The sequence below is a fragment of the Thermobia domestica genome, chromosome 6 (genome assembly GCF_964235325.1).
Source record: "Thermobia domestica chromosome 6, izTheDome1.hap1.1, whole genome shotgun sequence".
Lineage (NCBI taxonomy): Eukaryota > Metazoa > Arthropoda > Insecta > Zygentoma > Lepismatidae > Thermobia > Thermobia domestica.
Window position 1 is genome coordinate 251,033,419 of NC_137459.1, and position 288,358 is coordinate 251,321,776.

At 35.5% G+C, this 288,358-nt stretch overlaps 1 protein-coding gene and 1 long non-coding RNA gene across 5 annotated transcripts; one reads left to right on the forward strand and one right to left on the reverse strand.

Moving 5' to 3' along the window:
• The first annotated feature begins 11,940 nt into the window (after positions 1 to 11,940).
• LOC145688475 (beta-1,3-galactosyltransferase 5-like) lies at positions 11,941 to 194,689 on the forward strand. Of its 4 annotated transcripts, none has more exons than XM_081762759.1 (5): positions 11,943 to 12,346; positions 77,685 to 77,736; positions 132,114 to 132,224; positions 183,923 to 184,061; positions 190,192 to 194,689. In XM_081762759.1, exons 4-5 carry the CDS (start codon positions 183,938 to 183,940, stop codon positions 191,295 to 191,297), a joined length of 1,230 nt encoding a protein of 409 aa, XP_081618885.1. In that variant the 5' UTR covers positions 11,943 to 12,346; positions 77,685 to 77,736; positions 132,114 to 132,224; positions 183,923 to 183,937; the 3' UTR covers positions 191,298 to 194,689. The 4 variants fall into 4 exon arrangements, with proteins under 4 accessions (XP_081618887.1, XP_081618885.1, XP_081618886.1 ...); XM_081762760.1 differs by lacking the exon at positions 77,685 to 77,736 and adding an exon at positions 100,640 to 100,734; XM_081762758.1 differs by lacking the exon at positions 77,685 to 77,736 and having other exon boundaries at positions 11,944 to 12,346.
• A 75,475-nt stretch (positions 194,690 to 270,164) lies between these two features.
• Positions 270,165 to 275,698, reverse strand: LOC145687779 (uncharacterized). Its single transcript, XR_014131758.1, has 2 exons — positions 275,648 to 275,698; positions 270,165 to 270,761 (listed from the first exon to the last, which is right to left on the reverse strand). It is a non-coding gene; the product is annotated as an uncharacterized LOC145687779 (long non-coding RNA).
• Positions 275,699 to 288,358: the final 12,660 nt, after the last annotated feature.

Consider the following 288,358-nt stretch of genomic DNA (forward strand, 5'->3'; position numbering starts at 1 on the left):
ATAAGTACAGGATTTATTACTTTTTCATAAGACACAGGTGTATTTGTGTACCAATCTTAAATTTTGGAAGGGGTACATTTCTTATTGTCGTATCAATAATTGGTAATTGGATAGTATTTCATTCATTGGGTAAATCATTAGGATCACGTGATCGGTTATTGACCTATGATGGGATTAGGAGTCCAGGACATTGGTACATTGAAACTTTGTAGGATAATTTGATAATGCGTCATTGGTTTTGATTATTCCCGCCAAATATAAACGTAAGCAAGACGTTGTACCACGTGATTGTCCTTGATGAGGTAGTGTACAGGGATTCATTTCCTTTGTTGTGGTACTTCTTAAGTTTGAGTACACACACACACTTCTAGAAAACAGTTGGTTCTACTCAGGTAAACAATTGACGGACATTATTGACCTTATTGAACATATAATGATATGATTAACTCTAAGACTTAGGTATATCAAGAGAAGTATTCTTTAAATTTGGGAATGGTGATAAACAGAATTTTAACATAAGGTGTGAAATTTGAAACAATACATTGAACTTTAGTCACAGCTCATAGTCTAAGATCATTGGTGGTGATTGATTTGAAATCTGATAGCTAACCTTATTGAATCTTATGATTCATAGACGAAAGGCAATACATGCTACAACAGTTTAAAATTTAATCATAAGGTGATGTAATCTGACACTAGCAAAGTTATTGTTAATGCAATTTGATTGGATGATCACTATCTTTCCTGCAATCTGATTGGTTGATCACTATCTTTCGTGCAATCTGATAGGTTGATGAGTTTTAAATCTTTTTCTGCATTCAGTTTTGTTTTAACATTTAAAAAATTTGAAACTTTGGTTTGACATTTTTTCGTTTCCAAATTTTTTGTTTAAATTTTTTTGTTTCGAAATTTTTGTTTGTTTCAAAATTTTGTTTGAAACTTTTCGTTTGAAATTTTTGTTTGAAAAATTTTTGTTCGAAAATTTTGTTTAAAATTTTTTGTTTGAAATTTTTCGTTTCCAAATTTTTTGTTTGAAATTTTTTGTTTCAAAATTTTGTTTGAAATTTTTTCGCTTCAATTTTTTTGTTTGAAATTTTTTGTTTGAATTTTTTTTTCGTTTCAAAATTTTGTTTCAAAGATTTTTGTTCTAAATTTTTGTTTTCAAAGTTTGTGCACTTATTAGTAAAGAACTGGAACTGTTTAGAACAAAAACCTTTTACAACATTGTGGTGCAATAGTACACGTCAGAACCTGGGGTTGTACTTGAAAAAACACAATTCATTGAAATGGATCATTTTATTACACTCCACATACATCCATACCAGATAGTGGTTCTGGATATTGTCGATACAATGTATTTTGAACTTCTTGCACTAGTTTGTCTTTAGCATATAATTTTAATTCCAGTTGAAGTCTTTTAAGGTCTAATGCAATATCAATTGGTGGAAACTCAATGTCCATTTGATCACAAATAAACTGTTTATCAATACAGTTATGCACCCAAGAACGATGTTGACAACCATCACAATATCTAGATACATGTTGTACAATATGCATAACACATTTTTCAAAATAGTACTTTTTCAGGAATATACTAGTTTTGTTGCACACTTCCACTGCATGTTTCACACACTGAAATACGCTGATGAATTTGTTCCATTCCGTTTGTGTTAGATACACCATGTTGCGAGGGACATGAAATGTACTCTTTTTACGTAACAGCACCATCTTCTCTTCGAGGACTGTACGCAGCACCACTTCATGATTTGAGCCTAATGATTTGACTATGGTCACATTTAGCTCATCATGAAAATAATCGTTCATTTGGTCGATTCGTGAACATAATATTTGCCATTCTTCACAGGTCAGTTGTACACCAAATTGTTCTGCTTTGCCCAATCGAATCACTGGGTCAAATGTTCTAGCACTGATACCAATCATAACATGTTTTGTTTGAAATATATTTATTGGATAATAGCTTGCGAAGATGAACTCTTTATCGTTAGAAGTACACATCTTTCCTCCTGAAAAGCACTTGCTCAAATGATTTCGTGGGATGACACTGTATTGGTTGATTTATAGTTATTGCTGACGTCATTGGTAAGGAATGTGCTGACGTTTGAATTCATGATTTCATCACAGTTGCTGACGTCATGCCGACCAACCAAATTCATACAACTACGGCTGACGTCATTGGAAAGAAATGTGCTGATTCATGATTTCATCACAATGGCTGACGAATCTGGCTGTGTACTAAATTCAAACTGATGACTTCGACCCAAGAATCCTTTGTAACATAAAGATACAGATCCAGTATTTAAGAAACGCAGCAGTTCTTCTTGTTTTGATGCTTCCATGGGTAAATATCTTGCTGGTAAAATTATATTCTTATCATTTTCAAGCTTCACTACGATTCTTAATCCAAACTTTGTAGGGATCATTTGGCTAGCTAAGATTCTATAAGGTACATTCTGTTGTAAATCAGTAATCTTGGTAAATGATTTCATCACATCACGCGTGTTTAGAAACTGCAGACAAGTAGCCATGATGACGTTATCATGAATACTAACTCGAACGATACTTATATATGATGCAAAACTGATGACGTTGCATTATCATGTTCTGACGTGCACCACAATGTTGCCAGAGGTTTTAGTTCTAAACAGTTCCAGTTCTTTACTAATGAGTGCACAAACTTTTAAAATGTCAAACAAAAATTTCAAAAAAAAATTCAAACAAAAATTTTCAAAAAAAATTTGAAACAAAATTTTCCAAACAAAACTGTTCAAACAAAAATTTTTTAAACAGAAAAAAAAATTTTGGAAACGAAAAATTTCAAACGAAAAAATTTTAAACAAAAAAAATTTTGAAACAAAAATTTACAAACAAAAAAATTTCAAACAAAATTTTCAAACAAAAATTTTTTCAAACAAAAATTTCAAACGAAAAGTTTCAAACAAAAAATTTCAAGCAAAAAATTTCAAACTAAAAAATTTTACGTTTCACGGTTAACCGTCAAACTTTATCCGGTTTTTAACTATTCGATTAACAAATAAACGGTTTTGATCATATTTATCAGTGAGTGCAAAATGTTGAACGAAACCAAGATTTTTAAATGTTAAACAAAACTTAAAACTGAATGCAGAAAAAGATTTAAAACTCATCAACCTATCAGATTGCACGAAAGATAGTGATCAACCAATCAGATTGCAGGAAAGATAGTGATCATCCAATCAAATTGCATTAACAATAACTTTGCTAGTGTCAGATTACATCACCTTATGATTAAATTTTAAACTGTTGTAGCATGTATTGCCTTTCGTCTATGAATCATAAGATTCAATAAGGTTAGCTATCAGATTTCAAATCAATCACCACCAATGATCTTAGACTATGAGCTGTGACTAAAGTTCAATGTATTGTTTCAAATTTCACACCTTATGTTAAAATTCTGTTTATCACCATTCCCAAATTTAAAGAATACTTCTCTTGATATACCTAAGTCTTAGAGTTAATCATATCATTATATGTTCAATAAGGTCAATAATGTCCGTCAATTGTTTACCTGAGTAGAACCAACTGTTTTCTAGAAGTGTGTGTGTGTACTCAAACTTAAGAAGTACCACAACAAAGGAAATGAATCCCTGTACACTACCTCATCAAGGACAATCACGTGGTACAACGTCTTGCTTACGTTTATATTTGGCGGGAATAATCAAAACCAATGACGCATTATCAAATTATCCTACAAAGTTTCAATGTACCAATGTCCTGGACTCCTAATCCCATCATAGGTCAATAACCGATCACGTGATCCTAATGATTTACCCAATGAATGAAATACTATCCAATTACCAATTATTGATACGACAATAAGAAATGTACCCCTTCCAAAATTTAAGATTGGTACACAAATACACCTGTGTCTTATGAAAAAGTAATAAATCCTGTACTTATTCAATAATAATAAAGCCGGTCAATAACATTTAAATTTTGAATATTTGGCCATAAGAGGAACATCAACATCTACAATGGGGCTTAGAAAACGTTTACCGAATTTTGTTATTTGATAATTCCCAAATTTAAAAGGGAACATAAACATATAAAGGTAATAAACCTCTGTACATATCCATATAACATGCTAAATAGAGGTCAATAACCTCCGAAATTTGATTTTTGGTAGTTCTTTACCTATGAAAAGGGAACGATGTGGACCATCCAAATTTATAGTGGTACATATTGGAGACCTGTACTATGATACCAAATGCTTATATTAAACAATTTCTAAAACCGAGTGGATGAGCCAAAATACCCCTCCCAAATTTTTAAAGGATGCATCAATGTACCCATATCTTATGATAGGAAATGAACCTATATACATGACCATATAACCATATAAGGTAATAGAACCTCATCAAAGGGGAGAAATTGGGCCAAAAACCAAACACATGGTACAACATATTGCTTATGTTTATATTTTAGCAATTTTGTACCCCTAAAAGAGAACGATGTGGACCACCCAAATTTATCATAATACATGTTGAGTCATGTACTATGATACCGAATCCCCTCCCGGGGTGCATCAATGTACCTATGTCTTATGATAGGGAATGAACACCTATACATTACCATATAAGGTAATAGGACCTCATCCAAAGGAATAAATTAGATCAAAAACCAAACACGTGGTACAACGTAATGCTTACGTTTATATTTTGGCAATTTTGTACCCCTAGAAGGGAACGAGGTGGACCACCCAAATTTATCATAATACATGTTAGGGTCCAGTACTATAATACCAAATGTTTAAATTGGGCAATTTCCAAAATTTAAGGGGTGGGCCAAAGTACCCCTCCCAAATTTTTAAAGGAGTGTACAAACATACCCATATCTTATAAAAGGTAATGGACTCCTATATATGACCATATAACTATATAGGATAATAACACCTCATCAAAGGAAATAAAATCGACAAAAAAACCAAACACGTGGTACTACGTATTGCTTACGTTTATATTTTGACAATTTTGTACCCCTAGAAGGGAACGAGGTGGACCACCCAAATTTATCATAATACATGTTAGGGTCCAGTACTATAATACCAAATGTTTAAATTGGGCAATTTCCAAAATTTAAGGGGTGGGCCAAAGTATCCCTCCCGGTGCACAAATGTACCTATGTCTTATGATAGGGAATAGACCCCTATACATAATCATATAACCATATAAGGTAATAGGCCCTCATCCAAGAGGATAAATTGGGCCAAAAGACCAAACACGTGGTACAACGTAATGCTTACGTTTATATTTTGACAATTTTGTACCCCTAGAAGGGAACGAGGTGGACCACCCAAATTTATCATAATACATGTTAGGGTCCAGTACTATAATACCAAATGTTTAAATTGGGCAATTTCCAAAATTTAAGGGGTGGGCCAAGGTACCCCTCCCAAATTTTTCAAGGGGTGCATTAATATACCCATGTCTTATGAAAGGTAATGGACCCCTGTATACGCCCATATAACTATATAGGATAATAACACCTCATCAAAGGGGATAAAATCGACCAAAAACCAAACACGTGGTTGTACTAAAATTTTGGCAATTTTGTACCCCTAGAAGGGAACGAGGTGGACCACCCAAATTTATCATAATACATGTTAGGATCCGGTACTATAATACCAAATGTTTAAATTGGGCAATTTCCAAAATTTAAGGGGTGGGTCAAAGTACCCCTCCCAAATTTTTAAAGGAGTGCACAAATATACCCATATCTTATGAAAGGTAATGGACCCCTATACATGACCATATAACTATATAGGATAATAACACCTCATCAAAAGGATAACTTAGGTCGAAACAAAACACGTGGTATAACGTATTGCTTACGTTTATATTTTGGCAATTTTGTACCCCTAAAAGGGAACGAGGTGGACCACCCAAATTTATAGTGATCCATATTAGCGTCCTATACTATAATACCAAATGTTTAAATTGGGCAATTTCTAAAAATGAAGGGGTGGGCCAAGGTACCCCTCCCAAATTTTTCAAGGGGTGCATTAATATTCCCATGTCTTATGAAAGGTAATGGACCCCTGTATACGCCCATATAAGTATATAGGGTAATAATACCTCATCAAAGGGGATAAATTAGGTCAAAAACCCCCGAAATTTGAATTTTTGGCAATTTTTTACCCATGAAAGGGAACGACATAGACACCCAATACTGATAGAGGTACATACTATGGTCCTAGGCTACCATACCAAATTTTTAGATTTGGCAATTTCCAAAATTTAAGGGGGGTGGTCCTATGTACCCCTGCCAAAATTTAGGGGGTGGGCCAAGGTACCCCTGCCAAAATTTAGAGGGGGTGGTCCTAGGTACCCCTAGGTCATTGACCCTGGGCCAAGGTCATTGACCTTTGACCTATGACGTCACGAAAATGAGTTCAAGGTCAAATCGGCCATACGCGGGGGCCTACTACTTACTTGTTAAGCTATTATTTTAGTATACTGATATAATGTTCCACATTCATCGTAAAGTCGACCTCACAACAGTTTCTCACTAATAAATTGTATTTTCTAATTATCCTTATTATTTAGTGAATTTTGACGTACAAGAGTATTACACTTATAACCAAGGATGTTATAAAATAGAGGATTTGCCCATATGTATCTTTATCCTATTAAATCAATGAAGCCAAAAAGCAACTGAGCATCGGCACGTCTGATTGGCTACTTATGTTTCCGCCATCGCCTGATTGGCTACTTATGTTTACGCCATGATTGTTCGCTCAAAACATTGCGATCTTATTGGGCGGAGTAGGGGTGGCGAAACTGTGACGTATGGCTTCAAAATTTTGTAGTAAGGGCAGATCCTCTATTTTATAACATCCTTGCTTACAACAGTGGAAAGGTAAACGTACGCGTAGACAGTGCTTATTAAAATTTAAATTTAAAGAATGTAAGAGTTTTTGGCTATCAACCAAACCATTAACTATTTTGTACAACATGTGATCAATTAATTCCCTCCTATCACACAACCTATTATAATTATATTCCGTTAATACGGTTTTATAAGATGTTCTCTCTTGATAGATGATCTTTTATACTTTTTTTAATAAAAAAGATATCTTAAGAAATTATTTTGTATCCGTTTAATCCTTTTTATATAATATTGATAGCAGAGTGCCCACACTATACATTCATATTCTAATTTACTTCTTACAAAACTATTATACAGACTACATGCTGCATTTATATTTCTGAAATCAACCGTATTTCTGTTGACAAATCCCAAAGTTCGGAATATATACTTAATAATAGATTCCATATGATATTCATATGTGAGACGGTAACTTATTGGTAACTTATTGCCACCTCTAAGTCTTTTATTTTACCCTTTCTTCGTAGTATTTCATCGTTCATTTTGTATTCGTATTTATATGCAACAAATTTTCTAGAAAATGAAATTGCATGGCATTTCCTTGTATTGAAAAAAAAAAAAAAAACAGTCTGCTTTCTATGCTCCACATGTAACAGTTATTTAAGTCAGCCAGCAAATCTAAAGCATCATTGATTTTATTGAATATTCTATATATTTTAAGGTCACCTGCAAACAGCAAACGATGACATGACTTAATCCTTTGCGGCAAATCATTTCTAAATGACATAAAAATAATGGTCCTTAATAGGAACCTTGTGGAATACCTGCTAAAAACTTCATACCATATTGAATCTGTCTGACACTAGGAAACATAATGATTTCGACCTGATACATAGGATATGATCAATTTCAACAAACTATCAGAAAAAGAACATGCATAACTAATTTTTTGATCTGGATAGAGTGATCAAGTTTGTCAAAAGTTTGAGCAAAATCTGTATAAATTACGTCGACTGAATTTCCACTATTAATTGCATTAGATACAAATTGCGTAAACATTACTAAGTTTTATACTGTCGATCTTTTAGGACAAAAGCTATGATTTTACATGATTGTATATTCTTAAGTACAAAATTTGTCCAAATATTTTACAAGGTACTGAGATTAATGATATTAGTCTGTAATTCTCAATCACACCAGGATTTCCTGACTAGCAAATAGGGCAAACTTTAGTAAGTTTCCATTTATCAGGAAATATTTGAGATTCTAAGATAAAATTATACATATAACACAGATGTTTCAATATTACATCGCGACATCCTGTGTGTGTGTGTGTGTGTGTGTGTGTGTGTGTTAAGATATTTGATTTGGTCCATTGGATTTACTTGATTTTAATATCATTATAGATTAATTGCATTCGTCTTCATATCATATATGGTATCAATATTTAAACAATTAGATATTTCTAACTGCGCTGTGCTTGGAATTTCGTATGATGGGGGTTTTTCAGCATACACAATTTTCAAATATTGTGCAAAACTACCTGCTATTTCCCGCGTAGACAATAACAGTGTACCACAATAGTCATAGTACTGATATTTCTCTTGTTAAGTTTTCTTCTTTTTTTACTTTTATGTAATTCCTAAACTAATTAAAATTATTATTAAGATCATTTTCAAGATCGTAAATATAAATTATATGTCTTTTTTATCGTATTCTTTAACTTCTTACGCCATTCTATAAACATACTTTCTATATACTCAGAATATTTTTCCTCTTTTTATAATATTCCTTCTGTTTCAAAGTTTTACTTATGTCAGCAGAAAACCAAGATTATATAGCTATTTCGTCTGTATTTCATAATACACGTTTCAGAGATGACTTTAGCGCAACATCATTTAGTTTAAGAAATTGGAGCGAGAAAGTTTAGTATGGTGCCCCGTATCTTTTATTTATTTTATTCCAACAACTGCTCAAAATACTATACAGAGAATAAAATATGACAGAGTATGGAATACTGTAGAAACATATGAAACACAGTACTGGGATGAAATAATAACTCTGTGATAGATTTCTTACGATAGATAAAAGTTCGCGTCGTACCTCTCACCTTGCCGCGGCACATCGGTTGCAGAACGCTGAATTAGGGAATTACAGGATTCACAGCTTCCCAACGAGGAATATCCTCAAAGCAATAAGAATGATATTCACCAGTGATGTATATAACGCTTTTATCTTGATGACTTTGCAGAGCTACCTCGTGGTTATGTGGTTATCGTACGCGCCTTTGCTGAGGAAGATCCGGATTCGATTCCCGGTGGGAGCTCACGTTGTTCGGATTCCAGCTGAAGCTGTAGGCTTATCTCATATAGCCTTGGTGCTGAAAGGGGCGTTAGACTTGAAGTCAACCAACCATCGATGGGTTTGGGAACTTTAATGCCCGTCTTCATATGTAATGAAGTGTTAGATTTTTTGTTCAGTCTCATGTGGCTAAATGGATAGCGTCCGCATCGAGACCCAAGCTCAATTCTGGACGGAGGCTCATGTGGTTCCGATCACACTTTAAGTGTAGGCGCATGTCTCAATCCTCGCTGCTGAAAGGGACGCAAAACATCAATTCAAACAATTTATTAACCTGCATTCGAGTTCCTGCTCCCTTTACATTACGTTGAAACGTGAAGTTCCCATTAGCATAAAAACTTCTTAACTCGGTTTTAGAGTTTACTCCAGTACTACAAACAAATGTGAATGGTAATTCACATTTTAAAAAATCGAAAATGAAATGAAGTTTTACATCCCATGATTATGCCGGCTAGGTTAAAGGAGACGGTGATGATGACAAATGAATGAAATGATGGAATGAAGAAAGTGGGAAGAAACGGAAGAACCCCGAGGAAACCCACACGCGCGGTTTTTGTCCACCACGAAGCTTACTTGGCGCGAGCTGAGATGGAACCAAGGTCCAATGCACCAGAGGTGAATCCCTAACAGCACAAATGGGCTGTGGCATTTGTGGGCATGTACCATTTAGGTGTCCCAGCTACTTTTAGGTACCCGACACTTGGCACATATGATATTCATGTGCTTAGTATGTACTTCAGCTACCTACAGCTTTAGGTACATGTTACACTTAATTGATATTTGCAACTATGTACCACAAACATAGCATTTACATACCTGGCTCAATTTCGCACTTTAACAGTCATTTGTTTTTATGTCTTCACTTGGAACATATATATGTCATGTTCTAGGTACGTCCTTTAGGTAAATACTGTTTCAGATACCATAGCAGCACAAGATGTGATAGGCATGCGCCATTAAGTGCTCTAAATTCATCTCACACATTTGATACATTTGTTGTTTATTTTTTAAGCGATTGTGTTCAAGAAGCAATAAACTTTATTAGATGGCAAATGTCGCCGATCATTTGAAAGTGAATATGGAAGAACCATGAAATAAAGTAAATAGACACTCGCTGTTTTGTTACAAAATTACATGGTGAGCAGATTTTATCTGTTCCCAAACGGTTATCGTCGAATATGCGCGGAAGGACTCTAATTAGCCAAATTCAAAAGACCTCAACAATTTACCTCTCTACAAGCGACGTTCTCTTCATCGCCTCCGTGGCCAGGTCGGAAGAGCACGCGGCTAGTAATTCAAAGGTTCGTGGTTTGTGCCCACCCTGGGGTACATTTTTTATTGTTTAAATTGTTTTTAAATTCACCTTAATGTAAACACATTACGCATATAGGCGATTTAACATATTTTTGGGGAGTAATATTGTGGTTCATTGACGCTTACGGCATGGGGAATATACCTAGAACATACTAGGCACGTTTCCGAGATACATGTCAGGCATGTGCCTAGGGGCAGCCATAGACTGTGAATATCACTTGTCATCCATGTGATTTCTCTCTCAGAGGTGCGTAAGGCACATACTGGACACATTCCCATGTACCTGAGGGAACATGATAGGCACATGCCTGCTATGTAATTGTGCTGTTAGGGATGCTCCACCACTGAGCCACTGCCGCCCAAAAAAATCGAGTAAATGAAAAAGTTTAATATTCTCGTGCAATGCACTGAAATGACACATACCAAACAAGCTTCCCCTGCCATCTGCAGGGAAATTTCCGAAATTACACTACCTACATACTTTTCTGTGATCTCATCCCGAATCCATTCCACTTAATAACTCAGTGTCATTGGTAGTGGCGCTTACCGTTGTCTTCCCTCAGAGCCGCTCCAAATATCGAGAGAGTACCTTATAAATAAATTGTTTTCTCTGCCAACTTTTCGGACAAAGCAGTTACCGTTGGAGATAATAGATCGACGTTAAGAAGGCTGAGATCCCAGATGCATAATGAAGCTAAATGAAGGAAGTGTCAAAATGTCAATATAAGAGAAAATATACCTATTTTACAATCAAGTGAAAATAACATTTCCATTTTTTTTTTCTTATGCTAAACTTTAAAATATGTATTTGCGATTACCCTATTTCAGTCGAAATGCTTTGAATGCTGTCTTGAATGTCGAAAATTGAACCTGAACTTGCACAAACTTCGTTTCCAAGAAATAAGTTTAAACGCGATCACTTTCATGTTGGAAGAGAGCCGGAAATGCTTACATTGTTCTGGTTGAAGCTGGGTAAGGGTAATGTAATAGTAGCGAATGGAACATTGTAGCAAAGCCAGTGTAAGTGGAAAGCAAGACACGCGCAACGATGCTATGTAATACGTAACGTGTGCTCACTGTGCTGGTGTTCTTGTGAAAGTTTAGAACGGGAGTAAATTCCTCCTCTTGGATGAAGCATAGACCAATGTAAGACAGTGTTTTTCTTTACAACCAGAACCATTTAATTAATGTATATCCTTAATAAACAATATTCTTGAATACATGTCCTTAAAGTGTTACATTTACGGGGAGAGAGAAAATATAATGTTGAACTTACTATATATTTACTCGCGTTTCCTTTCGGTTTGAGAACAGTAGAAAATATTGCGGTTTGGCTACATTGTAAGCTGTCTACCCCCTACAAGTATCTGTCTCTCGTATACCCGCGCCCTCTGCCTCTACTTCGGCAACTCAAAACTCAATAGCGCTTTCAGTCACTTCACTGCGTTCGTAGCTATGGCTGTGAAATAATGGGAGCTGCATTTAGGTGGGGTTTTTAGTTTGGTTTTGTGTGACTGGCTGGTTAACAAAACTTATTCATTTTGTTGTCAATCACTGTGGAATGAAACTATTTTTAAAGCTTATGGAGAGAAGCTTGTATTTAAGAAAAACATAAAATTCGTTAGTGTCGTCAACCATTGTGCTGGCTATGTACCGTTGAATTAACGAAAGTGAGAGGGGGCAAAAGCTGAGATGTAGCTCCCAAAAAATGTCATGACTGCACTTAACATACGAACAAAGACATGTGGGATGTTATAGCGACTTGGAGCTGGAATGAAATCTTGCTGTGAGTATTTAGCATTTCTATTTATTTCTTAGTGTTTAGTATAGCATCTACAGTATTGTTTTTCATCATATTTAATTTGCATTTCGGCTTGATGTGAAATTGACATACATATGTATATTTATTTTTAAAAGCAATGTGCGAGTGGATGTCGTATTGATTTTTCAAATGTGAACATATCGTGGAAGCAAAATAATGGATCGAAAGGAAGCATGCACATGAAAGCTTGGAGTGAGGTCGAGTTCCTTGAATTGTAGCAAGCTCTGTGGTTGTTTTTAGTACCGTGCTATGCTTTTAATAAGATCCAGTTCCCAGTCAGTATCATTGTAGATGTTTGTTTATAATATGTTTCGCGTTTTATAAAGCAAAAAGGCTACTTTATATAAATCTGAATTGTCTAACATTATTATTATTATTATTATTTTTTAATGTACACATTATAATGTCATCTGTGCTAAGTAGCACACGCCCATTTCATATATATATATATATATATATTTTAATTATTTTAAAGCTTTTTCATTACGGCTAATTGATTGTACTTAGATTCTTTCCATGTAGAAGTATATTTAGTTACGGTTTTTAAGGTGGTTTGAAGACTACAGAGTTGCACAGTTATATAACAAATAAGGAAAATTTGAAGTTGCGTATGGAATTGTTTATTTTATTTAATGAAGTTCATAAAAGGGAGTTTGGCTGATGCAAGGTTTTGAACTGTTCAATTTAGTAGTTCTTCATGACGCATATTTTTTATTTATCGTTAACTTTGCTTCTAGGCAGTCATTGTAGACCCTATTATGCATGTATGCTTATTTAAAAAAGAACGTGAAAGCTGTTTTCGCTGTGGGGATTATAATAAAAAGAGCTGAGGAAGTTATATCTAGGTCTCCACTTAGTTGATACAATAATCAAAATATGCGTGCTCAGATACACATCCTAAGTCACGTAGGGTAACCTTCCCCTCCTATATAGTTTATTTTGGCAAATGTTTATATGAAATTGGCCCATTTGTCAAACTTATTCTTCACTGAAACTCTGTGTCAACTTTAAAATATTATGTGTGACTTTAAAATGTTTTGTCAAGTTCGTAGTTTGTTTCTTGACAATAAGAGGTTAAGGATAGACTTTGTATGCAGTATAGATATTACTATAGTCGTGTGAAGTTGAGTAGTGGATTAGAATAAATAGAACGACCTGCCTATACCATTATTACACGAGTAGGGGCTTTTTTCATTATTATTATTATATTGGCACTTGCATTAACTTACAAAGCTGTGGACTTCCGTTGGCATGCAAATTTTTATTTTGTAACTCCTGATTCGTTAAAGACTGTACTTACGACATATTTAAAATCCTGATTTGCTGTAATAAAATTTCTGATCAGTGTGTTTCAGCACGCATATGACGAATTCGTTTGTATTCTGTCATGTATTAGGAGAGCTGCTGACGTGATCGTTGTAGTTCATTGTTATGTTTACTCCTAGGGTCATTGACAAAATATGTATTACTCCCAGTGCAAGTGAAGTGCAAGGATATTTATCGCAGGAAATATCACTTTGTCCCTTTTTAAGTTTCGCGTTGTATTCTACATTATGCTTCATGGTAGGCTTGGATTTGTTACTGTTATAAAAAATGTGGTGAGTGAATGAATTTAATTTCCGTAGGCTATTTTGAATATTGTCACCATATTTGTCCCACTCATCCTGTCACAATTTTTTCCTTTATTCTGAAAAGCGACTAGATGCCATCGAGAAATGCAATCGCATCTGGCACCTTTGTAATAGTAATGCGGTTCTTTACAAGATATGAAGTATTAGTTGTGCTGCTCCTCTTAATTCTTTCATGTGTCGAGGAATACTTGAAATTACATTTGCGCAGGTACTATCTATGGACCCAATGTAAATGTTATTTAATCCCACGTATGGCATGGATGATGTTTTCACTGCGAACTTTTTTTTTTTCATAATTATCGTAAGATTACCTTATTGTTATTTTAAGTTATTAAAATTTGTTAAGTTTAACAGTTTCTTAATCAGAAACATATGTTTTTAAAGTATTCAAGTAAGGCGATTTTTATGTCGAGTACAGAGAAAAAAATAATACGTATGTGGTCCTTTACCTGCACGCACTTTCTCAAAGGATAACACAATATTACGAATCAACATGTGTGCAGATTGTGTGATATTGATCGCATGAAGTTTAGTTTGACCCATCTCGATCGTATTGATTTTAGTATTTGTGGGTATTTCTGTGGGGTGAGTCTGCTTTAAGAGGTTAACTACCGGTATTCTTTGCAAATTGTCTTCTCGTACTGATCTTAGTATTCCTGATTAGTGTGGCGATAGCCTCAAATTGATGTGAGATTGTGTTAATCTCAAGTAATGTCCTTCCCAGCGTGATGTCATGTCTTTTATGCACTTGTCATGAATTAGGTTCCCGGTGGGAGGGTCCTGAAATTTGAAGGCATTACGTTGGTTCGTATTCTACTTTAAACTGTAGGTCCAGTCTCATATATAGCCCTGTTGCTGAAAAACGACGTGTAAACTCCAACCACCTGTCTTGCAGTGTATTTTTCGTTTATTTGTGTTGTGAAATTTATAAAATATTTATTAGGGTATTTCTTGCCTGTTAAGATGTAAGCACATTTGAGTATTCACTTATGTTGCTGATTTTGTTAGTTCAAGGTACAATTCTTATTTCTTTATAAGTGAATTGTATTTTGCTGAGATTGTATGTGTTGGTTTTTCAGAACTAGTCTTTTCTATGATTCATGTTTTGGTTTTGCCTCTTATGCTTAACTTCAGAGGGCTTACTGTTATTTAATAATATTCACTTAAACATTATTTAACATTTTGATGATAATTTAATTTGTCTTGTATGTGTCCGAAAGTGTGGGTGACTTCTGATACGCTGCCTTGAGTGGCATTCGGAAGGTTTGTTTTTTAATCGTTAAAGAACTTTTTTTTTTTTTTTTTTTTTTTTTTATGTAAGAAAGATTTGCACTGGTTTTGGAGGGTGTATAAACTTGATACTTAGCCATTTCAGAACCATTATCTAATGTCCGAGTGGATAGAAAATTACGAAACAGAAACCAGTGGGCTGTGTTTGGTCTGTATTTTATTTTGGCAAAAAAAAAAAAAAAAAAAAATGCATCGCGTGTTTTCGCATGAACCCGCTGTCTATTTAAAGATGTAGAAAGAGAGAGGGATATAAAAGTTTTTGCTGTGGAGGAGTTTGTTTGAATAAGGATTGATTGGTTTAAATCAAATTTATTTTGCCTAAAACAAATAAAATACAGTGTGTTTGATGATCCTTAAACGCTAATGGGCTGTAGGTGTGAAAGTAGCATCTTAATTCGTGCTATGAGTTCACATAGGATCTTGATAATGAAAGTTTAGTCAAAATACCTTTTCTAGATTAAAAGTTATTGGCCCACAAACTTTCACAATGTCCTTAATCATTTTATATTGTACAGGCAACTTGGGGAGGAGGCTTGGATACATTTAACATTCAATACTCACAATTTTTAGTTCAGAATTTTGCCTATCATGGTAAACATATCATAGCCTGTTTACCATAATTGAGACTTATGACAGATTAATCAGTGAAATGTATTTCTTGAATATTGTTGGTACCTACCTCAAGCTGCGTTTTTATCTTATCACTTTGATTAAAATGCGTATCCTGAGGGAGGACAGATATTTAAGAGATACTAGAAATAGATGGTGTCAAAAGGCTTATGAGTTAATGAAACTCAACATTAATATTTCAGTACTATTAAATTCTTTTGAAGTCGTGCCAAGTCGAACAAATCAATGCTGATATGAAGTTATTTCGATGTCAATTTTACGAGGCATCCTTGGGAATATGTTTGGCTTGGCGCGACTTCAAGAATGTTTTATAGATAATAGTAATAAATTTTCTGCTTTCCATTGTTCTTTTGCACTCGGTTCCTTTTTTGTTCTTAAGGTTTTCTGTTTTTTCGTTACTTTTGGAATTGGCTATTTTTTCTGTTAAGTTTAATTCGAAGGATGCTTCTTGTAGTGGGCGACCAATAACTGAAAAAACAAGGTGATATTCTTGCAAAAGTCAAGTAATACCGATATGTAAGCAGTCATGACATCCCTGATGACTTAAACAGCCGTCACAAAAGTGTTAAACCATTTGGAGGAAGCTGATTAAGAGGTTTTATGCAGACTACCTTACTTTTTTGATTACTGGATTGCCTCGTGTTTCAGGATAGACCTCGGGTGTTGCGGGAATTATTTGATTTTTTTATATATATATAATTAATTAAAGTGTTTGAAATATGCTATACATAAGACCCTTCTTTGGGAATAATTTGTTCTACTAGTGAGCATCGCATCAAATATATATCCACAATATATATATATATATATATATATATATATATATATATATATATATATATATATATATATATATATATATATACATACAGGTGGTGATCAGAAAAAATGGAAACACCTGAACGAAATTGCAACTTACGAGATTAATATGGTGTCGGGCCACCTTTCGCCTTCAGAACAGCATTAATGAGACGTGGGATGGAGGCATAGAGGTCGTGAATGGTAGCAAATGGAATTTTACACCATTCCTCGTGCAGGGCATCGGCCAGTTCAGTGAGAGAGGATGGAGGTGGAAATCGTCGCCGGAGTCGTGTCTCCAAGACGGACCACAGATGTTCAATTATGTTGAGATCTGGGGATTGGGCGGGCCAGGGGAGGGTTGAACTTTATCCCGATGTTCCTCAAACCACGCTGCAACAACGCCAGCTGTGTGAATGGGTGCATTATCACCCTGGAAGATGGCGTCATTGTCCGGGAACAACATCCGGGCCATAGGATGCAAGTGGTCTCCTAAAATTGCGAAATAATCGTTGGCAGAGATTCGTCCGCTAAGTGTGACCACAGGACCCAATGAAAACCATGATATGACGGCCCACAGCATCACCGAGCCGCCGCCATGTTTCACAGTTGGGCGGAGACACTGCAGATCATAAGCTTCTTTGGGCGTTCTCCACACATAAACACAGCCCGTGGTTGGGGATAGGGTGAAGGATGGCTTGTCCGACCATATCACACGTTTCCAGTCCTCAACGGTCCAAGTTGCATGGTCGCGGCACCATTTGCGGCGTGCGAAAGCGTTATGGTCCTTGATGAGCGGTTTGGCCCGTGCAACACGGCCCCGTAAGTTCATGTCATGTAATTCGCGGCGAACTGTGATTGCCGAAACAGGGTGGGGAAGGCACTGATTGAGTTCCTCCGTCACTTGCTCCGCAGTGGCACGACAGCAGATACTCGGCGTGACCTGTCACTCATGATTTTCTTCCGCCCACTGTTCTGCTTTCCCGTATGTTGTGTAGGCCGTCATCACCTTCGACACTATCCCACGCGACACACCTAATACAGTAGCCACTGCAGTCACACTCACTCCACATAGCCGCGCACCAACAATTTGCCCTCTTTGAAAATCTGAGAGGTCTCCCATTTTACACTCGCTCCGTCTGCTGCAGCCACTGGACACTGCTGTTCCACTGCGCCTGACGTAGTATGGAGACCCACCTAACACATCACCACCAGCGGTCCGGCGCTGCGGGTGCCACGGCACCACTGCCAACCCATACATCTGACGTGTTGCCAACTACAGGTGTTTCCATTTTTCTGATAATCATCTGTATATATATATATATATATATATATATATATATATATATATATATATATATATATATATATATATAGCGGCGTAGCGAGCATTAAAAGATGGGGGGGGGGGGGCTGAAGTTTGAAATTGCCAAGGCTTGATTAAAAAAAAAATGCCAAGTGTTTCGCAAGTCTTAGTCTCACTTTTACCACTCCTGTGGAAAACTATTACAGCATCCTTATTTTCATATTCGTTCCATTCTATGCCCCGTCTGAGATATGAATACGAACAGCTTTGTTCCGCTTTCGAGTCAAATTTCACACCTCAACTCAGGACCTTATCATCCACGATGCACAACTGATAATTTGACAACTTATGTCTAGGTTAGATAATTTCCGCCAGCCAATCCTCACGAGAACCTCTAAAGCTATAATCTGTTGTAGATATGCATTAAAAAGCTAAGAATAAGGTAGGCTATATTGAAATAACGTTACAATTTTCAAAAAGAGACGAGATAATGAAGTTCCCTATATATAACAAATTTCTTTGGCTTACTTTTAAAATTGACATTTCAGAGTTAGGACAGTTTTATTCTGGGGATGCGAAAATTTACTGCTTGTGATGTAAGGATCTAATTTACATAAACATTCAGTTGAAGGATTCACTGAGAGACCAGGCTAACCTGCGCAAAAATATCTCCTTAGCTCATCTACTTCATATTTTAAGAACATTTGGTGAAATGCCGGATCTTCTTGGGTGGGGTTCGGAACAAGGCTCTGGTCGAGAAGGGGGAGAAAGCCTGAGAGAATGTCTTTGTAGGATGATTTTCTACCAAAATGAAAAATCTATATGGTTAGAGAAAAGTGCACTATAATACATATTTTAATGTATGAGAGTTTATTCTACATTAAATTCATTATTTATTATCGAATTGAAATAGTGAAATTGATTATGAAAAGCAGGGTGCGAAATACTTGGGAAACGAAGGTCCCCCACTAAATGTTTTTTCACAAAAATTTCCACCTCTAAATCCTTGCTATGTATAATACAGTGAAATAATTCAGAAGTTTGCGAAGTAATTACAGTAATTCATATGTAATCAACGTGTATTTCATATTTAATTATTAAGTGAACTAGAGGTCAGCGCTATACTCGTAATATCTAACTTTGTATAGGTTAATACTTATGGATGCGCAAATACGTGAACTTTCTAAATCGAAACTTTGAAGTGTAAAAGTGTTCAAATCTTTCTCTTCAGTTCTCCAGTCTCCTCCCACTTCGATCTTATGATTTCGCACTCTGATGAAATGTATTAAATACCGGCAGGAAAGATACTAATATATAACCTCCCTTTTATGTGCCCCTCCAACCACACGCCCGGGGCAAGTGCTTCGCTTGCTCCGTTCTAGTTGCGGTGCGGTCCTGTGAGCTATATAAGTAAAATACAATGGTTGCACAATGCTTTGATTTACAAATACTATAAAGAAAGGAAGAATTGCAATCTTTGTTGAACTTTCCGAAAGAAATATCTACGGTATTAAAAATAAGTTAGGAAAGGCATCACATTTGTATGAAAATGAAGTGAAACATACACCGGTCTATGCTTTCACCCAGCAGACTTATTGTTTGACCCCCAAATATGTGACTTCTGGAATCTTGCTCTTAGGTTTACAGCAGAAGCGACGAAACGTCTTGACTCCAGTGCCGTGCTGTAGCAACTCAGCGCCCGGGGCGAGAGTATACGACTGCGCCATGTGCATATGAGTGAGGTCGACAGACCAGACGCGAAGCGCCACCATGGTTGCCGCGAAGCGTAAGAAAATTTTCAAGATTAAACCCTGCTTTTCCTTGATTTTGAGCACTTTTAATTACCTTTTTCCTTCCATTTTATGCATGTGCACATGTATTTTCCTCCCGAATTTGGCGCCCCCTCACATCAATGCCCGGAATCATCGCCCCGCTCTCACTCCCACGGCACGGCACTGCTTGACTCATCCATTGTAACATTCCCCCCCACCGAACAACACCCTCAGAAATCTACTGTGGTACCATTCCCAAAACACATTTTGTTGAGTTCTTCTTACTCGAAAAGCCCTGTAAATAGAAGTCTTACTGCAAAACAGAACTGAAATAAGATATTGTCCTATGTATTAATATGTTTCAAATCGAAAGGTCTATTCATACACAAAGCAGACGCGGTTACAGAATATATTTACTCTATCAAAATCTGCTTTCCCATAACATTTTACTATTAGAAAAATACGCTTAAATTTGTCAAGTTTACATACTATACACAGTAAAAAGTTTATACTAACCAGTCACTGACTTGTTCTTATTTCATTAATATCAATTCGTATTATTCTCTTACTAATCTTCACAATCTGCCTGTTGTCTTGTATACGCTCTTGTATCAAATGCTTTTGAGTTCAATACTCTACCTGCCACCGAAACGCCTCTTCTTTTTCATTTTGCACGCCACCTCTATTCTGCTTTTGTCAATGGTACAATTTCCCGATTTTTCATTAAAGATTCTTCAAAATGTTTAGAAATATCAAATGAACAAAAGTGAAGTGTGGTCACTTGCAACAAGTAAAGAAGCTTTAAACAAATATATCAATTTATTTCAAGATAGGAAACTACAGAAAATTTATGCCAAGTCTATAGAAGAACTGTTAATAATTTATAGCAACTGGGTACCTAAGGAAATGTTACACCAATTACGGGGACATTTGCCATTTTGAGATTTACTAATATTAATGCATTACTCATGTTCTGTCTGCATGAAAACACGATTACATTGACTATATGTATGATTAAAAGTGATTTTATACAAAATTAGATAATTGCTGCATAATTAATTATGCATTTTTATTACGTATCTTTCTCTGTAATCAATTGTCTAGTCTATTGAACAAAGCGGCATTCTTCAAATTGCCAACCAGGTATTTTAATTTGCCAACTTGTTAAGAAGCTTCCCCCCCAAGCTAAACCTAAAATGACGCCCCTGATTCTACACTGTATTTTACATGTTTTCTTTCTTCGGTTTAGTGATTGCGAATTTAATTTACAAGATCACTGCGACCCCGTAAACAATAATGTACTGCTACTGAGTAAGTGTCATGTGAAGAACACATTGCAGAAGACACAATACAAGTATCGGGAGATTCGTGATTTAGCTTTCACTCTAACATCACTTAATAAAGAAATCTGAAACTCTCATAGTTTGTCAATTAGAACAAAGATTGTTATTTATATTTTATGTTCTTTTAATCAAGTACAAGCGATATAAATGAAAACAATCTACAAAAATTATTTTTAAGTGATTTTTTTTTTCAACCCTGGTTTGGAGTAAGCGTAGTCTTTCGGTTGTGAAGGCATCCATCGGGAATCATTCAGATCTCATACTAGGGGCGTGAGATGTAAGTTGATTTGTATGCTTTGTCACCCTTTATATTAGTTTCCAGCTATCCTTTTAATACCTTACGTGAGTTTGGATTTTTTTGATGCTAAATATTATCTTTTGAAGTTAGTGCCAGGTTGTTGGAAGTTTATTCTAAGAGAGATTTTCGAGGTATATTCTGGCATATTTCTGTTTTGATTGAAGTTGAATGACTGTTCACAGAAAGGTTGAGATGTCATATTTCTGCTGGATAACACTGTAACAGCAAACATGTTCTGTATCGTAGAAGTTTTTCCATACGTTTTGACATAGAAATGCGTCCCTTTGTTGTTTCCACTTTTTAAATTGCAAATGAACTTCCTGTCCTCAAGATTGGATAGAGGGCTTTGTCAAATAAGATAGGGGATCTATATTTGACATGATTGTATGAATATGTATCGTTTAAATGCTTCATAATTGTAAAACAAAATAATACTGTTGTGTAGTCTCTAATTTGAACGATAACATCGTATTTCTTGAAACTTTTTCTGTTGTACGTACGTATTTTTGTTGTATGTACAGTGTGCACATATTTAGGCATAGTTGGAAAACTTGCCGTAACTAAAATTTTAACCGTTTATCATCAACTAATTCCATTACACTATAATTAACTTAAAATTTAATGCCAGAAAGCAAGTAAAAGTTAAAATTAACTTCAAGATTATTTGATTAAAAATTGACTATTTTCACTACCATGCAATGAGAATTGCCTTGAGTTGTCAGCATTAATATTAAATGAAATGGATAAGTTAAGGGCATCGGAAGATTAATCTATTCTGAAAAGTTACCGTTTTCAAACAAACGTGTTAATAAAGAATAAAATTAAAATTCAGAAATAATTTCATATGTTTTTGAGAAATAGGAGCGATTATATTTTAATCGTTACAGATTTTTGAACGATTATCAATTATAAATTAACTCCTTAAAAATATAATTGGTTACATTGATAATTGACCAGTTTTATCTGATTAATTTGATTTTTGAGGGGTTTATTACAAGTCTGGGTTTAGGCATATATTTTCTTCGTATCTCTTTCTAAAGCAACCTGCGAAATCTCTTATGAGTTCCAAATTAACTTGTAATCTTGAACAATGGGAATTCAAAAATAAACACAGATGTTTGCTTTCTCAGTGGATATGAATTTACAATGTGCTTCGTCTTATCTATTGTTCGTTTGTGATAGCTACAAGCAGTCTTGTCACAAGTCTTTGTGAATATTTACCTTTTGAGTGTTCATGTTCGTTCACTGCTATATTCCAATGTTGCATTTTGCGAGATTCTCACTGTTCTCACCTTATATCTTCGTCCCATCGATAAGTTTCTATTTATTGTGACGTTTCCAAACTGATAAAATTCATTTATTGCATTAATTGTACTGTTAGGCAAGTGTTCTTGAATCCCTCCATTGATATCGTGTTTCCCAACGACAACCCCCCCCCCCACCAATCCCGAATGGTTGTATATGCATCTCAAATGGTCCCCTGACTCTTCTCCCTTGATTGTTAATGATGTTCATGGATAGTTGTTGCTGTTTCCTTTGTTTCATCACCTGTTTCCCATGAAAGGTGCCTTTCTGCAGAAGGCGGGAAACTGTTTGTTAGAATTAACGTTCCTTTCTATCACTGGAGTGATATGAGTCGGGGTGTGGCGTAGGTCTCAAAACTTTTGCATGCATTTTTGTCTAGAGTTTGGTTCCACCGGGAATCGAATTGCCTACATAGTGCGTTCGTCAGCAATTTAATCACAACAAAGATCTAGGAGGAAATGTTTTCGTCGAATAGGTGTTAGTAGTGGTCAAATAGTTTCACTTGTAGTGATAGTGGATAACGACAATTAAGAAATACTAGCACTCTTGTATTACAGCTCGTACTTAGCTTGCAAATAATCAAGATTTTCATTTTGCGAATGTATATATTGTACGTATTCATATTGATAAACTGATATTTGTATATGGTCAGTGTGGCCGTACGAGAAGGAAAGGGGTTTTTATTCTTCATTGCAGACAAGATTGGATTTTATTCAATCAGATGGATCGTACCGTACCGAGTCATCAGGTTGATGAAAGAAGTGTATAAGAAAGAAGTTTCCCACGCGTAGATATTAAAGTGGTGTGGGAAACACTGAAGATGTATAAAATTAATGACATCCTTCTCGTTCATGCCTGCTGCAGAGGGATTTTATTTTAAGCACCAATGTAGTTAACCTCAAGCCTTCTCATTTAGTGTTATCAGTCGATTAAAAAACTAAAGAGAAAAAGTAGCAAATTATTTAATGACACTAAAGCCACATTCAGCTAAATGGGAACGGCGACAACAGTTTTCTTGCAAAATTAGTGAAATCTGAGTGTTTTCTCATCACAAAGCCATGCCATCACTTCTTTTGTATTGAACAAAACTTTAACTGGTGACCTCTTTCATTCATAATTTGGAATATAATTCAATTTACGAAATTAAAGCCACAAGGTCCATTTTGGGCGGATTGAAGCCTAATCAGGGTAGTAAAGGTTCATTATTTGCAGAATTTATTGTTTCTTTACTGTTACATCGTTTCAACTTGTTAGAAATACGAAACTTATGGACTGAGTTTTCTCCCTTTTGAACTTTAATGGCCCCAACATTTTCAGAATGGTTAATGTTACAATGTTTCACTATAGTATTTGTCGGTAAAACGTTATCCTGACATGAGATACAAGAAATTCGCTGGAACTAGAAAACTTACTACGTCCGTTCTTTTTCTCTTTTCTATCGAATAAACAATTTCTTCTGATTACTGAATTTAATTAGTTTCTTTTTCTTTCTTTTTTTTCAGAATATAGTAATCAAATGTTTCTTCGTATTACAGTAGAAGTTAGGTGAGATGTACTGTTAAGTATTCATTACAATTGACGTGCTTAAAAGTCGAAAATTATCGATTCAAAGGTGCCATGAAGAAAAAGGCTTTTCTTTTTTTCAAATCAGCCGTTGCGTTTTTTTTTTTTTTTTTTTGTTTTTTTTTCCAGAGACAAACTTCTGTCCAGATTTTATTCATATTCTGTAAATATTCTATTGCTAATTCTACAATATGTAATTTTCTTTGAAAGATTCAAGTCGGTAGAAGTGATCTTTTTAAGACTTTTCCTAGAAGAGGCTAGGCAATTTCCCTATTTTGATGATATTTGTCGGAGTTTTCTTCTAAGGTGGTGTCTCATTGCAATTCGCTGCGCAGTATGACATAATTGCGATGCAAACGAAAAATTGCGTACAAACATGCGAATCGTTTATTTCTAAAACGAGCAATTTTTGAGACAGCATTGTATCGTTCTCTTTCCACCTTGACAAAACTGCTCTCTGTTGATCTCGCATTAAAGCTCAGAGATAATGTTCTCTAGGAAACTCTACGTTTCTCTGTAGGTGCTCATTTTAAATTCTCCCTTGCGTCGGGAATGTCACGATACCACCACCGAGTCCTTCGGGATTTTAATAGCCACCGGTCCCATAAGCGGCGCCAGGATTTTGGAATGAGGGTGCAGGCTAGGATGGGACAACACATCCTAACATTGTTGCCAGAACGCTCTGCAGTATTGAGCAATAAGATCTCAAAAATAATCCCCAAGTTTTACTCAAACTAGAAAAACACTGTATGATAGCAAGTTACTTATGAGAGACTTAAGAAGTCACTCAAATATATCCAATCTTAGAAAGCAAGAAATATACGAAATAGAAAGGATTATTGCAGGACATTTGAAAATCGAAGTTAATGTATGTGCAGTTGCACCCACTGTGACACCGCCTATGACCGGTCCTTCAGGTTGGAGATTGGTTCCTGTAAAACCTCTGTTGCGGATGATCGCCTGCGTCACTAATTTGCCGCAGGGAAATGCCATTGTACAATATGGTTCCTGGGATGAAGCCGGCCTGATTTTATGTTGATTTGGCGACGATTATGAACTCAGATATGGTATATGGACCGGATTTCCATCTTAAAAAAAAAAAGAAAAAAAATTATTTTGACTGTTAATGATTACATGGATCTGATTTTGATTGTCCTATTTTCTTGTTACGGCGGAGTGAGGCTTGTTGCCATCTAACCGTACTGGATGGAGTGATGCCCCGAAAGGGAAAGCTAGGTATGCGGCAGGTTGGACCTCCAGGGAAGCCCGTCCTCTAGTATGAGCCAATGGGACGGTGGTTTCCTTAAGAGTACCCACCAGTGTAGCACAAAAGTGGCACTGGCTCCTCGCACATTAGGACTGGAGTCATCGCTCAGCTTCCTGACAAGGTATCCCCCTGCCTTGTTGGTCCTCAAAATTATTTCCATCGTTTTAACTGTTCGACGTTTCTTTGGACAAACTATCTTTTTTTCCAACATGTGCGTTACACGGCCTGAAGCTTTTGGATCGACTGATCTAGATGACATAATCAACCCATACATCCAGTTATTCTAGCAGGGAGCTACTTACTCTTATGAACTGTGGAGTTCCCTCATATCGAACTTCGAGGTCGAGAGATTGTATTTTTTCTCGACAGTTTACTCCGTACCTTATTAAACGATGACAGTCCAACACATTTTACTACATGTTTTCTATATTATATTTTCTTTTCTGGCAGACTAATTACTGAGTTCTAGACATTGACGGGTGCAAAAAGACCTAAGTTGTGGCATAATGCACCCACACCAAACTCCTACCAATTCACTCATTCCCTCTTTTTAAGTTCTCAATAACAGAAACGAATTATCTGTGGCCCACACATCATATTACTGGAGTCTCGCCATATATTTGACGACAGAGGCCATGTCCCTTGTGATCTTTCGTTGGACCTAGGAATTGTGTTTCAATTGGCGTTCGAGATTAACTCCAGCTTCCTTCCCAGCGACTAAATCATTTGCGAAAAGTCCTCAATTTAGCAGTATGTCCTTCTTTGCCCTCTGGGTCAATCCATACGAAGTGGTCCAAAGCAGGTTGCTCGACCATTTCCGAAAATTATAAAAATTCGAGCGATGAACCTTGTGTATGAGAAGGTCAATAACACTATTCACGTTTGTCGCATGTACAAGCGTTCCTGAATGGCGACCATCTTTGTTGGTGGTGGAATGCCAATTTTTGCATTTGCAAACGTTTCCGAAAACTACAGTTGCTCAGGACGTACGAATCAAACATCATACGAAAACGAAGAAAGCACGTGTGTGACGATGGTCGTAGCCCGGAAAAGTTTAGATGTTTGAATACTTTTCATGCTAGATCTCAGAAACTACTCATGGTTCAGCAATTATGCCCACTTTCGTTTGCGTTCAGTTGTACAAAAGCGTGCGAGTGGCGTTTGTTCCATCTTCCTATCTCCATGATCATTGCCACATCTATATAAGAGGAGGTGGTTAGCTCTCCTTGCACCCACTACACCCATCGCCTAACTGGCACTCAATATATCAGCGAAGTGTCATTGAAATCCTATCCCAACGGAAGTCAATGTGTTCACAGGGTTGCGCTGTATAGAATAGATTGATGTAAAGCAACCTTGTGAACACATTAACTTTCGTTACTGGGATTGGATTTCAATGACACTTTGCTGATACTAAGCGATGGGTGTGGTGGGTGCAAGGGGAAACGCGCTTGTATCAAATATAAAGAAAGTATTTGTGAAAACTCCATTGCGCGTACTTATTTTTCGCGAAGTTGCGAAAAATGTTCCGCTACCTCCGCAACCAGTTTTATCCCGATGAGGCTCGTGGCTAGGAGTTGTTGTATTATGCAGAAAACTTAAATTAAGACAGTTGTAAACTCACTAAATCCTGATGGTGCAATCGCTATTTATGTGTCACAAAAATGATTCTCGACAAGTGAGGCTGAGAACAAAATTAAGTACATACACAACCACTTCTCGAGAATACCTGAAATTATCAGACAGCTAGAATGCCGTAAGAATGCTTTGCTGCATTCACTCTTCTTGCTGGACGAACTGTCGTAGACTTCGTTCAGTGGAACTCACGGTGTTGCGAAAATAGTGTCAGATAAACTTAGCCACGTATTAGCCAAAAATCCCGGATAACAATCTGAGACTTGGCAAATATACTTAATGGTGAAAACTTTGAATTGTAAGAGGACGTAACACAAGAAGACATTTGGTGTTTTTCACATGCACTAGTGGCTTCTGAACTGATGTAGAAAGTAACTTTTCGATCTACAAAACGGTTCCCTGATAAACGCCGAGGGTTAATAGAAGAAAACGTACAGGATACGTTCATAGTTCAAGCAACAGAGGTCATTAAAGTGGTATATTTTTTTATCAGATGTTGAAATTTTATTTTATTAGTGTATATTACTGGGAATATGTTAAAAATTTTAATGTATATTTTAGTGCATATTTTTTATATTTTTCGTGCATATTTGCATGCATATTTCGGGGTTGGTTTGTGCATGGAAATCCGGGCTCGAGTCATTACTAGCCGCATAATATGACATAAGAAAAAAAAAACTATTTTATTGTTGAAATATTTTTGGAAGTGTTAGTATTATTATTATTATTATTAATATTATTATTATTAATAATAATAATCATTTTGACAGTATAACCTGATTCATAATCCACGTAAGAAAAAAGAAAGTGTAGTAAAATGCGATGGTGTATATACCCTTATTTATTTTCAGTTTACTTTGATCGTCTTTCATATCAGCATACATCAGTGGCAGCCCAATGGCAAACCATTCCTTATGTCTGCATGATTTGCATAGTTGACTTTTGAGACCTGGGTTCGGTTCCTGATTGGAATGTGATAATCTCCGAACATCCAATTATCAGGCGCTAGAAGCGTGAAACAGGGAATTTCGAAATAGTTTTTTTTTTCTCACTATCTGCTGTAAAGATTCGAAATCGCGTGCGACTTGAAACACAATTCTCTGCTCTGGGTATACCGGTACTCCGGGAACGTCATTAGGATAGGAGAGTTTCCTTCTATCCTGAACTTGAGTAATGTATATTTTTAGTCAATTGATGTAATAATAATAATAATAATAATAATAATAATAATAATAATAATAATAATAATAATAATAATAAAATTGTGTCTGGAGAATCTGCCCCCCTATCCCTGAGCAAAATCTAAAATGGTAATGCTGGAATACTCGTGTCGTGGAAGTGTGGTTTCGAAACTATTTGCGACAAGAAGCAGATATTTTTTTAAATATTTTTTTTTTTTCCAGTTTCTGGAAATTATGAATGTTCTATGATTGGAGAGTGAAGGTTTCGAAGTTGAAAAAGAATTAATTGTATTTGAAAGTTTGAGGTGAAACGAGGGTTGCTTCCAAATAATATTTGCCTTTTATATTGTAAAGTTTTATTGAAATATGGCGGAGGTGAAAATATTACTTTTCTTCATGTGATTACATGTACTTGTTACTCACAAGTGAAATTCGAATCATCTTTGGTCAATTGGGATCCTTCTTCGAGACATACGCATTCCTTCCTGTGGTAGCGAGAATATAGCCTCCAGAAGAGAGGGTGGTCAGCTTTGCTTTTTCTTTTTTACTAAAGTGGACTTGCTTCTTAATGAATGTGAACATTATTGCTACTAAGAACATGTACTAAGTTTTGCACGAAGAGTATAGTACCGTACAAGTGAGAGCAGTGTTAATTTCACGCTCAGATTTTTATAGATTGTTCTTCCGATGAAGTTCATGGCTGTTGCTGATTAAGGAATTCCTGGAAGAACATGTGCAGTCTTGTGGGTAATTCCGTTGTCGCTAGAGGGGAATGGTGTGTAGCTTGTTCAATAACAAGAAGAAAAGAGAGAAAAAGAATGGGATCATAGAAACAAACCTTTAAAAAATGCACTTGAGAAAAACTTGGCGAGAAGACTATTGAAGAACGTGCAGTTGCACTTTTTACCGATCATGATTGATTGATAGGAGAGGTAGAATATTTCCTGTTTAAGTGGGTGGATTTTTCCAAAGTGACTCTTTCATATGCACGTATTTTACTGAAATTGATGTTGGTGATGACAAATTAGATACAGTTATTATTGCGGATTATATTTGAAGATAGTTGATGCAGTCAGACTATTCCAATTTTCCACCAATAACTTTAAAAAAAAAATTAAAAAAAAAAAACTTGTAGTTTTGATAAGCCATTACTTGTCACATTCAAGATTTTAAAGAAATATAATTTATTCTGTATTATCATGGATAACAATTTTAAAAACTTTCTTGTTATTTGAGAAGGCCTATTTGTTTTAAGTATGTAGTTATCTATTTTTTTTTCACTGGTGTCCGCAGTTATAGTTTCACTTGTTCTATGGTGAAGTTTCAATTTGTCACCATGTTCTTTCTTAAGGTGCGTTGAAAGAAGCGCTTCTCGCCAACAGATGGCCACACATTTCCTCAATATTTCGAGTCTGTTGTGTAGGGATCAATAATATTGACAATAATTTAATCAAAGTCAAGTGGTGAATATTCAAACTTTATCGAAATACAGCTTACAACTAGAGAATAATCCGTGCACATACGTGATATTTTGATTCTTTCATTGTTGAGACTTCTGTTGTTGAAAGCATGCTTTTCAAGAGTAAAATTGAGTGATCTGTGCAATAAGACAGAATAATCAAAAAGTGTACGGTTAATTCTCTAATTATTAATTTAATTAGTTTTTGAACAAAGTTGAAATATTAATCTATTGACTTTAATTTAGTTATTGACAGTATTGTCGATCTCTGCAATATACTTTGGAAAGATGGAGGGTACGTGCTGCCGTCTATTGTCCATAGTCTAGGCGAGACTTTACAGTTTCCTTAAGAGTTCATTATAACAATTAAGAATAACATCTATAGCAACATACGCACATGTATAGAAAATACAGTGTGCTTCCACCTGGGAGTGATCCCCAGGATACGCACAAAACGACTTTACTACCCACTGGCGTACACAATTGAGGCTTCTGAGATTTTAGCCCCCTTGAACGAGATATTATGCAAAAATAAATCATATTCAAATATGAATACAAACTATAGATGCAGAGCTGATTCTTTTAGGGTGGAGGTTCTATTTCCATTAAAGAAAGATAAAAACAGGACTTTTTGAAGAAAGAAAATGAAATTTCCACTTTTCTGACTTGGCTTCCGTGTTCAAGTATTACTTTTGTTTCCCTGTAATGGATTTTTCAATTAACATGAACGTTTTCAACACTCAGTGCTTGAGTTCTATGTTCAATCCGGAGTTGTTTCTCAAACTTCAATGCAGTTGTTACATTCAAGTGTGAATGTTGCTTTGGTTTTCTACACTTTATTAAGTTCCTGCAAGTTACACATCTTGACATATATGTTTTACTGGTTGCCTAAATTCAGTCTAGAAGGCAAGGAAAACCTGCATAAAAGAGTGGCTCTCATCCTAATTCCTATCACGACACTCATTTTACTACATCCTCTTGCCAGCGACCCCGTTATAATTTCTCGTTTGTAATAAGCTTGTGTGGAATTTTTAATATACCTATTTGCGGAGATCTCACGATATCAATCTATTTCTATAAATGTAGAATCCATTTCTTGTATATAGTAAATACAGTAACTTCCTTAACAGCGAATGGATGGAAACCCAATTTGGTCAGTTCATTCATACTACAAATATCCAATCCGATCCGTCATACTGTCTCAAAGTGAAATCCTTTTGAAAATTTTAAAACATATCTCGCTTAATTTTGGGTGATATGATAAAAAAAAAAAAAAAAAAAAAAAAAGTGATTTGTAATTTTGGTTTAAAAACTTGGACATTTGTTAAGCAAAGTTATTGAGCATTTTAAATGACTTGACAATGTGCGTCACGAAGATTGAACCAGACGTTGCCACACTAGTGAAATCACACCATGCTCAAGTATCTCATTAGCTTTCAATTTTAATTGTATTTCAATATGCAGGTTTTGTTGCATTTGTATTTTTCTGGTATTTCAATATGCAGTTCTCATTAGTTTCGTATCGTACCTCTTTCATTTAAATTGATTTTTAACCAACTCCGCACCTGTTGAAAATGTTCAGTAGACCATTTTTTCTTTGTTCTTTAACAGTATGTATATATATATATAAAAAAAACATGCCTATCAAAACAAAATTCAAAATAATAATTAGAAATATTTTCTGGTATTAGATTCTAATTATATTTATCTCTTCTGCTTATTTTTGAGAAACCCTGTCATAAACTAAGAAACATACCAAACATTTAATTTATATTATTATTATTTTGCTTGTATAGTCTTGCATACATCTTGTTCTCCATTCGGGAAACATTTTATCCCTATCTTCAGAGAGATCATTTTACAAAATTAAAGCTAACAACTGCTATTTGTGGTATGGTGTTACTTTAACATCATTATTTACATAGTTACTTCTTTCTTTACTGTTATATCGAGATTTTTTTTTTTTTTTTTTTTAATAAGAAACCTAATAAGATTTACAAGAGGTGCCAGCCAATAAGCTGCAATGTGTGCAGAAGTGTCTCGACTAAATTTTCCTACTATTTCTTCCTGTATCCGGCACTATCACACCGGCTACTCTATATGTTTTAATTAGCAATTAAAGGCCAGTCTTCAGCACAGAAAAAAAAAAAAATAAGTAAAGGACGATTTTTTGCGTTTGCATATTTCACTTGTATTGTTAATTATTACAGTTGTGTAAGATAATTATTTTCCAGATTTTATCTACAAAAGTCTCGGAAAGTTTTAATAGTAAAACTTCAATTCTCCGTTGATTTAAATAAATAAATAAACAAACAAATAAATAAATAGTGTTCACAAACGTAATGTACTATTGTCCGTTGTCTCAAGAGATTTGGCGCTGAATTTCCTGAATTATATTCTTGGAGATTTTATTTATTTTTTTTTCAATCCTGTATATACACTTTTTTCCGGCTTTTCATATACCGGTACACAACCATACAGTTCATTCAACAGTAATCAAATCTCAAAATTAGCCTTTTAACATTGAGTGAATTAAGTGGAGGTTGGGAGCGTAATATGCTTAGAACTTAAGGACAAGAAATATTAATCCTGATATCACTGTAGCTTGAAGACCAAATTCTCGCAAATGAGTTATGCAGTAGCTGGTCGGGACAAGAAATGTAGAATGGCCACAATATTGTTGTCGAGGTGCTGATGGAGAGTTGTGTGTGTGAGAAATATATTGTACAACCAACTGCCGAACAAAAGTACATGCATGTTAGTAGCGTCTAAACTGTTGAATTTTTCTCGCCACAGAAACAACGTGAAAATCTGTTACTGAAAACCTCATTTACAGTAATTACTTCATTACGAAGGTATTGGCAAAAGAAAATCTGGTGATAGAAAACCTGTTGATATTCCTTGGAGTACTCCTTGTTATGGAACGCAAGTGAATGTTGTGTTTGCTCAAGTTTGGAATATGAACGAGAAAGTGATGCGCTAAGTTAAGTGGGGAGGGGTGAATGTTCTGCTCTTTATTTATTTATTTTGTTCGTTCTTCCTTTCTCTAAACGCTTCTGTAGAACCGACCATCAATTAGATACAAAATAGTTCGGTGTGGTTCCAGCATACTTTACTGTGTTGTCCATCCTGGAATAAGACTTACTGTGTTGTCAGATAGAGCCATGGAGCAAAGTTTGTAAATCCTAAACTAGACATGTGAGAAAATAGTCACATTAGCAATTGATGTCTAGTTTTAGAGATCCGCTACCAGTTATACTCACTTGATAATTGTTACTTTACCTTGTTTTCTGAAATATCTGGAGTATTTGTAAACTGGGTAATTGTTTCCAATCTTAACTGCTACGACCTTCCTATTTTCTAGAGTATCTATCATCGATGATGGTGCAATTAGCTAAAAGATGAAAAATGTTAGTTAGCTTATCTTACATATACACTGTTTTCTATCGCCCTTCTTTGAAAAGCAGCGAAAATTACTAAGACCTTCAGGTTAGCCAGCGTTATCTTTTAATGTCGGTGCTGAGTCATTTGTCCCGTTTACCCAGGGCGGTTTCTATTGTTTAAGGAAAGCAATTCTTATCATATGATACTGTTAATTGAATATTAAGCACAGATGTATGTTAACTGCAAATCTGTCGTAACAAACTTAGTTTAGTTTATTAGCCATGGGTAATCGTAAATTAGACAATTGCACAGATAAGAGAGCATAAATGAGTTTTGTCGTAAAACACTGATGTTGCCTAAAATATTCTATATTTGTCCTTTTTCTTCGTTGTACGTTACTAAATTGGGTCGCTTGTTGTGTTTGGAGATTTATGTAGTGTGCAATTTTGACAGGTTTGTGATTCTCGTAGATTTTATGCAGTTTTGTGAAGTATTGAGCTAGCCTTCTATAAGTTTTCCCTGATAGGCTTACAACAACAACAACAACAACAACAAAAGGTTATCTTTCATTTTTAAGTATTTCTCGCGAGACTAATTAAGTTATATTTGGCTATGAGTACATTTCTTCAAGTTCATTTTTAACGAGATAGTATGCGGAAACACTTTTCAGGAAGTTTACATTAAAAAAAAATCGTGAGTACATTTTCCCCTAAATATGAGTTGTTTTAATTACTTAAACCTTCAAGAACTCAAGAAAGACTAAACGTTTGCCTGTGCTCGATGTATTTTCTTTTTTTTAAGAGCCTAGTGCAAGAAACTTCTGATAGAGATTTTTTGTAGTTGAAGCGAGTGTTAGCGAAGCTTCTACTATTCGACTCTATTCTATGAGTTATCTTTCGTATATATTAATTGTGAAAGATACCGTATATGTTTGAGGTTTTTTTCATAATTTCCACGCTTGCAGCTGGGAGTCCATCAAATATCAGGACTCATCTAATCCGTCCCCCCCTTCCCCGTCCCAGATAAATCTTAATAAAAAAAAATCCTATGGTAACTTCTGTACAAAATAAAATATTGTCGAATATGATCTATATTTTTTCTGAGATTTTTGTCATGTCATTTGCTTGCAGATAGGCCAATAATGAAGGGACACGTCCTGCTCAGTTTTATGTAACATATTTTCCTGAATAATTATTAAAAACACACTTCATTTTTTATTAAAAACTATTTTGTCGGACACTAGAAACTTCTTCCTATATTTTGGGGTTGATATTAGTAAGGAGGATTGATCTCTTCAACAATTCATAGCATCACTAGTTAACGCCCTTTCCGTCGCTAGTAATGTATGAGACATGGATCTCCATTGCAATGTGGAATATTTTAACTCTGCCGGAAATTGAACCCAGGTCGTCCGCACTGAAAACTGAGAATATAACCATTTGAGCACACGAGTGTTCCAGAGGCAAGTGTTTTTTCGTGACTACTACTTTCAGTAATTGTTGACAAGTATTTTAATACAAATACAAATTATATTCTACGGTTAAAGCTATATTATATCCTACTTTATTTGTAATTTGTCATTCCTTCTTTGCTACTACAATTTACTTTTCATAAACATGCTTCTATTGTTAGTACTATTTTCTCTTTTAGTCCGTAAACTGTAGTACGCTCTCGTATTGTCTGACGTTCTACGGCTTGTGAATGGCCTGTTGTTCACTTCTCGAAGCGTGCCACATTGCGAACTACACTGTAAAGTTGTTACAAGCCATTTTTGTATATGGTAACTATTGTTTCACAAATATAAATGTGTTTACAACAGTTGTTGAACCAAGTCTGTAACAATGAATTATAGACGGCTATCAATGAGTTGCCGTCTCGTGTAGAGCCGTTAATATTCAGAATTGTAGCATTTGATGTGCTTTATTGGTGCTTTGGTATTTTTCACAGCGTTGTTTAATGTGCACTTAATAACTCCGAGGAAATATACTTCGAAATGGCAATACTTTTGATTACTTGCGCTATATACGTGTAGTTTATGCTATCTAAAGTAAAGGTAATAAAAGGCTTAATAACAATTATATGGTTTTTAGTTGACTAATTTAAATTTTCGCGGTTTGATCAAAGATGCGTCGATTTACTATTGACGTCAATATCATCATTAATTCCTTTGATAGTTCTAAAAGTATTTCCTTTCCTTTTAAATAAATGGCGTAATATGTGAAGTGAAGTATTAGCGATATTGTTTACTTATTTTGTGACTTTTCGAGATTTTGATCAGTGTACTGACCTTATAGTAACTGTAATGGGCTTTGTAACAATTCATAATTTTTCGATATGTAAATTGAAAGTATCTCACAAGTAAAGGACATTAACAGGGAAAATTGGGAGAATGTCGGGAAAATTCCCTCTAGAAATTCCTCCCATCAACTTTAGACCCCTCTGGAGTACCCCCGGGTAAAAGTACATAATCCAAATGTATCTTAAATAGTATAGGAGATAAGAAATGTGTATACCAAGCTTTGTATTGATAGATGGAATAGATACATTTGGATTGCGTGCTTTTATCCGAGTCCACTCCAGAGGGGTCCAAAGTTGATGGGAGGGATTTCTGAAGGGAATTTTCAAGACATTCTCCCAGTTTTCCCTGTTCAAGTACGTTGCGGGCCCCAATACATAGCACCCCTGGAAAGCTTGTTTCATGCTGAAGAGAATGAACTATAAAACATGACACTCCAATGAAGAGTGTTGATGCTATAGCTATTTCACTGCGAGTCTACGATTTTATTTATACTAACAGGGTCAATGGACCGGAGGGACTTACTCCGTTGTCCATGGCACCTAATTTGTTGTGCATGAAGATATCTTTATGTTTATCGAATGGATTAGGTTTGATTAGGAAGTCCCGTTGACAGGTTCATGTCCTCTCCTTGTCAATACGCTGGAGGTGCAGGAATCCAGGAGTGCCCGTCTGTTTCGTTGTAATATATTTGAGTACCATTTTTAATTAGCTACATGCTAAATCTCAACTACAGGGTGAGCCATATTGATGGGACACATGTATAATGCATTTGTGGAACGTGTTGAACACATTTGTGCACGTGTTGAAGACATTGCCAAAGGACGGGAGTTTCACAGTTTTCAGTTTTTGAAGATTACATCCCTTCGATGGGCACCACCTTGACGAGAACATTCTTTGGCCGTAACAATCATGTTGAACACAGTTTGGCTCAGGGTTTCGGCAGGGATGGTTATCTCCCTTCGGATGCTCTCCTTCAATTCATTTATGATAGTGGGCTTGGTGGTGTATACCTTCTTTAGATCATCCCACAAGATATAGTTTGAAGTTAGATCGGAAGATCTGAGTGGCCGATGTATATCACCGAATCGGGAGATGAGGCGTCCCGTGAAGTGTCGTCGAAGGGTTGTCATTGACACTACTGCAGTATCACTGGTGGTGCCATCCTGCTGCATCCACATGTTCCTTAAGCCAAACAGTCTCATTTCGGGAATGAAAAAATGTTCATGACATTGTGTTGTACCGCTCAGCGGTGACTGGCGATGCCATTATGTTCGTTCTCAAAAATAATAGGGACTTATCACGCAGGTATGACTTACTCCACACCACACAGTACACAGTAACTTTGGAGCTGTGCAGTGGCGTTTCATATAACAATTGTGAACTTTGTCTAGCTCGGAATCGACAGTTCGGTTTATTGATATAATCGCTGAGGTGGAAATGAGCTTCGTCAGACGTGATAAGGTGTTGCACAAAGTCATCAACTTTGCTGATTAGCCGATCACAGAATGAGGTTCATTGAACCTTATTTTGGTCGAACAATCTATGCACCATCAGTAGCTTGTATGGATACAGTTGTACGTCCTTTTCAAAAATTCGTTGCGATCTAGTACGTGGAGAATATGCACTTGGCGGGATGGTGCTACTCGTTTCTTAAAATGCTGTTTGAAACTCCGTTGAGCTGTGATGGAACTTCCACTACTGAATAACGTCTCCACGTTGTATGGAATTTCAACAGCGGTCTACATCACGCTGATTTCCTGCAATAATGAAAGAAACATGTATCAGTGACTCCAATCCTTACACTTCCTGTTAAACTATATGAAAGACATGCATAACTTATTACTCGCATTTTTCAAAATACAAATATGTCGTATCAATATGGCTCACCTTGCATTATGGAGAAATTAGAGCAACATAAAATAAGGTAGTTAATGCATACCTTATATACTGTGGTAGCTTCTGATAAGTATTTATTAGCTGTTCTCAAATATCATACTTAGTAATGAATGTTTATAAAACCTTAAAGAGTACATCGTTAATAATAAGAATGTAAGCTGAAATAATTTATTAAAATTTTATAAGACAATGGATTTGGAAAGTTAAAATTAATTCCCTTGCACCACATTACAATATTCTGTCGTACTACTTGGCGCAGAGATGAATGGATGTATTCTATCGTGTTAGTCAAGAGCACTCTTATTAGAAAGTAATGAAATGAAAGAATACGTAATTGTGCAAAAAGTGTTGTAAAACAGTCCACAAAGGACACGAGACTTAAGTTACCCATATTAATACATAAAATGTGAAATAAGTTAACATTCTGGAAATATGTTGAGATCTGAAGAAACTTTATTAATTGCGGCTTGGAATACGTTTTGATAAAGGCAGTGAATCTGTATGAGTTCAACAGGTATGTTTGAAATGGTTTGCTGTTTTGAGATATTTTCTGTTATTTTTGATATGCTACTGCAGTTCGGTGATGTATGCTGTCATGTATAGAGCAATAAATTAACTACTAGCATTTACAAGCATATTGCCAGAAGATTAAGAATATTACTGATACAAACTGGCGGCATGCGTACTTCTTCACGTACACCGACTAGTGTGGAGAGTAAGGCAGTGTTTGTTTAATACTCTCTAATATTTGAATCACTTATTTGCATTAAAACTTTATCTTGTATTTCCAGTTGTTTGATATTGCTAATATAATTCAGGCGCGGAAAACTCTATCAACATGCACGGCAGTGCATGGCAGCCAAGTTCCAGGAAGAAAATGAAAACTGGCCTGCAATGCCGTAAGCATATTATACACGAACAAGAGTTTTGGGTAAAATCGCCGATTTCGAGGTTTTGTAAAAACGATTCTATTAAGGGTAGAAACATGAAATTTAGAATGTAAGGAGATATCCCACAGATGTACTCATATGCCAAGTCTCACATTCCTACCTTCAACCATATTTGAGTACTGGACCCCCAAAATATTCAGTTTTCAGGCTCACTGACTCACTCATCAAATTGATTAGGTACTTCCCAATGAGATAGAAACGTGAAACTTTGCACAAAAGTACCCTATAAGAACTTGAGTATGGAAAAAGTCCGAAATCTGAGGAATATGCTATGGAAAATTTTTTATGGGCAAAAAACTCCTTAACCAGGAAAAAATAGTTTCACTCACTCATTCATCAAATTGATTAGGTACTTCCCAATGAGATATAAACTTGAAACTTTGCATAAAAGTACTCTACAATAACTTGAGTATGGAAAAAGTCCGAAATCTGAGGAACCTGCTATGGGAAATTTTTTATGGGCCCAAAACTGTAATTAGCCAGGAAAAAAATAGTTTCAATCACTCACTCATCAAATTGATTAGGTACTTCCCAATGAGATAGAAACTTGAAACTTTGCCTAAAGGTACCCTATAACAACCTCAGTATGGAAAAAGTCCGAAATCTGAGGAATGTGCTTTGGAAATTTTTTATGGGCTAAAAACTGTAATTAGCAAGGAAAAAAATCGTTTCACTCACTCACTCATCAAATTGATTAGGTACTTCCAAATGAGATAGAGACGTGAAACTCTGCACAAGGATACCTTATAAAGACTTGAGTGTGGAAAAAGTCTGAAATTTCAGGAATGTCCTATGGGAAAGTTTTTATAGGCAAAAAACTGTCCTCAGCCAGGAAAAAAAATCGTTTCACTCACTCACTCACTCATCAAATTGATTAGGTACTTTCCAATGAAATAGAAACGTGAAACTTTGCATAAACGTACCCTATAGCGACCTCAGAGTGGAAAAAGTCCGAAATCTGAGGAATATGCTATGGAAAATTTTTTATGGACAAAAAACTGTCCTTAACCAGGAAAAAATCGTTTCACTCACTCACTCATCAAATTGATTAGGTACTTACTAATGAGACAGACACGTGAAACTCTGCACAGGGATACCTTATAATGACTTGAGTATGGAAAAAGTCTGAAATCTGAGGAAGATGCTATGGAAAATTTTTTATGTGCAAAAAACTGTTCTTAGCCAGAAAAAAATCATTTCACTCACTCACTCATTAAGTTCATTAGGTACTTCTCAATGAGACAGAGACCTGAAACTCTGCACAAGGGTATCTTATAATGACTTGAGTATGGAAAAAGTCCGAAATTTGAGGAATGTTCTATGGGAAAGTCTTTATAAGCAAGAAACTGTCCTTAGCCAAGCAAGAAATCGATTAATTCACTCACTCATCAAAATGATTAGGTACTTCCCAATGGGATAGAGACGTGACACTTTGCATAAAGGTATCCTATAGCGACTTGAGTATGGAAAAGTCCGAAATCTGAGGAATGCACTATAGGAATTTTTTATGGGCAAAAAATGTCCTTAGCCAGGAAAAAAATCGTTTCACTCACTCACTCATCAAATTCATTACGTACTTCCCAATGAGACAGGGACGTGAAGCTATGCACAATGATACCTTATAATGACTTGAGTATGGAAAACTCCTAAATTTAAGGAATGTACAATGGAAAAGTTTTTATAGGCAAAAAACTGCCCTTAGCCTAGCAAGAAATCGTTTCACTTCTCACTCATCAAATTAATTTGATACTTCCCAATGAGATGGAAACGTGAAACTTTGCATAAAGATACCCTATGATGAATTGAATATGGGAAAAGTCCGAAACGTGAGGAATGTGCTATGGGAGTTATTTATGCGCAAAACTGTCCTTCGTCAAACACAAATCGGTTCATTCTCTTCCATATCAAATTGATTTGATACTTCCAAATGTGATATATTCGTGAAACTTTGCATAGAGGTACCCTATAATGACTTGAGCATTGAAAAATTCCGAAACGTGTGGCATGTATTATGAGAATTTTTTATTGGCGAAAACTGTTCTTAGCCAAGTAGAAATCGGTTCATTCTTTCAATCGTCAAATTGATTAGGTACTTCTGAATGAGATATAGACGTGAAACTTTGCATAAAAGCACCCTATAATGACTCGAGTACAGAAAAAGTACGAAATATGATAAATGTGCTATGGGAATTTTTTATGGGCGAGAAACTGTCCTTAGCCAAACATAAATAGGTTCGTCCTCTCACTCATCAAATTGATTAGGTACTTCCCAACGAGATAGAAACGTGAAACTCTAATGACTTAAGTGTGAAAAAATTCCGAAATGTGAGGAATATGCAATGGGAATTTTTTTATGGCTGAAAAACTATTTTTAGCCAAGCAGATATCGGTTCATTCATTCACTCGTCACATTGATTAAGTGCTTTTTTATGAAATATTGACGTACAAGTATGTATATTGGTATCTTATAATGACTTGAGTATGGAAAAGGTCTGAAATTTAAGTAATGTACTAAAGGAATATTTTTATGGGTGAACAATTATTTTTAGCCAAGCAGATATGGGTTCATTCATCCACTCGTCACATTGATTAAGTACTTGTTTATGAAATATTGACGTAAAAGTCTGTATATTGGTACCTTATAATGACTTGAGTATGAGAAAGGTCTGAAATTTAACTAATGTACTAAAGGAAATTTTTTATGGGTGAAAACTGTCCTTAGCCAAGGAGAAATCGGTTCACTCACTGACTCACTCACTCATAGCATTAATTAGGTACTTCCCAATGAGATAGAAGGATGAATCTCTGCATAAAGGTGCCTTATAATGATTTGAGTATGGAAAATGTCCGAAATTTAAGGAAATGCTATGGAAAAATTTTATGAGTGAAAACTGTCCTTAGTCAAGTAGAAATCGATTCACTCACTCGCTCATCACATTGATTTTATACTTCCCAATGAGGTAAGTTGTGAAACTCTGCATAAAGGTATCTTATAATGACCCGAGTATGGAAAAAAGTCCGAAATGTGACGAATGTGCTATGTGGTAAGGGAAATTTTTTATAGGCGAAAAATTGTCCGTAGCCATTAGGTACTTCCCAATGAGATGAAGATGTGACTTCTTTAAAAATGTACAATTTGAAATTTAAATCCAGCAATATGCCACAATTGAGAATCCCAATATACGATATTGACATGGTGAACTACAAAAAGAAGTGAAATATGAACAAAAACACCAGAGGTGCAAAAAGTGCAGCCAAGTTCGTCAGCCTCAAAAAGTGTTGAGATAAGGATGGATGAGCCAAGTTCTTTGGCCATTGGATCTGAAAGAAACACTGGAACTTGGCGCGAGGTGTCAAGTAAAATGATGTTAAGGAACCTTAGGGATAATGGTGGTGGGATAGTGGGCCTGGTGGGATAGTTGGCCTGGTGGGTTTTGGACCACCACCAACATTAGGAATATCAACTTTGCTAAAGCGCTAATTCACATATACAGTATACTACAGTAAGATTGTTGGTTCGAAACCCAGACAAGGAAAACTTATATTCCTCCATGAAGTGTCAAAGTAAATGATGTTAACGAGCCTTAGGGATGGTGTTTGTGAGCATGGTGGATTTGGGGGTCACCACTAGCCTTAGGGCTGAAATGTCCCGGCCGTGAAACTAGGAACAGACATCTTAATGTATTCGAATATGTTAGACACCTCGCGCCAAGTTCCAGTGTTTCTTTCAGATCCAATGGCCAAAGAACTTGGCTCATCCATCCTTATCTCAACACTTTTTGAGGCTGACGAACTTGGCTGCACTTTTTGCACCTCTGGTGTTTTTGTTCATATTCAATATTTACTATTTTCCGATAGACAATTATAATGTTCTGTCTTTAACATAATGCATCAGACTTCAAATTACAAATAACTATTTAAATACATTAGTCCTGATGTCGTTCTTTTTTTTTTTTTTTTCATGGAGAAAATCGCTTTCTTCAGTTACAAAGTTAATTTTCTTAATGCATTTCTACTTCTCGTTAGAGGAGCTCCTGCTTGTTAGAGATGTTTGGTATTCAAACTATGACTTTAATTATTAGTAGGGCAACCCAAAAGCATAACAGCAATTGGTACTTTGAGCATGGTCGTGGTTGTCTAAGGGTCCAGAAGAAACTAATTTTAAAAGCATAATAAAGCATAATTTTAGAAAATAAAACATAAAGCACAGTGGCATATTTAGGATTTTGTTTCGGGAGGGGCTATGCACAACACGTGAATGAGCACTTATATTTTTCCTTTTGGGTGCCGACAAATTTTAATGAAGCTTTGCATATAGCAAATTTATTTCGGAGGCGGCTTGATCCCTATAGCCACCCCCTTAAATGCGCCACTGATAAAGCAAAGTTTAAAATATATAGCACAATTCTTGGAAAATTCTGTTTAACTCAAGTTTAACATACTGTATTAATATTTTTTAAAACCAATATTTACAATGCAAAATCACTGAAAACATGACAATGCAACAATGAAAATCTTATTTTTACTTCTGTAAACTTTTCGGTGTAATTCTTTGATGTGGAGAAAAAGAAGAAAAGTTTCCGCCAACGATGAACCTCACAAGAACTCCACACTATATTATGTGTACCTCTTGAACTTGAGCACTTTCTATACCTTTTGGTAGCATCGTTTACTTTCCCTTTCTGTATATATGCATCTCTAAGGCGCACACAAGTGACAAAAACTGACTCGAGCAAAGCATATCTCTTTACAGTGCATTAAGTAGAAAATTCATTAAGAAACTGGTCGCATAAAATATTAATAAATAGATCAAGTTATTTTAGAATATTTAATGTATAGTAGATATTATACATTATACACGATTAATGTAAAACAATGATTGAAATTAACAATAAAGCATAATTTGGAAAAAAAAATAAAGCATAATGTGGGTTGCTCTAATGAGTAGTGTCAGGGTGGATTGATTTAAATCACTTTATTTTTTTAAAATAAAAACCGTTGATTTAAATCGAATTCCGAAATAAATTAATTTAAAGTGAAAATATAAAATCCCGTTTCTGTTCTGTTTCGATTATGAAACTTAATAATCATAATACAATGTGACTCAAATGTACAGTATAGTATGAAACAAGTGTCATGCAGAGGATGATTAGGGAAAATCCCGTTTTGAACAGGTAACTGAGCAATCCTGCTTTCTTCTTTTCGTAACATTGGGTTTGGGTTTTAAAATCGTTGACTATTCCAACGGGGAAATCACCATCGACATTTAAGACGAAAATTCTTTTTTGTGCGTGTCTGTTTGTTCCCAGATAATAGGGCGTATTTAGAGGGGTCTTATCCCCTCTCCATTTCTTTTGGTAATTTTATAACTTTAGACGAAATTTATGTATTTCATGCCGCAAGCTAGTTAAGAGTTTTTAAAAATACTTTTGTGAAAAAAGTGTCATTTTGATAAACGTTGCTGTACTGTTTCCTTAATGCTTAACCTTTTAAATTATATCATCTAGAGACTCAGATAGAGACACATGAATGGTACCGTTTGAAAATTTGTTTTATTCTGGAGAGAATAATGTACAAATCATGATCATAGGATAAATAGGGATGTCTGAGGAAATTTTTTATATTACATCCGAGTCATTTGGGGCATTGTGGGAATGTTCTTAGCTCATTGTTAAATAGTTTCCTCACCCTTACTACTCAAGATAGAAGCTTGAAATTTTATACACACAGTTAGTACACCCCTTAGTATTTCACAGTTGATTTTGAGATTGGTGCGTTAATACAGGGGAATCCAGAGGGGATCAAAATTTTAAAAAAGTAAAAAAAAAAAAAAAAAATGCCGATTACTCTCAAAATTTCCCACTTCAGGGACATGATAGGGAAATGTGAATGTTAAAATTTGAAAAGCTGTTAATTTACCTTTAAAATTTAAAAGGGTTAAGAAACATTGTTTGAGATTGATATAGGTTAACGATTGGGAATAATTCAAAATTCAACCCTAATACTTTCACTTAAATAGCATAATTAGCATTTAGTACTAATTCCTAATGCTTTTTCTTCAGTTCGTGACTTGTATTATACGAGGAGAAAGATTTGATTAAAATAAAAAAAATCGATTTAAATAAAAAAAATCAACAAAAATTATTTTTAAAAAAGTTTTTTTTTTTCACCCTGATTAGTGTCTACTCAAAATGTCAATGTCAGTGCAGCAATTTAATTTACTGTTTTTCTCGAACCACTGAAGCGCAGCATTGCCCTTGTCACAAAGCGCGTTGTAATGCTAAAATACGCCATTCCAAGCTGGAAATGCGGTCGACATGAATTTGTGTACGTGATCGCCAGTGATCTGCCGATAGCTAGGAACCATCATGGTACACTCCACACGCACTACTGTGCCCATGGATGGCCATATGAATGTTTTCCAAATCATAATGGAACCTCCATGATCAATCGTCATCCTTTTTTTCAGCATTCGAGCATCTGTTTCGCTGGGAGCCGAGGGATTCCGGCTTGACCGTCCATGTGATGAAGGCAGTATTGTGATTCATCGAACCATGCAACGTGCCCATTCCAACCGTTGTCGTTGATTCCGTGCTGTTAAAACTGGTACATGGTGGGACGTCAGCTCCGTATGCCCATATCGAACAACGTACGGTGAATTGTGAACTCTCACATTCGTGCTTTGTCCACTGTTAATCGCCACAAGCTGCGCCCTATCCTGTTGTTCCTACCTCAACAGTGTCGTCTTGCCGTCACATTCTGGCCGCCTTCAAAATCGCTGGCCTTCCCTATTTTACGCACAAGCACCACACTGACTGATCGAGTGAGATCCCTGTAACGGTCTGGGAGGAGGTTCTGCTGTGACTCGTGCCTTTTACGTCAGTCCAACTTTGTTAAAAAAAAAAAAAAAAGTAGTGGACGGTCATAATATTTTAGCTGGTCAGTGTTAAATAGTAGAACACGCGAGATTTTTCCAAAACGCTTTGGTTGTTCCGATGAATGTTTTTACGGATAGAGAAAAATGATTTGACCATGACTATGCAAGAGGTGTATAAACTTTCCTCGAATGAAAAATTACTGCAGAGTAAATTGTTTCTTTTTTGTTAGCATAGAAAATTTCTCTGTGAAAAACGGCAGCCGTGTGAATGTTTGCTCGTCCGCCCTTGCTGTATGAGGGAGCAAATCTTCCATTTGCTGACAATTAAGCTTTTACCAGCCGGAAACAATACATACAATGTGCGGATTAATGACCTCACTATCTCATCATCACATAATTCAGTATCCAAAGGACGAAAGAAAACTTGAGTAGATTAATTATTGTGAAGATTAGTCTGGTCTTCAATATGCCGGATACGGGCACCATTGTAGTAAATGGGACTGTGATAAAGTGTCGCTCCAGGTTTTTTACATTCTTATTTTCCAAAGGACATTTTGTTTCCAGTAATTAAAATTACCAATAACTAAAAAATATGCTCCTGTATGATACACAGTCACTAACACTCACTCACTCTATTAATTAAACTCCAAGCTTAATTGCTTCAGGAAAACAATTTGAACATAGTGCCTTATCCTTCCAAACCAATTCAATTACCTAGTTTCCTACTAATATCATAGAGTAATCAAGTATGTATAAAATTAAGTCTAGTGCTTACAAATCACAAACGGCTGGAGACAGGAGGATCAAACAAAAAGTGAAATAGAAAAATGTTAAAGGTCATTAAATGAAGCGATCTGTTTTGCCCATGCGACTCTCGGGGGAAGATACCCATAAATTTTAAATGACAAGGTGTGACAATTTATTACATCATGGAATACCAATCGACTTTTGTAGGGAAAAAAAGTCCGGCTTGTAAAATGGCCTATATTTATCTGTGAATCTTTATAAGACTTTAACTCATAGCTAAATGATGTTCATTTTGTAAATGATACTTCATATGGAAAACTTTTTTCAACAAAATTTGTTCGCGTTTTCATGTTCTTTTCAATGGTGTATTAAATTACATACCTTGCCATGTAATATTTTCATGTCCCCCCTCGTACCATGCACTAAACAGAGCTTCATTCAATGCTTTCTTTGATATGTCCCTATTTCACGTTTTTTCATCATTTTTGCCTCCAGCCATTTGTGATTTATAAGCAATAGACGTTTTACCTTAATTCGGTATAATAATAATATAATATAATATAATATACTGCCTACATTGCTGTTGACTTCGTTTAGGATTGCTTATCTTTAGCGTGAGTTTAATGTATTTACTTTTGAAGCGCAAGTATTCAATTTATAGCTTTTCAAAAGTTGCGTTTATTTCTACATACAAGTAATAGCCTAGGTTCATAGCCTTTATTGAATGGTTGTCGGCATTATATGGGTATAGAAAGAAAATTTTCCCGTTCTGAACACATACCATACCGTGAACATGTATATGTTGTTTCCTCCTCCTTCAAGTTGTTTCCTTTTTCAGCACCGATACTGTACCAGACACGGGCTTACTCTTTGTGGAATATGAACAACCAAAATTAGTAACATATTTTCCCATCGAGAATCTAACCCGGGAGTAGTTTCTTGTATAGTGCGAAATTTACTAAAAAAACTTTTGTGGGTTGTTTCTGCTGCTTTGAACAGAGGTCGAAAGGTCGCACTAGATGGCATAACTGTGTTGGACATAAATCCAAAAGATTGCTATGTAGACGCATTCCTCCCCGAGGATGTAGTTTAAAAAAATCAAGCGCGCCTGTAGTTTCTATTCCTGACTTAGCGTCGTCTTTTATCGGGTCTAAAGTCGCGCTTTCCATTCAAGGGTTGAGAGTGCCAAATGAAACGTCCCTCCGACTATGCATTTGCCGGACTGTTTGGTGCCCGAGACCCATCACTCATTGGACATGTGTACGAGTAGGATACAGAGGATAATTAGACATAACACATGAATGAATTAAGAAAGGCATAAATCTTAAGTTTAATTGCTCCGGCGTTTACTACGTGCTGTGATAACGTAGTCGAAAACAATGAAATGAAGTAAGCTACTTTTTACTGTGTATTAAGTTGTGCTCTCCTTAAGCGATTCCTGGAGGACAAGCTGCCGGTGACTTCATTTTGAAAGAAATATAGTTCCACACAATAGACTATTACAGCATCTTTACAACTACAACCAACATTAGTTCGCATCTTCGTTCAATAAGACTGGGACGCAGTTTTATACGGTCATCGACGAAGTTTTTCACTCCTGTACCACTAGTCGTTTTGGTATCGCTTCTCCTCCAATTCTGTTCTGTTCTGTTCATCAGATTCTCTAGCTCTAGGATGAATGAAGCCAGTGGAAAATAAATTGACTTCTACGATATTTTTTGCCACATAAAACTTCTAGCAAATTCTAATTTCTTGCTGTCTGTTATCATACTTGAAGGTTTACATCAAAAAATAATTACATTAACAAAAATTGTGGTATTCTGAGATGTAATAGTTTAAATATGCGGTAAACAGATTTGCCAACGGTGTATATTCCACTCATTTAGGAACAGCATTCTTGCATCTATAGACATGTAAATTTGCACTCTCAATATTACTAGAATGACCACCAAGTTGTGTAGTTGAGTTTCAAAAATTCCAGACTTTACACACAAGATTATGCATGCTTATCTGTATCTAGGTTCCGAGTGCCACAGACAGGGTTTGAAAAAACCCGGGCTTTTTTGAAAAAGCCCAACCCAGCTGGGCTCATATGGGCTTTTTCGGGTATTTTCGGGTTTAATTGTTTTTTTTCGGGTTTAGTCGGGTTTTTTCGAAATATTTCAATGTTTTTGGGGTAAAAGTGTTAAAATGTGATTTATATTTCAAGATTGTCATTTTCACAACTTGCAACAGTTTTCTACTCACTGCTGTTTTGAAAACAGTGGCCGCCATATTGAAATTTTACATTCGATCGCCGAGAAAATCTATACAGCAAATTTAGCATATCTCGTGCTTCCACCGTCAAAATTTCAATTTAAAAGACTGAAAATTGCGCTTCGTAGCGTGGATACTCGCTGGTTTGAAAACATGGCCGCCATTTTGATATTTTACGTTGGTATACCGCCAAAATCTATACAAGAAATTTACAGTGTTTCGTGCTTGTACTCTGAAACTTTTAACTTAAAATGCCGAAAGTTGTACCATGTAGTGTGTGTGGTAGAGGAAGACAAACTAATTGAGCTGATTTTGTGTTTAACGTCCCTTTCAGCAGCGAGGCTATATGAGACGGGACCTACTGATTAACGTGGAATCCGAACCACATGAGCTCCCTCCGATAAGCAAACCCTGGTCCCACGCCGAAGACGCGTACACTAACCGCATAGCCATGAAGGAGCTTGGCAGACAAACGAATAAATGTAGATGAAGTCATCCAGAAGCCTGACTGACGTTCGCCAAATATGAATACCAAAAGGGGTCTATTAATTTAAAACAAAGATACAATTCATGTTGTGTGATGTTTTAAAATGTCTTATATGAAATCAACATCTTCCAGCGTAAATAAACCTGCCATATTTTCTCCATGAGAATACGGGACACCTCAGATTCCCCCCCCCCCCCTCAACTTTCCAACACAGTGCAATGAGCTGTAGTCTGGTTATGAACAAAAGTATAATAGGCCGCGGTGGCTCAGTGGTAGAGCGTTCACCTCTAGTGCATGGGGTTCCTAATTCGATCCCAGCTCGCGCCAAGTGAGCTTTGTGGTGGACAAACACCTTGTGCGTGGGTTTTCTCGGTATTCTCACGTTTCCTCCCACTTTCTTCATTCCGTTAGTTTATTCATTTCTCATCACAGTCACCTTGAGCATAGCAGGCATAACCGTGAGACTAAAACTAAAAGATTTTATTTATATTTTTTCAAGAATATAATAGGCGGAAGTTCACTAAGCAGCAGCTGCTTTTCGCTGTTCGTACCCTGCAATTAATTGTACAGACTGAAAATGCTTAAAAACTTAAGATATGCTATAAAAATGCTTTACAGGAAAACAATATGCAAATTATTTAAATCAGTGGTACAATCTACCTTCAATATTCTTCGCGCGTTTAGCAATATTTATTTACATGGCTGTATTTGCCAAAATTACGTTAGTCAGTTTAATCTGATGAAAAGCTGATTTTTCTTCTTGTGTCGTGTGTAATTGTCAGGATCAGGTTTACACTTTTCTAAGACCTGGACCAAAGCACAAGTCTGTGCCCCTAGCCTCTGAAAAAGATTATAATTTTTGTTAACTTATCTAATGTGTTGCTGGAGAAAAGTCAGTCATCTTCCCTGTGTTTGTAAATGTAGAAACACTCAAAGCCATTTTTTTTTTTTTAATTTCCAGAGAGTATCTGAGTTTCCATGAAGTGCAATGGAAAAAGTAGCATTGCAAATTTCGCTCGCTATCAAGTCGAACAGGGTGGTGTAATAACATCCTCGAAACTGTTACATGCAACAGCTACTGTTCATTCACTAATTACAGGATTCCCAGCCAATGTCAGAATTTTTTGTTTTTCACTTTTCGAATAAGCTCATATTGATAGCAGAAATAAAACGGAGTTAAAGTACGGGACATTTCCCTGTCCCGACTAAATTTACGGGGAGGCGGGACATCGGGCCCAAAAACGGGACTGTCCCGCTTTTTACGGGATGTATGGCAGGCTTAAGCGTAAAATTAATAGTTTTATTGTTGAAGTATTCGTTTCTGATCCTTCTTCGTTTAATTCGGGAATTCCTCGACCATTTCTTTCACGGCGTGTACATCAAAACTTCCACTAGTAGGGAAATTTGAACTCAGCAGTTGAAATAGTAAGCGTTACATAGTCTTCGGAACCTCGAGCATTAATCATCTCAAATTTGACAAGAATTTTTACGCTATTGCTGGTGTTGATTCTACAGAATGCTTATTTGAAGAGTAGCAACAAACAACTGAACTAAACTGTTATTGTTAGAAAATCAAATTTTAGTTGAAGAAACTTGTGTTTTACATCAAAGGTAAGAAATAATACTAATAGTTTTACTAATGTATTTACATATGTACTATTAGTACCGGCACCTATGACCTTAAACCCGTCAAACGTATGAGTGATAATGATCCTTGGTGTCGCCAAGTCGACGAGCACAGTATTCACGGAAAATATTTTCTAAAGTACAAAATTGCTTATTTTACTTCAAATAGGCTATAAGCATAATCCATACATTAATTTGTTCTATAACTATCTCAAGCTAAGGTGTTTATATATATATATATATATATATATATATATATATATATATATATATATATATATATATATCGGGTGTTGCAAAATAAGTGTTACAACTCTTGGGAGGTGACTCCTGCCACCGAGACAAGAAAAAAAGTTCTCTTCAACTTTCTGCTATCGGACATAGTTTCAAATCTACAAGGTGCCGAAAGCGTGGGAAAATGACTTTCGGACGCCAATAGTTCAGAAAGTATCCAACATAAAGAGGGCGGGTAAAAAATTCACTGAAGAAGTCATACCTGCTTTCTTGAATTTTGCATGTTTCACAATCCTACCGTGCACGCGCAAGGGATTCCCCAAAGGAACATAGGGAGTCCCGGATAATCTGCCAAATGAAACTTGGTCTAAATGGATATGAATTGATAGGCTTTCTACCAGATAACAATAATTCGTTTGTATTAAGTCGATATCTGGAACAAATACAAAATGGCGGACATCTTCATGCCCGTTGTGTGTGGTTGCATAGTCGCCAGGTACGGATGCTGGCCAACAGTGACGTTCTGAGTATTAATTTTAGCGAATTTGTACTCAAATGCTCTAGAAAGACATCTGGAGTGTCGGTAGAGCATAACAGATGAAGCAGGGTGATTCACATGTGCGGAAACACTTAACGAAAAATGCCCAGAAATGCACTCATACTCAGTAAACGTGAGTTCAAAGCGTCCGAAACGTGAGGATTAGCGTCAAGAACATGAAAGCCATTGCCAATTCACCAATAATGTTCCCTCAAACCGATGCAATATGATGTGCACGGTTGCATACCAATGAGGATGCAAAAACTGAGGCAAAGTTCAAATTGTAAAATTGGACTCACAAAGAAACTGGGTAAACTAAATGAATGTCACTAGTGGGATCGCATGATCGATATTGAAATGTGGCCAATGTGTGTGTTGATATCATCATGTAGCTAATGAACAAATGTCAACATGTCCCACTACTGCTGGAACATCGTCCCACGTGCGAAAAATAGGAAAATAACTACTCGGGTCTTGAATCTGAGGCCGTGGGCTCCCAGTAGGATTGGAAACTGCGACCACGCGAGCAAAAGCGAGCGCTCTAGCCCTGAGGTTCGAAGGAGCCTCACTTTCTCTGAATTCATTTCTTTGAGGAGTACCCACCTTGTTTGGCAAGCCCTCTTGTACAGCCTCCCGAGATATTTGTGTGTTTCATTTTGTTACTCCTACTGCACAGTTGTAAACAATCAGAGCTTTAAGACGTTTCTTCCTATTTCTCATGTCGTTTTATTTTCCATGTGTATGGTGTTCCAGCTGTAGTGTTAAATGTGCTAAATCGGTTTATTTTCGTCTTTGTCTTGGCATGTACGCTGTGTGTAAGATACGAATTTCTTAAGGTATTTTCCTATATTTCGAGTACGTCATATGTCTCAGAAGACGTGGGACATGATACAAGTTGGTTATTTTCACGCTCTATCAGAATTTGAACCATGCATTAAGAGATTTCTTTTCATATCTGTCTACTGTGCGACAATGTCCCAAACAAAGAGGGACATTGATACAATCGTGTTCTAGTTACGTTCTACCAAAAGGTGCACCAGATGTAATAGCAGAATGTACAACGTTATTTTCCTAGTTTTTGCATGTGAGACGGTGTCCCAGCAGTAGTGCGACATGTTGACATTTATCCATTAGCTACATGTTAATATCAACGCACACATTGGCCACATTTCAATATCGACCATGCGATCCCACTAGTGACATTCCTTTAGTTTATCCAGTTTCTTTGTGAGTCCAATTTTACAATTTGAACTTGGCCTCAGTTGTTGCATCCTTATTGGTATGCAACCGTGCACATCATATTGCATCGGTTTGAGGGAATATTATTGGTGAATTGGCAATGGCTTTCATGTTCTTGAAGCTAATCCTTACATTTCGGACGCTTTGAACTCACGTTTACTGAGTATGAGTGCATTTCTGGGCATTTTTCGTTAAGTGTTTCCACACATGTGAATCACCCTGCTTCATCTGTTATGCTCTACCGACACTCCAGATGTCTTTCTAGAGCATTTGAGTACAAATTCGCTAAAATTAATACTCAGAACGTCACTGTTGGCCAGCATCCGTACCTGGCGACTATGCAACCACACACAACGGGCATGAAGATGTCCGCCATTTTGTATTTGTTCCAGATATCGACTTAATACAAACGAATTATTGTTATCTGGTAGAAAGCCTATCAATTCATATCCATTTAGACCAAGTTTCATTTGGCAGATTATCCGGGACTCCCTATGTTCCTTTGGGGAATCCCTTGCGCGTGCACGGTAGGATTGTAAAACATGCAAAATTCAATAGAGCAGGTATGACTTCTTCAGTGAATTTTTTACCCGCCCTCTTTGTTGGATACTTTCTGAACTATTGGCGTCCGAAAGTCATTTTCCCACGCTTTCGGCACCTTGTAGATTTGAAACTATGTCCGATAGCAGAAAGTTGAAGAGAACTTTTTTTCTTGTCTCAGTGGCAGGAGTCACCTCCCAAGAGTTGTAACACTTATTCTGCAACACCCGATATATATATATATATATTCATTTAGTGCATTCAGAACTTTATAAAGGTCTTATGTTGAAGGTTGTTGTATACCTTAACGTGAAAGCCTCTAATTCGCCCAAGGAACGTCTAAAATCTGATAAAAATCACTTTCAATGTGATCGCCTTAGTTGTATCAATAATATACTAACAAATAGCTCAAAAACCCAGGTGGGTTTTAAAGTGGGTATTTTCAGGTGGGTCCAACCCGAAAAAATCCACCGGGTTTTTTCGGGTTGGGTCCACTTGGGCAAACCCTGGCCACAGAGAGTCTAAGCTGAAATTGGCACAGGTTCAGTATAGTTGGGAAACTTTTGACCACCCATCTCTCTGTTAAAAGCTCTGTATTATTGTTCACAACAAAAATAAAAGATACGAGCCACCGCACTAAAGTTTCTCAGTCCAATTCCTTAAACTAATCATATGCTGCAGTTATTAGTTAAACATTTTCTTGTGATGTACGATCAAAATTATAAGAAGTTTTTGAAAATATTTACCCAAAGAAAACACCACCTCCAAAAGTAAACTACCCTTTGTGTAATTCTCAGTTTCTCTTACGCGGATAGTACTTGAACAGTCTGTCTTCAAACCGAAAATTTTATCCATTATGTATTTTATTTTATTTCTTTTACTCTGGACAAAGCGGAGATACTTGATTTCTGTGGGGGTGAACCTTCGGATTCTATCAGTCATAAGGTTACTTTTTAGTAAGATCCATGGAAATACGTAGATCGTAAATTGCGTCTGGTGTTTCTCCTGTTGCTGTTAAGAAAGATCTGAGTAGGAGCTACTGATAGATAAATATAGGTCTATAATCTACTGGAAATTTCTCTCCACATTTTAGAGGACAATGTGGCTACTTATTTTGATGGTAGATAGAGGGTGTTACAAGTATGGTTCTGGGACGTTTGTACGTAATTACAATAGGACTCTGTTGAGAGCATCTTCACGACTGTGGAGAGGAATGTTTGAAGGTTAGCGTGATGAGTTTTGCTTGATTACGTCACCTGATGAAATATCTGTGTTCCATTCGCTTGTTATTGAGACCTTGGTGGTTATGCGTGTAAATGCTTGGCATGAGTGTGTAAACGTAAAATTTTGTGTATTCATTTTGAGCTTTACTTTCTGTGTTCATGACAAGCAACATTGAATCGTTCTCATAAAACGTGTGACTTTCTTATTGAAAAGATAATAATTCTAGAGTCGGAAGGTCTTAAGCTCATATTATGATGCTTCGGTCATCCTTTCGAAATATTCCTTGAGTTTGCCCTCATGTTCTACTACATATGTGGAAAGAAAAGGTTATCTATCAAACGTACCTCCTTGTTCTTTGTATATGCGAAACGTTAATTGCAATAGAAGGAAGAAGTGTAGATATTATTTTCAACATTTTTGTTAAATAATAGCGTAAAATAAATTAATAGAAAAACGAAAATATGGGCTTTCTTCCACTGTGAACACTGTTATAATGGAATTTAGAAGGATCTCGTACTTCTGAACTATGAACTTCGAAATTTCACTTCGAAGAGCAAGGCTGTCATGGATTTAGACCTATGTACGGGATGTTTAATAAAATCTTATTTAGTCTTTTTTTTTTTTGTCTTAAAATTATAAATATTAGCTGTAACATCCTAATATTTGTATGTAAACATTGATTTACATATTTGAAGCAAATAGGTGAAATTTTCAAACGAAATGCACAAACAGCAAACTTCTCTTCCTATACAAGCCATCAAATAACTCTAATAGGTGCCAGGAAGGAAATCCAGTTCTAAAATAAGAAAAATAACACTCATAAAGTGGAAAGGTCAAAGGTTCAAATCCGCGCCAGGGAAAAGTATTTTTGTTTCTTTATGTAAAATTATGGAACTAAGAAAAAACTAACGGCTGATAGCAATATGTCAGGTAAGTCAGAAAAAAAATACAACCTTAGTGGTACAGTGATATCATGCATACCAAGAAACACTCCTTGCGTCATGCGAAAATGTTTATGTGGAACAACAGCTGCCAGTGTTCGTCAGTAATTGAGACTTAGATAACACTGGTCAACAGTGAAAGTGCTTCGGAGATAAAAGTAACCAATTCTTACTAATTTTAGGGTGCTGATAACGAATATGAAATTAGATTTTAAAGATTGGTTCGGGTTTCGAAGAAATCCGTTATCATCGGATGTGCTCCGGTGAGCAGATTGAGTTCGTGGCAACAGGACCTGTCTGCTTATTTCAATAAATTTCCATTGTTTGACGGTTAGTTTCATTGCTATCCTCAGGGACGTACGCAGGGGGTGGGTCCTGCGGGTTTTGAGCCACTAAAATTTGAGACTTTTTGTAAATTTAGTTTAATTTCAGGTGCAATTTTACAAACTTTAATACAATTTAGCCTCAAATTGTATTTGGACCCCCCCTCGAAAAGCTTAGAACCCCTCCCGAAATAAATTCCTGCTTATTTGCCTGAACACATCAGAATCCCCTGGAACAGTATATTCATTGAAAAGTGACATAGTGTGTTGTAACAATGTAACTGGTCTTATGAATAAACTTAACATAGAAGATAATCCAGAAAATGGTGGCTATTCATAGACGAATCAAAACTATTCTTCAAATATATTCTGCGTAAACTTCCACAAATTGTTGCAACTAAAATTAGGTACGGAATCCTTCTTGGTTCTCAAATTCACTAACTCCTCAATGATCCTGAATGTAATGCAGTGTTAGAAGATAAGGAGAGGATTGCATCTGCATGGGGTTCTTTTCGAAAAGTAATGATGAATGTTTTGGAAAACGAGCTGTCTCAGAGCAATAAGGAAGTAGTGGAGCACCTAATATTTTCTATCACTAAAAATGCATATGTTGCACTTCCACATAGATTTCTTCCCAGAAAATTGTGGAACGGTCATGACCATGGGGAACATTTTTACCAAGTTATATCTATGATCGAGAAATGATATCAGGACCACTGGAGCAAGTCTGCGTTTGCCAATTGTTGTTGGACAATCACTAGAGATGTTTCAGAAACAAAAAACAGGCAAAGAGGTATCATTTTAATATTCATATAAGTTATGTTTTATCACTTTCATTTTATATAGTTTTAATTTCTTATTGATGCTTTTATATTCTTTTGAACAAACTCTGTGCCAAGCGCGCACACACAATTATCATACCCTATAACATATAGGTCAAGTATTTTTTTGTTATATGCAGATGGTCTAGCGTCATAATAAAACGCATTTTCCTCTCTTTACGTACGAACATTACTTATTTTATATCTTACTTTTCACTATATAAAATTTGGTATTGTCAAGCATGATTGAAAATACTTTCCCCTCATAGTTATTGTAAATATTGCAACTAAACTTGGCACACGCATTGCGTATGAACCACAGTAGTTACAAGGTATATTTCATTTTTGAATCTATAGCTGGGGCGCACTAGGGGGCACTACATTTGAAGAAAAGGAATTTTTTGGACGGAAAATTCCCGACTTGACCCCAAATTTGCCATTTTCTCGTACATCTCACACACACACACACACACACACACACACACACACACACACATATATATATATATATATATATATATATATATAATATTCTCATGGTACCACTTGAAAGACTGTTTTACTCTGAAGAGAATGACGTATAAATCGTAATACTCGAATAAATAATATTGTTTGGATTCTCTTTATTTTGTATCTTAATTTCGCTAAATGAAATTTGGTATTATTAAGCAGAAATGAGAAATATTTTTCCCTCATAACTATTGTAGATATAATAATGAAACTTGGCACGTGTATTAAGTATAAACTACAGTAGTTTTAAAGGTATATTACATTTGGGTACTTTTAGCCGGGGCCGTACTAGGGGTGCTGCATTTGAAGAAAGGGATTTATGGAAGGGAAATTCCCAATTTTACCTTAAATTTCCCTCTTATACATCGTGTACACATGCGCATAGTACCATTTGCAAGTTTGGTTTATTCTGAAGCGAATGATATATGAACCACGATACTCGGATGAACAAAAGTGAAGCAATAACTACTTAAGTGAAAGGTCGAATAGAAAATTGACGAATCTAAAAGTGTCAACACTACATAACACATATTTCTGTAGATTACACTTAAACTTGAATCAATTCAGCACTTTTATTGTCATTTTCGTATTCAGCATCGTCATTTGCATAAGAAAATGTACTTTATTTTTTCCGAAACATGAAAAATTAAAATTTGTTGTCCAGTGTAATTCTACGTTAAGAAATCTAAACACTTAATGTATTTCTTATTCCATGAAAAAATATAGTTTCATCATTGGTTTGCATTGTAAAAGCCTTCGATTAGAAGCGAAAAGTGTTTGTACACAAGCGAATAACCCTTCGAACTAATAATAATGTATTTGTGTATAAATAGGTGTTGATTTTTTTTCGTAAATATATTGTAATTATTTGGAATTAACCATACGATTTAAATCATGATGGACGTACTGGAAGATATGATGGCAGGAAAAAGGGGAGACAGCGAAAAAGGTACGGTTGATGTCCGATATTGCAGCACAAAAATCATACGTGAAGACAGAAGTTAGTTGAGAATCGTGATGCATAAAAGTTTATCGGTTGGACCTGCCAACAGTTGGGAGAATACCTGTGTTGATAAGCATACGATTTAGATATGTGAAAGGATCATCGCCGCAGAAGCGAAAAGAATCGTGAGAATTTTGTTCTACATAAAACCAACATATTTGATTATAATATTCCTTTATAATGACATGTATCTATACGTGATACTCAGTCTATTTCTCAGAAAAAAGTTATTTTCTCAAAGGTTTCTCAAGTGAATCTCCGCATATTGATATGAGTAATGCGGTGATATTAGGCATTTAGTTGCGAAACTCTATTAAAAAAGTTCCACGTAAAATAATTTGTAATTAATCTCTCATAAGTAACAACGTCAAAAGATATTTAACTACCTATTACAAATTAATTGGCAGTTGCATTCGTTCGCAAGAAACTGAACAACACAAGACGATAATTAAGGGTTTGTCGCCTCGTCTCGTCTCGATTTACCACGCGAGAGGAAGATAATAACAGTTAACACACAATAAAAAATTAAATTGTGGCGGAAGCAACTGAAACTCGGACAAGACGTGCAGTTAATGGACATTTGACGAGATACTATTTTTCTCTCTTTGAGATACCCAACTTTGAGGTCAGTAATATATTGTATGTTTTGTGGAATTTTGATGTTTGGTTACTCATCAGTATCAACCTCACTTTTCCTCATGTTTGAAAATATAGCGAAGGTAAAACTTATACCTAAAATTCTCTACGTAATTATTTAGTACTAAGAAAATATCACTTAGTAGAATAGTTTGTAGTGTTGATTTTTTTTTCATTTTTTTAAGAATGTTTTCAATTCGATTGTGTTTTTATTGGCTTAGAGGGCAAACTAAACAAAGACTAAGACCATTTCAGAAACATTCGTTAGTTTACTAAGTAGTATTTTGCGTTCTCTATAGAATTACATAAATATGTTATATTATTATTTTCATTTCTGAACTATTTTCAAAAAGAAAAAAATGAGGATGGAGCTGATAAGCACCTAACGCTGAATACATGAATCCCAAGTTGCTACAAAGACCCGGTCAGATTGTTTTATGCAATTAAGTTCAATCAACTACGCTTTGCAAGTAGGTGTCGCGAACTTTTGCACTAACGTATACACTTAATACGTTTGATATATTGTCGTATAGTCACTCGATGTTTACACTTACCTACCTCGTGGGTATATAGTAGGCATACAACCCAGATTCGATTCCTTGTAATATCATGTGGTTCGGATTCCACGTTAATTTCTAGACCCACGCCTCTTACAACGTCGATACTGAAAGCGACATTCAACTTTAAAAAAAGTATTCTTGAATATCGCTGAAAGCAAAATGTCAAGTAAATGCATATTATACAATGTATCAGTGGTATACACAGAATTTCATACAGGGCGTTTTCAAACACTCAAGTTCGTATCGATATATTAAATAATAATAATTGTTATATCAGTAATATTATAAACTTCCATTCAAATTCCATTGAGGAATCTGTAATTTTGTTTACGTCAATTATGATAATTTATAATCATTATTGCAGTATTTAGAGTAAAAATATAGTTTCCCCAGATGCCTAGGGATCCGCAGAAATATGTCTTAAAAACTAGACACAATTCGAGACGAGATGAGGTTTATGGAATCCGAGACAAAATGAGAAACATTCGACACGAGACTCTTTATGAATGTCTCGAATGTCTCAAAAAATTCTCTAATTTACTACTACTACTACTACTACTACTACTACTACTACTACTACTAATAATAATAATAATAATAATAATAATAATAATAATAATAATAATATAATCAAAAGATATATTCAGTCGTAATGAGCTATTTGCCTTGAAACTAATACCAGCATTTATTGAATTGAAAAGGGAGAAAATCCCTAAATTTAATAGTAACCTCATGAAACCGAGTTTTATTAATTGCTAGCTGAAATTCCTGTTCTTCGCACGGGGACAATAGGTGTTTGTGAAATATTTGTGTCCCCTTCCACTTTAGAATATTTATTTCAATGAAAGTGTAATGATAAAAATAGTTAAGATACTCAATTTTTGACATCAATATTGAAACACTCTACCCCCACAGAATACGCCTTTAATCAAATTGATATGATTGAAAAACCCAGTTTAAAAATGGATTGCACACAATTATCAGTCTCTCTGCATTACCGGTATTTTTACATGGCATCCCTTCCAACTTCCATAACTTGTGGGAGTAAGACACAACTTATTTTTTTCCCCCAGATTGAAAGTCATATGTCCTCCAAGTTTGATGAAATTACTCCAGACGCTGCATTGAAATATACATCTCTCTGTATATATATATATATATATATATATATATATATAATATAAGAAGCACTACCTTTAGCGTTTCATTCTGTAAATTCCTAATAAAGCTGATATGCGGGTTCATGCCCTAAATTTGCTATTAAATGTCATCTCAATTGTAACCTAACAGATTAACGAACCCAAAGTATGAACTCGACGCTAATCTGAACATTCGAGACATTTTTCACCCCTTCTCACCGCATCCCGATTGGAGGCTGAACTCAGGGTTGCCAACCGTCCCAACTGGACACTCGTCGGTACGCATATTGTCCCGATTTATCGATTTTCAGAGTTAATTAATATTTTACTGGGCCATTTTTTTTTTTACAAAGGAATAACTTATTCTCTTACACGCAGTTTTATGCATATAATGAATTTAACAAATTTGTGTTTTATGTTAAATTGCAGTTGTTTGGTTTGAATTTGTTGTATAATAGCCAAAGAATAAGACTTGATTTTAGTAACATTTTTTCTCAGTAAAAAAATGTGCAGCATTCATTCAGGTTTGTGGTATTCAGATGATTACTTTGCATTGTTTTCAACGACTCGCCATACGTATAGTAGTTTCCGGGGCGGGGGCTTCAAAACAGATTCTCCCATCCCGTTTTTTAAAAAGAAAAGTTGGCAACCCTTGCTGAACTTGTACTTTAACGCTATTGGGAATCTCAACAACATCGAGAACTATGGATTCGACTAGTTTTCGATTATTTTTACATTTCAACCCCTTCCCACCACCCTGTGGCTGCTAATAGAAGTTTGACCTAGACTGAAATGGGTGCACCGAAATTGCGCAAACTTTCACGCTCTTATCTGTTGATGCATATAAAACCTTAATGAGCAGGAAACAAAGTTGGAAATTGTGCAAAAACTGTTACCATCATTACCATAAGCATTTCGACTAATAAACGCAAGTCGTTTTAGGGGAAAAATGCAAAGTAATAAATGATAACATTCTCAGTTACCGCTATTATGTGTGTGCACGGCGTAGAGAGGAGGACGGAGAACATGTCCTAGTCAATAATTTTCTGTATCATGTCTAACTGTAAGATTGCCTGTAAGATTAAAACTGTAAAAAAGTAGTTATTGAAAGCAAATAGTTTTTGAAAAACAAAATTTATATAAAATAAACAAAAATATAAATATTTCTAAAAGTTTCCTTTACATATCGTGGACAGGCGTTCGATCAATCAGAGATATTAACATTTTCCAGTTTTTCAGGAAAGGAAAGATATGTATAATCATTATGAAGACGAAGGTGGTTTTCAACGGCATTTTCATAGAGAAAATTGTAAGTTACGAGCTATTGAATAGTTGAACGAAAAGCCAAATAAAATAAGACAGGAAGTTTAGGAATTCACAGATAAAGCATGAGAAGGCACTGACACTATTAAAAGCTGTAGGATTTAAACTCCACGGATTCAAGCTGTAAACATGAAATTTCCTGTAAATATATATTTTTACTCTGTAAATATTGGAATGCAATACAAGAATATCTCACCAGAGAATGGCTTTTATACATTTTATTTCGTTGCAAAAATTCACACAATGTCTTGAATCCTGTTGGTTTCAACGTCACAGTGAAAACTTGGACAATTTCAGCACACTCTTCTCCTCGTAAATAGGTCATAGATTACAGAGATTATCAACGATCTAATCCGTAGAAAAATTTGCGCACTGTCCTTGCATTGGACGGAAATGGTGTAGGAAGTGTCACCAATAAACTCAGGTATCCAAAAGAACTATGGATTCGATACTGATATCGGTATACCTTTTATTCTTTCGCATAATACCCCTCCTCCCCAGGAGTACTAATGGGGTTTGAACTTAGATTTAAACGGGATCGGAAGTTTTGTGCTATTCATCTTAATGTCTCCGAGAACTATGGACTCTACACCAGTGGCTAACTACGTCTAATGCCCCCCCCCCCCGCAAGAGAATACCCAGGACCCCCACCTTAACATTTTTTTGTGGATTGATATATAATAAATAACCATACTTCTCTGTATCCGTGAATAGTGAGTTAAATGAATGCAATTACTAGGCCTAAATATACCTAGGTATATAAATGGAAACCACTTTGTTATAATTTATTCAATAAGCTTGAGAATGGAAGATGGCCCATGGGTCCCGAGTGTTGAATAATAATCTGCAAAACTTTTGCTGTGTACATCTTTCGGAAAACGGCCTCTAGGTTGACATACCTTTTCGAATTATGATTAAAAAAAACTCACTGATATCAATACCCTGAAAGTAGTCCTTATCAGTAGGGTTGTCCCGGCTTAAGAAATCATGAGAAATTTCTGGAGCTCCCTCCCCCTCTAATGGAACCGTTAATGCCCTATTTATTATTTTTGTCCCTTCATGCTGTGAACTAGGACTTGATCCTAATGAGTATGTCTCGGTTGATTCTGCAGCACTATCACCACTTTCGGTAATCACACTCTAGCTTTAGTAAACCTATATGCACTACAAGTATTAATAGATCCAAGAATGATGGAATTTTTAAGAAATAGTTTTACGAGTATTTTCTTCTTGTTGCCCCTTTTTCTTTCTTTTTGAAGCACCATTCTCATTCATTATGAATATGAAATAATAAAGTAGTATGAACTGTAAGAAAGTAAATAATATGTAAAATAACGGAAGAACTTCTTGGCTCACTCCGACCGAAGATGAAATAGAATATACCACACACTCAGAGAAGAATACAGTATTATACATGTCTTGAGTCCTACACACAAACCATACGTTATCTAACGATGAGAAAGATACACTTTCTTCTGTTACATAGATCTTCAAACATACACACATCATATTCAAATGTTTGTACACGTAACACACCGCACACGTAATTAATGCCTTTCTGAACAGTCTGCCTTTACTGTTTCGTCCAATTGCCACCATTCGCTTGGCACTGCTGCAGTTTCGTCAGATTCCCAACTCAAAATTTCCCGACCGAGGACCGAAATTTCCCGATCTTGTTCAATATTTCTCGCCGAAGACTATGAAAGCCGACCAGCCCGTCTTCCCCCCCCCCCCCCCGCTTTTTTTCGCGGTGCTTCATCTACATGTCAAGCCTTCCAAAGATAGCATGTTGATTCGACTTATGAGGAGGCTAGAGTGAGGAGCTCCCTGGAAGGTATCGCCTCCCGCATTGCAGGGTTTCACGCCATAGTAGTTACGTCTCTGCTCTACACTAATATCGGTAGCTTCAGCTAATTCTGTTACTACCCTTCCACCCTCTCCAAGTGTGCTGGAGGTTTTACACATACTGGAAGCTGAACTTGAACTTAAAGGTAATCGAAACTGCCACCAATCATCTTAGAAACCCAGCAAACTATGGATTCGACACTAATATTGGTCTAGGGGTGCAGTAGCGCAGTGTAGAGCGTTCACCTCCGGTGCTTGGGGGCCCTGCTTCGATCCCAGCTTGAGCCGTGTGGACTTTGTGGTGGACAAACACCGTGCTCGTGGATTTTCTCGGGGTTCTCCAGTTTCATCCCACTTTCTTCATTCCACCATTTCAATCATCACAGTCTCCTTTAGCCTAAGCGGCGTAACTGTGGGACGTAAAACTTAAAGCTTTCATTTCATTAATATCGGTCTCTTTTTAAAGTGATTTCTATGGTTGGCCCTCACACTCTTCTAGGGCTTCTAAGGGAGTCTTGCCCCCACTAAGGGCTGAACAGGGACTTGAACAGCATCAGGACTGCCACCAGTTAATCTAACTTAGAACGCTGAAAGCTAAAGATTCGACACTAATATCGGTCGTTTTCGATATTTTTTAAGTCTCACCATTTCAACCTCCCTCCAGGTGCTAATGGGCTTAAATCAGACTTAAATATTGGCAGTGTCACCCGTGTTCGAAGTGGGGGGGGGGAACAGGGGGTTTGTTTCATTACGATTTTGACTTGACATATCGGATACCTAAATGTTGAAATGCAGTGAGGGCATTGTCGAAAAAACGAAAAATGTTTGTGTGTTCCTAAAATCTTGATGAAAACACATTTGTGGGTTATCGCGGGTTACTCCCGCATGTTATTCGTATTATATTCAGACCTAAATTCCCCATTCGTTACTCAGAGATTATACTACAAAAGCAGCAACTTTTTCATATAAGTTTATGAATGTTTCTTTTGTGATTTTTTTTTTTTTTAGTTTGTTATTGTTATGCAATTGCAATCAAAGAAAAATTCCAAGTATTGTTTTGCTTTAATAATGTTTACTATTGATAAAATACATGGAAATGCCGTACTTGGGGGGGGGGGTGTCATACAAACCACACGAGAGGCATTTACTGAAATAAGAAGTATCTTTGGAATCAATTTATGTATAAATGGGTCAGAGCTAAAGTGGACTCAAATAATTCTTATCTTTATTCACTTTTCTTACTGATATGCAAATTAAGTCGTTGTATTTTTTTTTAAACTTGGATTAATTAAATTCGCAGTGAACTAACTTGGACTTAGTCCTTCTGTACTCTGCAATATTTTGAAATTGTCCATATGTAATTCTGTATAATGGTTTCACTTGTGCAACTGTTCATCTTTGTCCTTCTCAAATGACTTGATAATTTGACAATTATATTAAAAGTATATAAAGATCAGTATAACGTATCAGTAATCCTTCATGAGTGAGTCGGCAGACGTATCACATTTGTGGCCAATTAGTCCCGGTTTCAAGTTCAAATGGAGGACAATTTGTTTTGGATGTAAGTCGAGAAACGGTTTGGACTTCGCTTTAAGCTTATGTGACCCCTTCCAGCATAACCCGGTTGTTACATAACACCACCAAATTGAAACAAACTTCTTTCTGTCCATATGTGACACAAATGCATAGAGAAAATCATTTAAACCAAATAAAACCTGCTTTAAACACACACACACACACACACACACACACAAAAGTTTAAACAGAAAACCTTTTTTTTTTTTAAATTAAAACCATGGATTTGCCAACCCGGAGTGAGGGTATGTTGCCTAAAAGATTTCACTTCTATGTACACTCATGCCCAAAATTATTGTCGCATGTCTATAAAAATGATTTTGCAGGAATATAATTTGATAACGAATTCGCCCAGTATTTCTTATAATATTAGTATGTGTATAATCGGCAAAGACATGTATGTGGCAAATGTCATGTCAAAAGAGCAGTAAATAAGAACAATAAAACGAAAACAATACTTTCTTGTCCATTTAGCAACATTTTGTTTTGCTCATTCTAATTTTCATATTTATAATTATTTTCCTATAAAATTTACCACAAATATACATTTACCGATTATACACATAATGTCAGTATTAAAAGTACCCTATGAAATCATTATCGAATTATATTCTTACAAGAAGACAGTTATAGATACGCGACAATCATTTTGGACATGAGTGTACATAATGACTGAAAACCATTGGACAACATCTCTGTAGTAACGCGGGAGGGGGCATGAAGAGACTTTGATCCCCCCCCAACTTTCTGAAATAAAAATATCCCCTTACGTAGTATTATAGAGAATTATACACGATATAGTTTGTGATCATTTTTATGTCTCCTCTAGGTGTGTTAGGGGGTTCATACCCCTGCAGTACTTTTCTTTTTAAACTATAAGTGATATGTATATAAAGTTTGGTTAAAATTGCTGCAGGCGTTCCAGTGTTATGACGGAATGTACAGACACACACACATTCATTTTTAAATATATATCTATTAAAATGCTACAAAACCAATAAAACGCCAGAGCTCCAACCTCTAACTTTTGCTTTCAAACCTTTGATTTACGGTTATTTGTTCACGTTTAACATGGACAAATATTTTAAAATATGTGTACTTTAAATAAATAATTTAAAGAGATCTTTTTGATAAAGTTTATATATTTAAAATTGTTCAATGCTTTTGTATTTTAATAAGCCTTCTCCAAATTCAATGCAAATAAATTGTGCTGCCATCTTTGGAGTTCTTTTAAACTATACGTTTGTGCTTGTGGCCAATCCTTTCGACAATGAAATCTCGGAAACTACGGGCTCTAGAAAGATCACGTTTTCACTTATCGATTGCAAATTTTGCGTAGATCTTCCAGTTTTAACTGAATGTTTTAAAAACATGGCCATTATTTCTTTATTACATTTTTACGGGTACACTGGAAGTGTTGAAAAAAATCTAAAGCATCATATCCTAAGTATTATACATTCCAAAAAAACACTGTTGTATACAAGGGTTGCATATCTCTCAGGTGTTTCATGGCCAAATGATAATGAAAAACGAAGAATAACTATTTCTCCAGTCTAAGTTGAATCTCTATTGTTCGGAGTGTTTTGCCCAATGAACACCATATATCCCTGGCATTATAATTAATTGTGTGTGTAATGTATTTGCTTATTACATACTGCATGCAAGAAGAAAGAATACACTGATCGTACATGAATTAAAAACTCCAACTGGAAGTAGGCTAAAATCTTGCAAACGGTGCGAGATATTGAAAAAGTAATCGAAAAGAATCTCCCCTTTACAGTATCTCTTGCCGATTTTTATCAAGATGTCTTTCACTTGTGTCTGTAAAGGGACATGTACAGATGTGAGGAATAGCAAGGAGATTCATGCTCATATGTGAATGATGCGCTGTGTGGAGAGCGCAGGTTCAGCTAGTCTATATATTAAAATGCCAGGTTTATATGTTTGTTTCTAAAGAAAAAAATATACGTGTGTTTGTCCCCAATCCTTTCGACAATATCTTATAAACCGTAAGTATTAGAAACGTGCCGTTTTTGCTGGTCGATTGCAAATTTTGTGTAGATTGTCCAGTTCTAATTGAATATTTAAAAAACGTGGCACGTATTTCTTTATTACGTTTTTTACGGGTACACTGGAGGTGTTGATTTTTTTTTAAAGCATTATATCCTATGAGTTATACATTCCAACATAATTGTATACAGGTGTTGCACATAAGTTAGGCATTTGTTTCATGGGCAAATTATAATGAAAAATGAAGAATATCCATTTCTCTGGGTTAAGATGAATCTTTACTGTTGGGAGTGTTTCGCCCAATGAACACCATATATCACTGACATTACAATTAATTATGTTTGTATTGTATTTGCTTATTGCATACTGCATGCAAAAAGAAAGAAAACACTGATCATACATGAATTCGAAACTCCAACCGAAAGTAGGCTCAATCTTGCAATTGGTGCGAGATATTGAAAAAATAATCGAAAAAAAAATCTCCCCTTTATGGTACCTCTTGCCGATTTTTATCAAAATGTTTCGCTTGTGTCTGTAAAGAGACATGTACAGATATTGTGAGTAATAAGATGATGATTCATGTTTGTATGCGAATGATGCGCTGTGCAGAGAGCGCAGGTTCAACTCGTTTGTATATTAAAATGCTAGGTTTATATGTTTGTTTCCAAAGGAAAGTTTATATGTTTGTCTCCAATCCTTTCGACAATGAGATTTCTAAATCCACAAGTGCTAGAAACGTCCCATTTTCACAGGACGATTGCAAATTTTGTGTAGATTGTCCCGATTTAATTGAACATTTAAAAATTATGGCCGTTATTTCTTCATTGCATTTATAGGGGTACACTGGACGTCAGGGTTGGCAAAAACCATGGTTTTTATTGAAAAGAAAAAAAAACTTTTTTTTTGTTTAAATAATTTGCTCTATATATTCATATCATATATGGACAGAAATAAGTTTGTTTTGCCTTGGTGTTATTATGCAACAATCGGGTTATGCTGGAAGGGGTCACATAAGCTTAAAGTGGAATCCAAACCGCTTCTCGACTTACATCCGAGAGAAACTGTCCTCCATTTGAACTCGGAACCAGGACTAATTGGCCACAAATGCGATACGTCTGCCGACTCACTCACGGAGAACTGATAAAAATACGTTGTACTGATCTTTACGTAAACCTATTTGTTAATATAATTCTCAAGAGTCATTTCAGAAGGACAAAAAGATAAACAGTTGCATAAGTGAAACCATTATACAGAATTACATATGGATAATTTTAAAGTATTAGGCCTACCGCTCACTGGCGACAAAACAGTTGCGCAACTATCTCGTCGCTGTCGCCTGCAGTCAGCAACTTCACGGCGACAAAACAGTTTTGTTGCCATACCCTCGCTCACTGGCGACGGCAACAGAAAAGTTGCCGAGCATTTGATATCACAATTTACATAATCGGCAACCGGAACAGTTCACATAATCGCTGGTTTCGGACATGAAAAAAACTACCGCCCATTCCAATGGTTAAATAAATAAATTTAAATAAACTTGCGAAGGTAGCGTCAACAGGGGCGTTATTTCAGACTTCACTTGAGGAGGGCAAGAGCACCACCGACATAAGACTTTCCCGTTTTGTACTAGTATATTAGTAGACAATTGATTAAAGTACATGTATTCCTCAAACTCTTGGGGAGCAATTGCACCTCCTGCCCCCCTAAATGACGTCCCTGAACGTCAATAAGTGACAAAAATAACAGCATTGTGTAAGCTAATACGAACAGGAACAATTATTCGAATCAAAAGATAACAAGAATAACGAAAATATAAAACGACTGGAAATAACTAACAGAACGAAACTAACAAAAGCGGCAATCCGACAACACTGTACAGTAACTGTACTCTCAATGTTCTACGTATAGCCATAAAATAAAAATTGGCTTTCTTCGTTCTTCCCGCGTATTCTTCACGTTTTAAAATCGGCCATTTTTATACACTACAGTTTTTTTCTTCTTTATAGCTATTTGAAATGGAAAGAAACTTGAAAATGATAATTTTATCTGTATTTTTTTCTAGTTGTGGGAAATTAATGAAAGTAGTAGTGTGTAGTATGACAGCGATATGTCATTATCGAAAAATGCACCTGCCTATGTTGTTTTTTCTTAGCTGGAAAGCCCATTCTAGTTTCTTATAACAGCGAAACACACTTCCTTCCATAATTTCTTCTTTATATATATTTCTTCTTTAACGCTGAGCGTTTCTCTATATCCTCAAATTCTTTATCACTAAAGACATGCTAGTCACTAATCAAAGAATGTGTTAGTTTCCATTGCGAACACTTCTTTTCACGCGCTACACACGGAACGAACTGTTACGTGAAAAAAACTTGTAGAAAACATTTATTTTTTACCTTTCTATTTGGAGGTACCTCGGCAACTTTTTTGTCGCCGTCGCCTCAGTGAGCGGACTCCCATAAGACTCAATGCATTTTTAGATGTTGCGCAACTGTTCCGTCGCCGAGCTGTTGCCCTGTTGTCGCCCTGCTTGGCGACACCTCGGCAACTTTTCTGTCGCTGTCGCCTCAGTGAGCGGACTCCCATAAGACTCAATGCATTTAGCCAGAGCAACAAGATAGTTGCCCGACAAAATGTTGCCAGTGAGCGGTAGGCCTTACAGAGTACAGAAGAACTAATTTAGTCCAAGTTAGTTAACAATGACTTTTATTAGTCCAAGTTAAAGAAATACAACAACTTAATTTTCATATCAGTAAAAAAAGTAAATAAAGATACGAATTATTTGAGTCCACTTTGGCTCTGACTCATTTATACATAAATAGATACCAAAAATACTTCTCATTTCACTAAATGCCTCTCGTGGTTTTTGTGAGACCCCCCACACACAACAAGTACGGCATTGCGATGTATTTTATCAATAGTAAACATTATTGAAACGAAACAATATTTAGAATTTTTCTTTGATTGCAGTTACATAACAATAATAAACTATAAAAAAATCACAAAACAAACATTCATAAACTTATAAAAAAAAAAGCTGCTTTTGTAGTATAATCTTTTTGAGTAATGAATGGGGAATTTAGGTCTGAATATAATACGAATAATATACGGGGGTGAAACGTGATAACCCACAAAAGTGTGTTCATCAAGATTTTACAAACACTTACACTTTAAGAACATTTTTCGTTTTTTGGTTTAAACCAGCCAACCCTGATGGACGTGTTGAAATTTTCAAAAGGTAAAGCATCATATCCTACGAGTTATATATTCCAGTACCACATACTTGTATACAGGAGTTTATATCCCTCAGGCGTTTTTCATGGGCAAATAATGATAATAAAAGACTAAGACTAACCATTTCTCCAGCCTTAGATGAATCTTTATTGTTTGGAGTGTTTTGTCCAATGTCCATATATCACTGACATTATAATTAATTATGTGTGTAATGTATTTGCTTTTTTACATACTGCATGCAAGAAAAAATAAAACACTGATCATACATGAATTAGAAACTCCAACCCGAAGTAGGCTCAAGTTTTGCAAATGGTGCGAGATATTGAAAAAATAATCGAAAAAAAATCTCCCCTTTATGGTACCCCTTCCCGATTTTTATCAAGACTTCTTTCACTAGTGTCTGTAAAGGGACCTGTACAGATGTTGTGAGGAATGCTCATATGTGATTGATGAGCTGTGTAGATGGCGCAGGTTCAGCTAGTATGAAAGAAAAAAAAATAAGATTGCGTTAAAGTAGTAGGTTGATTGGTAGTAGGTAGGTGGGTTTCAACGTTGATCGGTATATAAAGTAAAAAATAAATGGTAACAGATTGCGAGGAGCAGTTTCCTGTAATCCATTAAACGTCCCAAGAATACATTCAATCTCCACTCTAATCTCCCTATTAAAACAGTAAGTGACAGACAATTAACCACTTCTAGTGTAACAGTGATCGCTATAGAGTAAAAATGGTAACAAATTCGCTACCATTTCCTCTTTCAGTATTGAGAAAATATGCCATACAAACAAAACGCTTTCACGTGATGTACACATGACACTGTTCCTTGATCAATTTCATCTTCAGGACGAGACAAGTTTGATGAATTCAATATAGTTTATGAGGAAGAAAGCATTTTCAAGCTGAATGGACACACTAAATTTAATATAATGCACAAGTCACCAATAAATCCTTCACGAATTTTGAAAATTCCATCATTTATTTACCTTTGCCATCTTAATGTCATCCCAGTGATGGCGATATACTTACGATAAGTAACCATTACGTATTAGATTCCATGATTGGTTTCGACGTAAAACAAATGGAAAATGTAGTAGTTGTATGTGGCTAATCTTGTAGAGTTGTAAGTTTCCAATTGAGGTGATGGGAGATTTCGCGTCCAAATAGTCTATTTATTTGTAATTAGTATTTTAATAAAGGATACTCAATGTATTTGTTCGATATTGGATCAGATTGCTATGGTGTTTTCCTTCTCAGATAAGGGACATAGTTGCGTTACTAGTTTCCTAAAGGGTGGTGGAGAGTAATTTCATGTCACAAATTGATTTTGAAAAAGGAACACATCGTAATGAATTGGTCAACTTTATCTGTGTTGTAGGCAGCCTAGGTTCAATTCTTGCTGTGAGTGTATTTCAGTTCGATACCGTGCTAAGCTATAAATTCATTACATGGATTCTATACTGAATTTCTGAATTTTCAAAAGAAACAATATTAACATATAAACACGTTGTTGGACGCATTTGAAGGTATATAGGTAGTTCTTTAGCGTATGGATGCTTCCCTGCATTATGTCTTGAGATGGCATATTTTGTCCATTTAATCGATGAGGTTGCGTTTACAAGTAAATAGTCTCTTGTTAACGGTCATATATTGTTTTGATTTCTAAATAGCCACCAACATGTTTGTAGGAATCTGCACAGGTTAAACTAACGCTACCACCTACAGGGAGCTAAAGCAAATATTGACTCACACTGTGAGATCCTGCTGTTGTTGACTTAAACGGCGGTTTGCTTTCAGCACTCGGTATTTTATTTACTTCCTTTATACCGGACAAAATTATTTTGCAGTAGTTTTACTCCTATGATATTTTTCGTATCGCTTGTGATTCACGTCACCATGAGTCTTACAATAAACTGAGGCTCATCGAAATGTAATTGTCATATATGAAGCAGTGTCTTGTTGACAAACATCTTTCTTCTTCGTTCTGTACTTACTATCCTTTTTTTTTTTTTTTTTTTTTTGTTTGTCATGTACAAATGAGAAAAGAAAAAATGTGTTTTCAGCAAATGCAGTAGTGTGTGTATATACATAAAACGAAGAGTTTCAGGTATTGTAGCCATAACTTAACTTTAGATTGTCAATAGATAACATGGTGCTTATTTAATTAGCGTGTGATTTTATTAGTCAAAAGTATCCAGTATGTGATCTGTGCCCGTTGGAGTGTTGACAACTTCTTTCCGTATTTGTGTGTAGAGATATGACGTACACGACTTGTGATTACGTAGTTCGCTGTAGGTTCTAGTTGACAAGAATTAGAAGCTTGTCTATGAAAAGGTTACGCAGATTTCACTGGCAGCTTTCACCACTTTCCCTTAACTTCCTAAAGGAGTCTGTGCATATTAATAATTTTACGTGATAAGGTTTAGAAATAAAAGGACGATTGCTGTGTTGCTTGAAACTAGTTGGAAACGTTGAAACGCCATCCTGAAGATAATAATCAGTGGTGGGATGCTAAGTTTGTTCTGAGAAACTCAAAAGGCACAGAAATTAAATTGAACTGTCGTTGAATATCTAATTTCATGGCTTGATTTGCTTTAGCAGGCACAAGATTTCATCCTATTTGACGCCTCAGGGATAAGAATATCAAATGTAAGACTCGGACAGCGATTTGGCGTATTTCTGATAACTGGAAGGAATGGGAATGGGTGCAGAGGCAAGCTGAAACGATCTTTCAAGGACGTAGTTGCTTCCGGTAAATGGCTTTTAAAAGTCACTTCTCGTTTCGTGCCGCTTTAATACATTCATTAAGGGACAAGAGGCTTTATTTCTTTCCTTTTTGTTTTTCTTTGTATTCCAGTCTCTAAGTTTTTATTTTGGTTAAAATAATTTCGTTTGTTTGGCATGAACTCATTTTTCTGTGCTTGGTTCTTGTGAATGTTACAGGTGGAATTTCCTTCATAAGGTAACAGAGTAACACTCATCGTCGATAGGTCTTTGCTCTTGTGTTTTGACATCGAGGAGACTGGTTTTAAAGTTGAATGCCCTTCGCTTAAACATCTTAGAACTGGCTTCACTTTTTTGCGGCTTTCTCACAATGTTTTAATAAATCTTGTTTTTATTATGCCGGCATCTGTTTCCTTCTAAAATAAAAGATGCAACCTTAAGAATGTCCTTGCAGAAAATGTTCATTGAGAGTGTATTTTGGTAAATATCTTGAGGCATGTGAACGTGATTGAATTTACTAGCAGCGAAAAGGAAGTTGAGAGTAAATAGATAATAATGCTCTGAATGATGTGAATTGTTCCGGAAGAAGCTTTGCGTGTGGAAGAGAAATATTTCTAATACTTCTAGTTGTCCCAAATGACGTTTCACGTAGGTCCTGTTATCTTGATAGCGCGGAGTTGTAGTATATCAGGAAGGAAATTGACATATAAAAGTTTCTGTATTGTAAAATGAAATGAAATGAAATTTTTGAGTTTTACGTCCCACGATTATGCCAGCTAGGCTAAAGGAGACGGTGGTGATTAGAAATGAATGAAATGGTAGAACGAAGAAAGTGGGAGGAAACGGAAGAACCCCGAGGAAACCCACGCACACAGTGTTTGTCCACCACAAAGGTCACTTGGCGGGAGCAGGGTTTGAACCCGGGACCCTATGCACCAGAGGTGAACGCTCTACCACTGAGCCACCGCGGCCTCTTCTGTATTGTAATTATCATATCCGCTCTTACAAATGAAGTGTAAATCAGGATGATTATATAATATGAGCGTCTCGGGGAAACGTAATTGTATGTCACATTTTGTAACTTTCGAGGAAACTAGAAAAGAAGGTTGACCATTTCAATGTAATTCAATGCAATGACACAAACCAGACAAGCTTCCCATACCATTGCAGGTATATTCCGAAATTAAACTACCTACATACTGTTCTGTGGTCTCATCCCGAAAACGGCACCTTTGTTTCATATTGTATGCTGTCAATGCATTCAAGACTGAAGTTATTTGGGCAACCATCTAGTATTATTTATTTTTTAAATGGGTTACCTTGATTTCATATAGAACAAGTTTAGAGAATGAGAAGAAAAATCAAAAATAAAATATTTCTACTATATGTGTACAGAGCAGAAAGCACTATTTCTAACTATGATAGATTTCAAAAGGAAAGTACTTTACCTTTTACTTTGAATGTAGGCCCGCCCATGTTCAACGAACATAACCTGACAGTTACTGGATTTCTCTCTCTCTCTCTCTCTCTCTCTCTCTCTCTCTCTCTCTCTCTCTCTCTCTCTCTCTCTCTCTCTCTCTCTCTCTCTCTCTCTCTCTCTCTCTCTGTGTGTGTGTGTGTGTGTGTGTGTGTGTGTGTGTGTGTGTGTGTGTCTATCTGTCTGATTTGCGAAGTTTTCAATCTTGAGCCCATTCGATAGAGCATCAAAAACTATCTGAAGGAAGTTATGGAATTTTCCCCTCTCTCTTACCGTTCCCGAGATATTGCCCTAGAAAGTTCGGATTGGAACAATTGGTATAAAGCCTGTAGAGGTTAATAAGAAAAAAAAAATCTTTTAAGTTCGTTCTAGTAATGCTCTTGGAGCATTCTAATTTTTTTAAACTAGTTCGTTTGCCATTTGCAAAACTTACCAGACTTTTTGGTGTATTTTTAAAAGGTAATGTAAAATCGGTGGATGATGTGGTTTTGAAGCGGAAGTGGACTGAAATCCCGAAAAACTTATTTTCGCTGGGAAATTTTACAGACTTGCTTAATTTGTGCTAAACTAGCGAACATATTAGAAGCCAGTTAAAAGTACTTTTGGGGTCAATTATAACAAACCAAGATAATATTCATTACAACACGATAATCGTGGTAGTAAATATAGGCAGTTATAGAACACACTTTTATTGAAGAAAATATCCAGTATGAAATGAGTTTTTGTGACACTACAAAATGAAGGGGATTAGACATTACTATGTCTATATTCGTCAATAGCGCATAAAATTGATTTGATTCATTTTTAGTCATGTGGCAAAAGCCTTATTGATTAGCGCAATGTGCTTTGTTTATTGTTGCTACAAAGTAGATAATATTCCCAAGTGTTACAGCAGGTAATGCTTTCCTGCTGCTCTGCTTCTTCCATCGTTTTGCGCAAGAACGAAGAAACCTGAACTTTCTGGAGCTGTAAGTCTAACTTGTACAAATATAATATATAAAGTATCATTTGAGACTTTTCTGTAATGCGTTTCTTCATACCCTGCACTAGTATTGTTCACGAGGTGAGAATTACATTTTTAAATTTGAGATGAGGCTAGAAGCATGACAACATGTAGGATCTAGACAAATTTCTCAAGTCTGTGGACAACGCTAGTTCACCCAAGTTTTAGACCCCACAATGTTGTAGTTAATGATTTAATATTATTAAAAAGAAAAAAAAAAGCTATAACTTGATGAATTGATTGTACGAACATAATGAAGATAACTTATCAACGTTTCAAGATACGTAAGTCGTTATACAATATACTCCAATAATAAATATGGTTTAAGTTATGTTGTATCATCCTTCTTGGTGGGGCACGTTGGCTCAGTTGTAGGACGCTTACCTCTGGTGCGCTAACCTCTGTTGCGTGTGGTTCTTGTTTCGATCCCCGGCGAAGTTAGTTTGTGGAGGACAACGCCGTGTCCATGGAGTTTCTCTGGTTTTCCCAGTTTTTTCTCAGATTCTTATTCCACCAATTCTATCATTCACCAGCTTTAAAAGTCTGTCTCTTAGCCTAACAGGCATAACATGGGACGTTAAGCTCTAAAGATTTCATTTCAAATATTTCTAATTATACAGTATAATGCTAGCAAGAACACAATGTCTTATTGTGGTGCTTAATACTTCGTGGTCTTCTACCTCTGTTTTGTGCTTTGTTCAGTGATTTCAAGTCAACCATCCTGAATTTGCTCAGATAAATAACATTTGTATTCTGTGGACGCCAAACTTCCTCATATACAGTATCAACTTTCGTTCCGTTACTTCTGTTCCAGGAAGGTATGAGTAATGTGCAAAATTTCGTGTGCCTTCATCCTTCCCTTCCCATCCTCCCTAGGGGACGAATTTTACATAAATCAATATTTGTACTCTCAATACTTTCAGAAACATTTGTACAAAATTCCACATTTCGGTATTCAGTAGTTTTGCAGAGTTGCTGGCCAGTGTGTCAAGGATTTCTTTTGTATATAAAAATATAGGTACGTATACAATTATGGACTGATATAAGAGTTAGTAAACCTAATTTCAAATTTGTTTCCATCTTGTTTAAAATGAATATAATAGCCTTTACTCTAAATCCATGTAAAATAATATATAAATGATGTCCGTACCTGATAACAGTGAAAATGAGCGAATAAATTGAGGTACTTATCCCGTATCTGGAGACAGTTTGTCGTTTAGTTTTTGTTTATTTTTGAAATATCATCGGACATAATGAGGGACAGATAAAGCAAATATAAAACCTGCTTTTTCTTGTGGAGCCGCTGAAAAGTTTACACTGCTTAAATTCTCTGAAAAATCCGAAGTTCAGGGATTGAACATAGAACCATATTTGACTTTGAAGCTATAGTCTATTATTGCAATCATAATTCTGCGTTTTAAACAGTAGTACGTAATTATTGTTAGTACGATTCTCCTCTTACGACAACTTATGCCATTCGTACCCAAGTACTGAACGCTCGTGTTCCCGAGTTTGTTCCCCAGTTGACATACAAACCTGAGACGAAATCACTAGTAGTAGTCCAGATCTCACTTGACCCATTGGGTTGCGTTCAATACAGACTCGGTGCTAAAGAAAAGTACATTAAATTGAAATACAGACACTGTAATTTCGGTAGTTTGGCTACGAGCTTATAATTTGAAGCACTCACCAATTACCTCTCTAAAAATGGGTGCGGAAGTATCGCAGAATTCTGAAATATGGATATTTGCATAGAGCACACACTAGTTCCTAAGAAGTCTTGACCCGACTACGGTAGGTGCCATAGGTTTGGAGCTATGGACCTTTCAAGTTTATTTTTTCAGGTTTTCGGCAGCGTATAACTTCGAAAGGAAGCATTCGGGCACCCAGTTTGGTCTATACTTTATCTTATCTTGGTGTCAGGAATCACTTCCTAAATGTTGATGTTGTTTAGAAACACCCTATACAAAATGTGTGTGTAACGAGTTTCTTTCGATTGTTCAGATGAGTAATGACACGCTCGATGCATTTTGTCCAAGATCAGCTCCCATTAGCATCCCTAGGGCACAAGGTGGCATGTAACAATAATGTAAAACGATGGATGTTAGTGTCGAATCCATATTTTTGGAGTCGCTAAGTTGACTGGTGGCAATCCCGAACCCAAGTGTAAGCATCTGGTCCGGAAATCTTTATTTTCCACCCATTTCTTTACTTTCAAATATTTTGCATAAGCCTTATTCTTTCCGTGCGAAGAATTGATTTTTCAACTGGTCGTTTCTTCGTGTTCGTATATTGTAAGAATTATAAGAGTATTACGCCTTGTTAACAGTCCATTGATTGCATATGTTTTTGCATGCTGCACCCTGATGCGTGAGTACGTCAGTAACATGATTGATTCTTACTGTAGGAAGGAAGACCAGTGAGATGGATGACCTTTAGCGCCCTTACCGGAAAGTCAGGTAACGTTCAGAATTCTCGATTTCTAGTTTCCCATCTTAATTAACTTTGTCAATGTCATTAGGATAGGTAGCACTTTTTCATTCTTCAATTCCCCCTCTCCTTTTGAAGTGTGCTTCTCCAGCGACATCAACTTTTTAATTTCAAGTCTCGAATTTAGACACTGTTTGAATTGCGAATTAATTAATATATTACTCTTGTTACCGGATGAGAAAAACAATGATGACACACGCTCTAGTGGTTACCCAGGGTAGGGCAGAAATATTCCTTGAAATAAATGGATGCAGCAGATCTGCCTTACAATTTATGTAGCTTAATACCTGATAATTTTATTTGGAAAGACAAAACCATAGCTCAACTTGAGCTTTTCGTAAAAGGCCAAGGCCAATCCAGCATGTCAAGGATGCTTTTGCAAGGATCAACATGCATTTATACTACAAGTTCATCCCTCTGCTTTTGTGCGTGGAATGTCTTTCAAGTCCAGGAAAAACTAGTTATTTAAACTTCTCTGCTTTGGAGATAAAGCTGTTTGCAATTATTAAATCTTATTTGCATATAGCATAGACTTTTTTTTATATAAAGAAAAGGGACGGGGAATACTTGCTTTGTGAGGTATATTGGCTTAGTGTTTTTGATGTGACGAGATTCTGAAGAAATGACATAAGCACATTGTTCGAGAAAACTCTGGGAATGGCGTTCTTTTTAAAATCAAAATGAAAATTAAATGGAATTTTTGATTTGCATTCCACGGTTATGCCGCGTAGGTTAAATGAGACTGGTGATGCTAATGAATGAAATTGTAGAATGAAGAATGTGGGAGGAAACTGGAGAACCCTGAGAAAACGGACTCACACGGTATTCATCCACTATAGTAGATCTTTTAAGACTGTATAATAATCCAGTTCATAAAATTTTATTCTCATTACCTTGATTTTCAAATACTTGTCATAATTACTAGAAGTCTATGTAAAATAATATTTCAGTTTTCTTTTGTCTATATCAGCGTTTCCCAACCTTTTTCAACTTGCGGCACACTTCAGGGTAACTTGAATTCTCGCGGCACACTTATTATTATTATTATTATTATTATTATTTGAAAATATAAAATACTGTAGTATTTTTTTCTGATTACTGACATTTTTCTCACAGGGAAGAAAGCTCGACCACTGTTCCCCCCCCCCCCCGCGGTAAATCATTATGCTTATTTTTCATTTTAAGTTAAAAATAGAAAACATCTGCAATCAGATATAGGGCTCAAGTTGTTAAAAATACACTTTCTTTTTCGAAAACTGTATCCAACCTTTCATTAAGGAGGAGGATCACTAAATAACGAACGAACAAACGAATCTCTTTTACTTTTAAAACGCAAATATAGGTAATTCGTATGCATGTTTACTTTGCCGGAAGGATTGAATATTTTAAAATTTCAAGTTACGAAATAGTCTGCAACAATAAAGAAGCAATAATGGTCATAACAACGATAACAAATACTTTTTTTTTTCAAAATTAGAAATGTACAGAAAAATGTTCTACAGAAAAGTAACACAATATGAAACTTTAAATTTTAGATTCATAGTAGTAATGTGAAATACAAATATACCTTTTTCTCTATGTCTTGCAATTTGATTGCTATAGAATTAATAATTTTGTTTCGATTTCCTCGCGGCACACCAGCGACCCATTCGCGGCACACCGGTTGGGAAACGCTGGTCTATATAGTCGATATACACGCATTCGGTCCTGGAAACCCAGGAGCTAACATGCTTCAGATTTCACGTTAAGCTGTAGGTCCACGCCTCACATAGCTTCGATGCTGAAAAGGAAAGTTGAACTAGATTTAATCTAATCTTGGTTTATATATATCAGGATACATAATGGTTTCTTCACATTAATCAACAATTCGTGAAACATCAGCATAATTTTTTCGTATTGTTAATGTTAGTGAATACATATTTGCAGGAATTTGAAAGCACATTAGTTTACTGTGTAAAACGGTCCAAAGAAACAGTTTTTAGACAAATTTACACTTTCGCATATTCCCAGATCAGTATTTTATTGTCCGAAAAACGTTTGAGCATTAAACCATGATTAAAATCCTTCAAGGTGGCAATGCGGATAATCATTGGATGATGGTGAGTGAAAGAAAACGAAAGTACAATCATTATTTGGTGAAATTATCTTCTTATGCATACTGTAACCTTCACTGTCATTGAAACTGCCGTTGTTTCTATTGTGGTTCAATTCTTAACAATGCACAGAAACACAGTTCTATTAAAATCTGATGATAGAGAATTTCACACAGCCTGGCAGCTCCTAACAGAAGAAACGCACAATTGTAGCAGAGCATTAGTCCAATATTGTCCACAATATGCAAGCACGCCTCCACTGTATACTTAATTGAGTACTGACACTGCAGCTGGAGGAGGAAACTTCAACTCTACGACTCTGCCTTAGTGTGAAAAACATTCTATTACTTTTTTTTTTTTTTTTTACCTCACCTAACAATCAGTTTTCCTTTATTAGTGTGGTGAAAATCTGCATGATTTAAATGTGATTCGATCAGTAGTTAATAAAACAAATAACACCTATTGTTAAAAATATCAGCAAATAACAGTATTGTCATGTAATAGCGCTTGGCGAGAACAGAGAAGGAGAGAAATGTTTTATGGTGAAGACTTTTATGCAATACAGAATGTAATGAAAAATACCCAAAATTGTCACCTAACATGATGCTCATAGACCCACTAATCTTCAAAATTCAAGCTATTGACATGTTAGGAGCGTTAATAAAGTACATTTTAAGCATATTTGGACACACTAATACAGTTTACATTTTAACTTTTTCAGCTCCATTAAAAAAAAAAGTAAAAAGAAATCAATTTTTCGAAATTTCGGCCGAAATTGCACATGAAAATATTGATCGATTTCGGGAAGAATTTACACCGTAGTTACTTGTATTAGTACAGAAGTTTTCCGCCCCATGCCGTTTTCTTTATCGAAATTTATTTTTCTTCGTATATTTTTCACTTTAGTGTGTGCTGTACATATGTCATAGTGAAATGATTTTAAATCTTTCAGCTTAATGACCCACGGGTATGCCCTTTATGCGTCGATTAAGCGAGACGGATGATTAAGGCAAGTGAATGATGATGAAAGAATTGGTGGAGTGAAATCGTAGGAGGAAACAATAGTGCCCTGAGAAAACCTACAAACAGAATGTTGTCCTCCCTATTTGTCATAGTGAACGTGTTCTAGGAAAACACGAAGACTCAGAGAACACACATGAATGATGTAATGTACGCTTATATAATCAGGATGTGATTAGGGACTTCAGTGTTCCTCGCAGTGTTGTGCCGCGACTGTGAAATAATTTCCCTGCTGGTGAAAACACTGCAAGCCAGTATGGAGGTGGTGGTCGACGTGCAACAGCGCCGCGTGAGGATCGTTATCTGATTTTAAATACCCAACGAAGACCAGCGACCACAGCAGTTACACTAGCTCGAGACCTTCCAGCTGCCTCTGGGATCTACATATCACGTCAAATTCTATTCTGGTGGTTCCACGAATGCGCATTGTATCCACGCCGACCCGCCTGGTACATTTCTCTCACACAAAAGTAGAGCCAAGCACATTGGGGTGGCATCACTTTTGGGTCCTCTTTACCATTTTATATGTTCTATCTACGGGCGGAAACAACTGCGATCTACAAGAACGTCATCTTTGAAAAATAACAGAAACAATATGTCTGACTGTTCAGTGGTGCATACAGTCCTGAATGCCGTTTCATGGATAATGTGTAAGTACAACACAGTTGGAGGATTATCTGCAGCATGAAGACATCACACATCTCGAGTGGCTAGCACGGTCACCGGACCTCAGTCCCATTGAACGTTCGTGGGATGTCCTCGGACGACGGATTATAGCTTTAATACCTCCACCACGATCAACTGCTGAACTGCGCCGAGTGCATGTATATAGGGACTTAGCAAAGAGGAGACGGGGGATATGATGCCACTCCCGACATTTGTCGATGATAAAAGTGGAAAGGGATTAAAGGAAAAACTGACGGAAGCGAAAAAAAAATAGAATAAAAATAATCTAATTAAATCTACTCTCAGATTTAGTAATTACGATATTAGAGTTGAACTTAATTCCCATAGGACAACTTGCTCCAAACTTGATTAATCTGTTACTGGGATTAGGACAGTTTTTTTTTTTTTTTTTTTTGTGCAGTTACTCCGAGTATTCCGACTACTCTAGAGATAGCATTTACTCCGTCAAATTTGGACGAGTAAATTCAAAATTCTCGGGTAAAATGTGCATTTCTGTAGACAGGACAATGGTGGGGAGGTTAAAACAGTTTGCTGGTGATTCGAGTGAAGATATGCTGATGATGGAATTTAGCGAGCAATATGAATTAGAGGATGAGCAAATTTGTTTGAGGATTAAAGTGATGCTGAATTTATAATATTTTGGTTGAATAAAGATAATAACTTGCACCTTCTCAGCATCAGTATTGATCGTTTCTACCAACAAAATCGCGGCCTTGTGACGGCCAAGAGTTATGATATAAATGTATGTAGTCAGATCTTTCAGTGTTCGTGTCTTATTGAAAGCATCAGCAGGTATCTGTTTCACGTTTCTGAGCAAGCAGAAACAACTTTGTGCCAATTGTTTGTGATTGACTGCTATTGGTACAATCCGCGGCAAAAAACCTGCAACATGAGCATATAAGTTTATTGTGAAATGACGAAGTCTTTTGCTCCAAAATAAGTGTGCACGGGAGGAGGCCGAGGGTTATCCTAGCGTGATTCGTTCCACTTAGACGTTATGTTCATTCCCTGTGCTGTTAGGCGTAGTTTCACAATAAACTTACATCCTCATGTTGCAGGTTTTTTGTCGCGGATTGTACATTTCCTTAAGTTTTGAAGTGAGTGTATGTTCTAAGAATATAGTGCATAGAGTTCTAGTTTGGGTAAACAGAGTACATGGGAGAATAATATAAAGCGGGCTGGGCAATGATCCTAATGAATACACTTGACCAAGATAGGATCTAATGATTTTGTTTTGTTTTGCGACGATGACACTTCAGATATCTTAATCATTGAATCAGTTTTGTTCTTTCTCAAGAGGATGTTGCAACAGATTAACTCTTTCGTCCTGTATTTGTTTATTCTAAACGAACATCCCCAAAGCATATGTTGTACACAATCTACAGAACTCACTCGATCTTGAACACACTTGGCATGGATACGGGAATGAAATGAAATTTCTAGTTTAACGTTTCACAATTATACACCAAAGATAAAGCAGATGATGATGAAATGGGTGATATTGGTGGAATGACGAAAGTGGAAGGAAACAGAACTCCGAGGAAAAAAGCATGCACACAGTGTTCGTCCACCACAAGGCTCAGTTGGGGGTGAACATGGACCACATATACTAAGGGTGAGCGCTCTACCACTGAGCCATCGTTGACCCGGTATTGGATGTACGGTAGACTTTGGTTTGTTTAATACACATGTGAAACCTTTTCGTGTGCAGACCTTTGGTTCCCTTAGTTATTGGTCATCGATGTTGGTGTTGCGCGTGGCCATGCAAAAAATTAGTACGTTAGCTGCTAGCATTGATGGAGTTATTTTATCTACAAAAGTGCCTAAGATAAAGGCATAAGTTGTAGCCATGTGGAAATGTGTTCAGTTCGATTCCTTTCAACTGATTGAGTTGAATTTGACGCTTTGTTTTTTTTTTATTCACTTTCAGTGAGATTTTTATTTTTTTCACTTAATTTGTGACAACTAATTAGAAATTTACAAATATGTTCATGTTACTAAATAGTTACTAATAGAAGTATGGATTCAAGTACATTTCATTTATTAGTAGAAAGGCATTTGGAATTATCGAACACAATTTCTAGAATATCTCCGATTAAAAATGGAGAAATATTTGACCAATTATAAGCAAAAATTATTTAAAATTAGTTCTTAGCTTTCGGAAGTTGAAATATACATCAACGTATTCTATATGGTGATCATCATTTTGTCACCTAGAGAGTTAAGACTTTATTGACTGAAATTATACATTATTTGTGATTATCGACCGTGATTCAAAACACTGATTACTTTGTTTTATGGCTTGTGTAAAGTTCGCTGTGATCTGTAAATTTTTTTAATGTTTTTCTTTCAAAAAGAAGATAATAATTTCTGTATAAAGGATCTGTCACGAACAGTTATTCTCGGTCCCAGTATTTCCTGAAGAGTCACTCAGTCAAATATGCGCATTTTTTAGCTCCAAAATAACTAAAATAAAACGCAATGTTACAATTTGTATTGTGTAGCATTGAGTTAGTGAGAACATACAAAGTGTGGGCCATTTACCTTAATATATACCCTTGTAAATTTCAAACTAGCAGATACAGTACTGAAAGTCCGTATAATGCAAATACCGAAATAACATTCTTTGGCTAAGCAGTAAAATTATTACCAGGTCAACAGTGTTGCCAAACCAACAAAAAGTATTTTTAATGGTGCTTTTTTAGATTATTAGGTGTTTAAAATCTACAGGCTAAACGAAAGTTACAGTACCACGCTTTTTATTCATTGTTACAACCTAAGGACGCTACAGTGTCACAAAAATTGTGATATCGGAGGCCTATAGAACAGTAATAACTTATTACGTCTGAATATACACTCAAAGTACTTGCTGTCCAAGCTTTCACTATTGCAAATACACAATAGTTGGGCATCGTGATTAAAGTTAATCTCATATGTAATTGTACCGTTCTCTGCTCTAGTATGTTCCAGTCCAATTAGGCCATTTTTCGTATTTTCTTTAGAAACAATTGGAAGTAAAACTTGTATTACTTGTAATGTAAATTATATTGTAGATTTCTTAACTGAAAATAACGTTTTGAAAATATTATTTTCTGTTGAGAAAGTCAGTATCACGTGATATCACACATTATTTTTACTACCTAAACTGAAAAATATATTTTAAATATACAGGGTGTGCCATTTATCTTGATGTGCCGTTGTAACTTTTAAACTAATAGATACAAAACGATAAAATTCGTGTCATGCGAATATCAATATGGTGACATTGGCGTATTGTGCAATATCACCAGATAGTGTTGGCAACCCAACAAAGTTGTATTTATTCAAATGGTACTATGTATGTTTATTATATATTTAAAATCTGCATACTAAACGAAGACGTAACATTTTAAATTCAGTGTTACAGACTAAAGGCGGTACAACACTACAATCATCGAAAAAATAACTTAAGTGAGACAGATGTGAATATACACCCATAGTACCTTAGGATTGAACACTATAATCTTGATTTGCAGTTTTGAATAAATAGGAACAAAGTTACAAAGCGATTGGAAGTTTTGTTTTTCTGAGTTTTACTTCGAAAAGCTTGTGAAATAAGTATCACATATATAGTTTGTAATATATGTAGATATGGTAAATACTGATAAAGTTTGCAATTATTGTCTAAAATGATGTAATTCGAAAAACTTGATTACCCCTCCAAAAGCTGTTGCTGTAATGTTAACAGAACTAAAGTAAAGGAACGATCGTTTAAAAAAGTAAATCTCACAAATACTTCCGCTTAAGCAGTATAACAATCTTTACTAATGGTTTGTATTCCCAAAACTATTTCAGATATCAAACTCCTGTAAATGGGATTGTAATCTCTTACTTAAAAATCATCTACACAATTGGATGTAATACCTATCTAACATGTAAGAACTTTTTCGAGATAAAATTCTTTGAAGAAAGTCAAAATTTCAATCCTTTGTAACTTTGTTCCTGTTTATTCAAAATCTGCCCAATCAAGATTATGGTATTCAACCCTATTTAAGGTACTTTGAATGTGCATTACCACATCCGTCTTACTTAAGTTACGATTTTTTTTCGATGATTGTGGTGTTGTAGCGCCTTTAGTCTGTAACACTGAATTAAAAATGTAATACTTGTATACGTCTTTGTTTAGCATACAGATTTTAAATACATAATAACCAGATGATGTGTCATTTGAAGAACCTCGTTGGGTTAGCAACACTGGTGGTATTGCACAATGTGTCAATGTCACCCTGTTGATATTCGCATGATACGAATTTTATCTTTTTATATCTATTAGTTTAAAAGTTACAAGAGCGCATAAGATGGTCTATCCTGTATATTTAAAATATTTTACTTTTCAGTTTAAGTAGTACGAATAATTTAGATATATCACGTGATACTGACATTCCTGAACTGAAAATAAGATTTTCAGAACATTATTTTCAGTTGAGAAATGTGTAATACAATTCACATTACAAGTAATAAAAGTTTTACTTCAAATTGTTTCTGAAGAAAATACGAAAAATGGCCTAATTGGACTGGAACAGACTAGAGCAGAGAACCGTACAATTACGTATGAGATTAACTTGAATCATTGTGCCCAACTGTTGTGTATTTGCAACAGTGAAAGCTTGGACAGCAAGTACTTTGAGTGTATATTCAGACGTAATAAGTTATTACTGTTCTATAGGCCTCCGATATCAGAATTTTTGTGACACTGTAGCATCCTTAGTTTGTAAGAATGAATAACAAACGCGGTACTGTAAATTTTATTTCAAATAGGTTCTGAAGCAAATACGAAAAATGGCCTGAGCGGACTAGAATAGACTAGAGCGGAGAGAACCGTACAATTACGGATGAGATCAACTTGGATCATTGTGCCCAACTATTGTGTATTTGTAACAGTGAAAGCTTATTTTAATTATTCTAGTGTTGATTTCCGTTTTCCTATAATTTGTCTTGTTAAGTTGAAGGCCATGTACTTGATTTGTAAGTGACACTTTAATTACAGGTAGTTATAGAAATAACAAAAGGATGTTCATTTACTTCATATCACAAATGCATATTAACGAAAAGTTTACATACCTACACACATGCATACACACACACACACACACACACACACACACACACACACACACACACACATATATATATATATATATATATATATATATATATATATATATATATATATATATATATATATATATATAAAGATATTACGAATTGCTATGCACTTAAGCTTTTGTGTAATTAAACAGTTATCCTTCGCTTCCGGGTTCTTTTTCCGGCCCATGTAACTTCTCCAAAATGTTAACAATGCTGGGTGGAATTGGACACTTTAAACATACGTTAACAAGTGTTGAGCTTTGTTTTGAATGTGGATAACTTTTTATCCTTTTCTGTTAAAGCGTCCAAACTTCGACGAACAACTTGAGCATGATTTATTTTCCCATTAGGTTCTATTAAGCAATTTTTATTGGCAAAAGACTGAATAACAATTTTATTGCTTGGTAATCTTAATGTCTGGCTTCTTGCCTGTCTATCTTTTGCTCACGTTAAACATGCTTGAATTGTACTTTTAATCATCACAGAAAAGTGTTATTTTGCAATGTGTACATATATTTATAGTAAGAGAAGAAATGGTAAAGGAATGATTGAAAGATGATGTTAATGTCTGTCAAAAGAAATTTGTAAACTTAAATGTTTTAAAATGTTAATCCCCTTTTTAGTTAGCTATTATGGTGATCAAAAAGTCAAATGCAACAAAACTATCTGATTCACGGACACACGTAGCCCGTAGCTAGGAGATCTGCAAAGGAACACTGCAATTAAATTAATGAACTACGAAGAAAGGAAGTCAGTGGAAAATGTAGAATAAACAGGGCCCGAAGACAGCTCGCCTTGTCAGAGGCATCAACAACTTTCTACTTGCCCTGTGTGTGAGTTGTTCTAGAGCAGCTGTCGCGACTATACCCACATGATGCTATTTAATGTTAAACCGATTTAAAAATAAGAAGATATTTATATAGAAAACACAAGAATGCGGGAAGATAACTTCACGTAATTCAGTTTAGTTTATACGGTAGACTCGTATGGTGTTCATACTAAACTAAATTACATGTATTACATTCTAAGTAGTCACATTTCATACTGCTCAATGTCATATTTTTAAAAGATATTCTTAAACGACAATCCATCTAAATTGCATATGCAGACATAATTCGTTTGTAGAAGTGCGTTGTGTGTATATAGCATTTCTTAATATCCTCGCGTAAGTGACAAGAGAATGTATGTTCGTTTTATTAAATTATTATTTTTCTTTGTATTTCAGTGTAGAACATTTTATCTACGTACTGAAGTTCGCTCAGCTAGCTGTTTTCTTTTAATTATAGCTATAGCTTCAAAGTATTTGTTTGCATTAGTGTTTGCCTTTATTGCAAAGTGTTTGATTCAACCCTATACCATGTGAGTTTGTGGTAGAGAACATCGATCCTTGTGTTTTCCCGTTTCTCTTTCACTCTCTTCATTTCACAATTTTTTCCATAATTATTCATTTGGATATACCATCAGTCTTCGGCTTATAAAGCCTTATTTCAATTTTTTATGGTACATCTAAGGAACTAACAAAAATCTCTATAACATACATTTATATGCACACAAAAATTCTTCACTCAAAGAAAACTCTCACATTTAATGTACTAGATCGTACAACAATCGAAGAATCGTTATAATCTATTTACGAGAGTTTATTCACTGAATTTCAAGGTACCAATATAATTCGCGATTTCTTACGGCATAGCGAATACTGATTACCTTTTGCCAGAAGCCTAGTTGTGGTTTCTGCAGACTCGCCCTTTTCATTCATTCACTGAATGTAGTTACCTGAGCAGCTTCTGGGTTGCATAGTTGTCACTGGATTATGTTAAGGTCGTCTGAGCTCTCTTCATTTTTATTTTGGTTGTCATCCCGTGATTCAAATTGAAATCTTGCTTACAAGGAAGTGAAGGTTACCGTTACGTGAAGTATGTCATTCCCCTTTAGGCGTCGTTAAGTTGTTTTACCATAAACACTGTCATAGCATCAATTATGCCATGAGCAAGGAACAGTTATTTCTTACACGAATACTTCAATCGTAATATCATTAATAGTAACAACTTTGTAATTATTTTCAGTGTGTTCAACTTCCGTTCAAGTACTTTTTGTTTACTCTTAATTCAAGTGTTCTTTCCGCAAATTTTATAAACAAGTAATGCATGTGCATCTTTGTTACTGTAGAATGCTTTTGCACATACCACGTGATTTAAGTGTGATCTTTATAATAGAATAGTGCTATTGGTGGAATAACAATGTGGTTGTTAGTTCCTGTTTTGCTAACTGAATGAGATAATCAGCATGATTCTCACAGAGTTCTTATTTTTGAGTATTGCCCTAATTCTATATGTGCATATTTATAATATTTTGGTATCAGTCTCTTTCCCAGTATTAATTAAAAAAAAAAAAAAAGATTGTACTAGCCAACAACAACAAATGTGTTTTTCTGTCTTCAGAATCTCATTAGGTGAATCTAGTAGTACTTTCAGTGCTGATTTCAGATATGTATGTATTTCTTCCGTGTTACTTACAATTTTGCTGAAACAGAGGAAAGCATGTATTACGATTTATATAATTTACGTATGCAAGAAGGTGCTATGGCAATACAAACATTACAACGATACTTGTATTTCGTCACTCTTTATTATATCTTTATTTGTATTTTGTGGGCAGAAGATACTTTTAAATTATGCACAAGCTATTCTAAAAAGGGTATATAGATATAATTTCTTTGCAGTATGTTATACGTTGCTATTTTGTTAATATAGTAATTCGACGATGTGAAATTGGTTGTCATAGCAACAAAAGATAGTTATAATTTCGAATCCATCTTGTGAAAGCTACATGTACAATTCTAAGGAGTGTAATTGATTAATTTATGTGCCCTAATAAAAGGTAATATTTAAATACAATGCGTAAAATGTTTTATGGTGATTTTCCGTAGCCTTGCTTATATAAATACACAAACTGAGGACCTTTGAGAAATGACGTTCTATATATATGAACTGTGATTTCGTCTTAACATGTTTGAAACTTCTCTAAAAAGTTTCGGTGTACTGATTTTCCTGTAGTTGATATGGGTAACATTTCTTTGCAAAGTCCATATATAATGGGCTAATATGGAGTAGGGGAGCAATTGTCCCTGTTAATGTTCTCAATTTCACAATAGCCTGGTGAAAAATCTCACCAAACTAATCACTCAGGGTCCATTGAACTTACCACGGAACAGTTGGCTAATCTAAGGGCCTAAAAAAATTTCCTCTCTGATTTTAGCATCACTAATCCTGGAAAGGTATTGAAAATCTGCTAGTTCTGTTCATGCTATAGACGAAGTTCTTAATAAGGCATTTTTTTCTGTATAACGGGATAGAAACATTTTGTAGGAACAACTTAAAATATGCATGATTTTTTTTCTCCTTCGGAGTCAGTAAAGTTCGTTTAGGACATAATTACACTTTTACGGTAGTGCCTATTATGTGCATGTACAGGACCTATATTAAATATTGTACATGGCCTATTGGTATCTATACTATACGTATTGATACATTAATACAGGTACACTAGTACCTATATTGAAAATCCTGAAAGTTCGTATCATGTAAATATGGGCAGAATGACACTGACATATTCTGTGATATCGCCAGGTTACCAGTGTTGCCAACTTAAAATAGTTGTATTTTTCTGATGGCACTGTGTCAGATCATTGGATATTTCAAATCTACATGGTCCACGAAAGCATACAATATCAGCTTTTACAAATTAAGGATACTAAAGTATCAGAAACATGTAAAATTTGGTGGCCTCTATAGAGTAACAACATAAGTACCATAAGACGGACGGGACAATGTACAGTCATGTCCAAAATGATTGTCACAGATCTATAAATATGCTTTTGTAGGAATATAATTTGATAACGATTTCGCCCGGTATTTCTTTTAATGTTAGTATGTGTATAATCAGTAAAGATATGTATGTGGTAAATTTCACGTCAAAAGAGCAGTAAATAAGAACAATATAACGAAAAGAACTTTCTTGTCCATTTAGCAACATCTTGTTTTAATCATTCTAATTTTCGTATTTATAATTCTTTTCCTATGAAATTTACCACAAATATACATTTTCCGATTATACACATAGTAACAATGTCAGAAGTACCCTGCAAAATCACTATCAAATTATATTTCCACAACAAAACTCTTATAGGTATGCGACAATCATTTTGGGCATGAGTGTACATCCAAAGTATTTTCGTATCTAGTACTGTGATCATGATATAACGAATTTCAAATGAATAGGAACAAAGATACAAGGGATTAAAATTTTGACTACTTTAAAAAGGTGTTACTTAAAAAAAGGACTGCTTGCGTCATCTAATCACATAGCTGGCTTTAATAGACTTGAAGATCATAATGCCGTTTACAGCAACTTGATATCTGAAATCGTTCTGAAGATATGGTAAATATTGGTAAAGTTTACAACACTGCTTAAAATTATATAATTTCGAGAACTTATTGCAATTATGCCTATCAGAAAGTATTAGTGTAAAGTCATAAAAGGAAAGTTGATAATAATAATAATAATAATATAATAGTAAAAAAACTGCCTTAAGTCCCCACAAATACGCCGTGTTCTGAACTATATTTAGTTTTACCATTTTTTTTATATATATATTTCCAGATTGGTTTGTGATATCAAATTGCTGTAAGCAGCATTACGATGTTTGTCAATTGGAAATTATGTACGTAATTTGATGTGATCCTTATCTAAACACTTTTTGGAAAATATTCCTTTGAAAAAGTCACATTTTCAGTTCCTTGTTCCTTTGTTTCTACTTGTTCTAAATACGTAATATTATGACCGCGATGGCTCAGTGGTAGAGCGTTCACCTCTGGTGCATGGGGTCCTTGGTTCAATCCCAGCTCGCGCGAAGTAAATTTTGTGGTGGACAAACACCATGTGCGTGGGTTTTCTCGGGGGTTCCACTTTCTTCATTCCACCATATCATTCATTCACTGTCTCCTTTAGCCTAGCCGGCATTGTCTTGGGACGTAAAACTTAGATTTCATTTCATTTCATTGAAATATATAATAACCTCAGGTAGTGCTATTTGAAGAAGTACAATTGTATGTTGATTGTACCTTGTGGTATTACAGACTATGTCTAACAATGTCCCTCTGTCGACGTTTGCATGGTACAAAATTTCGACTTTTCTGTCCACTAGTTCAAGAGTTACGAGGGCGTATTAAGATAAATTGTCCACCCTGTATATATTAGAGTGGTGCTTACTTTTCGACGTCCGAGTTTTTTTAGTCTTACCCCTAAAATGGTTCTGTCACACCAAAATAACCCATAAGAGAAATTTCAATTGTATAGTTGTAAATTTTAATGCATTATACAATTACTGTGTCGCACAGTACGATAAAGTGTCACGAAATTTCAGAATTTAAAATTTGTAAGTATTTAATAATTAGTTAAAATTAACCAGGGGCGTCATTTCAGACTTCGCTTGAGGAAGGGGGGGGAGCAAGAGCTCGACCGACATAAGACTTTCACGTTTTGTACTAATATATTAAAGTAAGACGATCTATTAAAGTATATGTATTCCTCAAACTCTTGGGGGGGCAATTGCCCCCCCTAAATGACGCCCCTGATCCAAAAAGTGTCGTGATGGAAGTTCAGTGAAGTGTGCTCCCAATCACAAAAAAGATCGGGAACCACTGTTTTAAGTATATTGAAACCTCTACTATCGGACACCTCCCGTAACGGACATATTTTGTAATCCTCAAGCACTGTAATAGGACAAACCATATTGCCAAACATCTCTAAAGTATGAACACGAACAGTATTTCCTAGGTACTATTTACCTCCGTATTACGGACAATTTCTGTAGAAACAAGTTGTAAAGTACCATAAAAGTACATTTTCAGTAATTAATACATGTGTCACCGAGGAAACATTGTGACATTTTGCCTCCTCAACTGGCTGTTCAGCAACCCAAATGAAGCATCTGTGTTTAACAGCACCCTCATATTCTTTGCTTGCATTCCACTCCCACCTAAGTTGTTTCAGAATCAAAAGTGATTGACAGTTGCCCGCCGTTTGGGATGACACATCATCCTCCTCTTCCGTTGGCATCTCGAACCAAGCAGAAGACAAGTTTGGTATATTTTGCGTGCGTATACGCATATTGTCTCAGTGCTTCTATTTGTAGAAAGAAATCTTTTTTATGTCATTCTGCATCGAATAAAGAATAAGCTGAATCCAGTTTCAGTTGTGAGCTTTCGAAATTCCACGAAAATCGCTAACGTTAAAAGAAAAAATAGAATTGATTAAGCTTTCGGATAAAGAAAAATGAAGTGTGCGAAGCATAGCTGAACCTCTTTGTATCGGTTAAAAAAAAAAAAAAAAAGCTGCTGAGATAATTTAAAGAAAAACTACAAGTTAATGAAGTTGTGGTGTGGAAATGGCAATGAAAATCAGTGTCAGAGTGCCTTGAACAACGTTGATGTGCAAGTGGATAAAGTCGTTATTGAATGGTTCTGTAGAGTGCGGAATCAAAACATTCCCTGTGTCAGGGCTTTGGAGGTAGCAGCAGAAATGGGTGTTACAAATTTCATAGCCTCGAACGACTGGTTAGAGAAGTTTGGGATTACACAATATTTCCTTAAAAGCAATTTGTGGAGAATCCGCAGATGTCGACGTGCCCAGTCATAGAACGGTTTGATATATTACCTTCGATAGCTTGTAATTACTTATTATTTTGTTTACTAGTTTACGTAAAAAAAAAAAATATTGAAACCTTTCTAAGGCTCACCTCTCTACAGCGGACAATTTTTGATTCCCGACGGCTGACCGCGTTAGAGAGGTTTCACTGTACAACTCTCAAGGTTATAATCTTGCAGATTTTTAGTTGCGTGTTCGATATTACTCACAAGGGCAAGTAGTATCACGGGTAGACTCATTTATTTTATTTTATTTATTTATTTATTTTTTATGTCTTCGATTTCGTTCTAGTTTGTTAGGCGTAGGTATTACGTGATTGCCAGTATTTGAGTTAAGCAAATGAGCGAATTTTTGTTCATTATTCCATTAGCATTCAAAAATACTGTTGTAGATATAAGGTAGGTTTTAGTTATTGGAAAGAAATTGTATTGTCGGCAATATCAGAAAATTAATAGCTTTTGCTAAGCTGTACAAGAAGTAAAATTAGATCACTATTTTCTCATAGCTCCACGAGTTATTTCTGTATTAGTGCGAAGTATAAATAGAATGGATCCATAAATCGGTGGTTAAGTTTAATGTGTATAAACGTCTAAAATAGAACGTACTGTTCTTGAATACATTAAATGTATTCTCGTATCTTTTAAGAACCAATAAAATAAATTGATGTGAAATGAGATCGGAAACAAATACCTTGAAGTGATCAGCTGGCGTACATGTACGCGTGAATCTGTCTTGAAGTTTTCAGTAGACATTAAAACTCAATTTACATCGAACTGATAGCTTAATTTGTTGGGCCATTGTTAACGCTTCCAACCAAGTATGATAGTGGTAATCAGATCGAAAAAAGAAATAAAAACTTTAATGACTCAATGCTGTTAATTCCTTTAGGTTTAAAATTACAGCAGGTGGATTGGCAAAAATGCCAGTTGATTGGATGATGAGCCGGAAGCAGAATACTTCGATTAAATATAGTATGCATTCCATGATTTTTTTTTTTTCCTTTCTTGCATGAAGCTCATATGGAATGACTCTTAATTCTAAATAGCAAACTTGAATTCCAGAAATACTAACACTGAGAAAGACTTATTTTTCGAACACCATAATCGGTCCCGGGTTCGATCCGCAGTGAAAATGTTTGGTCGAAAAGCTGTAACAGCTTTTGCATGCCATCCATCCCGAGTCAGGTTTCTCCCGGGTTTTCTTCATTCACACCAAGCAAATGCCGGGATGGTACCTAACATGCAGATCCCAGACCACCATCTTACTTCTTCCCTTCCACGGATAGCGTGCTCGTCGAGGGACGTAATCTTTCATACATTACGGGTTTAACAGTGACGTGGCGTGACACTTTGACGATTGTTACCGGTTGCTGATACTATAAGTAACTCTTGTTTCTCAATCATAGAAAATCTAGTACTCACTTTTTCTTTCAAAGTATCAACCATTTCAAGAATTTTGCTACACAAACTCTGGTTTGAGAATCCTATTCGTCCGCTTTATCCATCATGGATTTAAAGACTCCTAACAGTTCATCTTTAAAGACATACAGCACATCATTTACCCTACTTCAATAGTTCCATACCCTGTGTTTGAGACTGTTGGGATACTTTTGTTGACTAAATAATCCAGAGCATTTGTTCTTTTTGAAGACTTCGAGGAAGAAGAAGCTAGTCCTAACACAATTAAAAAAAAAAAAAGATTTATACCCTTTTCCAGTAGCGTAACTTGAAGCTTCAGTGCCCCCGCAACCTTTAGTTATGCACCCCTAGTTTCGATATATTTTGCGATCCTGGAGCTCGTGCGCCCCCCCCCCTCCGCCACGATGGTTGCGGGGGTGCTATTTACGCCTGTGCCCTTTTGTATAATCAACGGACTTTTCTAAAACTAAATTAAGTCTATGGACATAAGAATGAAAATATAATTAACAAGAGGCTGCAGTTCCCTACCTCACCAACCATAACTGAAGTTTCATCGTATGTTTGAGCAACAAGTTTTCCGTATTGAAAATTAGTCAGACAGTCAAACTGCGGTACGATGAAGATGATTGCAGTTCTTTTTCAACACATCAAACTGCATCAAAGTGCAAATTCAACTTGTAGGCTAGCGGCTAGAGTTGGAAATTTGTTCCATCAAAAGTTTTCTATACTAAATTAAAAACAAAATATTTTCAACTTAATTAGCATAAATCCTAAATAATAATAATTACTCAAATTGGAAGGAGCGCGGGCAACATCTCTGCTTCGCTCTAGTTATCATTACTATTCCCCCTTGCTCTTGAAACAGTTCCCATATAGCACAATGTGTTTCATCGATAGGCATTTCTATATATTTAATGACACTTCAGGGACTGACAATATCTTTGCTCCTTCAGGCATGAGACAACCATCTAAATTTATATACCGTTTAAACAGAAATAAAATCTCCATTTAAAAAAAATAATGCCCTTAAGCTCAAATTAACAATCATGTGTAAAAATGATAGATAAACATATAAATAATGCACTAGAACATCAGTCTCACAGTAGCACGTATTAAATGCTATTAGTATGAAAAACCTGCTACTTATATTTGTCCGAAATTGTATCCTGTTAAGACAATGAAATAACCTTATGAATACTGAAATTACAGCCAAGTTTCTATCCTTAGAATGGGGAAGCAAACGAAACACTATAGTAGAATTACCGCCCGCTCGATCCTCTACAGCGAGAAGAGAGCGAATAGACTCCTAAGCGGGCGTTGAGTAGAATATACATGATGATGATATTCTAGATTCTCCTTGTTTTGACAGGGAACATTCCTATTTTTTCCTGTTCCACTCAGCCGAGCGGTAACATACGGGCTATTCCGAAAGTCCAAATACGAGCGCTCAGGATGCTTCTGGCTGGCACGCTAAAAGGTGCTTCTGGAGTGAACGAACGCTATCGGGGTTCGCGTTACCTCTGAAATCTGCGGTATCAACAACAGTATGCTCTTATTTGGTGTTGGCATGTTGCATTCGTTCACAATGTAAATGAAGCATAGGCCATCCAAACTTTTAAAAAAAAGAAAAAGAAACAAAAGAAAAAGGAAAATGTAAACATCTTCCCATATCGATAATGAAATTTGAAGATATATGAAAACAACGAAAAACTGTAATATTTTTACCGTTACCGCCGGTAACAGCGGTAATACGCACGACACGTCCCTGGGGTTTAACAACGTAGATGCTCGTAATGCCCAGAAATCTATATAAATATATATTATACATAAATTTAATACAATCATGAAGTAATCTGATGCCTATATTTGAATTTCTAACCTTAGTAAAGCCGACGATAATGGTGGTATTATGCTCGTATTAAGTTTATTTTGGATTGGTTGTGGGAACTAGGTGAGAATATATAGTGTGAAAGTAGTAAGATTGATTTTCTTTTAACGGTGAATTATATTATTATTATTATTTTTTTTTTTTTTTTTTTTTTTTTTTTTTTTTTGTTTGCAAATTTAAGGTTATTTCCTTAATTCCCTCAAGCAGCTACATGGCGATGGAGGCATTATTTCCATTCTTCAGAAAAGTTGGGCAACTACACCTCTGTCTTATTTCGGAGCCCACGTTATAGTAGATTTTGTCCTTCATGACTTTGGTGTTGTAATAGGATGTAAAAAAATATAATGTGTGTATATAATGTAAAATAAATTAGAGTGGCTATGAGACTCTTGAACTACCCGACCGATCTCGATCAAATTTTCATCAAAAATGTGGTTCAGGCCTGGGATGGCTTTTGTCATTTCACTTTGGCGGTGCATCTTAGGGGAGATATTTAAAAATGATCGAAAATCGCCGATATTAGTATTGAATCCGTAGTTTTTGGGGTCGCTGAGATGAAGAGTGACACTTCCGATGCCGTTTAAATCCAAATTCAGCCAGTTATGTCCAAAATGAAACGTATTGTCCCCGTGCAAAGAAACTGGTACTCTGCTAGTATATAACATAATATAAGCATGCATCATCAAATAATGTTGGAGGAAGAAATAAGAAGGATGAGCGAGTCCGAAGTTGCACTTCACGAATGTATTTCTGGCATAAATAATGTAACTACTGTGGAATTTCTTACAGCAATACCTATTGTATTTTCGTGTTAGTAACATTCATTACCGGAGCGCAAAACGACTGAAATAATATTTTGATAGTATGCAAAAATTTGTTAGAAGAGTTCCTGGAAAGCGGAAAGTAAAAGAAAAAGAAACTTGACATCATACGTGTCTTCCTGCAAAACTGCAAGTGATAACTCATTGTTCGCATTTGTTCATATTAAGAAAGACCTATCCTGAAAACTGTCAATGCCTCATACTGCATCGTGTGGATTTATGACCTTCGGGGCTTTCTTCCTGTTTTACTACGAAAATTCTGATGTTCCTATGACAGCTTCTTATTTAGGGTTTCATTTTCATCGTTTACTGCGTAAATGTATTATAAACTTCTCTTCTGAAAAGAGAAAGTATGTATCCAAATCTTGCCGAATCAACTTCGAACTGTAAATGTCAGAGAAAGTGTATGCTAATTAGAAGTTTCACACTTGCTAAAGAAATATTTGACAGCTCAGTATATGACTTTTTTTTTTTTTTTTTTTCATTTCACAGGATCTCTGTAATTGTCACTTTTCTGTAACAAAACATAACCTATGAATTATAAATGATTCCCGTCGTGAAAATGGTAAAAGTTCTAAGTAGCTTTTTCAATTATTAGCACGATAATGCCATTTACAATGTAGTGTTCTCAGATCTATGTTGTGTCAGAGATTCCTTAGGTGGACACATAGGATTGTTTGCAGCAAACTTCTAGCGATATATAGGCCTATATATGCGAGCATATGCATGGTTATGATACCCAAAGGTTCTAGGTATTCCAGGCTGTTCCAAGTGAAATCAAAGCTCTTGTGTCATTGATCCAGTGCGTAATACTTCATTATCAAAACTAAACTATTGTTATTTAGTGACCATACGCAAACTAAGACTTAAAAAAAAAAAAAGTTCCTCCTTAGTAACCAAAGGTAGTGAGTAACGTTTTATTACTGCCAACGTTTAATAACAAAATTATATGAAGTTTGTAATCCCTGTAAGTTAGGTCTTTGTTAAAATGAAGTAAAACAAGCAAAGGCGGCGAGCCACTAAAAATTTTTATATACGTAAGTAATCTCAAGAGAAATTAATTTTAAACGTGGCTTTAATAGATCAAAGCTTCCTTGTGGGTAGGTATCGTAGTTATCGTTGTTCTCTTTGTGGCTTCGATACCAATGAGATGACTTGTGTGATTTGAATTTACATTGTCACCAGAATGTACGCAGGCTGTACGTGGGTAATTGGTTGGATTGGAGCTTAGTCCATTTCAGCGAGGCTATATGAGACGGGGACCTAGCTTAATACAGAAACAACCACATGAGCTTCTGTGTCAAAGATTTGTACCGTAACCATATAACAACGAGGGAGCTAACATTATTACGAGGCATCTAAGTTAAAAGTGTCCAAATGTGTTAGGTTAGCCGATAAGTTCTGGCGTTTTTAGTTTAGGCTTCCACAAAAATAAACACGAAATGAACAACAAATCAATCAATAATATATTCTTCGTTGTTGTTTACATCTTCTTCCCAACGTCCAACAAGCTATTTAATACCTCGACAGTAGAAATCTCCTAGTTTCGACTCGAAGTGATTGTCCAGCGAAGCCTTCAGTTCCATGTCGTTATTCAACGAAATGCCGCGCAATTCATTCGAAAGGGATCATAGCAGATGGAAATCCGAAGACGTCAAGTCTGGAGAATACGAAGGATATAGCTGCACTTTCAGCCAAGCGTTTGAATGGCTTCCTTAGTCATATTAGCGATGTGAGGGCGAGAATTATCGTGTTGCAGGAAAACGCCATGTCGTCAGTCAGGTCCTTTTTGCTGGCTAGCGTTGTTGAGTCATTGCAATTGTTGGACCTAAAGTTCCACATTCACTTTTTCTGTTCCGATCAAGCAATTTGTAGTGGAGCATGCCTTCTCAGTTCCACTATACGCACATCATTCTCCGCGGGTGAAGATCTTGTTTTACTCGCGGTCTCGCCTGTTTGTCGGTGCTAAGCCATTCTTTGCGCTGCTTCATATTAACGTACAGGCCCATTTTTTGTTGCCGCTAACAGTTCGGTAGAGGAATTCGTTGCTTGTGTCCATGAGTTGACCAATGATAGCTAAGGAAACTGGCGGAGATCGTGGCTTTGATTTTTATCATTCAAAGCATGCGGAACTCATGCGCTCAACTTTTGAACCTTTCCCATCAAGTGAAGGTGACGCTCTATGGTACTGTGGGAGCATTCCATTATCTCTGCTAGTTACCTTCTCGTTTGACATGGATCTTCGTGAATAAGCTGATTCAGTCGCTTCTCATCGAACTGAACGGAGCGTCCGGTGCGATCCACGTCTTTGAGGACAAAATTGCAGTATTTGAATCGCTTAAATCAATTTTGAGCTGCTAAAAGAGACATTGCTTTTTCGTATACACACCACAAATCTCTCGAGCAGCCTCTGTGGCTTTGACACTTCGATTAAACGAAAAGAAAACTAAACACTATATTTTGTAGAGCACATAATTCTGTCGAATACCATAAAACGCATTGCAAAACATTTTATTTTTCACGTAAAATCTTCACACACACACACACACACACACACACAAAAAAAAAAAAAAAATTACGGGCCAGCCCAATATCACATTTTCAGTTGCATTCATCATATACCCTAGCTTTCTTGTCATGTGTAGATATTAAATATTTTATTTTACTGTCTTACAGTGTCCGTACGATTCAGTTCCTTACCATACGTTCAGAGTTTCAATAGAAAGGTTGACCTTATTGTTTCGAAAAGAAAGAAAAAAGAGGAAGCTGCATTTGCAGATTACTTAACTAAAGAGTCACGTGCAGAGTAACATAGTAGTGCGAGGAAACTTCTTAGAAAGCTTATTTGTTGTTTCACTTACGTGAAATGTCCACTGCTTTTGTTCGCGAATGCTAACAACTGAAATTTCGTCAAAATAATTATAGTTTTCGTTTTTTCTGACAAGATAAAAATACACAAAATATTACAATGAATTCTGAATATTATGATACTAATCAATGTTCTGTATGTAGACATTGCGAGCGTTTCATAGTACTGGCGTAAACAATAGATATGTATTGCATGCAGTTTGAAAACTGCTCAATTTCTAGTAACACCCATCTTTATTCAGAACTTTCCAGGTACAATGAAGGATTTATGTAGGGATCAATATCCGTGAAATTATCATAGTAAAGCCCTGTGTCAGGGATCGGCATACTGCTAATGGTGAGTATTGGAGGTAGTATTAAGACTTTAACGTAAAACCCATCTCCCGTCAGATAGATTGCAATTGTACGGTTAATTTCTTTTGTGCATTATAATATATGAAATCCCACATTATTTTATTGCTTTGGAAAGTGTTACGAACTTCTTGCGAGCAGGGTATATTTATTCAGTTTTTCATTTTCGATATTTCATCGGTTGATAATACTATAATCGTCTCAAAGTTAAGGTCAATTTAAATATTTTTATCTCGAATTATTCGCCAGTTTTCTCTTTGTTCTAACACCGAAACGAGCATTTTGACGGTATATTGTGTAGTTATTTCCATTTGGTATCCTTTTTTTCCCTCCCCAATTCTCAAATGGTTTCATCGTAATGTAATGCTATGTACTAAATACTATACAGTGATCAATTGTCTGTGTTCAGGTAATTTTCAGGCTTCTAAATGTGATCGGTTTCCTTCTGATTTTATTCTTAATTCTTCTAGTTGTTCTTGGCGGAAAATGCACCTCAAGATATGAGGTCAAGTTCGCTGAAGACCTAATAATGCATATTCAAGAACTAAATCCCAAGATGACTTAATTGGATAATTGCTACTACCGTTACTGTTGGATGCAAACGGTAAACTTTTCTGCTTTGCTACATTATTTTCCTTTTGATACAATACTTCAAACATGTCATGGATTAAAAAAAAATGTCCATATAAAGTAGATTGAGCATACTAATCATATGAGGGAAACATTTGATCAGTTCTAATATCTTTACTGAAGTTGAGTCGAGCTCATTTTATTAGCTCCCGGCCTAAGCGTGTGTGCGGGGAGGGGGGTTAGATGAATGGTACTTTACTTATTGGGAACTACTGGCCGAATCTAAACCAATTTGGTGGACAATTAGAAGCCTATGGTCTAAGGCAGGCATTCCCAGAATCTTGCTTGTCTGCTAAGACCGGCTGAGTGAATTTGCTGAGGCAGCTTGTCAGAAGTTGTCATGAGTACAGAAAGATCGTATTTTTCTGTTTTCATTTGGATACTTGTGACACCATATCGAGTAGTTCGAGTGGGGCTAACAGATAAACAGCAGTTAATTTCGGGTGGACTCGCAACACAAAGTTACCGTAAAATTATTAGGTGCATGAAACAAGCAGCAAAATGCAAGTCCCCAATCCCAAGTTGATTCAACTCCTCTTGGGAGGATTTTTTTTTTCGTACAAGAGAATCATAGCATTAAATCTCTTAATATGTTAAAGACTGTAACTGGATGTCCAAAGAAGTTGAACGTCAACCAGCATTTTTCAACTTATACCAATGAATATGATTAAGTTTGAATTACATGGGAGAGTTTACGTCTCTGCATAAACGAAAAGAAAAGAATGTTAACAAATACAATTACTTATTATTATTATTATTATTATTATTATTAAAAATCGTAACTAGGCGTTTAAATCTCTTCTGATAGCTGAATGATAAGCAGTAGCATTGTAGTACGTTATACAATTTTCAAATTTACTTTCAATGTAACAGAATTGTATTTGTCGAAGAGTATCCGTAAACCACTGGTCATGCACAGCAGTTGTGAGTGGACGATGCGGAACATGATAATATTCCAGTCACTTCCAGAAGATGTTTAAATTATATGATGCACTAATAATTTAATTTGGTTTTGATTGAAATACTGTTTTGAAGGATTACTTTTATGCTAAGGGGTGATTATTTAAAAGAATAGTAAAACAACTATTATATAACATTTGATTACTTCAGGTTTGTAAAACAATTTCTGAGAAATTTGTTTATCTACGTACTCATTTTTTTTAAATAGACATCTAATGTTAAGTTTTTCAAGTTGTTGTATTAGATGTTAAATTCAAAAATATATAATATACTTTGTTTCTTTCTAAGTAGTCTCATGCTAAGTGAAGTATTTGATAAGGTGGGAAACTTTACCGGGGCAGTACTTCCCGGTAGGTAACTGATTGTTTTTCACTCTACCCTCGTTCCAATGCTTCTCTAAGGTTCACCCTACCTTTGTAAAGATATCTACCTAGGATAATCTGGATACGGCTAGTGCCTAATGCTGACTGTATCACCCCAACAATGTACGGAAATTATGGAAGTATGTAAAAATACCTTTACCTTCACACAGTCCTTGATCCCGTTATTAGTCTTGTTTCGGATGAGATACGCCATTTATATTTTAGATGTCAAGTGAAACGTATTAAACGGTAAATAATGGAATGAGTTCACTGGTAGAGGAAACTGTTTAAATATGGGCTAGGGTTTAAAAATGGGCTACGAGCAATATCTGCGCTCCGAAGTGCTGCACTCAGGCAGGAACTGTAAGAACTCGTTACTTGTATACACAAAAGACGAGGTATCAGTTGGTGGCGAGATCGGAGCATGTGTACTTGTTTTTTGGCAGTTCAGCGCGCAGAAAAGACAATTTCGTCGTGCTAAAAGTTTTGTAGGTATGTATATACTTTACGTTTGTTTCCACACATGTTTTAAACCAATTGAACTGTAACTGTTTCATATGAACTGTATTCCCACTACATAGCGTTTATAATATCTATGTTTAAATCGTAAGTATTTATAAGGATATGCCATCAAAACATTCCAAAGAAATTGGCATCATTCTTTAAATATGGGTCACAATTACTGGTCTAAATATGGACTAGTAGCCCATTTTTAAATAACATGTTTCCATGTCTGGTACTGGGAGCTAATTTAAGTTTATGCACATTTTCAGGATGCCACGATCGAAACCAAGCTATCAAGCATCAGGAAAACGCAAGAACTAGAACAAAGATGATATGAAGAGAGCAATAACAAAAGTTAGAGCAAAGAGAATGGGAACCAAGAAAGCATCAATGATATTCAATGCTCCTCGAATAACGCTTCAGAGGCTTTCTAAGCAAGATTCAAAAACATCTTTGCAAGCTGCAGAAACTGAATTTGGACGCAAAACTATTCTGGCAGACGAACTTGAAGATGCTAGTTTCTTACTTACCTTTTACTGAGAAAAGACCTTTTGATTTTACAATTGCTGATTTAAGAAGAATGGCCTATCGGTTGGCTGTAAAGAATAACTTACCACACCTATTTTTAACCACTAAAACAAGCAGACCTCTTTCTCCGTCATAAGGATGTATTATCCTTACGCAAGCCGTGCGGTACTCAATTTTCCCGTGCACTAGGGTTCAGCAAAGAAGGTGTCGGAAGATTTCTCGAACTCCTTGAAGAAGCGTTTGAGAGGAACAATTAGGCCTACCCACCCGACAGGATATTCAACGTGGATGTAACGGGACTATTGTGCAAAGTAAAATTCCGTACGTCTTAGCAAGAAAAGGAAAAAGAGAGATTGGTGCTTTGACGTCCGCGGAAAGGGAATCTACAATTACCATTATTGCACGCATGAGTGCCAGCGGATATTTCATGCCACAAGTGGTGATATTTCCGAGAAAGAATGTCTGGACAGCTAATGCGAGGTTGTCCTCTAGGATATATTGGTTTTGCTTCTTCTTCTGGATGGATTCAAACCAATATCTTCACAAAATGGCTCCTCCATTTCGTAGAGAAGGTTGCCCCAACAGCAAGCTCACCAGTTCTACTTATCTTGGGTGGACATTACGGCCATGTTCGGAACATGGAGGTGATTGATATAGCAAGAGATAATCATATGACCATAATTTCGTTACCTTCTCACTCCACTCATAAGCTTCAACCCCTGGACAAAACTTTCGTGGGACCTCTGAAGAGGCCTACTATAGTGAGGAGCTTAGAATGTGGATCCGTCAGCATCAAAAGCCAATCACTCCTTATGACATGATGGAACCTTTTGGTATAACGTATTTGAAGGTACAATCAGGCGAAGTAGCAGTAAACTGCTGTAAGACAGCTGGGATTTATCCTCTAAACAAAAATATCTTCACAGACGTTGACTTCATTGCAGCCAAAGAATGTCAAGGAATGCCACAGACTTAGATAATTATAAAAATTCCGACTGAAATAAGATCTGCCGAATTACCTGGGCAAATTAACCAGCAAGTTGAACCATCATCTTCGGATTATTCCTCTGGACCGAAGAAGCAAACCTCTGGAACTAAGACACAGCTACCTTCTGTGTCACTTCGCACCGTAAGTGACAAAACATGCCCTGGGACGTCATCCTTAGGTCTTGTGGCACCTTTCAACATTTCACCACTTACTGCAATTACGAAGAAAGTTAGTAATCGAGGTCCGAAGGCTGCAGGCGCCTCCTACACAACAGGCCCCCATATAAATGTGCTTTGTCCGCCTCGATAGCAAAGTCAACAACGAAAGAAAAACAGAAAAAAAGGCATTTTGATTTTGAAAACTCTAAGGAAAACAGAAGATATTGAAGATTTGAGAAAATAAGGTTGTTCCAGAGGGGGGGGAATGGATCGAAACAGAGAAGAGTAGAAAAAACATTCAGAAGTGGGGAAAGAAAAAAAAAGGTTAAAAACCAGGAGTGTAGTGATTCAGCTGATAAAGATTGTTTTGGTGTTAAATTAATTGACAGCGGGGAAAGTGATATTGAACTCCCGATAGGACAGAGAATTCCAGAAGAGAACAATGCAAGCTGCATGTTTTGTGATATGAAATTTTCAAAGGACCGTAATAACGAATTGTGCGTTATGTGTCAAATGTGTTTGATGTGGGAACACACTGAATGTAGGGGGCGCAGATGTTGACGTGTACATATGTGATTTTTGCAAGTATGACGTTCATTTGCATTTGTATTAATCTTACTCTTCGGTATGGAATCATTTAAGGTCTATATATTTATTTTCGATTTTTCAAACTGGGGCCCATATTTAGACGTTTTTAAAAACAAATTTTGGAGCTTCTTAAGAAGTTTAGTTTCTTGCAAAGAAATATGTACTTTTTATTTACTTTATAATATTTGTAGTAAAGAGTAATCTTTGAAATATATTATTGAACATTGAAACTTTCAGTCATATAATTTGTTTGAAAATGAGAACGAAAATAAATGTGGTAGTCCATGTTTAAACCTTTATAGATAGATATTGCATCGTGGAACATTTTCTGAAAAGCAGAATACAAATTCCGGGAGCGATCTGCATGTATATAAATTATGCAATTTAGCTGATTGATGATTTTGGAGTTCAGCGTTCCTTTCAGCACTGAGATTACATAAGGCGTGAATCTATAGCGTAATTTGGGACCGAACCATATGGGCTTCCGCCGGAGATCGAACCAGAATATCCAGTGTCAAGCGCGCATACGCTAACCATATAACAAAGAGTGAGTCCAACTAAATTTTATGCATGTTAGCTTTTCGAGTATATATGCCGGTAAGCCTTTGTCCTCCCCGAGCTCATGTTTTATTGAGAAATGATGAAGCTAATTCTTGAGCCTGTGTAGGAACTCATAGTGCTGAAATGATAGCACTCACTGATAGTTTTAAATATCTCTGCACTTATATTGTTAATGGCTCCCCTTTAAAAAAAAATGTGCACTTTAGTTTAAAAACTTATAGGCCATTGTTAATATAGAGGCCATATGAGACGTGGCACTGCCGCTTAATGTGAAATTCGAACCTCGTGAGCTCCAGACGAGAATTGAATTATTATTCTGCGTATTAAAGTTTACGCATTCTAACTTTATACGCAACAGAAAGAGTAGGTGACCATATTTGTTACCTGCATCGAGATACCGAAGTTATGACAAACTTCATTGCTGTAATTGAAAGCTACGGTTGTTGTGCATTAAACATTCTTGTTCTAATATTTGACTAAGAATAATAAATGTAGGTCTACTCTTCAATTGCTAATGTTGTATGTTATATTTATTTATCTATTTACTTTTAACTTGTCGGATTCCCAAGTTTGGTTATTAGGGATGGTATCGACGCGAGACGTGATGAGACTTCATACAGTTTGTTTTATCTCAACTGCAAAGAGCGATCTCGGTCTTCGCAAGTATAAACTCACAGCCTTGGTCTCGAATGCAAAGTTTCCATGCTGACTCAGTATGTTACGGATTTTCATCATTTACAGTTTCATTAAAATGCATATCCTAAAAAAGGGAAGAGTATTTAAATATCTATTCTCCCCGTGCGAGGAACGAGCATTTCAGCTAGTTTTATAAGAAGCTCAAAACTAAGAAAATAGGTTGTGATTTGATTTGTAGTCGAAATATTTTGTCTTTCGTACATCTCATTTTACCTACTTGACCACAAGGACTACCTGATACGATCTGCTCTACATTATGTTGGGGCACAGTGACTCAGTGGTAGAGCGCTTACCTATGGTGCGTGGGTCCCTGGTTCGGTCCGCAGACAAGTAGGTCTGAAGTGGGCAACATCATTTCCTTGAGTTTTCCTGGGGTTCTCTCGTTTTCTCCCACATTCTTATTCCACCAGTTCTTCCATCATAGTTCACATACCTTAATGATCCCTCTCCCTTAGCCTAAAGTGCATATTACATGGACGTTAAACTGAAATGCTCCATTTCATTCCATTCTGCTCTGTGTTATTATAACTAGATTTCTAGCTTCGTGTCTCAACGAAAAAATTATCTATTTGTCCCTGTATTTGCGTATGAAATCTTGATAGCAGAAGATATCTTGATAGCTCTGAGCATAGAATATATACTAATGTATAGCAAAAAATGCAATGTTGTGGTCCAATTCCTTGACCCTTTGTTTAGTGGTATTTATTGGTTGTTATATTGATTTTCCTGTTTACCTCCTGTTGTTGCAAAAACCTCTCGAATGCATATTTCCCATAATATACCAAATCGAGCTTAATGTTTTTCATTAAAAATTTTTGGGGATCATTTTCATGTAATGCTTTCTACCGTCTTCACTTACTAATCACTCGACTTTAACCAAACACGGAAATAAAAATGTAATAATTGGCGAAAGTCATTACAGAGTATGAGCAATACATTTTTACGCACGATTATACGTATAAATTAAATTGTACGACATGCTTGGCTTATTCCTTAATTCTTCTAACCTAAGAAGTGTGAGTGGAGCAAAGTGGGTGGTAAAATATTTCAATAACTTTATCTGGAAGACTTGTGTAATGTTAGTCTATGATAGTATGTCTCTTTCATCGTTGATTCTGCATTGCCATTTGTAAGTTAGTCTTCAGCAAGCTTCGAAACTTTCCGTTGTGATGTGTTTAGAATGTTCTGACTCCACTTGGCCTACTAGTAACACAGACGTATATGTCAAACAAACAATGCAATTATCACCATACTAATTATAAACGAATAATTCCTTCGAGTTCGTTTTTCTTTCACGATGTAGACTAATGATCAAGCTACTGGATGCTTATACTATCAGAATTTTTTAAGCAGGTTTATTATTATTATTATTATTATTATTTATTGCGGTAAAATATTTACAGTAATTGAATTTCCTATTAAATAAAAGTAATTACTTTAATAATAAAACTACAAAAATCATACACAAACTAAGATAGAGCTAAATGCATTTTTATTATGTCTTTCATATATTGATATGTGTTTTATATGTAGAGTGACGCCTTGCTGGAATCAAAAATCAGTTCTATGCACGTTTCGAATGTCAAACAATACGTTTAAATCATGTAGATTTTGAGTAATGCCAATTAGCCTACTACAAGATCTCTTAGCGTCAATTGTTTCCCATAGTAGTGGTGATTTTAACAATACGAATGCACTCCTGTAACTGTTCGCATCCAACATTAGTGTTTATGTAAGGCACACACTAGATCAGTGGTTCCGAACATGGAGTGCGTGGAGAGCAAGCAAAGAGTGCAAGCAGTTATCAGAAATAAACTATGAAATTATGAATAAAGCACCACTTGCAATTGCCTTTATATATATATATATATATATATATAATATACAGTATATGATATAGCTGTAGCAAACTTCACAAACGCTAAATGTTTAATATTTTGTCTTTCCGATTCCTATTCATTTCTACGATATTGAATATATACACTATATAACAGAGCGCAAAATTTCAATGTCAGATGCACTCACCAGTCCAAAAATGATGGTCGCCAATATCTCTCAAGTACAAATTGAGAGGTCTCCATCCTTCTCCCAAGGCCTTTGGTTTGACAAAGAAAGTGATTACACTAGAGCATATCTCGCGTTGACGCGCAAGAAGGCAAACTATTTCAACTGAGTGTGGGAAAGAAGGCGCAAATTACGTTGTTGAAGACTTCAGTTTCAATGTTCGTTATGAAGACTTCACATTTCGTGTTTTCTCTCACTCAGTGTCAATATTATTTTCGTACGAAACAGGAACTGCGCAGACTTTAAACAGAAACCATTCCTACTTCAACAGTGGTCGCCAGGTCAAAACTTCTAGTCGCCAATGGCGACCGGAAATTTTGCTTTCTCCTATATATTAAATAGAATTGACAGACATGAATATAAAATTCTATTTCAGTATACAACACAAACCACAGACTTCAAACCTTATAAAGTAAGGGTAATTATTATTATTATTATTATTATTATTATTATTATTATTATTATTATTATTATTATTATTATTATTATAGTTTTGAAAATTCAATCTTACACCTGAAATGACAACTGTAGGTATTCAGAAAAAAACCCACATTATATATAATTATAAAAGGAAGAGAGCACAAACTTTTTCAGACTAAACATCTGCAATAAATTGAAAACAATCTGAACTTCGTGTTTTTTTTTTTTCTATTTATACCTCTATAATAAACTTCCGTGTATATTGTCTTTTACTTCCACCTGCCCCTACAGCTCATGCAGGTGTTTCATTTTTGTTAATTCAATGTTTTCTTCAAGTATTAGTGTATTCAAGAGGAAGTTTACGACTAGTTCTGAAAGTCGAAAGCTAATACATTGTAGTTCGTGTAATTTTAATTTATTTTTAATATATTTTTATATTCTTGAAACTTTTTGTAATTTCCTCAAATACCAGTAGTTGTGTTTCGTGTGAAGGTTCGATATGCTAACGAGTTTTCTATTGCATTAGATTTTGTTGCTATAACAGAATGACGTATGGCCGTACTTGCCAATCATCAATGTTTTTGGGTATGCCTTAAAGAAGTGAATAGCTTCGTATCTGTGTAGGGTGAAAGTAGTAGTTAGGAAATATATGTCAATGTAAAGTATCAATTTCTTATGTTAACTAAGCTCCAAGTGTAGTATACCTGTGAAAATATTTTGCACTGGGAACAATTAACAAATAAAGATTTTTCGGAAGGTTGTTGGCTGCAGGCTATTAAAGAAGCGTCCAGATTGTGAACTGAGATCTCGATCTGTACATTTATGTACGGTGATTTGCTCCAATAGTAGTTCTCAAATACCTGGGACTGAACCAGAAATTTTTAGTTACTCACTTACGGCAGGTGAGCCACTGCGGTCCCTATACAAAATATACCTGAGGGAGTATACTACTTCAAATATACCATAGATTAGTAAATAATAAGTTTTTGAATGATACTGATGTTTGAATTACAATTGAAAAAACAAATCAAATTTGCTACCACGCTAATTGTGAAACTATCAAGGAATAATTTTATATTTACTATAGTTTTAACATGGTTGCAATGTTACCAGTATGGAAAATATGCTTACTGTTAGCTTAATTAAATTTGCTTAATCAACAGTGAAGTTTTTTCCCCCGCTGCATTGTATTAATCAACCAACAAACAATTTGTATGTTTTGTATTTAATAATCGTAATCGGACAGTGTTGAAACACTCGTTGTTAGTGGCGAAACAGGAAACTACAAGTAACTGAATGTCAGAGTAATTCAGTAGCATCATAATTGAACTTGTCATAACTTGTTGCATATTTATATAAATTATTTATTCTGCTAGTCATTTTCTTCAAAGAAAACACTTTGCAAATTAACTTTGAAAACTTGATGTACAGAGGCAAGTAAGGATAAATTGATATGTATATCTATATCTATCTATCTATCTATCTATATATATATATATATATATATATATATATATATATATATATATATATATATATATACGTGTACTGGATCAGTTTACATGTAATAAATAATTTCGTGTAAATGTGTGCCTACTTGTTCGTCTACTGCTAAAGTAAGAACACAATGATTGCACAACAGCAGAGGTAACACATTTGTTTCGTTGTCGAATCCGTTAGCATCAAGGTGTAAGGTACTAAATATTTCTGTACCATATAATGTTAATAGGTCACCATTAACGTTAATTCGATACATCTATATCACTCTATTTGCTATACATATAATTTCGAATTGCCTCAGCATATCTGCTTCAACATCGTAATTTCTATGTAATTACAATTTTATGATCATTTATCTTGAATTAGATGTAGTGAAAGAACATACAACTGTTTTTATTTCTCTTTAAACAAGGCATAGCCCCTAAGGAAACTTCTAATGCGACCCTCCATTCCTTACAAAACCACTCGTAACCTGTATGTCCTGAACTACGAAAACTACATGGGATAAATAATTTCCTGTAGTTTTGAAATTATACGCATAAAACTGATAGCGTGTGACTTCCAATGATGGCACGGGTCACCTGGGTCACGATTTTGTCCAAATCTGGATTCGAGATCCGGACACGCACACACTTGACCTCAAAAGCAGCCGAAATTTCAGCTCTACAGCATTATTGCAGAATTTTATAGTGGGTTGATGTCCAGTACTCGAGCTCAAATTGAGTATTTCAAATAGAATTTAGTGTTCATTCGTCTTTCTGTACTAAAAAATAATGCAGTGGTTTTGAACAGACTATACAAAAATATTTTTACAAAATACTGTTTGGCCTAGCGGCAACTCTTACATTCTACATAAGTTTTATAGGCTCATTCTACTACACTTTTCCGTAATAAGGTAAACAGTTTCTTGTATGTGATTCTCACGGTATCGCGGTGCCTGATGCCTATAAGCCTTGTAGTTATATTTCAGTGAATCCTTTAGCGTACACAGAAAAAGAACATTATCGATTTCATAAGGAGCGACAATCGTGTTTGTTAAAATTACAGGAGCAGACTCATGGTAGCGATGTTAATGGAATATTTCATCGTGTCTAGCTCAGAGCTGGTCGCGGGTCTGTCTTTATTACTCCGCATCACGGATCTGACTGCCACCGAGCCACTGGTCACGAACTTCGCGAGCCGTTCTATGTCTGGTCACTTTGAGTACTTCATATGTTCTATGATTTTGTTTCACATGCAACACCACTTGTTATAAAAGAAAGGCTGTACAAGGTGTTCCTTAGTGATTATGAAGATTTTAAATAAGTGTATTTTCTCTTTCATATACGATGTAGAAATGAAACAAACGATAGGTTTCGATTGTTGCAGTAGGGGAGTGTTGCACCAGATATGCTAGCTTAGTGTGGAAAGAAATTGAGTACAGACTGTGTTTCTCGTCACAACGGGATCCCACATTGAACACATGTAACTTCTGACAAAAAGAAAAAAAAGAAAAAAAGAAAGAAAATGAACTGTTTCTTTTAACGTGTTCCATTTCTGTATTGTATATGCAATAAAAGATACATATAGAATTAATTAATTAAAATCTCAGCATTCATTCTCTGGGTTCACGTTCTTAAAATCTGAGACGTAGACCTATAGTTAAGGTGGAATCTGAACCACCGCAACACGTTCAGTGTTCCGCTACCCGCAATCGAAAATGGGATCACGTGCACCAACATTGCGCGCGCTAGTCACTAGAGCAGCGTTTCCCAACCGGTGTGCCGTGAATGGGCCGCTGGTGTGCCGCGAGGAATCGAAACAAAATTACTAATTTTATAGCAATCAAAATGCAAAAGGCAGGGAAAATGTATATTTATATTTCACATTACTATGAACCTCTACTAAGAATCTACAATTTTAAGTTTCATACCAGGTTACTGTTCTATATATTTCTAATGTTGAAAAAAATGGTTATCATTGTTATGACCATTATTCCTTCTTTATTATTGCAGACTATTTCGTAACTTGAAAATTTAAAATATAATTCAATCCTTTCGATAAATTACCTACATTTGAGTTTTAAAAGTAAGAAAAAAAGCGTATTTTTAAAAACCTGAGTACAATATTTCATTGTAATTGTTTTCTATTTTAAAATTAGAATGAAAAATAAGCATAATGATTTACCACGGGGAAAAATCAGTGATAGTGCTTTTTCTCTGTAAGAAGGAGATCAATAATCACAGAAAAATACCACAGTGTTTTATATTTACAAATAATAATATCTGTAAGTGTGCCGCGAGAATCCAAGTAACACCCGTAGTGTGCCGCAAGTTGAAAAAGGTTAGGAAACGCTGCACTAGAGCATCATTGAAGGGCTTTTTAAAAATTTTTCTTGGGCCATAACTTTATTACTTAGCCCATTAGCAGCTACAACTTTGGAATATGATACTTTAAGAGAAGCTATCTGAATCTACGTTCTATTTTTAAAAATCTCATTCCTTGTTAGACGTAGGCGAAACAAGAATTTCTGTGCGACCTTTCGTTGTTCCGCCTAATCTTCCGGAAGAAGGATACTCTATGTTCTAGAGATTATCCTTTTAAAACTTTCCTTATACTTTACAATCAACTGTACAATGAAAACCCAAAGAAAAGGGTTCAAAAACTTTTCTGCGGCAATATTACAAGTAGTATGTGCGTAAAAAGTGTGTGTGCCACCATTAAGAAAAGACAAACAATATATGCTACTGAACCATGTATTTTTCTACATACATAGTACATAAAAAAACTTTTCATCAGAAAAATAGATATTATCAATTATTGGCAGCTAACATTTTCTTAACGACACCGAAGTTAGTTTTTTTTTCCGATTTTCTCGAAAACGGCTATTCTTACCCTCAGGCACCTTATTTTCCTCAGCACTGTATATTCCTATTGACTGTTGTGTGTGTTTCATACAGGGTGTTTCAAAACAACACCGAGAAATTTTGGGAGGTGATTCTGACACCAAGATAGGACGAAAAGTATAGACAAGCCTGGGTGTACATATGCTTCCTCTCGGAGTTATAGGCTGCCAAAACCTGACAAAAAAAATGGACTTTGAAGGTCCATAGATCCAATACTATGGGACCTACCGTAGTCGGGTCAAGACTTTATTTAAGAAGTAGTATGTTCCCTATCCAAATATCCATATTTCAGAATCCTGCGGTACTTCCGCAACAATTTTTATAGAGGTAGTTGGTGCGTACTTTAAATTATATGACTGTAGCCAAACTTCCTCTAGAAAAATTGTTGCTTGAGTATCGCAGGATTTTGAAACAAGTATTTTTCGATACCACACTTATTAGTTCTTACGTGAAGTCTTGATCCGACTACTGTAGATCCTATAGTGTTGGAGTTATGGACTTTTTTAAAGTTCATTTTTTCATGTTTTTGGCAGCGTATAACTCCAAAAGGAAGCATTTGTGGAACCAGGTTGGTCTTTACTTTTGTGTTATCTTGGTGTCAGAAATCACCTCCCAAACGTTGCCGGTGTTTTGAAACACCCTTTGTACAAACAATAGTTCAGTTAAACACAGTTGTGTAATGCTAGAATTTTTGGTATGTATACTCTCAATCGGTTTCAAAAGTATAGCGTATGCGCAAGACTACTTGGCGTATATGCACCCCAATAGATCTATACACTCATTCTTTCGTAAATTTAGGTGAGTATACGCTGGACTATAAAAATTTTAGGTTGGTATACGCCGTATACTCCCGTATACGCCCCATTACATCCCTGGTTAAACATAAATTAAACTTTGAGTTAATAAGTTTATATCTCATTAACTGTAGCATGTACTGTCGTCTTACTCCTGTCATAGTTTCCTTACAGTATCAGCTTTTAGGTTTACAACGTATTTTTCTTTCATTTTCTCAAATTGCGCATGCGCTGTTTAGATTCACGCATACAATTTAGTTCACCTCTGATACATCGTTTGGCGTAAATCTTATCTTTGGACTTTCATCAAACTCTAACAATATTGTTAAAATTAAAGGTTTATTTGAAGATATTTTAATTTATTTTAAAATCATACTAGTTTCACGTTCTTTAGGTCTCATACTTAGCCCTATAGTTGTGGAATCTAACCACTGCAACGCGTTCAATGTTCTGTTCTGAATCGAAAATGGGATCACGTGCACTAAAGGTAATAACGTTAGTGATTTTTACAATAAACATGTTGCTTTGCTGATAGAGTAGTTTGAATATTTTTTTTTTTCAAGAAAATAAAACTGATATTTATAAGTTTATCATGAAAATCTTAAGCATTTGATATTCGGGTTTCATCTTCCCTGGTTATAAACTCTCTCTCTCTCTCTCTATATATATATATATATATATATATACACTACAAATGCGTTTTATTTTCCTTCCTTTTACTTGTATGTTTCATTGACGTATGTTGATAATTGTTTGTACTTCTGGCATGCCAAATATTGTTAAGTGTGTTCCAGAAGATATGTTATTCAGTTTCCAAGTGGAAAGAAAGAGAAATTGGAAGGAAATATAACCAGAAAAAAGTCTTAGAATGATAAGTAACCCTCTCCTTGTTTGTCTTCCTACTTCTAAGATGAAATAGAAATTAAATAAATTCCCAGCATGGCCATAGGTCAAAGAGGAATAGGCAAACAGGAGTGAATTACAGTTAGGGAACTCGCGAACATTTAACGGCCCCAACATCACTTAAATAAAAGTTTTTAAAAACTGGTAACTTTCTGCGATTCATCACACATCGGACCTCATTTCCAGAAAATGGTGTGTTGTATAGCACACAATTAGTAAAACACGTAACTGTAAGCTTTATAACTATATAGAAGTAACGAAATATCAAAAATACCTATACATGGATTGATTGAATTTTTTGATACTAAGGTTTCGATATTTAAAATACCAATTGGGGGATGGATATTAGGGATGACCAGTGCCGGAATTTTTATTTTCCGTAATCCGGAAAATAATATCAGAAAACTTCTGGATTTTTTCTAAATTCCGGGATCTTACCGAAATCAGGAAAGTGCAGTTTCCGATTCAAAAAAAAAAAAAAAAAAAAAAGTTGGCCATCCTTAATAGATATGTTAAAATAGCGCATAGCTTTATTCATCACTCACATTTTCACGACAGGCTTAAGCTATAGTAACCGATAAATCCTGTCTGTAGTTCAGATGAACGGAACATACAATAAGCTAAGTGTTACATTATTTAAAGTAGTCGTATTTTAAATGACACATTTTCTTTAAAATATCTGTACTTTACTCTAGGAGAAAATATTATAATGTTAAATACATGGAGAAAGACATTTCTGGATGGACTTACTTTTTTTTTTTTTGTCCTTTTAAAGTAAAGTCGATGGAGTTCCTTTTAGAAATCTTTTATACTATTACGTCATCATAAGTTACTTTCTGGGTCACAGTTAATGTAGCTGAAACGTTAAATTTTAAAAACTGTAATTGAAAATGCCATTTCATGCATATTTTATCCATTACTTTTAATAAAACACAAAAGTACTTGTTATTCAGTTCGATCAGAAAGAAAGTTAATAAATCACAATAAATGCCAGTTATAAAGAAAGTATAAATGACTGCCGATATGATTTCAATAATTACTTTTATATTTTGAGGAGTACAATATATCACCGTATTTGTCTCTTACGTTGTTTAATATAACCGTGAAAGTTCTGACGTCTGTTCTAAGAATAAAAATTATCCCGAACTCTGGAAGAGGATGAGACATGACATTTGCTTTGTAACTTCTCTCCAAGGTCGAACAAAATATGCGTCTTTGTTCTAAGATTTGTCCTCCTCCTTTTTTTTCTTTCCTTGTTTCTTTCTTTCCAGATTTTAGAGACAGGCTTTCATAATTTAATTTCCTGTTACAATCCAGATTTTTTTTTTCAAGACTTCTCTCAGTGAATAATCGTGGCCCAGATGTTGGCAGTACGATTGTCAAAATCCGTCTATTTACAATATATGTTACGCACTTCGTTTGTTTTAGCAAGTGCTGATGACTTCAAGAAGTCCCTGCTCCTACAAACTCTTGAAACCTCTCCTAATGTTCCGTTGGTTGACCAAAGAACTTGAATCATTTTTCTGTGGGGAAAACAATTCAACGTAAGCGAAGACTGTACTGGATCTTGAGCATCGCATACACATTTTCTTCTGCTAGTTTCGCAATTTAATCCGGGGTACGTCACTTGAAAAGTATATTAGTAAGTTGAAAGAAATTTCCTTGAATTTCATCACTTTTACTATCGCAATGTTTAGTAGCCAAATTGATCCAAATATTTTTAGTTTCCTTAGTAGGTTTCCAAACTTTTAACCTGTCTACAGAATGTAATCCTAAACATTTACCTGTGAGTGGATCCGTCAGTTCAAATACCTTTTCTGAGACCTTTTTAGAACACAACAAGGAGCCTTTATACAAATGAAGAAATTTTGAAATTCTTTTATCTATTGCTGAACTCAAATTTTTTTGTTTCAAGAAAACTTAGTCATTTTCTTTTACCTTGTACTTAGTTTCTTGTTTCTGATTATGCTTAACATTTCATTTGCGAATAATCTCTTTTCAAGACTGCCATGACTAATTCATTATCCCACAATGCATGTTCATCTTCACCGTTTTCATTTACAACAATACCAAAGTGTTTAAACGTGGAATCAGGTGGTTTTATGTTTAAATGCAGACTAGCAGGACGTACCCCTAAACTACTAGAAATTGAATAATTTAGTAAAATTACAATTTGGAGAATGAATTTTTCCCAAGCTGTATGGTCGTCACTACAAAACAATTTGAACAAACGATTAGTTTCACGATGGATCCTTTTAACAGGATTAGAAGAAGCGTGGTAAGGTGTCACATAGTGTATTTTAATTCCATATTCTGACATTTTTTCTTAGAATTTTCGGGAAATGAAGCAACTACCATTATAAACCAAAATAGCATTAGGAATGCCTAAATTCAAAAAATACAATAATTCTAAACAACGTAAGACACATTTAGTGGTAGCATTTCGCATTGGGCACAATGTATAGTATCTTGTGAAAACATCCATGATTGACAATGCATATTTATAACCTGATAAAGAAGAAACATATGGTCCTAGAATATCAATTGAAGCAAGTGCACGCGGACTGTTAACAGTAATGCTTTCCATTGGTCTTGCCGGAGGTGAAGTTTCTACTTTCGTTTCCTAACATACAATACAATCGTTATTGAAATTACTAATATCTTTTCTCATTGTTTTCCAATAACAAATTTCATTCACAAAACCGAAAGTTTTTTCGATTCCAAAATGCCCTCGTTTACAATGCATATGTTCTACAACAATAGGAACTAATGAAGTTGGAATACAAATTCTCCAGGAATCTGGAAAATGAAAATTCTTGTTTAAAAGTACACAATTTTCTAATTTGTAGTATTTTTCTAAATTTCAGTTTCTTACCTTACACTATGGGTTATTAGGATTTTGCAGAAATTTAATACTTGAATTGTGTTCTGAATGTTCACATTGTTTTTCAATTAATTCAGGTATGGTCATATTTCCGAAGAAGTATGGTAACTCTTCGAGGTTATTCACCCTATGAATTTCACCTACAAAAACATTGGTTTTATCTGACGCATTATCCCCACTACTTTCCTGCTTTTTCAGTTTACTACAATGTGAGTTTCTAATTTCCTCATCAATAGCAGATATTTGTAAACCATAATATTCTAATAAAAAATGCTCCTCTATAGCTTGATTAATGTTCAAATCTTTCATTCGAAATTCTTTATAACCTTTTCTAAACTGAGAGTATGCTTGGTCTCGTTCGTTTAAAGCACGGATCCACTCTTGCTTTAACTTATTTCCTTCTGAAACCAAATTATTAATTACAGGACATACTGAAAATGAGTGGTTACAGTCGGATTCAAACTCAGAACTTTCATCTGAAAAATTACTATTTTCTACACAAAAACTAGAATTAGTATTAATAGGTTTATTTATTTGGTCAGCTTGTGTCAAAATCTTCTTAGGTCTATGCCCTCTGATTTCTCTACCGCATAATTTTTCAACGAGCATTGGAACAATTACAACTTCATTTCCCTTAGAAAAACTAATTACGTTTTTCGAAAAATCAATCGTAGCCTGGGCTAACGTGAGGAAATTACGTCCTAACAGACACTCGGCGAGATACAACCAATACTCTTGAGTCAAACATCAAATGCTGTATTTCCACACAAACATTTATTTCGCCCTTCACTTGCTTTTCTCTTTTACCTGAATAATCTACCAGGAAAATATGGGGTGCAGGTTTAAGTTGCAGATGGGAAATTACGGAAGAAATAAGTTTCCACGATTCAAAACTAAGACGACACCGAAGCACCTGTATCACACAACGCTTTTAATTGTGTATTCAGTATTTTACAGTGAATTCCTGCAGTTCGAGTTTCATTACAATTTTTCATACCTTCTGTTATTTCGGTTTCATCTTCAGAAGTTTCTACATCCAGTTAATGACGTTATTGATACTTTTACTTAACACTACGTATTCTACAGGAAAAGTTGGGGTGAGTGCGTTTTCATTATCAAAATTTTGAACATTACCAACACTCATTAGCTCTACCAAAAGCACTCGCTCGGCAGAGCATTTCTAGTTTAACGGTGTCTGTCTACTGTGATTACCTGGTGGTGAAGGAGGAGGTAAGGCACGAGGTTGATTAAAAGTTGGAGCAAAGGGTGGTTGGTTATCAAAATGAGGAATTGAAAACTGTTGAGGCCTATGCCCGCCATCACCTACGCGCCCTTCGCTAGTATAGTTTATATCTTCCTGAGTTCTATACGAATTGTGAGCACCTTCATTTCGAGAATATTGCTGAGAGAAGGTGTTTCTGGATTTACCCTTTGGTTTAGAATTTTGATTTTTACCTTTACCTTAAATGATTTTTGTTTTTATTTTTAATTTGATCCTGCGGTTGATTCGTTTGTTTTTCATTGAGTTGATTTTCAGTCATTAACCTGATTTACACGTATAGGCTTCTTGTGAAATGCATTATTTGTTTTAGAATTTTCATTGTTCTTTAACAATGTTTCAAGATTTTGAACAACATTTAACATAGTCTGTAAATCAAGAGACGGCAACAAAACTGTTTTTGGAAATAATTAGGACCAACAGTTTAATTGTTCAATATGAATGCCTCACTGGCGTTTTTATTCAATTCCCTAATTCTGTGATAACGATCAGCTACAAATGGGTAAACTGTACCATCAACTTTGGGGTCATATCTTTTTGATTGCAACACAGACATTTTCCCTGCTTCAACTTGAGATTTGAACTGTTGTTTAAAAGCAAGTACAAAGTCATTGTACGATTTGAAATCGGGTTTACGAGTAATAAACCAAGATTTGGAATATCCTTGCATCAAAAAATCTAAAATATCTAAATACTGTTTTTCTGGGATTTGCATTAATTTGACATTTTTCTCAAATAGTTCCAGAAAATTAGATGCAATAATTTCGCTTTCGTGACCTAAGTATTTTTTTTTAAAAAACTCAATATCATCTCACGCTTCGCTTCGTCCTAGTATTCTTAATATGCACCGATTCCCTATGATGGGTACGATAACGATTTTTACTTTTAGATAGAAAAGAATAGAATATTTATTGTCATTAAACAACATTTGTTGCAATAGTCATTGTCAGCATATAAATAAATATATACAAAGAAAAAAAAAAGTTACAATTTACACTGGTCTTCAAATTCGTTGATAGTATAAATAGAATTACTTACAAGAAAAGATTTAAAATGTTTTTTTGAAATCATTATCACACATCATTCTTATATGCACTGGCAATGTATTATATAGTTTCATTCCTGTATATTTATAACTTCTTTGTGTTATACTTAGCCTAATATAAGGCGTATATAAGTCATCATTATGTCTAGTATTATATGACGCTGTTTTAACACGTTACTTTTTTTTTTTTTTTTTTTTTTTTTTTTTTTAGTATACAAATTACACAATATACTTAAATCACCTATTTTTATTCTTTTAAAAGATGTAATTACATTTGTTCACACCTGTAGCGTTTGGGCGGACACATTCACTGCATATCTCCTCTAAGGTCTTTATTCTTGCATTTGTTTTTAAATAATATAAATCGTGCTACAAAAGGATCATATTTTTCGTATGGCTCTATTAATACTATTAATGCTTCTGTTTTCCAAGCAGCATTGTTTAGAAATTACAGCGAGAAATAGTTGAATGTCGTTAGGCGCTACTCTTTTCTGATTGGTTGTTGTATGCAAGTCCAGAAGAAAATAGAAACTGTTTCTATTTCTTCCAAGTCAGGGTCCAAATAAGGACTGCAGAAAATTTCAACCTGAACTAGGGGCAAGTTACTTCTCACACGATCGTTAATCTTAGATCGTGAATCGCAGCCTTACTTCAGTTCCGTCTGAGACAGGCTTAAGAATTTTGTCTTGGGCTAATTCCAAGAGATCCCTCCGTATACAAGGGTTGATTAAAAGATATATAACGATATAACGTTATAGCTCTAGACCGACGGTCTGATTGCTCATCGACCAACTTGTCGGTCGCGAAGCGACCGATTTTTCCGTGTGTATGGCCAGCTGTAGATATTTCGAAATATTGTTGGAATGTTAAGTTCAACCGAACACACAGTTGCTACATTGGTTTGCATGGTCGTTTTACATTAAGTTGTTTTGGTCATAAGAAATTACATTGAACGTTGAGAATTTAAATGGTCACCCTAGTGACATTCTAATTACTTTAGTAGTAATGAGCAATACCCAGTAATACTTCTTTACAAGAAAAGTTCATCAAATAACCAATGCTTAGTGCAAAATACAAATTAGAGTATCAAATAGCACTTCCATGTTCTGTGCTTTTTTAGTATTGAACATTACGAGTAGAAGCACATACGTTTGTACAATCCGCGGCAAAAAACCTGCAACATGAGCATATAAGTTTATTGTGAAATGACGAAGTCTTTTGCTCCAAAATAAGTGTGCACGGGAGGAGGCCGAGGTTTATCCTGGCATGATTCGTACCACTTAGACGTTATGTTCATTCCCTGTGCTGTTAGGTGTAGTGTCACAATAAACTTACATCCTCATGTTGCAGGTTTTTTGCCGCGTATTGTACAAACTCAAGTAATGATTTGGATCCCACTTTTAACAGTACTTTCCCTTCGCATATAGCCTCGCTGCTAATAAAAAAGGAACATTAAACTAATCAACGAATCACAACGAGACGAAACTCGTCAAAGCTTCAAACCAAACCTTCGCTACTAAACAAAGCTGCGCTGTACACTATCAACTCTATACTGCTTGTCGAGGATTCGAATCCCACTTACTGTCTAGATATTGTGTATTGTTCTTTCATTATTTCTCATAGCATTCTATAGCCCAAAGGAAAGGATACAGCTTTAATCAAGTATTCTGGGCACTGCACAAATTTATAATTAAATTGCAAGTTGGGCACACGAAATTTATTAAATACGTGTATATAGTAAAACATATCAACTTTCCCACCTTCTTCACTTGTGAGACATCTGTAGTTTCCTGTAAAATATACATTACATTACTTTGTAAGTTGGCCACCTATGTTATAACTTCGGCACACTGAAGCAGCGCTGTTCTTTTGATGTTAATTTTAAATTCATCTCTGGATATTAGGCACGTAAAATGTTGAACTTTTGACAGCATATATTATAATTTATGGGGTCTTTCTTTTACTGTTACGTTTCGCAAACTCAATAAAGGCAAAAAAAAAACTATTTTAAAAAAAAAAAAGAGAGAGAAACTTGTCGAAGAATACCAGAAGTATTATGAATGTCTGTCGACAACTGTATGAACAGATCAGTGCTCCTCTAAGCTTTCCCAGTCATATAAGGTTTCAAAATGTATTTATCGAGCTGTGATTGCTCAGTGTTTACGTCACGTATTCAAACTACTTCCTTTGAATATTTCCTGAGAAAGCAGCTGCCGAACAATTAAAAAAATGAAGATCGGATTTATGTTGCAACGCATCAGAAAAGAAGGTAATGACACAGTCCTTTCATCTCGCTGCTAGCTCGTCATCCCCATGAACAAGGAATATAACTTTTTCTAAATTAACAACTAATTTAGGTGTTGTGCTATTTATAGGAGTAGGGCAGCATGGATGTTATGTTTCCTGGAATTAAGAATCTTACTAGATCTTCAGTTGCAGATGGAAAGGGTAAAGTGTTTATTATCAAGTTACAATTTGATAATAACACAATGATAATAATTAATCGTAACAGAATATACGACAGATTTTGTAGGTTATTATAGTGTTCAAATTGCATTTAAACGATAGCATTGGAATGATAAAATATGATCTTGTGTTAAATATAAATTCTTTGTGTTGCAAAAGTAACATATTATTTATGAAGTACAAGTAGTGCTCTCAAACGGGTCGGGTCAGTTCAACTTGGGTCGGGTCAGCTCGGGTTGGGTTGTCGGGTCAAGCTACTCGGGTCGGGTCAATCGGGTCAGCTCGAGTCAGGTTGGGTTAACAGGTCGGGTCAGTCGGGTCAGCTCACTTTGGTCAACTGAGTTTAAGTTGAGCTTAAACTCGACTTGAGTCGAAAGCTGCTGTTTTTCACTAGCTGCCTAATTAAAAATAGCAATTTTCAATTGATTTTATAGAAGCCATAAATCTATTTTGAACACTTGCAGCTATTGTTTTTATGGTAAATGCTTAATTTTGTACTTGTGTTTACTTTAATTTGTAAATGTGGAAGATTGATTTTACCAATCGACTGTAATATTAATATCTACGCTATATATATATATATATATATATATATATATATATATATATATATATATATATATATATATATATATATATATATATATATATATATGGAGTATGGATTTAGAACAAAACTAGAAGTTGTTTAAGCAAGGTTAAAAGAAAGATTGGATATGGACAACCAAGCCCAAGCAGGGCTGCGGTGGCTCAGTGGTAGAGAATTCATCTCTGGTGCATGGTGTCCATGGTTCGATCCCAGCTTGTGCTAAGTAGGCTTTGTGGTGGAAAAACGCCGTGTAGTGGGTTTTCTCGGGGTTCTGTTTCCTCCCACTTTCTTCATTCCACCATTTCATTCATTTCTCATGGTCACCGTATCCCTTAGCCTCGGTGCAGAATCGAAGGATCTTAAACTGAATATTTCATTTTATTTCACCAAGCCCAAGGACATCGATACAAGAACAAGATAAAGATTGGATATGCAAGACGAATTGCATAGTAATCTTGCTCTTGGCCTTGTTTTGGTGACCACCAAGTAGCGATGAGCATATTTTCTTGCTTTCCGTGTATAGTATGAAAGACCATAATCAAAATCACACTTGGTCTTCATTTGTACCGATGAGGCGAGCATTCTTGGCTCTTGCATAGCATGAAAGACCACCAAAACTACGAAATGCAGGACCAAGACTTGACTGCAAGACAAAGAATAAGACGCAGTATTGATGACCAAGACCCAGGGAGCAAATTGTTTGAATTTCATTTGTTGGGCTGAAAGTGATGAAATAAAATTAGTACTTTGTAATTATATATCATACTGTATTTTTAAAATTTAAATTACAAAATTCATATTATGAATCTTCTTACGTGCAACTATATATACTGTAAAATACGTTTTAATTTCCAAGAAAGGAAAATCAAAGTGGCACGAGTCCCGGAATCATAAAAACCTATTTTGGAATGAAAGTTGAAGGCTTAGAAAAAATCACAGGTGTTCTCCTGTTTCCTCAACCCTTATCATTGTAGTTAAATGATTTCCTTTTGTCTCAGCCAAGATACTCTTGCTATTGCCTTCCGAGAAGACCCCCTGCCGTCCAAGCAGGTGAGAACACTGACCTTGTATAAAAATTTCGTCACATAGAACTAAAGCAAGAAAAAAATAAATTTCTCCCACGTGGGACATTGGTATCAGTTATAAAAAGAAATGACCAAACCTCAAAAGTGCCAAATATTCATTAAGTTGCATATAAAATCCGACGCTTGATCTAGCTAGTGGTTAACGTGTAAGACTTCGGTACACGTGGTCCGGGTTTAATTCCCAATGGGAGTGCATTTTGGCGTTCACCCAGTGTCGTGACCATAGTGCTCTCAAACGGATCGGGTCGGGTTATGGGTCGGGTCAACTCGGGTCGGGTTGTCGGGTCAGGCTAGTCGGGTCGGGTCAGCTCGGGTCAGTCAATTCGGGTCACGGGTCGGTCTTCAACCCGACCCGACCCGTCCCGTTAAGAGCACTAAGTACAAGTAATGTGTAAGTAATTAGTTTGATTTGAAATACTATGTTACGACCTACATAATACTATAGGACTTTATCTTAAAAATTATTCAATCACGTATTATTGTAAGTTGCCTAGTTCGACTTCTGTCTCCAGTGCAACCGATGTTTACTAACAAGCAAGTTTCACTGTGAATAAGTAATATCTTAATGTGATCCTTTCTTCTGTATATTACAGAATCGTGGAAAGCTGTGCAGAGAGATAAGAGACAATCTCCTCATTTCCCTATGCTTAAAAAAATTGACGAATGTCATTGCTGTGGTTTTTATGTTCAGAACCCTTTTTTGCCATATAGACTCCTCTCTTCAGAATGGCGAAGAACATATATTAACCAACAAAGGATGTGATGAAGAAAGCAGTTTCATTATCTTTTTTTTTTTTCCTATTGTGGTGCCAGTGTGAACAGCTAGTCTAGAGCTTTGACACTTTCTGCCTATTCAACCTGTTCCTACAGTGGCATTTTCATACTAGCATTAGCTTATTTGTTCCAAAAAAAAAAAAAAAAAAAAACCTACTTTCGGAGTAAAAAGTAAGGTTTAGCAAAGTTACATCTGCTAGGCATTAGCTTCTTCCTACAGATGTTAGTCTTGTATCTGAAGAATATTAATTAACGTGTGTAACTACCTATATAAAGAAGGCATAATTACTCATACACTTCCTGCCGGAAGAATAAAGCTCGTATTCCTTGGTTTATGTCACTTAACTTTCCGTCAAGTTAACATGTGACATATTTAGGCAATTCCTACTTTTGTGGCGTTAGCGTAGATTCCATCAACATGTCATTCCATTAAAATGGAAGTGTGGCTCATACATTCCTCAAAATAAGATACAGTATTTCCGATTAATGTCGTCTTTCCTTGATAGATGTGTAGCTTTTTCATTCAATCAAGCTTCCTAGTAATCAAAATTTTATCTACTCTTTTGAATCACGAGAGAAAAAGTTGGCTAGCCTACCCCTGCATATACTTGTTAAGTAGGCCAAATTCGCCTATTGAGAAATAAAGAAATAAACCACTGATCAAACTGACATTAAGTTGCCACAAGTCGTTTAAATCAGTGTTCGCTTTTTTTTTAAGTACTAACAAACTTATTCGTAATATTGATTCACAAGTTTAACTTTGGTGCGATGTGTGCATAATGTATCGCGGTAACTGTCCGTGGAATATATATATATATATATATATATATATATATATATATATATATATATATATATATATATATAATCAAAAATGGTAAGCTCACGTTGACACATGCGGCATCTAGAGACTTTTGTGTTTTTGAAATGAGAAGGAAGTTCAAATATGATTAGCAGATACCACGATTGACGGTAAATAAAATTCTGGTAAATTTCAAGAACATTTGGAAAGGGAATATTTATACTCTCTAGGTTCAAATATCAGATTTTGCTGTACAGTGATCAACTCTAAAACCAGAAATGGTTGATTTCTACGAATTCATCAGTGGATGGGAACACCTCCATCAATGAACTAGATTTTTAACTTTTTGACACTCTACGTCCGACACAAAATAGATGATGATCCATCAACAGTAATTGATTTTGTTTCTCGGAAGAACACTCGGACAGAGCAAATCTATAAACCAAACTCCTTTATTGATGTTACATAATTACAGTAAGATCTTAATTTGCTACACTTACTGAATTGCTGTAGTACTACACATTTTCCACATGAGAATGATTTAGTGATTGTATAGTTGCTGTAAATTGGTTTTGTTTCTATGCCATTTAAGCACTTCTTGTCATTTTAAATTTGCATTCTTTTTCTTGTTATTGTGAAAGGAAATACTAAAATTAGTTTTTTCACAGAAAAGATAAAAAATGTTATCAGCTTCTTGCTTCACTTATCGTGCGAAATTTTCTTTCAATTCTTCATACAGTCTTGGAAAATGAACAGCATAACTATGTCAATGAATTCAAAAATGAATTAGAAGCAACTCATAATGAAAAGCGAATGATCTTATTGTCATGGAATTTAAATTGGAAAGTAAAACTACGCAAAAAAAAAAAGAAAAAAAAAGTTGAAATCCTTTTATTGTTATTACTAGTCATTCTTTACTTCAGAAGCATTAAAACTTCGTTTCAACCTTCGAGAACCAATTCTAATTGATTTTAGTTAATAGTTAACCTTAGTTGTCCAAGATTTCATGGATGCTCTACAGAACTTTCGAGACTCGACTTGGGTCATATATTTGTTTTAAAAACATGTTATCGCGTTCTGGTGGTCTTGTTTTCTATAGAAGGGTGATCAAGCGCTTACAATGCAAGGACACACTGTAGTTAGCTTCTTGTTTCTAATAGTGCAAGTAATCGCCAAAGTGTAACAAAAAACAAGACCTAAGGATCCCAGGAGACTATATGTAAGGTTTAGTTTCACAGATGACACTTACAAGACTAACGAAGTCTCTTTCATAAAGTTGTATCTTCAGTTGAACGTCTTACAATTCTGACTTACGACTCGGAAGTAAAGATTGTAATAGCTGGACGTTTGAATCGAATACCAAAAATGCACTCTTTTCACACTTACGAGTTTGTCGATTGCATCCAATGTATTTACACATACCGTCCAATGTACCTGTACCAAATTTTCAACGATGTTTTCTTGTTTTTTCTATTATTGTAGGCTATCCAATTCTTGGACACCTTGTCGTTAGAATAACCAATCGGAGTATCTAAAGAAAACTATTTTAAGTTAACAGTGGTATCGTATGATTTTACAAGAGGTACCGATCGCTGTAAGAATCATGGAAATGGAGGCTTCATTCTAAGATATCGAGTTGTTGAGAAGGCGGAGCAATCAGTAAAACTCGTAAAAATCATATGCCAGTGTTAACTCGGAATCGGTGTTGTGAGAGGGGACTGCACCTGGCGGGTCGGCGTGCATACAATGTGCATTCATGTAACCGCCAGTCTAGAGTTAGACGTAATGAGCCCCAAAGGCAGCTGCAAGATCTCGAGCTACAGAGCTAGTGTACCTGCTGTACTCGTTGGTCTTCGTCGGGCATTTGAAACCAAACACCAATCCTCACACGGCGTTGTTGCACGTCGACGACATCCAGCATATCTTCTAGAGCTTTCATCAGCTGGATACGATTCCACACTCGTGACACAACACTGGGAGGAACCTTCAAGTACCTCACTACACTCTGTTGACTTTTCCTCATTTCTAATCTACCGATAATCCGACCACGCATTACATCATTTACGTGTATTCTCTGGGCTATCTTGTGTTCCTTGGACACATTCACTGTGACCGATAGGCACTGCCTATTCCAAAAACCACTAATTTTCGAAGGGTGTTTCTCCCGCTACGGACATTATTCGTGTTTTCGGAGTCATAGAGTGCACCTGTGTTGCCGAACAGCTACTACGTGTCATTCCAGTCAGGCGTGCCAACCGAATGTCTAGCATTCGTAGGATCAACATGACGTAAGGGTTATATTTCGAAATTAACATTCCCTTAAGTTTGAGACAAGATTGTGTATCTAATAACTTCACATTACAATAGATGCTTATAGTTAGACAGAACCTGTTCTGTGAACGCTGAATCCATAGCATGAACATTTTTTCGCAGTCTCGTACAATTATCATTATTTATGAATCAATATCAAAACGGTAAAAATTGTGCTAGTATTTAATCCTCCCGATTTCAGTAAAAGAATAGGAGCTGAAAGGAAATCTATTCTTAAGATTCTGAGTCCATATCAAAAAAACAGTCACCTTCGCTACAGGCGACTGCCACCTTCATTTTCGCTCTATGAGAATCAATACTGAAATTGAAAGTGCTAAATTTCTATCAAGGTTGCAACAAAACAATAAAGTTAGAGATGGAACCCATTTTTGTAATACTAAATGCAGATTTTAAAAAAATACTCGCTTTCTACGAGGCTTAAGCTAAAACAAAAAAAAATGGGACTGGCAACCTGTTCAGTAGTATACGTGGAGCAGTGAAAAACGCGCAAAGCAACCTTGAACCTTCGAGAAGAGAATGATATACATGAGTTGCCGCTCGCAGTCCGTCAGTCGGGTTTAGTCTGTAAGCAGCCATTGAGGAGAAATGTGCGCAGCCGAAAGAATAGCAAATGCGAAAATTGAGTAGTGTATTAACTTCAAATTCCTTGTGAAATCAAAGAAATCGCCGAGTAAGTGTGTGAAACTGTTGCAGAATGTGTATGGTGAAAATACGATGTCACGTACGCGAGTGTTTGAGTTGTATAAACGTTTCAGCGAGGGACGCGAGAACGTTGATGAAAGACTGGGTCACAGCAACAACAGAGGAAACTATGGCAAAAGTGATCGACACTTTCCAGAAAGATCGCAGGCTCAGCATAAGAATGATAGCAAACATGGTGGGCATCGATAGCCTGTCTGCACAATTTTGCACGGCCAAATTGAACATGCGCAAAGTTTGCGGTAATATGGTACCAAACAGAAACTCACAAAGGAGCCGAATGACTTCCGGAAGTACGTGTGCAGTGAAACAATGGAACGCCTGAAAACAGAACCAAATTTGTTAATGAAAATCGTCACTGATGACGAGACATGGATCTTTCAGTATGACCCTGAAACGAAAAGCCAATCAATGCATGCACTGGAAAACTTCATCACCGCGAATGAAAAAGGCACGTAAGAGCAAATCGTAAGTGAAAGTAATGCTTATTGCATTCTTTGATATCAATAGTCTGCTCCTGATTGAATGGATACCATCAGGTCAGACAGTGAATAAGCAATATTATCAGTAGAGTTTGGTGATGCTGAAAGAACGCGTGAGAAAGAAATGGTCCCTCTTGTGGAAGAACAATGAACTGATTGTGTATCAGGGCAATGCTTCTTCGCATACTGCTTCGACCGTTAAGCAATTTCTGGCAGCTAAAGAGACTAGTGCTGGAACACACGCCTTATTCGCCGGATTTGCCACCACGCGTTTTTCTTTTGTCCGAAAGTGAAATCCGCCCTCCAGGGAACTCATTTTCGGACTGGATAAGTTTTGATTTGGTTTTCAGTTTAGCGTTTCTTTCAGCAGTGAGGCTATATAAGATGTGGACCTACAGTTTAACGTAGGTTCTGAACCACATAAGCTTCTGCCAGGAATCAAACTCAGGTCTCCCACACCAAAGGCGCGTACCTAACAGCTTCGCCACGAGAAAGCTTTGGAAGAGAAGAAGCAGAAAACGGCAGTGGTACTTTAAGACGGACACGTGAAGATTTCCTCAACTGCTTTCAACAATGTGAACTTTGTATGTAAAGGTGTATGAGAAGGAAAGAGTGTTGAAGGGGATCACCTTTAATTTGTCAGTTTGTGACAGTAAATCATATTTTTGGCACCACTCCCGTTATTTTGATTTTTGTTTATTATTATTATTATTATTATTATTATTATTATTATTATTATTATTATTATTATTATTATTATTTTAGCAAGACCTCGTATGACCATGTTCCACTATAATCTGTGTTGAAATTGGAAATCGTAGATTTTAACGACTCCGGTTTTAATATAAGGATAAAGGTCGAGATTGTCCTGTTGCAATGCTAAATTTTTACCATAACAAAAAAAAAGTATTTTTCGCTATTTCTGACCGCTTTTACTCTATGATGATCAATATTTCTGCCGTTTCCTGTTGCAGAGAGAAAAAAAGTTGTAAATACACAATTCTTGCACCATTTAATCCATATCAGAAAACTGGTACTCGCTGTGTATTACTTTCTTCCATAGTGATCAATATTGAAACCAATAAAATCGTAGTTTTCTGCAACTTCATGTTTGAATAGAGTTGAAGGTAGAGATGATACACTTGCAACTTTGAATCTTGCTATCTTCTTATCAATTATGTTCTATGGAGCTCACTGTTGAAACTGGAAATAGTAGATTTCTACCACTTCTTTTTCTATAGAGATGATGGAAATGGGTTATATGCTTTGGACACTGAATCGATTCCAGAAAACTGCTTCTCGCTATATACTGTATTATCATTTTTGCTGTATGATGATCAAAGTTGAAACTGGAAGTAGTTGACATCTTCCACTTACTTTTGAATCGATAGGTCAAGATCGATATGACACTTAATTTGAGAACCCTGAATTTATATAACAAATCCATTTCTCGCTGTCACTTCTGTGTGCCTGGTCTCTAGTTCGATTCCCGATAGTGTAATCCTCCTCTGATTCAAATCCAAGTAATGATTCGGTTCCCACTTTGAACAGTAGAACCTCTCTCTGTAGCCTGGGGCTAAAAAACGACTTAAAATTCTATTCTGTACACCAGCTGCCATAATTCTTATCTATTTTTTACGAGCTACCATTGACCGTACCATTTCCCAAGATTATAAACTGTTACCAAATGGCGAGAGTAGATTTTTCCCAATCAGAAAGTCAAGATGAAAGGTAACATTTGTTATAGCTGTCTTGAATAAGTAGTATTCTTCTTGCGAGTATGCCTTAAATTATTTTGTAAATATCATACAGAATTGTAATTATCTCATGTGATGGATTTTGTCATTTCACAAGTGACATTGCTAATGGCAGGAATACAAATGTGCGTGGTATTTGGTGCAAATTTGCACGATGTAATGTTTGAGCTGAAATAATATAACTAAGTAAACTGCAAAGTTAATAAAGGAAAGTTAGGTCATTAAACAGTATTGTAATGTCCTGTAGAAATTTGCAAAGGAAAAAAGTTTGTAATGTTTATGAGAAACCTTGCAGAACAAATTTCGCCATTTGACCTGTGAGAATGGTTAAGGGACAATCATTTCTAGATTAGCCTCAAAACTCTGAAATGAAATGGAATAACTAACGGGAGCTATAAAGTACCTTCGAAGTCTTGAATTAATTTGCATGACTTCAAAATAAGTTTTTTTTTTTTTTTTTAAGTTGAGGTGTCAAGAAAGCGTTCCACTTGCCTATATCGTGAAAAGAGTAGACATTAGTCATTTTTAACTTGTGTGTTAATTTCGAAGACTGTTTTGATGAGAGTAAAATGAGAATGAGGTGTAATTATTCAGTACTTGCAAGTTTTCCACTTACTGCTTTCTTTTTCAGGAGAATCTTCAGGGCCGTAGCCTTGTCCTTTCCGATGTCTTCTGATGCCTCGAAAATGGTCATTTGGTAAAGCATTCACGGCTAGTTGCTCCCACTTTGAGGTGATGAACGGTTAGCATTTTTACATTCTTTTCTTATAGTGCAGTAAACTAATTTTCAATAATATTTTAGTGTTAGTAAGTTGCTTTCCAACAGACTTGCTGTCATGATTTCAAAGTAAGGTCAAATTCTTTGTTGAAACTTGTTCGAAGATGCTAATTATCGTTGACGGTGCAAAGTGACTCATATCAATTACTGATAATGCAAGGGAATGAGAAGGCGCATGAACTAACGGAACATTTTACAACGTAGTCTTTTTCATATTTTCGTACAAATAAATCTATCTCTCTCCCTTTTCTTTCTTTCTTTCTTTCTTTGTCCCTTTCCGTTCTAGTTATGAGAACAGCAAGAGAATTGTCTCACTTCCTTTGTGAGTACAATGATGGTTTGACTTCTTGTAATATTACCGCAATGATTCAGTTATTTTCCCAAAGACTTGAACGAACTATTTTAGGATAATATTTCGTGTTTAGCAGTGTTTCACATGTGTAATATGTGTGATGTTGAAGTTTTTCAAACTTTCGTAATTCAGATTTAGATATGGAAGATAGATGGCTTATTTTTTACGTTTTCTAAAATACAAATTAACAGAAGTACTTTGTTCTCAAGTAAATTCGGTGTTTGTAGTATCAATTGAAAATGTTATAGTCGCAACTCAGCCCCACACCAAAGACAAACAAAAATTGTTCTGTTTTGTAATACGTAAGATTTACCAGAATACTGGATATCTCGTGATAGGGTAGTGAATAATGATGAAAATCTCGTTTCCTAATCTTGTTATTCTTAAGTATACACACATTTTAACAAAGAAAAAGACTGAAGATTACTTAACAGAAGTTATTACGCAGGTCCCCGTGTTGCAAGTAAGGTAAACATTTAAACTTCTCCGTAGAGTAGGTAGTTAGCGCAACCAAATACTTAACTAAAAAATATGTCGCGTACCCAGAACAGGAAGTTGCAAGTAGCACATATTCTGCATCCCGTAGTAGTGCCGGTATAACTTTAAGATTACTACCAAATGTATACAATAAATTTTAAATGTTCATATTTTCGATGAAACTCGTGAAAGTTCTTCTTGACAATCAGAGTAGTCTTTCTTGTTTTTATTGTTGCTTCTTTTTAAAATCCTTTTTAAATTTATATCTGTGTCGGAACGTTTAATTCTATAAAGAATCACTCAGTATCTGACTAGTATCTGGAATCTGTAAAGTAAATGCTTAAGAATGACCTCGTTAGTAAGGCTTGAATTTACTTCCACATTTGCCAGGAGTACAAGAAGTCGGCAAATAAATAAATAAATAGAAAAAATAATAAACCCTCTCCGAATCAATAGTGGACGTCTAGTTTCGAGAAGTACTGTAGTAATTATATATAATATACATAAAATATGAAATCTTTTATAGTACTCTGAACCCTTAATTTATGTTGGCAAAAGTAAAACTGTCAGAATTTAATTTTATTAACGAAATATTAGTAATTCTTTACATTCAGTAAGTTTCAGATTTGGGTTTCATGTTGTGTCACAACTTTTTCGTAATAATAGAACTGTCAAACAAAATTTGCGTTGAAGAATTATTTTTATAATTCATATAGAGCAAAAGGAAAATTTCACATCGCTAATACCATTAAACTTCATTTCTGTTGATGTATAGGTTAGGTGCTATCGTGTATGGAAAAAAAATGGACGGAAATTGTATCTGATTTCCATGCATGTGATGGGCGGAACCCGACGCTTTTCCATTGAAACATAGTATAGAATGTTCTTTTTTTTTTTTCTTGACCACGTCATTTTAGAGGAGGGGAGGGGGATCAGCAGGAAGAGAGATGTGAACAAAAGAACGCATGATGCAGGCACGAACTCATCACAAAAGTAACTCAGTTGTCAGCTTATTCAACACCAACAACAAATATCCTTTTCTCCATACGACATGTTCTTTTATTACTTCTATTATTCAAAAACGTGTCAGTGTATGTCACCCAACAAAAATAAATTAGATTAGGATAGATATTGTTAGATGGTGTGTGAACGACAAAATTTTATTTAATAAAAATAATTTTCTTTTCCTTTTTTGTCCTGACAATTATCCAGTTTTCCGTATTTTTCCCTGTAGATAAAACTTGTATTGTATCCTGTGGATACGATAATAATTGATAGGTACATTTTCCGGTTCTAGCTTCCTGGAATTCGCAATAGAATGATAGTACACATTTATGATACTAGCATGTTCTTGATTGGAAGACTTAAAAATTAGTAACGTAATTAAGTCAAGCTTTTTAATAAAACTAAATGAAATTCTAGTTTTACGTCCCACAATTATGTCCTGTAGGCTAAAGAAGGCAGATAATTAGTAAATGATTAGATTTGGTGGAATGATAATGTTGGAGGAAACTGGAGAACTAATAAAACCCACGCATGTTGTCCACCACACTCAGACCCTGGAATCGAGCTAGGGATCACTGAGCCAAAGCTTTCAATTCAACGCTATATAGTAATGCTCCGTAAATGAAGGAAGATTTATGGTAAATGAAAGTGGTTAGATCTCAGGTTGTGAAATTGTGGTAAAGTGACTAAAAGCTACATCACCTAGACCAAACCTTCATATACAGTGTACTTGAAGGTGCAATATGTTAGATTATTCAAATAAAATAACTGGAAAATCGCCTGTTTTATTCCTTAATTACAATGATAAACGTCCCGTTTATATTTAATATTAGGTGCTACAATTCGAGAAACATAACTACAGATTTTAACTACATCGTGGCTACATCAGTAACACGGTGCCTGAGGCGAGGGTTCGATTCCTCGTTGGAATTAACGGTTTGAATACCACGTTAGGCTGTAGGTTTACGTCTTGCATAGCCTCAGTGTTGAGAAGGGACGTTCAACTCCAAACCAACCAAATAAAATATGTTGATGACCCAAGTAGGCTATATTGGGGATTTGGAAACGAAGAGCATTTTATTCGATTGTTCTCTTATTTTTGAATAATCTTGTATGGATACGTTCTACCTAAGTTTCTTAGAAATATTTGAAACCTCCATATCCGTATTCTTTATTTGTACGAAGGTATTTGATTATATCGTACTACTTACATAAACTAAATAGACTAAGAAACTGTGGACTTATTTTGGTAAGTGACATAGATTTTGAATAACTTGTAGGAATATACCATGAAGACTTCTGTAACGACAAATTACGAGTGTGAATGAATAGTTTGCATAGTTGTTGCAAGAACTGTACTTCTCTAACTTCTATAAAACTGCATTGAAATTTGTTCACTCCCAAAGTTTGTGGTAAGATTATATGCAAAACGGAATATAGAATTTTCTTATAGATTTTAGATCAGTGACTTAGTAATTTAAATTTTATCTTAGCAATGTTTAGAAGCATACAGGTTGCATAAATTAGCGTTTTACTTATCCGTTGAGTGTATCAGGTGATTTTTTTCTTATGATTTAGAGATAAACATAGTATCAAACTATGGGCTTTACATTTGTGCAATACTTAGAAAGCAAATATCTTTAATGTTACATTGGTGTCATTTGATTCCTGTTTCATAAGTTTATAATTTAGAATCGGTCGAGTTGGGCGATAAACATAATTTCAGACACTTGTACTGCTTCGTTTCATTAAAGTACCAGATCACATTGAAATCTAAGTTGTGATGGTTTGTTTGGTTTCACTGTTCTTATTGGGGGAAAAGTATGAATCATCCGACATTTCTCGTACAGGAAAATTATATGTTGCAGTAGGTGGGGTTTATTTACTCTTACGTACTCGATGCGGGTCAATATGAAATTGATTGTTTACGTCATTTCAACAGAAAGAACATGAAAGACAAGACCAGCAGCTTCGATTTCTGCGTAACTTTGGGGGGCCCGTTGAGGTAAATGTTTCGTTGTCAGATATCCGAGCAAAGATATCAGATCCGGAGGGACCAAGCAAACTTTAGGGAGCCCAGGCCTTCTCATACCCTACCCCAGCAAAGATCGGCGCACATGAACTAGACCTACTTATGGATTCTAATTCGGGGTTGAATCTTACATTTCCGTGCATCAAAAGAGCTCGCTAGCTACAAGGTTGAAAAAGTTGTTTTGTTCGTGTTTGAAAAATCGACCGTACATAACAGTGGTTCCCAACTTGGGGAGCGCTCGCTTGCGAGGCGTGAAGAATGAGCAAGGGAAGCGCAAGCTGTGAGAGAAATAAAATGTGAAATTATGAATAAAACATAACTTGTAATAAGCATTTACACTTTTTATTTTTTTCTTTCTTTATTTATTTATTTATTTTGGCAAACTTCAAATCGCCACATGCTTGGCATTTTGTTTTTCCTATTCAGAATTTCTACTTTTATTAAAAGCTAAATAATTATGCAAATTATTTTTTTAAATTATCAAAAATCAATACAAAATGCTATTTTAGTGTATAAGACGGAGTTCAAGATCTTATCTCGTGTCGATGAGTTTTTTGGGTAATTTTGTTTCCTCCCACATTCTCATTCCACTAATTCTTCTTTAATCATTCACTTGTCTTAATCATAGTCTCCCTTAGCCTAAAGGGCGTAATTGTGAAACGTTAAACTAAAATATGTCATTTCATTTATTTTATTTTTTTTCAAGAACTTATCAAGTAAGGGCAGGAAAAATCTCAATGTGATACACTGCATGGCATGGGGGGGGGTTATCATACTGCTACTTTTAAGGGCTCTAAACTTGGGGATGGATTTTATTTGTATATATAAAATAAGCTTCCTCTTCTTGGGGGGGGGGGCGATCGCCCCCCACTGGATCCGCCCCTGCTGCATGGCAATATTAAGGAACGTGTATAGTAGAAATAATCCTTAGCTTAGTATGTTCCCTGCCTTGTGTCAACAAAGTTGTACGGGAACATTATTTTATCTTCGTTCTGTCATTCACCTGTTTGTGCTTCATGCTAACTGCTGGGAAAGAGAAAGATTTGAAGGTCGATAAGACATTCATTATATACAGGAAACTGTTCTTTTGTTTCTTCGTATACTATACTTCCATTCCTTCTGGTTTTAACGAGGAAATATGTTTGTCCACTTCTGTGCAAGGAACGGATTCCGCAACTGCGCAATGTGGAAAGGATTTTCAGCGTAGCGTGACGATAACTAAAAGGTAAGCACGGAAGTCTAACAAACTTCAGGGGCAGAATTCGGCAGCACTGATTTACTCGTTGCAGAACGCGAGATACTAGGTGCGATGGACTTCGTTGATGGTTCGATATATGGGATCGCGAAGTGTAGCATATAGACCTATTCCATCCATCTACACAAGTTTTGCGGAATGAGAAAGAAGAAAAGTATAGCTTCTTTCATTATTGAAGCTATATTGATGTATATGTTCTGTTTATTCGATACGTACTATTCATTCTTAGTGGTTCCATGAGGAAAATGACCCCCTTCACATTCTCTTAGATCCCTGTTATGCACGCGACGTTTGTCGCTGAAGGGGAGAACGATTATGTGTGGTTACTCGAATTTTGCAGGTTCAGTAAGAAAAAAATCAGGACATTCCTAGACAGCACCCAGTTGGTAAATTGCTGTTCTACTGGATCAGAAGACTATGAACTTTATTTTGTGCTTTAACCGTCTCTCTTGGAGCAAGTATTAAGATTGCATTGTTTATTTTTGTCTGGAAATTACGCGACAGCTTAACTATAATGCAGTTTATTCCTCTCAGCATTGGAATTATATTCTACGAATATATATAACCAAATAATGAATGAATTTTTAAGATAATTAAAAGAGCTCCATCGTGGCTTTGTTGGATATCATACGCGCCTTTGGTGTGAGAGACCCGAGTTCGATTGCCGGCTGGAGCTCGTGAGATTCGGATCCCTCGGTAAAACTGTAGGTCCACGTCTCATATATCCTCGTTGCTGAACGAGGCGCTCAATTCAAATTCAATCCAATCAAGATAAACTTTTTTAAAGAAAATGAACATAGCGCATATTTATTCGCAAAATCATTCGATATGAATTTAAAATTAACACTTGCAAGCGTAAAAAAGCTTATGTTTGATCATTAATTTAGCTGTTTCTGTGCGACATGTGAAGTTAATCTGGCATGAAGTGAGTAGTAGTTAAAAATATGGTAAATATAGTTAACAGAGGAATACTGAATCTTATCCATCGTTTTTCATTTTTCATTATTAATGAATTGCATTTTACTCCTTAATAAAATATGGAAATATCAGAGCAATTACCTTGGCCTGAACGATGTGAATATTGTAATTGAGTTTAGCACAATATCGCATCATTATTTTACGTTCTTATAAAGAATAGCAGAGTAATTTTGATCCTGCAAAATGCGTAGTTTATTCTACCATTCTAATTTAAAACAATTTTCCAGTTTCATTACTCACGTGTCATTTTATTTGTTGCTTTTAATCCAACAACGTAGAGTGCGACGTGGGTTTAGTAGTCTGAAGTATGTACTTTATTAATGGGTCAGTCCTTAGAAACATTTCATGACTTATTTTGTATCGATTTAGCCACACCCAATAGCACCAGGCTTCAAGCAACACAGTATAACGTGTTATGTTGGTGTGGTTACAAAACAAAGCAATATTATTGGTGTCGTAAATAAATAAAACTCAATACTAATGAAAGATGTAACATTTTTATGGAACAGTTCGTTTTCGCTTTGTTTGACGCGTCGTGTGCTAACAAATCGATTTCTATACTGTGTCAGGCTTCGGATCAGATTTGATTTAACGCAGCGAATGCTTTTGTTCGTTCTTAAAAGTGTCTTCGTCTCTGTTAGTTCCGTTACAAGGTGAAGTTCATATGAATATTCTGTAACTAGACCAGACTTGGGCGTAGAAAACCTGACAGTAAACATGACGCAAACAAATTATCTATTTACAATCTATTGATTGTTGCTAACTGTAGGCAAGAGCTAAAATAGTCACGAACGTGTTATCACGACCTACCACATTATTCAGTGAACATAATATCATTAAAATCATTTTGCTCTTCGTGTTTTGGTCACCCATGTGATTCTCATGACACATAGAGTTCTTACAATTTCATAAAAGCTAACTAGTCACGGAATCGTTGGTGCCACGCTTAGTTTCTTTCTTCTTATGTTCTTGTTTTTAACCTTCATTCTTTTCTGTTGTTAAATATTTGTGTTATGTCTATATGGTAGCAGGTATTACTTTTGCGTAATTAATATTAATGATATGTGGGGAAAATTGGAAGATCACTGATCTCTAGCGCTACATCTAAATAAAAAGAACAAAAAAATGATCAAGTTGAAGTTTGAATTTCTTAAATATTGACTTAATCGATACATTACTATTCTACTTGGTCATAAAACTATGAACATTAAAAACAAAATCGTTGTTACAACCTTGCATCTTCGAGCGAGTATTCTAGATTAAGTAGTGGTTTTGTTTTTATTTCATTTATTTACTTTTGTCTATTTTACTAACTTAAAGCTCCATAAATTTCTAATCAACCTTCTTGCAGCATATGTACTCGGGCATTTTTTTTAAAACAAAATATCTAATATATTTCAGTGAAATTTTCTTGTAGGCCTTATATCTGAAAAACTACATATACTGTAGCCAAACCAAAACTACCACTTAACTCAATATGGTGTGCTTATTCCGTAAAATATATGGAAACTCAATTTAGAGGCCGTTCAAAAATTTTGTGGCTCCTGACCAAACATCTAATTGGCCAAGATCGCAATCTTTGGATCCATTTTTTTGATCATTCGTAAAATTCTTGTATCCTTCTTACTCCAAGTTGCTACCTCCCATCAATGAGAGCAGTTCCCTGTATTATGTTAATGTAAAAATTCATGACTCTGAAGTTCTCTTAACGCAAGATTCTCTGTAGTGAAAGCCGAGGGTGAAATATTGACTTCTATGACTTAAATTGCAATAAATTTTGCGATGTGGGTAGATTTTGTTGAGGTAATGTTGTTATATCAATAAGTATTATTTTAAATCAATGTATTTTGATCGCTTTGGAATTCTACATTCCTCTTCATCACTCAGTCATGTAAATCTAATATACATACCTGCATCGAGAGTTAAACTATGCTTCAAACCAAAGGCGAGAACGCTATTATTTAGCCACTAGGAAGGATCAGCTCGCTTTTAACCTTGAATATCCTCTCGCTTTGTACTTACATATGAGACCTTTGTGTTAACTTTTTACACTGTGTATGGTTCTTGCTAAAACTTGATTCTTTTTCAAAGCACTAAGTATTAATCAAATAGTTGACACTAGCTACGACCTTATTTCCGAAACAGCTTTTCAGTCACTATGAAGTGTGAGAATTCTCAAAACAGCATAAAGTTCAGAATCCAAGATTGTGAAGTTCAACGCGAAAGCATTATCAGTCTCCCTTAGACATGGCGCATAACTGTGGAACGTTACCTTTCTTAACAATTAAAAAACGTGAACAGCTGGAGTTGTACTATATTTCCAAATAGGAATGGTTCGATGAACTTTGCAGGAATATTGAAAATAGTACAGTATGTCATCTATTAAATACCTAAATTATTTCGAATATAGTAATATGAACTAGCGAATATGCTTTTGATAAGTTTTCATTAAACATTTTAAAAGTAAAAGGTACTGTACTAGACGAAAATACTTATAATCAAACCATTTTTATAGTTTAATTGATGTAGTTGATACGAAATATAAAATACCAATGATTCGTCTTCATATCGTGAGTGAACTACTCAATTATTTTAGCGGCTAGTCCAAGTTGCATTAGTTACCATTCTATTTATTTTAATGGTCGCCCAGATCTCAATTCAAATGATGGAGGTTAGCCTGGCAGTTCTTCTAGCGTAGTTAGTGGGCAATTCAACTATTATTATGTACTGTTAGTACAAATTGTTGCTATATTTTGGGCCCCAAGGAGAATGAATTAGTTAGAAGATTTTTCGTATTGTGGCATAAGAAATGAATCAAAATCGGGCGTAGAAATAGAACAAATTTCTGAAGTCAAAGGTTAGACAAAAGAGTGGGAAAGTTTCAACATCAAGCAACATCACTTGTTCTTCTTACTTCGTTGCGTGTCGCATTGATTGTTGTACTACGCAATGCAAGGATAAATTGAGACGAATGAGACATCGCATAATAGGGTACCAGCCAGTCATTATTACAGGTTTCCCTCGGAGGGAAGATTTGAAAACACTAGGGTAAAAAGTAGTACTGAGAAAACATTATGAACCACATTAATTACGATAGGAGATAATGACCCGGTTAGATTTCTCCGTGCCTCCCCTCTCTCTGAAATAATCACGGGTACCAGCTGGTCCAGAAAAATATTCAGATTGCATTGGTAATGGAATTACTTTACACAATTTCCGATATCAAATTATATTTGTTAGAAAACTATCCAATACTACTCGATTTTGGGGAGGAACAGTTTGCTAAGCAAACTACAGGGTGACGCAAATTAGGTAGTCAGTCCCGTACTGATCAACTCATTGTTTTTTATATCATCTTTTATTGTTATCCATAAGGTAGACTTAGTTTCTTTATTATTTGTTCTTAATGTTTTTTTTTTTTTTAACTTAAGCTCGAAAGAGCCGAAGCAAATCAACCTATAAGCTAGAACGTTATACTTGATCAATGCAGGGGTGTATACCTTATTTTGGGCCACCCTGTATATCTCCCTTTCATCATGCCACTCAGTATATGAAAATCCAGGAGCAAAGTGAATTATAAACGAAAGTGGTTATATCGAGGAGCATCCTCCTGAAGAAAGAAAGAAAAAAATCTTAGAAAGTGAGAAGATTTATATATGTATGTTCTCAGTTTTGTTGCTGTGAATTAAAGCAAATATGGGAAGCAGTATTTGTGATGTTTGCACTTCTGGTTCAATACAATGCTCACTTCAAAATCTAAAGAAAGAAAAGTAAGAAACATGAGGTAGGAATATAGAATGAATTGTTGATAGCATTAATTCTGTGGCATAAATGTTGAAGCTGAATATGTATATATTTGTTTTCCTTGTGTTCTTTCAGTTGTGTTAATTCTTGTTCAGTTCAGAAGTAATAGAGTTGACTGTTGTGTTCATAATGAAACTGTTTTACGTAAGAACGTGTTCGACATTGCTGTTAAGGATTGTGCTCTACTAGTGTTGCGTTGAAATACTGCTTGTAGAATGAAGAAAAAAAGTTGCAAGTTCGTACAATACAGTAGATAATCAGTGTTCACAGGACATGGTGGTTTAGTGGTAGTGCTTACCTCTGATGCAATCAGTATTCTCTCTCAGACCATTAGAATTATTAATAATGCGACAACATTGCAACCTCGATTTTTCGTACTTCTTTCAAATGATTCTACCACTTCCAATATTCATTTACGTTTATCATCCATATACACCATATATATACTTCATCCTACAGACGATATCTGAGGGACGTTAACCTAAACATATAATTTTGTTTTACTGTGTGTTAACGTGTACACAACACTTCCACGAAACTTGTATGTGCATGCATGAGGACTTATAAACCTCTCATATATTTGGTATGTATGGTGCAGGATATAATGTTAAACAATATTAGTTCATAATACACTGCTTGCCTGCCAGTTAATGATATACCGTGAGTGCAAGTCAGTCTCAGCATGGTAGTTTTCTAAGCTATTGTACGTTATTTCTTTCATCCCATAATCTCGGGATTGACAAGTTGCATCGTATTGTAACAATAGATTGTAATTATCTAAGGTTGCGGAGCATCGTTCTCCTGCAGCAATGACACCAGTACGTTTCCCATACTACTTACTAAAATTGCGTTTTTGTTTTGTTTTTTAAACTTTCGAGCAACGAAACGAAGAAGAAAGTAAGGTGATTGTGTAAGAAAACAATTTTGAGATTTCAACAGATTTACACGTTTCATGGCCCATAGACACCGAACGTACTGAAACCAATGTTTAAACTCCAGGTTTTTATGAGATTCCTCAGAGAGGTTTTCGAATTTTCTTTCTGTCCTTAAAAATAAGGGCAATAATATGGAATCAATTTTCCAATAACCCAATACTGTGATATATTATTTCTCTGGGAAAAATCAAGAAGGGATAGCTTACTCTTGAGGATAAATTTTCTCGAACTACTTTCTCAGAAACAACTCACACGATTTCGTTTATATTTCATAATTAAATATTTCATTAATCTGTCGTTTGTCGTGAAGAAATATACGAGGGGTAGTTTATTCTTGGAGGTGATTTTTTTGGATAGTTTTCTCCAAAAATGACACCGGCGATTTTGTTTGTTTCATAAATAAAAAAAAAATCATTAATAATCTGGCAACAAGACATCACTGATTTTTTGATGCGCGAGGTGTAGTTCATTATTAGTTGTTTTTTTCTTTTTTATGCAATTTTCTCAAACTACTCACGTGATCTTGTTCATATTTCATAAATAAATGTTCTAATAATAATCTAAAAATATGACATATTTATTGTAAAAATGTACAAGGGATAGTTTATTCATGGAGGTGAGTTTTCTTCAGACTATTTTTGCGACAAAATACTATTTAGGTGGTTCTGTTCATATTTCTTTAATATCATTACAATATGGCATAACTCATTTGTTCTGAACAGAATGTACAAGGGGTAGTTTATTCATTGGGGTAAGTTTTTCAAGTACTTTCTGAAAAACTACTGAGGCGATTTTGTTCATATTTCATTAATATTCGTATAATGTTACATAAATCATTTGCATCAGAATATTAATAAGGATTAGTTTTCTCTGTTTTTTTTAATACAACTCATGCTATGTTGTTTCTGCTTTATAAACAAATATTTCATTAATACTCTATCATTTAAAGTAACTCATTTCTTGTGGAAAAATCTAAAGGAGATAATTGAGTTTTGAAGGGGGTTTTCTTTAGGTAAAATTTTCCGAAAACTCTTGATAATTTGAATCATATTTTACAAGAAAATGTTTCATTAATAACTGCGCTGCATTTTTTAGTTTAAGGAATTGGTGTGAGAAAGCTTAGTGCGGTGGCCCGTACCTTTTATTGGATCAAAAGATCCAATATATTTCATGCAAAATTTTTCTTCTGGGCCTTATATCTGGAGAACTACATATAGTGTACCTAAACCAAAAGTAACAATTTACTCAGTATGATGATTTTATTCCGTAAAAAATAGGAAAATCGATTTAGGGGCCGTTCAAAAATTTTGTGGCCCTTGATCCACAAGTTCAATATATTTCATTCAAACATTTTCTTGTACGCTCTATATTTTGAGAACTACATATAGTGTAGTCAAACCAAAACTAACAATTTACTCACTATGATGTGCTTATTCTGTAAAACAGAATGAAAACTCATTAAGGGGCCGTTCAAAAAATGTGTGACCCCTGATTCACAGAATTCAATATATTTCAAGAAAATGTACGCCCCTACATATAGTGCAGTCAAATCCAAACTAATGCTTAACTCAGTATGATGTGCTTATTCCGTTAAAAAGTATGAAAACTCGATTTAGGGGCCGTTCAAAAATTTTGTGGTCCCAGATCCAAAAACTAATCATTGGCCAAGTTCGCAATCTTTTGATCCATTTTTGGATCATTCCTAAAATTCTTGTTTTGTGTGTATATATATAGTAATTACTTCTGTCAGTGGAATAAATATTCACTCCCCGTTAACAAACGAGATGTTTCTAAAGTGTGTAGGGAAGGCACTAGCCATTGCTGCTGAAGAACACAATAAAATCAGAGCCAAATACGTTGTTTTTATTTTGTGCCCATGGAATATACAGTGGATATCACTTGATCGTCGTCAAAAATACCTGTTGAATGTGTTTTGAACATACAATCGTCCATAAAATGCATTATCAGTAGATTCCCAAAAAGTATTTGCGAGCAGCAAAAGATGCATATATAATCACATAACGTTTATATATAAATGTTCTGTCGTTGAATTGCTAGTCAGTTCATAGTATGTTAATAGCTCTATAACGATGTATGAACGTCCAGTTGATAACTCTGCTTGAATAGTCTGTTCGTTTGGTATTCACGACCAGTCCACTTTGTAATAGAAACAGCAATAATTGAATTACGTTGCCACTCCTTAACGCATAAACGCACAACGCTAGCATACTTCGTTTACTGACTTGTCGTTCCAGGTCAAATCAACATAGGGTATAAACTTCGTCAGATGTTCATGAAATTTGAAAGTTACAGTATCCATCCATATAGACTTGGAAAGTATAAAATTTTATTGTGATCTGTGATGCGCCCTATATAACACGTATATCATATAGTATGTTCCCTTTACTATCTTATACTACGCTTCAAAACCTGAAAATTAATTCCTGGGACACACACATAATATAAATAAATTTGCTTACTAATAGTCTAGGTAACTAGTAAACAATAAACTTAATATCAATACCCAAGGTTCAGGGAATTTTATATCAATCAGACTTTTCCAAGTAGACTAGTTTATTCAAAATTTCAAAATCAGAACAAAACAAAAAAAGTTCTCTGTGATTAATATTCCTTAATGTAAATGATTTCTCTAATCAAAAAAAAGTTCGTTCAGGTACACCTCTAGACCCAGAGGTCCCCACCTATTTAAAACCTTAAATAACAGTTCGCTCCAAACATGAAGCTTCCTTTAAAATTTGTCTAAAATTCCTTAAGAGAGGTTCTGAACATGCGTCCTCGTACAAGCCATCATGAACCTCACACACTCTAAAGACAGACCCAACATTCTGAGAACTGTCTGGCCTAAGTCCCTAATTCAGGAATCGCCCTTTATTGGACAACCCTTAAAGGAAATCAGCTAGCTAACAGACTTTAAAAGGTAAAGGGAAATGGAAAATTCCTTCATTTAGGAATAAAGCACCTTCTCTCAGGCTCGGTAGTTGGAATAAAATCAAAACAAACAACAGCCTACCATCCCCTTATATGAGAAATCAGCTGTGAAAATTCTAATCGGTTAATCAAAAACAACTAACCGAGGGAAAAAAAAGTATATATTACTCATCCGGCTCGGTTGCCATAGCAACAGCCTTCCCTAAAATCCAAATAGAGAAAATTTCTGAAAACATACAGCGTTCGGAAGGAACGTTGTAACAATAGATCTAAAAATCCCTACTACAATTCATTTCTTAAAATATTCCTAACCGGGAATCGAACCTATCCTTAGACCTTACCCATGGACATACAACCAGAACTCAAATATTCTGATTCGTATTCCGCTTAACAAGTCTAAAGGTTGACCCTATACACAGCCATCTCTTTCGGCTGTACCCCTGCTCTGACTTAAAAAGAAAAGTCGCGAAGCAAAAGAGACCCAAGGAGCACGAAAGCTCCCCCCGCTAAAAATTCCGTCTCGATTCTATCAAAAGAACCCAAAATCTGCCTCCTCGCTGCCATTCCCTTCTTACTTATATACGATTTAACAGCTTTCCCCCTCTCCGCTACGACGAGAAGAAACTGTCACTGAGCTTAACAGTGTTTCCAAAAGAGCTAGCTAGCTACTGAACTTTTGCCTTACTTGGAATTATTTTTTTTTTTTTTTAACTGAAAAGAATAACTTTTTAAAGATTAACATATACATATATATACATACATTACGCAATACATAAATGCACACATGAAATATATAAATTTATATAAGATTAATAGAAAAAATACCAAACTATAATAATTTTACCAGCGCTGGTTTTTAACTTAATTATATATGTATTAATAAACAAGAAATATGAATATTAGATTTCCTTTAAATATATGCATTATATGTACAAACTAGCAATGGGCCTGAAAGTGCTCATTGCAGATCCCATTTAGAAACTACAACTACGTAACATTTGCAAAAGGATGATGATTGAATTATGGAAATCTTTCCATTGAGCTAGTAAAGGTGTCACTTTACAGTATTTTTCATGCCCTTGCCTCTTATATACTATATGGGTTAAAGGGATTTTTTTGTCAAAATTTTTATTTTTTAATTTTTCAAAAAGAACATTTAAAAAATGTTTCAAATTAACACTAAGAATAGGTGGTATAATTGGTAATTATGGGGTGACAATTGGTTCATAATTTTAAAAACAATAAATTGTAGTTCGATATTGCATTATGCTCTGCAGTCAGCTGAAACTACATAAATATTGATCTTTACACTTGCTTGTACATGAACACGAACGCTAACATAAGTGAAGGGGGGCACGGTGGTTCGGTGGTACAGTACGTACCTCTGGTGCGTAGGGCCCCTGGTTCGATCTCCGGCTAATCATGCTTGGGGTGAAAAACATCGTGTCCGTGGATTTTCTCGGAGTACTCCCGTTTCTTCCCACATTCTCATTTCACCAATTTTTCTCTTATCATTCACTTACCATACTCATCCGTCTTCCTTAATCTAATGGACATAATCGCGACAGGTCAAACTGAAAGATTTCAGTCCATTTTTGCTAACATAGGTGAAAGAAAGAATTCAGTAATAAATCGAAAATAGTGCGTGCCATTAGAGTGTTGTAATTGTTCACTGATGTAAATTTGAACAAGAATTTTAGGAATGATCCAAAAGCGAATCAAATGATTGCGATCTTCAGCAACAATTAGGTTTTGAATCAGGGGCCATAAAATTTTTGAAAGGCCCCTAAATCGAGTTTTCGCATTTTTACAGAATAAGCACATCATACTGAGTTAAGTGATAGTTTTTGTTTGGCTACATTATATGTAGTTCTCCTGGTATAAGGCCTACTCAGGGGCGGATCCATGGGGGGCAATCGCCCCCCTCCCAGAAGAGGAACTTTCTTGTTATATATATAATCCATTCCAGAGTTTGAATCCCTTAAAAGTAGCGTTATGACAACCCACGGATCACCCAGAAGTCGGTCTTGGATCCGCCCCTGGACCTACAAAAAAAAAAAAAAAAAAAAAAATGCCTGAAATAATATATTTTATATTTTCATCCAAAAACAAAAGTCTCATTTCTTTGGTATGCATCATTTCTCGAGATCATAACTCACTACATTTTATCTAGACTATTAAAACCATCCCGATTTTGGCGAAGAGTTTCCTAACATTACTAAATGAGAGGTTTCGAAGAAAAACAGTTCAAGCTTTAGGTGAACAGCATTAGCCCAACCAAACTCAAGCCCTGAGAAACGCTTGAACTTCTAATGCTGAACTCGGATGTAGTGAATCCCAGTTGAGTTTCTTGCCAGTGAGTTGAAGCAAGCATGAATTTGAATCGTATTATAATAGCAATAGCTTGTCGGTGTTGTAATACTAATTCCTAACAGTTAAGAATCGCCGCTCCGCTACATTGGCTGGGACAACGCAGTATTTAACAAGCTTTATCGCCAACCCACATTGAACCGCACTACCTGACTTTCGCTATTAAACGGGAATAAGTTGTAATAAATAAAATTCCCAAGTATTTATTTCGTATCAAGCAGAATATACTTAGCAACATGAACACGGTATAGCCTATAAGCTATATTGATTCAACACAGTCAGTTACTAAGCTACTAATAACCTAAGTATATATTCTAGAATCAAAAGTGATTATTTTAATTCACGAAACGTTACACTTTATCTAGAATTAAAACCCTCTACGATGCAGATTAAGAATAGGTGTACCAATACAAAATAATCATATATATATCCCCCATTCGGACAAGATGGAGGATATACATACATATATATATATATATATATATATATATATATATATATATATATATATATATATATATATATATATATATATATATATATAATATATATAATATAAACATAGGGTGGTAGGAAACTCCACCGGCAACAAAATTCGGGAGGTAATTCCCGACACCAAAACAAGAAAAAAAGTCCTGTTGTACTTTCCTCTAGAACACAGTTTCGGAGCTACATGATGCCGAAAACTTGGCAGAATACACTTTAGAGCGCTATATCTTTATTTCGGATGATATAGGCAAGGCGGCATGGTCACCTCAAAGGAAAGAAACCTGCTCTATTCAAAGATGGGTATGTCGCAATCGTGAAACCAGTGCACAAGGGATTCCCCAAAGGAGCGTAGGGACTCCCGGATAAACTGTCAGGTAAAGATACGTCAAAATAGGCGTGAATGGATAGGTTTCCCACCTGGTAACCATAATTAGTTGTAACCATGTCGAGATCTCTAACAGAAACGAATTGATGGACGCGTCATATTAGGTATGTGTGGTTGCATAACCACTAGGTACTGATGGTGACCAACAATGAAGCGTGGGTGTATACACTTCGAGAGGTAACTCCACAACTGGAAAAAGGAAACAAGTCATGAACAGAAGTCGAAAGAGGCGGCGTGTTTCAGCAGGAACCGAGCAAAAGATCGCCCACATACCGTGGGTAAAGTAGAATATCTCCCGAACGAATTGAGATAGTGACGTCGGTCCACAAAATGAGAAAGAAAATCATACTCAAGGGAACTGATGGTGCAAACTGAATGGAGCAGATGGAACTGCGCAATGGGAGTCCATACGGGAAGAAGGGGATTCCGCAAAGCAGACATGGTAGGGGCAGTGAAAAGTGAAACTGACGTATGTACTATGACGTGTTACGTATGGCTTACGTACGAACTGTGGGGTGAGAGGTGGAAAAGTGGGGATTCCCCATTGCAGCGTCGGGGACCAATTCAAGGGAACACCGCCGGACATGGATGTTGGTGCAATGGTTCCGCAACAAGCAGAGTACGCATACATTACAGGGCCGAAAATCGCTGTAGGCCCTACCGAGTAGGCAACTAAGGCATGGAAGACATGGACAAAAGTAAGCATGCGTACAGGCAAACATGGACTGTATTTTCAAGGATGATACACTACAGCTCGTACTGGTGTCCGTGATGAATATGTATCACAAAGAATGACACTAAAGGTTTCAGAAGTTTACAACAGTCTTACCTGTGGCAACATTTAAGATGCTCAAAATGACGTCCACCACTCTGAACGAAGGCATTCAGACGTTGTCGCACAGACCAGCACACACGCCGAAATGTGTCTGGTTCTTCCCGCAAAGCGTCACAAGCGGCTCGGACGCGTTGTTCCAGTGTTTGGATATCAGGTACCGGAGTAGCATAAACAACAGTTTTGAGATGCCCCCATAAATAGAAATCCAGAGGGTTAAAATCCGGCAACCGGGCAGGCCATGACGTAGGACCGCCACGGCCGATCCACTTGCCCGGGAAAACAGTGTTCAAATAATCACGCACGGGGCGACAGAAATGCGCCGGGGCACCATCGTGCATATACCACATACGTTGTCCTAAGACCAACGGCACATCCCCCAGAAGTGTAGGAAGTATCTCACGCAAGAAGTTCAAATAGATAGGCCCAGTGAGTCGTTGTGGAAGAACAACTGGTCCAATGAGATGGTCACCCAGAATCCCTGCCCAAACGATACGAAACTGGTGCTGGTGGAGGGCCCGTACCATTCCATGTGGATTATCCACAGACCACAGATAACTATTATGAAAATTCTGGATACCATCCCTTGCAAATTGGGCTTCATCTGTGAACAAAATGGAGGAGAGAAAACCGACAGCTGTTGCCACCAAATGGAGAACCTGATTGCAAAAGTCCAGCCTGCGAGGAAAATCCCCTGGCGATAGACCCTGTACCCGTTGCAAATGATAGGGGTAAAAATTGTTGGCATGAAGGATCGACAACACCCTCTCACGACTGACATTATTCTGACGGGCAAGCTCCCTGGAACTTACACACGGGTCATCGAGCACATGTCGTAAAATACGTTCTTCGGCATGCACAGTGCGTTCCTCACGTGGTCTTCCCGTGTCATACATGGCAGGGTGAAACGTTCCGGTCTCATACAAACGGCGAAACAGCGTTGCAAATGTTGTATGATGTGGTTGGCGTCTATTGGGATATCGATCGTTGTATAATCGGGCTGCCTGCCTACCAATTCGATGTGCTTCTCCATACACAAAAATCATCTCGGTCTGTTCCTGATTGGTGTAATGGGCCATTGTCACAACACACTACACTATGAACGTGACTCACAACACACAACGTAGTAGTTGCCCACTTCAACTTCTTGGATGACTTTGACAGACAAGGTAGGTCTGCTCAATGGTGATGTATTGATTGTTGGTTGTGCACTCAGTGTTTCTTCAGTGCTAACTCCTTGTGCATCGAAATGACCTGGACTGGCAACTTGGGGGTCCTCTCGAGGCAAATCAACGAAGTACGTATGTAGTGTGGTTTAGCAGTATGGTAGCTGTAGAGCTCTGTTTGTGACCGTGCAATGTTCCCGAAATAGTCAATGTTTTGCTGTCAGCAGTGTTCGAATAAACGATAGGGTGCAGGGGAAATCACCCTCACGTAAAAACTTATCCCCGGCTTATATCATGAAAATAACATAGTATCCGTGGCAGGAATAATTAATACCACTGCACTGTTGGTTACCATCAGTACCTGGTGGTTATGGATCTTCACCACAGCGAAATGAAACTACTGCTAATTTTAAAGTTTTTTTTAAAAAATAATATCTTGAAAACAAATGACATTATTGGAAAAACAAACACATAGTGCACTAGATAATATTCTGCATGTGATACCGTTATCACAACTCACCTATCTTTTTTGGGTGTGCCTCTATTTACAAAACCCGCAAAAAAAAAATGCTAAATCTTTCGGCAGTTGCAAATGGAAAGCAGATAAGTGAGTTGTAATGACGGTATCACATGCAGAATCATAATATCTAGCCCACTATGTTTTTGCTTTCCCATTATTTGTATTTATTTTGATCATATTACAGAAAAACTATAAAATTAGCGGTAGTTTAATTTTCGCTGTGGTGAAGACCCTTATGCAACAACACATAGCGAATATGACGTGTCCACCATTTCGTCTCTGTTTGCGATCTCGGCATGGTACAACTAATTATGGTTACCAGGTGGAAAACCCATCCATTCACGTTTATTTTGACGTATCTTTACCTGACAGTTTATCCGGAAGTCCCTACGCTCCTTTGAGGAATCCCTTGTGCACTGATTTCACGATTGCGACATACCCATCTTTGAATAGAGCAGGTTTCGTTCCTTTGAGGTGACCATGCCGCCTTGCCTCTATCTTTCGAAATATAAGAGATATAGCGCTTTAAAGTGTATTTTGCCCCGTTTTCGGCATCATGTAGCTCCGAAACTGTGTCTCCTAGAGAAAAAGTGCAAAAGAACTTTTATCTGTTTTGGTGTTGGGAATTACCTCCCGAATTTTGTCGGTGGAGTTTTCTACCACCATATATATATATATATATATATATATATATATATATATATATATATATATATATATATATATATATATATATATATATATATATATATATATATAATATAGTCATTACGGCTATACAGTTTCTTGGCTGTCAATGTTCACCTCAAACTGCTGTAAGATCAAACTAGAATAATTTTTACTAGTGGCGACTTGCAGATAATGGCAACGTCATATACCGTGTTTGGCTAGAAAGAAACCGGGTTGATTTTGCTGTTTGGGAATAGCGAGTATGTGAAATCCAATCGATGATTCAATGTATGCAATGATACCGTGCCTGTCAAATGAGTGATTGCCCAAGTGAAAACGGTTCAGTTATGTTTCCTTTGAACCATACGTCTGTGCTCCGACGGGAAAATGTGTTGAAGTGGAACAACGTATCAGTGTGAAGTTAGTTAAAGGTAGTGTACAGAGATGACTGTTTATCACGCATACTAGTTTTGGAGTGGTTCAAATTGTTTAAAAGCAGGCCGAGACGTGATCACAGACAATCCAATTCCTGGTCGACCTTGCACGTCGAAGACTGACTGACATTCATTAAGTCAGCGATCTGATTCAAAAAGATCGTCAGTTGAGTATTGGAGCTCTTGCTGAAATCAAAGGAATTGACAGAGGAAGTGTTTGTTAAATTTTATGTGAAGAAAGTATGTTCAAAATTGGTGCCATGGAACCTGATATTGGAACAGAAAGAACCTCAGATGAACATTTGTGCTGATATCTTGACAAACATAGACAGATACCCTGTATTCTTAGGGAGTGATCAACTTTATTGAATTTTGGTTTTTCACGTACGATCCTGAAACCAAACGCCGATTAATGCATTTGAAGAACTCAAGTTCGCCATGCCTTAAGACAGCTCAAATGAGCAACTCAAACTTCAAAGCAATGATTTGTTTTTGTCGACATCCGTGAGATTGTGTACAATAATCGGATACTCGAGTGGGGAAACTGTAAACCAACATTATCATACTGTGTTGACAACCCTTCGTGAGTAAGGAGGAAAACACATGATTTTCTGAACAAACAAGTAATGACTTCTGCACAAATACAACACTTCTGCTCACACAGCAGTGTCAGTGATGATATTTTTAGCCAAACATGGCGATCCCTCTGTTAAATCATCCGTCATATTTGATGGATCTTGCTCCGTTCGACTTGTTTTTTTTTTTTATTTACCAAGATCAAAGCACGAAAGGAACCCGATTTGAGACAGTAGAAGGCTGTGAAAAGAAAAGCGATTAATTTCATGAACACGGTTTACAATGTCATGAACATGGCGGCACTGGTTTCATCAATGGAAAATTCGTATGACACTGTGTAGGGATCGTGAAGAGAAGTACTTTGAAAGGGGTAAATTCCTATTATACAAAATGATCAATAAAATATTGTGTAACATCAGCGAGTTTTTTTGTACCCATACCTCACACACACACACACACACACACACACACACACACACACACACACACACACACACACACACACACACACACATACATACATACATACATACATATGTATATATATTATTATTATTATTATTATTATTATTGATGAATGTATATATTCCAGCATAACTGTGAACGCCTGTATCAGTTTCAATCAAACACGGTACACACACGGCTTGCATTCTAGAAAGCATGTGGTAGTAAGACTCTCCTAGCGCTTCTTTAGGAGGTGGATAGAGAGTGACATGGAAATAATCAGAAACAACCTATGTTAGTGTCGAATCCATAGTTTTCGCGATAGCTAAGCTAATTGGTAACAGTTTTGATGACGTTTAAACTCAAGTTTAAGTGAGGGATAAGAGATCTCTAGCACCCTAGGGGTGTAGGTAGGAAGGGGGTGACGTTATAAATAACCGAAAACGTTTCATGTTAGTTTCAAATCCATAGTTTCTTGGCACGCTGAGATAGTGACACTAGCAATGCCGTTTAAATCCAATTTCAGCCCCCATCGACGTGAAAGTGAAAGTAAAATCATCAAAATAACTAAAATTAATGTCGAATCAGACTTTTCTGGCTCGGGAAATCGGCTGATATGTTTGAAATAACTTTTGGAACATAGTTATTACCCACCTCACGATAGTGTTTCATATCTCTTAGATTAAAGGGCGTATTCTAGTAGGATAGCTTTTTTTAAAATTTACGGATACAGCGTACTTTACATAAATAACAGAGTACTTTACGGATTTTTAACTTTACACATTCATTGAAATGCGTATCCTAAGGAGGGAAAAGACTCAAATATTTTCCATAAACCCGTTCTCCCCGTGAAGAGGGAGACGGACATTTAAGCTCGTTGAAGTAAAATTAATAACCTATTAGTGTCAACGAGAAGAATCGAATTATATCCACCCATATGCGAAATTGAGTGATGTAATTACACTAGTTTCTTCCAAAGTGGAAGGTGCTATATTTGCATGGTTCATTACACTAAGTAAAATCATCATCATTACTGTCAAATAATTCATTAGAATCTGATCATCTTTTCAGTCATACTATATAAAATTTGAATTTACAATTTAATGCACAATCCAAATTATGGAACATGAATCCAGAATAGAACATGATTTTCTCTGTCAAAGTGAGAGCACTGTCAGTTTAGCCACGATATATAATTTTGATAGGACAGCAATTCCTTTTGTTTGTTTCTTTTATATTTAAACTGAGAAAACTTTTTAGCATTTGTCGCAAGAAAGTTTATAAAATCATGGTTGAGTCACATAAGGGTTCTAATTGCATGGTCACGTGTAACATTGATTTGTAAATAAATCTCCTAATTTAGTCTTAACGTAATTTTTCATTCTTTATGTAGACTAGGTGCTTTCGTGGTGAAAGCACAAACTTATCCAGTCAATTCCAACCATTATGTTTAGCCACGGAAATCACTCTTCCGTATCTCAAATTTGTTTCATTACCACGTAATTTTAATTCATATGTTGCTGCTGCTCCCATGTGTAAAGTTCACGTGACTCTTCTGCACTAAATACCTACTTTGATGTTGAGTGAACGTGCAGTAAAAATGATTTTATGACTAAGGTCGATGGCATCAGGTAGGAATGATACTGTGACGATAGTTGAAAGCGAAAAATAAAAATATCGCTTTTCAAAATTTTGCCCTCGACAGTTGTCTGTAAGTAGGACAATAATATAAACGTATGTGTAAAATAGCAGTTGCGTATTGAATATTACACTAGATGTCACAAAAGTTAATCAGTTCTGATTCAAAAGTTAGAAATGCCAGTTTGAAGAGTGGGTCTTCAATACTTCTAGACGAAATCAGTAGAAGTTAGATTAGCAGACTATAGTATGAAGGAGACATAATTACTGCTTATATATGGGAATGTCTAAATATATAAAATATGATAGTCGTGGTACGGTGTGAATAGAAAACGCCTTAGTTTGCAAGCTGTGGATATGTCGATGCCTCGTCGTGTTTCCTTCGTAGTAGTAATGTATTAGTTTTAAAATAATTCTTAGTTTTGTTCAATGCTTTTTACGTAGAAGATAGAATACTATTGAAAGATTATTGCCAAACCTACGTTGCATCTAAAAGAAACAAGGTAAAATAAATGAACAGGAAATACAATAGTATTTAATCTTTAAAAGATGAAGTTAGCGTGACAACTTTCCAATTTCCATCAGTAAGTTGTGAATAATAGAGTGGTTACCATATATTTCTTATTCGCTTTATACCTGCTCTCCTAAGTCATACGAATATTTCAGTTGTTAAGAGGTAACTGGTGATGTATATTTTACAGCACACTGTATATGCACAAATAATTGCTCTTCAACACGATCTCCATCACATCCGCTGTGCTTGCTTCAGGGCTTGATTGAGATTCGAGTAACAGGACGTTCTCCACTCAGTGCTTAATTTCATTTATTTGCGTGGAGAAAACTGTACTGATTCCATTCTATCGATTTTTATTTATTTTAAGGCTTATATGCTCAACGTCGTATAGTCAATCATAATTCCCCTTTCTGGTCCAATGCATGTGCCTTCTATGTATGTAGTCCTGCGTTAATTCTCAATTGAAAGTTCTAAAAATGATAAAAGTCGGTGGTAGCTGAGATGCTACTTGGAAACTGAAATGATATGACAAACAATCGGGCGAACAATATTAAAAAAAAGAAGAAAAAAAGAAAGAAAAGAAAAAGCTTGTGTGTGTTCCTCTTACCTAACGATCCTAAAACACACTTAACGCGTTGTTTTCTCTCAAATTTTGGTGTATCTATGTATATTCATGACATGTTACATATTGGCAATGTTTTGTATTGCTAACTGAAATTAGCTCATCATTCATGCCATTGCTAAACTTATCTGCGATTTTGGTTTAAATTTCTTCACTCAATGCATTTTGTAACTAGATCTTCATATAATTACATAACTCATGTACCAGTGCCACTCAGCCGAAAGGCTTTTATGAGGGGGAGGATACAGTGGTTCAGCTCTGAAGTGCTCATTTCTAATGTGAGTTGTTCCTTATTAGGTCGCAAGCATGTTAGGTTGTGGTGGATATGTTCGTGGGTTTCTTTGTTTTCTGTTTCTTTCCGCATTATCATTACATCAAAAATATTCCTTTATAATTATGCAATTGGTTTTCGTTAGTCTATAGAACATAATCCTATGACATTAAGCAAAAGGTTTCATGTACTTTTCTCGTTTTGCAAGGAATTCAATTCCCTCTCTGTTTCAGGCTCTTGTCCGTAATTCGAATTGGATAATTTGAAACACGTACAGGGTTAGAGTAAAAACATCTAGATAACATATTACCAATGGATTAAATCATAAGTTGCGAACATACATTACTCTATTCCTCATCTTCCATTCCAGAATAAAAAAAGAAAAAACTGACAAACTTCATTTGGAGGAAGCTTCCTGCTTAGGGTTCTATAATCCCTAATAGCGCAAGGTTATGTAAAGCTTACATCTTCGTGTCATTTGAACCTGACTCTCACTGAGATCGATTTTGTGGCCACATAAGCGAGAAGTATATGTGCTAAGTAGCCCTGTTCCGAAGTTTGAACAGAAGTAACTATTTTAGCAAAAGAGACATTGACCAAAGCTTAAAACTTTATTTTAAATTATAATTTGTAACTGTTTCGGATATCTAGCATATCCTCCTTCAGACATTATCGAAATTAATGAAAATACAGACATATATATAAATGTTGTTTTCATTTATATATATGTCTGTATTTTCATTAATTTCGATAGTGTCTGAAGGAGGATATGCTAGATATCCGAAACAGTTACAAATTATAATTTAAAATAAAGTAAAGTTTTAAGCTTTGGTCAGTGTCTCTTTTGCTAAAACAATTAATCCAAAGCCATGAATAGTATTACTAAAGAAGTAACTAGATGGAAATACAGGGTGGCCAAAAGTAGGTATACACGCTTGCATTGATCAAGTATAACATTCTGACTTACAGATTTATTTGCTTTGGCTGTTCCAAGTTTAAGGTATCTATAAGTAAAAACACATTAAGAAAAAAATAAGGAATCTAACGGAACGGACATGAACGTGTCATCCGGACTTCCAAATCACACCTAGCAAGATATGTTCATGCACAAAGAATTAGGTGCCATGGACAAAGGAGTAAGTCCCTAGGGAACATTAACCCTGTTAGTATAAAGAAAATCGTAGACTCGCAGTGAAATAGCTATTGCACCAACACTGTTCATCGGAAAGTCATGGTTTATAGTTCATTATCTTCAGCATGAAACAAGCTTTCCAGAGGTGCTATGTTTTGGGGCCCATAATGTACCTGGACAGCGAAAATTGGGAGAATGTCGGGAAAATTCCCTCCAGAAACCCCTCCCATCAACTTTGGACCCCTCTGAAGTGGCCCCGGGAAAAAGCACGCAATCGAAGTGTATCTCGAAAAATACTATAGGGAATAGGAAATGTGTGTACCAAGTTTTATATTGATAGACGTAATAGATACGAGGGAAAAGCTTGTATACAAATAAACACTTGCCTGGGGCCACTCCAGAGGGATCCAAAGTTGATGGGAGGGATTTCTGGAGGGAATTTTCCCGACACTCTCCCAATTTTCCTTGTTCAAGTACCTTATAGCCCCCAATACCTAGCACCTTTGGAAAGCTTGTTTTATGCTGAAGAGAATGAACTGTAAACCATGACTTTACAATGAACAGTGTTGATACAATAGCTATTTCACTGCGAGTCTACGATTTTCTTTATACTAACAGGGTTAATGGGCCCCAGGGACTTGCTCCGTTGTCCATGACACCTAATTTTTTGTGCATGAACATATCTTTGTTTATCGAATGGACTAGGTTTGATTCGGAAGTCCGGATGACACTTTCATGTCCGTTCCTTTTAAGTCTACCTGATGGATAACAATAAGAAATTATATGAAATGCAATGATCTGATCAGTACGGTACTGTATACCTACTTTTGGGCCACCCTGTGGTTGCTTCGAAAATAAAATATACCAAATTTCATAAGGACCGGATTTTTTATATAAAAAATAATGTAGATTATGTACTCTTGTCCAAAATGATTGTCGCATATCTATAACTGTCTTCTTGTAAGAATAGAATTTGATAATGATTTTGCAGAGTACTTTTAATACTGATACTATGTGTATAATCGGGAAATGTATATTTGTGGTAAATTTCATAGGAAAAGAATTATAAATACGAAAATTAGAATGAGTAAAACAAAATGTTGCTAAATGAACAAGAATGTTTTATTTTCGTTTTATTGTTCTTACTGCTATTTTGACATAAAATTTGCCACATACATGTCTTTGCCGATTATACACATGATAATATTATAAGAAATACCGGGCGAATTCGTTATCAAATTATATTCCTACAACACATTCATAGACATGCGACAATACTTTTGGACATGGGTGTACGTCGAACATTCGATTTGCCTTCGCAACTTCTCAATATTTAGGCGGAAATTAAGACTGAGAAAAAACGCAAGTACATTTCTGTTAACCACGTAACTACAACTAGCCCAAATGTGTATTGATCTGTTAAAACTGTTTAGTTTGTCATTCTTGCCAAATTGATCTCTTCAGATTATCCAGTTAAGGGGAATGAATTTTTGAGTCTACTTTATATTAATACCTTTATTCGGACGTAAGTGTAGAGAATGGTAGTATCTTTCATCCAAAACGTATACTAGGTTTTCCTATCTCATATGAAACCGATTTGGAGGAGATAAAACACGAGATGTGGCTAATTTAGTGATAGGTAAACTGTGATACAATAAGACTTGCGCACAAATTAGAGGAACTACGCTATGATCATTACGTTACCTGTCCTCAAGCACGTTCCCGCGAGAACCGCTAAGGACGTTGACATTGATTTTTGTCGAAGGTCTTTTTGATAGTTTTTTTTTTTTCTTGTTTATGACATTCATCATTGCATCCTGATTGCGGTTGTTTGCTGGAAACGGGTCAGAGCAAGATCATACATATGCTGTCAAATGAGGCCTCTTTTAAATAGACGTTAAGCAGGCTGAAGAAGTTGGCTTTCCCACTATTTTAGTTTTTGTTCGAGGAACAAAAGTGAACATTCTTTCTGATTCCTGTTTGTTCTTACTCTTCGCCCAAAAGCTCCTTTGTTTATAATTTTACATTGCCGGAAAGCTTGTCTGTTACCTTTAGAATCGTCAAAAAGTTAGTTTAATCTTTTGCATAGTTTTTTTTTTCGCCTTATCTATCATGAAGGTAGAGAGAACTTTTCATCTTAAAAATTACTTCTTTTCATAAATTTTGTCATCAAAACATTTATAGATCAGTACTACGAGAAACTCGATTGAAATGGTGTACAGAAACACACAAAAATTCATTCTTCTAATTCCAGAAGTTGTAACTTGAAGCTTCAAATATAGAATAGTGAAACGTAGACTTTTCAACAATAACTTGGAATGTTACTTTATCATTCGGTATAATGTATTCAACGTTCTTCTGTTACAAAGAATAATAATATCTATTAATTTTGTAGTCTGTTTTGTACTTGTTAATATCAGCAAATTGATACTTGAAAATATTGTTTTTATAATTCTGTATTTTCATAATTTCAATATTGATCTATATAGAAATTTAATTTTACAAGGTACAGCAACGATTCCTACCACTAGTCATTCAATGACTGCTTTCGCAGTCTATCTAGAAGGCCGAATAATCTCTCTATTTCGAAATATTCCTTAGATAACATGATATGTTTTTTTTTTCTCCATGTATCTTTCCTCTGATCTCTAAGAGAAGATAGATTTAAATAGCTTGAGACCTTGTATTGAACAGAACTTTTGAGGTATTTAGAAACAGAATTTGTCATTGTGTAACTAGTTTGGATCACCATAAAACCTTGTGCCTATTTTGGATTCTCCCTCTATGCCATGTTCGTTTATTGAACCTTTTTTTCTGTATTTATTCCATTTAGAGTGGAAACATAGGAAGTCTCTTGTGTTTCTATTTCAGTAATAAATACAGAAAGTTTAATAAACTAAGATTGCGTAGAGGAAGAATCCAAAATAGGCGCAATGTCTCGTGGTGATCCAAACCCGTTACAATTGATCATGGGTAAAAGTCTCCGTGGATGCGGACATATGCATCAACATAGGCTTTTGCGGATATTGGTGGTAAAAATGTAATAATATTCATGATCGTTTTACTAAACTATTATTGACGTCTTGTGTTCAAATATGATTACCCTTTTAGGTACTTAAGAATATATTTTGGACATTTTTATTTTATTCAATTATTTATTTGCGAAAAATTTAAACCACTCCCCTCTTTGAATACGCATTTCAAAGTCAAATGATAAAACTCATCGGCCCAAATGGTAACTGTGTTCAAAAATTCATTTCAAAGGTTCCTCCGTTTCTCCTGATGATAGCAACAACGTCGAAGTCATTTTTATGTATTAGGGTGAAATTAAATCCCCTTCTCTCGTTAAAAGCAGAATTTTCGGAAACGAAGTAGCAGTTTCCTAATTGTTTTGAATAATGAGTTTATATGCCAAGTTTCATATTTCTAACATCTCTCTCTAATCTTAAGGGATTTCTAGATATTGCCACCTGTGTTCTTTCTAGGCAAAATATAAAAGATCACTTAAACAATTCTTTGATTATTTTAAATGAAAAGTCCTAAATGACAAATGACATGTCATGTCTCTACCCTTCAGAGATTTGGAGATATGAGTGACAATTATTGTAATAAAATGTCCGTATTTCTGCCTTCCCTTTCCTCGTCGAATTTCGAAAAATTCTTCCTTAGTAGTACCATACGTAACAAATCCTGTGCACTGTCAGAATTTAAAGTTTCTAGCTTAAGCAATTTGGCTTAGGGGTTGATCAGTCAGTAAACTCAGTCGAAACTTCCTTTACATAGAGATTAAGTTTAGAATCTGTTCCAATACTGTTGCATGATATATTTGATTTGCAACTGCGGATGTGGCTTCTCTATTAAATACAAAATTTAAAATGGCCATGTAAATGAAAACAAGGTTTTTAATCAAAAAGAAAAAAAAAATACAAACGAAACATGTGAATCCGCATACGAACGTAAATGTGGCTAATATAAGTATTTATACAAATATTTCTCGGTAATATAGTAATTTCTTCAAATGCCACTAATCAAACAAATACCTATAATTTTTCCACTGTATAGTCATATAAAAATCAAATTACCACTTCACAACACTTTAGCACTTGTCGTTTCCAATCGTTTTCCAAAAGGTTCATAGTTAATTTCAATCACTTTTTACGAAGAAATACTTGTTTGAGTTTATGTCCGACTAATAGATCCATTATTATATAATTTTGCACATAATTCCAAACACTGATCACATAAGTTCAATCTAACATAGTCCACATTAACTTTGTAAATTTCAAATTTCAAGAAGGTTAACCAATTAGATCAAGTCGGTTCCATGTTCCTCCGTAGTATGAAGTTTTCGTTACCTATTACCCCCAGATTTTACATTATAGATGTCAGCATTTATTGGACTACCACTACCACCCACCTGACCGCCTGGAGGCCAAGGTCAAGGCTGGTTACTATGGAAACAAAAGCTAACTAAACATTTCTTTTCAACTCTTTTTTTTTTTCTTTCATGAAATTAAATAAAATCGCGCAACAAATCTTATCCTCATTTATCATTTAAAACTAAAGAAAATGATTCGATATTGAGTTCGCCCTTACTATTTCTCAATTGTTTTGTATTAACGTGCAAACTTGTAAGATCGGGTGGAGTTTACCCTTCTTTACTTCTTTGTTCTTTATAAACTGCAGCTGCAAACAATAGAGTTATTTTGGAAGGTAAGAGGAAACCACACACCAAGCTTCATTAAAAATCTGTTGAATAGTTATTGTATTAAGCTCTTCTGAACTTCATGCCAAGAAATTATTTTAATCATGATGCTGACTTACATCGCAAACTACTTTGATTTCAGATGTTAATTTATTGTTTATAGTTGGATTCATTTGTATTACATCTAACAGCGTATGCATGATCAAATTTATATTAGTCCATGAGGGGGTGTTGATTACACATAGAACAAGCTTTTGTTTTTGTGATGGTAAGTCTTGGGGTCATTAGTAAATAAACTGAATATATTTGTTGTGTTTTGTAAAAAATAGTCTTCATCTAAGTGGATATTATTCCCAATGAACTGATGCTACTTACTCGCAATTCTTGTTAATAAGCTTCTTCACTGTCTGCTCTAAAATTCATGTACTTGTCCAAATATTTGTTTCGTTTTTTTTCCTTTGGTTTCTTCAACAAAGCGTGTATAGCATTTGCACTTCATGACCTTCGACCTCAAACAATAGAGAAACTGAAAATTGACTGCTTTTCTTGACTTACAGTCGTAAATTCATGCATAAAATATTAGTCACAATACGGCCGTAAATATACGGTGTGTGATTACGTACGTACACTGCGGTCGTAAACTCAAGGTAATAAGTGTCTACCTTAAGTAGAGAACAGTCAATTGTCAAATCATGTGGAGTAGGTTTAAGACGGGAAAGCTCACGAGGATTCGATTTCCAAATAGACTTGTGGAATGTCATGTGTATTTTGGAGTTTTTTGTGAATATGCGATTAGCAAAAGTGTGTGCCGTACAGAATACTATGGTTCGATTACCAATAGCACATACGATTCAAATTCTGCGTTAAACTCTTGGTCCACGTCTTGGTGGTGAAAATGAATGATCGAATGAAATCTCATTTGCTTTAGAAACTATCGAAGTCAGATGTTTAATTTCAAAACATCATGAAATATTATCGTGTTCTTTTTACACGTTAATAAACATAAATATAAGATAAATGAAGTTGTTAACTTTTCAATTATTACTTATTATTAGTTTCAAATCACTTGTTAATAAGTGTATATGTTAATATAGTTATTCACAAAGCGCGCCAGTTTTGTTACATCAAATTATGAACTTTTTTTTTTTTTTCAAAACACTTACAAAATCCATAAATATGTTCATCACACATTCCGATTTCAGGTATGGTGAATGACGTCGGGTGTGACTTCCTCTACTGCGCTGGAATGTCGTAAGTCATAACTCAGTTCGTGAAATTCGCTTTGACTGCCTGAACCAGCAATATTTGGCTCAAAACGACCACTATGACGACACCCAGAACTTTTAGTGTTCACTGTTTAACCCCTTTCAATGAACTTTTTTCATAAGTCTGCGAACTGTTGATTCATTTGGTGCCTCATTTAGCCCTAGAACCGCGCGAAGTCACCTGACAGTTGCTACGTAACTTTCTCCGTTCTGATTAAAAAAAAAAAATCACAATTAGCACACATTGCGCTATAGTAAACTGCTCCATGGTTAGACACAGACTGGAGAAATACGAGAAATTTAGACTAAGGTGACAATCGGAATGTTTGTGGGTAGAGCAACAATACAAAACAATGTTGGCAACCGAGAAACAAAAATTTGTCAGACGATCCGAAATCGGCGCGCTTTTTGAATAATCCTTGTAAGTCCAATGATTCTCAAAGTATCAACTGAGAAATTCAAATTGAAGAAATTACTGAAGCAGTGCTTGGCTATATAAATTATTTTCCATTTCTTGTATAGCTTGAATTCTTTGTAAAATAGGGGGGCGCGGTGGCTCAGTGGTAGAGCGTTCACCTCCGGTGCTTGCGGTCCCTGGCTCGATCTCAGCTCGCGTCGTGTGGACTTTGTGGTGGACAAACACCGTGCTCGTGGATTTTCTCGGGGTTCTCCCGTTTCCTCCCACTTTCTTCATTCCACCATTTCATTCATTTCTCATCATCACCGTCTCCTTTAGCCTAACCGGCATAAACGTGGGACGTAAAACTTAATTTCATTTCATTTTTTTTTGTAAAATATGTAAAATTAAGTTAAATAATTGTGTATGTGGGTGGGACATATGTTGGACATATGATTATGCAATGACAAATTATTGTTCCTGTAATATTTGTACCTCGTATCAGTTGCGTAAGCAGAATTTAACTGAGAGCGGGAGGAGGTTCAAGCACATAATCTTATTTTTTTTTTTTCAGGACAGATGTATATGTATCTTAACTAGCAGAAATGCGCGGCATCACACGGGAAAAAATAATGTTCATGTACAATGCAGGCAGGATGACCCCATGGCAGTTCCAGAAATCCCATAGTCTGTCTTACAGGCAGACTTTTCCACCTTTTCAGTTTTAGATGATGAGAAATCATATATGAGAAACCATAATAGTCTCTGGATCAAATAGGTGGATACAATTCGTCCATAGTTACCAGATGGGCAAAAAATCATTATCTTGCTCCAAAAGATTCAACAAGTGACTCGACATGTCACGCCGTATTTCTCTGAAGAGTAGGGATGCGCACGAGACGTGTCGAGACAGGATTTTCCTGACAAAATTCGAGTCGAGACAGCCACAAATCTTGTCTCGTGCGCATCCCTACTGAAGAGAAGTCAGCAAATACGGAACCCAACGGGCTGATACCTTGAACATGTGCAATTCTTCATGATTAATTTTCCACGCACTACTATAACGCGCTACATGATGTTATTCGTCTGTCTTTCAGGATCAGCTCTTCGATTTCCCTCACTGGCGGAGGCGTCCGTAATTGATGGTTGTACAAGTCATGGCTCATCTGTAAGGGAAATGCAACCTATTTGGAAATTCCTTTTTGACCTCACGACAGTGTCATAGGATGAGCAATCACCGCCACACACAAATGTAATTTTTCATTAATTTGCCGAGCGCTGTAATCCTTTAAATAGAGAAAATCACACTACAAGCCTCTATCTTCTTAATCTTGCACCTTGCTGGCAAGTAGCGCTACCTGTAAAGAACATACCTCATTGATAACTATCGCCACCTGTACAAAATACATTAATGACAACTAGCACCACATGTAAAGAAAGGAAATAACATATATTACGAACTCAATAACTTCAGGGAAAATATTAGAATTTTCAGATATCCTCTCGTAAGTGAGTGAAATATTATCAGACTTTAGATTCCCGATTTATGTACAGTCAAATTTTGTTCTCATATATCCCAAAACTAAAATCCATAGAGCAAACTTATCCGATAGGGATTAAATTTGGCATGCTGGTAGATCTTGATCTGTTTATTAGTGTGAAATATTACATTATGTGGGGTTTAGCTTTCCGAGTTATGCACGATCGAATTTCCAAGTCCTTGGACATAACAAAAACTTAATAAATGCCGTTTAAGTACTAGTTAAAAATTAGTCTTGGGCAGAAAAAATGAAAATCTAATGAGGGATTTCTTTTATCGATTATGCGTATTTCACGTGTATTAATTTTATATTGTAATTCATCACTTCTTAAGGGTGATGGGGAAATGTTTGTTAGCAAGCCTTCATTGTATTGAAATTAGTTACTTGTATTTCCATGAAGATACTGAACTCGATCAAATATTGAACTCGACTGACTTCATTTCTTGTGATGTTTACTGAAATTTACTCTGTCGAATTTCATGTCTCTTACTTTTATATTCTGCATTCCTTGCGATTTTTCCCCCTGATAGAACTTTCTAAAATTGTGTACAATACTTTTGTTGATCATCCATCTAGAGATTGTCTCAATTAACGTCTTTCTGTAATTTTTCCTTTCTTAGTAACCAATTTTTCATGATTTCGTTTAATTTACATTTTATAATTACACTATTCAAAATATAAAGTTTTTTTTTGTTTGTTTGTTTGTTTAATATGTAGATTTGAAATATGGAATAATCTGACGTCGTATCACTTGAAAAATATAACTTCATGTAGGGTTGGCAGTACTGTTAATCCATTGGTATTGCGTAGTATGCCAGGCGATTTTTCTGACATTTGCTTCGTACAAAATTTAAGAGGTTTCTTTAATATACTAGTTTAAAAGTCCCAAGAACATTTAAAGATAAATTGTCCACCTCGCATATGTATGACTGATATGCACAAACTAAACCTTCCAGCTCATGTACTAGAGTTTGCCGATGATAAGCTTGTTTCTAGTTGAGCTCATCCACCCATCCTATTACATAATCACAACATTCAACACACTGGACATCCTCATTAGCTAGTATTGCCAGAAACTTAGAAACTCAGACTAGTTAGGACTTAGAACTTATTTCCTTGTGGAAACAAACAAGTTCTGACCGATCCGCTGCCCTGATTGTCTACATCTCTGTTATTGGATTACAGCTTACTATTCAGAGCATTTTAAGCTGTGATAGTGTAACATTCAATATGCATCTTACCTGGAATGCAATCTAAGATCCTCCAAAGCAACATTTCATGTGGAATATACTTAACTGTGTCATTACAAACACATTTAGTTTAGAGTCTAATCACTGTACTGCTTCAGTTTTCGTACTACTGGCTATTGCTCAAGTCAATCCGTATCACCAAAAATGTTGCGGAAGTTTTGCAATTTGCCTTAAAAATTTTCTTCTGCAAACGAACGGCTTCCTACGGCAGAAAAGTTTTCCTTATCTGAGATTGCGTTCCCACTACATCATCCACATCACCTATGTGCATCCAGTTATATATGAACTGGATCCTACAATGACGTTTGTAACTTTCAAGGAATAAATTACAAGAACTACGATCCTAGTAGTACACCGTCTAGTCATCTTCACGTTTATACTTCATAATTTCACCTCTGTACATTCCTCGTTTAACAGGACTCTCTTTCATCCAACTACTCTTGTATTTCCAGAGCAAAAGATTTTTATATTCAGTAACAACTATGCCACTGCGTTATTCTATAATTACTCCAGATATAATTTAAATACAACCTAGTTATTCCTTCGCTAAACAGTAGGCGTTTAAATCCATCCATCTGTTAGCTTCAGCTATTGTAATTATATTGCAATCCATAAATATCGTAATTCATTGGACAAAGAGGTCGTCTATTCGTCTGTGTTTGGAATGAATAGTATCTCAATTATTTTGAATATGTAATTTCCACCTATATTCTTTTCATTTCTTGGGGACAATCACGAAGTTCGGAAGAGCCTTATTAGTGGTTTTAATTAATGTATATTGTACGTTGTAATGTTAGTGCTCCTACTCCATGGCGGGTCAGAAATCTCAACAAATTTTGCCCTCAAAAGTGTAACTAAAAAGCAATTGTAATAATTGATTTGTCAGTTTCTGCATCTGTAGATCTAATAGCCTCCTTGATGTCCTTTCTGAAGGCAGGTTCTGCGCTGTTTGTCCGACTTTCGCTAGGACACTAGTGGGGCAGAAACAGGTGACCAGTGAATTCCCTGTGCCGTTCAAAACGTATGTACAAAAGTGGAAATTAAAGTGCTGGAGTAAACCAAGCTAGTCAGGGGCACTACATTCAAAACTGAGTAATGATAGTTCCATTACTCAGAGCTCCTCCGTGGCTAAGCGGTTAGCGTACGCGCCTTTGGCGTGGGAGACCCGGGTTCAATTCCCGGCGGGAGCTCATGTGGTTCGGATTCCACGTTAATCAGTAGGTCCACGTCTCATATAGCCTCGCTGCTGAAAGGGACGCTAAACTAAAAATCAATCATCATCAATCAGTTCCATTACTCAGATGCTTGCTTGTGTCCAGCTATTAATATTCCTTAGACATAGAGCTTAACTAATATGTATTTTCTTACGTGTCTTTGTTTAAAAAGAAAACAAAAACTTTCTAACAAGGCAGGGTACCCCCGTGGTAACACACAGATTGTGATAAGACTGCACAGACATAGAGAATATCGAGAAAAAAAGCGACACGTATTTTTTATATCGGCCAACAAGCGCATTGAAAGGGTCAAATAGGGGCATAAAAATGGGGTCAAAATGTGATTGTGGCATATAGCGAGAACGAGAAAAGATATCTGAAAAAAGTTAAATGTACGAAATAGTACCCATAGTTGACGCAGGGCAATGCGGTAGAACACACCCATGCAGAGAAACGCAGAACATCCGGAAATGGACCAATCACGTGTACAACATTGTCGCAATGTGTTACGGAAATGAGCAAAAAGGGTGGTAAGGAGCAGGAAGAAAGAGAAAACTAAAACGGAAAATACATGTTTTTGATTTGGGTGCATACGTCACCCGTATTGCGAAAGAGACGCAGATTCACCTCATTGCACGAAGATGGGAGAACACACAGGAAGGATGCAAACACCGTTCGTGTAGACAGCCAACAAGACAGTACTACAAAGTGAGTTGCATTTATCGCGTAATGGGAACAAAAATACATAGTACAGTAGAATGTAACAGCAAGTGGTCCACATACGTAAGATAAAGAGCAACAGTAATATCAGTACCACGTATGCATATCAACATCACAACACTACGAAAATACGCGTACAACATAACAGTAATACTAACATGTCTGTGTTTGTGTTACTACTGCCTCCACACATTTTAGTTTCCAACATCCATCTCATCGTTGTTCTATAAGGCGATATATGCAACCCACTGTACAATCTTGTCTTGCTGGCTGCCTATAGTAATGGCGTTTCCATCCTGCAGAGATGAATGTGCGTCTCTTTTGCATACGGGCGACGTATGCGCCCAAAGCAAAAACAGGTATTTTGTATTTTCGTTTTTTTTTTTTTCTTTTTCCTGCTTCTTGGCACGCTCTTTACTCACTTCCGTAACACATTGCGAGAACGTTGTATACGTGATTGGTCCATTTCCGGATGTTCTGCTTTCTTCGCATGGGTGTGTTCTACTTCACTGCCTTGCGTCGACTATAGGTAGTATTTCGTACACTTAACCTTTTCCGATATCTCTTGTCGTTCTCGCTATATTCCACATAATCTAATTTTTAACCCTATTTGACCCTTTGAATGCGCTTGTTGGCCGATATATATATATATATAATATATAATATAAGTTTCGCTTCTTTCAATGTTCTCTATGTCTGTGCAATCTTATCGCAATCAGCATGTTAGACCAGGGTACCCGCTTGTAAGTTATCAAAAAAAAAAAAGTTTATTTTCTAAATAACACCCAAATACTGTAGAATGGAGCGAAATATTTAAGAGTTTACCTTTTGTTTGGGTAAGAGGTTTGCCGAATAAAGAACTAGCCCAGAACGTATTCCCAGAATACAGCATTGCCTTACACAGTGTGTAATCTGCGCTTATTATTATTTTTAAAAAAATCAAAACTAGTTCAATCAAGGTAAATGAATTGGCTTGGTACACAATATATTGTGTCGCAAGTTTTTGTTTCTGCTGCAGTTAACTTCATATGTAACTATAGACCTGTGTTAGCTATAGAAGAGAACGCCAGTGTCCTAATTAAACAAGTTGTTCTGACTACGTTTTACCGAACGCCCAGGACATCGCAGCTGTTATTATTTTTGTTATTAGTAATAATACTGGGCACTGTGGCTCAGTGGAAGAGCGCTTACCTCTGGTACGGGAATCCCTGATCCTATCCCCAGCCAAGTTAGTTTGTAGTGGACAACGTGTCCGTTGGTTTTCTCGAGGTACTCCCGTTTCCTCCCACCTTCATTTCACCAATTCCATCCTAATTCACTTACTTGCCTTAATCATCGTCTCCCTTAGCCTTAAAGTCATAATCGTGGGACATTAAACTAGTATTTCATTTAATTCTCAATAGCAATATAAATAGTAGTGTAAGACTGTAGATTTCTTTGAAGTAGTGACTATGTAGTACTGAGCATTGTTACTGACTGGTACAATCTGTCTCAAAATTATGTTTAATAACTAGTTAATAAGTGCTTCATAGTTTTTAAATTCTAAAATTTTGCGAGCCGCTATCTATAGTTTTGAGTGCAGTGGAGTCAAGGGTCAGTATAGGTAACTCTCAAAATCGTTGAGAGACATCCCTTATATTGGCGAAAAATTCAATGGGGCATAATGAATAAAATTTAACTGTAGCTAAGGTCATGGAAGCTTTGCTTCTGATACAATATAAACTATGCCACAATTCGAATCAAACTTCACTTGCAGACGGAGCGACTCAAAATGCTTAGCCAAGAATATTCAGTTAGCTTTTATCTAGCCACTTTATTAAAATTTATTTTTATACTTTGTGTCGTATACATCTACATTAGTACGTTAAATTCTAAGTATTAGGTAAATGACAATCTTATTTCTCTTTCATGTTTCTTTACCGCACGAGTCGAACTCACATGAGCATTACTTAATTTTAACTTTGCTTTTTGAGAAACCTTCTGTAAAGTCTCCACAATTGTCAAATTAACTGCAGTGCTGGTAAGTGTTGAATATGCCCCCACAGAAAATTTATCCTGGAACGACTCACTATGAAGGTGAGTGTAAACATTCCACCATGTGAGTCTAAATATAGTTTAAAAAGAAACAATAATACATTCTGTATCATAATGAGAAGAACAGTAAATTTATTGTAATCCCAACGGCAGTTACCAAATATGGAATATACATATCGTGCTGAAGCTATTTTTAAATTTTATTGCCTTCAGCTTCTTTATCATTACAGTATTAGAGCTGAACATTTCCAGAGAGGGAGCATCACACAGCTCTCGTGGAAAATTTTCTGTGAAGTTCCTTGTGAACTATAACTGAGACTATAATTTTGTACTTCGAACTTAGCTTCGTTCTCAGAGGCCATTCCAACTCCATTTATCATGATTGTAAAACAGGGTTCTTTTTTTATGCATAGTTTTTAATTATGGTCATATAATACGTGGAGAATATCTTTTGAAATTATCTGGATAAACAGGCATCCATTTTCGTGCCATGCCTCCCGCCTTCTGAGGTCAGGACACAATCCATTTGGTCATTGAACTCTTCCTCCCTCTTGTGTTCGTTTCCCGTGGTCGTTTTTAACTACATGTTTCTCTTTTTGAAACACCAAGAGAAAAAGTAACGCTTAAATTGTATATTGAGACGCTGGACGAACGTCATTTTCTCTCTGTTGTGCGATAATTGGACACTTGTTTCCCACTGCACTTTTTTATTCAGTGTGTTATGCGTTGAAGCTTCAACTACCATATAAAATCTTTCTTGAATTCGTTGTACTGTTATACCTAAAGCACTTTTGTTATTCGGTTCTTCAGTTGTACTCTTTCAAATTAGACTCAAGATTTAACTGACCACAGTTTAAAAAAAAAAAAAAAAAAAAAAAAGTTTGGTCCTTAGGATGTTACATATGCACACTTGAAAGTGCAACTGCACGTCAACGATATATATACCTGCAAGTTCTAATTCTGAAATTAGTGGGAGAAGCAATAATAATAATAATAATAATAATAATAATAATAATAATAATGAAGAATGTCAGTTGTAACCTTTCAGCAAAGAATAACAAAAATAATTTTAAAAACTTAAAGCAGTTTCCAACATGCAGAAGTAACACATAAGACAGTCTTCAAATTCAGAATCATTCGATGACTACATGAATATTTTAGTCCATTTTAAAGACAGTATTAATTTCTGTGACATATTTTGTCTGTATGTTCAAATTCGTTCTTTTGAAGTGTTATTTGATTGAATAATTCAGTCAAATACTTTAAATATTCAAATACTTTATCGATGTTCTTCGAATACGGTAATTATATTTTCTTCCGCGCGCACCACTTCGTAAGAACAATGTTGGAAATAGAGATTTTCCTCAAGTAATAATTATTCGAACTAATGCATATTGGCTTTTGAAAAAAGTCTAAAGAACGCTGATAAATCAGAATTATAACGGATTGACTTCTTGACACAGAATGGCTTATATCTGAGGAATATTAATTGAAACATATAACTGAATATCGGTGCGTTGAAACGTTAAATATCCCCGGCGGGAGCTCATGTGGTTCGAATTCCACGTTAATCAGTAGGTCCACGTCTCATATAGCCTCGCTGCTGAAAGGGACGCTAAACTAAACTAAACTAAAAAAAACGTTAAATATCTAGTTCAGTTCTTGTATATGTGGTATTCCTAGCAACGATAGGAGAGAAGAAAATATATGGTGATCGTGAAAAGAAGTCGAATTCGAGGTTTCAACGGATTTACACCTTTCATGGCCCCTATGTAGCTAAAAGGTGGTTTCTCAATGTCTCTGTTCATCCCAGTGTAAATGTGTTCACTCACCCATGGACCGTACTGTTGAACGTATCCGCACCAAATTTTAAACTTAATGATTTTTATAAGATTCTCTAGGGGCGTTTTTCTTCTTTCCACACCTAAAATTAAGGATGGTTTAGTGAAGAATAAGTCCTTTCTCTGAAAAAAAAGTCCTAAAAGTACTTCACTCTTAGCGAGGAGTTCTTTTAAAACGATTTTCTCAAACTACTAAAGCGATTCTGTTCAGATTTCAGAAATAAATATTTCGTTAATGACTCGGCAGTATGACATAACTCATTTGTCCTCTTTAAAAAAATCGCAAACGTTAGCTGTTTTTTGCAATTTTGTCCATACTTCATAAATAAATGTTTCATTAGCATTTCAATATGGCGTAACTCATTTGTCATAAACTCCACAGGGGATAGTTTACTCTTTTTGAGGGGGAAGGACAATTTTCTCAAAAGACTACAACTTTGCTCTCATTTCTTAAATATGTGTTTCATTAATAACCTCACAACACACGATAATTAGTTTTCATGAAACAATCAATAAGGGGTAATTTACTCGTGGGATTGTATTCTTTTCGGACGTTGTTTTCTTTGAAAACTACTCAAACGATTTTATTCATATTTCACAAATAAATATTTCATTAATCTATAATGTTACGTATGTTTTTGACAATATCCACAAAGGGTAGTTCATTTTTTGTGGGATATATTTTCTTCAGTCTAAGTTTCCTTCGAAAACAAGGAAAATAAGAACTAGGAAATAATGTATGCGTTCAAATAAGAACTAGTCCCATGATTGTTTCTGAAAGCGATGATGATGATCAACCTTTAAAGAAAAAGTTAAGCAGGCTCTCAATTTTCAGAGGAGGATAATTTTGGTGTTACTGAAAACAATAAACATAGTGTATGAGCCAACACTGTGATGACTGTCCGATTATTCTCGTTGCCTCCCTACCCACGCTAACAGCGTGACGGATCTGATCTAATGAGTATCTTTGAACATCTTCGTTAACCTACCAACTGCTTCTTTGCTGACGATGTTGCTCTTCAACAAGAACACCAAGGATGCGGATTCGTGTGCATTCTGCCCTTCAGTAGTTGTTGAATAATTTCAGCATCCATTGTCTGTGTGTCGACACCTGCAAGACTTTTTTGTCACAGTAACGGTAAAAACAATATGCGCGTCGTTTCACTTACTGAGTGTAGGTCATCTCAAAGACATTTGAATGACAACGTTTTCTTATTTGCAGGAACTGGGCAACGTTACTCTGTGGGGAGTTGAGGTGCATATTGTCCATGAGAGTTGTAATCCAAACCTTAAAGTGCTAGGATCCATGATCGTGACGTCAGAATCTCGTATGTAAGGTCAACAGCTGATAAGCATATGCAGAAAATATTCGTATTCTAGACCTCATTAAGCGAAATCTGCCTCATTAGTATGTAGATCTCAAGACATTTGATCCCTGCGGGAGCTCATGTGATTCGGATCCTATTTAAGCTGTAGGTCCATGTCTCACTCAGTGTCGCTGCTGAAAAAGATGCTAAACTGAAAATCTAAAAATCGAGGGACTAATTGTTTGATAACGTCTGAGATTTTCTCGTTTGTTCTCCCTTCTCTCTCTCTTTTCTCTCTTTCTCTCTCCCTCTTTCTGTCTCTCTCTCCCTCCCTCCTTCCTACAATACTATAGCTACGTACGTGAAATTTAGACAGAGACCCTCTCTTCTCATGAAAGTAAAGGATGAAAAGGTTTTTCGAAATACTCGTCCCAAGTGAAGGTCTTTTTCTTCCTTCAAGAATAAAGACCTCATGAATCCCAGAAGTTAGGAGAATGAAACTCTGTATATCAATTTTTCATTACAAATAACTGAATACGTGCTTCAGTTTTCGAAAATTCCGTTTTAAACGGGTCGAAGAAAAGAGAGAAGGAAGTATGGTGGTCTTGAAAAATAGAATTCGACATCAACAGATTTATGTTTCATGGCTCATGCATACCAAAAAAGTTATGTTTCAGCATCTGTTCCTCCTGATGTATATTCACCTAGAAGTCATACCATTCAGCGTATGGAGACAAGTTTTAAACTTAATGGTTTTATGTGATTCTCCAAAGGGAGGGCGTTCGAATTTTCTTCCTTCCTTTAAAATTAAGGATAGTTTTCTGAGGAGTGAAAATCAAAATTTGCTAATTTCTCAAAAACTGCTCTTGCGATTTTGCTCATATTTCTTAAATCAAAATTTCAGCAGCAGTCCTGTACTGTGGTATAAACCAGATCTCTGGGAAAAATTGAGAAGCGGTAGTTTAATCTTGGGGTTAATTTTTGCGATTCTCTGAAAATCGACTTAGGTGATTTTGTTCATATTTCATAAATAAGTATTTCATTAATATCCGTATAATGTTGCATAAATAACTTCATGAGAATATCCAGGAGGGTAAGTTTACTCCTGGAGTGAGTGTTTTTACAATTTTGTGAAATACAACTTTTGTGATTTAGTTATTTTATGTACAAATATTGCGTCAATAACCTTAACGTTTTGGATCAGTCTACAAAAATCTAAGAAAGGTAATTTACTTCTGGAGGTGAGTTTACTTGGTGCAAAATTTTCCGAAAACTCCGTATAATTTTCTTCATATTTCACACGAAAATTTTTCATTATTAACTGCAGCACACCAAGATTTAGTTTAAGAAATTGTAGGAAGAAAGTTGTAGGGTGGTCCGTAATTTTCTTTTCGTAGTTCGATAATTTACGTATTATGTATAATCTCTTTGACTCGTTTACTTTAATTCTGTGCTGGGGCCGCGGTGGCTCAGTGGTAGAGCGTTCAGCTCTGGTGCTTGGGGTCCCGGGTTCGATCCCAACTCCCGCCAAGTGAACTTTGTGGTGGACAAACACCGTGTGCGTGGGTTTTCTCGGGGTTCTCCCGTTTCCTCCCACTTTCTTCATTCCACCATTTCATTCATTACTCACCATCACCGTCTCCTTTAGCCTAACCGGCATAACCGTGGGACGTAAAACTTAAAGATTTCATTTCATTTTTTTTTCAAATTATGATCTCACGTTTTTAGTCCAGGTAAATATCTACTTAATAATGCTTTAGTGGTCCCAGCTTTTGGGATGCATTTACGTACTATATTTGATCATGTGTTTGCAGCTTTCGAAACAAGTGAAATACTAGGAATCCTGTTAAGTTTTACAAGAGATTGGTTGTATTCAGTGTTCGAAGTGGAGGGGAAAAAGCAGGCGGTATGTTTTATTACGATTTTGACTCGACATACCGGCTATCGAAATGTTGAAATACAGTGAGGGTATGTTTCCTAAAAGGTTGCATTTCTATTTACATAATGACTGAAAACCATTGGAGAGCTTCCTTGTAGTTACGGAGAGGGGACATCGAGAAACCTTGAAAGCCCGCCAATTACTTTCTGAATTATATATTTATTTATTTATTTATTTATTTATTTATTTATTTATTTATTTATTTATTTAGGGGTATATAATCTTTGTTGCATTATAGAGAATTATACACGAAAATCCTCAAAAACTGAGTTTTTATATTAACAATTTCTTACGGGAAATCTCCCGGCCCCACCCCTCACTCGACTGAGGAGTATTCCAAGCTCCCGAAAGACCCACCCCCACAACAGACAACCCCTAAATCTGCCCATGCTCAAAACACGGCATTTATATGCATTAAGGCAAGAAAACATACACATACATAAGAAAGAATGAATTCAATATGGGACATTAAAATATAAACTAGATTAACTTCTTTGAAGACACCTCATTTTTAAAAACAAAAGTTAGGAAAAAGATGACAAACATGTCGGTATTGCCAACTTAGAAATTATTTCGACATAAGAAGCAAAATCGTTTTACGTGCAAATCTATTCGCCAAATACTGTGTATAAAAATGGATGTATTAAAGATATGTTAGCATCTACTTTCCAGTAACGGTATGTCTTGATCACTGAAAAACCAGAGACTGTATGGAATATCATCGCGTACCGCTTCACTTCGACCACTGGTTGTATTTCAACTGAACAAAATATTTCAGCTACGTTTCACATACGTAAAAGTGAAAAATAGGAACATAGTTAAAAGTTGCAAATGCTTGTATGACATGTAGCAAATCATGTACGCTATGCGGATAATATATTCGATTCCCTTTGCCATATATGCCTGAGAAATTTGATCAAAGGTTGTGATGAAACACACAAAAATACAAATTCTCGTCAATTTGTAACATGTAAAATCTCAATATCTGTTTCGTAATGCATTGTAAATACGAGCAAGGACGCCGATCCTGGGGGGGACCGGGCCCCCCTATTATATATATATATATATATATATATATATATATATACCTTCTGTATTTGAATGCCCCCAAACTTACAGATAAATCGGACCGCTATAAATTGAGCTATTTTTAGTTTTAAATATATTTTTAAAAAAACTTACAAGATAGCATGCAAGTTCTGTAAAATGGTTTGTATTTTGTTGCAATGAAAGTACAAGAAATACAAGCATGTGCGTGAACACAAGATCTTTGTTCATACTTAGAAAGTAAGGCGAGGGATTCACCCAAACCATATAAAATTAACCCGTATAGAAACATGCGAATGTACACCCAAGTTGTCCCAGATTCTCACTTTACTCCATACATACTTATTATCGCTTATTAGCCAGTTTCTGTACACGTTAAAAATGATGATTTACACACAACTGAGAGACGTTGCGTAATTTTTGTGTTAACGTTCCAAGGATGTGTTCAAAACAAATATATAAACAAAAATAGTTCTTCGTATGGACATGGCCAAAAGAAAACTCTACTTGCGTGTACAGTTCTAGTTGACTTGCCTCGTCAAACACTGAAGAAAAGTGATGTTACGGCAACGACAAACTAAGCTGTTTGATTTTCTTCTCATAAATTGATCCACTTATTGTACTGCGTATTTTCACATCAATGCACATACGAGAGTGTAGCTAATAGTACCCCTAGTATAATGGCTAGCTTGTGCGCCTTTTGTAAACGTGTTCCTGAGTTCGATTTACCCAGGAAGAGCATTTAACACGTTACGGTGGTTTTGTTTTCACCTTAAACTGTACGTTCGCGACTCCCAAGCCTCGGTGCTGAAAAACGAGGGTCAATTTCCACCAACCAACAAACTTGAATTCTTCTCAAGTAGGAACAGATGTGACCTGTTATCTTAGTATCAACTGACATTATTACAGATGTTTGCTACGGCAAATCAGCTAAAATCTTCAATAAATTATTATTAATCATTGTTTAAATCATCCACCATTGCTAGTAGCATTATATAGATGATACGTATAAAACGACAACGACAATGGCATGGCGTGAGCTTCATAAAACATTTGTAAAGTTAATTTTCTTCCTAACGTCATCACTCTCTCTCTACGTAGAAAGTGAAGTACAGCTACGTGGCACGTAAATCATTTACGTACACTGCATATCTCAATAAATTCAGTCCTTAACAGAAAATAGTTTCTCTCTCTCCCAAAACAATTTTTTTCTGCAGTGGTTTGATATGAGTTCTCTCAAGTTAGAATCTAAATAAATTCTGTAATTCGCTTTCTTCCATTTAAGAAGGGTAGATTCATTCAATTTCATAATTGTTAGTCCAACTTCCAGGTTAAATTGTACAACCAAGCATTCAAATATTAAACCAAAAATTGCCCACTTCCGTAGATTTTTTTTTTTTTCACTAAAGAATTACTAAATAGGAGTAGCCAAGAAACAATGACTTACTATTTCTCAAGGTATTGTTTTTTTGACAAATTATGCAATATACAATTGCTGTAATGAAATACAATGGAATCTGTGCAAGTAAGGATTCACAAAACAGTATACAACGAAAACTTCCTTAGCGGGCATATGTCTATAGCGGATACAAAATATCTGTCTATAACAGCACACATCCCATCTGAAGCCTCATTTGCTCTACAACGTTTTCAGACGTATTGGGACGATCTGAAGATTTGTTGTGTCTTATCGAACACAATACAACATCCAATTTCAATAAAACATTCATGCCACTAATAAATAGTAGGCCTACTGGGAGGATCTTTACCATACTTTGTACGAAAATTGTGTGACACAGTTGTCGCAGACTTCAATTCTTCAAATCGAAACACACAGCTAGCACGCTTGGGACCATCAAAGGAAGCCATCTTTGCAAGTTTCGCTAGCGCTTGTGATGGCTTGTTTCTGAACTAGTGTTCTACGTGAGTCAAAACTTGATGCATTTTGCTACAAAATGACACCAAAACCCTGTCTGTAAGGTAAATGAATAAATCGATACGAGTTTTCAAAGCTGTAAATTCCTTTTTGATACACCCTTTATTTTTGAGTTTACGATCCACGATTTTTCTCTCTAGGCGAAGGGAGACGACGACGAAATGAACTCCAACGAAATTAATATTGAAAGAGTAATACGCATTATCCGTACCCTGAGCAGAATTGTAACCTGTAACTGGAGTCTCACCCGGTTTGATCAAGAAAACTACTTTGAGGGGAAGAGTCACTTCTCTTTTGCTTGAGAAATGTTGGGCTTTCTCCTTTAACATTTCAATTTTAATGAAGAAACATTAGTGTTTCAGCTGTCTTTTCCCTTTATAACACGAAAAATATATAATTACTACATTCCGAAGGTAAAAGAAAAAATAAAGTTCAATAATCGATAATATAATCGAAATCGCGATAGGAGAAAAAGGGCAAGTTTGTGGATGCAATGGTTTTCTAGTGCGAAGGAATTATCTGTAGAGATAGAAAAAAATTTAGGAGAAAGTGTTTTAGTGAAAATTTAATAGTAGTAGAAATAACTGTTCTCAAAATGAACTAGTTAGGCTTGGTGGAACAAAATTATCATTTAGAACTTACACTTAATCTAAAACTTCAGTTAGTAAAGCTTTTGCATATAAAGATACATTTTATGTATAAAGTTAGGCAGAACAAGATAATTTATCTATCAATATACATTGAGGCTGTTAAAATTCGAGCGGCAGAAGGTTAAAAATCAAACAACCAGATTTCCTACTTCAAATATGATGACACGATTTAACAATAAATAATGAATGCTTTCTATAAATAGTGAACTTGTACTTACTAGCTTGAGCCAAGTGAACTTTGTGGTGCACAAACACTGTGTGCGTGAGTTTCCTCGGGGTTCTCCCGTTTCGTCAACTTTCATTCCACCATTTCATTCATTTCCCATCATCTCCTTTAGCCTTGCGGGCATAACCGTGGGACGTAAAATTTAAATATTTCCCTTTTATGAACTTGTACTACCGTTACTGTAGCATCATGTCCAAAATGGCCGTTCATGTCTTCAATTTTATAAACTCAGTTTATATTAGGATCTAATAGAAACCTCACTCACAATAAAGTGTTTCCATAACGGAGAATGACATGTAAGCGAAATATTGTACCAAAACAGCGTTGAGTTTTGTTAAATTTAGGCAGCTCGTAACAATAATGACAAGACGTAGAATTTTCATAGACTTGATAAGGTGATTAAGCAACCAAAATGACTTGTGATAGGTTGAGTTGCGCATAACTTACACCTGCTAGTCAACAATGAAATGCTAGTTCGAAAACCAATCAAGATAGCCAGCCTCGGACTGGATATAGGATTCGTAAGTAATGAACGTTGTAAACTCACTATTAGACATTCAAACTATGCTATGCATAAGTATCTATAAGAACGGCTTTGTCCGTCCGTCTGTCAACAAGTATCAGAGCAAAAACAGTAAGAGATATCGAAATGAGGTTTTATTCAACTGATTCAGCGCACCAAGGATAGGTTTCATTTCCATTAACTCTCTATTCAAACTGGAAGTGGTTCGAATTCGTCATTTCCGATTTCAACGTTTATCACCATAGAGCGAAAACATTAACAGATAGCAAGTAGTCGTCTTTTGCAAACGATTCAGCGTCTCAAAATAACCTATCATGACTATTCGCAACATACCATTGAAACCAAAAGTGGTTCAGATTTATTACTACTCCCGTCTTCAATACTTATTTTCATAGAGTAAGAACGGTAAGCGATTTCGAGATGTAATTTCTTGCAATCTATTCAGCTTCCCAAGAGTAGATTCTGTTTCTTCCTTTAAATCTCTGTTAAACCGGAAGTAGTTCAAGTTAACTATTTCCGGTTTCAACGCTTATCGCCATAGAACAAAAATAGTAATATATAGCGACAAATGTTTTTTTTTTTTTTGCGATCGATCCAGATGTTAAAAGCACATACCATTACAACCTGCAATACACTACTAAACCGGAACTGTATGTATAATTTACTACTACTTTCGGTTTCAGTACCGATTTTTGTAGAGAAAAAGCGGTGATGAATATAGAGATGAAGTTTTTTTCAGACTATTCAGTTTCGCAAGAGTAAGCTCTGTCTCTTCCTTGAACCATTCATTCAAACTGGAAGTGGTTCAAATTGAAGACTTCCGGTTTCAACATTTATCACCACAGAACAAAAACAGTAAGGCATCCGGTTTCTGATATAGATTCAGCGTCCGACGGACAGGTTCCACATTTGACCTTAAGGACCCGCGGTGGCTCAGTGGTAGAGCATTCACCTAGTGCTTGGGGTTCCGGGTTCAAACCCTGCTTCCGCCAAGTGAACTTTGTGGTAGACAAACACCGTGTGCGTGGGTTTTCTCGGGGTTGTCCAGTTTCCTTCCACTTTCTTCATTCCACCATTTCATTCATCTCTCATCACCACCGTCTCCTTTAGCCTAACCGGCATAAGCGTGGGGCGTAAAACTCAAAATTTCATTTAATTTTCATTTCATTTTTGACCTTATTAATCTATTGCAATGAATAGTTGTAGATGTACTACTTCACTTTAGAGTATTGAACCCCCGTAGTTTTACACTGTGAAACTAAACTCGCTTGTTTTAATTGTAAAATCCACTACAGAAAAAAGTCATATCTGAGTAAGAAAATCATAGTTAAAAAGCTGACTTTTTGTATCTTCACCTGTGACAGTTTTCCTTAGACCGTTCGACTATGCCAGCCAGCAATTATTATTATTCACTGTTTAATAAAACAAAAAAGAACAAAGCAAAAAATATAATACTTGTACAACAATTTTAGCAATGTAACACAGATACAGATGGTGATCAGAAAAATGGAAACACCTGTAGTTGGCAACACGTCAGATGTATCGGTTGGCAGTGGTGTCGTGGCGCCCGCAGCGCCGGACCGCTGGTGGTGGTGTGTTAGGTCGGTCTCCATACTACGTCAGGCGCAGTGGAACAGCAGTGTCCAGTAGCTGCAGCAGACGGAAGTAGTGTAAAATGGGAGACCTCTCAGATTTTCAAAGAGGGCAAATTGTTGGTGCCCGGTTATGTGGAGTGAGTGTGACGGCAGTGGCTACTGTATTAGGTGTGTCGCGTGGGACAGTGTATGACGGCCTACACAACACACGGGAAAACCACATCGGAGAAGCGGAAGAAAATCATGAGTGACAGGTCACGCCGGGTATTAAAGCGCATTGTCACGCAGAACCGTCGTGCCACTGCGGAGCAAGTGACGGAGGAACTCAATCAGCACCTCCCCCGTCCTGTTTCGACAATCACAGTCCGCCGCGAATTACATGACATGAACTTACGGGGTCGTGTTGTACGGGCCAAACCGCTCATCAGAGACCATAACGCTTTCGCACGCCGCAAATGGTGCCGCGACCATGCAACTTGGACCGTTGAGGACTGGAAACGTGTGATATGGTCGGAAGAGTCATCCTTCACCCTATTCCCAACCACGGGTCGTGTTTGTGTGGAAAACGCCCAAAGAAGCTTATGATCTGCAGTGTCTCCGCCCAACTGTGAAACATGGTGGCGGCTTAGTGATGCTTTTGGCCGCCATATCATGGTTTTCATTGGGTCCTGTGATCACACTTAGCGGACGAATCACTGCCAACGATTATGTCGCAATTTTAGGAGACCACTTGCATCCTATGGTCCGAATGTTGTTCCCGGACAATGACACCATCTTCCAGGATGATAATGTACCCATTTACACAGCTGACGTTGTTGCGACGTGGTTTGAGGAACATCGGGATGAAGTTCAACACCTCCCCTGGCCCGCCCAATCCCCAGATCTCAACATAATTGAACATCTGTGGTCCGTCTTTGGAACACGACTCCGGCGACGATTTCCACCTCCATCCTTTCTCACAGAACTGGCCAATGCCCTGCACGAGGAATGGTGTAAAATTCCACTTGCTACAATTCACGACCTCTATGCCTCCATCCCACGTCGCATCAAGGCTGTTCTGAAGGCGAAAGGTGGCCCGACACCATATTAATCTGGTAAGTGGCAATTTCGTTCATGTGTTTCCATTTTTCTGATCACCATCTGTATATATTATGAATATATGTTTGATTCTTTTGGTTCATTTTGTGTTATTAATACTATTTAATATTTCCAAAGCTATAATGAACAAGATTATGGCTTCATTGAAATGTGTGTACTTTTACCTGTAATGCTTTGGACCCCATCAGGTGGATTCAAAAAAAAAATGTTATATATCGAACTTCTAATCCATGCTCTTGCCTTTGGTGCGAGTGATCCCGGTGTCGATTCCTGATGGGGACACTCAGGCAAGAAGGTGTAAAAGCCTTTTTGAGACCAGCTACCGTGAGTGAGGTTTTTCAGGATTTTCTTTTCATACCATGCAAATGCCGGGATAGTACCTAACATGAAGGTCCCGAACCCCTTCCTTCATTTTCTCTCTTTCCTTCTTTCCCCAATGCCCCGGCTAGTGTGATCTCGATAATTTATAACTTCTAGAAATTCATCTAATATATATATATATATATGTTGATTTCTCTGTTTCAGAATCTGCCCGTCCTGATGGCTTTAAGGATCAGAATATTCCATTCCTTTATTCTCAGCTTGGTTGCTCTTCTGTTGGTAATGTATTCTTCGTATTATGCTAACCCAATACCGCTACGCTATCCGGATACGAGAGAAGGAGGTAAGAATATTGAGAAACTTCCCTCAATACATTTTAATATAGAGTGATGTATAGTAATTTAAAAAAAAATCAGCTTTATGCTGAAATATATTTACTATTTTTTTTAAATCTCCGTTTGAGAATAGATGCGGAAACGACAAGTGATTTAGAGAAAAGCTTTATGACCTTGCAGTCACATAAGTATATTTTCGACTAATTTGAGTCAATTTAGAAAAAATATGCTTCGATGTGATCGCTCTCATAGGTATTCGTAGTTTAACCATTTACACTCCAATACTGTTTCTTGTTGTGCAGATTTTCACGTACCTAACAGTAGTACTTTTCACTAGATGATTTGGTTGACGTAAGTTCCTTTCCAGCACCGAGGCTCCATAAAGTGCACCTACAATTTAATGTGACATCACATATACTTCCATGGGAATTAAAGTCAGGTCTTCCATACCAAAGCGAAGACGTGAACCTCAAAGTCACCTCACTGAAAATCGTTTGTACGATAGGACTCTTGACTGAGTTAACGAAAGAGACACTAAAGCACCTGTTTGACTTAATTGCGGGTCGTGTAAAAGTTAACTTTTTAACGTAATTACAAATATTACGAAGACACGTGTCAGTCTTCTGCTAACCTTTTCGAAGACCATGGAGCACGGAAGCTTCTCAGTTGTGCCAATTGACATGCCAGTAATGGCAGAATACCTATGATGATTATGATGATGATTCTTATTGTGCAAAAGAATTATGTTCGTAAGGGCTCAAAATAATATCCGCTGTAACACTTGAAGAGTAACAGTAGACTAATATCAGATTATTGATCTAATATATTGACAAAGACTCTTGTCTCGTCTTGTTGAAATAACAAACTGAATTATTTTTCCTTTGAGGTGGTTACGCCGCATTCTGGATCCGCCTCTGGTCCATGGAAGGTTTCTCTCTATTCCTTCTTGCGTAAAAGGATGGAAGATTCGGAAGAGGCGCACAATATTATCCGCTGTAGCACTTGAGGATATTAGCTAGTTTGTACTAACAATTGATTGAGAGCAGATTTTTATTTATTTGTTAACTGAAAAAAATACTTTCGTGGTCTCGTCTCGTTCAGAAAACAGTTACATTTCCCTTGATTGAGGGGTGCACCGCTCCCTTCTGGGTCCGCCACCTAAGATTTGTATCTTCATACTTGCACCTTGTAGAAGTTTCGCACACAAAATATTACCTGCTGCAACACTTGGGGATGTTAGCTAGTTTGTATTCGTACTAACAATAAATTGAGAGCAGAATATTTGTTTAATATATTGACTGAAAATATACTTTTGTCATCTCGTCTCGTTGAAATAATACAAAATGAATTACAATTTTCTTTCAGGAGGAGTGGGCCTCCCTTCTGAATCCGCCACTGAGGAAATAACTTCCACTTTATAATGTATACTGTGTATAGGTTCATTTTCATAGTTGAAACAAAATCAATTTAAATCTTTAAGTTTTACGTCCCGCGGTTATGCCGGTTAGGCTAAAGGAGGCGGTGATGATGATTGATGAGTGAAATGGTGGAATGAAGAAAGTGGGAGGAAACGGGAGAACCCAGAGAAAACCCATGAGCACGATGTTTGTCCACCACAAAGTCCACACGGCTCCAGCTGGGATCTAACCAAGGACCCCAAGCACCGGAGGTGAACGCTCTACCACTGAGCCACCGCGCCCCCCATAGTTGAAACATTTTAAGATTCCAGTTTTGATGTAAAATTATACGTATTGAGTTCTATATGTGTAAAATAACTGAACTTAATTTGGCATTGTGCAGTCATTTGAGCAGCTGTCCTAGTTTAATAGGGAATTACTTCTCTACAGATAACTATGGGTTAATAGTATAAACGATAATAGGATGTTGCAATTTACTACAAAATGAAGAAAATCTATGATTTAACACCATTGAATGTCTTAACCTTCAAAACCTGAAATTGAGTCCCAGCAGGTCATGTCCCATCTTACGTAACTTCGATGCTGGAAAGGACGTTGATCTTCAACACAACAAATCGATTAAATTAAGTCATTTAACTAATATTCGGAAATCAAATTCTGAGGCTTAAATGCTGCTTTTTCTTTGTTCTTTCATTACAGAAATTGAAAATCCATAAAGTGAAAATCTAAATAAAACTTTTGCAGTCAGGTGGAGAATTTTATATAGCTGACGAATGTTCCTGGAATAGTGCCTATCTTTATATAGGCTGCGGAGTTAACTTATGTTAAAAGTGTAAAGAAGATTAAGCAGAACATTATTTTTAAGTACTTTGTACTCGTTTCGAATCTCTCTCTCTCTCTCTCTCTCTCACTCTCACTCTCTCTCTCTCTCACTCTCTCTCATAAATAAATAAATAAATAAATAAGTAAATAAATGTAGAAAGATACTTTGTATTAGTAGGAAAGATTGCCAATTTTTACGCTAGAAAATGTAACTGAGTGGAAGTTCCATCATTTTGTCAGCTCTCAACAGTAGAAGACGATATCGCAACGTAGTGGTTCCTCATCGGTCATGAAATGATTGACAGTTTGGTATAAAAATAAGATAAATCTACTGCACCGATGATTATTTTTTGTAATGTAAAAGGCAATAGGATATAAAGATGGGAAGAAGTCGTAGTGACGTCTTTCCTTTGAAGATGTTCATTGTATAAATTTTATGCGAGTCATAAAATTCCATGATAATTTTGGTTTTATATATCCCAAAGGAAACCAGAAAGCAAAAGGTCAATGTGGGCACTGGAGCAGCGAGTTGGTTGGTCTTAGTCTTTCAGTGAATGTTACAACAGAACCTGTATTGTAGTAGTCTATACCCGTTGCACTAATGCCATATAATGTGAAGCAGTTGAAGAGTAGCAGAATCATTAATTCAACGTGGACGTGGACGTTGTTCCAACTGTGTTGTTAGTAGTAATAACCGATTCTGTGGAGGTTGTTGCTTTACAGTTCTGTTTTTTTTTTTTTAGTAAGTCTTCCCGGGCTATCAGCCAGGTGAAGATATTGACATCCGACGTTTCCAATGCAGGCATTGCATTCATTTTCAGGGATTATAATTGCTTCAGATATTACTTTTCTGTTTCCTCACTTATTGATCTCTATTATTCTGTTGACAATCCTGCTTCGGTAGGAAGATTTTTATAAGTCCTAATTTGAATCAAGCATCCTTCATCGATTTTAAGTATAAATGTCCTTGAAGAAACTAATATATCTTAGGTTTGTGGCTCAACTTTCGACATTTTTTCTAATATTAATTAAATGGTTAGTAAATTGCTCACCAAATACCTGTTTCTTTTTCACAGGTATGAGTATTTTTATCGCCAGTCAGCTGTACAGAAATTTTGGAACTTGATTTGAATTTTTGCTTCAATCTCATCAAACTCTTCTTGTACCTTTGATCTTACTCGCTCTTTGTTCAGTTAACGGTAGTGGTGGACCACCGTGATTTTCTTAGAAGAAATTAACAACTTCTGCCAATTGAAGGACATGACGACAACATATTGTGTTTTCGAAAGCAATCCAATAGATGTTCAACCAGATACGCTATGATATGATTGCTTGTAGAGTATAATTATACATCATAGGGACCTCCTGTTAGCATTCATTTTCACAATTTTGCTCTTATTTGCTCACAGATTGCAGTAATTCATAAAAATAAGTGTATGAAATTAACTACTGTCAGTCTTCCTTGCCTTTCACACGACTGAAATAGTACTACGAACTGCTGGTTGAAGCGCTTGTGTGTAAATCGCGTACGTAAGGCATACAGGAACTTCAACAGTACGGGACACACGTATGCATTTAATATTTTTCATCGTACATTCCAAAGCTAATTTCATCAGTCATAACTGTGATTTTGTTGAGTACTGCAGTGTCACAGCAATTTAGAAAATATAAGTTGCCCCGGCTTGGCTAAGAAAAGTGATCAACAAATTGTTTCAGCGTAAGGTATGGATGGGGACGGGAACAGTTTTAATTCATGGCTCAGTAATCATAAAACATGCTATTTTGCCTATTGAGCAACTCTGAGAGGAGGTAGCTGAGGCTAGAAATAAACATTTTTGACTGAGGAAACGCAGTTCAGCAATAATAGCAGACGTCTTCAATGAGCGACATCCTATTCGCGTCCTCCAGCCAAAAGGATAATTTCGATTCTTTCCTCTCGAGTTAACATCCCATCCTACCTGCAAGAAAAAAAAAAAATAGAAACGGTCAGCCTTTCGTCCATACAATGCTCCACACACAACAAAATTTAAGTCTGAATGATAACATAACCTATCCTAAATTCATTGGCAACTTCAAAACCGTTGCAGATTTTGGAAAAATAACTTTGCCGTTGATGTTCTCTTCGAACGGGGATGTTGTTTAATATGTCACATGACCATAGTGCCATTTAAAATAATAAAAAAAAGTTGATTCCAAGATGGCGGATGACAACCTTAACCACGTCATAATGTTTCTTCCTACCATCAACATTGATCCCAATTGACTTCGGATCGATTGCATTTAGTTTCTCAAATATTTAGCCCGGTCCAGAATTTTGGCCACATCCCGTACAGTATATCTGAAAAGGTGTATTGCTGTTTCTATTTTATGTGTATGTTACTTTTTTATCCATTATTTGATGTAGCAAATGTTAATTAATAGCAAAACTAAGAATTTTCTCTTAAAATGTTTCAAAGTATTTACCATAGACAGTTTAAAGCAAGAAAAAAAAAAAAAAATAATACACAAGATAATATAATTTCCCTGATTTTCTTGACTGTTCAAAACTGCAGGACCAGGTTTTGGCTATAATGCATCTTTAAAACTGTAGGTAAACATAAATTAATTTAATTTAATCGATTAATTTATGATACTAAATGGTAAATATTTTTGTCCGGTTTCAAGACTAAATACTCCACTGTGCGGTGTGACTAAATCCTGGAATTTTTATTTCAATCGACATTAAAATTTATTTCTTGTGACTTCAACCTGGATATCTCTATTTTATAAACATGCAGCATCATGAATTGCATTTTTAAATACCATTTATATATTCCTTTGTAGCAAAAGTAAAAGTTTGTTTCTACAAAGCAGCATACAGTAGAAATCTAATCCTTCAAATGTCTCCTTTCAATTCTTATAAAGAAAAAGAATGTAGTCATGTACGGTGTGTTTTCAAAAACTTTTTCCTTTCTTCGAAAAGCCTAGTGTTTTCATAAATGAAACTGAACTAAGGAAAGAGGACTGTTTTATTGATCTGTTTGAGTTTTATTAGGAGTCTAGATTTTAAAAGTACTCCGTTTGTGTTTGCTAGTGAAAGCTTTAAGGCTACTCATCTTCCTTCGCATGACTACAGATCAATGAACTACGTAACCAACGTGAGGTGTCTAATCCATACATTAACTTAAGGTCATAATGTAGCCCAAAGTTGATCATCGTACAAATGGAAGTCCACCAATGGATACTATCCCGTGTCAGTCCAAAAAGTGTAATTATTCAAAACCTGGAAAATGTGGCCTTGTGTTACTCTTTCATGGTTTTAAGTTACTCAGACTTCATAAGATTTTCGAGCTAGAATTCTTATCAACTCGTGATTATTTCCCATAAGCGACGTGTCCTACTTATCTTAAATATCTTGATCTCATTATAAGCGCAATATTCAATGAGTTTAGTTAATGTATAGTCTTAAATAATATAAAGTAATTCACACAAATAAAAGTAAACTCTAAGACAAACATTTATTTATTAACATGTCATGTAGTTTCAGCATCTATTACTGCCTTTACAAAACACACTATAAAAGTAAAATTTCAAGCTGAGTGTTTTCTCTGGTGAGATTTTACTTTGTGTTGTTTCCATGTACTTCCAACTCTAGAATGAGCAGCATTAATGTAAGAAGAAAAATTTCATTGTGAACTCATTTTTTTATGTTTATTTTGCATTACTGTGCGCCTGAAATTATAATAATAATAATAAAAAACTCAAAGGTGTCTATTTAATGACTTCTAAAGAAAAATATAAGAAGGCTGCTCGCTAGCGTTTTAATTCCATTATTACAAACAAATGTTATATACATTTACAATATTTTACTTGAAATCATTTGTTTCCTACTAACTCTGTATTGCAATTATTTTTTCAGAATCTGCAAATGACTCTACAGTACTACTACAAGAGCCAGTTGCGGAATCCTTTCCTACATCATCTGTGATCATTGTATCCACTCCTGACATCACATCGAGTCCAGGTGTAAGTTCTGCATATCAACTTGTTAATATGACTCCTATTCCTGACAGCATAGCTAACAGCACAAGCCATGTGAGTTTCCATGTAGCACATATCACGGCATCACAGCTATTCAAACGAACCAAAAACACTAAACCATCTAATCCTGGGAAGGGAAATACTACAGATTCTACTGCACGTGGCATTGTAACAAGATCAATATATGAATCTGGCCATGATATCCCAAGTGTAAAATTGTGCCCGGAATTTGGATCAGGCCTGCAATTAATTATAATTGTCACTTCTGCTCCTAATCATAAGGATGCACGAATGGCAATTAGACAGACATGGGGGCATTATTCTGCAAGAAACGATATTAGTATTGGATTTCTGGTGGGGAGAACTTTAAACGAAGAAACACAAAAATCCATTAATGCTGAGTCTGAATTGTTTGGTGATATTATTCAATCTCACTTCATTGATTCCTATAATAATCTAACTTTAAAAACGGTATCTATGTTGGAGTGGATTGATAACTATTGTTTTCAAGTTCGTTTCATACTAAAAACAGACGATGATATGTTTATAAATGTTCCTACTTTACTTACTTTTATGGAAAAGCATACAAAAGATAAACGAACTATATTCGGACGTCTTGCAAAAAAGTGGAAACCTATACGAAACAAGAAATCGAAGTACTATATTTCCCCTGAACAATATAAACCTTCAGTGTTCCCTGATTTTACAACTGGGCCAGCTTATTTGCTAACCGGTGATGTAGTTCGAGATATATATTATGCAGCTTTGGACACCACATACCTTAAACTTGAAGATGTTTTTACAACTGGAATTGTGGCACAAAATCTTAAAATAAAACGTGTTCATGTGAACGAGTTTTTGAATAAGCGCATCAGCCTTCAAGCTTGCCAGATCCAAAAAGGTATTAGCATACATATGGTGAAGTATTACGAACAATTTGATATATGGAAGAAATTACTGGATGGGAGAACTAAATGTAAGTGACACGTAATAGGACCATGTAATGGTAAATGACAATTATTCCGAGAGTGAATGCAAGGAGTTGCATTAAACCATTTCCATGACATCTGATTATACATAAATTATGTAAGTTTTTTTCAGATTTGTAAACTGATATTGTATGAGTATGTAGGAATTTTCGTGTTACATATTATTGTACTATGGGTTGTGTTTTAAAGTGTCAATGCATCTATTTTTGGAAGTTTTTATCTGCCACACTAAGCATAATTATTTAATAAAAAATGTATTTTTGATGTGAGAGGAGTGATTGTTTTCATGTGTGCAAGTACAATTGGTGTACTTATTTTGTTGAATTTGGTGCTAAGTGTTGAATAATTCACTGAAAACTGAACAAAACCACATAGTGTAAGAAATGCAGATCAACTCCTTCCTGTCATCTGCGTAGCAGCACAAATGAAGGCAGTTGTAATGCTTATTTTCTGCCCATAGAAGCAATACGAACTAGTAGTGTTTACAGTTTTGTCGTTAACGAATATTTATAACAATTTTATGTGTTCGACTGTTGTAGATTTGCTAAAATATTTAAAGCCGCTTTATGTAATTACAATTTAGGTCAGTTCTGCATTGTGGAGTTATGTACGAATAGAGATGTGTAAATTCTTTACTGCATTGCATCTTCTTCTAAATGGACTTGTCTAATTTATTTCAATTATTTGCCTGTGGATGTCTTCACTTACGAGTAGATGTGCCTTTTTCAATAGCTACCATGGGGGAGAAAGCCCATGTTGGGGAGGAACAAGACCTGTAATTATCTTTCCCAAATTCTGTTAGTGCTAATGCCTTTTTAAAAGACAAACTGTTCAATTGCATATGTAATAAATGTGATCAAACTTATTATCTTTGCCTTGTAGTGTATAAGTATTTTCAAAATCAGTAGAAATTGAAGCAATAAATCCATTACATTCGAAAGATTTGTATGTAAAACTGAGTTTTTTCAAGTATGTGTTTCACATTAATTTGTGTATTCACATGGTTTTGTGAAATTGCTATTTTGATGATCTTTATCCACATAAAGGCATTTGAATAACGACGCTTTCTTTGTGAAATAGTGTACTCACGCAAATACACTGTGTCATAGTCCTTTGGTGTATGAATGATGTGCACTAGAGTTCTCAGTGTCCTATCTTAACAGCATCGAAGACTACGCAGAACTGCTGAGTGGTCTAGTCAAGTTTGTTACATGTTCCAAAATCCAAGTTGCAATATTTTGCGTTGCTGGATAACTAGTCCCATTCAACGATTAAAATAAATGCTGTCTACATTATGCGCAGGTTCTCATATTGAAGATACCTACCTGGCTGGTTATGTATGTAAACAAGCTTTCATTAGCTACTTCAAATAGTATGTAGTGTAATTGGTGTTTTATATTTAGACATACCAAGGGAAGTAAATTATTTTTAAAAAATAATAAAAAATGTTGTATGAAGAACTGGGCAGCTTAAGTAATCATATTTGCTGGAATAATAAGTTTTTTAATAAACTTGCAACTTCCGTTGTTATATTGTCTTACAAATGTAGTCCAGACAAGAAGTAAACTTTTGAAGACTTCTACATGAATACTGTACTATATTACTTGCTGTTTTCAATGTGTGTATATACTATTCCAGAAAAAAATGATAATTTTTTGTTGCGTCGAAGGTGACAGCACAATTCCTACTCAGTGTGTTTGTGTGAGTGGAAAGAAAATCACACAATAAATATGAGTTATTAGAATTAATAAACTGTATGCCCAATTTCAATTAGATTAAAAGTTATAAACATCAATAAATAATTACAAATGTGCCTTTGTCAATTTAACTTAATCATTTTGTTCTTAGTTACGTAATTCATTATATTATGTGTTAAAGGTGGACAAAGCCGTCTCAGGCCAATACAAATATTATCTGCACTTGATCTAAGATTAAAAGAAAAATAAGAAACTATTAGTGCCAGAAAATGTTGTAATCAAGAATGTTTACAGATGATAGCATCATCATATTATTTTATTGCAGAAGACTGCTTAGTACAACAGTAGTTCTGATGGATAGTGCTGGCTGTGTATTATTATTATTATTATTATTATTTTCTTGTAAAGGAGTTATTTTCCTGCAAGTAGTAGATTAAATATTAAAATCTTACGTGCACGTGATTATTAAAGTGTGAAAATACTGTATTAGTAATTACTTTTATGTTCAAAACTGTATAAAATACTAAATTAGGTACATCAATATTTTCGAACATTATTAATTTGCTTCGTCTTCCCAGGTAGCCTTGCGAAAATCAGATCTGGGAAAATGCACTATTTTTATTACTCAAGCCATATCCATAAGGAGGAGCTAGAAAGGAATTACTCAACAAAAATATAAGTGTTTAATTTTCATGCTTTGCTCTATCACTTGTGACACAGTAGGAAAAAGTAGTGCTAAGAAGCATGTATTTAAAAAGCAATTTTGAATTGCAAGCTAGTTAGTAGTCCATAGTTATCAACTAGAATGATAGATGTCAGAAAAGCTTTTGTTGCTTTCCACTCCTAATTTAATATTTATCATTACATTTATATGTCAATGTCAACTCATTCTGAAGGTAGAGTAAAATCTTTTGTGAACTGATGTATATAATTGTAAAACCCAGTGACATTTTTCTGTAGTGTTTATTAATATATACAGCTGTGTTTTGTTGCACAGTGAACAGTTTGGAATTTTTCAAACTCTTTGAAAATATTAGTGCAGTGAGGTTGTTGAGGAAATTTATAATATTCCGTGGGTAAAGAATACGTAGTTTGTCCTTATATAAGCCAAGATGTTGAACGATTTCTTTAAATTACTTTCTTTGTGTGAAGGGAGGGGGGGGGGGGCCGGACTTACGATACAATTTTCTTAATATTTCTATGCTCTTTACTCTTTGTGGAAAGGTTTAAATATTCTTGGCTTTAATTAACATTTTTCGAAACAGTAGAATTGTTAAAATTTTGTACTTCATTTATACAAGTTACATTCTATTCGAATACTGTAACATATTTGTGTACATTACCGAGAAAGACAATCAATGGCATTTTACTCCATTCTTTTTTGAACGTTAGTGGTAAATATATGTTTATAGGACAGAGTTAAAGAAAAAACATATTGTAATTGTTCAGGTTTAACTCTTTGAATTGAAAGATTGAGATGAGTAAAAAAAAAAAAAAAAGTCAGAAATATTACCATTTTTACATTTTCATATTTTATATAACAGGACGTGATACATCTTCGTATCAAAATTTCGAATTTAAGATAATTTAATAGTTTATAAAAAGGTTTTGCTGCTCACGCACTGTGGTAATCATTCCACATACAATTGACTGAATGACTGGAAAATTTCATTCCATTTGACCCTTTTTTTTTTTTTTATATATAAGAAAAAAAATTAATGAAAGCATTTGCTGAGCCAGCTATGATCGAATTTGTGCGAGATTATGAAGTTGGTTCTTGTTTTGTAAATGATGTCTGAAGAATTAATCTCGTACTATATTCTTAAATACTTCGTGAATACATTTTAAAATTGTTTGTGGTTTGCAGATGAAAAGTTCAATGACTATGAAATGAACGAAAGCTACTAAACATCGTAGTCTTCTGCGAATTGTACAGGGCCTTTACCATGTGTTAAATATAAATTATCGTTAAATATAAATCATACATGTATTAAAATTTGTTGTCATAAACAGCAAATTCTAGTTTTTATTCTTTTAAGATTGGAAGTACAAACATTTTAGGCAATGTTTTAAGTACAGTCTATATTTGATTTTAATGAAAATATTGACTGTAGGATTGGTCTAATTAACACAATAAAAAGTTACTGGATATTTACTAAGTAGAAATCAGAAACAAACTAAATACTTTTTATTCACTGCGCAGTATCATTTGGGGAATATGTGTCTACTGAGAAATAAAACTCTTTTTTATTGTGATATTTATTAAGTGTAGATCTTTCGATGTAAATTAATTATGCAATATCTTACCACATCTGTAGTCAATATGCAATGTCACCAAATAATGTACAATGTTATTCAGTTCGATCTGGATAACAGTCCAACCTATATCCTTGGACTGCTCAAAATATTAGATCAATGATACAAAGCAATCGAAAGTAAATAGGGGTAAAGTTTAAATAAAAGAAGTAAGTGTTTTTTTGATATAATAAAAGTGCCTTTTACGATTTTCCTGTTTAAATCTTAATATTTTACCTGTTATATCAACGTGACTTGTTATGGAGCTATTATTGTATTATGAATGTTTGTATATAATTCTTACAAGTAAATGCCTTCTTTTTTTAAAAAATTCTAATCAATGTATTGTTCATATCAAGTAATTCTCAAAACAGAGTTTTTGTGCTTAAACGTATCGTTGTGAAACTGAAGAATTCTATATCACACTTTTTTTTTTATAAGCATTCATACATAACTAGCTGTTTAATACATAATCAAGAATTAACTTCTAAACTGAATGAGACATTATTTTCGATAAACGTTAATGTTGCTCGAGCCATAAAGCATTGTCGCGAAATATTCCAAAGTCACTTTAATCAAAGTTTCTAAAATTTGATCACGTATGTGTAACAGGCGGCCAGTGAACATTGGAATTTTTCAGAAAGAATGCCCCGAGAAATATGAAATATTCTTTACGCCCCTTAATATAACGAGGCAAAAATAATAAAAGTCCTGATTTCCATTGGGCTTTCTATTGATTGAGCTCCTCAAAATCCAATCAGCTGGAAATCTGTTCAATTCCAAGAGTTGAAAATTGACATTATGGATAAAAGAGGGTGAGATTGTTCTCACCATCTTGTGTAGGGGCTTTGAGCATTACTTATTTATGAAAGTCTCATCCCAATGGTCCTATTGGTTTAAAAGAGGGAAAGGAAAAGCTGTTAAATATACCCCCTCTTTTTCTAGACATATCTCCGTGTAATGACAAAAAAATAGAAAAATCAAGTAATCTTACTTCCAGAAGCCAACTGATTGCGTACTTATAAACTGCAGTAGATCAACAAAATGTATAATCCCCCACACCAGGCGATTTCTGATATTTATTAATCTTGATTTATTTTCAGACATGTAAACAAGATAGAAGTCAATTAACTTCTTTTGAAGTTGAGGGAGAACGGTTATTAACTTAGTTCTCAGGGAACAAACGGAACTGAATTCTCTATAAAGTGGCTTTTGCTTGGTAAAAAGGTTCATGTAGTAGTACTGAGCATGCATGTACAGTAGTTGATTTGAAAGCGTTGCCTAATTTAAATGAAGGGAATATCACTGTTAAATTTATATTGAACGAGAAATTTGATGAGCAAAATTCTGTATAAACGTATAGCGTAAATCTATTATTTCCCAGTGATAAATCATAAGTAATCATGTCTGAAGCATAACTGGTTTACTGAATTAGTATGCTATACATTAAGAATGTAACTTATTGTAAGCTTATATTTATTCATTTCTAGTTCACTGTACATTGATCGTTTGTAAAAATAGATTTTACAGGACTTTATATAAAAATAAGTAAAGGTTCATAATCAATGAAATATGATTGCCTAAGAAGCTTTTTCATTAAGATGGTTAAAAAGATGTTTTATCAATCGTTGAAGTTTCTTTGTTTTGGTCGATATCTTGTAATACTGCAGTAAAATGTTCTATTAAAAGTTTTGCTTCAAGAATTACCATCTGCAGGTTGTATTTGCAGGAAAATTACATCCGTTCTATTGGTTTTGCTGTTACAGTTGTCACGCTGAATATCTTGTCGAATTTTAGTTTAAAGTGATAATTGTAAATAATAAGTTTCCTTGTACGTTTTTATACACTACTGATTATCACTATTTCAGTGAAATTTATTCTATGCAAGAAGAAATCTTGTAAAATTGTATTTTTTCATTGTCAACAATACAAGGAAACAGCAGCATTTAACGAATTCTGTGTAATCTTTGATGTACTAGAGATCATGCATAAAAGAATAATTCTATAATACATTGTTTTCATTGATGCAGAATTTTGCTATTTTTGTTGCATCAGTTGTATACCTCCTACATGTAAGCGTAATAAAACTACGTTAGTTATAATCCTGAAGCATATCATTACTTCTAAAAGATGAGATTCACAATCTCTCGCGTCGATGAAGTAAAATCACCGTAAAATTATAAATTTTAAATCCATGCTGAATTCTAGGCTATGTAACAGCACTTGTACAGCGTACTCTGTTATTTGTGATGTTCAAGCTAGTGTGGATCATTTGACATAAGGAGTTATGGAATGATGCTGAAAGATTTAGGAAACAATAAGTAATTTTATAACCCCCCTTCCCCCCCCCCCCAAAAAAAAAACATAGAATATTAACAAAACAATTACATCAAATTCTCAATTACTTTTCCCGAACTTTCGGTTAAATTTCCTTTTAAGTGTAGGAGTTCTTACAGTTTCTGCGCAAACTAATGCGTGGGATTTTACTTCGCAGTTCGTATTTAATATCTAATTTGATAAATGTAAAGATTTTGAGGATATATATCTAGTCCAAATTTGGTTAAATGTAAGTCGGAAGTTCGAAAACGCAAACTTAATATTAAGAGCACAAAAATAATAATTCCTCCACGACGTTTGATCAGCTATTTTAAACCAAAAATCTTATTTCAAAAAAAAAAAAAAGAAAAAAAAAACATGTCTCATAATAATTTTATCAAACGTTGTGAATTCTTACCACCTTTTCATCACAAACCCTTTATCTTCTTTATATATTACCAGCTGAAATTGCCGTTCTTCGCATGAGAATAGGTTTATGGGAAATGTTTGAATACTTTTCTGCTTAGGATATTTATTTCAATGAAAGTGTAATGATAAAATTATAGAAGATACTCTATTTTTGGCGTAAGCATTCAAACATCCTACCCCACATAATACACATTTAATCAAATTAGCATGATTAAAAACTGAACTTAAAGTGGGTACTATGTTTCTTGCTAGAGTCATTTCAAACGAGGCAGACGTTTTTCCGTATGGATTCGACACACCTGTCATTTTTGGCATTTCATTTTTCACCTAGCCCCTTCCTCTGCCAATGGGGATGAACTTAGACTTAAACTGCATTAATTTCAGAGCCTCCGAAAACTATGGATTGCACACTAATATCAGTAGTTTTGCATCATTTTCACCGGTCACTCCTTCCAACCCCCACCCCTTGTGGTGTCTTACTCCCGCAGTATTTTTTTCAGATTGAAAGTCATATGTTTACCAATCAGTGCCTACTTATGAGGCAGTGATAAGTAGGGTACGCTGTATTTTTACTTGGATTGTCTGTGTTTTTATTAACAATATGCCGAAGCAAAAATGTTTTCTAGTGCGTGGGCGGAAGAATTTCAGTGCATGGAGAGAAGTACAAAAGGTTTAAACTACGCATCTTGTACGTATTCTAGAAGTGATATAGATGTGTAGAACCGCGGGAAAGGTGACATTAGCATACATATGGAAACAAACATAAAGCCAATACAAGAGATGTGGGTTTAAGTTCAAATTACAATCTCTTTTTCTCTAGTAGTTCGTCGTCGTCTCATAATGATAATGTGATTGCATCAGAGTTGAATTTGGTTTATCATTCTGTGAAACATCATCACTCTTGTGAAAGCATAGATTATACTGTTAACTGTGTTCTTTTCAGCGATTCGGAAATTATTAATGATAACACATGCGGTAACATTTAAAGCAAGTCGCTTCGTGATAATGTATTAGCACCTTTTTTAGTATCAATGCATACGGATTATTTGAAAGTCAAGGGCATGCAATTTCTCTATCAGCACAGACACTTCAAACTGCGGATCAGCGAAATGTTTCCCATTAGTTTTGCCATATTTTCCTTTTGAAAAAGGAATCCAATATTGTCTGCTAGACTTTTATGAAGATTCGCATGACACGTCTGCCGCGATTGCAACGAACATAGGGCGACCATACTTCCCGTTTTAGGGAAGTGTCCCGGCCGCCCCGTCAGTAGATGGAAAGAAAGTAGTTGTCCGGTTTTATTCAAGTGAAAGAATAACAAACCCAGTACCTTGACTCGTTTTAAAGGTATTAATAATTTCAAAGAGGCAAGAACTAAACTGAAATTCCCGTCTTAAACATGGTGTATAGTTCTCAGTACTGCTCGAAACGCAGAAGTTTTAGCAGTTGCTTGTTTGTTGAACAACTTTCAGCGTGTCTTTCCTTTTTCATAAGTATCGAATAACTTGACCCCGTCCTGTATCAAAGAGAAAGGGGGCGGAGAGCTCTCTTATCAGGGTGCTAATAAGAACAAAGGTAGACCTAAAAGTCTCGTAGATTCTTCTGTGAAATACTAGCATTCTTCAGTTCAAGAGTCAACGTCTCACTCAATGTAATATCAAGGATTCAAGCTAGGGTATAGGAGCAAATGCAGTCAGCATCATGTCTTACTATATTGTAAGTTAAATGCTGTTTATATTTTATAGCTTATATATCAGGGGTATAGAAGTAAAACCTGCTAAATCTCATTTTTTCAATTTTATCAAGAGACGAAACAAAAGGGACTCCCTTATGTTTCAGAATGGTTGAACATTTTTTTAAGTGGTCACTACTTAATGAAGATGAGTGAAATCTACCACTAAAGAAAAACAATTCTGAAACATAAGGGAGTAACTTTTTATTTTTCGTTTCGTAACAGAATTGAAAAATGGATTTAGGGCGTTTTGCTTCTATACCCCTGATATATAATGTTATATTGTAATATAAATGTATTAGGTATTGCTAAGGTAAACGGGAACTAATTTACGCACTGTTCTTTCTTATTTCTCATCTCTGTCCGGAACATGCCCCGTTTTCATCTGAAAATGTTACGGTCACCCGAAACAAACGTTATAGCCAGAGTAACTAGTTCTGGCTTAAATCTTGAGAATGTGTCTGCGTACGCGGGTGGTAATGCTAGTGTAAATTACGAAATCCGAAACAATGTCTACCAAAAATTAAAAGAAAGAAATCCAAACATAGTGGCAGCTAATTGTTACGTTCACGTTTTGCATAATACTGTTCGTTTTGCAACGTTGACGTGGAAACGGTTGTTCTGAAAGTGTATGCTTATTTTAGTATTATGCTGTAAGAGTTGATCAGTTAGAAGAAATATGAGACTTTGTGGATGTCGAGTAACAAAACATTTTGTGTCATGTAGTCACACGTTGGTTGTCTTGACTACCTCCGGTAGATCGGCTAACTAGTCTATGGGTTAAGTTCGGAGAAAAAAAAAATTATATATCCTAGTATTTGAACATTCCAACACACGATTAACAAATTATTCACCCGAAACGCTCGACTATATCACACGCTACCTCAAATCTATTTTGTGTAAAAGGGCTCTTCTAGTCCAAACCAGACCTTGTTTACGATCACAAATGATTCAGTTTGCAGCGAATGATGGAAAGTTACATCTATTGCAATGTACAGTATAATCTTATTTTTCGCACAAGTCATGTTTTCTTTCGTGCCACAATAACTGACGTCAAACAGATTGAATCTGTGAAATGATGAGGATTAGAATAATCGTTAATAATAATAAAACAATAGAATACCAATAACGGTCATCTAAAGAATAGTTTGATAAGGAAAACTAATTAACTCAATGATCGTCAATAATAATAAAACAACGATAGAATTCCAGTAACAATTGCCTAAAGAATAGAATTTGATGAGGAAAACTAATTGAAGGATTGGATGTAAGGTCCATCCCTCCCTTTAAAAAGAGAAAAGCGAAATTGAGATTTTCACATGTTCCAATAGGAAAAAAAATCACTGTTCATCGTGTGCAAGAATCATGTGGATCCGATTATTATATTCAATGTTATAAAGTAAAAGGAGGTACCTACATACAGTATTCATCGTAAAGTTAGACCAAGAAGCCGGCAGCTCCAGGAGCCACCTGCTTCTTTCCCCAAAGTACGAAGGAGTTGAGGCTAGTGTCAGTAGGTTCCGCCAACGCCCAGGTATTGCAATGTTTTGCTAGCTACGTCAGTTACACAACAGCTGTGTTGCCATGCGTTAGATGTGTTTTAGTGCTACTTCGTGACATACCGTTCGGTAGTAAGATGAGTGATTTATCAGAAAAGACTGGTGAGGAATATGTTCCTAGTGGTTATGATACAGATGACTCAAGATAAGATGTTATGAATGGTAATGGAAATAAATAAAAGTCCGTGCCTGTTCCAAGTGATGTAAATGTGGTTCCACGACGTAAAATCCGGCGCCCGGAGACCTGGAAACGTAATATCAACAAATTGAAACGTGCAAAAGGAAAAAGTTACGTAAGTACTTCAAATAAGGAAGTAGAAGCTAAAACAACAGGCCCTGCATGTAAAAGTATGCACAAATGTTTCGACAAATTTACTTATGCTGATAAAGACAAACTTATGCTGATAAAGACAATTTTAATAAAATGGCTAACAAAAGTGCAAGATTGTTATCCAAGTGAACTCATTTCTGTACGGGGGTGTGCAATGTCGCCGACAGAAATCTGGTGCAGAAATTCCGAGGTCACATATTTATCAATACCAAATTAAAATTGCGGCAGTTGAAAACAGGGTATGCAAAAGAGTGTACGCATCTCTTCATGGCATCATATTGAGCAGAGTAGAGCTTATTTGCGAATTGTTGTTTGAAAATGTTATTACCCCGAGAGACAATAGACGTAGTCATGCAAATAGACCAAATAAATTATCTGCAGAGTGTGTAGAAGCTATAAAGAGTCATATACAGCGCTTTTCAAGACGTTCGTCCCATTATAGTCGAAATGATAATCAAAATAGATATTACCTATCTTCAGAATTAAATGTCAGGAAAATGTACAACTTGTTTTTGGAAAAGGAAAAAGGTTTTAAGAATGGTATAGTAAGCTCCACACCTTTAACAAGCAACAATGTGGAACAAATTCCCTCAAATCCAGAAGTGTCCTATGATAGCTACTGTATTATTATTATTACTATTTTATTTTATTTATTTTTGTATTATTTATTTTATTTATTTATTTATTTTTTGAAACATTTCAACCTGTTTTTGGATGCCCGAGAACAGATACCTGTCAGACGTGTAATGAAATAGACAACCTGTTGAAAGCAGCATCCACTGAACAGGACAGAAAAGACTTGATAAATCAGAAACAAGCGCACTAGGCTAAAGCGAAATACTACAATGACCTTAAGGAAAACCTTTGCTTGCCATAACTCAAGAAACTGTTGATACCTTAGCATTCGATTTTCAACAAAAATTGTCCATTGCCAACCGTACAATCGCAAGATTTTTTTACAAACGACACATAACGATAACTTCTGCAAAAATAGGAAAAGGTCACTTTACAAGGATGATGAAATATCTGGTGGAAAAGGCACCGAATGAAGTGGTATTTTGCCTTCATGATTTTGTGAAAACTACTGTAGTAAAAACAGTTTACCTGTTCTGTGATAAGTAGTGCACAGAACAAGAAGCACGTATTTGTGTAGTTTTGCTGTGCACTGATGTGTTGAGGACCAGTTACTAAAATCATACAATGTATTCCAGAACTGGGGCCACAGTTTCCTATCCTATGATAGGAGTTTTGGAATCATCGAAAAGGAAAAACTCAAGAAAGACTGTATGTTCCTAGTGATTATGTAAACCTCATTAAGGGTTCAAGCAAAAAATTTGTAGTGAAACTTGTTGACAAAAACTTTTTTCGGGATTAGAAAGGTGTTTTTGGACCATTCTTTTAAGAATTTTGTTGGCACAAACAGCAATTGTCAATTTCAAAATATCGTCTGCTCGTTCATAGCACATCCAGGGGCTCTTAAGTGTTTAGTGCTTGCTTCAGGTATGTGTTTTGATGAGTTTGCTCTTTTAAAGAAAGAACTCTCAACCGTCATTTCCGGATGGTACACAGAAACTGTATATCCAGCCTCTTACCATGAAGGAAGCAAAGTTTAGAGATGTAATGTCACTTGTAGAGCGCTGTGTATCTTCTAGTGACAGGTGGTATTATGATAAAATACCGTCACTGTTCACAACTGGAGAGGATATCTCATCGGTGAGTGACTGAACATTCGATATTATTGATGTTCTTGTACTGACGGTTTTGTAACCAACTATTAAGTTACCACAACACATTCAGATTCAAAAGCTACTTACTTTCTTTAGGCTCATTTAAAATATGTATTCTCACTATTTCTGTTCTTAAAAATGTATATTAAAGCCCAAAATAGATCTCTTTTTTTTTTTTTTCTGCAAGAACCAGGTGGCTCTAAAGCAGTTGTTTTTGCTTTCTACGTAATAGAAGTACAATTTCTCTATACAAATAATTGAACTAACAGAAATTGCTATAATTCATATATCATAATAAACACATCTTTCACTATAGCATTCTTAAATGTTTTAAACAGTTTTTCGTAGCTCTTGAAAAAATTCTAAAAATGGACATACCTGCTTCTTGCATTCACCCTCCAATTAACTCAGCTAATGATCGTCTCTAATTATTAATGATTCTTGGAATGACAACTGGTGGACTGTAGGGCGATGTAAACACAAAATTTGAATAAAATGTTAGTTTAATAAAATATCATTATTGAACCGGCGATTCATTCTCGATTTCCACTCTACAGGCCATGATAGCTCACATCGTAAATCTTTCTTCGCTCAAAACATGAAATAGCATTGAACATTAATGAAAAACGCACGAGTACAATCTCTTTCATTAGCAGACGTGTCACATTTAAGGACAAAATTAAATACTATTACCTTCCTATTACACTGTTTCAGTTCCTGCTAATATTAAAGTGTTAACACACATTCTACTATTTTATTTAAAAAATGAAAAAAGTACGAAAACGGAATAGAACTAATCGGAGGTAAAAACTTATTTGGAGTTTCGCTTGTAACACTACCGGTTACAAAACACTAACTTTTTTCCTTCACATTTTCCAGACATAAAGCGTTACTTCGAGCCTTAAGATTATGTTCTTTGTTTCTATATTTTCGTACGAAATGGAGCAGCCAATTAGTGCTTGACAGAGTATAGAGGTACTGGGCCTTATGCAGCGTCTTTCTGACGAACAATTAGTGTCATACTAAAGAGTTATACTAACATATGTTCCATGCAGTAGTCAGGCCTTAAGTATGACGCTAATCATACGTCAAAATGACTCTGCATAAGGCGGACTATCTTTATACCAAGAAATGCTACATTGTAAAATGTTTGCAAGATTCGTATCAATAATAAAAATTTGGTTTGTTTTGCTCAGGATTAGTTTATTACAGTGTAAATAGTCAAAGCTGGTATAATAGAGAATGAGTTGAGTTGAGTTGATTTTAGTTTAGCGTCCCGTTCAGCAGCGAGGCTATATGAGACGTGGACCTACTGATTAACGTGGAATCCGAACCACATGAGCTCCCGCCGGGAATATAATAGAGAATGAATATTTCCTCTGACTTGGGAAGAGCTTCTGACATAGCAGCATCTGATATGTGGACTTATACATTCCTACTCTTCTGTAGTTTTCAAAAAGGAAAATTTGTAACACTTCATTAAGAAATAGTTTTTTTCTTTCATTCCTGAAGTTATTTCAGTCAAAAACTTTCTTGTAGGACTTATATCTGGAAAAGTGTTGCTAAATCCAAACTATAACTTTACTCAGTATGATGTACTTATTCCGTAAAAAAATAAAAAAATACTAAAACTCTATTTAGGGGCCGTTCAAAAATTTTATGGCACCTGATCCAAAAAATGCATCAAAAGATCCAATACATTTCAATCAAAAATTTTCTTGGACGCCTTATATCTGGAGAATTACATGTAGCGTAGCCAAATGCAAACTATCACTTAACTCAGAATGATGTGCTTATTCCATTAAAAAAAAAAACTTGATTTAGGGGCCGTTCAAAAATTCTGTTGTCCCTGATGCAAAAACTAATTATTGGCCAAGATCGCAATCCTTTGATGCATTTTTTATCATTCCTAAAATTTTTGGCCAAGATCACAATCTTTTGATTCTTTTCTTTATTTATCATTCCTAAAATTCTTGTTTCTTCATTAGGGATGTACCGATATATCGGTATCTGTGATATCGGCCACTTTTGGGAGTATCGGTATCGGCAAATGGACACCGATATTTACCGATACTTTTCCGAACTATTTTTAATTTGTTTAATATTAACAGACAGACTTCTATTTCATCGGTTTCTTTTAGACTTAAAGTTGATCTAAATTATCAATTGCATATACAATGTATATGTTCGTTCAAAGTTAGAGTACGCGTCTACTGTTCGGAATCCTTCTCAATTAAAATATCGTAAGCAATTAGAAAGAATACAGGCAATTCTTTTTAAATTTCTAACCTACAAAGAAACTCACATTTATCCTACTTACGATAGCTATAAAGCCATCCTTGAAAACTTTCGTCTTCTAACACTAAAACAAAGACGTCATGTGATTTATTTATTATTTGTTCAGAAAATAACTCAAAATATTTTGGACTGTCTTGACTTAGTTTCTTCATAGAATTTTTATATTCCTTCTTTAAAAACACTGATTTCTATTACTGCAAAAAAAAATAAAAAAAAACTAATATATTGATGCAATCACAAATCTGGAGAACAACAGCTTTGTGTAATAGAATGTATGCAAATAACAGTGAATTGGATATATGTGATATGTCGTCTAACAAGGGAATGTCACGAAGTTGCTTCGCTGAGATCCGAACGAGACAATTGTGTTTGCATTTGATATGTCATAACTAGACGAATCCCAAAGTTATACGTGCCACCGGGCGGCATATCGTGAGTTACAAGATATTTTGTAATGTAAAAGCTACAAACATTTACCAGGTAGAATAGTTTGAATCGAGTCATTTGTTCGGAAACGGTTGAGTAAATGGAAACCTCGACGAACACGTATCCCATTATTTTCAAGGACACACTTTTAGAGCTAAGAAACTTTGCCCCGGGATACCCCGCAGGGTCTCAGACGGGATCCAACTGAAAATTTTCAAATGGCAAGGGGGTTAAGTAGCACATCGTTTGAAAACTTGTAAAATGACAGAAAATGGAGCAAGTCTCGACTCTCTACGACAACCCTGTGCAAAATGGCAGCCGGTCAAAATGTAAACAAAAACAATTGTAAAATCCATGGTCACCTCTATAACTCGGAAACGGTGAGACAAACGTGAAAATAGGAAAGTGAGTGTGGCATTATTTTCAAAGTACAAGGATTTAAGTTAAAACTTCTTGTCCCAAGGCCCCCACAGGGTTCCAGGTGGGGTCCAACTAAAAAGTTTCAAATGGCGAGTGGGGTTTAGTAGCACATCGTTTGAAAACTGTTGTTAAATGAAAGAAGGTGGAGCAAGTATCAACTTTCTACGACAACCCTGTGCAAAATGGCGGTGGGTCAAAATGTAAACAAAAGATTAATTGAAAATCTATGGCCACCTTGAATCCAAGATGGCTGCTTATAACCTATATCGAAAGGATAAGCATACCAAACTGCTGAAGCTAAGAGAACCAAATTTGGCATGAATGTTGATCAGTAGGTGACGAAAAGATGCGAAATGTTTAAAAACGCGACATCTTGAGTTCAAAATGCCGCACTATGTATTGAGTGCATGTCCAGCTCAAACCACTGGTGTTACAGAAGCGAAATGTGGTATTTACGCTTATGGTTAAAAGCAAATATACACAAAATATCAACGAGTATCAATCCAATATTAATTCAATATGGCTGCCAGCGTGAAAAATTAGTTTGTATATAAATATACTATTTCTTGGAATATTGTGACAAACCAACAAAGTGTGCGCAGCTTGATGCACTGAAATGATTTACACGTGGTTTGGTACTGCTCGCTGATCTTGTAAATGAATGTTTTGTGTATATTTGATATTGCTTGAAATATTGCGATCAAACCAACGAATTTCATACAAATGTAACTATCACGAATACATTACAATAGAGCCCACAACCTGAGTGGTGCAGCAAGTCATTTATGTATGAACTACGTATGACAAAATTAGAAAAATACCCGAAGGTATTCAACATTTGTTTAGCAGTATGAATAGGAAGTCAGAGAGTTTTGTCTTCATCGCATATTCGTTATATTCATGTAAATGATATCGAGAGAACCGTGAAGACCCCTCTTGCCATTTGAAACTTTTAGTTGGACCCCACTTGAGACCCTGTGGGGACCCTGGGACAAGGCAATTTAACTTAAATCGTTGTACTTTGAAAATAATGCTACACTTCCTTTCCTGTTTTCACATTTGTCTCACCGTTTCCGAGCTATAGGGGTGACCATGGACTTCTCGATTAAGTTTTCGTTTACATTTTGACCCGCAACCATTTTGCACAGTGTTGTTGTAGAGAGTCGAGACTTGCTCTATTTTCTTTCATTTTACAACAGCTTTCAAATAATGTGCTACTTAACCCCCTTTTCATTTGAAAATTTTGAGTTGGACCCCATCTGAGGCCCTGCAGGGGATCCTGGGGCCAATTTTTTTTTTTTTTTTTTTTTATCCGTAAAAGGGTGTCCTTGAAAATGGTGGAATACGTGTTCGCCGAGGTTTCCATTTACTCAACAGTTTCCGAACAAATGGCCCGGTTCAAACTATTCTGCCAGCTTTATAGTTTTTACATGACAAAATATGTTGTAACTCACTACATTCCCCTCGATGGCACGTATAAATTTGGGATTCGTCTAGTTATGACATATCAAATGCAAACACAATTGTCTCGTTCTGATCTCAGCGAAGCCACTTCGTGACCCTCCCTTGTAAGAAATTTAGAAATGCCGCTATGAAATGTAATTATGTAATCATGCAATTCTTAACACTGTATTGGGCTATAGCCTGTTGTGTTAACAATAAATGAATAAATATTTAGTTGTGAATACAAACTTGTACTGTCGTGTGAAACTAATGTTTAGTATAATTGGACAGTATGTGATAGTGTACTTCTTAATTAATATTGTGAAAGGAATTTAAAAACCTGATGTAAGTATGTATCTTAGGATTGCAACTTAATCTATAGAAGTCTCATTATTATAGGAAATATGTACTTTGTACTCAGGAGGGAGCGAAGGGAGGAATGAGAGTTGAATACTGACGATGAAGGTTCATAAACCGTCAGAGTTGAATTTTGATGAAAATTACTGACAAGATTCAGTTCGAGTTGCTAAGAACGTAGTAATAGTCATTCGATGCGCAAATGCTTCGTTGAGCTGCTATATTGACGCCATCTTGAAATCCAGTAGGCAATGTCCAAGAATACCCTTTTGGCACAAAAATGAAAAAATCTTTTCGTAGAATTGACTTCACTATTGTATACCGAGATAGAGCATTATACGTGGGAGTACTTCCAGTGCATGATCGCCATCTTGAAAAGAGCCATATTGAATCGCGGTTAAATATGATAAATGCCAAGGAGGTCATGTGAGGTATCAAATAGCACTGGAATTTATTCCTGAATCCGTTTCCGTAACCAAAACTTACATATCTATTTTCACTTCAGAGTTAACAGCGCTCTCACCCAGAGGAACTAGTGATGAGCGCAAGAGTCTTGGTCTCGCAGTTTTTGAAAGAGTCTTTCATGAAGACCAAGACCAGGAATCCCGATGCAAGACCAAGACCAAGACAAAGAGTCTTGCACAAGTACCGACACTACTTGAATTATTTTATATAGAATGTAAAAATAGAAGATGGATTTCTTGGCTTCAGTAAAAATACTGCTGGAGTGAATGTGTTCAGAGTAGTTTATGCAATCCGTGTGAGTCTATCTGTCCCTGTAGCATATAGATACAGTATGTCGTTTTCTGAATTGGTTGTTCGCGTTTTCTGTACATAGTGCTCGTTTTCAAGCCACACAGGTGTCATCTTGTGCCATGTGAGCTTTTATGGTGGACAAACACTGTATGTGTCGATTTTCTCTGTTTTTCTGTTTCGTCCTACTTTCTTCATTCCACTATTTCAGTCATTTCTAATCATTACCGTCTCCCTTAGCCTTGATGCATAATCGTGGGACGTTAAACTAGATACTTCATTTCATTTCAAAGCATATTAGTGGTGTTTCTCTTTCAGAACTAAAGAGAAATGTAGTATTGAACATCGGTAATACCGTACACCATAGGTGTCGACTACATGGATATGGTCTTGCCTCCGAGACTCAAGCATCCGTTGGAAATTTTTAATGTGTTCATAAAATTAATATCGAAATAACATTTTCATGACATTGACAAAAACTTAGTGCATGTGACGGCAAGTTTGATTTCATGGACGGATGCTTGTACGTTGAATAATTTTTTATTAATATAAATTTTAGCCTCCTTAGGTGTATGGCACATCGAGGATTGAGCGATATAACATTATACTACAACAATAAATCTATATTATAAAATTGAAAGTGACTATTTTTGTGACTACTAATCTCTTGTACCACTCGACCAATCTCGATCGAATTCTCAACATAGATGAGGTTTCGGCCTGGGAGTGTTTTCATCATTTCATTTTGACGGTAAAACTTCGGGGAGAGGAGAAGGGGGAGTTATCAAATAATAAATAAAACTTAATAACTCTTGAACCAAACGACCAATCTCGATCAAGTTTTTAACATAAATGAGGTTGAAGTCTGGAATGTTATCTGTCATTTAACTTTGACGGATCAATGTAGGGGAGGAGGGGGAGATGTGCAAAAATGAATATAAATAAAAATAAAAGTGACTAAGTTTGTAACTTAATAACTCTTGAACCGATATCAATCAAATTTTTAACATGTATGAGTTTCGGTCCTGGAAATTTTTTTAGAGTTTGTTTCATTTTGATGGTAGAACGTAGGGGAGAAGGAGATTGGGGGGAGATATATACATATACCGTAAGACGGGATTACTTTGCACATCAGGGGCTACTTTTCACAAAATATGAAAAGAGTTTCACAGTCCTGTGTCGGTATAACCATGAACTGTAAAGAAGTTGTTTCAACTTCCACCGTAAGATAAAACATCTAACTGTATTTTGGCTGTAATGTTGGCGGTTAACATAAGTTCTAATTACCCGGAGGGTTTGTTGTTGTAGAGGTCACTGTAAAGGCTGCCAAAATTTGAAAGATATCACCTACAACAATTTTTGTCAAAGTTATGTTAATTTCGTAGAATACTACTGTGTATAATGGGACTTTGATGCAATAGTTGAAATTGAAATGTGTTTCAAAGTCATAAAAGAAGTAAAACTGGCAGAAGGCGGTTTCAGCCTCTAATCGGGGTTACTTTGCACAGGTCCAAAATACCACTTAAATAGGAAAGTATTACTACTGGAACCTCATACTTTCTAAATTTAGGTAAATTTCCTATTTAGGTAGATGTCGGCATGAATTTCTTGTTGGAAAATAAATTATGAACTGTGGCGGATCCCAGTGCATTTTTTGAGAAATCGCTACTGGGTATCCAGGCACAAAAAGGCCCTTTACACACTCATATCAAAATTCAAACGCACAGAGTTTTTAAAGCGCATTTTTGTATATTGTACAAAATGACGTATTTGTCAGACTTCTGCTAGCCGTTTCATTTCCGATTTAACACATCGCCATTAATACAAGAGCAAACATGCTCTCTTTTTACATTTTGGCTCAGATCCGCCCTCAGGTCGGTATTTAAAGATAAAACTATACTGTGCTCTCATGATTGGATATTTTCCTTCATTTATTTCTTTATTTTTATATCCATTTTTTTTTAAGTTGGACATAGGACAAGGACAAAAAAACGCTACTGGTAGAAATGGAGAGGACAAAAACCAGACAATACAAGACACAAACTACTCAACAAAGAAATAACAATATGTGAACGTGACTAAACATTTCCCTAACGAAATAATTTTAGGTGTATACGTATGTATATTCTATACTAAATATTACTACCAATATTTTATTTTTTAAGAAACAATGTAATCAAAAATTTATCTTTATGGTTTAAATCTCTCCTGTTTTAAAGCGTGTTATTCCACTTGCAACTGGTTAATTTCTAGTATTATTTTCACCCTTCAATTGCATTGTTTAGTTCCTCACATGTTTAGAATATAATTGAGTAAGTTTCTCATCCAGTTACCATAGGTTTCACGGAGCAGTTAATATCACTAGTAGTCTTAATACCTGTATTACTGTCACGGAATTTAAACATGATCTACTATCACCGAATAAATGGCACTGACTGATTACCAAAGAAAAGGATTTTTTCTGACAAAATTTAAGAAAACTCGCGCTGAAGAAAAAACGGCAAAGTACACAGTGACTCAATTTTAGAGATTCTGGTATCTGAGTATACCGGAAAAGGGGGATGGGCACAAAGGTAACAGCGACAGATTTATAAAGATATTTTGGTAGGGGCTTCTCCTAGGAATATTTCGTGTATATGAATCCCAAAATTTTGGGAGAAGGGGCTTGAAGATTATTAGTAACATTTGATTCGTTTCCTATAGAAATCCTAAAATTTTGGAGCTCAGCCTCCCCCCCCCCCACTGCAGAGGGTGTAACAAAGAGGGTCAAAAATTGTTAAAAATAGCGCTTTGTACTTAATGGACACTATCTTACTTTCTTACAAGTTTGTGCCATCCATTAATTATGTCATAAAAATTGTCTGAACAAATCTCAATTATCGATATTGCCCATAGCAGACATGAAATGTTTGGTTGTCAGAAAATGTTAGGCCAGGATACGTTAAAGAGAAAAAACTTTAAGAAGACTGGAATTGGGCGATAATGAGAATTGGGAATCTCTTGAAAGCGAACCAAGTAATTAAACTAAGAGCCTATTCGGTTTGCCATAAGCACCAGACTGTGTCACGTGATCAGGTCAAAAGTCACGTTGCGTGCTAAATCGAGTCTGGAGATTCAAAATCAAGATGTGAGATATTTCAAGCACGTAACTTCCGCGTGGGGTGACCTGGGTAATTCGAATAAGATTATTATTATTGATTTTACTCAAACAACTTAACTTTTGACAATGTTCTATCCATATTTACCCTATGTGCTATGCATTATTTGTAAGCTCTTCACTATGTCTTTGTAATAAGCTTTCTATTAGCCATCTCCTTATTACAGTTTTTGAGATGTGTGGACAACTTCATTTTTTTCACTGATTTTCCATTGACTTGACTTTTCCATGTTTCGTGACCTTTCTTGACTATGTTCTATCCATTTTAGAACAATTTGCTTTTGGAATATAGAATCTACGTAGTTTCTTTTACACTTGAGCTGAATTTCAGCCATCTCCCTCTTTTAGTTTTTGAGATAAGTGGAGGAATTATTTGTTTTTCGTAGATGTTTCATTAACATTAATGTTAATGTTTCGTGCTGTTTTTGACTATGTTCTATCCATTTTTGGACAATTTGCTTTAGGAATATAGAATCTGCGTAGTTTCTTCAACATTTGAGCTTAATTTCAGCCATCTCCCTCTTTTAGTTTTTGAGATATGTGGAGGAATTATTTGTTTTTCGTAGATGTTTCATTAACATTAATGGTAATGTTTCGTGCTGTTTTTGAGTATGTTCCATCCGTTTTAGGACAATTTGCTTATCGAATTAGAATCTGGATAGTCTCTTCCACATTTAAACTGAATTGCAGCCATCTCCCTCAAGGTCTGTTTACATCATTGCAACCGGATAGGCCCTATATTGTTCAAATACTCTTCCAGTAATTTAAAGATTTATGGAGTGCACTGGGTATCCAAACTGCTGGGTCTGGGTATCCAAGACTGGGACTGGGTATCCATTTGGATACAAAATGGTAGCTTAAAAAATGCCCTGGCGGATCCAGAAAAATAGTTTGAGAGTGGCTTCACTCACAAAGGCTTCGGTTTTTTTAGAAATCACTAGACTTTTGGGGAGCTTGAAGCTTATACGCATAGGAATGATTGACATTAGATCTTTTAAAAAAGAAATCATGCAATTTGGGTGGGCTTCAGCCTGAAAGTCCCGAACCCTGTAAATTTTCCGCTGATTACGGTTGAGATGATATTCTTGGACATAAGGAATAACCAAGGCTCACAGGGATTTTTTTTTCTGTTCCTGAGTCGGCATTTCTATGGGACCTATGCTAAACTATTAGAATGTGGTTCCTGTGCTGGTATCTGTTTCACGCATAGCTTTACCGGGGTTTGAGTCCGATTGGAGTCGAATCTCGGTTCAGCTGAAAACGCTACAGACGCGAGGATTCGTCCGCTGGGCCGCCTGAATATTACTCCCCCTCCTACTTCACTCCTAGACCAACCCCTCTCCGAACGGATTCCAGGGGTTTGGAGAAAAGAAAGCCTTAAAAGTGGAATTTAAAGAAAATGTCATAAACATCAAATAAAATGTTTTGCTCCGTCTTCTTTCACATGCTGCATGGCTGAAATATAACCACGCTAATGCAATTCGATTTGAATAGCCTAGCTGGCCATATCTCAAGAAGCAACTGAATTATTAGAGATTTAAGAATTCAGTTGCTGCCTGATGCAATTTTTAGACTTTACTAAAAGTATTTTTAAAAAATAAAATAAAACCTAGTATTTAAATGAGTGATTAGGGTGAATGGCGTTAGTGGTAGTCAGCTCAACTGTCACCAAAAACACTAATAATATGGAGTCAAAAAAATAATTTAAAAAATGATTACTCAGTTTGCAAAAGTAAAGAAGTTAAAGTTATTTTACATAAATGACAACAGTTAGGAATTTGATAACGGAAATAAACTTTTAATGACTAAAGAAAAATTCGAATGTGAATATTAAATGAGTTAACAATAATTTTAATTTTCTTTTCCTTGAAACAACAATACAACAAAGAAATAAAAAAATGGTTACGTAACAGGAATTTTGTTATAAAATAATTACCGTGACTTTGAAAATGGTTATTAGCAATTACCTTCTTGCAATCTTATTGCTTAATTTGCAAAGTAAAAATGAATCTGTTATCTTGTTTCAATACGTGAATATCATTCAAACTACATTCACAATATCAGGCACTAAAAATCTTTTTTACTGGCACCGTATTGAGTTGAATTTACTTTGATCTATCTTTTACGAGATAGCACATTGATAAACAGGTAATCGAGTTACACATAAAATGATTTATTTGAAACAAATACCATTTATTTAAAAAAAAATAAGAAATATATTAAGAAGAGAAAAATGATGAAAGGAGAAAATACTTGAGTAATTTAGAGGTTGTGGATACTTCTGAATTTCCATGCAGTCATGACTTGCTGAATGAGCGAAATCTTCGGTAAATTTATCTATGCGTGATGATATTTAGAATATACAAAAAAGAAAAGTGTACTACGAACGAATAGAAGGCGCTATCCACCGCGATGTCTGTTCCAATGCTTCAGTACAACTGACTTAGTTTTTATTATTTTTTTCTTTTCTCTCTTCTGTTAATTTTGAAATTTGTGTGCGTGTGCGTATGTAGTTCGTTAAGATGGCTGGGATTTCTTCGCCACCCGAGAACAATAAATACCCTAGTAACAAGCAAGGGTGTCCTGTTGGATGTTGAACGCGATAACCACTGCCCAGTTTCGTGAAAGAAAAGGTGAACAAAAAAACATCCAAATTGAAACAAAAATAGGAAAACAAAAATACAAATTTTTATTTAACAGTATAGATATAATTGTGGGAGGTGACGACTGTCATATCAGAAAATATATAATTTTCTTTACAAATATTGGTAATTCATACTAAGTATCGATATCAATACCATCATTCTAATATCAATATTTGTAGATTGCATGCAATTTTCTGTAGAGAGTAAAATGTATAAATACTGAAGGAAAAACATTGCACACAAACGTTATGTTCTTATGTTAAACATACTTGTTTGTATGTTGTGCAAAGTAACCCCAACTATGGGGTTAGACCAAAGTTTATATTTCAATAACTATGGTCATACTGAATGTTTACTAATGAACTTGCACGAATGTTTTCCTTATATATCTAGCTATTATATGTTTAAAATACAGCGTTCTAAATCATTACGTTTGTAAGTTACTTGCTATTTTCTTTAAAATTCCTTAAATCTTGTGCAAAGTATGGTATATAAAATAAATAAAACTTAACTTTTGAAAACTTAACTTAACTTATGTAATAAAACTTAACTTATGTAAAAAACTAAAAATATAAGTGACTGTCATTGTGATTTCATCACTCTTGATCCAGCCGATCGATTTCAATCAAATTTTCAACATAGATGAGGTTCGGACTTGTGGTGGATTTTATCAAATCACTTTGACGGTAGAACTTAGGGGAGGGGAAGGGGATGGAAAATGTACAGAAATGGATAAAATTTAATAACTCTTGAACCACCCGACCGAACTCGATCTCATTTTCAACATAGATGAGGATCAGACCTGAGATGATTTCTGTCATATCACTTTGACGGTGCAGTTTAGGGGAGGGGGAGGGGAAAGATATTTAAAAATGATCGAAAATGACCGATATTAAAATGAAATCTGTAGTTTTGTGGGTTGTTGAGCTAAACAGTGACACTTCCGAAACTGTTTAAATTCGAATTCAGCCTTGTAGCTTGCGGAGGGAAGGGAAGAGATATAAAAATGATCAAAAATGACGAATATTACTGTCGAATCAATATTTTTCGAGGTCGCTGAGTTGAATACTGCCCTTCCGCTACCGTTTACAACCAAATTCAGCCTCGTAACTTGGGGGAGAGGGAGATAATAATTATGATCAAAAATGATCAAATATTAGTGTCGGATTCATAGTTTTCGACGTCGCTAAGGTGAACAGTGATACTTCCTATCCCGTTTAAATGTAAATTCAGCGCTTCAACTTGGGGGAGGAAGAAGATATATAAAGCTTATGAAAATGACTATTATCAATGTCAAACTCATGGTTTTCAAGGTCATTGGGATGAACAATGACACTTCCGATGCCGTGCCTCGCAACATGGAGGAAGAAGACGTATATAAGTTTATTGAAAATGACCGATATTAGTACCGAATCCATAGTTTTGGGGTCTCTGAGACGAACAGTGACACTTCTGATGCGTTTAAATCCAAATATAGCCCCGCAACTTGGGGAGAAGGAGGGGAGAGAAATATAAAAATAATCGAAAATGATCGATATCAGAGAGCGCTTTACTAATAGTAAAAAGTGACTGACTAACGAAATATATTATTATTATTATTATTATTATTATTATTATTATTATTATTATTATTATTATTTAGTTTAACCCAACGAAGTGGGTAATTGATGCTAGTGATCCATATTCACAAGTGAAACTTCAATTAACTTGGAGTTTGATGCCGTTATTTTGTATTTCTAATAGAGGTCGAAAGTATTCATAAAAATTGAGTATATACAAGACATAGACAGTAGAGTCATTTTCAGTTTTCACTCAAATTATTCTAAAATATTAAGAGGTTTAATTATAATAATTATTATTTTAATTTTCTCTTTTTTTGGTCAATATTGCTAAACATATCATTATCATCACCTAATCTGCCATTATTGGGTGGTTACTTGCAACTATGAAGGTTCGACGTTCGGTGGTCCTCATGGCTAGTCTCTTTGTCTTGACATAACATTTTTTTTGTTTTAATACCTTCCTTCAACTACAGTCTCCTTCGCTCCCTCCCTCTCTTTCCTTCCACAATACCCTCTAGCACGTCCCTCATAATACAGTTCCTCAGCCAATATCCTAACCAGTTTCTCTACCTCCTCTTAACAATATCTAAAATTCTCTTTTTTCCCCCCCTACTGCTAATATTTCTAACACCTTTTCATCGTTTTACGTTCAACACAGCTAATTCTCTCCTTTTTCTCCATGCCCACATTTCAAAAGCCTGCAATTTTTTTTTAATTTGCTTTTGTGTAATGTCCATGTTTATGCCCCATTGAGTACATATTCAAATCAGTAAAACAGTAAAATTACAAGCCTGTGCGTTGTAAACATTCTCCTCTTCCTGTCTAATTATCTCCTTTCGTTTTGTTTTACTCAATAGAATGTCAACATGAGTTCTCTTTGAAACAAAATTGCAATAGTCTTGAGTGCTGCTTTATGTGCTTTCGAAGAAAAGTGTTGTGCCAATTTGCCGTCTTTAGACTTTCCAATGCTTTTCATTCTATGCCACTTCCTTACACCTAGTCGAACCCAAGCTTCATCAGCACATTCTCTGCCAACACCCTCTGGAAAAAGACTGCAAACGAAACAAAATGCTGCGTCTTTCTCAATGCTGTATTCAATATGAGGATACTATTTATGCCATTTAGGACTGAAACGTGATTGCTTCGTTTTGCTTACACTTTCATTTACTGGAAACGGCGTTAACACTGGCTGATGCGGACCAAGAGCTATTAGATAGTTTCTTTGGTTGTCTGTCGTAATCTTCTCTCTTTTCCCTGGATCATGCTCTACAAGATCATTCAGTTCTTCATTTGGTAGAATCTTCACTTCATTTGATATGTGTTCAAGAGCTTGGTTTGCACTTTGTATAAATTCAGCACATTTGTCTCGTATAGTTGTCATAAGTTGTATGGTCTCCAGAAGGAACAAGATGCGATTTGGAGAATCTTCATTTTCTATCTTAGATACTATTAATTTACATTCCTCGAAGTCACTGAGAAGCGCTGAGATTTTACCAGCACACTCCACCCAACTGCATTCGGTTTCGTTAGATTTTTGAGTAGAAGAATTATCTTCATCTTGTTTTAACATTTCTTTTGTTTGACTTGTTAGAGACAGACCAAGATCACTAGTGTCTGCACTACAACTGGGCAACACTACACTGTCAATTTCTACGCTTTCCGTTGACAACAGAGCCTCAGAATTCCCACTAACTTCTTTCACATTTAATGGAACAGTATCCTGTATTTTTTCTACTTTTTCAACTTTATCTTGCGTTAAAGGCCTTGAAAATGTCTCAAGAGAGGGCACCAGTGCTTCTGCTGGTACATCATGTTCTTGCAAATAAGATAAGAAAATTCTATTGGTTTGGATACTATTTTGTCCCTTTGACTACATTAGTGTTAAAGGTAAACAGTAAGGTCAACAAGATTTCACTAAAGTTGCAAGCAAAGAAGTTTGTAGGTTTTGTGCACTCTTTGAAACGAAAAGATGCTTTGGTAAAGATCTGTTTTTTTTTTCTTCAAAAAATTCGCATACAGGAGGGTCGCGTTAATCCGAATATTAATTACTCTAACTCTTAAGTCTTAACTATTCGTATTATCGAATTGTTTGGATTACCAAGGCGCCCAAGGGGCAGTCACAAATACAAATACAGTCACAAATACAGTTAAAACGAATATAGGTTTAGGTTCAAGTTCAGTACAGTACTAGGGTGGGTCGTTTTGCCACTTTTTCTTCGGAACGAAATGTAATACCTGGCAAAAGTGGCCAATCCACATGGACATTTCAGGTATAGATTTTTTCTCAAATCAGATAATATCTTCTGTGAGAACTATTGCATCAAAGTTTCAAAATTTCACTGAAAATTGCAAAAAATACCAAAATTGTTCATTTGTTTATGTTAAAGTAAACATATTTTTGGGTTTACAAACGCGACATGCAGGCTCTGGTTCATCGTTGGAAAAAGTGCATAACAAATGGTGAGAACTATGTCGAAAAATGAGTCTGTAGCTGAAATATTGGTCTATTTAGTTGTGCTGTTGTTAGTTATGTATCTCCATTTGTTTCCATAAAAAAAGGATGCATTACTTTGGGAACGACTTTCGTAGATTTGACTGAAACTGTTATGATTGCTCAGAGATACAATGTAAGCGAGAAGGCTGCGGTACATATAACAACTGTGATCCAGGCAGCTTCAAAGGCTGGAATTATAACTTCTCAAAAATCTAGCGACATAACATCTGCTTTAACTGTAGACAGGAAGAAAATAAGGCGTGCGAAACTTAAACTTGCTCGGAATTTAAAAGAAAGTTCTAGAAATGATGATCCCATTAAAATCTATACTTTGATGATAGAAGGGATGACATTAAAACATACACAGGCATCGTTAGAGAAGAGCAGTGGCTGAACGTAACTCTCAATATGTTGGTCACGTGACACCATCCTCTGGCTCTGCACATGACGAGACCACAGCTATTTTCGAATACATCATGAACCAACTCAGAGTTGGCTTTGATAAAGTTGAGGTTCTTGAGTGTGATGGAACATACACTAACATGCTTGGAATGGAGTTGTTCTTCGAAAATTAGAAGAACTAACAGGAAAACAAATGCACTGGACTATTTGTCTCTTCCATTTAATGAACTGCTGTTCCGAGCTCTCTTCATGCATATTCACGGCGCTTATTCAAGCCCCTATTCTTACACACGTCCCATAGTTTCAAAACTATCTAACTGTGTAAAAGCTTTCAGTGTTGCTATTCAAACCACTAAAATGTGACTTACCTCATCATAGTCCAGAAGAGCATAGAAAACTCAGTAAGGACCTGAGATGCTTGTTCCAGATATCTCAAGCCATTGACTCCAGAGCATGCCGGAAGAGCTTGTTTCTATATTCCCTGGCAAACTAAACAAAGCTAGCTGGTTGACTAGTGCAAAAAGAATTTTACCATTGTATATTGCAACAAAAAACCTATCAAGAAATTAATAGAAATTGCGACATTCATACTTAGAGTCTGTGTGGTTATGCAAAGCCGTAGAACATAGTCTTCCGTTGCTGATGGTTCTCTCACGTCTTTGAGGCCATTCAAGGTCTAGATACTTACCAAGGGAATACCAGGCTATAATCCATTCATCCATTCAGACGAATGCATTCTTTGCACTCCCAGAAAATTTCTTCTCGCCATGATGACTGATGGTCGACTTGCTGTCCGACAAGATGCATTACATAAGATTTTTAGTGCTCGAGAATACGAAGCAGGGAATCTCCATAACTCCATTAGATATAACATCATTCCCAGACTGAATTTTGAGGCAAACGATTACACTGCAATGGTCTTTTGGGAAAGCACTGATGTTTCAATAACTGTACTACAGTAGGGACAGACAAGATTTTACACGGGTACCGTTATGTTCTAAATTTATTAATGAAACTCCGTGTCCTCCTTTTAAGCTGTGATGACATGTATGTCCTGTTCGGAAAGTTCATGTTTTCTTTTTTTAGCTGTGATTACGTGTGTGTATCGTTGGAAAGGTCGTGTCCTCTTTTTCGAGTCTGTATACGTGTTTATACACGAAGTATACTGGATATTTTAAAAAATCATAGTGGAAATTTAAATTTGAATTTTAATTGGTTCGATTTGAATTAAATCTGTTGATATGTTAGTTAATTAGAATATTGGTAAACATGATGAAACGTTATTCTGTATCACTTACTTCCGTAGCAGTGATTAAATTAATAATATTGAATATATTTACATTATTGACATTGAGATGAAGATCTCTCGTTCGAATCTCGTATTATACAGATGATTTTTAAGTAATAGAAATTTACATTGAGATCAAGACCCGCGTTCAAATCTCGTATTATACAGATGGTTTTTGAGTAATAGAAACTCACAATGAGATGAAAATCCCGGTTTGAATCATGTATTATACAAAACTCACATTGAGTTGAAGACCCGTGTTCGAATCTCGTATTATACAGATGGTTTTTGAGTAATCGAAACTTACAATGAGATGAAGACCCGTGTTCGAATCTCGTATTATACAGATGGTTTTGACTAATAGAAACTCACAATGAGATGAAGATCCTCGTTTGAATTTCGTATTATACAGATGGGTTTGACTAATAGAAACTCACACTGAGATATATATATATATATAATTTGGAAAAAATGAAATATTTGAGTCCCACGGTTATGCCGGTTAGGCTAAAGGAGATGTTGATGATGGAAGAATCTTTTATATTGCATCGCTTTACAAAGAAAGCTCTTAAAAGTATATAGAAAGTGGGAGGAAACCATTTTATAAAAGGTATTGAAATATATATATTATAAAAGTTTATGTGGTGGGTACTGAGAATGAACCCGGGACCCTTAGCACCAGAGGTGAACGATGTATGATGGATGTGAAATATTTATTTTATTCATGCGGGACACATTGTGGATTCTCCGTCTGAAAGACGTCGTGTACGGAATATGTATACTCCGGTATGATACGCCATGTTGGTACATATACAGAGCGTGGTTTCCGTACATCTTTTGCTGGTGAACTCAAGACATGAACTGAACTTTTCGCGCGCTTTTGGAAAACCGGTTGGGTAGGAGTGATGATGATGATGTGTGGTTGCAGGGCGTTGCTAAAACTTGAATTCAAACACAAAGGAAGACCGTTGACACGTTTGGTAAACATCACAGAATACCGCCAGACTAATAGAAATAACTTTGGTGCCGCGGTAGGTGAACAAAAGACATTGTCGGTGAAGAAACACAAAAGAAAGATTGCGGACGTGGAAAAATGATTCTTGCGTCTCTCACAGAGGCTATCTTAGAAATGAACACTTAGTTTTATTTTTTGCAAAAGGATTGACTTCCGGGTACTTGACCTATACACGGTTTCTCTTGCTTCCGTTAGAAGTCTGAGTGGCGACACACATAGTTATAGAGTGTCAATGCACTTTCCAATTTTATTTCCGCTTTCCAATATGTACTGAAATATCCTCCATTAACTGTGATTGACACTGAGATAGTTATCTGCAGTGATGAAGACAGATAGATATATATTTAATGCAATATACAAGATGTTATGGACAAACACATAAATGTATTTTGTGGCGATATCTGATTTTGGCAATGTAAAAGTTTTACTTGTAACCATTTCCTTAATTAGTTGAGAAAGTGTGTATATTTCAGAACCGTACATCCCTACAGGACCCAATGGCGACACCCTGTCGTAATGAGGGAAAAAATGGTAGCTTTCCCTTGAAAGGTCATTTAATGTTAAGATCCCTACCTCGGTTGATGAACTTGTAAATAAAAATTTTTAGATTTCCTGGTGGAGGACTGATCACTGAATAATTTGATCCTATCGATTTTTAAACATGATGAACGACGTTATCGGACATGATGACTATATTTATAAAAATTCTATAGAGAATTGGGAAATACATGTGAAAATATTTTAATTGATGTTGTAGGACTGTTTGAAAAAATGATTAAAGTAGCACATGATATGATGTTAACGGTAAAGTTTTCCTTATATATTGGGTATGAAGAGAAGAGTGGTATAGTATCATCATGGAGTCGATTCAGAGACAAGTACGAAGAGAAATTGACTTCTGCGAAGAGTTAGATTGGGATTCTTCGTTTGAGTTTTAGAATCTCCCAGGAAAAAGTTTAAAACTGCGAGAGATTTACCAAATATATTTATTGACGAGGAAACTCAGTATTTTTCTCCAGCTTCGCCAGTATCCTCAGAGATTATTATAGAAGCAGAAATTATTGATTTACGTGAGGATCCGGTATTAATTCCATCATCGCCTGTTGGAATGGGGACATCTTCATCAGTACTTGCAGCATCCCCGTCATTATTAGGAGTAAGAGCATCAAAAAACATTCAACTTCCATCTTTAAATTGGACACTAGATGCTAAAGAACACCATCACATGATTCATTTACTGAAGAAGAAGAGGCGGAAGAAGAAGAAGAGGCGGAAGAAGAAGAAGAGGAGGAAGAAGAAGAAATTATCCAATTATCTAGTGAGGAGGAAGAAAGAGCACTATCACCTGACTTATTTAGTGAAGGGGAGGAAGAAGAAATTTTGCGTTTATTTGATGAACTGGACGAGTGTAAACCCGACACACCAGATGCAAGTGTTACACCATCACCACCACCACCACCACAAACGGAGCCCTTAGACTTATCAATGAAGAACGGTGAAGAAGAAGAAAAGTGTAAGTGTACACAATTGTTTGTGGATGAAAAGTGAATCAAAAACAGTATTTTAAATTGGAACCCTAATTGTGTGTTATTGTGTGAGGGTTGTTTTCTTGACTGTGCGCAACAAATGTCTCACCGCTGCATTTTTATGGACATTGAATCTTTAAAAACCGAGACATGGTTAATTTTTATTAAAGAAAATGTGAGAAAAGAACTTTATAATATATTCCGGAATTCACATAGAATGTATATGAATGCAAACATATTTGAAGAAGAATATTTTAAATTAATAAGAAACCCGAGTTATTTAAATGAATTAGTAGATATTCTACTATCAAAAAATAAGGGATATTAATTTGTAATTTTCATTGATTCTGTATATATATATATATATATATATATATATATATATATATATATATATATATATATATATATTTGTCTAACTTTTATGTAATATTATTATTATTTTGCTTGTATATATAATGTTACCGAAATAAATATATAGACCAAATTATATTTTTATTTTTATTTAATGTTAAAAAATTTTTCCTGATTAAAAAAATGAAATATACTATTATTAGGTAAAAGAATTTGTATTTACAACAACAACCTTTCATAGGAACCGCATCAACTAAAATTTTATAGAAAAACTGAAGAAACTTATTTTTCACATACACAAATTGTAAATTATAAAAAAGTTATTTTCATATACGTTAATTAGAATTTCAGAATTTTATTTTTGAAGTTCATTTATGCAATATAAAATGAATTTTTACATGTTTGTTTCATTATATGAAAATCTTTTATTGTAAAAATTGTTTTTTTATCACACACGAATGAAAGCTGTAGAAAGTTTTCACATAGATGCGGTATAAAATGCCAAAAAGTGTTTTCAAAACAAATAATTAACACGGAACTTCTAATGAAGTGATTGAACAAAAAAAGCAAATGTAACTTTGAAAACTAAAGAATGCAAGTTGTCAAAAATGAAAATACAAGTTTAAAAACAAAATGCAAGATGTTAAAATGAAAATACTATTCTAAAAACAAAATGCAGGATGTCAAAATGAAAATACAAGTTTAAAAACAAAATGCAAAAACGCAAATTAAAAAATGTGAAAAGTTTTCTCACATGCATGCATTATAAAATGCGCAAACAAATTTTATGTATGCGGATTTTGTTTTATGATATAAAAATGCGAAAACTTTTGCTTCACAAACTTTGCTTATGTATTTTTTCGTTTTTTTATTTTTACGGATCGTATGCTATACATACTCTGAACAATTGCAGATTGTGATTATTTTATTCGTTCGTTTGTTTCACTAACTCTGATTATGTATTGGATCGTTTGCTGTGCAAACTCGTTGTTAAATTTTTACCGATCGCTTGGTACACAAGCTCAAAGCAGCTACGCTGGGAACTATTAAATAATTACTACGTAAACACCATTTATTTATTTAACCTTCGTAATAAAGTACTCGAACACTTTGTGTGAGCATACTAATTACTTATACTCTTCTAATAAATTACTCGAACAATATATGAGTGTACTAATTATTTATACTCTCGTAATAAATTACTCGGAGCAACTTATTTATCGGATCGCATGCTAAGCAAGCTCAGAACACTTACAGTGTGAACTTACAAAAATGTCTTATAGAAAGTCCTTTATTTACCGTATTGGTTCGCTTCTTATTTTTTTATTGGTTCGTATGCCAGAGCATACTCCTAAGAGCAGCTACGCTGTGAAATTGTAAATGATTCGTTTGCTGTGCAAACTCCTTATTTATTTAACCTCTCGTAATAAATTACAAGAACACTTCGTGTGAGCATACCAATTATTTATACTCTCCTAATAAATTAGTCGGAGCAACTTATTTTACGGATCGATTTCTATTTTTTATTGGTTCGTATGCCAGAACATACTCGTAAAAAAATGTTGCGAAAATATTAAAAATTTGTGAACATATAAATAATTCATTAGATGAAACTCTTACATTGTAAAATGTAATTTTTTAAAATTTTACTTAGACTGTTTACTATGTAATTCCTAAGAACAGTTATGCCGCACACGTATAAATAATTCATTAGATGAAACTCTTACATTGTAAAATACAGTTTTCAAAAAAATAAAATTGTAAAGGATATTTTTTTCATATACACATATTAACGTTCTAATTTCATGAAATAATTTTTAAAGAATCTTTTTTTTCCTACGTATAAATTTGTAAATCCTATTTGAAACATAGTTTACCTTTACACTGTAAGTGTTTTGAAATTTTCCGCGGTGAAGTAAAATATATAAGATGTGTAAGGAAATAAATAAATAAAACATGTAATGTAAAATGAGAAAAAATTTATTTATAAATTTCAATAAGATATAAAAATTTACTTACAAATACAATTATGATTATAAAATAATGTTTATTACATTCAATATTCATAGTATTATTATTATATGTACAATTACATGTTGACCAATGTAATGGTAAAACTCTTTTATCACATGATTACATAAATTTATTTACTTTCTTTGTATTAATATTATTTTGTGATTGATTAAGACAAATGCATATTATATTGTAAATCTTTTTGTAAGAATAACTCTGTAATTAACTGAATGTTATCTTTGTTTAACAAAATGTTATATAATGTATATGTAAATGCCCAATCATCAGTTTCAGTATCACAATGCACAGTTGCAAATTCTTCATATAAGTCATCAAAAGTTTGTGTGCTTACCATTGTACCCCATGCATTATAGCATAACATATCATAGTCTAAAGTAATATAGTCATGTTCATTTAAAATACTGCGATTTTGAAAACACCCGTAACATAAAAGTTCTCGCTGTGGTTTCCAACGGGCAATACACATTAATACACATTGTTCTTTTATAGAAAAAGAAGAACACTGATATTCGCAATAATCGTATGTCTTTAGGGAACGACATTGATACTCACAGTATGGATTGTTGATACACATTTTATCGTGTTCAAGATATGCTTCTCTTAAGTCAGAAATATGATAATCATTAAACGTGATTTCTTGATATGTATAATTAAATTTGTTTATAAGATATGGATTAATGTTCACTTGTAAATATTTCACATGAATTTTCAAATATTGTTTTAGTATTTGTTCACGTGTTGATTTCTTGATTAGGAAATTCCACACAATAGTATTTAATACTTCATCACTTTCACTCACACATTTATGTTCAGTTTCTTTCTCACTACGATTCGCATAGCCTTCACAAAGTAATGGTTCAGAAAGTTTATATTTTTCTGGTATTTGCTTTACACAAATTTCACTTACTTCATTAGGAGTACAATCACACTTTAGTTCATTGAATATCAAACTGTCATTAGAAGTTGTATTTTGATTTACTACTACTACTTCATCTTGAAACGGTATTTCATTTGAATATCTGAAACTTCTTCTGTAGATTTGTTCGGGTTTTGGCTCCTGTCTGCAAAATATTATGCGACATGTATCATTATCTCCTTCGGGAATTTCAGGGTCATTTGGATGTACAAGAATAATTTTCTTTTGTTTTTCAAGTTGAAAACATTTTTCACGTGGTGAAATATACTTAGACTTTACACATTTACTTTGCTATAAAGAAAAATTGGTCTCAATTTCACCTTTCCGTTTCTTATTATGAGATGAAGAACCAGAATTTGTTTTTTGCTTTTTACCTGTGGAAACAGATTGCTTTTGACTGTACATTGTAACAGCGTATCACTCCCTTTATCTGATTTACTACAGCTATACGCATGCGTGCTTTTATATTGTGATATGAGCGAAAACCAAGTACAAGTATACACACGCATCTGACATGCGCGAAAAACCTAGTACGAGTATGCGCACGCATAGAATTTATATTGTCATGTGACATGATCAAATACATCGTGAAAAGAAACAGGTGTGATTATATAAAGTTTTTCATTGCATTATTATATCATTAGAACATTTATATGTAATAATAGACATGTACGTGATTTGTTAGAGATGAAATTAATATTAACAATTGCATACTTTGTAATTCATTTACTAACACTTAGTGTTTGCTAAAACAATGTTGGAACAAACGATATATTGAAAAATAAATATATTGTGATATCAGAGAAAACAAGATTGGATTTTAATTCATGTGCTTACAAACTTAGTAATTCAAATAGTTTATTTCACAACTATGGGAATTTATTCCTTCAAATGAAACACGAAACTTATGATTTTTCTTGCTTGGTGCAAAACTAAAGAAGACGAAAATAAATACATTAAAGAGTATCATGCCCATGAAGGCATAAATTTAATGGAAAATAATATTGGATTGAACCCGAGTCTGAGGTATATTCCTAAAATATTCCTCAATTCATTTTATGGGAAAAATGACAAACAAAAAAACGAACTTGTTGCAATCCGTGATTGTTGACACTTCGGAAAGACTTTTGACGTACTTGCTGTCATCGCAGTACGAGGTACAAATTGTAACACCAACTGTTGATAAACATGATTTTCACGTACATGGACATCAAGAAAAAATAAAGTGATAAGTTGGAAAGGAAATGATAAAGACAATAATAATAAAGCTTTATATCCTATTGACAATACTAGGACATTTGCAATATTAGAAGAACAATATATGCATATTTGTGCAAAGATCATACTAATATTCGTGTTTTAGATAGTGGAAATACTAAAGTTCTAATATTTTATTATTATTATTTCATTAGAAGAATATATTATTTCGATTTCAGATGACTTCTACAAGTGCAAACGAGCTAACTCAATTGTTAATCATGGCAAAACGCTTTGAATGTGAGGCATCCGAAGTTGTTTATTACACATGGAAAATGATAGTAGATAAATTTCATAGCAATGGGGTACGTGTACGTAGTCCTGAGTATGAGCGTTTTTTTTGCAAGCGCTATTTAAGCATTATGGGGCTGTCCAGGAAATTATTTTGGCAACCTGTGATTCCACTGCTGATATCTGATTTATATTAGTGCGGATTCTTTCGGGAGGATAGTATAAAAAAATTAGGCTTGTGAAAAGTTCAACCAGCTGATATTAGCAGGTAAAACTGATGGATTATTTGTTAAGGACAATGCTAAACTACTAGGTAAGCTTACTAGGACCAAGTTCTGCTAGTTCTGGGGAACCTAAAAACTTAACTGAGTTTTCAAGAAGTACCTAAGACAATAAATGGTAGGGGCGCCAAAATTTAAGATTGTAAGGAGTATATCATGAACATATGCTTACTTTGGTTTAAAGGGAACAGAAATAAGCTTAAAAGTGCATGGGCTCAAATGGAATCGAAGACCCGGAAAAGTATATTCATTCATTCATTGTTTCAATTTGTAATGGACAACACAATCAAAGACGATAACAAGAACGCGTATGTTGGAATAACTATCGAGAGCACTACCTCAAAGTTAAAACGATGTACATAACATAACGTTGAAAATCGGAATTGAGCCCTGAGGCTGTCTTTTCCATACTGGAAAATACCCTCAATAGTAATGAGAAAATTCTAATTGAAGCTGCAAAGTGTGCATATCCAAAAAGGGAAGAGGTAACTCTTAAAGATTGGATAACTTCTTAAAAATAAATTACTTCCTATGGAAAAGAACGTGTACTGCCTCCCAAAGAGTGTAATTCTGGGGATGGCAAGGGCTGATCAAAGGTATAATCAAGTGTATAAATTGAAAAACAATCCTGAGCGATTATTGAAGCAAGCCAAGGATTTGTGTGATGATGGTGATGTTACCATTGAACATCAAAATGGTTGTACTATTGATGATGTGAAAAAAAATTCAACAACACCTGGCACACAAGTACCAAATCATTGTATACGAACAAAATCAAATGAGATGGAATGACATGTGATTTATCCGGGAATTAAGGGTGGTAAGCAAATTTACATTTTATATGAAAATGTACATTATCAGTTAGTAACTAGTATCCGTAAACTTTTGGGAGACGAGGGCTTTTGCGATTATTGTTTGCAAAAGTACAAAAAAAACGATTTACTATTATTATTATTAGTAGTAGTATAAAGTTTTCATTTATTCAGCAATATGAAACTTGTATAAAGTCTTCATTTATTCAGCAATATGAAACATCTTTCATTAGTTTATATTGGTTTCTACACGGTTTTAATCTGTATTGTGTTAATTAGTTTTTGTTTTGCTACATTTTCAACTCATTCACATAAATATCTGAAGAAATGTTTAGTATGATAGCACTGCACTGCACTGCACTGCACAGTAACTATTTTTTTTCCTTAAATATTTACTTGAGTAAGATTTAGTTGTAACGTTTACAGAAAAAAAATCATGGCAAAGCGTACCTTTTCACAGTTTGTTCATGTAATATAACCACAAAAGTGTAACATTTTCATACATACGTCTATTATTTCTTCATATTTTCAATCACAATCACTATCACTATCAGTATGGTTTTTATTCAAAATTAAGAATTTCTTAAAATCTTTCTGCAAGAATATTTCTATGAGTTGATTAACAAATGTATCATTATGAATGGCATCATCATATATATGAAAAAATGTTCTAATTTATTAAAAGTATTGTCGTGCATTTTTTGAAACGTATACCAAATTTCATCCTGTATACCCATGTCCGTAATAACACTTAGTACTTTTGTTTTCAATATATTTTTATGTAACAGAATACAGTCATGGTTTATTGCGTCTTTTAATCCACGTGCACATCCACTGCAAAGAAGCATACTTCTTCTTTTAGATTCCCACATTTGAAACGCATTTATTAAGCACTGAATGGTTATGTGAATATTATCGCAGAAACAGACCCATACGTTTTCAGCATTAGACATTTTTTCAGTTCGAATCTTCAATAGTTACAAATTAAACGAAGACTCTGTTCAAACAGTTTTGAAAATATTGTTTTTTATGAATTTTTCTAAAACACTAGGCACAAATATCTTCATTGGCCACCATACGAAGAAGAAATCTTTTCACCGACTACAACCAGCACAAGATTATTCTTATGTACCTTTCTTAACTGTGGTATTTATACTTTTCACCGTGGGATGTATTGTCATGTTTGAATTAACCAATGAAAACAGTTTTGAACAAGTTTAAGGTAGACCTGAAGCTCATAGTTTCCACCCCCTATTAGTTTTAGATGCTATTCTTTTATGATTATGAAGTGATTCTTATATCCAAATTAACTTGAATATTTCATCTTTGCAACAGTTTTTACAACAGACAAAATCACCCATGCCGTTTACTACGCTTGCTTGAATTTCTATATACTGACAATGAAAGTAATAATTAGAAATCACGATGCCTGAACACCAATAGATCCTTTCATTTGCTTGTTTTAATTAGACTGTTGGATTCCAACGCATCGTGGCAATTTGACTTGATCGATAAATAATCCTTTAAAAATGTTAAAGGAGTGATTTTAACTATGTCTATTAGACTATCCTATACTTTTGGCTATTTTACATTTAAGACATGGTGGATTACTTCCTTTTCTGACAACTTTTAGCAACGAGTGGAACTATCCTATCTGCAGAATACTCCACACTTGAAAAAATTTATTACAGTTGTTATCATGACACAGTAGCTAATGAACTTTCGCTAAAATATGTGCACAGATGAAGTACCGCGTACAATAGGGAGGAACAAATGCTATCGAAAACTCGCTAAGTGTTAAGGATCATATTATTCTTGTAGACAATCCATGTAGTAAGTTGTGAATATATGTTAGAACTGAAACCTGCATCATGTATTTGATCAGTGCTAGGAATTCCTGTAAATTTTCATTAGGTAGGCTATATGCTAAAAGCTTAGGAAAGAAAAAAAATCCAATTCGTAACAGTATTTTTAGCAAACTGTTTCACAAACTCCTTCTTATGTCTGAAGTTTCATGAAACTAGAATTTATTTGTACAAGTAATCCATGATTTATTTCCTATTTATCTGTATTCTTTTTTCATGTCTATATGACATATATTCAAAGATCATTTACTTATTCAAATAGGTTTTTATGTCGATGGAATAGGTTATTCATCTCTAATGTATTGAATTAGATTCAATCTCCCACATGACCTTCCTCAACCTCTTTGCTAAGCGGATAGCGTACATGCTATCGGGGTGGCAGACTCTGGTCCTGTAGAAGATCATCTTATTTACACTTTTCTTCACGAACAATAACAATAACTTTGTGAGATTATATAAAATACCCCATCGCTGTTCAAAGGGGAGGTCAACTAAACTTAATTTCCACCACTTATTTTACCTTTAATATCATTTCATTTATTAATTTAACCACTTGTTTTAAAAAGAAGGCCACTAGAAACAATTTTCAGTTCAAGTTCTTGAAAACAACCATCTTTTAGTATGTATTAATCTTATTTGACACACAGTTGTTCGTTAATTTTACTTATTTGACTGCCTACTTATGTACTGTCCAAAGTTTTTCAAAGATTTGATGATAAATCTATAAGTACGTTAGTCATAGTTCACTATTGTTTTTTATCGATTCTCAAGACCAAACTTTTATTCTTTCTTTCATAACAGGTCAGTCCCATGATTCACATTCAATTTTAACACTTTTGAAATACAATTTCTCAGAGCATCCAATAAAATAAAATAAAAAAGACACGTTCATGTTTTACACAATTATGAGGATTACTATGATGACAAAGGTACAATGCTAATTTTTCGGTGCTAGTTGGGAGATCACTGCTTCCTACAGTTAGACTTTTTTCATTAGGTATTCATTTGTCATTGTGGGATCATAATGGCTCAGTTGTAAAGCATTCATTTTCACTGATTGGGATCCCGGGGGCAATCCCCGCTTGCATCAATTATTTCAACATTTTCATAACAAACATTAAGTTTGGATTTATTTTTTATAAATTGTGGTGGACAAACACTGTGCTCGTAAGTTTTTTCGGGATTCTCCTCCCACTTTCTATATATTTTTCAACACCTTTGTTTGTAAAGCAAATCAATATAAAAGATTCATTACTTATACTTACCGTCTCTTTACACCATCCGATATAATCGTGGGACTCATTTCATTTATTATTTAAGATAATTTTATAGTTAAGCGTACACAGATACCATAGTAAGTAAGTAAGTAAGTATTTTTTTATTTCTAAGAGACAATTTGCTATTTAATCTTCACAAATATTCAGAGTTCGATTTCTTGTTGCACAAAGAAAATATTCTGATGGTAGCATTAAGTATCTAAACTAAACTGAACTGAACTGAAGTTCTTCTTCTTCTTTGGGGATTGCGGTGGCTTAGTGGTAAAGCGCTCACCTTTGCTGCTTGGGGTTACTGATTCGATCCTGGCTTACTCCAAATATTTAAAACATTTTCATGACAAGTATCAAGTTTTGAATTTTATGGTTAGTAAGCACTGTGTATCTGTGTTTCTGAGGCACGGTTTTTATAAAGTTTCTAAGAATTTTTATACAACAAATCACCGTAGCCTAAGTGTAGCGGACTCCATTTCATTTTTTCTTTAATCCAAGTGGATAATGGTATGCCAATTAACATACATGTTATACTTTGTCATTCCACACTGAATCCCTTTATCCATATTTACCTTAGATAGCTGGACATTATCGGGTTTTTTTGCACAAAATTTCATATAAAATGCCGTGGCTCGCAAATCCACATCTTCAAACCCAAAAGAAATACCTAGTTAATTATTCAAGGAATAAAAAAATGATTTCAATGTATGTTCCCTGCTACCAAGTACATTTTAGTGTTAACAGAAGAAAAGTATTCAAATTCTCTAACTTGCCTGCATAAAATTTCTCAAAATTCGCCCGTTTCCTCCCAGTTTTCACTACCTATATTTTATTTATTCAGTCATCTTAAACGGATTTAATGAAAAAGTAAAATTCAGACTTTTCTTTCAGTATACTATCATTTAATAGCAACAACTAATTAGTAAACGAAAATATTGTTTTAATTCTTATTTATGAAATATGGACACCAGCAAATATTTCATTAAGTTTGTTTCACCCTACAACTATGTATATTGGTTAAAAAAATAAAAGGAAAACAAACTAATTATCCTGAAAACTCAAGTGCAATTTGAAACTAGAGGGAAATCAAATTAGTTATGATAGACACTAAAGCAAAATTGAAAAAGAAACTCTTCAGTGGTAACTGTTAACTAAATAGTGCAGCGTACTGAAAAGCATAAATATTTTTTCCTGCTTTTTAAAATTCTAACAACAATTCTTATTCTGAAAATATCTTTTTCATACTTCAAACGTTACTGTTAATAAAAGGTATCTACATGTTTCATTATACAATATTCAGCAATATAAGTTCAATATGACCCGGAAAGAAAAAAGTTAGGCAGGTTTAAAAAATTCAAAGGAAAGGAAACTCAAATTTACCCTTCACCCTAAAAACATAATTTATTTACATTCTTTTTTCTTTTTTACAAAAATTTTTGTTTAAGATTTTTAACCTTCTCCAGTCTCTCCCATTTATAATAGGCCTGCACCAATACATCGTCCTCCCCATCTTCTAATATTAATAAACCCTCATTATTTCCCCCCTCCTCCACTGGTGCTGCTATTGGTCTCACTGGCATCACTTCTCTACCACTGGTATCGGCATCACTTCTTCTACCACTGGTATTACCTCATCTTCCAATGGTATTACTTCGTATTCCACTCTTGGTTCCAACACTTTTACCACTGGGTTGTATCGCCCCCGCTTATTTTTTAATTTGAAGCTCTCCCTCTCTTTTCTTCTTTTCCTGCCTTCGGCCACATCCAATAATTGGTCCATCTTATTAAACCACTGGATGTGGCGAAACGAAGAGGAGGAGGAGGTGGAAGCGCCGGAAGTACTTGGTTGTGGTTCCATTCTTCTGCAAAATAAAAAAATAAAAACTGTAATTAGTATCAATTATAATTATTCTTTTTATACAAAATATATTCCTAGCTTGCAATACCAAATCTAAGGGGATGCTAGTTTATTTTGTTTGATTTGTTTGTACTTGTATCAAATGAGAAAAAATTTCTTCATATGGCTAAGTTAAACTTTATGTAGGTACACGTCTCATATACCCACACTACTGAACGGAACAACAAATTTAAAATCAATTCAACTTAAGCGATAACCTACGTCCCAAAGTTATCAAGTTTATTTTCCAATAATTGTTACTTAATAGGTTCATGTCTCATATAGCAATGCTGCTGAACGCCTTGGTTAACTGAAATTAAGCTACCGATAATAAATCTTACAATATGTTCGTATATTTTAATAATCGGTGCTAACGAACCCGAGTTCAATTTCCGGTTGTATCCTAAAAGTTCCACGTTAAGGCTGTCGCATTTGGTAAAAGTGAATCACAATTTAATTTCCAATGGTTCGACATGTTCTAACCCCTAATGCTTCTGCCTTTGGTGCAAACAAAACCATGATACCACGTAACGTATTCACTAAAACTATCATCTTTACTGCAAACATATTTGCCATCTCAACTACAAATTTCGCATGCCATAATTTTTAATGTTGTTGCCTTTCGTGCTAAGGCGTACAATTTTAATTCCCGGGCGTGCCTACTAGCATAAACAAACTCGAAAGGCGGAAATTTTGGCACCGGAAATTTTGGCACCAGTAGTTTTGACACGGTAATTTGGGCACCGGTAATTTTGGCACCAAGAAACGAAGCAAACGGAAATTTTGGCACCATTTATAATAGAAGTACAGAAAATGTGAGAAAATACTCTGAATGTAATAAATATTTAAATTTACATGTTATTAACTAGAACTGCTCCAGCGCGACGAATCAAACCAGTGACGAATGTACAGTCAGCGACAAAATTTCTTTCTCTTCTGTAAAGTTTATTTTGCTTACAACTTTTGAATTGATGGACTGATTTGAGTAGTTTTCTGAAATTTACCGAAAATTATATCTGCTTTAAGTTGCTGAATATTGCACTCAAATCTGTCCATCCATTCGAGAGATATTCGCGGAAGAAATTTTAACATAGGAAAAGAACTTTTGTTACTGACAGTATAGACAGCGGTAAAGATACTATTGGCAGTTTCATTATATATTCGAAGCCATGGTCTCGACACTGCTTTTGCAGATTGCTGTAGGGGAGCGTCCAGCCAAGAAGACGAAGCGGATCTATGAGCATTTGCAGAAAAGACTTCAAAATTTGTGTTTGGCCTACAATGCTGGAACAAAGAGCATGCAAGAATTTTTGCATGCTGTTTCATTTAATGTTGTGCACAACAAAAGTTAAAGATGTAAAGAAAAGGTGCAATGTTTTACAATTGGGATTATTGTGAACTATATATTATTGCAAATCATGTGTTATTGAAATTCATTTATTGATTTGTTAATTTTTCTTGCGTAAGTGTGTATTTAATTTTTCTTAGTTAAGAGTTCAATAATTTCCATTTTGACTTGCTTTGTATACCTAATGAAGCTACCAATATTACTTTTTACTGGTGTTTGTACATTCGTCGCTGGTTTCATTATTCGTGCTGATACAGTTCTAGTCATTAACATGTGAACGTAAATATCTATTATATCCAGAGTATTTTCTTTTCTTTTTTTTCTCTGTACTTCAATTTCCATGGTTCGAATCAGCTGTTACTGTTTGCATTTGAAAGTAAAATACAAACCCATTAGGGGATAATTTTGACTTGCTTTGAATATCTAATGAAGCTGCCAATATTATCTTTTAGTGGTGTTTGTACGTTCGTCCCTGGTTTCGTTATTCGCGCTGATACAGTTCTAGTCATTAACATGTGAACGTAAATATCTATTACATCCAGAGTATTTTCTATTTTTTTTTCTCTGTACTAATTTCCATGGTTCGAATCAGCTGTTATTGTTTGCACTTGAAAGTAAAATACAAACCCAGTGCAGTGAACATAGTGCAATATTCAGCAACTTAAAGCAGATATAATTTTCGGTAAATTACAGAAAACTTCTCAAATCAGTCAATCAATTCAAAAGTTATAAGCAAAATAAATTTTACAGAAGAGAAAGAAATTTTGTCGCTGACTGTACATTCGTCACTGGTTTGATTCGTCGCGCTGGAACAGCCCTAGTTAATAACATGTAAATTTAAATATTTATTACATTCAGAGTATTTTCTCACATTTTCTGTACTTCAATTATAAATGGTGTCAAAATTTCCGTTTGCTTCGTTTCTTGGTGCCAAAATTACCGGTGCCCAAATTACCGTGTCAAAACTACTGGTGCCAAAATTTCCGGTGCCAAAATTACCGCGCCCCAAACAAACTCACCTTAACACCGGGGTGCGGATTTAATTCCCGCGTGGACCTAACATTGGCGTGCAGGTTCAAATTCCGGGCTGGCCTATGCGTGTAAACTAACTCACCTTAACACCAGGGTGCGGGTTCAAATCCCGGGTGCGCTTACGCGTATAAGCAAACCCACCTTAAATGTCCTACACCAACAACGCTGCAAAGGCTCGGAAATTAATTTTCAATGATAAGCATCATATTTGATCTTTGGTTTTGCTCAATGACAGTCCGGACCAAATTAGCTATAGGATATTCAAGTAAAGATTTTCCCAACATTCAAATGTATTCTGAAATACTTGAATATATCTTTCACGCCATTTCCCAAAAAGTATACTCAACCCTCAAAATCTGACGGGCTAAACAAATTAAGTTATTTTTTTCATTGTATATAAATCAAATTTCCACCCGGACATACTCAAACAAACAAACAAACAAAGTGATTTATTAAAAGTAAAAATGCGTTCGCTTCATATTAGTAGTGTCTTTAGTTCAACCCTTGAATCGGTCATAAATGAACAAACGAAATGTATATCGGTTTTCTTATGCATCTCTATATCATTTAAACTTATAAATATTCTTTCAACAATAAACAAAAATAAGATTGTGTGTGTGTTTTCAATAACCATATTAAAACAGTAAAATTCCATTTCTTCTATACTTATTTTTTCTTTCTTTCTTTCATCGAGTAACCCCGTACTAATCCTTATATAATTGTCTTCAAACATTTTGTTTTCCTAAGAAATTATCATTTTTTTCATTATTTTAATACAAAATCAACTATAATAGGAATTGTGTTTGTATGACATCTGGTGGGAGAATTTTAAATTAGACCTTAGTTTAGTTTAGCTCGTGTGCCGTGTCGACGTATTTCGTCGATGGTCCCGAATATATATGTATTTCTCTATTTTAAAGGTAAAGTATGATATATATTTCTTTTTATCCTTAAAAATACTACTAATAGCATTAAATAAGCATCATGAACCTTTCTCGCAATTGTGTTCTGTTAATAAAACATACTTTGTGGGGCATAGCTTCTTCTATCAGTAATCCACCACACGTTCAATGTGTTACAAAACCCTAGGGAGACTTACCTAGCTAGCAACACATAGGGCCCTTCAGTTGAGCATAATTATCATAATGTTATTACCTATTCAAAAAAAGCCCCGCATTTGTAGATTACCTAACTAATGGGAAACATGCCCTCAGTTGGTAAAAACATGGTAGGAATATCCGTACATAATTTCCTTTTGCTATAATATAATATGTGTTCAATTTATTTTTAATACTGTTAAAATCTAAGAGGGACCCTAACCAGGGGGCAAAAGCCCCCATCAGTTGTAGGGATATGCTACGAATAGTCGTACATAATTTCATTTTGATATAATATAATATGTATTCAATTTATTTTTTTAATACTGTTAAAATCTAGGGGGACTATTTAAAAGGGTCCCATGATAGGAATAGTCATACATAACTTCATTTCGCTTTAAAAATAACAATCTTTTTTTTAATACTGCTAAAATCTATGTAGAGCCTAACTAACTAATGGGGAACACGCCATCAGTTGTAGGTACATGCTACGGATAGCCGTACGTAATTTCATTTTGATATAATATAATACGTGTTCAATCTATTTTTAATACTGTTAAAATCTAAGGGTAAACCCTAACTAAGGGGCAATACCCCCTCAGTTGGAGGAACATGCTACGGATAGCCCTACATAATTCTTTTTTCACTTCGAAAATACACAACAAGTTTTCAAAATCAAAAGACAGTGTTCAATAACCAATGTATTTAGGGGCGGGCCCCACCCGTAAAATTTTCATCCTTTCTCTCTCTTTCTTAACATTAAAGCTATTGTTTGCGCTATGTGGCTACCAACCCCGCAAATAACTAACATTCAGTAATATTTACTATTAAAACACGAAAATTAAAAAAAATACTAGGCATCCACATATAAGTTACAAAAACTCTAGGACAGTTCGCTCCCACCCTCAAACTGAAACTTCTTTCTTTCTTTCTGCGAATACTAGTCCTAGTACATATATAAATATGTTCAAACATTTGCTTTCCTAAAAGATTATCAACTATGGTACCAAGCTTACTTGTATGACATCAAAAGTTACAAAATAATCTTACTTAAGCAGTTCAACCCCCATCTGTAGTGCGTACATATATCGGATATAACTGATTTTAAAGTGTAATCTTATTTCAGTACACAATCGGTGTAACAATATGTATTACAGTTAAAATTCGTAACAAATCTATCAACATATTGTAATTAAGCACTCTATAATTAACCAAATAAAACTCTACAGGTAAATGATACGTCTTTAGCCCTTGGTAAAATCAACGTGGCGGTCCTTAAGGGAGAAAAGACCATTATATTTATTTTACAAATGTTCGTTCAATCATATATTCTTAAGTAAAATATCTCAACTTCCCCAAATATGTACTCCTACAATAATAATAATAATAATAATAATAATAATAATAATAATAATAATAATAATAATAATAATAATAACAATAATAATAATAATAATAATAATAATAATAACTTTAGTAATAAAAAATCAAAATTACATTTCCACCGGTCCCGGTCTGTCACAAACCCTATCCCTCTTGCTTTTATTACAAAATGATCCTGGATTTATTTCCTGATAGATCTACAGTTCAAATAGTCCCGAGTTCAATTTCTCAAAAGCAACTCGCGTGGCTCGCCAATAATTAGTCAAAAAACTTCCCATTATAATTAAGTGGGTAATACAAGCAAGTTTAGCATAAAAAAGTTAAATGATTCTCACCTTAAAAATCAAACTTCCTTCTGTCAGAATCAAAGACCGAAAACTTCAAAACAGACACAAGAACAAATAAACTTTTTTTCAATATGCACTCGTGCAGCAGGTAGATATTCATAATAATCAACTTCATTTGGGTAGTATTTATAAGGCATTTCAATGTGTTCCACCTCTATCATCTTTTCATCATGTTTTCAAAAACCGTGTTAAAGTCATCATGTCCGATAAAATCGTTCATCATGTTTAAAAATGGATAGGATCAAATTATTCAGTGATCAGTCCTCCACCGGGAAATCTAAAAATTTTTATTTACAAGTTCATCAACCGAGGTAGGGATCTTAACATTAAATGATCTTTCAATTAAGGAAATGGTTACAAGTAAAACTTTCACATTGCCAAAATCAGATATCGCCACAAAATACATTTATGTGTTTGTCCATAACATCTTGTAAAGGGGGAAACATTAAATATATATCTATCTGTCTTCATCACTGCAGATAACTATCTCAGTGTCAATCATAGTTAATGGAGGATATTTCAGTACATATTGGAAAGCGGAAATAAAATTGGAAAGTGCATTGACACTCTATAGGCCTAACTATGTGTGTCGCCACTCAGACTTCTAACGGAAGCAAGAGAAACCGTGTATAGGTCAAGTACCCGGAAGTCAATCCTTTTGCAAAAAATAAAACTAAGTGTTCATTTCTAAGATAGCCTCTGTGAGAGACGCAAGAATCATTTTTCCACGTCCGCAATCTTTCTTTTGTGTTTCTTCACCGACAATGTCTTTTGTTCACCTACCGCGGCACCAAAGTTATTTCTATTAGTCTGGCGGTATTCTGTGATGTTTACCAAACGTGTCAACGGTCTTCCTTTGTGTTTGAATTCAAGTCTTAGCAACGCCCTGCAACCACACATCATCATCATCACTCCTACCCAACCGGTTTTCCAAAAGCGCGCGAAAAGTTCAGTTCATGTCTTGAGTTCACCAGCAAAAGATATACGGAAACCACGCTCTGTATATGTACCAACATGGCGTATCGTACCGGAGTATACATATTCCGTACACGACGTCTTTCAAGCGGAGAATCCACAATGTGTCCCGCATAAATAAAATAAATATTTCACATCCATCATACATCGTTCACCTCTGGTGCTAAGGGTCCCGGGTTCATTCTCAGTACCCACCACATAAACTTTTATAATATATATATTTCAATACCTTTTATAAAATGGTTTCCTCCCACTTTCTATATACTTTTAAGAGCTTTCTTTGTAAAGCGATGCAATATAAAAGATTCTTCCATCATCAACATCTCCTTTAGCCTAACCGGCATAACCGTGGGACTCAAATATTTCATTTTTTCCAAATTATATATATATATATATATATATATATATATATATATATATATATATATATATATATATATATATATATATATATATATCAATGTGACTTTCTATTAGTCAAACCCATCTGTATAATACGAAATTCAAACGAGGATCTTCATCTCATTGTGAGTTTCTATTAGTCAAAACCATCTGTATAATACGAGATTCGAACACGGGTCTTCATCTCATTGTAAGTTTCGATTACTCAAAAACCATCTGTATAATACGAGATTCGAACACGGGTCTTCATCTCAATGTGAGTTTTGTATAATACATGATTCAAACCGGGATCTTCATCTCATTGTGAGTTTCTATTACTCAAAAACCATCTGTATAATACGAGATTTGAACGCGGGTCTTGATCTCAATGTAAATTTCTATTACTTAAAAATCATCTGTATAATACGAGATTCGAACGAGAGATCTTCATCTCAATGTCAATAATGTAAATATATTCAATATTATTAATTTAATCACTGCTACGGAAGTAAGTGATACAGAATAACGTTTCATCATATCTACCAATATTCTAATTAACTAACATATCAACAGATTTAATTCAAATCGAACCAATTAAAATTCAAATTTAAATTTCCACTATGATTTTTAAAAATATCCAGTATACTTCGTGTATAAACACGTATACAGACTCGAAAAAGAGGACACGACCTTTCCAACGATACACACACGTAATCACAGCTAAAAAAGAAAACAGGAACTTTCCAAACCGGACATACATGTCATCACAACCAAAAAGGAGGACACGGAGTTTCACTAATAAATTTAGAACATAACGGTACCCGTGTAAATTCTTGTTAGGTCCTACTTACTACCAGTAAGTTCTATGCACGGTACCAAACAAACAGCTCATGGTCAAACTTTCACTTCCTGACAACACTGTGCCAGAATGGTCCTTCGCCGTCCATCCGTGCCAAACGGTGGCAGTAGAACGGATAGTGAATTTTTCACTGAAGAAGCCTGCCGAGTATGTGCCAGTGATGCTAGAGGTGGAATAATCAGGTCAACCTTACTTTCTAGGCAAGCTGCGTCAAAATTTCAATCAAAGTCCCAATTTGTGACAATTTTTCCTGACAGTGACTAATCGGATCAGTTCATCCGGCCCAACATATGGTTGGTTGATAGGATAGGCCTAGCAGAGGAGCCTTAGGTGCAGCCGCCTCTACATGGTGGGCTCTGGGTCACTTGGCCAGGCTATATTACCAGGTGAGCGAGGAACTGCACAACCGCGTAACTGTACTGAATTTGCCCCCTTTTCTAGCCCCAGAGGAGGCACCCCTATTACCCCCAAGGGATATAATTGGCATTTTTATACTTGAATGTCAGTTTTCATAGCAATTGACATGTATTTAACAAAAAATATGTTTACTTTAACATAACTAAAATTAATGAACAACTTTGGTATTTTTTGTAATTTTCAGGTAAATTTTGAAACTTTGAGGCAATAGTTCTCACAGAAGATATTATCTGATTTGAAAACAAATCTATACCTGAAATGTCCATGTGAATTGGCCACTTTTGCCAGGTATTACATTTCATTCCGAGAAAAAAGTGGTAAAACGCTGCACCCTAGTACAGTACTTTTTAATAAATATTAAAACGTCATTTATTTATTTAACGATCACTCGACACGGGATATTTAACAATAACAACAACGAAGGAAAGGTTTTGGGGAAGAATCGGCCAGTGCCTATTTACTAAGTACCAACCCGGCATTTGCGTGGTAAGACTGAGGAAAGCCCTGAAAACCCCGCAGTCAGAATGGTCGGCAGCGAGATTCTAACCTACGATCTACCGAATGCGAAGGGAGCGCTCTACCGACTGAGCTACTTCGGAGTGTTGTATCATTTTTTTCTGGCCTTCTGGCCTGATATATTTTATTCTTACGAAAAGTTCCGTTAGCTGTTTCAGAAAGTCATAAACATGAAAATTATATATATATATATATATATATATATATATATCGACTGGTGACGACTGAAGCTCGTTTGGTCTAGCGCGTTATTTGAATTAACGTTGTTTCGGATTAAGGCGACCCGCTTGAAATATGTTATGGAAATACAGTATGTAATTTGTACTTTAGTTGAATTCGTTTTCACTCCAGTTCTTCGAGCGGCTTCAAACGGATTTAGGGGTGCACCAACATGTTGTACCTTTACTATTTTACCGCCGTGAACTAACACTTCATGTCGTCGATGATAATCGTTATCAAATATTGCCTTACAATCACGGCATTCCACTTTAATCCGTTTTTGACTTCTTTTCAGGCATTGCTTGACTTTAGATGCCATGATCACTTAAAAGTGCACACTTTACAAATCACAAATACACCCTCAAATAAAACCTGCACCAGTTCTTTTCTGGCTCGAAAAAGGGAATGGACTTACAAAGTGTTAAGATAACAATAATCCAGGTCTTATCAACATTCAGTGGTGCTGTTACTCTGACTCATTCACGACCCTACCCACTTGGAGAAAAACAATTAAAAACTTAATAATCAACAGTTGAAAAGACAATGATCATAATAACTTACCTCAACAATGTAATGGACTTCTTGACTGACAGACGGCGCCTCGACGGCAGTAAGCGAGAATTTCTTTCTCTGGTTTTGGTATTGATGTTTTTAGTATATTACAATAAACATGCAACGCCATAATCGACGTTTTCTTCAGAAAGAAATTTTAAAATGCAGATTTTGAAGAACAAAATGTTCATCTAGGTAATAGCGATTTTGCATTATTATTTTTGAATGTAAGATTGTAGCACTAGTTGACGAACACAAACGAATGTTTCTGATTCGGCCTTAGCTATGGATATAGCAGGTTTAGTTGTAACAGAAGTAAGCTTAAAATTGTCCTAATAAATCCCGACAATCATGTGTATTTGACGAAATGTTTGATATTTGACGAATGGAAACGACCATTTCTGTCCGGGTTCAACTATCGAAAATAAGATTAGTTACTTTTATACCTTTCTGTATTAAAGAAGTAATATTAAATAGTCCTGACATATCCCGAAAAACGTGAATTTGGCTAACTATTTCACAGTGTATATTAACGGAATGAAAAAGTTAATAAAATATAAAGCGTAATTGCCGAATTGGCAATAAATTTGACGAATATTTTTCTATATGGCTTTCCGAAACCATAAATTATTCTTGATTAATACAATTTTGAATCTGATTAAACGTAAAGAGAGTGTTTACTTGCATTTCATTTTCCAAAGTTTCAATGTTAAATCCTCAGAATCCCGAATTTGCCGATTGGGTTTTGGGCGGAGGGGTGTTACACCCCCATCCCCCTCTAGGCTTGCCCCTGGCCCTATCCTGGTTTACAATGGTGAAATCATCTCTACCAAAAAATTTTTCATTTTTGTGCCAAAAGGGTATTCTTGGACATTGCCTACTGGATTTCAAGATGGCGCCGGTGTAGCAGCTCAACGAAGCATTTGCGCATCGAGTGACTATTACTACGTTACTTAGCAACTTGAACTGAATCTTGTCACTAATTTTCATCAAAATTCGACTCTCACGGTTTATGGACCTTCCTCGCGATTGCATGAGAAAGGAAATAATATATTATTGATTGCTTTTTGTGTGTGTTATAACAATTTATAAGGAAATTAAATATCTGGGAGTGATCTTTGATGCTATATTATTCTGGAAACCTCACTTTCTTTCTATCAAAGAGAAGTCCATAAACCACTTAAATTTATTGAAGCGTCTTGTCGGTACTACCTGGGGCTTACACACTGACACACTGTTAAAAACGTATAAAGTGTTTTTCCGCCCGTGTCTGACACATGGCCACACTGCCTGGGTCAGCACTGGGGATGAATTTTATAAGCGGCTTCTTATAATCGAACGTCATTTATTACGTCTTGCCTACGTCATCACCTTGCCTAGCCCTACTCGTCTTTTGTATATACAATAAGCTGACCTTTCCACATATCACTCGACATCTTGAAGATCTTCACTCCCGGTACATAGATAAAAAGTGGACAATTCAGCATCACACCCTCTTGGAAACCATACACATTGATGCCCGTCTTTCCACTCCCCCTACGTATGCTTACACACCTTTACAGCATCTACTTACAATCTATAGTCAGAAATATCCAAAGAATCCGGATTAACATTTCTTTCAAACATATCATCCACCAGAATTCAATCATCACGTTTATCCATCGCTTGCACAGTGACTCTCATTCTAACAAGGGCTTCCTCATGTCAATCATCAGTGTTAAGTAGCCCCAACACAGAAGATAACCTCATTTGTGACTACTAACACTGCCCTGTGAACTGTGGTGTCCATGTACTTCATCTCATCATCATAACCTTCCGACTACTCAGATTTTATAATATTCCTTCCTTATTTATTTGTTTTCATTCCTAATGTAAAACATAATTATTGCAGTTTTATCTTGATGTTACTCAAGCTCTGTGTATTTATCCTTATGTCTCCTGCCATGATTACAACAACAATAATAATTCACCCATATGTATGAATAAAGTGAGCTTCTTTATTCTTGTTGTTTGGAAAACCTCATAGGTCATACATGTGTTCCACTTTTCACTAAAATTAAACTTAAGTCCATCACGAAGAGACGACGTTATCGTCTGCGGAAAACAGTAAAAAAAATGGCTGGTGTTGAATTAACACCCAAGTAACACACTAAAGTGGTAGTCATTTTGTATTTCAACACCTCATTTTTTTGCCGTGTAGTCATTGCGTATTTACAAGTACACTGTAAAAAAAATGAGGTGTTGAAACAACACAAAATGACTACCACTTTAGTGTGTTACTTGGGTGTTAATTCAGTACCAAGCACGTCGCCTCCCGAGCATATCAACAATAACTCGTTACTACCTGAGAGAATTTCCATTGTTATTTACCGTTTAATATGAGCAAAGCTTTGCGAAATATATTTGGCACTTATGCCAAGTAATGAATAATGTTCTATGTTTTCTGTAATTTGTCACAATAATATTGTAAACCCGTAGATCGTCTGACAACACTTACTTAGGTAACAGTCCTCCCATCTTCTGTTCATAAGTGTTAAGACACAAGAATAACAGATAAAGAAAATAGATGGAAGCACCGGATAGAATAGGGTGTAACTGTTGTCAGATGATTCAGAGGTTTACAACAATCTTATTGTGACTGATTACAGAAAACATAGAATGTTATTAGTTATTTGCCACAAATGCGAAATATATTTCCCAAAGTTTTGCTCATACCAAACAAAAAAAAAAAAAAAATCGATGCAAATACTCACAGTCAGTAACGAGGTATTTCTGATATGCTCTGAAGGCGATGTGCTTAGTGTACATACTGAATCAAGAGGCCTAACTTCTCTTGTGTGAGTTAATGTGCGAGCGAGGATCAAGTGTTGCAAAACGCATTTGTGAGCAAAGCATACGTACTGCACTTAGAAGGTTGACGAAAGTTTTCACTTTCGGAGGGCAGCTTGCTTTTTGAATCTCATCTTATCATACTTTCTTTCACCTTTATACTCATGTGGGCTTCGGCCCTTGGCTACACTCTTACGATGACTGACTCTGGCAAAACCACTGGACAAATGAATCTTGGCAGACATTCGGGCTTAGCATCTGTATCTCCTTCAATACCCAGCACTTCAATAGCACAACCATCCACTCGTACTCGGCATTTTTCTTGGGGCCATGAACCGATCAATGTATCTTGAGATAGACACCCATCAAGCGAATCGACACAATCCGCGAAACGCATCCGGTCTCGCTCACCTATAACATCAATGGATATCGAGGTTGAACGACTAAATACTGGTGTACCTTCTGCAGTGTCTTCAACTATTTCATCAAATCATACGCCTCTATTTCATTTCATCCTTACCGATTTTGACGCTAAGTATACGACCCCAAAAATGATTTTTCTGCAAATTGCTAAGTATGTTCCTCGGGTACGAGACACCCTAGTTCAAATCGTCAAAACCAAAAATGGCTATATACTAAAATCTAACGATCCAAATTTTGGTATCACAGTTCGTAATAAAGCTTCTTACGAAATTTTTGGTAAGAACGCTAAACTCACGAAGCTCACGGACAAGGGAATGAAACAATAGCCACCTCCTAGAAAACCACCGTTTCTGTCGGTTGTTATTAGGAGTGTCTCCCCCGATCTAACTGATACAGAAATTCAGGAGGAATTAGCACAAGAAGGGATTTCAGTGGATAAATGCATTCGCAATCGTAATAATAATGGTCCAACATATATGGTACGCATTTTGTCGCAGCGGCAAGATATCATTGACTATCTTCTAAGATTTGGCGCACCCATCTATAAGAAAATCCATCGCGTCGAACCATCTAAAACGCAGGGTCCGCTTCCAATTCGTTGCGAAAAGTGTCAGTTGTACAACGACCATACTATGGCCAATTGTCGTAATCAACCCAAATGTGGTTAATGGGGGGCGCGGTGGCTCAGTGGTAGAGCGTTCACCTCTGGTGCTTGGGGTCCCGGGTTCGATCCCAGCCCCCGCCAAGTGAACTTTGTGGTGGACAAACACCGTGCTCGTTGGTTTTCTCGGGGTTCTCCGGTTTCCTCCCACTTTCTTCATTCCACCATTTCACTCATCTCTCATCATCACCGTCTCCTTTAGCCTAACCGGCATAACCGTGGGACGTAAAACTTAAAGATTTCATTTCATTTTTCCAAATGTGGTTAATTCTTCGGACTCCATGATACCAAAACATGCCCGAACTTAAAGGGACCCCCTAAATGCAATACATGTGGCAGTGGGCTTCGCCCTACATATAGCTATTATTGTAAGGCTAAACCGCCACCTACGCCTGAACATCCGGAACTAACTGTTCCATTAAAAACAGCAGACAAAACCACACCACCTACACAAACACTATTACCTCCGTTAACAGTCGAAGATCTTATACGCTATGTTAGTCTGGTGTTACAAAACATTTTTCCTTTTCAGAGAGCTCACATCATTCAACATATCATTTCTGCCGCCAAATCTATTTTTAATATTAATCTTCATGCAACTTATTCTAATAATTATGTGCATTTTCACATTGGAACCCTGGAAACCGCAGTTTAAAACAATCTACACCGTCTTCTTCATAATGGGGATTAACTTTCTTTTTGTCAATATTCGATCATTTTCTCAACATAGACTGTTACTTGAATCTTTATTAATAGAAGAACATATTAGTGTTTTTGCTTTAAATCAAACCGCCTTAAAACCAAGTATGCTTGCTCGTATTCCTGGATACCAACTGCAACGATGCGACTTTCAAGATCAAACCCTACGGGCCCAAGGGGGAGTAGCAATAGGATATTTCCCAAAGTATCCAGTTCGAGCCTATACTCCACAAGCTTTAGGTAATCTCCCGGAGTACCTATTATTCACTATATACTTTCCATCGATCATTATTAACTTCAGTGCAATCTATATTAGACCAAGTCAGCGTATCCCATTCGAATATTTTCGATACATAGCTACCAACTTTCGAAATATTATCATAATGGCGGACATTAATATTCACAGTCTTACTAACCGCGAAAAAACCGATTTTCAGGAATACATAAGTAACAATCTTCATGTTCTTCCTGCACACACAAGACCTATTAGTCAAACTACACCGGATGTCGTCATCACCTCTATGAATCTCCTTAATGACTGTCAGCTTTCAATACTAGACTCTATTGGCAGCGATCATCATCCAATAAAATTAACGTTCACTCGGGGACAACCCCGACGCCCTGTACTGGCACCTCGTCGAGTTCCGATGTTTGATAAGGCGAATTGGCCTCATTTTCGGGAAGACCTAGAGCACTCTCTTTCTACCATAACACCTCCAACTTCTGAAACTGAACTTGCTTACTGTCTTACTGCTATTACTACGGCAATTCAAACCAGTGTCCAGCAGCATATTCCGATGCAGCAAGTACATCCCCACAAACCGGCCCTACCACCGACATATCTTCCACTCATACAGAAAGCCCGACAACATCTTCGGGAATATTATCGAACTGGGAATGACTCATGTCTTCGTCAGCATCGCCAATGGCAACGAGCTGTTCATAGCTATCTTGTTGCATTTAAACACCGCAATTGGATTAAAACTTGCAATACCTTATCCGAGGAAGTACATTCATCTCGTTACTGGAAGCGATTTCATCAACTGGCAAGAATACCACAATAACCTACCCGCTAGTTGTAGATGGCATTTCTCTGTTTTCCGATGACGAAAAAGCAAACACCTTTGCTACACAGCTCCAGGCCGTTTTCACACCAACAGCGGCTTCTAAACGCTCTGAACGGAAAGACCTGTCTTGAATTCCTGCTTTACAACCTTCAACAAATCATGTCATTGATCCTGAGCATCCACTTTCTGCATCCATTACTACCGATGAAATCCATTCTACACTAAATCGGAAGAAAAATACAGCACCTGGGATTGACAACATCTCTTATAGACACATAAAAGAAGCTCCATACTCATTCCTGCTAACTCTGGCAACAATATATAATTTTCATACTTCAAACTGGTTTCTATCCTCCTGATTGGAAAGTCTCAAAAATTGCTATGTTTCATAAACCAAACAAACCTGTCCATTCTGTTTGTTCATACAGACCAATCCAACTTACATCTGTTCTCAGCAAAATCCTGGAAAAAATCCTTGTCTGTCACCTTCATAAATACCTTGAAAATACTGGTCTATTACCTATTCATCAAGCAGGTTTTCGGCCTAGATTCTCCATCCATGACCAACTGCTTCGTCTCAGTACCATAATTACAAATCAATTTAACAAAGGCTTTCCATCCTGCCTCATTCTAATGGATTTAGAAAAGGCTTTTGATAAAGTTTGGCACTATGGGCTAATTCAAAAACTGCAGTCATTCAAACTTCCCGTTTGCTATCTAAGGGTTATCTACTCCTTCTTTACAAATCGCATTGCGTATGTCGCAGTTGGTAACACACTCTCTTGGCCCATTTTTCCACTTACTGGAGTTCCCCAGGGCTCTGCACTCAGCCCATTATTATATATTCTTTACGCTTCAGACATTCCTTCAGTGCCACGAAATGTTTTCACATTCCAATATGCTGACGATACAGCTTTTCTTGCACTTGGCAACACTGTCCAGCAAATTAGTCTTGCTCTACAAACAACTCTCGACAATTTCATCAAGTGGTGACAGAGATGGCATCTGACTATTAATAATGACAAAACGCAAGCGCTGGTTTTCCTACCACCTAACAGGCGTTCTAGGGTTTACCGAAACCCCACACTCTTACGAGTAACTGTTGATGGGTACATTGTACGCCCTACCAACACTGCTACCTACTTGGGCGTCGTCTTCGATTCCAAACTGACTTGGAATGCCCATTTGCAAAAATTAAGAGCTAAGGCTACTATTCGATTAAATCTTTTACGTCGTCTCACAGGCACCACTTGGGGCCTCAAAGCAGATGTTTTACTCCACACCTATAAGATGTTTCTCCGACCTATACTCACTTTTGGACATACTGCCTGGTGCAATGCTTCTGGTTCCTTCTACGAAAAACTTTGCATATTGGAGCGTCATGCTATTCGACTAGCTCACCGACTTAAGCTTCCATATCCCACGCGGCTCACGTATGAGTACATCAACTTTCCAAAGCTCACAGAACATGTTGCACAACTCCGTATTCGGTACATCACTTCTCGCATTGAAACGGGCCATCCGCTATTCCTGAACATTCTTCAGTCTGATGCTGCCACTGATGCCGCATACCGCTACAAGCATTTTCCTTTAAATGTACTCATTTCCTTGTATGTCCAACACGCAAATCTCCCAGAGGACGAACGTGACATCTGTGCCATTTATATCATTCTTGATCATATTCCTCATGTTTTTCCATCTTAGCACAGATATCCTCATAACTAACAAGGGCTTCCCCCTGTGATCATTAGTCCCGAGTCGCCCCGGGACAGAAGATTTAACCTGCATCTGTCTGACTAATTGCTATTTGTTTGTGATGTGTTGGCACTTCATCTCATCTTTCATCTCCATTATCTTACATTTTCACTCACTTCAAGTACTATCTCGCATTATCTATATATTTTTTGATATTCTTGCACATTTGCAGCTAAGTATTCTTCACTTCATATTTCGCTATTCACACGAGACCCTTTGTTTATCATTTTCTTGCCTTATTTAAGTTATATATACTTTGTTATGTATGCGCACTTGGCACATTGATTGCACTGTTTCTTTTCTGTAATTTACAATAAAGATATGACTAATAAAAAATAAAGAACAATAAAATGATCATGATGCTTAGTGTATTGCCAAAGAGAGGGCATAAGCCTCTGAGAGGCTGGAGAAGTATATAATTTCCCGAATCATATTATCTGTAGAATACGTAAATTTTCTTTTCTCCTTTCCTTAAAAAAAGCTTAGTGTTGAATTGACACACAAGTAACACGCTGAAGTGGTAGTCATTTTGTATTGTTTCAACACCCCATTTTTTGCTGTGTAGTATGTGAGTAGTACTGGGGCACCCTATCGCACTCTTGATTATCCAATTTGAGGCCCCATGGACCATAGCATTAATGCGAATGAGTTAGGGATGCTTTGGCCCGGGATTGCGTCATTTATTGAAATTTTGCTTATGCTTACTCAGGGGCCAGGGATCACCCAGAATACATAAGATTACCTGGGTTATCCAATTAGGGACCCATGCCCCATAGCGTTAGTGCGAATGAGTCAGAGGTAGTTTGGCCCGGAATTGCATCACCTATTGAAAGTTTGCTTATGGTTACTCAGGGGCCAGGGAATGCATAGGATCACTCAGGACACATATGATCACCTTGATCCACGTGACGAGAGGGGGGCGTACAGGACCTCGTTCCCTTTGATGAGTATAAAAATATCAATTTTGGAAGTTTTTTTAAAACTTATCCTATTATTTTTGATGAGACATTTTCGTTATATAATTGAGTACAATGGTTCACTTTTTAAATTTGAGAGTCATCGTTCCCTTTCATGAGTATTAATGATCGATTTTGGGCCTTATTGCGTTATATGATTATATGGAGGTTACTTAAGATCATTCCCTTAAATTTGATATGTACTTCGTGATCCATTTCGTTCCACCTCAGGGATGAACATAGACACCTTAAAAGTGTATTGTTCGCCCTTACCAATTTTAAGTTAATGTAAGACCTTATGATTGATATCGTTCTCCTTGAATAATGATTGATTACTATGTTATCGACATTGCAATCGTCCCGCTAGTTTTAGGAAATTTTAAGTTTAACGTCCCCTCGAGGCTAAGTTAAACGATGATGATAAGAAATGGTGAAATGAGAAAACATTATGAACTTACTTGGCTGAGGATTGAAGCAGAGACCTCACACATTAGAAATAAGCGCTGAGCCACCGTACTCCATTGAGAAGTTTAATTTGATGATTACTATGTTACAAACATTGCAATCGTACAAGTTCGATCCTTGGTGTTAGTTTCAGGAAATGCTGAGTTTAATGTCCCTCTCTAGGCTAAGTTAAACGATGACGATAAGAAGTGGTGGAGTGAGAAAACATCATAAACTTACTTGCCTGAGGACTGAAACAGGGGCCTCACACATTAGAGACAAGCGCTGAGCTACCGTGCCCCATTCAGTGTGAGCTCTTGGTACTAGTTTCAGGAAATGTTGAGTTGAACGTCCCCTCGAGGCTAAGGGAGACAACGATGATGAAAAATGATGAAATGAGAAAACAACATAAACTTACTTGCTTGTGGATTGAAGCAGAGACCTCACACATCAGAAATAAGCGCTAAGCCACCGTGCCCCCTTCGGTGCGAGCATTTTCACATGTGAAAAGAACATGGACAGGAATTGTTACATTACATATTTCGGTGTGAGCAGTTTTTACACTAGGTTTATGTTTCATATAGAAAGATAAAAAGTCTGTGTTGTCATCTTTTTTACTTCGTGTGTGTCTTTGACCTTGAAGGAAACCTTGATGACTCGGTGCTAAGCGTTGGCATTAAAAGGTATAACCATAACCTTATTGTTAAGTTGGCTGTATTTAGAGATGAATCAGACCTTTAGAATTGTTGGTTCGAGTCTAGTTGTGTTCGCTGTAACAACAATGAATCGGTAACAATGGTCGTGCGACTTTTCAGTGTTGCCAACGCTATCAGAATGAATTGATTCTTTTAATCGGAGCAGTTTCGTGACGAAAACTGATTTTTTTTCGTACACAAAAAATTTCTGAAACAGAATTTGTTTTGTACACAAAAATGTTTTTGAAAACAATTTTGTTTCGTACACAAAAATTTTTCTGAAACAGAATTTTGTTTTGTATACAATTTTGTTTCGTACACCAAAAAAGTTCTGAAACAAAAATGTAGTTTTGATTTTCTTTGTAAAACATGATTTATTTACCGCTAAACTTATTCAGAAAAGAAATTGAAATCGCGGCACAGAAAAAGAATTTGATTTAGGATTGAACAAAAAATTAGTAACGAAAAATTACTTTTTCGCAAAATATTGTTTTCAGATATTTTATTTTACCGGTAAACTGATTCATAAAAAGAAATTGAAATCACAATATAGAAAAAGAATTTGATTTTAGGATGTGAAATAAAATACAGAATTACTTTTTTCATGTTTCTGTGCATTTATTTTTAGCATGTGAAATAAAATACAGAATGTCTTTTTCTCCATGTTCCTGTGCATTTTTTTCTTCAAAGAAAGATATGTCTGTGACGAGTACAAATTCTGTAAAGAGAAAATAAAACATATGAATATACGTGGTAATATTCATTTGTTTCCTGTAAAAGAAGAAAAACATTATTAAAATCTAACAAGAACATAAACTAACTGATCAAGAGAGAGTGAGGTGAGAAAAGAAAGGCAAATGTGACGTACCTGAATTCCTTTTTTCCTCCACTGGTTTCTGAAGGTGATGTCATCTTCTGCACCTGAATTTGTCTCCGCTGTAGCATCAGAAGGAACTCGTGCATCGTTGAAGTATGTCTCGTGTTGCGGTTGACTCTTTGCCCGTCTTTGGGAGGTGATGTTGGTGGGATTAAGGAAAATATGGCTATTATTCCATTTTGGCTTTTTTTATACCCATAAGGCAATGTCTCGTATGTATCTGGTATTAATCGGCGTTTTTTATAATTGAAACTGCACTTCTTTTCTTCAGGTTTTGTGAGAAGCTGATGATCGTGGGTTCTGTAAATTTTGTGTGGCGTGCTAATGGAGATTTTTTCACTGGATTGATTAACGATCATTTGCTCCAGACTATTGAAATTTACCTTTTGGCTTGCTGTATAATTGAGTGTGAATCCACGAATTTTGCGTACATAACTGGTTGATTTCGCGTCGGGGTCGTAGATTTCTAAAGCGTATTGTTTTGGGCCACCAGACACAAATGTTTTAATGTATGCTTTTGGTCCAATTGATTCCAGTTCATTTGACATTGAACCAAGAAATACTTCTGGTTCTATTGTGGGCTCTGATGGTCGCTGTGTGAATATCACGGAATCTGTATCGAAATATAGTACTCTTTCTTGCAGCAGTTCTAAATATTCGTAGAGTTCCGGACGAGCTTGACACGTCGTAAATGCTCCAAGGACAATATTAGCATTGTGATTTTGTACTGGAACATCATTTTCATACTGCCAATCAAGGTATAAGAACGAATCATTGGAGGTAAAATTTGGTTCACTTGTATATCTGGAGCAGTTATTTCTGATACAGTTCTTTGGGCTCGTTAATGATGGTTGTTTGGCTGAAATTGTCTCTTATAATGAGTCGTCCCCAGAAGGCATTCAAACAAAGTTTTGCAAGACTACGACGTGCTGAATTTGTCATTATATTTGCTGCATCCAAAGTTATGCCTTCACGTTGTTGTACCATTTGAATATACTGCTGCTTTTCTTCTTCGGTGACGCAATTAGCCGGCCATCCAGAACCTTCCAGCTTGGATTTCAAAAATGTGTTGATGTATTCGCTGAATAATCCGCCTGTCTTGGTTTCTGGATCATATACGGTGATGTCGTAATCCCAAATTTCGTAAATTTCAATTACTTGATACCCAAGTTCAATGGCTTTTTGAATTTCATAGGACACCCACGTTCCTGTTAGACTTCGTTCACTGTCGGAATGTGTACATTCAGAATCTTGATTTAATGTTGTGGCACAAGAACACAAAGTGGAAACAACAACTTCTTATTTGCTCGAAATGGCAGTACTGGATGAAAGACATTTCTGCTAGGCAAAATCTTTAATTTGACTAAACCGTTGACATCTTGAATGGCGGGCATATTTGGATTTTCCTGTAGATAAATTCGTAGGTGTCCTATTGGATAACGTCCACATTTATTGACATATGGATACAACGAAACAATATCCAAAAATTGAATTTCTTCGCCTTCATTTTCATTTGCGACATCATACAATTTAATGACATTAACACGGCCACCATACAAGCTGTCTCTTGGATTTAATGGTGTTTTATTAGTATAAGGATGTGTGGTTAAAGACGAGGCCAATGCTGGATTGGATTTTAACACTTGACGAAATTTACATTCCCACATTTCATGTACTTTATATCCCATGGATCGGAATAATTTCATTTTATGCTGTGTTCTCTCGTAGCGATAGTTCATCGTTTCTTCGGAGTTCTCATAAATGGGCTGATCATGACCTGTAGGGACACAGAGAGGATAAGCATGGAACCTACAGTCTTGAGATTCATACACGTGTTCCTCTTCAATGTCGGGATGTTTGTAGTAACCATTCAGATTAAAAACAGCAACAAAAACTTATTTTCCTTTTGCTGCATGTAGAATTGGATGTCCCTCTTTTTCTTCCATGTAGGCAAGCCACTGCAAAGCAATCTGTGACTGATTATTCCTGTAATGGTATCCTCGTGCAGGGAGAATGCTAATAGTATTGGGGTTTAAGCAATTTCGTCGAAATACTAAATTGCACGCACTCGCCAAGGTGATAGCCTCCAGGAAAGGATTGACGTGCGTTTCTTGTTCAAAAGTGGTCATGAAAGATATACAAGCCATTCAGAGTACGTTGACGTCCTGGACACAATATTTCACCAATTCTTCTTGGAAAATAAACGTATCGTTCTGGTTTTCGTTCTACCATGTCATGAATTTCTTACGTTCATCCATTATCACTTCATCTGCACCATAATAATGGATGTCCGGTAATTTTTTCACATACGATTGATTTACAGCAGCATTAAAATGTGGAAAATATCCTTTGGTCGCTGGTAAATGAAATGCCTTGGATAATTTACTTAAAGCCATTGGCGTGAAATTTAAGGAGTCAATAAACGATAAGTGATTCACTTTCATGTTTAAAATTTTTGCTCCGTTCAAGATCAAAGTAGGTTTCAATTAATGTTCTTCCACTAAGGATTTAAGTATAAAATGATCATCATACAGCTTAGAGTTATGTGCCAAAGATAAAATAAGTTTGATGTTTGATCTTGGTTGACGTAAATACGCAAGAAAGGCATTGATTGGATCATCTTGAAAAAATATGTTCCCGCTGTCCACAAAGTTCACATGGATGATGTATATCTTCATCTTGAACATAGTTGTCATACTTGTTGGGCCACCAGTAAATTGGGCTTTCGAATGAACGTGTCTTCATCAAAGAAAGTATCCCCTGTGGCTTCGATATCATAAAAAACAATCATAGCCTTCTTGGCATGTAACACTGAATGAACTCCAGGCTTTTATTGAGTCGTATCAGGCTTCATGTAGCATTGGTGAGACGAAAAAACGTGTTTACGACATACATTACAAAAATAGTCTGTACAATCATGTTGTATTTCACCTGTATGGACAAACGAATAAATGCGTAGACATTTGGAACACTGTTTCACCATCTTGCATATTGACTGGCCTTTATGATATGGTACAGTCAGATGATTTGTATAACATGTTTCACCATAAAATTCACGATTACATTCTGGACACTGCTTCTCCGTATTGGTCTTACTGCATGGCGGTTTCTGCAAACATTTCTCACACATGGTCGAACAGTTCTTGGCGTGTCTATTCCTGTTATTATATTTTTGTGGCAAGCTACACAATAGTATCAAGCAGAAAAAAAAACAGACGTTAATGATGTGATGATGTCATAATGTGAATTGATGTACATTAAATTAATTGGAATTTTGTCTTCGCCACCAGGCCCTTCATACAGAATATCATCTCCCGAAAAGCTGGTGTATACGATAAGTTTATAATCGGTCAAGTAGCGTTGCAATTGTCACAATTCTTCCACGGATCCCCCATAATCTAAATTCACTGAGGAAAATGAACTGGACAAAAGTTCATGTACGTCAGAGAGAACGACACACTATCTCTGGTTTAGATATTGTCTGTACAGTTTCTGATTTGTATCTTTATATTTCTTTAGGCCAATAACAATCACAATCGCATAAACCAAACATTTCTTGTCGGTGTTTTTTTACTCGTAGAATGCCAGTCTTGCGTTTTAGTAACTCGTCGTTTGATAAAAGACCTTGACGCACTTATTCAAATCCACGGGGCACATCCACATGATAAAAATGTACAATGAACGGTTTGCTCATGAGAAAACTATCGTTACTTTGAAGGATGCGATCCAAAGAAGCCCATAAATTTTCCAGTGTCAAATTACTTGCACGCCGAAAAGATAAATAAAACGGCTTGTTCTTTTCATCATGAAATAAAATCGATAATCGAACCATCGATGATTCGTCCACATTTTGCAATAAATAATCCAACATATGTTGAAAGGAAGTCTGAACCCACTCAACAATATCGGTGTCACTGGTCGGAGTATTGATTTGAATTTCCAGCATTCGTCCTTCGAGATTAAAGCGCCGATAATGTCTATTAATTTCTCGCAAGACATTAAAGCCAGAGGTAGCCATATTCAAACAGGAAAAGGTAAGGCAAAACAAAAAGGAATAGGCAAAGAAAACAAATATCTTAAACGAGAGGAAAAAAGCACGAATTAAAATTGAATTAACAAATCAGAGATCGCTTACGTGTTTAACAGTATCAAAATGACTACACGATCAATCCTAAAAGAATTATCACATCTGAAATAGTTCTACTGTTAAAAAAATTTATTGTCGTCATACTGGAAATCAAATCCGGGACTAACATATAACTGACCTAACTTTCTGTAGTGATAAAAAGAATGAATGAAATTGTTTTTCTAACTGTGCTGAGAGAATCATTGTAGTAAGCGTTTTTTTCTCCTCACACTGAACTTTGAAACGTATAACAAACATGAAACGGAAACAAAATCTCATGTGCCTGCTTTTTCAAGCTAAGCGGTTAAGCAAGGAAGACTCGAATTCGATTCACGGCGAGAGATCAGATCCCACATTAAACTGTAGGTCCACGTCTCTCTGTTAAAAGGCACGTTGCAGGGGAATAAATTCGTGCGTAGTTTTTTGAAAAACTAAAATTTTGTAATTTTAAAATTACGTTAATGGTTACTTTCAGAAACTGAGCTTCCTCATAGTTAAGTGGTTAGCGTTACACACCTCTGGCCCGGGTTCAACACCCGGTATGCGCTCAGATTCAACATTAAGCTGTATTCCTAGCCCCACTACTGAAGGGATGCTAAACAACATTAACGCTATAGCCCGTCTTTCTCCTTCCGCAAACTAATCCTTCCGAACGGGGACGTCATTTAGGGAGGGCAGGACAGGGCAATTGCCAAGAGTTTGAGGAATGCATATACTTTAATAGATTTTCTACTAATATACTAGTACAAAACGTGAAAGTCTTATTTCAGTGGTGTTCTTGCCCTGCCAAGCGAAGTCTGAAATGACGCCCCTGTTTCCAAAGTATCTCTTATAAGGCAACTCATTCTACGCTAGTTTTAGACGGAAGCATTTCCCGTAGCAAAAATCTATCATCGATATCCTACCGTGTAAAGTAGCAAATGCTAAAGCATTTCTCATTCCATGGCATATCCTAGGGCGTTTCTTGTTAATAGAACCTGCTCTATTTCGTAGCATTTTCCTCAGCATTTCTGGGCAGATTGCAGCACCGTGCTGTGTTAAAGCGAAAAATTTTGTGCCAAATGTGCATGTTCTTTGTTTTGTGTAGGAAATCGAATTGTAGTAAAGAAAAATGAGTTGCAGTAGGGATGCTCTTTGCCTACATACTTCTTTGTTGTTTTCGTTTTTTAATATAACCGACAAGAACTGTTGTTACAACCACCATAGCTTTAGCTACCTCACGCTTTAGTTCCGGAGCCATAATTGCGCTCTTCTCCAGTGATTTGTTTGCTACGTCACGACAATATGCTTATCAAAATGCTACCGTGTAAAAGCATCATATACTTTCGATGCCATAGAATATTATACGAGAATTTTGGCAGCACATCTGCTACGAAAAGTGCTACGATAAATGTTTCTGTCTGAAACTAGTCTTAGTGTCCTAACCAATATTTTTTTTTTCAATTTTGCTATCAACAATCGTATTCTACTTTCTTCATTCACTCTCCTCAGAACTTCTTTATTTTTTATTTTCTCTTTCCAACTGATTTTTCCATCTTTCTCCATATCTGCACCTCGAACCTTATTATAATGGAAATGATTATAATTGTATTAAAACTGTGTAAAAATACAGTAATCGAGCAGGCCCGCAACTAGCCATAAAATCTTGGGGCAGCATAAATACGCTAGGGACGCCAAAGTCGTAACACTTATAAACTTCTCTACATCAATAATTACTCATCTCATTCGCTATTCTCATTCAACCCCTTCACTTTAGCTCCCTAATTTCTCCGAGGCACATTCCGATCCATATATTTATCAGTCTCCGCAAACTTTGCGTACAGGAACACAGTGCAAAAGGGAAAATGAAATATAATTGTTATGCTGATTACTAATGTTGTCAACGGTTCGAGCGGCTCGGCTTACGGCTCAGTCACCACCGAGCCGAGCTGAGAAGTGAGTCGAGCCAACAGCTCAGCAAACCGAGCCGGCTCGAGCCCTCGGCTCATTTGGGCTGAACCGAGCCGAGCCGATGGCTTACCTCGACCGAGCCGGCTCGAGTCGATGGCTCACTTGAGCTGAGCAGAACCGAGCTGATAGCTCACCCGAGCCGGGCTGAATCGAGCCTATGGCTCACCTGACCCGAGCCGAACCGAGCCGGTGGCTCAACTAAGCCAAGCCGATGACTCACCTGAGACAAGCCGAACCGAGCCGATATCTCACCTGAGCCGAACCGAACCGAGCCGAGCCGTAGGTCGAGATGAGCCGATTTTTCAGGGCTCGAGCCTAGCCGGTTGACAACACTACTGATTACCACAAATACGCAAATTTTGAGGTGTGTCAACGCAAACAGTTAGCGAAGTAGATGAAAGTTATAATGAATTTATTACAACTGTTTCCATAGAAATATCTAAATTTTATTTTTTTGTATTAAAAGAACACATAATGATGCACTGTGGTTTGGGGCCAGTAGTACTATTTAGATTTGTAAATAAAGGGATGCCGACAATGTCAACTAACGGTTTTCTAAATTAGTTAAGAGGCTAGAGAAATCGATTGAGCTTAATTGACTAGCTTCGAAGAAACTATGTCATGATTTCTAAACGTTTTTTCCTGTAAAGGTTGAATAACAGATGTGAGAAGTGAATGAACGTTGATGCATATTGTGCCCACGTAGTTGCATGGACCACGTAGTATTGTGGTGTGCATTGGTTTCCAGGACCCCTCAAATCCCGACCCACTCCATTGACAGCCATCTAGGACCCCTTCATTGGTTTTTGATTATTGTTGTCTGAGCATAGAAAGATAATGGTCCCTATAGCTCAATGTAATGATTTTTAATTGGTTCGTATCTTTTATTCTTTCGTTTTCATTAAAGAAAACTCCGCATATGTGTTGGATCGTATGCTAAGGCATACTCGTTGTAAAAAATGGTTAAAGAACGGCTCCTGGTTAAAGAACGGCCCCCAATGAATTCTCTATAGCTCCTATAAAGAATGGTGCCTATGTAGGGACCATTTCCCCCATTAAGGACCCTCTAATGGTTTTCTGCTTATGTATCTTTAATTGGGTTGTTTCCTTGGGAAACATGTTTTTTTAATTCCTCGTAATGATTACTCGAACAATATGTGTGAGCAAGGTAAAAAGGTCCAATGGTTCCCTCGAACATTGTTGTGTGAACATATAAAGATATTGGTCCCTGTAGCCCTTGTAAAAACTGATCCCTGCTTATGTATTGACAATTGGATTCGAACCCGGGAGCTGGAGTGAAAATATGGTATGAAAGGAACACTTCTTTATTCGTTCGTAATATGTAAAATATTACTCGTTGGTAATAATCTCAAAGACGTCGCGAACTTTTGTGAGATGGAAAAAATCTTTATTCGTTCGTAATATTTATTTTATTGCATCATTTACTTTGTAAATTCAGAACATGTGAAGAACTCTTTGGTAATAACCTGAAAGATGTCACGAAGTCTTGTGAGACGTAAATATGTATGTCGGTACTGAGAATTGCACCCGGGACCTCCCTTTATTTGACTGTAATTTTAAATTACTCGTTATTAAAAATTTCCTGTGGAGTGAAGGAAGAAACATATCGGGAACTCGTGAAGGGTACAGCATTGGTAGGCTTGAAATCCTTATTTATTCATTTATTTCATTTTTTCTTTTATATTTTCCTTTCCCGTGGAAACTCGTTGTTAATTGTTTATTCTTTGCTTCGATTTGAAGCTCATTAGAACAACGATGTTGTCAACGCATACTACATACAGAGTATGGTCTTCGTATGTCCTTTTTGGCCGAGGTATGGATACTAAGTGATGTATTTGTGCGCTTTTGGAACCCGGATGGAAAGCTTACGGTGCATGGTATTGAACTTATTAATAGTGACATTAGAGAAAGTCGCTGACGCATTAACAAATAACTTTGGTGTTGCGGTGAGTAGACATTAAAGAAAACAACCGACTAATAGAAAAGAATTTTGGCGAGGCGGTTAGTAGACATCAGGGAAAGACGCCGAAAACATGATAGAAAAAAGAATTTTGGAACCCGGATTGATCTGTGAAATTTAAAAGCTCGTTGGGTAAGCGATTGAGCTTATTGTTACGTATCATCAGGGAATAATGTTGACGCATTAACAAATAATTTTGGCGCCTCGACGAGTACACATCGCAGAATACCGAGAATACAATAGAACTTTCGAGTTATGTTGAGTATGCATTAGAAAATAATAAAGTTTAACATCACGGAATACAAAAAGAAATTTGACATTAGAAAATATTGACCTAGAGTAGTAAAAATGTGATTTATATTGTAAATAAGTTATTTATACTTGAACAACAATATTAATGTTGGACATAGATTTCCTTTTTTTGAAAATATGTGTATATATCATTTATTTCCAAATGGGTTACATTTCAATGAAATATAGTTCGCTCAAAGGAAACGTAAATGAACGGTATAATCACCCGAATAACATCAATGACGAACCATGAATTTCTTTTTTTTAGAACATAATGCTATGTTGCTATTCTTTTAAGAGATCACGTGACATATTTATTTCTATCGTATCTTTTAATTCCCTCGTATTATTTCTTAATTGAATTGTTTCCCCTGGAAACTCGATGAACATTCTCTGACTGTAACTATGTTAAAAGCTTGTTGTTAAAATATGTTGGTATGATTTCCTTATAACGGCTATTTATGAAATTTGGGAAAGTGAAAGCTGGTTGTTTTAAAAAATATTTGAAATGTAGTAATAGGGTACAGTTTGAATAATTCAATTTAAAATATCACGTGGTATGACGTTGTTGGTAATTTTTTTTATATGAGGTTTGAAGAGAAGATGAGCATAGAATCGTCATGGACTCGTTTAACACTCAAGTACTGCGAGAAATTGAGCATTGTAACGAGCTAGAGTGGGATTCTTTATTTAATACTATTGAATTTCCAAAGAAAAAGAAGTTTAAGTCTTCACGGAATTCTACCGATCTTTATATAGAAGAAGATTTGTATTTTTCACCAGCATCACCAGATATCATTATAGACAAGGAAATTGTTATTCTAAGGGATGAAATAATTTTAATTCCATCATCTCCTATCGGATCACCATCATTATTATCAGTAGATGACCCAGTTGAAGCAGAGGTTCCAGCTGAAGCAGTGGTAGCAGTTAAAGGCCCAATTGAAGCAGTTGCAGCAGTTAAAAGCCCAGTTGAAGCAGTGGTACCAGTTGAAGCATTGGCTGTAGTTAAAGGCCCAGTTGAAGCAGCGGTTCTAGATGAAGCACTTGCTGCAGTTAAAGATCCTGTTGAAGCGGTGGTTCCAGTTAAAGGTCCAGTTGAAGCGGTAGTTCCAGTTGAACCAATGGTACCAGTTAAAGATCCTGTTGAGGATTTGGCAAACACAGTGGTTCTGACAATGAGATAGAGCTTACCGGAAACACCATCATCATCATCTTGATCATTTCCAGACATATTTAGTGAAGGTGATGAAGAAGAATTTCTTTAGTTATTTGATGACTTGAATGAAATTAAATGTGATTCACCAGAAGCATTACTTTCACCTGAACGTTTTTCAACAGACCTTTTAGCTTCACAACAAAAATATCCATTAGATTTATCGGCGCGGGTAAAGAAGAAGAAGAAAAGTGTCTGTGTGAGTGTTCACCTTTATTTCCAGATAAGAAATGTGTCAAAAAAGTGTAAAGTGGAACCCTAATTTTGTTTTATTATGTGAGGGTTGCGTTTACGATTCTGCCCAACAAATGTCTCATCGTTGTCTCTATGTGATATTGAAACATTAGAAACTGACCCGTGGTTCATCATGATAAAAGAGAATTAAAAAATGAACTGTACGACATATTTGTGAAATTACATACATCATAAAGTAATACAAATGAATTTGAAGAACAATATTTCAAATTAATTACAAACCCGGTTGCTAGAATTAGTAAATATCCTATTAACAAAGGATAAGTCATATTAATATATAATTTTGCTGATTTCGTATATATATACCTTATATTTTGTTTACCTTTTTATCTTTATATGTATATATTATATTTGAAGGTTAAGGGGAAAAAACAAGGAATGTCACAAAACTGCATTTTCGAGAAAACGGCGTTTTAATATTGAAAATCGCATAAAAAATAGGGTTAGTTAAATCTTTTGCCCCTTTTTACATAGACATTTCTACACCTACGCATGCATGGAATATACAGTCAAATAGTACCAAGAGTCACCAACAGATAGGACAAAGCACCCGAAAATGCACATACATGGACATTCCTTTTTTCCCTTACCCTTCATTTATTATTATTTCTATACTTGTATGTATATTTTTATGTTTTGTTTAATATATTCAAATAAATATATAAAGAAAATTTTCCTGATTAGTGTTCTATCGTTTATTATATAAACTCTGCTTCCTTTTTAACTTAACACTCGCAGAGTGCAATCCATTAAATAATTGTTACACAAATTCGTTTTTACTGGTAGTACTACTTTGTATTATTTAAAAATTTCATGAGTCTTGAAAATTTTAATTATTATTTGACTAATCACACTACAGTCAGCTAACAGCAAAGTTCTTGCAGAACTGAATGAATAAATAAAATTAAGAAAATGATTGATTACACTACATTCAATTGACAAAAGATCTTTCAGAACTGAATGAATAAAATTAAGAAATGTTTGAATAATCTGTTAAGAAAAAAATGATGGATTAATCAGACAACTTAAAGTTTTGTTACACGAGGTCATTCTTCATAGAAATTTTTCAAGGATGATAGTGTAATTGTATTCACACATAAGAAATTAAAAATATAAATCCATATAAGGAAATAATAATAATAAAAACAAGAATTATATAAAGTAATAAAAACTTTATTTACAAATTTCAATAACATATTCCTTAAAATATTGTTTAATACATTGAATATTTATAATATTATATGTACAATTACATACTGGCCAGTTTAATGCTGAAAGTATTTTACTTCCTTTCTTCGTTAACTTACACACATTGGTTTCTAATTGACTTACAGAAGAGTTTTTATTTTCCATTATTATTTACAACTTTTAAAATGCGTATTATATTGTAAATCCTTTTGTAAGAATTGTTATATAATGCGTATGTAAGTGTCCAATCATCAATTTTTATATCACAATGCACTCTTGCAAATTCTTCATATAAGTCATCAAAAGTTTGCACATTAGTCAAAACACGCCACGTATTATAACATAGTATATCATAGTCTAAAGTAATGCAATCATGTTCATCTAAATTACTGAGATTTGCAAAGCAACCATAACACAAAAGTTTTCGCTGTGGTTTCCATCTCGCAATACATAGTAACACACATTGTTCATCTATAGAAAAACAACTGCAATGATAATCGCAATTATCATATGTATTTACTGAATTACACTGAAGATCACACTGCGGATTGTTGATACACATTTTTATCCTGTTCAAGATACGTTTCTATTAAATCAGAAATATGACAATCAGTAAATGTAATTTCTTGATATGTATAGTTAAATTTGTTTATAAGATATGGTATGATATTTACATCTATATATTTTATGTGCGTTTTCAGATATTGTTTTAATATTTGATCGCGCGTTGATTTTCTAATTAGGAAATTCCACACAGCTGTATTTAATTCTTCATCACTTTCAGTTAGACATTTATGCACAGTTTCCTTCTCGCTACGAATGGAACACCCTTCACAAAGTAGAGGTTCAGAAAGTTTATAATTTTTAAAAAATTGTTTTACACAAAGTTTACTTACTTCATTAGGACTACGTTCACACTTTAGTTCATTAAATATTGGAATGTCATTAGAAATTGTATTTTGATCTACTAACTCCTCTTCAAAGGTACATCATATGAATATCTAAAATTCGACTAAATACACTCTCTCTCATGAATTTTTGTGTTCGATATATTATTCTACATGTCTCATTTTCTTCAGGAATATCACGATAATTTGAGTGAACAAGAATAATTTTCTTTTGTTTTTCATGATGAAATCGTTTTTCACGCGGTGAAATATAGTTGGAGTATGCACATTTACTTTGAGATAAGGTAAGATTAGTTTGAATTTCGCCTTTCCTTTGCTTATGAGAAATTGAAAATGGTCTTATATGTAACGCTGTATTTATTTTACGTTTCGCATTCGTTGAAACACCTGGCGTTTGATTGTACATGTTAACAGCGCGCAAACCGCTTTATAGCAGTACCACATCCACATCCACATTTGATTTATAGTCAGAAATCATGCGCAAAATGCATACTCAGATGTACACGCAGAACCACACCCAATGCGCAAAACTTATGGTTGGATTTATTGCGCAGAAGATATTTAATTCCTCATTTGTTTTTTCATTGCTTACGATAACTTAAACATATTAACCTTATGCATATTTTGCATGTGATATTATGTATTGATGTAATAAATTGCTATTTACATGTTATGAATATTGCCTTAGAGAAACAATAATAATAATACACATACTAAGAAAAACATTTTCAATACTTTACTCAGATATATACAAGTAACAGTAGACTTGTATTTGTGTTATACAGTGAAGCTTTTACGTGTTAGCAAACCTTTGCAGACATTGTAATGTCTTTAATATACACGTATTCTACTCGTAACCTACACAGAGCACTAAAGACTGGATATAAAATGCACAGAATAAAAGAAATTAGGGAATTCAAGCTAAAGGAAACGAAAAAATAATAATACATTGAAGAGTATCTTAATCAGTAAGACATATAGCTAAGAGAAAACCATGACCATACCCAAGCTATTCCTCTTTTCGGTCTTCGGTACATGGAAACAAAAGAACGGACAATCGTTAATTGTTGACATACTGGAAAAATTTTTGTATTATCTATGGGCACCACCAATGACGTACAAACGCATTGCCCGTTGGAGATTAACACCTTATTTTTACGTATTATTATAATACGAACCTGTGGAACGTTGTTCTTGCAGCGTTCATTGCGTCATGGGAGCGGTTAAAATTGTATGACTTGATGACAGGTGCAGGGCGTGATAAGATATTGTATTTTGATACTGATACCATCATGTTCGTACAATGTCATGACGATGAGAAATTTTCACTTACTTTAGGACCCTACTTGGGTGAACTAACCGACAAAGTAAAAGATGGGTGGGAAATAGAGAAATTTATAGAATTGGAAGACAAAAAATTATAGCTATGGGATGAAAGGAATTGGAACGGGCAAATTTGATTATGTATACAAAATCAAGGGGAACACTAGAAAATAAATTAATTTTGAACATTTTTATGATTTAGTCCTCGGAAAAATTGAAAAGAAAGAGTTAAACTTTCCCTGGAGGATTTCCCGTAAAAAAAGGTTGACCATTGTTTCACGATCTGAGACACATTGATAATTTAATAACAAAACACAATGAGTTGTGACAAGTACAAGATATCAATTTATATGATGATGTCATAGCGAAAGCATTAGTTGAACCTAGCAGCATCAAATTTTCTGCAAGTTTCTAAGATCACTTTAATTTCAAATAGTAGATACAAAATTCTGAGAATATATATATTATGTGAAACTCATATGTGAACCCAGACTAAACACATCCGTTGGGATTACTAATGAGGGTTTAAACTCCTCGATAAAGAATATACATTACATGACGTCCAAAGAAAATATTGAAATCAAAGATCCTCTTCCTGTTTGACATCAATTGAAATGAAAAATGTGAGACTCGAACTCAAAGACTTTCTACAAAACAGTAGAAAACATGTTTATTAGTAATTTTAGAGCACACAATGTAAATATTCCCAAAGGGGCAAAAGTAATTTGTGTACTCCTATTATAAGTAGAATTTATTAACAACAGAATACCATCACCGAACAAAGATGTATACTAGTATTAGTATATCTAAAAGAGTAATATTCTTGGAATTGCAATGGCTAAATAGTGTTATAAACAAATATATGAATTAAACAGGCATAACCACTGACGCAGATGTAAACATCTAAGAGCAGTACGACTGTACTATTGATGATGTGAAAAATTTCAGCAATACCAAGTACCAAAGTATCAAAATCTCATACACGAACGAAACAGTCTAAACTGAGAATGCTAACTACAAATTAATTAAGGGTATCACAACTCTGATAAGTTAACAGAACTGATGTAAGATGGTCAGTAAAATACTTGGAATAGGGTTAACAGTATAATTATAATTCTGTCCTCTGATTTTCATTGCTTACATATTTGAAGACAATATTATTATTAATACAATTTATTGATCACCTCCTTTAAGAATATATATAAATACTTATTTATGGTTCACTAGTATATTGATTGTTACTCAATCATTGTCTTAGGAAGACTCTATCTTTTTTTATGTACAATATTTACACATTCTCCTCCTACTTCTTATTAAGAACTGTTCAGTATTTTACAATGTACACAATTCATTTTAGACACCGCAACAATCAGTTGTTATCAGATGGAGTTAAAATATTAATAAAATAGTAACTTCATCAAAATGTACCCACACCCTCCTATTCACAAGAAGAAATGTTCCACTGCACAGCACTGCCCGCTAAACATTTAAACAGTTATATCAGTTTTATGATGTCAAACACTATAAGGGTTGAAACATAGTTCTATCAAGACACACGTTATACTTTTTAGCACTTTGAGTTTTACATATAAACAATAGTTTCTAGTATATACCTTTTAAAGTCCTTTTCTAAGAATATTTTTATAAGTTCTTTAATAAATTCATAATTTTCAATCGTCTGTTCATAAATATTGAAAAATTGCTGTAGTTTTGTGAATGTTTTACTGTGCGATTTTTGAAACTGACGCAAAACATCGTCTTGGATTTCGATATCAGTGATTAAGTTTATTACATTTGCTTTTACATTATCCTTGTGAATCGCCATATATTCATGTTTGATATTTTCCCTATAATTTTCTGAACAACCATTGCATAGTAACAAACTTCTTCTCTTAGGTTGCCACAAATGGAACGTTTTTAATAAACATTGAATGATTATTTCATTTTCATTGCAATGGCAAATGTATACTGTTTGATCGGACATTTTTTATTCACCAGTACGTGGAAAAAGGCAGGGGCGGAAGTAGAAACAGTTTTTTGTTTCCAAAATAAAGTGGTTTTTAAATATTGAATTTTTTCTTTTCTTTTGTTTTCTTTTCTTTTTATTTTTATTTGTATTTACATGTATATGCACATATACGCAGAAGAAAATTACCAGGTAAAACAGTGGAATTATTTTTTTCAATGACTAGAAACGAGAAATGAGTAGAATTCACACACATAGTGTTTTCTTCCTTTTAACGGTTGTATTTATATACATTGTCATGACCTCATTTCAGCATTGAGCAAATTTTACCGGCACCTTTGTATGAAACGCATAGTTAAAAACAAGTTTTCCTGCAACCAATAGGTTTCATACTTTTTATGCATGGATTTAAAAGGTAATCTTACGTTTTGTTTTCTAAAATTTGCACCACTTATCATTTTAAAAAAGAATTATACTTTGTTGATTTTCACCAAACTTTCTTATAACAACAGAATAACTAGCTAACTCTATGGGTTCCGGAAGTTCATTGCTGCCTTTACAAAAAAGAAAAAAGCTTTCGTTAGATCTAGTTTATACTACGTATTCCTACTTTGCAAGATTCGTCTCATCCCTGATCTTCCTAATGCTCTATTTTCTCATTTAGAGGTTAAAATTTTGGAAGCGTTTGTACTTTCGTCCATTTTGAGTACATAATTTAACCTACTGACTTTTCTACTTTGAAATTCTAACCCTGTTTAATGCATAATATTAATATAAAATTTCAGTCATTCATCCGTCTTATGAGTATATGTTTTCCTTGTTTCAAAAGTAAACAGCAAATGTTTCACAAGCATATACATACATCATTATCAATTTTGATATGTTAAAAGCTACAAAATTTTGAAAATTTACATCATTATATTCCAAACTATCTTGCTTTTAGTTAACATTTAATTTTTCGTGAACCAATTTCATGGATAAGTGGTTAGTACCCCAACCTTTGGTATGGACGACCGGGGATTGGATTCCCTGTGAAAGGTTATATGTCTTGGATTAATTCTTACGAGGAATATTATCCTGAAAATGTAAAAAATAGCCTTGATACTCAAAGAATAATGAAACTCAAAATTCATCAAACATACTTACCATAATTTTCAAGTAAGAGTACACTTTGTAGTATATGAAAGACGATTGCATGTTTCATCACACTATTATCAAAATACCTCAGAACTGTTAAGTTACTCAATCAAAGTAATAGAAGCGGAATAATGGTATTACGTTAGGTTTTAAAAGAGGTATAAAATTCAAAGAAAGCAAAGCAGATTTTTTTCCATTCCCAACATCATCAGAACACATATTTATTTTCACACTTTTTACAAATACTTTTGAATTCTTGCTTTTAGTTTTTCTCAATATTTTTATTTTCTCTAGTCTCATATGCTAGTCTCATAGTATCATATTTTCTCTAGTTTGCATTTTTCATATGTTTTCACGAGCCCTTCGTCATCTTCATCATTTAAATATAGTTCCAATTCTTTCTCTATATTATTCAAATTCCCCACCATTTCCAATGTTACTATTTCTTCTACCAGTTCTCTTGGTGCTAGTACTTCAAGCGGTTCCCCTGGTGCTGGTACTTCAACTGCTTCCCCTAGTGCTGGTACTTCAACTGCTTCCCCTAGTGCTGGTACTTCCATTGGTCTTTCTTTAGCTGGTTCCCCTGCTGCTGTTAGCTTCAATGGCATTTTTTCATCCGGTGTTGATGTTGCCCGTGCTGTTACCAGTTTTACCACTGGGAGGTAACGTTTACGTTTGTTTTTCTTTTCAAATCTTACCTCCTCTTCTTTTCTCCGTTTTTCCTTCCACAGCGTCTAATAAGGTATTCAATGTATTTAACCAGTCTACCGTAGAAGTTTGTACTTGCGACTCCATCTTTCTAAAATAAAAGATAAAAAAGTGTTATTAGTACAACATATATTCTAGATGATAGCACAAATTATAATTACTGTACTATTTTCATAATATGAAACTAATACCAAAAATACTTCTGTTATTCTAATCATGTACGAAATTAAAATATTAGTTTCTTTAGCTTGCAAAACCTATATACAGCTCTAAGCTAAATTGTCATAAAAAGCTTTACTAATATGTTGGACCTTGGTTTGATTTTGTGTGGAAGTTCTTATCGTCCACCTTAATCTGTGGATTCACGTCTCATATACCCTTGTTGGTAAACTCAAAATCAATCAATAATATTCTTAACACAATTCAGACTTCTCCATTGGTAAGCAATTAGCGTACATATCTTTGCTCTCGGAGTTCCGAGTTCGTTTTCCAATGGGCGTTTATATGTTCCACATACAACGTTAATAGGATCATGTCTTATGTAACCTCACTGCTAAACGGAACGTTATACTGAAATCAAAGCTAATAGACGTCGGTCCTGCAACGTGCATGCCTACCGCTAATAAATGTTGCGATATATAGAATTGTTGTGTTTTATAAAGTTTTTAATAACTGCATAAATATGAAGAGTAGTCAGACAATTTGTAGGTAAGTGGCTAGCATGCACTCCTTTTGCGTTAAAGACCTAACTTCAATTCCCAGCTGGCGCTCAATTGTATTTGGTTTTGCGCTAATCAGTAGGTACCGTCTTATATAGCATTGCTGCTAAACATTACGCCATATTAAAAATGGTTCCAAGGCAATCTTAGCTAAACCTTTATTATTATTTCCGTCATTATGTATATGGCCTTGCTATTGAACTGAAAACCAGTTCCAAGGCAATCTTAGCTAACTTTATATAGCATTGGCGTTAAAACTTACATTAAACCCAAAATTAACTTGCTAGCGCGCAGGTTAAGTGATAGAGCGTTCACCTCTGGTGCGTGGAATACCTGGTTCGATCCCAGCTCGCACCAAATAAGTTTATGGCGGACAACATCGTATCTGTGGATGTTCTTGTAGTACTCTCGTTTCAAACTTACATCATCATTCACTTCCCTCAAGCATTCATTTTCCTTAGTCTAGCCAGCATAAACGTGGGATGTAAAACTTAAAGACTTCATATCATTTTCAAATTTGGTTAGTCCTAAAAACTTTCCCGGTTGTAAAACTCCTATAATTCAAAATTATTTCCGTCATAATTATTGAAACACTTTGTGTGAACCGCTAATAAAAGTTCAACCCTTTCACGTAAGACGTTAGGTTCGATTCCGAACGGAACTTTTTCTGATTTTAAATATTGTGAGAATTAACAAGGAAATATTATTACTGCTAAGCAAACAATAACTTAAATCAATTCAGCCACAAGTCCTAACACTAATTAATACACAATTACCTAATAACAACCGTTGTACTAATAGAACATTCGCTTCATATAATTAAAGTTCTTAATTTAATATGTTGTGAATTTCTGTAATTTACTGCGATCAATCATCATATGTGTAATATTCCCACTTTCATATATTTTTTTCAATACCATTCAAAAAAGCAAAAAAAAAAAAAAATAAATAAATAAAAATAAAAAATAAAAAAAATCACAGTTTTCGTTGATGTGAATGGGGGTACGCAAAACTTAAAGATTTGATCATTTCACACTTTTTTCTTTTGCACGCTCGCTTTATATCTTATCCTTTTCCTGAATCGGTTCTTATTTTTACGTATTGTTTGTTGTCATAAAAAATGATAACAATAATAATTAATTAATTAAGTATTATGTTCTGCCGTTTCCGCTAATAGCTGGCGCGCCCTGGTGGCGAATTTTCAGACTAATCAGTATAGTGTTAATTGTGCTTCGCGTTGAACGTGGTAGAAACTTTATCCCGCTCTGTACAGGTATGTAAGCTATGAGAAGAATTTATTATAAATAAATAAATGGTTGTTTAAAACAACTATCCAGATATAATAATCAGAGGAACTTACGTTAATTGCGGGTGGGGTACCCCTAACGTAACAATAATGCATATTTGTTTCCGCCTTTTGGCATGCAGACGCTACTGTTTTAATGTATGTATTTCTACCTTAAAAAGACACGAGTTCAAAACCTAAATTACGTCTAATATAATACCACAGTTAAATCTTGCATTGACACCTTTGGTGTAAAGTGGTCCGGGTTCAAATCTTCCCCCTGGTTATGTGGAAATTTTACAGTTCGGATTGTTGTTGTTTTTTTAAAAATCAGTCCAATCAAACTCTTTTAAAAATAATATAGCTAAAAGTTTGGGTAGTACAAAAATATAGGCACATGCCTCATACAGTCGCAGTGTTTACACCCTTGCTGTACGTAGTGCCAGTGGGATCTGAAGCAATTACCCTCTTTCGGATTCCACCTTAAACTGTAGGTGCATTTATTTTCTCAGATAAGAAGACTATAAAATAATTTTCAACAAGTTATGGTTCTACTGTGCCCCGTAAATTTTCTCGGGGTTCTCCCATCCAACTATTTTTTTTCAATGATATTACCTTATTACCAACTAATCTTTTTAAGACTCGTTAAATATAAGTTTCACTAACTAGTTTTATAATATAAATTATGTTTGTTACTGTTGGTTTTCTCGCTCTACTCCCGTTTCCTCCTGCTTTCTCCAGTCCTTTGTTTTTCAAGGAGTTTTTAATTAAAAAACGATATAACAGAAAAGCAGAGCTTGTACAATCAGACCGTAAATAATTATTATATCAAGACAATTTTTCCCAAAGTTCCCACGGTTCCTTTCACATTATCATTCCACTATTTTCTCAATAGTCTAAACCGTCTTATTCCTTTTCATACATAAACACAGTAAAATAACAAGTCCTAAAAAGAAGCAAAAGTAACTTACGTGTAACCTCTAGGATGTCAAACTTCGAAAAACTCACCAAATAGAAGTAATAATGTTCAAACTTTGTGTATAAGCATGCTGATATCACAAAATAAGGATGAGGGATATGGATCAAGGGTTTTTATATGGATTGGAGGGGTCCTGGAAACCAATGCACACCACTATACTACATGGTCCATGCAAGTACGTGGACACAACATGCATCAACGGTCATTCACTTCTCACATCTGTTATTCAACCTTTCCAGGAAAAAAGTTTAGAAATCATGACATACTTTCTTCGCAGCTAGTCAATTAACCTCAATCGATTTCTCTAGCCTCTTAACTAATTAGGAAAACCATTAGTTGACATTGTCGGAATCTCTTTATTTACAAATATAAATAATACTACTGGGGTCTCCGTAGCTCCTCTAGTTGCAGAACTCTAATGGAGTATGACTGTCCAGCACTGAATTCTAACACTTGATGAAAGACACAGCCCGTTCTTATAGCCTCTTTTTCCAGAGGTGAAATTTATTAAATATGTCGTGGTAACTGTTTGTGTGAATATATCTCGTTAGCGATGACAATTGCATTTACCTTAGCAAAAGAAGACGTTTCGTGTGGGGTGCGTTTCCCTTATTATTTCTCACCCTGCTTCGAAACAACCTACCTCAAAATGGAACTGCCTGGCTTGTATATCATATAATATTTGCAACTTACGAAAGATGAATTTTATTGTTTCGTTTGTTAACACACAACCATTCCATACAAGTAAAATTTCGATTATATAAGGTTGCTTACTAGAATGTTTAATAAAATGTACATCTCACTTAATTTTCTTGAGGTTTTCAATTTCTTCTACATCTCTTCAGTGTAGTGGCCGACAGCGGGATGGCAAAACCGCTGAGCCCACCTATGGAACTATCTCTCCATAAGTCACATACACAGATGGTTGTCAGCAACACTTATCTCTCCCGTAGGTCGCCAAAATTAGACTGAAGGCGTAAACAGGTAAAAACCATGAAAATATCGTTTGATTGGAATTTTATTAGAAGTACCTCCTGACAGGTAAACTTAAATGACATGAGTTGACTCACAGCTCGACCCCAATTAGATAAGGTGGAGAGGTGGTCAGTCATGCTCGAACAGCTGCCGACAACGCAGGGGATACAGTCTTATAAAGTTAATGAACACGTCACTTATAAGTGTCTAATTATACCAATAGCAATAATTAATTAATCACTAAGACCATAGCAATAATTTAACGAGATTTCGAATTAGCATTGATTTATGGGTGTCACACAAATATACACCACAAGGGTATAGTGGCGGCTCACCGGGGTTCACCAGTTTGTGTGAAGCCCAACAGGAAGGAGTTTAATTTGAAAATGAAAATGAAATCTTTCAGTTTTACGTCCCACGGTTATGCCGGTTAGGCTAAAGGAGACGGTGATGATGATTAATGAATGAAATGGTGGAATGAAGAAAGTGGGAGGAAACGGGAGAACCCCGAGAAAACCCACGCACACGGTGTTTGTGGAGTTTAATTTGAGCACTAATGCAAAAAAAAAAAAAAAAAACAGCAAACGCTAGTACCGAGAATTAATCATTTGTAGTGGGACGACAGCTCAGTTCATTAGCAAGTGGTTAGGCACTTTATATACAAAATATTAATTAGGCAAGATTAACACAATGGAAAAAAATTAACATAATAACACAGTTACTCAAACCATAAAATATAATCAAAAGAGAGACGGTCAGGCTCTGACTATTCTTAGTCAATCACAAACATTTAGTTAACCAACAACATAATAAAATGAATCAACCTAGTAATAAATGTTAAGTCAAATAAAACAAAAGAACGGATGAGATATTTATCGGTAACAATCAGATTAAGAGAGTCACCGTTTACATCAAATATTTACGATACCCGTTGTGGGCGCAAGTTGGCGCATGATCCTATGATTGAACACACAAAGTTTAAGACACATTCCAATTAACAAAAAATTTACATCACTCACCTCACAAATAAAGGAAGAGTGTGAATCACAGTATAAGGTGACCTAAGCTTGTAATGGCATCGTCCCTAAGGTGATGTTGAAATTGATCGTGGCGTGGCGCTAATAGTTGTCTCGAGGAGAGTCAATGTTCCCAAGGCGGAGTCTGGAAAACCCGAGCGGATGGTCTTGATGACACTGCCAATTCCCTTTAGAGATCAAAGTTTTCACTCCCACAGAAATTTTCACCGACGAAGGCGGGATGGGACTGGACTCGCAGGGCACAGGATGATGGTAAGGTTTAAGTTCACAGGAAGCCAATAATAATGAGACAGTTTTCGTAATGGAGCGACGGTTGACTATCAGCAGACTTCGGAGGTAATTTGTAAGATAATTTCGTAATGAGTGAGGTAGAAATTTAAAAGGCGTTAAGAGGCATTAAATAACAGGGAATGCCAAGTTTGATCAAATACGATTTTATTGTCTGTTGCCAAGATACAGCACAGAGGAATTTTGAATAGTCAGATCTCCTTTAGCCTAACCGGCATAATCGTGGGACGTAAAACTCAAAGATTTCATTTCATTTTCAAACCTTTGATACAGTAGAGGTGGATATTAGATAGACGCCCAAGTTTAGCAATGGCGTATGCGCTGGACCTGCATGGTCAAGAACGTAATGAGACTTCAAAGAAAGTGAGAGCAGTTCAAATTGAAGTACAGAGATTTAACTGCCTGCAAGAATAAGTTCTTGACGTAGTATCGAGATTTCACAAATGGTGAAAATTCAGCACACTATGAGTTCGTAAAATTATGTACACACACTGAATGTCCTACAGTCACTTAAAGGAGAACAAGGATGATAGAGGGCGATGAACACGAAGTTCGTGCATCGCAGAATAACTTGATAATCTCCCACGAAAAAGGCTTGCATAGCCAATTTGTATTCAGCGAAGGTTGTCACACATCACTAACATAGGCTTGTACTAAAAAAATATCTTTCTTAGATAACGACCATTCGTGTGTAATTACTCGTCTATTTTGGATTGGATGCGGATTATCTAAATGAATATAGTGGGTGTTAGTTTAGGTTTCAGTGTATGTGTTTTGAATTAAATGGTACAAGACTTGAGCTTCATCTATAACAAAATATTTAAATTAAAGGTCAAGAGTTGAACAGATAATACGTACAAAATCATGTTTTAACCGGAAACCACAACTTTGAGTCAGACTCGTAAATACATAGTGTCTAAAATTTATTTATTTATTTATTTATTGTAACAACACAACATGCGTTCTGCCCATTTACAGTGTTTGTTTACATATATGGTGAAATATCATTATTTTTTCCAGAAGAAAAAACATACAGAATTTTTTATTGGTTCATTACCTCAGCTCATCACACTACAGATTGTATTCCTAAACACTTTTTCAGACATATTGAATACATATATTATTTCACACTTTTCTTCAGTATTATTGTAGTAAGAGCTCATTCTCCATAAAGGTGATCTATATAGGATGTCAGTACGTGCTTTCTTACAGTACATGGTACTACTATTCCTCAACCTCGTTCTAGGCAACTTAGTTCTATGCAATCAAGTTTATTATTTATTATTTTATGTAGAAAAACTAAATCATTAACACACCTACATTACTCTAATGTCAGTATATTGAAATTGTTTGTTAGTTCTGGATATGATAATTATGCAGAGTACAGTCCAGTTTTTTTATACACATATCTCAAAAACATACACTGTACTCTTTTAATCAATTTGATATTTTTTCCCTTATGAGGAGTCCAAACAACAGAAGCGTATTCCAGTTGAGGTCTTATATACGAATAATATAGTTTCAAAATTGTTATGTGGCTACGGAAGTCTCTACTTACACGACAAACAAATCAAAGATTCTAATAAGCATTGTTTGCAATAGTTTCGATGTAATTTGCTAAAGTCAGTTTTGGGTCGAAGGTAACACCAAAGTCTTTAAAAGTTTCCGGCCTACAGAGGTTTACACCATCAATAGTATAATCATAATTTATGTATTTTCCTTTTCTAGTAAATGTAGTAGCTTTACATTTAGTTATGTTTAGACTAAATTTATTCACGTGACACCAGTGTTTTACAATTTCCAAGTCTTCCTGGAGGCTTTTACAGTCTTGAAGTGATTTAATTTGATCATATAGTTTTAAGTCATCGGCAAAGAATAAAGTATGTGATTTCTTGATGTGCCTAGTTATGTCATTGATAGTGATGAGAAATAATAAAGGTCCAAGGTTTCACCCTTGCGGTACTCTCTTGTAGCATTAAAATTGTTGGAGATATGACCTTTGTAAGCTACAGGTTGTTTACGATCACGTAAGTATGATGTGAAAAATACTAATGCTTGCTTAGAAAGTTTCATAAGAGCTAGTTTTTCAAGTAAAATGTCGTGGTTAACTAAATCGAACGCCTTCTCAAAGTCTGAATAGATTACATCCACCTTCCCTCCTTTGTCTAGTTCTGAAGTTATAAGTGGACATTAAATTACAAACTCACGGTTTGTACTCAAAAAATGCCAAAGATATACATTTATACTATTTGTCATATTTGAAACATATGACATGTTTTCTATTTGTACAATGGTTTTCTCAAACTGTCATACACTACACATCTCGTTTTTACTTTCTTAGATTGGCCTTTTGTTTTTTCGATTGCAATTTGCAAACACCCTGGAAAAAGAATAGCATAACAACACAAAATATTCTTGTTTGTTTTATTGTGTGAATGTCATATACTAATAATATTTGTTTTTTTAATGATGGTTTTGCGGAAAAAAGAAATTTTCGCGAAACAAGGATGGAAGTCAAATCACTTTACACGATGTGATTTTTATCATAATGTGTCAGTAGAGATATTAAAACTCAAAACTGAAAAAATTAAGGTAATGTTGAAACGAATAATATAAAACATCCAAAAATTTTATAAAATATTATATGGTGTGAAACAAAATGAAATTTTGAACAACATTGATTTTTCCATGGCATGTGTAACACGGGACATATGCGAACTGTGACACCTAGATATTTATAAAAATTGGTACTCTGAATAATTAGCATCGCTAATCTTCGTGGGAATAGTCACTCGGTGCGGAAATCCTTTGTTTACCAGCTATGTATAATTCATATACCAAGCAGTGATTGGGTGAATCTGTGCTAAGTTATACCCCGAAAAAGCTGCGAAAAAGGCAGAAAATAAAACATGTATGCTGGCAACCTGATACCTACGGGAGGGGGACTCGTGATCAAGAATACGACAGTTCAGGTTCAGGTTCAGGTTCAAGGTACTTTCCTTCCTTCTCTCAGTAGTCACACAAGCAGTGTTGCCATCCCAATACAAAATTATAGTTTTTCAAATAGAACGTACACCTATTTTTGTCATTGAAACAATTGACATAAAATGTAAAAGAAAATAATCTAAAGTTAGATTATCAGTGTTGCCATATAAAATAGATACGAGGCTCTAAAGTTCATAAACTATGGAATCATTACAATGAAATAAACAAATTTACAACAACAAGACTGCAGAAGGAAAAATTGTGTAGTAGGGAGTAAACCACAACATGCACAGCATACAGTAACTAACGGGCTTGATACGCCATATCGAGCGTGCAGCTAAGGTGAGAAATCTACGTATTTTTCCATACTATCTATGGCTCTTCTGTTGCATGTATTGGTGTATTGTGTTTAAATATTTTGCGCCTGTATATTACTGGTAACCTGAACGCGTTTTTTTTTTTTTTTTGTCTTCATCGTTGTTTCACATGCTAACGTTTCCTTTACTCTCTGCTGACACCTATCAAAGGTCATTGATCTTTACGAATCGATTCAGACGTATTTGCTTGTCATAGATTTGTTACCTTTCGTGCCGCAGCTTTTCTGTAGTCTTTTCAGGCGCTACGCCGTCGATTCTGTAGTTTGGAAGGCATGTAGGGCTGCAACCCTAAGACAGTTCGTTTTTTAGATCTCAGAATCGGTTCGAGATATCGATTCCACAGACGCGCCATTGGAATTCCTGCGCTACAGGAAGACTTATTGCTCACATTTCCGCATTATGTCACATTGGACATCTTCTTTCTACGGCTACTCTAACATGTACCCTTTTTTGGGGGCGGGTAATCCAGTATCAAGCCCGTTAGTCGCTGGATGCTGTGCATACTGTAGTTTACTCACTACTGTAGATTTGTTCCTTCTGCAGTCTCTTTTGTTGTTCATTTGTTTGTTTCATTTTATGGACCCCATAATTTATCAACTTTAGGGCCTCATATCTACCTTATTTGGCAACACTGATAATCCAACTTTTGATTATTTTCTTTTACATGTTATGCCAATTCTTTTAATGACATAAAAAGGTCTACGTTCTATTTGAAAACTATAATTTTGTATTGGGATGGCAACACTGCCTGTGCGACACTACTGTCATGTTCTTGGTCACGTGTTCCCCTCCCGTAATTATCAGGTTACCTGCACACATTTTTCATTTTCTGCCCTTTTCCTGTGTTTTTGGGGTACAACTCGGCACAGCCTCACCCGATCACTGCTTGGTATATGCATTATACATAGAGGTAAACAAGGCATTTCCGCACCGAGTGACTATCCCCAGATTAGCGATGCCAATTAGTCAGAGTACTAATTTTCATAAATATCTAGCTCTCAGGTTTCGCATACGTCCCTTGTAAGGCAGTCTTGGGAAATAACGTAACGAAAGTAACGCGCTACTTTTTAAATAACCTTTCCTAGTAACGCGTTACATTTTTCCCAAAGTAACTGTAACGGTAACGTGTTACAAATTTTTAAGTAACGTACCGAGTTTTCGTTACTTTTTTCCGTTACATTTCGAACGAGTAACTATAATATATGTATATTGGGATACGGACAAAATCTCGCGGCCGAAACATCACCGCCCAAAATCTCGCCGGCCAAAACCTAGCGTGGTCAAAACCTCGCCGCCCAAAATCTCGTGTGGCCAAAACCTCGCCGCCCAAAACCTCGCGGGACAAAATCTCGCCAGGCCAAAACCTCGCGGGACAAAATCTCGCCGGGCCAAAACCTCGCCACCCAAAACATCGCGTGGCCAAAATCTCGCCGTCAAAACTTCGTGGGCCAAAATCTCGCCTGCAGCTTAATAAAAATTCAGTATAGTATAACAATATCTGCTGCTTTTCTTATAAGTAAAAAGAGAAAAAGGAAGGAAGAGCTTGATGTGGTGAGAGTAGGGGCGCCGAATTCTACTTCGCCCCGGGCGCCGAACGTCTCGCTTAATTTAGACCAGGCGAGATTCTGTGTCGCGAGATCATTACAACGAGGTTTTGGTCAGGCGAGATTTTGGGTATGGCGAGATTTTGGCCCGCGACGTTTTGGGCGGCAAGGTTTTGGCCAGGCGAGGTTTTGGTCCGCGAGGTTCTGGCCGCGAGGTTTTGTACCCAAGCCATGTATACTTTTTTCGGAATCAAATCTTTCTTTCTTATAAGAGTTTTTCTTAGAATAGAGCAATGCAACAGGAACTATGTCAGTGACCACAGTCAGTTACTGACAGTCAGTTACCGAAACATAGAGAAACAGAGAAGACCTTAGTGTCCCTTGCTGTTTTTGGAAGATGAGTACAGCCTCAGGGCAATCACGAGTACTGATTACAAGTACCTGGAAGATTTTGCTATAGATTTTGACAGTTTCAAATCAATACAGTCAGTGAGTGAACCATGAATGCAATGGTAATCTACTTTAATTTCATTGATATGGTTTTTATAAAGATGCAGAACGAAAATATTTTACCGTTCTAACGGAGTATGTGATATTGGAGTTCTTTCAGACCAGTTTCCGTATCCTAGAGTTCCGTTGATTATATAATTTAGAACAACTACCTTTAAAAAGCGTGTATCGATTTTAGAGTTACTGGTAAGTTTTAGTTCATCTCCAGTTCAAATGTTCTTATTTCCCGTACATAATATTATTATATATTTTGTTTAGCAGAATAAAAATAAGCAGCCATTTTTTCTAATGCAGTATGGCATTTTAGTCAGTGTTACATTATAAGAAAATGTCCATGTAACTGTAAAGTAAGAATTTGTTCTTGCATCTACATAAAGCGATTCAGAGCGTACTTGCGTTTATAAAGTCAGCAAAGGACAACAAATTTCCAATAAAACAACTGTCCGCATTAAAGGATAAGTAGAACTATTGTCAACCTACAGTTCTAAACATATACTGTGATTGGAGAACATCGGAATGTGCAATAATAATAATAATAATAATAATAATAATAATAATAATAATAATAATAATAATAATAATAATAATAATAATTATTATTATTATTATTATTATTATTATTATTATTATTATTATTATTATTATTATTATTATTATTATTATTATTATTGTACGGATAATTGAAATAATAATATGGTTTTTTACATATTAAAAATTTCGGCCCTAGAAGTAACGCGAAAGTAACGGGTTACTTTCTAACTAGGGTAACAGTTACTTTTCTGGGGCAAGTAACGCATTAGTAACACGTTACATTTTTACAAGTAACTTACCCAAGACTGGTCTAAGGTTAAATAAGATCACTTTGTAACTTTCTCAGGATATCAATCGCTCTGTAGATACCAAACGGTGTCTTCTTCCCGATTGTTTATTCGTTACAGAATCATAGATTTGTAATTTGCAATTTGCTACACTGACATCTTTTGAACACAGTAGAGCACTTGTAAAACGGTTTACTTGCTTCTCAACCAAGCAAACTTCACAAAAATTTGGTTGTCTAACGTTGAAGTATGTGAAAATTGGACGAGTGAACGCACTTCTGTTTGCATTCGTACATTTATTACTGGAATGACAAGACCGGCAACAAACAATTAGCTTAAAATCTCTGTAAGTCCAACAATTTTCACTTAGCAAAGTATCGAGCACGTCAAAGGTAATAAATGTTAGCAGTAACATACGAACAACATCAATCTGTTCGATTCCGATGTGCACATTCACAATAATACCGCTTTAGGCCCGAATACCCTATTCTATTTCGAACAAACTCAATATAACACCTTGGGGGGCGCGGTGGCTCAGTGGTAGAGCGTTCACCTCCGGTGCTTGGGGTCCCTGGTTCAATCCCACCTCGCGTTGTGTGGACTTTGTGGTGGACAAACACCGTATGCGTGGGTTTTCTCGGGGTTTTCCCGTTTCCTCCCACTTTCTTCATTCCACCATTTCATTCATTTCTCATCATCACCGTCTGCTTTAGCCTAACCGGCATAAGCGTGGGACGTAAAACTAAAGATTTCATTTCATTCTTCAATATAACACCTGTATATCTTCCTACTAATATTTCGAGATGGTACCTCGAAATTAACGGTGTGGGTATTTTCTTTCAGGAAATGGAGATTGGTACTATTATCTTTATTAATCATTTCATGAGTTTAGTTGATTTTGAGTTTACTGTCCCTTTCAGCTGCAAGGCTATATTGAGACATGGACCTATTCAACGTGAGGAAGGAACTTGTTATCCAATTGGCGACGTGGAAGACCATATTTTGTCCAAGAATACCATGAACGGCCTCAACAACGCAGCGAATTTTTGTAATATAGCGGGGAAAGTTCGCCTCAGCCGTAGTCAATTGCTTGCGCTTACCTTTCAGTGTAGGCATTAAAAGTGTAAATCCTCTTTCTTCCCAAGATTCAATTATATGCCGAAAGCCGTGATTCACACAATAAATATCACATTGTGCCATGAGAATCGCTAGCCCGTTTGGATTTTGAAACACTTATTTTACTATTACTACGTCATTTGTGATTCCAGTATATGAGCCCAGCAAATCTATGATATAACCGGTCATAATATAAATAGTAAATGGCTTCCATAGAGGTAACTTTTTTTGTCCAGGGTACGATTTTCATTCATACTGTTTATTCGACCTCTTGTCGTGTCGAATAGCAATATTTTCCATCAAAGATTAGTACCAAGTGGTCAACAGTATTTGGAAGTTTCAATGCCACAATAGCTTTTTGGGCATTATGAGAGACATATTACGATTATGAGAGACATATTACGATTATGAGAGACATATTGCCATGTATGGCCATTTATGACGAGTCAGAAACTCGAACTCGACCATCTTTGACTTCTGACAGTATTTTTGCCGGCAAAACATTTATGACGTAACGCGGGTTGCATATCTTCCGGACGTGTCCGACTTCGGTTTTCGTCACTTTATACCAAGTTACACCGAGGATATCAAACCATGGTCAAAATATATTATAGATGAGTTGGTGCTGCTTCTACGGTAGAAAATAGTAGGTGGTCACTCAAACATAAAGCAAAAGTATTTGAATTCGAATACAGGGTGAGGCATAAGTCGGGTAACACCTCTGTACACACCAATGGCTTAGTGTTCACACTTGGTTCATGGTATGTGTTGTTCGGGTGGGTAATGGACCATATTGCACGACATGGTTGCCATGGCGGCAATCTTGGATCCAAATTCGGATTTTTAAATGGGAAGCGGACATGTGGGGTATCACTCGACACGAGCTCGATCTCAGAGAAACAGTGGTACAGTCCACTTTATATACCGTTATTGGATAAAAAGTTATTGCGTCACAAAGGGTAAAAATTTTGCATTACAGTATGTTTTTCTGTGTTCCAGGTGATGTAAGATGCCGCTAACAATCCCAGAACGAATCGAGATCGTGGAGAAGAGCGGTGGATGATCTGTCAGAGTGATTGCGGTTGAGTTTAATGCATCTTACTCAGAGAGGGAGAACATCTCACACGTTGCGGTTTTCAAGTTATTCAAGCAGTTTCATGAGACGGGCTCGGTTCACGATAAGGATCGATCTGGACTCCCACGGACCGCTACTGCCGACGACAAGGCGACAGAATGTTGCCTGCTGTTGAGGAAAGCCCAAAACGCAGTTCTCGTCGTGTGGCATTCATAACAGGAATCAGTCATCGATAAGTGCTACGGGTGCTGCATGTGAACAACTGGCACCCATACAAGCTGCAACTCCAGCAGCGGTTAACAGAGGATGATCCAGACAGGCGAGTTCAGCTTGCTGAATGGGCCACAGAAGGGTATAAGGAGGATCCAATGTTCCCACAACGTGTTCTTTTTAGTGATGGGGCATTGTTTTTCGTCCACGGAGATGTCAATAAACAAAATCACAGGTACTGGAGTGACACAAACCCAGATTGGCGCCAAGACAGCAAAGAAGTGCGTGGGGAAAACGTGATGGCGTGATGTGGATTCTGAAGGACGCGCATTATTGAACTGTAATCATCCAAGACACCCTAATAAATGATAAATTTGATCTGTTCGAGGATGATGTGTTCCCTGCTCTCTTGAGTGAGGACGGTGATTTCTTATCCTTTTTTCAGCAAGACGGGGATCCACCTCACTATGCATTATGTTCACGGCAATACCTCTATAGACAATTTCCCGGACATTAAATAGGGCGACGGGGACCGATAGTGGCAACCACGATCCTCAGATCTTACGCCTCTAGACTCCTTTCTCTGGGGTCATCTGAAGAACCTGGTTTATCAAGAACCATCCGTGATAAACACCATCTGATGCAGCAAATTCTGCAATGTTGTAAAACCGTCGACACGGACATGCTCTTGCTTGCGAGTCCATGCGGATTGGTAGAGGCGCCTTGAGTGCGTCTTTCTCAAATAGGACAGTACATAGAGCACATTCTGTAATGTCAAATTTTCACCCTTTGTGACGCAATAACTTCTGAACCAATAGCGGTAGGTGAAAATGGACTGCACCATTGTTTCCCTCAGATCAATCTCGTGTCAAATGGTACTCCCACATGCCCTCTTCCCGTTTAAAAATCCAAAGTTGGATTCAATATGTTGGCTTCCAAGATGGTCGCCATGGCAACCATGTTATGCAATTGGTCCATTACCCACCCGAACAACATACACCATGAACCAAGTGTGAACACCTAGCCGTTCGTGTGCTACAGGGATGTTATCCAACTTATGCCTCACCCTGTATTTTCAACGCGCTTTTTGCTAGAAATTTGAAGGGCGAAATACATTGTTTCTTGTTTCCGGTAAGGATATTCAAGTAAAGTATATTCGTATTTTGTTTCACCCTCACAACTTAAGTCGTTTCCGAGGAATTTTTCTGGCCAAAGATATCTTTGGATATGAGGTACCTTTGGTATAAATATCGCAGCCATCAGTGTAATCGCACTTTTCACCCACTTATCTGGCTACGCGCTTTAGAGAGAATATTTTTTGTCACGAAGGTAAGGAATAAGGAAAAATTTTTGGAGGGATAAAGAGCGTTCAACAGTGCAAGATCAGTGTATCTCAGGAATCTCTAACGGTAGAGATGAAACTCAGCATATGAACTCATTCATTAAAAATAAGGGATCACATGTTTCAGCGTTCTCGAAAATTCGACTCCAAAAGGGATAGAATGGGACACTTGTAAAATTCTAAAATTTCGCTTTGCTCAATCAGGAAGTGCCGAATGTGAAGATTTGCTTAAGTTGGATATCTGAGATACGGTATATAGGCTTTTAATTAAAAATAAGGACACACGTATTTCCACATTTCTGATAATTCTGCTACAAAGGGGAAAAAGAGGGCAATTTCAATCATAATAAAATTTCAGTTTATTTATTCTCACACTGCCAAGCCGGTATATAAATCCGTGAATAAAAATAAGATAGTATGTATTTGAGCGTTTTCGAAAATTGGGCTTCCAAGGGGAAAGGGTTGGGTCATTTCTATAATATTCAAATTTTTCTTCCTTTATTGAAAAGTGCCTAATGTGAGGAATCATTTAACTTGAAGATGTATTATTCGGCATATATATAAACTCTTACAAATTAAGAAAACATGTTTCAGCGTTTTCTAAAATTCCGCTCCTAAGAGAGGAAAGAGGCCAAACTTGTATAATATAAAAAATTCCCTTCATTTATTCACAAAATGCCAAATGTTGGATTTGCTTAATTTGGAGATGATAAATTTGGTACACAAACCCACATATAAAAACTAAGGGAACACATGTTTCAGCGTTTTCGATTATCCTGCTCCCAAGAGCGAAAACTAGGGTCAACTTTGTAACATGCAAAGCTTGCTTTCTTTATTGAGAAAGAGCCCAATGTGAGAATTCGCTTAAGTGAGAGTTGTTAAAAAATGAAATCTTTGAGTTTTACGTCCCACGTGTATGACCGCTACGCTAAAGGCAACGGTGATGATGAGAAATGAATGAAATAGTGGAATAAAAATGGAAGGAAAGAGAAAATCCCGAGAAAACCTAGGCACACGGTGTTTGCCCACCACAAAGCACAATTGGCACGAGCTAGGATCGAACCACTTAGAGGTGTGAAATTCGGTATATAAACTCTTATATAGAAATAAGAGAATGTGTGTTTCAGCAGTTTTGAAAATTTCACTTCTAAAGGGAAAAGAGGGGATATTTGTATAATTTTGACATTTCCCTGTATTTATTAACAAAGTGCCATATGTGAGGACTCGTGTAAGTTAGAGACGCTTAAGTCAGTATATCAATCTTTAATTAAAAATAAGAGAAACGTGTATTTCAGTGTTTTTAAAAATTCCGTACCTGGAAGGAGCAGGGGGTAATATGTAAGTTTACCTAGGTATATGGAAGAGTGAATGTGATTCACTTAAAATTCAGGTCATCTAGAAATATGAAATTTGGACAAAAAAATAATTTTGATACGAGAGCAATGAAAAAAAAAAAATTTTTTGTAGAATACGTATGCTAAGGGGGATAAAGGATATTCAAATATTTTGCTTAGAACCGTAAGACGTGGTCACTTTGCACCAGATTTAAGAAATTTTAAAGAAAATTGCATGTAACTTGCAAACGTCATGATTTACAACATTGTATTTTAAACATATAATAGCTATATATATAAGGAAAACATTTGTGCAAGTGCATTAGTAAACATTCAGTATAACCATAGTCATTGAAATATAAACTTTGGTGCAAAGTAACCCCATAGACGGAGATACTTTGCACAACATACAAAAAAGTATGTTCAACATACGAACATAATGTTTCTGTGCAATGTTTTCCCTTCAGTATTTATACATTTCAATTGCTACACAAAACTGCATGCAATCTACAAATATTGATATTAGAACGATGGTACTGGTATCAGCACTTACAGTTAGTATAAATTATCGATATTTGAAAAGAAAATTATTTATTTTCTGGTACCGGCACAGGAACCAGATTCTGATAGTTTATCACATGTCGCACAAAAGTACCAACTCAGGAAAAGAAGAAAAATCCCCGTGAACTGATTTGCTTTGTTTGCTCTTTATGTTCAAGAATATGATCCCAAACGTAATCAGTCGAATATCTACGTGGTTTGGGGGTTTCAGGCTGAAGCCCACCCAAATTGATTATTTATTTTTTAAAAAACAAAAAAAAATCTAATGTTAGTCATTCCTATGCGTATAAACTTCAAGACCCTAAAATTCTAATGATTTCTAATAATAATAATAATAATAATAATAACAAAACTAAGCTGTTCTGATTGAAGCCCCTATCAAACTATTTTCTGGATCCGCCACTGTTCCTAATTTATTTTTCAACAAGAAATCCATTCCGGCATCTACCTAAATAGGAAATTTACCTAAAATTAGAAGGCAGGAGGTACCAGCAGTAGTAATTCCCTATCTAAGGTGTTATTTTGGACTTGTG

Bases quoted from the DNA above. Each gene is read 5' to 3' on its own strand.
- LOC145688475 (XM_081762761.1), top strand. From the start codon at position 183,938: ATGGCTTTAAGGATCAGAATATTCCATTCCTTTATTCTCAGCTTGGTT. The intron at 184,062-190,191 runs GTAAGAATATTG...TTATTTTTTCAG, and splicing joins TCCGGATACGAGAGAAGGAG to AATCTGCAAATGACTCTACA.